Raw genomic sequence first — 243,793 nt, 5'->3', positions numbered from 1 at the left:
GCTCCATTTTGATCTAAACTACTCAGAGTGGGTATTTTCCAAGACATCCTACTGTACAAAACTAAGGCAGGTGCAATCGAATTTTCCAGTTATATCCTGAAACATCTGGAGGCATTTCTGTTCCTAGATGCAAAACTGACCTCTCTTCATTGCTGCTGTTGCCACTGTAGATCCATCCCTCCAACGCCATGCTGCTCTAAGGAAGTGGTGTGCTGTTCTCTTGCTGAAGCAAGCATAAGTGGCCCCTGTAGAGCTCCAGCTGTTCAGAGACCCTTGAGCATCAGCTGACAGCTTCAGCTCCCAGTTTGGAAGGAACTGTCTTAGGTGATCATGGAACCTGGAGAAGTGACAGTGACCAAGGCCCAAAGGTGGGGCACTTACTGAGTCACTGACAACCACATGCAAAGCTTCCAGGCAAGGGTGAGGGTGGGCACTGCCTTAATAGAACTATTCCCATTTTTATTATTTAGTTTTTCATTTATCTTTTTTGAAATGTTGGAGTTTTCCATATTAAGAGATTTTCCCTGAGCCTTCTAAAATAAAATTCAGAAACTTATTCTATGTTGAGTGCCTCAAGAGGTCTGTCCTGTGACCACTGCCTTCTGCAGGCACTCAGGGAGCAAGAGGCCAGAATGAACTACTCAGAAACTGTAAGTGAACAACATTGATTTAGCTGGCGGCCTGTCATTGCCCCAGGCCTCTCTCCTCACCTTTTACTCCATCTGCAGAGAATGGTTTGGAAAGTTTCCTGTAAGGGTTGAGAGTACAAGAAATTCTACTCAGAAAATTCAGAAAGTTCTGATACAATGAGGGGCAGACTTTCACTCCAAGTTTTTATTAAACATCCTGCAGTGAAAACAGAGGACTATTGAATTCCCCCGGCTTTTTAACAGTGTGATTATCTTAAACTGCCCTGGTAGAAGCAAAAATAAGGAGAAATAACCTGAGAGAAGGAAAATCACTTACTTGTTCCAACTTGAGAGGTGTTTCTTCAGTTGGCCAGGTTTCCTGGGTTACATTCTGTGCAGGACTCCAGCTTGTGGTCTGTGTATCAACATACTGACAAGCAAGGTAAGAAATTGGCCTGGATAGCAGGCATGCACAGGGGTCAAGGGTGTCTGCAGCTGCATCGATTTCTCCCCAAGCTGTCTGCAAAATGTTCCCTTTTTTGGCCTAATTTTGTTCACAGCAGCAACCAAAAGTCTAGAAGGTTGTAAACCTGAACAGCATTTATATAGAAAGTATTAAAATCCCTTGATTCCTATTAGTATAGCATTAGAATCAGGCCTGACCCAAAGAAAAGTCATGAGTCAAGTTTTCAAAAGTGAATTTATTTTTTTAATTCAAAAGTGAGATTTTTTAAAGCAGGCACAATTTCCTTTTCTCCTTAAAAGAAAAAAAGAAAAGAAGAAAAAGAAAAAGAAGGCTGCTGTTTTTATTCTTTAAGGTTAATCTAATTTTTGATGGGTATTGGGATTGGTGCTAAGAAGAAAACTTAAGTGACTCTTCCAAAATTTCCCTAGCTTTAAAAGTATTTTTCATTAGTGTTGTACAAGAGTGTTGCTTGTGATGATTTTTTTTTCCTTCCTTAAAGTTAAAAGATGAGTTAGCCTAACAGATAGCCAGGTATCTCTACACCTAGAGTTAAGTATCTGGTACAGGGACTTTTATTTTCTTCAGCAACTTGTGTATTTTCTCCACGGGAAAACATTGTAGTGTAACTGAATCTCAGAAGCTTAAGGTGTGTCTTTCATAAATTTGAAACAATTGGAGACTTCATAGACGCAGATAACAAAAACATTAAATGCAGTGATCATAAATATTATAAGTATCTGTTGAGCATCAACTACCTATCAGGCACCACAAGGAAGATCATGTAGTCTCCTCATCCCAGGAACCCCACAAAATTCCACACAGTATGTGACAATGCAGTGAGATCCTTTGTCCTTTGCCCTTAACTCATCTGTTGGCAAAAGAATTGGCATCTGTATCTAATCAAATCTGAATGCAGTTGCTCCATGTGTAGCTGCCAGTAGGGTTCCCTACTGTGTCCTACTGCCTCTTGGAAGCCACCGTGAATGTTTGCAGGACTTAGGGAAACTGCATAGATGGGATGTGGCCAGTGTGAATACCTTGTTGGACAAGGTATTCACCAGAATCCAGAAATTCAAGGTATTCACCAGAAACCAGAATCCCTTTAGCATCTTGAAGAGAGGCCATAATTTTGTCAGTTTATAAGCCCTAAAGAGGAAAGGGAACATAATGAGGAATGGTGCTCCTCAACCTGGCCCAGCGCCAGTTGGGTCTGTATGCCCTTTATATGATGGAAGGAGATGCGAGTCAATGCTTGGACAGACTGAGGTGTTGACTGAAAACATTCTTATATGTACAGTGCCTCATGTGACCACTGCTTCCTGTAGGCAGACTCTCAACACAGTGGTCTAATGTTAGCATGAGCGGCTCAAGAATGCAGTGGGTTGAACCTTCATTCAGCTGGCTGCCTTTGAACTTATGGAGTTCACTTGGAGTTGGGAAAGGGATAGGATAGTTTGGAAGAAGGAATCCCCACCCCCTTTTAGCTCTGAAATTTAACTGCTGCCTCATGCTGCCTGATATAGAAAAGAAAATTCTCATTGCAAGATTTCCACCCAATCCCATGAAAATGCTATTTGTATGTGGTTGGATCACACCTATCCATGTATCATAGACACCTATTCTTCCAAGAAAAGTTTGATCCTAGAATATGAGTTATTTTCCCCTCATGCTATGTGTACTTAGTGTTTTAGACACAGAGATCCTTTCCCTTCCCTGTGCTTTTGCAGCTTCTGTCCCCACAAGTTTCTCTATGGGAAAGCCTTCCTGTCCTCGTTCCCTTGCTAATTTATCAAAGTCATATGCAGACTTCAGATCCAGTTTCAACAGCACTCCAAACATTAAGCCTTCCCTAGTCTTACTGGAAAGAATTATGCATTATGATACTTTGTTTATTTTGTAGTATCTTCACATTCTTCCTGAAATGACAGCTATTTTGGTATTTTTTTTTCTTTCCTATCAACTGTAACCTCCTTGAGAGAGGATCAGACAATGCTTAACAGAGGCCTTCTGGAGAGAACTTTAGGAGGACACCTTTGCTTCTGCTAACCCTACATCCTGATGCCTGTCTTAGTGTCAGAAGCATAGTAGATGCTCAATAGATATTTGTGCACTGTTTAAATGGATGACAGGCCTCACACATAAATGCATTTAATAAATATTGAATTAAACAGGAAATTGATGTTCAATTTTCATCACCTTAAACCATGAACCTTGTATCTTCTCAGTTCATTCACCATTCCTAGTTTTGAAAAAAAAAACAAACAAACAAACAAAAAAAACTCTTTTAACCTGATCTTCCTTCTCTCCTTGGCATTTCTTCTAAAAACTCTTAGGTCTTTTGTGATATTTCAGAAATTATTTTTAATTTCCCTCTTATGTGTTCTAAGCACCTAACCCTGTCTAAAACATTTAAGAAGTGGCTTGTGTTCACTTAATTGGAGCACATCATATTCTTTGAATTTGTTTCATTTCTCTTCTGGGAAGAACTCATGCATATAGTTGTCAGAAATATCTTAGAGGAATGAATGCATGAGGCTGAACTCAGAAGGCCATGATTTTGGCATTTTAGAGATAAACCCAGTTCCCTCATTTTACCAAGAGTCCTCAAGGCCCTGAAGACTATTAAACTAAGGAGGGGACAGTACATAGTTAAGTCTGGTTTTGCACCCTTTTTAACCATTCTTTGTACATTGCCACTTGGTATATTACTTTGCCTAAGCTATTTTCACAAGTTGGAGGTGGGGAGAAGAGTATATGGAGTTGTGAAAGAAAAATAGGGGTAGGGTAGTTTGGAAGAAGGAATCCCTATTTCCTTTTAGCTCTGAAATTTAACTGCTTCCTCATGCCAACTGTTATAGAGTAAAGAAGAGTAAAAAATTGTCTCTGCATAGGCCTTTGGTCACAGCTGAGCATGACAGTGTCTACAACCTGCATTTTAGCATCATTTCGTGGATAGATCCCACCTCTTGTATCCCTATAGTGAAAATGTGATAAGTTCCAGGCAAATTTCTCAGGTGACTGAAAAAACTACAGAATTGCTAAGATTAGACCTGGGGGTTGCAGACTGGGTGGATCCATCCTAGTGGTAGAGCATTGCTTAGCATGCCTGAGGCCCTGGGTTGAATCCCCAGCACCATTCCACCTTCCCCTCAAATTGGTATGATTGACTATTCAGATAGACCATACATACACACACACACAAAAAAAAAAAAAAAAAACGAGATCATATTGATTAAACCATCTCCCCCCAATTTTTATAAGAATCATAATTTGGCCTGTTGATCTCAAAGGAGACTGAGAACATGTTTAAGTTGTCATGAACAGTGGCTTTGTTAGATTTTTCCTTGACAGGACAAAAATTGGAATTCAGCCCCTTAAAAGAAAAATTGTGTCTTAGTATGATGAGCCCCAAGTTGGTGAGCTCCTAACTCCTAACCATGGTTGCTTTACTCATGAAAACCTGATTTCCTTGCAAATACAACATGGCTGTCTTAGTTTATCTCAAAAATGTCCCATGTTTTTCTCTTTGTGCTTCATAGTAAATTGATTCCAGAACTGAGTATTCCCATACGTCAAATCTTTGTTGTCTATTATTTTGCTTATAGAACTAATACTAATTACTCTCATTCTGCCTCTGCTTTTCAAGTGCCTTTGTATAAGGAGAACTTGCTAGCTCTCTGTTTTGGCTAATTATCTTCTTTTCATGAAATTTTTGGATTTAGAAAGATCTAGAGGTCATGAGTCTCTCTTAGAGGAAACTTCCATCATTGTCTTCTTTGACAGTCTGCTGCCTCAGACTATCCAAGGTCTTACTGTTTGGTCTGCTAGGCCAGCGCCTGTATATTTGCATGAGAAAGGAACGCCAAGTCTGCTTGAACAAAAATGATATGAAAAATGAAATGGAAAAATGAAATATTAATTGAAAGAGTGATGCTATCTTAGGATAGTAAAGGGGAAAGAGTAGTGGAGAAGAGTAAGAGTACTTTAGTATTTTAAGTAAAAGAATTTTTGAATAGTAACTAAGAGTAAGAGCAGATGAGGACTGGGTAGGGGAAATTAAATTATTACAGGAGCAAGAATGAGCAAAGGAAAAGAGAGATAGAAGATTGGTAAAGAGGAATGGAAAGAAACAGAATGAAAGAAATCAGATTCTAGCATCTCCTTTGGTCTCTTGACATTGGTACCCCTACTTCATACATCCCTGGATTCCCTTCCTCTCTCTCACCCTCTCCTTTCTTCTGGCTGAAAGAGTGATGCTTCAGCTCTTCTTGGTTTCTGGCTTTCCTCCAGCTCTTCGAGGTGTCAATTCAACACAAAAAAATAATTCATCTATTATAAATATATTTAGTTTAATTGCTATGCATTTCTAGGAGCTGTTTTTGCAATGTATTGGTAACTTTTCTAGTCATGCATCTTCTCAGAACAAGTAAAATCATGACAACTTATCTCATTAAAAGCTGTCAGAGTTGAGCTGGGGATATAGCTCAGTTGGTAGAGTGCCTGCCTCACACAAGGCCCTGGGTTCAATCCCCAGCACCAAAAAAAAAAAAAAAAAAAAATGGAAACAAAGTCTAATATCAGACAATATTGATATATGTAAAATTTTTGTGAAGAAATGAAATATATTATTGTCTTGTCCTAAGACTGACTGAAAAGGATCTTGAGAGGATCTGACTCCTTTGTCTCCCTCCCTTCAGGAAAGAGTTAATGCTATTCATATAAATTCCTCCAGGGGCTACAAAGTCTCTCTGATAAAACTGATAAAGCAACAAATCATGTGTTTCAATCCAATAAAACCCTCAGTTTAAATTACTGAGTTCAAATCTTCATAAACTACACCCACATACATATAATCAGACACATCCACATACTTTTTAAGGAACTTATCTCTGCAGTGAAAAGATCCACCACTAGATGGCGGCATTATATGTTGATTTTATTACCTGCGCCTTGGCATTTCTCTGGCTTAGGTATTCATAGGCTCAACACAACTCCCTTGTAGACGGTTGGACTAATGTAAACACCCCTTTTCATACTCTTTTGAGAGAATTAATTTGAAACTACTGTAAACCTGAGAAAAATAAAAGAGCTTTGAGTTTATTTTAAGTGGTTTCAGTGATATTTGACTAAACCGCTACAGTGGCATCAGACACCCAGGACATAAACTCTGCTCTCTCTATAAGCTTTAGATGAGTGTGTGTTTTAAGGTTTCATGTTTCTTAATGGTTCAATTTAGTTATCACATTCATCCATTTAATAGGTCTCCAACTTGCTTTTGCTTGTCCAAGTCTTTGTGTTGATTGCCCATTATTTAATCCACACTTCCTACAGGTATGCTAAGTCCAAATATGTAGGAATATATTTGCTATAAATTGCTTAAAATTTAAATGAGCCCTACAAAACCTAAACATCAAGAACTAAGCTTGCCTAGAATAACCTTTATATAATTCTAAAACTAATCCATCTGAATATGTGTGTATCTGTATAGCTTTATTTTCAGCAGGCATCTGCTATAAACTGATAATTTTTCATTATATCTATCTGCACAAGGTATGAGAATAATATTATAATCAGATTTTAAAATTATGAACTGAATAAGCAATGTATTTCAAAAAGTATCTCAAGGCGAAAACCAGATTCCAGGGGTAGCTTACAGCATCCCCAAGTCTCTCTTCTTTTGGCTACATTGACTGGATGTCAAAGGCACAGAGCCTTGGCAGCCTGGGTGACACATGTCCTCAGGCTATTTTGGTTCTTAGGTATTTGGAATTTCAGGGCCTCTAATGGCTGGATCATTGTTAAAGAAGCTAAATGCTTCTGTTTACTTCTTCTGAGCTAATTATATCTTCACCATTCCAGTTCACTAGCACCCGTGGCTGGGCTTCTCCTCTGCTAATCCCATTAAAACCCTACTTATTTGTGCATATATAGTATTTTTCTGCCAACCACTTAATATTTTTTTTCTTCCAACTGAAAACAAAAGCAGAAGGAATACAAGATGTTCCGCCCTGAAGTTTTATGTAAAATTCAATACCCGGGCATTTGCCTCCAAAGGAAATGGTTTCTTCTAGCCACATGATCACCAGCTCAGCTACTAGGCTCTTTCTTAGAAAATTGGATTCAACTTTCTCAGGTGAGTGGTGTTTATAACTTTGTTACCTTGAACCAACTACCTTGGGTTGGTTTCCCAGATGTGCTTCCTCTCTTTTCAGTATCTCCCGAACAAATTTAACTTACACACAATATTGCTGCAGATCTTAAAGCAATTATAGCAGGTGTCTGTCATGGGTCTGTTCTTTCGAACACAACATTTGGCATTTTTTATTTGTCTTGCTTTCTATTTCATTGTCAGGCTTCCATAAACTTTTGATAGATTTAGTCAGAAAACTAAATATGAGAATGAAAATTAGGAAGAATTTTACTGAGAATGATGAGAAAACTCCTTGTAAGTTTCTAGGTACTCCAATAGTTCTTTGTGCTTTTCTGCTTGTATTACACTACCTCTGTATTTTTGGTATCAGATATTACCTACAGTATTTTTTTCTCCTTGGTCATATATGGTTAATTTTTTGTTCCTGGGAGCAGTGCTTCCTACCCAATGGCTAGCATAGTTCCCTCTTGTGCTGATAATGATCCCTTTGGAGCCTGAGAGCTTATGACTTATTGCTTTCACTTTCCTATACATCTGTGCCCCATAATGCTGCACATTGTCATTTTCTCTCTGTTCCATGATGTGAAGAGGTCGGAAGCTTTGCTTTTAGGCAGAACAAACAGGATCATTGCTGAGGTTGGGTTAGGTAGGGCCTTCAACAGCTGTGGTGACGCTATCAAAGGCATTAAACCCTTTAAAACCTTTCCTGCCCCAAGGTGCTGACTGTCCAGTTGTGTCACTTCCCTTATGGATAAGTGAATGATGGCCATGAGCAAGACTTAACTTTATTGGTGTTCAATAAGCCAGAATTCCCTAAAAGAAAGATCGTTAGGTTGTGGGCAAGTCTCATTCTCCGAATTGGATTTCTCCTGTGTTATCATTATATAAACTGTTTCTAACTTGTAACACATTTCTTTACTGGCTGTTCTTTTGTTTGTTTCAAACCAGCTATCTTTGATAGCAAATTTGGAACATGATTCTTCAGCCAAACTTTTGGGATCATTTGCCTTGGCGATATTTTTGTACTTGATAGAATTTCAAGGTCTCCTTATGATCAAGGCATATTTCTCTAGGAGGCCAGCACTCTGGTATGTTCTTTATAAACCCACAGACACAGCTAATGGCATTGCAGATCTATGTGGTCATTTCCCAGAGGAGTTCAAACTTGAGAAAATCTCTCTGTCCTCCCCCTGCTTCTCTTTGTACACACACACACAACACACACACACAAACACACACCTCTCTCTCTCTCAATATCAAATCTCTCCCCTTTTCTCATTTCTGCATATTTCCTAAAAATCATAGTTGCTATCTCTGTAACCTAGGGCTCTAGATCATAATAAACTATTCAAAGGTAAGGGACTATTTCTTTTTTCCCTTTTTTACTTTCCATGAATATTCCCAGCATGCTCACCTACACCTTATATTATTTGTGTTTTGAAAATTCCCCAGACCTGCTGGTGTGAACAGATGTAGCTCAGGGAGGTGGCATTTCTGGGGATTGAACCCAGGGCCTTGGGCATGCTTAGCACGCAGGTGCTCTGCCACTGAGCACCCACAGGTCCTAGAGAGGTGTTTAAATGGTTCTCAGCTAAGTCAGACTCTGGACCATCTTAGGTTTGTCTTTAGTATTTATTCTCCTAAAAAAAAAAAATCAGTGATTTTAAAAGCATATATTTTTCTTGCTGTCCAGTTTAATCAACAAATGTTAATGAGAAAAGGATTATGTTCAAAGTCAACTATGAGAACAATGAACTATAAATACCAACAAACCATTATCTCTTCTTCAAGATACACAGTCTAGTAGTAAGACAGACATATGAAAAGTCTAATAAATATAAGAACAAAATAGGGGAGCACAGAACAATGTATTGTCACTTTCTCTCACAGTCTAATAAAATGGCAAATGTTTCTGTTTGGCTTTACTGTGGATAAGAAACATTTTTCTGTTCCCTTAGGAAGACAGGCTCTGTCTATGTATACACACAAACACATACACACACACACACACACACACACACACACACACAAATTTTTTTCCTCAAACAGGACAAGTCTCAGATGACAGCGGAGACATAAAGAACTGCAGTCTCATCTGGAATAAATCCTATAGGGGAGGAGTAGTCACAGACCAGCAAAGCTTTAGCTTTCCACTTGCCTTTGACTTTGTCCTTCCAGTGGGATGCCCTGTAGGGGTCAAAGTCAGAGGACGTGCAGGAATCACGGGCCGCTCCTCTTCCCTGGAGTAAGAACATTGAAGACCCAGCATGTAACTCAAGGTTTGATAACAAAGGCTAATGTTCAGATTGCAGGGATTAATTTGAGGAAAGGAAAGAATAGAATTAACCTTTGGTATCTCTTGATATTTTTGCTTTAAAAGAATCATTTGTGTGCTAAACACCGAATTAAAATTGTATGGACTTTTAATAGACTTGCATATCGTAAACACTTATCATGTACCTAAATATATATATAAAAAAATGACACTCCTTACTGTTAGCAAACACATGAGGTGGAGACTTTGTATTAAAGTAAGAATGGGAACTATAGAAACTTGAACAACACCTAAGATAAAATTTTCTAGTGAATAAAGTACAGAGCACCTGGGAAAAGGTAGACACCACATCTGATGCATGCCACTTAGGTGAATGGCTGAAATGGCCACATGACCCGCTCCACCAGACCTTCTCTGTAACTCTGTGTATGTGATATAGCAGAGAATCACTTCAATGACCTCAGAGAAAAAGCATAATTCAAATTGTTTTTAAAAATTGAAGCACCACAATTTTAATTCTTAGTAAATTATGGGGTTTGTTATAAGATTTTACTGAAGAATGAATAGATGTGGTAAAATCATTAAATACTTTCCCTGGAGAAGTTCAAGTTTGTCCAAGGTATTATCGGTCAGTGGGAGGATCAGTGGACAGCCACAACAAAAACTGCTCAGTCTTTAATTCAGTCCTAACCGGCTAGGCTTCCTCCAGGTATCAGCTGCCTGATTTCAGACCATAGGGAGCTGGGCAGTGGTGCATCCCAGCAACTGGGAAGGCTAAGGCAGGAGGACCACAAGTTTAAGGCCAGCCTGAGCAACGTAATAAGGCCCTAAGCAATGTAGCGAGACCCTGTCTTGAAGTAAAAAAGGATTGGGGGTCAGCTTAGTGGTAGAACACCCCTGGGTTCAATCCCCTGTACTACAAAAACAAAGAGACCATATAGAAATGAAAAGCAGACATCTCTCTCTCCTATCACAAATTCAAAAGCATAGCCGCTTATGAAGACCCCCTTGTGTTTCACTATCCTATCTCAGGAAGAGATCTGTTTACCTGTCCTTAAAAAAAAAACAAGGCTTCATGTAGCAATCAAGAATGGTCTTGCATCAGGTTATTTCTACCTGCAAAAATGAAAAAAAAAAAAAAAAACCCCACAAGTTTGGAAGTCTCCAATCCTGAAAATTATTGGAATATTGATATAAGAAATTTGCTTAGCATAAGCAAGACCACTATACTATACCATCTGTTTAGAGTCCTACACATATTATCAACTTTGCCTTCAAACTATAAGTGTTAGAAAATTCAGGCATTTTATTGGATTTCAGAATTCTGTTAAGTACTCTTGGAAGGAAAGAAACTAATGGGCTTTTGACATTTCAAGAAGTCACTGTTGAGATTATTAAAGGCTTCAGTAAGGAACTCTAACAAATAGATCAGGAAGTCATTAGTAAGAAAACATTTCTAGTGAAATCTGTGCCCAGTATATTTCTTGAAGAAAAGCCTACTTTACTCAAACCATTTGCCATTAGATGTACCCTAAAGATAATTACCCAATACTGGTTTGTCTCCTGCTTCCTGGACTCCTGAGCACCGTAGTAAGGCCCTAAGCAAAGTAGCTCTATCCATTGTCCAGGTGAGTGTTATGTTTCTAGTTTTTTTTAATTTTTCCTTCATGTTTGAGGGAAGAGCAAGATTTCAGGTAAAGGGTGTCACTAATAGTAGCTCTCCAGGAAGGGTCAAGTCATCGACAGTGTGACCTTTCCTTGTCTCCTCAGAAAAACTACATTTCAATGTAGGCTATGTCTAAAGCAATAGGAATAAGGTATTAAATAAAGAATTTTAGCAGATAGCCTTTTGGGAAGTTTGGTGGACAGGAAGGGTGCAGTCTCCTTGGAGTCTCAGCAAATACAACATGAAAATAGTTCTCAGATAAGGCTAAAACTCTAAATCCCTGTAAAGATTTTCCTGGACAGTCTGGTTTGATCAGTTTACTATGAGGTCCAGAATGACAAAGAGGGAACATAGGGAAGACTCCTATCAAGTGAAATAATCATTCCTTAATAAGAAATTAAGTTCTCGGATACTTGCAACAGTTGCCTTGTTGGGGAGGGGAGCTATATATTTGTAAATTATATATTTTTGTTGTTGTTCTTTGTTTCTGAGTACTTGGAATTATGCTTCAGCAATAAAATATTAGGTGTGCAATAATCTTGTCAGCTAGTGTGTGCTAGGATTAGAGTTGTTACAGAAGGCTGCTTTTGTTTATCAAGTCTTCCCAAAGGACATATATGACCATACACTTAATTTAACATTTGGGCTTAAGAGCTTAACCTTATCAGGGATGGAACTGGATTTTACAAAGTTCCCTTTATAGGCAACATGAATATTCCTTTCTCCCGGCATTCCGTACATCTGCCTCCTAGGAACAGCAACCAGCCAAGTCATTTTGTCCATTTTTGTTGAACTGGATACACGAGGAACACCCTGTTTCTTTAAATCCCAAATGCTCAATTGTAGAACCAACTCCCTATCAATTTTTTCCGCATTTAATCCTTCGTGTCCCATCATATATTCATTTTCCTACATTGGTTCCCATGGCAACAAGTCTGTTGGCAAAGAAAGTGTGACTCTTCTTTTAGCCTTCTGCACAATGCAAAATCCTTCTCAGGCAACTGTCATTAATCAGGCAGGAGACTACAGTTCCCTTGCTAATGCCAAAAATCTCCTCCCCTCCTGTGTGCATTTCACATCCTATCCCTAAACCAGGCTCTCTGGCCCAGGAGAAAAGATAGCATACACAAGCACTGTCCAGAATTCCTTCAACTACTGATACAAGTATTCAGATCTCCCATTGAACCACAGATGTGAGGATTAAACCTTTTTATTCTGATGGCTTTCTTCTCCAAAAGTGTCAGTGATTAATGCATAAATAATGACAAACCACTGGGGTCAACATGGAAAAAAGCAAGTTTCACTCATTTTTCTATAATATCCTCAATATGCATCTGACATATAGCACAGGGAATAAGTTATGTCCTGAACTGAGCCTTGAATCAGTATCAAATGACAGGGGACAATATTTAAGCATTTTCTCCTAGGATTAGTTAAATGGCACCAGATGGGAGATCAAGAAATTATTCCAGAGTCTTGAGCTACTGGAGAGAGAAATAACAAAGATGTAGGTAAGGAAAGAGGACACTGTAACTGGTGGCTTCATGTGAGCAAGGGAGCTTCAGTTGGGATAATTCAGTGTTCAAGTATGAAAAAGGTAAGAAACTTAAGGAAATGGAGGATGGAGATAGAGAAGAGAATGGGAGCCTGAGAAGAAGAATAACTTCATTCAGACTTTGGCTCAACTCCATCTATAAAGTATTTTTGCTAGTAATGTTTCTCTTAATAGATTATGTTTTAAACTTTAGAATTTCATCATTGCTTGGCACTAGTAACCCCAAACTCCTATGTCCTCAACATTTAGAAAAAAACAGGAAGTTTGTCAGAAATTGAATAAGAATTATTTAAATGTGTGTATAGATTTTTTTTCCCTAAAGTTGATGAATTCAGGGGAATGAAAATATATGTTAGAAATTAAAAAATGTAGTTATCTCAGTTATAGTTATGAAATTAGCAATGTAAATGATCCCCTTTTGCCGAGTCTTATAAAATGCGATACTTAAGCACAGTGAGTTTTAAAGTTAGCTGCATATATTGTACAAAGCTATTTTTGGCTCTTTATAGGTTATTTTCCTACATTAAGAAAAGTTTTCTTATAATAAAAACTTGTTGTGACTCAGGTTTTGTGTCTATGTATAGACACGTATACATAGGAGGGTTTTTCTTTGCTCATTTGTTTTGCACAGCTGAAGTAATGAGGTTAAATAATGCCTAAGTATGCAGGTCAGTTGACCTTTAAGAGAGCCGGATTAAGGAAAGCATTTGACAAATGGACAAAAAAAATCACATTGTATTTCCTGTATCTCTCTATCCCTCTTGCACTGTCCTAGCTCTCTACTGAAGAATCTCTCATTTAGTCAGGAAATTCAAGATGAAACTCTCAGGCAGAAAGAATATAAAGCAGTTCCCATACTTGCTAGAAAAGTTAATTTTCAGAATGTACTATTGAAATAAGTTATTTTCAATACTGGTCTTTCCACCCAAGAGGACTCTTACTGGTCTTGAATGTGGGAAAGGCATCTGATTCAGGTCAGAAACAATATTTTATGTTGTTTTGCTCTTAAGAATTTAGTTTTAGCTTTGATGACACCTAGTGTCAATGGAATGCAATAAATCTTTAATACTTCTGCTCGATGATGATTAGGCATTTCTCTTTTAACAGTTTTCCTCCTGTAAAATGCAAAGCCTTATTATTTTGTTTGGAATGAAGTGAAAGATAATTGAGAGATCAACCACATATATTTTGATTGAAGAACCAATCAAGTTTCTCTTTGTACACATTGTATAGAAGGGACTAAAGGAAGCTTAGGGATGGTAACATTGTCTACATGAGGAGGAGGAATTTTTTCCCAAGTTTAATATGGAAAATCAGAGGCAAATCTACAGAATTCTGCTCAAAGACTATCACAAATGACCTTGTAAAAGTTTACTGCAAGATTACTGTAGATTATTGCATATATAGTGTTATTTTTTCCATTTTACCACCACCCAAGGGCACCCCTCACCGAGCTGGATATATATAAATCATAATATGAACCATGGTCTCATTCTATTCAGAGAAGAAATATTAAATTAACAGAAGTGATTCTAAAGGATAACAGTGGTAAGTTTTCAAATGATTTGTTAATAAGTAAAAAAGGTACTCTATATATTGTTTTGAGGTTAAGTATAAAATTTTCTTTATTTTTTGAACTATAATTAATTACTTTTGACCTCTTGTTATTTTGGGGCATAATGCTTTTATTATTCTATAAAGTTCTAATTTCACTTATATAAATTAATATTTTCATATGTGCCAAATACAAACACAAATTTTTCATCTGAGGTCATATTAATCAGTTAGTGAAATATTTCACTCTCTTGTAAGTTTAAGAAAAATTCCTAGGCAGTGATGCAACTTTGAGTCATTATTTTAGTAAAATGAAGACAGTCTCTAGAGTCATATTCTTTTATATCTGACTTCACTACCATATGTGCAGCACAACAGTGACATCTTAAGGCCAAGTAACCAGAGTTCCTTTAGTCAGAGAAAGAACTTGAATTGGGATCTGATTTCAAAGAAATTCCATTATGTTAACAAGTAGTTTTCAAGTTTACAATATGCAATTGGTAGATAAAGTGCTTCTTTATTTATGACTTCTTTTGCAGTCTTTGTGAACATTTTAATGTGCATTAGTAAACGCTGACATTTTACATAGACATACTGTATATTAATGCATGCATTTCACTGCATCATTTACTGATACTCCCCTTGTAAAGCTTTTATGGAAGAACCAACAGGCCACAACAGTATAGCAAAAGAGGCTTAATCTTTATAAATTGGGGCCTTTTCTGTCTCTTTGCTAGCCTAGGTGGCTGTATACAAATTCGGGTGGGAGGGGGCAGGAAACACCTCTTAACATTTAAGATTTTCTACTTGGGTATATGCTAGTCAACTCCAAACAAATTGCTTACTTTAATAAAGAAAGTTTTAACATTTTATAAAAAAAAATCAAATCATGACATGTTTAATTGAAATGGCTGTATTGTAATTAATATTTTGAGATAATTGTGATTTTGAGCTTAAAATTATATATAAAAATTGTCATTTTTGTATGTGTTAAAAGGACTATTGTATCATGATTAACAGTACTTTTTAGTTGGACAACATTGATGTAAATAAAACTGAATGAGAACATATTTACTACTTTATTAACATAGATTGTGAATGTACTTAATGGTTTTTTTTGCAGTATGAGACCATAACAACCTTGAAAACCGCTTCATTTTCCGTGCAAAGAAGTCCTATGAATCTATATTTTAAATTTACTGAATCAGTGAAATGACTTTGTAGGTTAATTTGCAAATGCAAGCTGTATTCTCCAGTTTTATTTTATGTATTGACACTAATTGGTAAAGGTGTACAATGTGATTAGAATGCATTTTGAAGATGCTTTCTGTACAGATATAAAATACAGGGACTAAAATAATGCTGTGCAGTGTATAGCAGAGCCATTTTTCGGCTTTGGTGTACTCAACTTTTTCAGTATTTAAAAAAAGTGTTTTGAATAACATAAAAGTCTCTTTATTGTATAAATAATAAAATGTCACCTTATTGTAAAGTGTCTTTTGTTTACTATCAAAGCAGACTTCTTAGCAACAGAGTTGTGACATGAAAAGGGCATGTTTTAAAAGAAACAAAAACAAACACTGTAATCAATATTTGAAAAATGTAATTTTTATTATGAACATGTATTTATCTTTATTAGCAATGATTTTTCATTATGTAAGCATGCCTCAATCATCTAAAAGTTACCTATCTACATATCTATAGATAAACATGCTATTGAATTGGATACTTAATAGAATTATATGGTGTCACAATGACTGATCAACTTAATTCTGATAATTTTGGTGTAAACAAAAATGTTTATATTTAATTTTTATTAAATTGAGTTTATCTATATCAAATTCCCTTTTAGAAAATGACTGTATGACTGTAAATTTAATCTTATCAAGACAAAGTAAATTTTAAAATTAAAGTGCTGAAAATAAAAAGATGCACAAGTCAGATTAAAATATACCCAAGTATATTAAGTATTCAAATACCTGCTGAATAAGTGTTTAAAACAAAGTTCATTTTAAGATTCATTCCTTTTTTCTTCCCCCTGCCCTTCTTTCTTTTTGTGTATGTCTGGTACTGTGGCTTGATCCCAGGACCTCACACATGCTAGACAAGCACTGAGCTACATCCTCAGCGCCCTTTATTACATTTTGGAGACAGAGTCTCACTATGTTGCTGAGGCTGGCCTTGAACTGGTGATCCTCTTGTCTCAGACTCCTGCATAGCTGAGATTACAGGCATGTGCTACTATGCCACATTAGCTTTAAGATTTCTATATGGTATATGTTGTTTTCTGTTGCTGCTACCAATAGAACTAATAAGGTATTCATTTTTTCCCCCCTTAAGGGACAAAAGATGATTAAATGCTTACACTCCCCAGGGGGAAAATATACAGATCCAATCTTTAAGTCTCCTAAATCTAAAAGTACTAGATTATCATACGAAAACAATACTAAGGCATCACTTTTAAAAATGCCAAATTTTAAAGTCAAAATTGTGAAAGCAGTTATAATACACTTTCATTATTTTCTCCAATAATCATATCTTGAGTGTTATTTTTGAGAAATTAGCAAATCTGATAAAATGATTTCATAAAATAGGAGGAAAAGACTTATTCAATCATTAGAAAAGAAACATTCCAACTAGTTTAAAGCCAAAATAAGACAGTAAATGTTAATTTAAAACTTATACTGAGACCAACCATATCACAAAAGTCCTATCACAGGTAATGAAGTCTTTTTTTTTTTTAACTCACAAAAAAGTATTAAATAAGTTTCATTTTGGTTTTACATCTAATGAAAAAGTAGAAATTAAATACTCATATTCAAGTCAACTGGTTATATTGTATGGATTACAAAAAGAAATGGGGAAAAAAGAAACCCATTCTACAAAAATGCTTTGTTATTATAAAAATATTAAATCATCTTACATAAAAATTCACTTTCAAAGAAAGTGCTTACAAATTTTAAGGGAATGAATGTGGGATAAATGTAGGATAAATCCTGTGGAAAACATTCAGACAAAATGTATGAACACTCCATAAGTGTATGTGGTTAATATCGTTATAAATGTACACAACACTTTAGAAAAAATGTTGAATAGTTATCAATGGAAAATATTTATTGGCAGTGATAATAGCCCAGGCCAATTATACCAATGGCTAGGTGATAACTGAGAAACTAGAAGATCAGTTATAGCAATCACCTTTAGGATGATACTAAAACAAAATGTAATATTCTTCTAAAATTTAACATGATGACTGGGATCATTTAAGTAGGAATCCGGTCCCTCAAATACTCCAATATAGCAGCTGTTCCTTTCATTAATATAGTGGCTCGAGGAACACGGAATGGATTTCCATCTAGTAGTAAAGTTCTAAAAAAAGAGAGAGATTGAGAATTTCAACATTTTCTATTATTGAGATGTTTTAATGGAAATAAATTTTTATTTGCAACTCTATAAATAAAATGTGTATTTTTCATATTTGTCCCTTTTCAAAACTGAACATTTAAATAGTTGGAATTACAACTAAAATAATAACCCAAACAATACAAGTTGAACAACTATTATATAAAAGATAATATACATTCCTTGTATATAAGATCAATATGAACATTCATTTTACAGATAAGGAAACACAAATTTACAGAGGCAAGAGAGACTTGAGACTGAATTAGATTTAGACAAGTATTAGAATGAGCAAACTGTCAAGTACCCTTGCCAAGGACTATAATGTAATCAATGTATTATGTCCTCCTCGCCCTGTAAAACATTAACATATATCTGACCTCTCCCACCCTTGAGCAGGCATACATTTATGTGTGGAAATAAGGCTCAATATAGATTTAAGGGCTTGTTCTTCTGTTTCTTTACATAATTAATGAAATATCCTCAATTAGAAGAGATGTAATTTGTAATATCTTTAGAATTCATGTAAATAAAAGTCAAGACAGTTTATCTAATTATATCTCAAAATATTTGTTTTTTTAAAAGATATATTTGAATTTATAGAAAAAGGAGTTGATTATAGTTGAACTTCACTACTCACAGATTTCATATTTGCAAATCTGCCTACTCATTAAAATTTGTTTTTAACCCCCAAATCAATATGTCTGACACTTTCAAGATTATTCATGGAGCAGGAGAAAATTTGAGTCACCAGACTGGTATGACCCCATTGAAGTCATACAAGGTGAAGTTCTGCCTTCTTGTTTCAGCTCTTATGCTGTAAACAAATGTCATTTCTGTGGTCCATTTGGTGCCACATTTTTCAAATTTTGTACTTTTTGTTGGTGATTCCACTGTTAAAAATGGCCCCTAAGTATAGTGCTGAAGTGCTATCTGATTTTCTTTAAGCACAAATGTGCCTTCGAAGAAAACACAACTGTGGAGTAAGCTGTAGTCAGGCATAATTTATAATGCTGTGGGCCATGAATTCAAAGCTAATGAATCAATAATGACATGTCTTTATACACTGAAGCACACACAAACCAAGGTTATGTACTGATGGATGTATGAAAATATTATGACCAGACTTTTGCAAAAGTCTTACACTGTATTTCCCCTAGAAACAGTAGTTCAATATTCACTAATTCAGTTCATAGTAACTTTATAGAACATGACTACAGCAAATTAATGAGAATCAACTATACTCATCTCCTATAACTTACTACTATGAGGTACCAGAGCAGATGCCAGTGCTGCCCCAGTGAAGTGAAATATACAAATTACCATGCAGTTTTTACTAATTAAAATATTTCTAACATATTCTGCTTAACTAATTGGCTTTTTATTAACATCTCAAATTCCTTTTATATACATGTAACCAGCGATATGTTCTAAGTTCGGGAATATCTCTTTTCTAAAGAAAGATAAATCAGAATAGAGAGTAATTCTGCTTGGAGAATATGGATAGTATTCAAAAGAAATAGATGAGAACTGGCATGGTGGTACATGCCTATAATCCCAGCATCTCAGAATTTTGAGGCTGGAGGATCCTGAGTTCAAAGTTAGCCTCTGCAACTTAGCAAGGCTCTAAGCAACTTAGCCAGACCCTGTCTCAAAATAAAATATACAAAGGTTTTGGGGATGTGGCAGAGGTTAGGCACCCCAGGTTTAATTTCTGGTACCCTCCCCCCCAAAAAAAACTCCCAAAGAAATAGATGAGAAAAATACTACTAGATACAAATAGCATGTTTATACATATATAAGAAAACATATATATAAAAACAAGAAAAATATTTGATAAATTTTAAAAACAGAATTGGGATTCTCAGTCTTGTTAATTATTTTTTTTAACAGGATATTGTTTGTTACTTCACTTCTTAAAACATTATCTGACAACAACAAATCACTTCAACAAATAAACTAAATAGAAAAATTCAATAGAACAGTGTACCTTAAGTTCACACAATTACCAAGCTCTGGTGGAATTTGTAAGAGGTCATTATTCTGAAGGTCCAATGTGCTAAGATTTTCCATCATCTTCATTTTCAGAGCATCCAAAGATCCAACCTGATTGTTACTAATCAGAATTGTTTCAAGCGTTGAGATATGATAGAGAACTTCAGGTAGCATTTTGAATCTATTAATAAACATGAACAGAACACCTAAATATACTAGAATCAGAGGCCAAAATCCTTAAAATAGATGATCTTAAGTTTTATACCAGGAAATAATATTTCCATTAGTGTATTTTACGATATATTTGGTTGTGTCCTAAATTCAAATTTTCCAGAAAATGGACTAACTCCGGAAACCTTGAAATACATATTAATTGGACAGACTATATTGATTGTAAAAAATCAAACAAAACTTCAGAATAAATTCTTCTATGTTTTTCTGTTCATTCAGGGGAAAAGAAATCTCCCTCAGATTTTCTATTTAATATATTCATGCAGGTATTCGTCCTTAGTTCATATTAACTTATCAGTTGCTGCCAACATATTATGAAAAATTTGAGATTTATATTTTGCTTTGACTGAAGCTTCCACAATGAGTACATTACAGATTCTTAAAAAAGATGACAAATTAGCATAGATACTGACATCCTTATCCATGCCAATCCTGAAAATGCCACAAAAACAGAAAGGCTAATAGTTCTCAGAGTAATTACTCACAATTAACAAAATCATGGAGGTCCCCTTTAGGGATACAGAGAGTCCCAGTTTCGGTATGAGGTAAACTGTAACCTGAACTAGCTAAGAAAAGGAAGGGCTGATAGAGAACTTTTTATCTGTGGCTTTTTCATTTCACCATACTGTCCTTCCTTCCTTCGTTGTTTGGATACAAAAGAAGTGATAGTGATGGGGAAACTCAAGACAACTCTGAAGTCCCACTGTCACTAAGAGTCAATAACCAAGACTACAATTCAACTGAGAGCTCAAGAGACAGTGCAACAGATACCTAATAGCTCAATCTATAAGTAAAAATTAGGTGAGATCTGAGCTGTGCATATATTTTTAAATAATGACAATAATGATACACACTATATGTGACAAAACACAAATAATGAAAGAATAAAAATTAAAATAAGTATATCTTTTAACATTACTATGCATTAGCTTCTTCATCTATACATAAGGAAAAATAATAGTACTAAAATATGTAAGTTTGTTCTAAGGATGAAATAAATATATTTGAAAACCTTAGATTATCTGGGTTACAATAAATATTAGCTTTTAGTAGTTTTATTAAATTGCGGTTAGAATCAATTTTTATCATATTAAACAATGTGCCACAGGTGCTAACAGCTCCACTTTTGGAGCAAAACCACCCAGACTCAAATCCCAGCTTTATAACTTACTTTTTTGTACACCTTAAGTAAGTTATTTAGCTTTGAATCTTTGCTTTTTTAAATACAAATACTAACAGAATCTACAACATAGGATTTTTGTACAGAGGGTTAATTCATGTATTTAGCACAGCACCAGCAGATAAATTGCTCCTAATAAATATTAGTTATTCCAAATTATCTGCAGAATCATGATAGTATTTGTAGAAAAACAATCTGTTTCACTTAGCTTAAAAAGCTCTTATGGGGCTAGTTATTGTTCAAATGCCCAACCTTGTCTGTCTGTGCTATACCACTAGCTCCTCAATTTATAGAACAAGGCATATTGAATTTTTTGAAGTTTCTCAAACATACCATGTTTATATATGTTTGGGCCTACCACATGCTATTTGCTCTAATTAGGATCTTCTCCCCATGTGCCTGGCAAATGTCTATTTAAGCCTTGGTTTCAATGCTACCTCCTCTACCTTCAGTTAATCTCAGTGGACCTTTTCCTATGTACTGTTTCCATTATAGCAATTACGATTATTCACCATAAATTATTTATTACAATTATTTATTTGTATATTTGTCTTTCTACTAAGCTACAGATTTCTACAAATTGTAAAATGGAACAAAAAATCTGCTAGACATCAATTGTGAGAATTCTAAGAAAGCAACATTGCTCTCAATTCTAAATAAAACAAAATGAAATAAAACCTGGATATTGAAATAAAGTAAAAATATGGGTTCTTTTTGTTATTTCATTTTTAAATTGTTTTCTCTAATAAGAAAGATCAATATATTTTTCATAGAATGGCTGTTAGAATTATCTGTTCTCTTACCTATTAAAGGAAAGATTGATCGTTTGTAGTCTTATCAACAATTTCATTTCTTCAGGCAAAGAACTTAAAAAATTGTTCCTAAATTAGAAATCAAAATAGATTAAAATAAAAATTTTTATGAGTTTAATTTATAATTAAAATTTTGAGCAGAAAAGAGTAAACATATCAGTTTGTCAGTCCTAATCTGATCTCATTAATGCTGAATTCTGAGAATTCTGAGTCAACTGGTTCAAGCATTTGGTTAGTGTATCCAATCTAAATAACACCAATATGCAACCTAATGATAATGAAAACAACTTTTTAATAATACTCAACAAGATAAACATAGTAAACTAATCTCTTAACTCTATCAAATTGAGTTCAGCAATACTTGTCATGGTCTAGTCATGTTTATAATTCCGCACAAAACAAATATTCTCTCAGTGTTAATATGTATATCTTGTAAACAGACATGACATTTTACTCCAAGAAGAACTGAAACATTACAAGAAAAAATAAAACATGTTAAAGAGATTTTATAAGTTTGGAAACCTGGATCTTTCTACTCGAGGTATTAAGCAAGTTCATTTCTATTCTAAGTATAAAATTTCAATTTGTACAGTGAATATTTTGATTTTTAGGTGTTATAATGAAATATGGCAATAAACAGAATCTTATTCATTATTGGAAGGATCTGAGAACAATGCTAGAAGAAAGATTAACAAGAAGGCAGAGACAGAATAACTACTAATAGAAAACATTTGTTAGAGAATATTTCCCAACTAGGTACCTATTAAAACCAAGTAATTTTCTCCAACCTACTTCTTTAGGTTTAATAGTCAAGACTTTATATTCCATAAATGTATAATTATGTTAAAATGAACTCCTAATATTATATATAACTAAAAGAAACTAATAAAAAGTCAAGCCAAATGTGTAATAAGAATCGTACTTTCTGTGGTACAAACTATGTCCTTTTTTTCTTTATATTTTTCTCCAACTATTATCTATATTAAGTTGTGTTGAATAATCCATCGCTGATTACTATCCTTTTCCTAGACAATGTTATAGTTATTGCTATCAGACATGACAGTCAAATTTGGTCACTTAATTAGAAATTCCAGGTACAGATACAGACAGGCCCATTTATACAAACAGAAGATTGAGCCAAAAATAGACAGACAGCAGCAATGGAGAGATGGATTCATTTCCTCAGCTGCATTATTACTGAACTAAAATATGATTTTTATAGTTTTCCTATTATAATTGCAATCCCCATATAGAAGCAGTTCCTCATCTAATTGGAACAGAATGTTAATACATTTACTTGAATTACATAAGTAAAAATACATCTGTACAAGAACAAAGCCTAAAAAAGATATATAACTTGTTGTTATTTGAAAACTGAGCAAAGCAGGAATAGTTAGTCTTTAAATAAATGATAGCACATCTAGAAATAATATAAATGCATGGAAAAGTCCAAGCAAAAAGATAGAGTTTACCAAAAAAAAAAAAAAAAATTAGATTCTAAGCAATAACTAACTCTTGAGACATCTAATGGTATCCTTAAAGAACTGTCATACTTTTGATCTCCATCACTTCAAGTTGGACACACTTAAACGTACTATTACTTCCATAAAGCCTAAAGCAGTTTCTTTTTGTTGTCAAGTGTTTTCTTTTTCTTTTTTTTAAACTTTATTTATGGTCTTGTGTATTTAACAAACTATTGTGAAACCAAGTAGTTTCCTTAAAGAGAAGCTTTGCAAACTGCTGTGCCAGCACAGGGTTGTGCCAATTTTATGCTATCTACTTGCAGGAAATAAACAATACAAAGGAAATATTTTCCATATTACAAATATTTTGTGTTATTTGTAATTTTGCTTAGGCAGGAATCTAAAGAATGTGCTATTATTTTTAACATTTTAAATAATTTTGTCTTATCACAACTTATAAAGTGCTTACGAATGCTAATTAAAATGTTTCTTTAATACTTAATTTTAGATTTCCATTAGAGTGTTGTGAATAAAGACCAGTTTCCATACTTACCTATGAAAACATGACATAAAAGGCAAGTTAGGCAAAACTTAGAGACAAGTTATAATTTTGAAAAAGTCAAACAACAATAGCAATAAATACCTTAGATCTAAAAACGTCAATTTCTGAAGCATACATAACTCCAAGGATATAAAGGAAAGCTTATTAAAACTGAGATTGACATCAGAAACCATTTCCTTCAGTTCTATAATCCTGAAACAAAAACAGTTGTTAAGAAATGTTAGCACTGAATTCACTCTTAGAACTTCAAAACAAAGCAGAACATAACAGAAAAAAATCCTATATTATTTCTAATTATGACTTTCTATGTTTTATTTTTTCACAAAAAATTTGTTTAAATTATGTAACTAATAAAAATTTAAAAAATTAGATAGCTATTACTATCCTTTGTCTAAGAATTTCTATTTGATCCTAAGTCTATGTTGAAGTTTAATTTTAAAATATACTCACTTCAGCATTTAAAACAAGTGTGGTACAAATGGGAAAAAGCAGGTCTAGGAAATTTTTATACTTAATTCTGTTAATGACCTGAATCCATGAAATAAATTGTTGAACATATATATTTTATTTTTTGAGGTACTTGGAGTTAAATCCAAGGTCTCATACATGCTGAGTGACTTCTCTACTACTGGGCTATTTTCTCAGTCTACCTCAAAATATTTTAAATATATGATATTAACTTTTTTATAGTATCCATTATTTAAATTGTCATTTATTTAATGACGATTATAAGAAAATGAAATGAATTTGTGGTTTGGCAAGTGACACCACTAAGCAGCTTAGGTTAAAGACTTAAAGAGGAAATATTAAGCATTTCTAAGTAAGTATAAGCAAGCTTAATGTATTTAATTACACCATGATTGCTAAGAAACAAAAGTTAAACTGTAACAAATCATTTTTAGTCTATCACATTAGCAAAGAAGAAGAATAAATGTGAAATGCTGTGCAGATGATGGAATATAAGAGTTTTGATGTATAACTTACAAAACATTTTCAAAAAAGTTATTAGATATATACATTATAAGTCAAATTCTTTGACTTGGTATTTTTTCTGGAAATTTGGCCTAAAGAAAAAATGATTTATTGCTGTAATTAACCATATGCTATATAGGTAAATTAGATTTTTAAAGGGTTGTTTACAACATAGGTAAACAAATATGTATGTATAATTACAGATGGGAACTGCATGAAATAAAGTATCTTTAAGTCAACAGAATATATCAGTGATAGGACTATAACTGATATGTCCTTTCATTTGGTCCAAAAATCTTATGAATATAAATTGTTTTTTATAGTCAGAAAATATGGTAAAAATATATGAATTATAAATTAAAAATGTAAGAAAGAGAGGAACTGGTTTAGAAATTCTCTAAAACAAAGTATGTTTTTATTATCTTTCCTCTTTGACTTTCTAAGTTGCTAAAAAAAAAAAGTGGCACAATAGCTGTGGGAACACAATAACATGTTTTGCACAAGAACCAGATTTGTGGAATAAAATGAGAAAGTAATAAGTTAATGTCTTAAATTTATCTTTATTCCCAATTTACTTGTTTGATCCTAGTCCCCCCAAAACAAACTTATCCTATTTGCAAACAAATCTAAATGTTCAATTATCCTATCAAATATCCTCTCGGGCCTTTAAACAAGGAAAAACCAGAAGATGGGCCAGATCTCCCTTTGCAATGAATGTTCTTAAAGTTGTCATCCTTGAGGACCTATATTTCTTGAACTATGTATTGTAAACAGAATGAATTTTATGCTTTGACTACCTTTTTAAAAATTTTAAACATGAAAAAATTTGGGGACAGTCAGACCAAAGCCATTCTATTTTCTCAATATATTGTCCTCATTATTTTTTTTTCCCTTTTAATATGTAAGTGCTTACTAGGCCAGGTTAAACATGATATCTGGATTTTGTTCTTTAATTTAATTCTTATAAACAGATATTATTATTATTCCTACTTCATAGGTGAGAAAACTAAGAGCAGCTATGTGACTTGATCAAAACCACACTAGGATACAGAATAAACAATGACTCTGTTGCTCAAGTTCCTTATTACTATATTCAGTCTCACAGTTGTATTAATCACTAGATTATTTGTCAATTTTTTCTGGGTATATTGTTTCCTGCTAGGTAACAAACATTTTTAAAAATTCAACAATATATTAATTTCCTTTCATAACCCAAGATATACTAAATAGTACAAACTATAAGGCTAAATAGTACAAACCATAAGGCAACTGAGTTCTAATAATTGTAAGTGAAGAACTTTTTCAGAGAAGAAATTGTTAACAGGGTTCAATTTTGCTTTTTTTTAATCACTAGGAAATTTCAGTGGCTTGGCAATTCATTAAGGTCCAAAATGATATTTTTATAAATCCACACAAACCTGACATTCTGTGGTCTCTTAACAATTTTCCTTTAATATTTCATTATATAGGAAAATTAATTTAATATTTTAATAACTTTCATACCTACTTTCCAAGTTTACAATGTAAAGGAAAGAGAAACAAAGTTTTAAAAATCCTCTTTACCTCCCAGAACAAATAAAAGTATCATAAACGTTTTGCTATTTTCCTCTAATATTAATGAGTCATGACTTAATAGAAACTGCATCATGAATAGTTCTTACCTTTTGGGAATTTCACATAGTTGATTCTTACTGAAGTTAACAGAAGTAATGATGTTGTTCTTTACTGCATCAAACACTTCATCAGGAATGAAAGGTGCTTGCTTATCACTAAATGAAAGATGGTATAAAAATGAAATATTCTTAGCAAGTCAGAAATATATAATTGTTATTCTTCATTTTTAAAGGTTTTCAAATATTTTATAAAATTTTCAAGGTAAGCTGGGTGTGGTGGCACATACCTATAACCCTAGTGGCTCAGGAGGCTTAGGCAGGAGGACTGCAAGTTCAAAGCCAGCCTCAGCAACAGTGGCATTAAAGCAACTCAGTGAGACCCTGTCTCTAAATAAAATACAAAAAATAAGGCTGGGGATATGACTCAGTGGTTGAAATCCCCTGAGTTCAATCCCTGGTACCCCCAGCCCCTGACAAAAAAAATTTCCCAGCTCACTGTTTAGCATTGAGACAGTGAACTGTGTTACAGCACATTGTGCCACGCTTTCTGTACACTCGCATACTAAAATATGAGCAAAAACAGAGAAATACTTTCAGAGTCTAGGAAAACTAGAAATCATATAGCAAATGGACATGTTTACCTCTGACTAAGAAATCCATAATTTTAAAAGTTAGTTGTTACCCCTTTTCTTAAAAAATTTGTAAGAGGGGGTTATCTGCTAACTTTCTTTGGGTACTACAAAATATCACTTTTAAAAGTTCAACATTATACTAAATTAGTTTCAGGTCAATCACCTAGACAAATTTCTCTCTCCTGGTATGTGACTAGGTGGACAGAATACTGGACTGAGACAAACTATTCCTGGTTCTACCATTAATGAGTTTGCGATTTACCTTCCCTGAAGCTTAGTAGTTTAAAATCAGAATCTGAAGAGCTAGTTATTATTATTTTTTTAACCACTATTAATGCTTAACACAATGTCATTCACTTCAAGGAAACTTACATGGAATGACAAATGAATGACTGACTATAAGGACTATAAGGACAGGGAGAATGTATTACATGGAACTAAGTAAGAAAGTCATCATATTACAGATAGGAAAAATGACAAACAAAATTCCAGTTATTATGCCCCCCACTTCTGCTTTAGTGCTCCATTTTCTGTTGTACAGATATAGCAATTTCATATTTTTAATTATGAATGCTTGAATCATAGATAAATGATTTATGCCAATCAAAGTTGAAAGAGTCACACTATTTTTAGAATTTAGTTGAATGCATTTATACTTGCTTGGATATTTTTTAGTTGTCAGTGAATCTTTTACTTTATTTATTTATTTACTTACTTATTTGCGGTGCTGAGAATCAAACCCGGGGCCTCACACATGCCAGGCAAGTGCTCTACCACTGAGCCACAACTCTAGCCCCCCATTATTTTATATTTTAAAAAGAATACTTGATTCAAATTAAAGTATTGAGAAAAACAAGTTACAATAAAAAGTTATAATCCAAGCAACCTAAGACATACCTGTTTTTTCATGCTTTTGTAGTATCTATGCCTTTAAAAAGTAGAAAAGGTTATCCTACTTATCCTAAATACTACCTTATAAATCATAAAGAACACAGCATAGAATTTGGTACTTAACAGATTTCAAGAACATGTACTGAACAGATTACATTATGTGGAAGATATGCTAAGGTACAATGCTATATAAAAGGAATACAAATGTAGATATAGAGGAATACTGCCTATGTTAGTTTGACAAAAGAAACTTGGCTTAGAGCAGTTAATTTCTACATACATCTAAGAGTGGCAAACAAGACATGAGAACAATGTGAATGAAAAACAATGGGAAATGGAGACTGTATCCTGAATACTGAGAACATGCTTTTATTGACATATTAAGGATAAGTGGCCAGACGCTGATGATGGTTGTATTGATTCTTTTTTTTTTTTTAATTGTACTGGGGATTAAGTAAGAGGCACTCAACCACTGAGTCACATCCCCAGCCCTATTTTGTATTTTTTATTTAGAGACAGGGTCTCACTGAGATGATCGGAGCCTCACTTTTGCTCTAAGCTGGCTTTGAACTTGGCAATCCTCCTGCCTCAGCCCCTTGAGCCGCTGGGATTACCTGCATGAGCCACTGTGCCCAGCCCAGTTGTGTTGATTCTTGAATAAATCTAGTCACCTATCTGACTTGAGTCTGTATTCTTTTCTTTTCCTTGCAGTACCCATACCTGAACCAATCACCAGAAACTCTTGACTGTATCTCTTATTTTTATAAGGTATCATCTTTCCTCAAATTAATATACTTCCATTAAATTTTTAGGTTTTTAATCTCAATTTATATACTAACATTGTAATGGCTTCAGTTTTAATATATCTGCTATAGGAGCACCTTGTAACTATGTCATGTTATTAACTAATATTTGGTTAAATTAACCTCTCAAGTTTTGCCTGTTTTTCAGGTTCTTCATTAACTAAATGATAAGTATTTCTTATTTAACTAACACAGATTTACCCTCCAATACCCTCTGGATCAATACTCTCTGATATTGATTACTGATTCAAAGAACTTTATTACCAATAATAAGTCTCTTTTATATCATTTTACATTTAATATTATTTTTATAATTATATCTTAATTATTCTATATTAAAATATTATTAATACAGCTTAAGTATAATAAACACAAATCACTTAAAGGATGGGCAGTTAAGTTCATTATACTTTCAATGTGCATTTATTTCATCACTCTTTTTGCAGTTGCTATTATTCTGGGTACTCTGATTAATTTTCATTCACCAATTGTTCCTTTTCTGAAGATTCTTTCTTGAAAGCTTTCTATGTGTCTTGTAATATCTTTTAAAAATGAATTACACCAAAAACTCCACCAAATGACTGCTAGAGCTAATAAACAAATTTGGTAAAGTAGCATATTACAAAGTAAACATACCAAAATCAATAGCTTTCCTATAATGCCAACAATGAATCTGCCGAGAAAGAAATCAGAAAAACAATTCACTCATAATAGCCTCAAAATAATAAAGAAAGAAAGAAAACATCTAGAAATAAATCTAACCAAGAAGGCAAAAGAGCTCCACAATGGAAACTATAGAACACTGAAGAAAGAAATTAAAGAAGACCCCAGAAGATGGAAAGACCTCCCATGTTCATGACTGGCAGAATTAATGTTCTTAAAATGTACATTTTATCAAAAGATGTATATAGATTCAATGCAATCCCCATCGAAATATCAACGACTTTCTTCACAAAACTAGAAAAAAGTCCTAAAATTCATTTGGAAGATTAAAACACCAACCAAAACAATTTTAAGCCAAAAAAGCAATGCTATAAGCATCACAACATCTGACTTCAAATTATATTAGAGAGTCATAATAATAAAAACTTCATGGAACTGGCATAAAAACAAGACACATAGACCAATGATACCGAATAGAATATACAGAGACAAACCCACATGTCTGCAAACATCTGATCCTTGACAAAGGTGCCAAAAACATATATTGGAGAAAAGACAGCCTTTTTAACAAATGGTGCTAGGAAAACTGGTTTTTCACACGTAGAAGAATGAAGCTATACCCTTATTTCTCATCCTGCACAAAGATAAACTCAAAATGAATCAAAGAGCTAGGAATTAAACCAGAAACTATGCAACTCCTAGAAGAAAATGTAGGGTCAACACTACAGCACATAGGCACAAGTAACGACTTTCTTAACAGGACCTCTAAAGTTCAGGAAATAATACCAAGAGTTAATAAATGTGATGGCACCAAATTAAAAAGCTTCTGAACAACAAAGAAAAATATTAGGAATATGAAGAGGGAACTTACAGAATAGGAGAAAATCTTTGCTACTACTTCTGTTGTTGTTGTTGTTTCGGTAGTAGGGACTGAACTCGGGGGTACTTGACCACTGAGCCACCATCCCCTCCCCTACTTTGTATTTAGAGACAGGGTCTTACTGAGCTGCTTAGTGCCTCGAATTTGTTGAGGCTGGCTTTGAACTTACAATCCTCATGCTTCAGCCTCCCCAGCCACTGGGATTACAGGTGTGTACCACCGCACCTGTTAGCTACTCTTCTGACAAGGAATTAATATCTAGAATATATAGAGAACTCAAAAAACTTAACACCAAAATCAAATAACCCAATTAATAAATAGGCAAATTAATTAAATACGCATACAAATGGCCAACAGAGAGATGGAAAAAATGTCTAACGTCATTAGCAATTAGGGAAATGCAAATCAAAACTACAGTGAGATTTCATTTCACAACAGCCAAAATGGTAGTCATCAAGAATACAAATAATAGGGGCTGGGGCTGCAGCTCAGTGGTAGAGAGCTTGCCTTGCACTGGGAGGCACTGGGAGGCACCACATAAAACTAAACAAAGATATTGTGTCCATATACTACTAAAAAAATATTTTTTTAAAAGAATACAAATAAATACTAGACAGAATGTGAAGAAAGATGGACATTTCTACACTGTTGGTGGCATTGTAAATTAATGCAACTACTGTGGAAATCAGCATGGAAGCTCCTTAAAAGACTAGGCATGGAAGCATCATAAGATTCAGCTATACCACTCCTTGATATTTATCTTAAAGAATTAAAGTACTATAGTGACACATGAATGCCCATGTTTATAACAGCACAATTCATAATAGCCAAATTATGGAAAAAGCCTAGGTGTCCATCAATGAATGAATGGATAAAGAAAATGTGGTTTATTTACACAATGGAATTTTTTTCAGCCATAAAGAAAAATAAAGTTATGTCATTTGTAGGAAAATATATGGAACTAGAGACAATTATGTTAAGTGAAATAAGCCAAACTCAGCTGGTCAAGGGTCATGTTTTCTCTTGTATGTAGAGCTAGAGAGGACAAAGGAAAAGAAAGAGAGGGTGGGAATTTCATGAAAATCAAAAGGAGATCAGTAAAGGAAAGGAGGTGGGGAGGGAGAGAGAGAGGAAGGGAGAAGTGTTGGGGAGCGACACTGGCCAAATAATTCTGATATATTATGTGCATGTATGAATATGCAACAAGGAATCCCTCTGTTATATACAGTTATAATGAATGAATTTTAAAAAATTAGAAAAGGGGAAGAAATGAATTACATACCTATAGTCTAATATTTTTAATGTGACGATAGCATGCATATTAACTCTGGATTCACTTGGCAGTGTCATGGCAGTCTCAGTAACAGAGTCTTGACTAGGCCCATCATCTGGCAAAAGAAAAGGCATATAAAACCAATATTTATATTACAGTCATTTTCAAAACTCTTAATATATAAAAATAGTATGCATGACTTCTAGATATTATTAGAGTGCATTTAGTCACATGCTTCATTCCCATTAACTCAAATCTCCATCAAGAACATACTAGTTAAAATACATAAAAGTACATAAAATACATAAAAACATACCTAGCTTCAGTTTAGAATACAATAAAGCTAATTATTCTTAATCACTTAAAATCCAACAAATTCCGTAGTCAAACTCTTGGATATTTTATCAGTTAAAATTTTAAAATATAATACTTTATTTGCAATACATATTTTCCTAACATATATGTCTGATCACATATTCACACACCATCAACCACTTCACTAAATTCCAGAGACTGTTTTAACACTGTCATCATACGGTGTTTTAAAAAAAAAAAAACAATATCATTTAAAAGAAATGACTTTGTGGGTTTTTTGATTGTTTGGGATTCTTTTGTTTTGCAAAAGAACAATCTAGAATGAAGTGAATTAAAGTACTTATTTTTAACAATGTGAAAAAAAATGAAATAGTCCCAGAATTCATTAATGTTAAGCATAAGACAATCCAAAGGAAAACTTGAGAATTTTAATCTCACTGATATTGCCTTAGAAACTTAGCTTCAGCTCTAGTCAACTTAGTGAGACTGTCTCAAAATAAAATAAAAAAGACCGGGAATGTGGCTCAGTAGAAGGGCCTGGGTATTGATATTTATCTGAAAGAATTAAAGTCAATCCCCTGGGTTCAATCCCTAGTACCAAAATAACAATACTAGTACTAGTAGTAGTAATAAACAAATACCCGCTTTGAAAAAAAATAATTTATCACGCAATACAACATGAACAAATGGCAGAATATCAAACAGAAATAAAAGACATGAACATAAATGTAAGTATCAAGTGAGTACTTTCGTATTTAGAAATTTCCCAGAAGTTTGGTTATATTACTATATAATACTTTTCCAAAATTACATAAGCAGAGAGGCAATGATAAAGTAGTGGCAAAACTCAGCATTATTTTTTAAAAAATATTTTTTTAGTTGTCTATGGACATGATACTTTTATTTATTTATTTTTATGTGGTGCTGGGGATTGAACCCAGTGCCTCATGTATGCTAGGCAAGTACATACATATTTTAAAAATAGGGACTGCGGTTCTGGCTCTGGTAAAGCAAGCACTTTAGGCAAGTATTTTACCAGAGCCAGAACCCCAGTGCCTATTTTTAAAATATGTATGTACATTACCATGATTATATATTATGATATTCTTGATTTCTAAAGAGGTGCTTTTAATAATCACCATCATAAAGAACTAAAGAGAATGGCTATTGTATATGGAAAGGGGATTGGTGAAAAGGTAAATTTACTTTCTATGCTCATATATTGGTTAATTTTTTTTCACATGTACATTTACTACCTTTAAAAAAATTTTTTTTAGTTGTTGATGGACCTTTATTTCATTTATTTGTTTTTACATGTGGTACTGAGAATTGAACCCAGTACCTCACACATGCTAGGCAAGCACTCTACCACTGAGCCACAAGCCCAGTCCATTTACTGCCTTTAATTTTAAAAACCCTACATAATAATTTTTAAAACTTCAAATTTAAAAAGCCCACTAAATGCCAAATAGAATGAATAAAAATACAATCACATTGAAGTATATGATCATAAAATTTCAGAACAATGGCAACAAAGAAAAGATCCTACAAGTTTTCCAGGGAGAAAAAAAACAAAACAAAAAAAAAAACAATTGTTCAACTGACTGATAGGAACACAGCCAAATAAGAAGACAATCACATACAGAAAAAAAGAGAGAAATTATTTTAAGAAATTCTTAAATTTATTTATTTGGTGAATTAGGAGGGCATGATGGGTGACTTAGCTGAATGAGTGTCACCCAATCAAGACATCTTCAGAGCTTCAATTTACCCCTTAAAAGCAAACATTCTTCAGCTTTGCCTGTTGTAAACAAGTCAGGATGGTGCCTGGCATTTTGCCAGAGAAATGTTAGAGTCTGTAAACAAGTCTGGATAGCGCCTGGCAAAATGCCAGAGGGAGTGGTTTGTGAAGTAACACCAGCGAGCCATTAAGTGTGGAGATTCCTTATTGGTTGACTGTTGTATCTATTTTATGCTAATTAAGATAAGCTGTGTGGAATGTATAAATACCACTCCTGTCCTACAATAAACGGCTCCTACTCCTGCTGTATCAATCTATACATAAGTTGCTCATCACCACCCGCCCCCCACCACCCCGTTATTTTGCTGCAGCCGGACTGTGCCACTTGCCAGTAGCTTTGAAAGGGATCAGAAAACCTGACATATCCCACCATCTCTGGGAAATAGAAGCAAAGGGTTGTACTTCACTTACTTATTTATTTCTTCCTTCTGTAGCATTATCTAGCACATCTTAATTGGTAGATACTACCATGGAAAGCATTAAGACAGAAGATAAACTGTGTAGTGGACAAAATATATAGAAAAATCACAAAATGGCATGATGAATACAATGACAGAAGTATGCTGAAGGGTTATTTTTGTGGAAGTAGTGTGTTGTGGAGTGATTGATAGGAAGTCTTATATAATCTAAGAGTGCCAGGTAAACCCTCCAGAAGGATAGTCATCTCAGTAGGGAATCAAAATCTCAGATTCTTTTCAATAATAGGATTTAAAGAATTTGTTAACTTTTTTAATGTCTCCATTTCAATTTTAGATTGTTTTAAAGTTTAGCTTTATTATTCTCTATTCAAATGAAAAGAACTAAATGAATGTTTATTTTCTGACGCAGGAAGGCTAGGGGTTGGGAAGGAGGAACAAACCTCAGGGAAACTAGTAATTGTACTAGGTAAGCCTGTAGACTATAACCTCCATGGACAGATTGGATGGCTACAGAAGAGAAAAACAGGCCGAATTCTCAGGGAACATGTGCAGCTAGTTTGCCCAGAGTGTATCCAAGAGGGGCTGAGGAATGAAATGTCATAAGAGTGAGCACCAGAATAGCAATATCAGCCTGCAAATTTTTAGGCTCCACCCAAAGGTACTGAATTAAAAAATGTAAGCCTGAGGGTTTGCAATCTGTGTTTTACCAGACCCACCAGGTGATTCCAATGGACACTTAAGTTTGGAAACCCATCTTAACCTATTTCTTTAGTCAACTTTAGAAACTACATTCACTTAACAACTCACTTTTACCACACAAAAGATGAACATAAATCAATAATGCATACCTAATAACGATCCTGATTTTAACTCTAATTAGAACATATATTTATTTACCCCACAAACTGTTACTATGCTCTCTGCTTTGGCAGTCCTTGTATTAGGGGTTGGGAATGTAAAAATAAAGACATTGCATGGTAGACCATGGCCAGATCTGCTGTATATAGTCTACCACCCTAAGCCTAATAGCTGGATGGTAATTGCTCACACTTTAGTACTATAGAATTGCAAAGAAATTGAAAATGATGCCAAATTATAATTCTTATCAAAGTTATGGAATGTTTTCTATGGCTTTATTAATAAATTGCTACAAATTTACTGGCTTTTGTTTGGTTTTGCTGTACTAGTTATCAAACCCAGGGACTCACGCATTCTAGGCAAGGATTTATTACTTATCAACATTCTCAGCCCAATGTAGTGATTTAAAACACAAACTTATGATCTTGTAGTGTTCTAGTTCAGAAACATAATGGGTTTCAATGGGCTAAAATCAAGGTTTTGGTAGGTCTGCATTACTTTTCCTCAGGAAGAATTTGTTTCCATTCCTTTCCAACTTCTAGAAGCCACATACATTCCTTTCTTCCTCTCTCTTTAAAACCAAGAACAGTGTATTCTTCTTGTATCCTATAGCTGAACTTGTCCTCTGCATTCCACACCAATTTTTAAGAATCCTTATGACTATACTGGGTCAACCCCTTTCATTCATGAAAATATTCTTATTTTAAAGTTAACCAATTAGGAATCTTAACTGCTCTCTTCCATGTATGATAACACATTCCTAGGTTGCAGGGATTAGAATAGATAAAATGGAGAGGTTAACATTCTGTCTACCACCTGTAGCATAGAAAGATCATCCAGGTAATTAAACTTAGAACACAGAATCAGAAGATGGAGCTTGAGCAAAGGCAGTTTTTATAATCAAATAATGTAATTAAGCTTCTGTATTAGGATGACATAATTGGAGTAACCATCTGTCTTAGTCCACTTATAGTACTATAATAAAATATTATACACTGGGTAATTTATAAACATTAAGGATTTATTTCTGACAGTTCTGAAGGCTGAGAAGTCCAAGATTAAGATGCTGGCATTTAGTGTCTGGTGAAGGCTTTGTCTCATCTCTTCACAAGGCAGAGGGATGAGAGAATGCTCCCTTCAACCTTGAACTCCTTTATAACAGTGCCAATCCCATGAGGGTAGGGCCATGATGGCTCAATCACCTCCTAAGGTCCACAACTTTTAATACTGTAGTATTGGGGATTAAGTTAACCACAGCAGCACCCATTTGGGACCTTTAGCAACTTGGTAGAAACTCACAATGGACAGATAGTATCACAGCCACTAATAGAACACATCTCTCACATAAACTGGACAAACTTTAGAAACTACACTCAAGAACTCTAGCTGAAAATGACTTCATAAGGTTCTTTGTTTAAAAATATATCCTATGAGCTTTTAACTAACTAGTACAAGATCTGAATATGAGATTGCTAAATTTTTGCAAACCTCAAACTTAGTCCCTAGGAAGATATTTTATAAATAATGAAAACAAAATTTTATAGCCCATTGATATTTACCCAGGCTATTGATTTTTACCTGGAGAACAATTAACAAGTAAACAGAGGTCAGATTTATCTGAAATTCTGTTTTTTAAAAAAGCCACCTCAAAGTAAAAATTTCACACATGCCACCTCATGCAATTCTGATCCTTAAAAACCAATCATTCAAGAAGGTAATATATTCATTTTATAGATAGAGATCTGTGGATTAAATTAACAAAACATCAGTTAAAATCTACACATAATAATAAAGATGGCCTTCTGTGAAGAATGGCTTAAGTCCTTTGGATTTAGCAAAAGATTAAATTTTTTAAAGGGGGGGGAGAGAGAGAATTTTAATATTTATTATTTATTTATTTTTTTTTAGTTTTTGGCGGACATAACATCTTTATTTGTATGTGGTGCTGAGGATCAAACCTGGGCTGCACGCATGCCAGGCGAGCACGCTACTGCTTGAGCCACATCTGCAGCCCAGCAAAAGATTAATTTTTAAGAGTATAATTCCAATTTTAGAATTATATTTGTAGGGAAACAAGGTCTTGAAATTAACTCTTTGCTGAGAAGGACAAAAATAGTCATTGTAAAAAGTATATGTAAATCCTACATGAAGTACTGGGCTTCTGCTAGACACTGAGGAGAATATAAATTAATTACCAACAAAACCAAATATATTTTCAGAGAATAAAATTTCTCTTTCATATAATGAAGTCTGAAGAATCTGTAGAATGCTACTATACTTGAAGCTTCACAGACGTACCTTTTAGTAACTTCCAAAATTCTAAGATTACTTTAAATGGAACATAACTGATGAACGCAGCCTAATTCCACCTTAAGATTGGGAACCATCTCGTCACAAAGTCATGAAAAGTCAATTTCTGTTTTACTATAAATTACTGTGATTTCTAAACTTGTTTGGAATTCCTGCCCATGCCTTGAACTCACCTATGCCTGGTTTTCCCTGACCAAATGACAACCCTCTCTAAAACCTTAGTGGTGCCTCATAAATTCTGGCTCCCCTTGACCAGATAACAACCCTCTCTAAAACCTCAGTGGCGCTTCATAAATTCTGATGTTGAGATCTAAATTTATTCCCTACCTTGAAATGTTAAGCCATGTAGATCATTAACCTACTATCTACCTTTGTATTATGCTTGTCAAAATCCTGTTATCTGTAAATTCTCAAAACAACCCCCTTTGCAACTTTGTGTGCTATAAAACTGCTCCTAGAGAGCTGGGGTACTGTTCTCTAGCCCAGGATTTTTGGGAGACAGTCCTGGCCAGAATTACAAGCTTGCTTTAATTTGATTTAAAATTGGAGTTGGTGGTCTTTTGAGTCATGGTTTAACAATAACTTCATAGTTCTGGATTGTTCTGTATCCTCAAAGTAAAGATTTTCCACTATCAAGTCCCCTCGTTTCAGCCCAAAGTTTCTACCTCATTCAACCCAAATCCCTCGAATGGAATTACTAATACTGTCTTCAATTTTCACCAATTCAATTTCTACTTCTAAAACTGAGAATAATTAAGGAGCAAAGGAGAAAAGCTAAGATAAAAGATGGGGATGTGGGAGTAAAAATGAAGAGGTTCAGCCTTTTTCTCAAAGAACTCCAGGAAATTTAGATGCAATTAAATCTAATTTTACTTTGTTATTTAAAAGGTTTGGAACCTATTATCCCCAAATTCTGAATCAATTGGGCTAACATCTGGCCTGGGCTCTATATTTTTTATAATTTCCATAGGTGATTCATATGTACCTCTAGAGAGATGTAAGTTTCCTGTCACTGCAACTAAATACCTGAGACCAATAACTTGTAAGGAGGAAAGGTTTATTTTGGCTCAAGATTTCAGTCCACAATTGCTTGACCCTCTTTGGATCTATGGTGATATAGGACATTACTGCAAGAGTCTATGTCAGAGAAAGCCTAGTCATCTCATAAAGGCGAGGAAGTAAAGAGAGAGAAGAGGGGGATTGAGATCCCAATATCCCCTTCTAATGCATTCCTCAAAAGGCATAATTCCTTCCAGCCAATGTCTACCTCTTGAAGTTTTCACCACCTTCCAATAGCACCAGAGGCTGGTGATTGCCTTTAACATACAGTTGATGGGAAATATTTCAGATCCAAACTAAATATATTTTTACTAAGAAAATGATTATTGCTTTTAAAAAAATAAAGTTATGTTTTGATAAGAAATCAATCTTGGCACTTGTATATATACAAAGTTAAAGTCTAATTTAAAATAAACATTTCAACTCTCACTATTTGACATTCTCTTTAATTCATACATAAACATTTGTTCTTCATATATTATAATTAAAAAATCCTACTGAACATATCTTTTCAAAAATTCAAGTTAACTATCCTGAAGTCCAAAATAATAATACCATGTTTTAAGTATGTATTCCTATACAAACACAAAGAAATTTCAAAGAGATTAGAATGGAGCCCTGGAAACTACAAATGGATTCCCAGGAGTTATTAAGATGTGATTGGACAACTAGGGAAAGAAGAAGTAAAATGTCAATAAAATGGCCAGTCAGAGGCAATAAGAGCAAAAACCTGAAAGGTTATAAAGTAAATAACTTTCAGGCTTTGAATATTTGTACATTTTTTTCCTATTTTTTAAAGCAGTTATACTAGATTTTTTTCCTACTTCTGAATGTCTTAAGGGAATAATGTTATACTTTCCGTGATTTGAAATTTGGTTGGTTTTACTTTCATGTATTGCCTTTTTAAAATAAAATTTTCCCTATATCAAATTAAAAAAAAATTAGAGGAGAAAGTAAAAGGAACAAACAAAATAACACAAAGGACTAAAAGATGAAAAGGCCATGAAAAACTGAAGTGAACACAAAGATAAAGTCCTGTAAAAGATTCTACTGTGCTATGGTTTGGACCTGGAATAACCCCCTAAAACCTCACGTTAAAGATTCAGTATCCAATGCAATAATATCCAGAGGTAGGGCTTCGGGTGGCTTCAGGGTAGTGATTGGATCATGAGGACTCTAAACACATCAGTGGATTAATCCATTTAATAAACTGATAATCTGAATGTACTCCCGAGAGAAACTGTAGGCAGGTGAGGTATGATTAGAGGAAATGGGTCACTGGGACCATGCCCCTGGGGACTATATCTTTTCCCTGACCCATTCTCCCCATCTTCCTATCTGCCATAAACCCAGCAGTTTTCCTCTGCCACATTCTTCTGAAGCCAGAATTAGACAGGCAGTTAGTATAGATAGATAAATCAAGTCAGGGCAGATCAAGGAGGCCACTTTTGAGTGAGACCTGGGAAGTTGGAGACTGTCAAATGAGGGATTGAAGTGTTAATTCCTTCAGAGTCCTTCTTCCACTATTATCAAGAAGCTCCCCCTGCTCCAACCTGTTGCTATGGTCACCTGTCCCAGGAATTGCCCCTCCCTACAGGGAGCTATAAGGTTGTTAATTAATGTGTCCTGGGCAGCTCCATCATGTCCTTCCCCCTTCAACCCACCTGTTTCCCACCTTATGGCCATCCCACTGAGCATTTCCTAGGCCTAGTCAGGTAGGTGGGAAGGAGAAAGATAAGGGGAAAGAGAAAAAGGAAGCCTAGGACATATAAAAAGGGCAGAATACCTTGCTTTTGGGGATACTGGAATACCAGCTATGGCCCCTTCTCCCTCCAGGGAAAAGTCTATGTTACCCCTTTTTAAATAAACCCTGTTTTATATGCTTGCCTCAGCGTGCTTCTCTAATGTTCAAACTTCAACAACAGTAGCACTTCTGCCATGTTTCTGCCTTGGAGCCAGCCAATCACAGTGTGTTATTACTTTTCCAAAATACCTGATAAGAACAACTTAGAGGGATAGGGGATATAGCTCAGTTGGTAGAGTGTCTGCCTTGCATGTACCAGAGCCCTGGGTTCAATCCCAAGCAACACACACACACACACACACACACACACACCACCACCACCACCACCACCTAGAATAGAAAAAGTTCATTTTCACTCATGGTTTCGGAGGATTCAGTCCATTATAGGAAGGCTCCATTGCTGGGCCTGAGGTAAAGAAGAATATCATGGCCAAAGGCACAGTAGAGGAGATCAGTAGGCAGAAAAAGAAAAGTAGAAAGGATCATAGGGAAGATAAACCCTTCTAGGGCTTGCCCCAGTAACCCACCTTCCCCAGCCACACCCCAGTTGCTCAGTTACCACCTGGTTAGCCCATTCTATCTAGGATAGACTGATTAGATTATAGCTCTCACAATCCAATCATTTCTGAATATTGTAGGAGCTTTTGGGGAACACCTCATACTCAAGCCCTAACATGTGAACAGAAAACTGAAACCATAAGCCAAAATAAATCTTTCCTTCTCTAAGTCATTTTTTCTCAGTTATTTGTCATAGCAACGTAAAACAGACTAACACATACTGACAATTGACCAATAGGCTGTGGAAGATTGCTAGTTTCCTCCAATTTTTGTTGTTATGTATAAAATCCAGATAGAAAATGCATTTCCCAGGGATCAACTTATGTCAGGACAACATAAGGAGTTCTGCTAACCTGCTCCCCAGAAAAACTGGTGTAAAAATAAAATAGCAACAAAAAATAACCACATAAAGCCTCTGGAAATGATCCTAAGAGTAAACATCAAACAAAAACAAAAAAACCTCTGTTCAATAAAGTCTATTAAGATTCAGTGAGATGAATTTGTGTGATATTTGAACCAAAATGTTTTCTACCTCCCCTCTCTCAGTCTAAAGAGGCAGAAACGAAGTGCCAGATGGCAGTAGCTAAGAACAAAAGACTCCCTTTACCCCTAGCTGCCAGCCAGAGAGGTTTCTATTGTAAACAACATTAAGATTTCTTATCCCCCCCCACCCTGCAGCCAAGGTTAAAATCATGTTGAGAAGGGTCCAAAAAGTGAGGGCTCCCTTCTTCCACTCAACTCCTACTCATTGATATGAAGGCTCTAACTTAGGTTTGGTACATTAAAAATAATGGGGCACCAACTGTCCTTCCTCTGGCATGGGAGCTGATAGCTCAAAGCAGAGAGAAGCAAATCAACCATAGGCAAACGGAGATGACATCTGGTTACAGCCACTCACTCTACTGAGAGCTCAGCTCCTAGAGATATCTTTCACAGAAATACTTGCACTGGTCCCCCTACCCAGTTGGAGGGAATTTGCCTGGGGGAGAAAGGGCCATAAGGCAGATAGCTCCTAATCTCTTCCCCAGGGTACTGACTTCTGGAACACACATGAGGGCTCTCAAAAACAATAGAGTATGCAGGTGCACTGGCACAAGCCTGTCCCAAACACTTGGGAGGCTGGGGCAGGATGATCAAAGTTCAAGACCAGGCTGGGGATGTAGCTCAATGGTAGAGAACCCCTGGATTCAATCCCCAGTACCACAAAACAAACAATGGAAGTTTTTTTTTTTTTCAAGAAGGAAAAAAGATGTATGCACCTACTGAAACTACAACCTAGACTATGGGTGAATTAACTCATAACAGAGAACCAAGTAATAAGGTAACTATAGGAAAATGGAGTGGCTATGCCACACTGTATTGCTAAACTATGATGTTTAGTAGATGTGTGAAATTCATTTTGAACTTATACTATTTTTAGTATACAATGGCTTTATCAAGAAGTAAACCCATCATAAATTCTTGAGTATCTGTACAAGTATTACACAAAATAGACTTTAACAAAACACATTATAACAAAAATTAAACAAAAAACTATCAATAAACAAATGAGTCAGAAAGACATTAAAAGAGAATTCAGAAAAGCTGACAAATAGAAATAACACAATATATTAAAACTTAAGAGCTTCAACTAAAGCCATGCTTAGAGGGAAATTTATAGCTGTAAATGCCTAGATTAAGAATGAAGAAAAATTTCAAATTAATAACCTAACTTCCTAGTTGAAGAAACTGGAAAAAGACGAGCATACTAAATAATTAGAGTAGACATCAAAGAAACAAAGAACAAAAAAATAATAGGAGAAATCAATGAAATTGATATCTAGTTCTTTTGAAAAACTTAACAAAATTGACACTGTTGCTTTACAAAAAAGGATAAATTACGAATAAATGTAAGCAACAAATCAGGTGACCTAGATAAAATGGTTAAACTTCTGGAAAAATTAGAACTGCCTCAATAAGAAATAGTCTGTATATAACAAGCAGAGATTGAATTAGTACTCAAAAAAAACTACCTACAAAGAAAATTCTAGGCTTAGTGGTTTCACTATTAAATTCTACCAAATATACAAACAAATATTTAAAGAATTAATACCAACACTTTTCTAATAAAAAAAGAAGAGGGAATATGTTCCATTTTATAAGGACAATATTACCCTGATACCTAAACCAGACAAAAATTTCTCAAGAAAAGATTAAAAACTCTTCATGCACATGGACATAAAAATCCTTAACAAAATCTTAGCACACTAAATCCAGCACATATAAAAAGGATTATGCACCACAACCAAGTGGGATTTATTCTATAAATGCAAAATTCATTTGCCATTCCAAATTCAATTAATACTGACAGAATTCCAAAAAACTCTCATGATCATCTCAATAGATGCAATAAAACATTTGACAAAACCCTTTATTTCATGAAGAAAACACTCAAAAAATGAGAACTAGAAGGGAACTTCCTCATCATGATAAAGGGCATCTACAAAAAGCTTAGACTTAACAAAATATTTCATTAAGGTACATGGAATGCATCATCTATGAAGAACTGGTCTTCAACATTTTGACACTGAATTTGCTGGCACCTTTATCTTTTTTACTGCATTCAAACAGTAAATAATATATTTTTGTTATTTGTAAATTACCCAATCTAAGAAACTTTATTATTGTAGCTTGAACCAAGTAAGATGACTTATATCCAGGCTGGGGATGTGAGAGGATGTGGCTCAGAAGTAGAGTGCTTGCCTAGCATACACAAGGCCCTGAGTTTGTAAGAGTGGTCCATTTTACCTCTTGAATATAGCCCTCTTTGTTCTGAGGTTTATTTTTTTTCTTTACTTTCTAAAAAACTTGAAATCTTCCAGACTGTGTTTCCTGCATGATTTAATACATTAGAACTCAATCACCTTGGGCTGGGGATGTGGCTCAAGTGGTAGTGCGCTCACCTAGCATGCGTGAGGCACTGGGTTCGATTCTCACACCACATAAAAATGAAATAAAGATATTGTGTCCACTTAAAACTAAAAAATATTTTAAAAAAAGAACTCAATCACCTTAAGACATATAGAACCTCACCCCCACGTCAACTATTTCAAAACTAAATGATGCACTTATAAATATCTCTGAAGTGAAAGAAGAAAGCACAAGAAAAGTAAATAAAAAGTGCTTTGAACTAAGTAATAATAAAAGCTTAAAATAGAAGACCAAGCCCAGATGGCCCACACTAGCACACGTCGGACCCAGTAGGCCCGGGTCCACTGCTCCAACGCGGGACAGACCCCCACTAGAGACTGGCACAGGACCACAGCCTTCCGATCAGTGGACTACTGCGGGAGTCATGACCCAGCCCAGACTGCCCACACCAGCTGGCAAAGGACCCAGGCTATGAGCCTCCTCCGACCAACACACTTCCCCAAGAGTCAGGCCCCACACAGATCTGTCCACAACGACTTGCACAGGACCCAGGTCCAGGGAAGATCTGAGTTTGCATACCCCTGCTGGTTAGGAGCCTAAGCCTAACCCACTTCTATCTTGGGACACTGCAGTCATTGCCATAGCCTTCCCCACACAGTAGCCCCTAACTTTTTGACGACAGGGCCTAGAAGCAGCTGGTTCTCAGAGCAGACATCCCAAAGGGAGTATGAGGCCCACTCTTGCAGCTCCATCTCTGAAAGACACTGCTTCCACCTTGGGGCACCTTAACTATTATCTCGAATTACCTCTGCTATTGCCGCCCACCAACCTTAAATATAGTAGCATACACTGAGGGACACTGGCAGAGTCTGAAAGCCCAATATCAAAGTGAGGTACAAACAATCTGCACGGATACTACAAGAATACAGGGAAGAAACTGTAATATCTCAGATCTACACTGCAAGAAAGGAAGACACATAAACAACATGAAAAAACAAGGGAGGAAAGTACCCCAAACAAACCAGGATACTGTAACAACAGAACCTGTGGGAGACCAACCTCGCACTTGACTGAGTTAACTCCCCTGCCAGGCGATGTGGCATCAGGCACCCATGCTGCTAGACTGCCCCGCTCTTCTAGGGTTTGAGTGACTGTGTCTTCGTGCCCAGGCGTGTCTTGCCCCATGGGTGAGGCTATGCTCACCTGTTCCTTTGTAGTATAATCCCTTGTCCTGTTTAGGATAGAATGTTCCATGGAAGTGCCTTGTGTGTATCCCCTTCTCTTACTGTGCCCTTGGGTGTGGTCTACCTAGATGTCAGTCAACCTGCTGACAGTGGACATCATAAAGATAGACTCAATCCCCTGAAACCTGACCCCTTGACTCATTTGAATAGCTTCTCCTCAATAAAAGGGGTCAGCGCGTGCTCTCTCATTCTCTCTTCCTGTGGACCCTTAAGGTCATAGGAGCCATCATAGCAACCCCAAAGAAAAAGGTATTTGTATCTCTTGTGTGGTTATTTTGTGCAGCCCAGTTAGCCCAGTTTACCTAGCATGACCCCTGAGCCTTTTAGCTGTGAGAACAGAAACCCAGCAAGAACCCATGGACAACAAAGTTGATATGAAATGTCAGAGAAGGAGTTCATAAGGTTCATAATTACAATGATCTGTGAATTAAAGAATGACTTAAATGAGCAAATATGGGCAAAAATTGATCACGCACGCCAACAAAGTGATAAGAGAGCAAATATAGGTAGCAAAAGATTACTTCAATAGAGAGTTACAGACTCTGAAAAAAAAAAGTCATAAATCCTTGAAATGAAGGATACAATAAATCAAATAAAAAACTCATTAGAAAGCATAACCAACAGACTAGATCACTTGGAAGAATGTCAGATAATGAAGACAAAGTGTAAAATCTGGAAAATAAAGTTGATCACACAGTGAAGATAGTAAGAAACCATGAACAGAACATTCAAGAGTTATGGAACAGCATCAGAAGACCAAATATAAGAGTTATTGGAATAGAGGAAGGCACAGAGTTTCAAACCAAAGGAATGTACAATCTCTTCAATGAGACAGTATCAGAAAATTTCAAAAGCATGAAGAATAAATTGGAAAACCAAATACATGAGGCTTACAGGACACAAAATGTAAAAAAATTACAACAGATCTATACCAAGGCACATTATAATGAAAATGCCTAGCGTACAGAATAAGGATAGAATCTTAAAAGCTGCAAGAGAGAGAGGAATCAGATCACATATAGGGGGAGACTAATTCATGTCTCAGCAGATTTTTCATCACAGACCCTCAAAGCTAGGAGATGATGGAACAACATATACCAAGTTCTGAAAAAAAATGGATGCCAACCAAGAATCTTATATCCAGCAAAAACTAAGTTTTAGATTTATGATGAAATAAAAACCTTCCATGATAAACAAAAGAATTTACAACTAGAAAACCTGCACTACAGAACATCCTCAGCAAAATATTCCAAAAAGAGGAAATGAAAAACAATGATGAAAATCAGCAGAGAGGTATTACACTAAAGGAAAATCTAATTAGAGGAGAAACCAAGTCAGTCACATTAAATACCAAAAACAAACAAAAATGGCTGGGAATACAAATTATCTCTCAATAATAACCCTGAATGTTAATGGCCTAAACTTACCAATAAACAGGCATAGACTAGCAGGTTGGATTAAAAAGAAGAAAGAAAAAGAACTGAACAACATACTTCCTCCAAGAGATTCATCTCATAGAAAAAAACATCCACAAACTGAAGTTGAAGGGTTGGGAAAAATCATACCACTCACATGGACTGTGGAAACAAGCCAGGGATTTCTATCCTCATATCAAATAAAGCAGACTTTAAACTAAAGTCAATCAAAAAGAATAAAGAAGGACACTACATACTGCTCAAGGGAACTACACACCTAAAAAACTTAACAATTATAAACATATATGCCCCAAACAATGGAGCATCTACGTTCATCAAACAAACTCTTCTCAAATTCAAGAGTCAAACAGACCACAACACAATAATTTTTGGTGACTTTAACACCCCTCTTTCATCACTAAATAGATCTTCCATACAAAAGCTGAACAAAGAAACTATAGAACTCAATAATACAATCAATAACTTAGACTTAACTGACATATATAGAATTTTTCATCCTTCAACAAGAGAATACACTTTCTTCTCAGTAGCACAAGGATCCTTCTCTAAAACAGACCATATACTATGCCACAAAGCAACTCTTAGCAGATATAAAAAATAGAGATACTACCCTGCATTCTTTCAAATCAAAATGGAATGAAATTAGAAATCAATGATAAAATAAGAAATAAGAAATAAGAAATAAAATCCACTCCAACATCTGGAAATAAGGAAAACTACCCCATTTACAATAGCCTCAAAAAAAAAAAAAATTGGGAACCAATGAAAGAGGTGAAAGATCTATATAATGAAATTACAGAATCCTAAAGAAAGAAATAAAAGAAGATCTTAGAAGATGGAAAGATCTACCTTGCTCTTGGATAGGCAGAATTAATATTAGCAAAATGACCATAATGGGGTAGGGTTGTGACTCAGCAGTAGAGCACTCACCTAGCATGTGCGAGGCCCTGGGTTCAAACCTCAGAACCACATAAAAATAAATAAAGATAAAGGTATTGTGTTCAACTACAACTAAAAAATAAATATTAAAAAAATGACCATACTTCCAAAAGTACGATACAGATTCAATGCAATTCTAATCAAAATCCCAATGACATTCCTCATAGAAATAGAAAAAGCAATCATGAAATTCATCTGGAAAAATAAGAGATCTAGAATAGCTAAAGAAATACAAATCCTTAGGAAGAAGAGTGGAGCAAGTGGCATCACTGTATAGAGCTTAAACTATATACTATAGAGCAATAGTAACAAAAACAGCATGGTATTGGCACCAAAACAGACTGGTAGACTAATGGTACAGAATAGAGGACACAGAGACTAACCCACAAAATTACAATTATTTTATATTAGACAAAGGTGCCAAAAACATACATTGGAGAAAAGATAGCCTCTTCAATCAATGGTGCTGGGAAAACTGGAAATCCATATGTAACAAAATGAAATTAAAGCCCCTATTTCTCACTATGCACAAAACTCAACTCAAAATGGATCAAGGACTTAGGAATAAAACCAGAGACCCTGCATCTAATAGAAGAAAAAGTAGGCCCTAATCTCCATCATGTGGGATTAGGCCCCAACATCCTTAATAAGACTCCTTTGGCGTGAGAATTAAAACCAAAAATCAATAAATGGGATGGATTCAAACTAAAAAGTTTCTTCTTAGCAAAAGAAACAATCTGTGAGAAACAATCTGTGAATAGAGAGTCTACATCTTGGGAGAAAACTTTTACTCCTCAACATCAGATAGAGCACTAATCTCTATGGTATATAAAGAACTCAAAAAGTTAAACACCAAAAAACAAAACACACAATCAATAAATGGGCCGAGGACATGAACAGACACTCCTCAAATAATGATATATAATCAATCAACAAATATATGAAAAAATGTTCATCACTGCTAGCAATCAGAGAAATACAAATCAAAACCACTCGTAAGATTTCACCTCACTCCAGTCATAATGGCAGCTATTATAAAGACAAACAACAATAAGCTTTGGCAAGGATGTGGGGAAAAAGCTACACTCATACACTGCTGGTAGGACTGCAAACTGGTGCAGCCAATATGGAAAGCAGTATGGAGATTTCTTAAAAAATTGAGAATGGAACCACCATTTGACCCAGCTATCCCACTCCTTGGTGTATACCCAAAGGACTTAAAAACAGGATACTATAGGGACACTGTCACATCAATGTTTATAGCAGCACAATTCACAATAGCTAAACTGTGGAACCTAGATGCCCTTCAGTAGATAAAAGAGTTAAAAAAAAAAAAAGTGGCACATATACACAATAGAATATTACTCAGCAATAAAAGAGAATAAAATCATGGCATTTGCAGGTAAATGGATGGAGTTAGAGAAGATAATAATAAGTAAAGTTAGCCAATCCCAAATAACTAAATGCCAAATGTTTTCTTTGATATGAAGCTGATTCATAGTGGGATAAGAAGAAGCATGGGAGGAAAAGGTGAACTCTAGATAGGGCAGAGGGATTAGAGGTGAGTGGAGGGGGCAAGGGGTTAGAAATGATGGTGGAATATGATGATCATTATTATCCAAAGTACACATATAAAGACATGAATTGGTGTGAATATACTTTGTATACAACCACAGATATGAAAAATTGTGCTCTATATATGTAATAAGAATTGTAATGCATTCCACTGTCATATATCAATAATAAAAAAAATTATAGAAAAAAAAGCTTAAAATATCAGGATCTCTGGGATGAAACAGTACTCAGATAAACATTTATAACTTAAAGTACTTGTATCATAAAGAAGCTAGAATAGGGCTGGGGTTATGGCTCAGCAGTAGAGTGCTCCCCTAGCACATGCGAGGCCCTGGGTTTGACCCTGAGCACCACCTAAAAACAAATGAATAAACTAAAGGTATTGTCCAACTACAACTGAAAAAAAAAATTTTTTAAAAGAAGCTAGAATAACAATCAAATTATTTTCAAATAAAGTAGTAGTAAGGAAAAAGTAAGAGTAGGAAAAGAAATATATGTATAATAGAGAAGAGATAATACAGCTAAAATTTAATAAAATCAAAGAGGTCTAATAAAAAAAAAGTAAGAACACAAATGGAAATGGAAAGGAAGCTATCAAAATAACCCTAAAGATGCTACAAATATATTAAGGTAATATTGCAATTATATGCCAACATGTGAGAGCTTATATAGTCTGTATTAGAGAAAGATAAGTGTGTTGCTGAGAAGAAAGTGTATTCAGTCATTGATAGATGAAACATTCTATATGTCTGTTAAGTCTAAATTATTGATTGTATTATTTCATTCTAACGTTTCTTCATTTAGGTTTTTTTTGTTTTGTTTTGTTTTGTTTTGTTTTTTTGTGGTGCTGGGGATTGAACCCAGGGCCTTGTGTTCATGAGGCAAGCACTCTACCAACTGAGCTATATCCCCAACTCTCTGTTTAGTTTTTGTCTTGAGGATCCATTCAGCAGTGAGAGAGGTATGTTAAAGTAAAGTCACCCAGTACTACTGTGTTGGGGTCTATGATTCTTGAAGTTGAGGAGGGTTTGTCTGATGTATGTAAATGTTCCATTGTTTGGGGAATAGATATTTATGATTGTTATGTCATGTTGATGTATAATTCACTTAAGCAATATGCAGTGTTGTTCTGAGGTTTTGTTCTGGTTTTTTTTTGGTAGGGCTGAGGATTGAATCCAGAGCCTTAAGCATGCCAGGTAAGCACACTATATCCCCAGCCCTATTATTAAAGGGAAAAGTTCTTCTCTCCCCTTTTCTCCCCTTCTCTAACAAGATTAGGGAGATAGTGTTATCTTTTCTTCCCCAACACACCCACCACAGGAAGGAGATATCTGCCAGAGGATCTAAGAAGTGAATTTTAACATACCTACAGGGCACACCTGGGATCACCATCAGGGCACACCTGGAATCATAGGATTTGAATAGCTTCTTTAAAAGCCTTGTTTTCCCTGATGGGCAGAATCACAGCCTCAGGGACAGGAGTCCCCAATGTTTCTCCTTTGCTAGCAAAGCAATAAAACTTCTTTTCCTTTTTTTCAAAACCATGTCCTCTATATTAAATTGGCATTAATTAGCACTGGGGACAGGATAAGCTTTTGGTTACAGGTTCAATCCCCAGCACCACACACACACAAAAAAAAAAAAAAAAGGAGAGAAAATTTATTTCCAACTTCAAAATTTTTGTTGCCGTTTTCTTTTTTCCCAGTTCTTCCTACCTTTCAGATAAATACATTAACAAAATTTTCCATCACCAATTTCTTTTGTGATGTTTCTGGAGAAAATAAAATTGCATGCATGGATTTCCTTACTTACCTTTGGATAAACGTTACTGAACAGAAAGGATGGTACACAAATGTAATCTACATTAGATTCACCCAGACTTTTTGTATCCATAAAAATTTGATTATTTTGACATGACCTCTAACTGATCATATGTCAGAATAATCCATATTTTCTGGAGGAAAAAGCCTATCTAAAGAAGAAAGGAAATGGTTTCATTGATAGGCAATAAGATTTTTAGAAAATTATTTTAATACAAATCATTGCCAGGTGTGGTGGCACAAGCCTGTATTCCAAGTAGCTCAGAGGCTGAGGCAGGAGGACTGGAAGTTTAAAAGCCAGTCGCAGCAATTTACCAAGGCCTTAAGCAATTGAGTAAGACCCTGTCTCAAAATAAATCAATTAAAAAAGGCTCAGTGGCTAAGCACCCCTGAGTTCAATCCCTGGTACCAAAAAAAAAAAAAAAAAAAAAAAATTTGCTGAAGAATGAACTTACTCATTTAACATAGGTTAACTGAGAACACAGAACCATGCAAGACTATGCATAAAAAACAGAGCTGTAAACTAAATTAACAGCTATTTCACTTGGCCACTAAGTTTTGGAGCAACTGTTGTTACACAGCAATACACTAGTACAATTATGTTCTTTTTTGGGGAGTGGGTGGGTACCAGGGATTGAATTTAGGGGCACTCGATCATTGAGTCATATCCGCAGCCCTATTTTGTATTTTTTTTTAAGAGACAGGGTCTGACTGAGTTGCTTAGCACCTCAATAAATTGCTGAGGCTGGCTTAGAACTCTTGATCCTCCTGCCTCAGCCTCCCAAGCCACTGGGATTACAGACATGTGCCACTGTGCCCAACCCCTAATTTTGTTCTTTTTGCTATGATGACAGATATGAAATAAAAACTGGGATATATCACATTTTTAGTGAAATACTAAAAATTTAATAGATTACTAAAAATAAATTTACAGTACTATTTTAATTTTTGATGCATGTTCATATGATAGCATACCTAATAATATTTTTTCTTCATCTTGGTCAGAATTTAGCAAAACTGCATGGATAGTAGGTACTCACCTACCTATTAAAGTATTTAGAAGTTAGTGGAACCTATGTGTTATATCTTAAAAGTAAAGTCATACTCATTTTTCAAAGTTAAAGCACTAGGTACTTACTGAAGATTTGTTATGATATATTATAAATGATAGATTTTAAGTTAAAGAGATTAAAGATTGAACGTTACTGTTACAAGTTTCAGTTTTTATAATCTTAGCATTATTATGGCTATGTGGATACAGAACAGAGCCACAACTTCCAGGAACAATTCCTTCTAAATACTCATATTGAGTACATTGAAATTTATGTACCAATACTTTACCACCTTTAATATGATTCTTTAAAGTATAGAAGAAAATAGAAAAAGTACCTTTGATCTTACTCCGTAGATATTTTAGAACTTCTTGAGTTCCTTTCTGAAAGAGCAGAGAAAAAAAAATGCATTCACCAAGAATACTTTGCAGTTTTACAGATCAACATATATACATTTACAATTCAATTGAAAGATAAAGAGCTGAATTTTAAATAGTTACATTTATAATTTCTCTCCGAATGGTTCTCAAAGGATTTCCTTCTAGTGCCAGGAATTTCAAATGTAGGTTTCCCAATGAACAGGGCAGACTACAAAAGATTAAATTGATTTCAGAGAAAATGTTAAATACAAATCTAGACCAACCAAATAGTTAACTATAAATTAACAGCATATGACAAACAATATAATATAATAGTCTCAAAAAAGGCCTACATAGGCCTAAAATTTTTTCCCTCAGGTAAATGCTAAACATATAAAAGAAAAACCAGACATATCTTCAAAGTTGTCATGATAAAATTGCTAAAAAAGAATGTTAGATATAAAATATTTGCTAAATTATATCTAGTGCTAAAATGTTAAAAATATAAATTTTAATGAATCAGCAATTCAATTAGACTCATTAATAATGTTTTAATTTTGTACTTCAAGGAAGCAAATAAAATTATTTCTAAATGAAAAAAAAATGACAAATAAAAAGAACAAAATACATACCCAATTAGGTTTTCATTCAATAAGGACAGTCATTTTTATCTTTGGCACATAAAAAAGATAACCCATTTATACACATATACACTCTCAATAAAATTTATTGTTTCTACAAAATACTACAAATTGGCAGGCATAGTGACAAAGTTCTTGCTCTGAAGTTCTCAATTGAACAAAAGAAAAAAACACATAAAAGTGCACAAAATATAACAAATAATACATATGTTATATTGCTGGTGAGAATACATGTAATACAACTACTTTAAAAATGGTGTCTTTTAAAATTGAAGATATATCCACCACACAAGTAAGCAATTCTACTCCCTACATTTACCAAGCCCCCCAAATAAAAATAATAATGTCCACACAAAATCTTACACACAAATGTTCACAATAGCAAAAAAATTGAAGAACACCCAAATGTTCAACTAACTAGTAGAGATGACTAAATTGTGATATATCTACATAAAAGAATATTCAGCAAAAATGAATGAACTATATGAACACAACTACATGAGTGAATCACAAAAACTTTATGCTACATGAAAAAAGCCAAACACAAAAACTGTATAGTGCATAAAGCATTTATATGATTTTCTACAAAAGGCAAAAAGAGTACATAGTAGTTACTAGTTAGCAGTATGGAAACAGAATTGATGGCAAAAGGCAGAAAATTCTTGGGAAGACAGAAGTTTTCTAACATGACTGCGACAATGGTTACACAACTGTACACATTTGCCAAAAGTCATCAAATTATATGCTTTTATTATGTGTAAGTCACACATCAAAAAATAACATTATATAAAAATATATATAATAAGAAAAACCCTAAATAAGTAAAGTTGCTATGAAAATAGAAACAAGGATAAAGGAGTAGAAGGGAGTAGCAACACCTGGATTTGGGCTTAAAATGAATGGGATTCCCTTAGGCATTAAGGCAGAAAAAGGGCATTTTAGGATAAAGAAACAAACGGAAGGGGTGGCATATTTATAGTTTGATGTAGTCAGAAAGCAGGATACCTAGAACAGTGAAAGAAAGAAGCAACCAAAAGTAGTTTCAGCTTCAGACACCCTTGATTGTTTTACCAGAAATTATGGATTTTATCTTTCAATTACTGGTTTGAAGACAAGATGTACCAAAATCTTTCCAGGAATTATTTTTTAAACAAAACAAACTGTAGGGTGTCATTGTAAAAGATTCTAATTCATTGGTACCTCAAAATCTGTATTATTTTTCCCCTTACTTAATGCCTTTTAAATGATTCTAACACTCAGCCGTATTTGAGAAAACAGTGCTACGGCAATGGAAAACTATCAAAGCTTCTCAAGTAGATGAATGATTAGATATTTTTATTTTATAGAAACTATTCTAGTAACAGTGTTAGGAACCAGTATTTTAGTTAGAAGAAAATCTGAAGGGGTTGAAAATGACAAGAATTATTAGTATCTCAGAACTATATGCTTTGAAGGAAGGAAAAAAACTCCTAAAAATATACTAAAATATGATTATGTTGTAGGCCCTTTATCTCCAGAGCTCTGGAGAAAGAGGAAAATACATGTGAATATATTTTCTGATATCAGAAAAACTGAAATACACTTTCTGACATTAAAAATATTTGTACCAAACATTTAGTTTTTGTGTTAAACATCTGCTTCCTACTGCTTTTATGCAGTAGACTAAATAAAACCACCAGGGAGAAAATTTTACATGTCAATATTTGTAAGAAGCAATAGATTATTTTATTCATTACTGGAAAGATAAGTACTTTTATAGATATTCAGGTCACTGCTTAATTCTATCATATATGTATGAAAAGGTGATCATTATCCAAGTATTCAAATCAATGGTCTAAATATGCCATAAGTACATTGTGGAAACAAATGTTACTTTTAAAAACATTTATTAAAATATACACATAAAAGAAAATCTGCCTTGCCTAATTTTTTCTTCTTTTGTGAATAGTACTCCATATTTCTGGCATTCAAACTTAAAACCTCAGACATCTAGTTGATATATGATCTGAGTCTGTATATATAAAATAATTCCATTTCTAAATATAATGTTCTATGACATTTTATGATTCTTTGCTCACTACTCTGCTTCTCTCCTTGTCCAACATAACCAGTCAGCTGCTAAATACAATTTATTCTAATTCACCACACATATGCCTTTTTCTTTTCATTCCCATTGCTATCAAAATTTAGTTCCTCATTACATAAATTTATACAACTGTCAATACAAGCCATTGAATAAAATGTGTTCCTTAGTGATAACTACTAAACTAACAGCTTTTAGATTTCCTACCTATAAAACCATTCCTATTCAATGTATTATTGTTATTGTTTTAATATTATACTCAAATTAGCCTTGTACATAGTCTTTCTATAGCACTTAAAATGAAAACTGTTTCTTCAAGGGTCTCTTCCACATGGCTCAACTTAGTTTTCAAGCTCTAAATTTTTATAAGTTCCCTACGTGCACCTTATTTAGAATTCCCAAAGTTTTGTTTGTGCTGTTGATAGACCCAACCTGATCTTTTCTTAAAATTGGAAGCCATCTCACCACAAAGCCATGAAAAGCTAATTTTGGCTTTACTATAAATTGCTGCAAATTCTGAACCTGCTTGGAATGCCTGCCCGTGCCATGAACTCACCCATGCCTGGCTCTCTGACCAGATAGCAGCCCTCTCTGAAACTTTAGTGACATCTCATAAATATTGGCCTTCCCTGGTCAGATAACGACCCACTCTGAGGCTCTAATGACCTTCATAAATTCTGATGTCTGGGCCAGCAAAAATGTAAACTACCATTAGTGTTATGCTCGTCAGAGTTCTGTTATCTGTAACTCCCCTTTGTGTAACTTTCTGGGCTATAAGACTGGGCTGCAGGAAAGCTGTGGATGCTGTCTTGTTCCCTCGGTTTTGGGTGGGAGAGGCAGCCCAGCCGGTCGAAATAATAAGCCTGCTTTAATTTGATTTTAATTGGAGTCAGTGGTCTTTTCTTGCGTCCTGGTCTTAACACTGTTTCCTTCTGCCAAATGTACATCCTAACTACCTGACACATGAACCTGAAACTTCTATTCTATAAAGATCCGGTATAACTAAGATGAGGTATAATTCTGAAAGTGAGTACGTTCTTACATTTTGTGTTCTAGGCAATTAACTTACTTTACCCTAATCCCAGTCTTGAAGAACATCTGAAAAAGTTACTGCTATGAAGTGTGCCCTGATTCCTCTTAGTGAACTGTAAATCCTTTAAGCCCCCAAAGTGCTTTATATTCCTCTAATGGCTTTACATTCATTTAACAGATCCAAGAAACATTTATAAAACACCTTCTATATGCCAAAGGCACTGATCTAAGAGTTGGACATAGTACAGTGAAAAAACACATAAAAATCCAACCTGCTGGGAGCTGTGTTGGCCAAATAATATTGTTATATTGTGTGTTTGTATGAATACATAACAAGTCCCACTATTATGTACAACAAAAAATGTGGACCAAAAATCCAGTTTCCTTAGACTTTAGTTCTAGTGAATTACAGTAACTTGTTTCTAATTCTATAAACATATCAAGCCAGCTGCCAAGGACGAAATCGAGTTAATCTTTCTTTGTAGATAATATCTGCTCAATAAATATTTAGTGAATTCAAGATTTACAAAAGGATCTCATGTATTGTTTTACAAATATTTTAATTAATAAATTATAACTAAATACAAATACAACTTCTATTAATTTGTTCTATTAACTTACCTACTAATGTCATTGTTGCTTAAGTCAAGCCTTTCCAAAGACTGTAGTAGTGTAATTTCATCTGGAACAGATTTTAACTTGTTATCCCTCAGGTCTAGCACGAGGATGGAATTCAGATGCTTAAGATGTTCTGCTCCTAACATTTCAATTTGGTTTTCACCTACATGCAATTCCTAAAAAAAAAAAAAAAAAAAAAAGATCAGCCATACGCGTTTCTTATTCAATTTTATATTAGATAATAAAAATAAAATTGTGGGTACTCTTAACTTCAAATCATGGAAATATACATTAGAAAAAATACAACTTTATTATTACTAAGGTACATTTTTAATTACATTTAAGCTATTTTACATATAAAGAAAAAAGGCAAAGAAGAATATCTTCAAAAATGTTCTGGCAATAGAAAAATAATTAAAGATGAATCGTGCAGAAACATCAAGTTTACAAAAACAAAGTAGAGAAATTATTTACTAGCTACATTTATAATATTAATAAAAGCATAAGTCTAAAAAGTACAATGGTGAAAATTAGTTTCAAAACAAATCAGTACCAATCAAAAGAATTTATATTTTAATGAGTTCATGTAATATTACCATTAATGATAATTATACACATTGGTATCCCATTACCAGAATTTATAATTATCAGTCGGAAAATTAGCTAATTTAATTAAATGAAAACTTTTCCATTACAATTTTTTTAGATCACTGTTACCTTTCTATTTAAAAGAAACTCTTTTAACACTAAAAATAGATATAAAGAAAAGTAAAGCATGACAAATTTCAAACATAATTATAATGCTATATTCTTTCTTTTTCTTTCTTTTTTTTTTGGTACTGGGGATTGAACTCAGGAGCACTCAACCATTGAGCCACATCCCCAGTTGCTATTTTGCATTTTATTTAGAGACAGGGTCCTCAATGAGTTGCTCAGAGTCTCACTTTTGCTGAGCCTGGCTTTGAATTTGCAATCTTCCTGCTGAGCTGCTGGATTACAGGCACGTGTTACTGCGCCTGGCTATAATGCTATATTCTTTTTTTTTTTAATAATATTTTTTAATTGTAGATGGACACAATATATTTATGTATTTATTTTTATGTGGTGCTGAGGCTCGAACCCTTGCTTCATGCGTGCAAGGCAAGTGCTCTACCACTGAGCCACAACCCCAGCCCAATGCATTATTCTTTTTTTGTGTGTGTGGTGCTGGGGATTGAAACCAGGGCCTTGTGCATGCAAGGCAAGCACTCTACCAACTGAGCTATATGTATCCCCAGCCCTCTAATGCTATACTTTTTTTTTTAATATTTAATTTTTAGTTGTGGTTGGACACAATACCTTTATTTTATTTATTTATTTACTTTTATGTGGTGCTGAGGATTGACCAGGGCCTTGCACATACTAGGCAAGCACTCTTACCACTGAGCCACAATCCCAGCCCCCAGTGTTATATTCTTAAAGCCAAAATAATCTTAAACAGATCACGTAAATGTGAGAGAAGCCAACTTACAGCATTAAGTAAATATTTCTTATTAGTATTTCAGGTCTCCCACAGGATAGTCCCAACATACCATGTTACCCTCATTATATAGTACTTCTCCAGTTATGAATTACTAATCAGGTAAAAGGACCAAATACCTATTTTTAAAAATTATTTCTTTTAAAAAATCTGTTACTAACAATATCATTAAAGTCAGTAGTCACATTAAAATTCTAAAAACTACACACACACACACACACACACACACACACACACACACAAACACACACACACACACACACACACACACCATGACCAAAAGATTAGGTCCTTTAAAAAAAATTCATTTTCATAAACAACTTTTAGAAAATAAACAGTTACTTAGTAATATACTAAATAGTACCTTCAATAGTCTACATGAAGGAAATTCTGGTAGAAAACGCAATTTATTCCTTCGCAAATAAAGCAATTCTAGTGATTCCATGCCAGCCAATTCAGGAGGTATAGTTTCCAAGAGATTTGAATTACAATCCAAATGCTTTAATCCTGCAATATATATTCAGTGAAAATAAAATGCACTTTAAAAAGAAAAAAATTTGGTGTATGATTATATAGAATTTCAAAGAATGGATAATAAACCTCTGCAAGAACTTATGAACATATGCTTATGTATACTGGGACAATAATCAAGAATACTCAGATATTCTTGAACTAAATAAATGTAAACTAAGTTTCTCTTTACATTTAATTAAAATTAAGACCTAATGATGTTAAAATTAGTATTTAATAATAATGCTTGTTATCTTTGTAATGCAGTTAAAAAAACAAAATTCTCTAGGTCTCTATTGCTTTAAAATATGTAAATCATGGGCTGGGGATGTGGCTCAAGCTGTAGCTCACTCGCCTGGCATGCATGCAGCCCGGGTTCGATCCTCAGCACCACATACAAACAAAGATGTTGTGTCCAACGAAAACTAAAAATAAATATTAAAATTCTCTCTCTCTCTTAAAAAATTTTTTTTTTAAAAAATGTAAATCATATACAATTATCATTGCATATACTGTGTACCCTTAAAAAGAAAAGGCTATAATTAAAGATATTTAACATATAAGCACATTGACTGAATGAATGAACATCAAGTAACTCTGGCTAGTAATGTCTTAGAGTTACTGGGATTTTAGGTAAGTAGATTTTCTGCTAAAAAGACCTGGATTTTTATGTACTGCCTTCCATTCTTCCATCCATCATACTGCTTACTACTCCTTCCCACTCCCATCTTCTTTTCTATTTTTTTTTAATTATATACTTCTCCTAACACCTCTGCTAACATTCCTGATAAGAATATTTACTATAGCTCAAAAGAATATCTTTCTTTAAAAAATATTTTTCTTTAGTTGTACATGGACACAATTACTTTCTTTTACTTATTTACTTTTATCTGGTGCTGAAGACCGAACCAACCCAGTGCCATACACATGCTAGGGGAGCACTCTACTACTGAGTCACAACCACAGTCCATCAAAAGAATATCTTTACTTGCAGGATCTCTCTTTCAGCTCCTGGATCCTCCTTTCTTAAAGGCAATCAGAAAAACAAAATTGGAAAAGAAGTAAAGGTTTTCTTTTCTTAAGATTCAATAGGCATGGGCTAGAGTTGTAGTCAGTGGTAGAGCGTTTGCTAACATGCATGAGGCACTGGAATCAATCCTCAGCACCATATAAAAAATAAATAAATAAATAAAAGATATTGTGGTCATCTAAAACTAAAAAAAATTAAAAAAAAAAAGAGATTCAATAGGCTTACTCCATATTAGATTCTTTCACTTACCAGGGCCAACATCTATTCTCCTACCTCTCCAACAGACTGATTATGCAGTATGCATTCACAACTTATTTTCCTGCAGTTTGAGCCTGTTGATTTTTAAATAATTCAAGGCTATATCGATATGTTGCCTTAGATTGCATATTTTCAAGTATATGAAGATGCTAACTGGTTTCAAAGCAAATGAAACAGTACTACTTTCAACTAATAAAATTTATATATTATTTTATTAGAATAGTGAGAAAAGAATGTTGCTGTCTGATCCACTCAAATACAATAAATTTTTAAAGTAAAAATTTGTTTTAAAGAATAATTTTTAGAAATGTTTACATCTAGGAGCACTAACTGAAAGAATACAAGCAGTGGGGATAAAGCAAGAGGATTTCAGACCTGCTTCTAAAATTTACAACATAATTTCTTCATCAAGGTTTATCAATCTTCAAATTGTAAATTAAATGATGTGATGTCAAAATAATTTGAACAAAAGCATTGTAAAATTTCATGACACCATACATTTGAAGAAATTATTCTTAGAATCCATTTATTTATAGTTAAATAACAATTAAATGTCCTATAACTATACAGGGTATATATTTATATAACTATATAGCTATATTAACTAACTATACATTTATATCTATATTATTTATGTAGTTATATATATATATATAGTTATAACTATAAACTGTATAAAGACTATAACCATAGTTAAAACTATGAAGAGATAGCATAGCTGAAAACCTTAATCAATTTCTCAATTACTTTTTAATATGCCTAAATATCTTTTGATATTAATTCTTTAGAAATCTGTCAGATAATAATGGTCTGGAGAAAATGTGACTAAGTATTGCTTGCATTCACTATCATAAAATTATTATTTACTTCTCTATAATTATGTTACAAATTATTTTTCCAAAGGCAAGTTACATCAACTTCAAACTTATGTAGTTTTTAAAATATTTTAAAAATGATTTACTTTTCATTTTGCTTATTTCCGCTGGCAAACTCTTCAGTTGGTTACTGGAAAGATTGAGTCGTATCAGACTAGACAGAGAAGAAAAACTAACAGGAACAGTTGAAAGACGATTGCTTGAAAGATCCTTTAAAAGAAAGAATGAATGAATAAGTGAGAAAACAGGAAAGTACATAAATAGCCCTAAATGGAGTTTCAGAAATTGGGGGAAATGCAAGATAAAAGACTACTTTAGAGGTGACTGATTTTGTAACCTTAACACAATTTCCCAGATTATCATTCACTTCAATGTTTTCAAATATCTATAGACCCACAATGTATTCATTAAGATAGCAGATAGAAATTAGAATGAATTCTTTTTTCTTTCTTCTTTCCACATATTTTTATTGGTGCATTATAGTTGTACATAATTATGGAATTTGTTGTTATATATTTACACATGCACAAAATATAACAATGTAATTTGGTGAATATCTATCCCTAGCACTTCTCCTTAGAATAAATTCTTACTTTAAAAATATTTTACATAAAGGTTACTATTAAAACTAAGGCACAGTATATCATGTTATGTTTGCAATGCATAAATGTATTTTGTCCTTCTATTGAATGAATTAGGTACATTATTGGTAACCCATAATTACAAATGAAAGACATCTTTGCAAGATAGAAAAGTTCCTGAAAGAAAGAAAAACAAACTGGAAAAAGTGGTCATTTCAATTTCTGAGAAAAATGTATTCTCTTGATTCTGCTGACTTCGGAAGTTTACATTGGCAAAGATTAGAAGTCTTTTATTTTTGATGCATTCGAGCTAGCTTAATTTATCGCTATACTTCAATGTTTCTTTAAATTTTGAAGTTTCTCTTTTTTCTTTAAATGAGAACTATTTTTAAAAAATCCTTTAAAAAACAATGTTAGAAATCAGGTAGTTCTTGTAACACTTGAATTAAGTGTAAAGTGTTCCATTTTCTATCAGCAAAATGTTAGGTAGGGTCAATGGTAAGAATAAATAAGAAAAAAATGACTTAAAATAGCTATGAAGATTTTCAATAAGTCAAATATTAAACAACTGTATTCTGTAACTGAATAAACTGAGAGAGAAAAAAAAGTAAAAAGCTGAATTAGCTCATTTTTACAAAAATTTACTAATATAACACTATAATAATCTACAACATATAACAATATAATCTACAATTCTAATTCTCAAATAAAAATCAAGGAATTGCTTGCTAATAAATAAATATTATATATTATTGAAAGTTTCAGAAATTAAATAGAATGGGATTAGGATTAGAACTTGGAACAAAAAGATAAGAGTAGTTTAAAAAAAAAAACTAGAGAAATAATGAATTGAAATCTAGAGTTAGAATTATGCCAATATGAATTTCTGAGTTTTTACAAATGTTTCATAACTATACAAATGTTAACATTAGGACAAGCTGGGTAAAGGGCATATATTTACAACTATAATAAATCTAACACTTTTCTAAAATGAAAAACTTAAAAAAAATTGTTGACAAATTAATTCAGAAATTCTCAACATTTTTGAGGGGGAGTACCAGGGATTGAAATCAGGGGCACTTGACCACTGAGCCACATCCCCAGCCCTATTTTGTATTTTATTTAGAGACAAGGTCTCACAAGTTCCTTAGCACCTCGATACTGCTGATGCTAGCTTTGAACTCCCAATCCTCCTGCCTCAGCCTCCCTAGCCACTGGGATTACAGGTGTGTGCCACCAAGCCCAGCGAGTCTCAAAGCATTTTAAAGAACCCCAATCATTCTAATAAAAATCCCTTCTAAATTCTAAATGGAATTACTAATAAAATTAAGTATTTAATTACTGTAACAAGATATAAAACATAAGTATGGCCATATATAAACTAATCCATATTTATGCCAAATTATTCCGTTCCTTCTAAATTCTACAACGTATTACTGATAAAATATTAAATTATTGTAGTTGGAAAAGGTATAAAACATAAGTATACTATATATATACACTAATCCATATTTATGTCAGTATTACTTTAACAAATATTTAGTGCCATTGGGCTAAGCAGTTTTTATAATGTTAATATTATTAATTTAAATGGTCACAGGTATTTCTCATTTTAATCTGTTTTAATATGTTGTTTTCCATATTTATGATTTATTTGACATTAAATCCTTAAGAACACAATTATCAAAGGAAAATTTTATTATGCAAATGTCTGAGAACCCATAAAGTAGAACTGGGAAACTTCATTTATTATAAAGTTTCTTGCCAGCTTTTAACTCTAATGTATGCCTTTTAAATATCAACTAATTTTAATATTTATAAAATTTTTAAAAATTTATAAGAAAATCTGATAGTTCCCTTCTCTCATTCATTTTATCTACATATGCCTTTTTATTCTGTAACCTAATTTCCAATCTGACCAGACTGAACAACAAGAAAACGTTGAAAGAATAGCTTGGACATGTATATATATTTTTTCAAACACTAGAGCAATTGAGGAGAGTATCAAGGAGGTTGTACTTACAGAATAAATAGAAGTAAAAGGATTAATTTTTACTTTAGTGAGAAAGTTTAATGTTAACATGACACAAATGAACTGTTGAAAACATGTAAAAGGGAAAAGAACCAAAATGCAATATGAAATAACTATTTAGAATACATAATATATATGAGAACCTCTCATTTGATGTGACTAAATTCTTTAAGATGGAATACTTTACAGTAGAGTCTTATTCCTTTGGTGGTGAACTGCAGAAAAAGGGATGCACTTTCACAGTTTCTTAATATATTAAGGGATAGAACTATTTAGCTTGCCATATGTAAAACACGAAGTAAAGTTCTTATTGTTTTTATTATTAATAATATGATTAAAATACTATTTCTTTTGCTTTATCATTATCTCTATTAAGGATAAGTAAAACATAAAATAAAAGTTTTAGTAGGAAATATGGCCATTTTGGAAAACAGAGAAGAAAAGGCATGTTTTGAAGGGATTATCTAGATACTCATAGGGCTGGGCCACAGGTAACATAAAGAACAAAAACAGTATTGTGGGGGGTTTGAGGTTGTGGCTTAGTGGTAGAGCACTAGCCTAGTACGTGTGAGGCACTGGTTTCAATCCTCAGCACCACATAAAAGTAAATAAATAAAGGTATTGTGTCCATCTACAATAAAAAAATATTAAAGCAACAACAACAACAAAAAAAGCAGTATAGGGATAGAAGAAAATTGATATATGCTAAAGACAACTTCCTTCTAAGCTATAAAAGTCTCTGAATAGTCACCTTCTTTGCTTTTTTCCAAACTCTAGTCCTGAGTTATAACTTGAAGTTGATTTAATAACATAGGAAAAACAAGTTTACAATTATTGATTTAGCAATTTATTTGAAATACACAATTTCTGATAATCTAATCATAAAATCAGCCATCCAGATCCCACAATTTCAATCATATCACATTTCTCAGTCTGATGAAAAAATCCCACCAGCCACAATAGTATAAAATTAGAAAATCACAACTTACTAAATCTTCTAAATTGGAAAGTTGTTCAAATCCCTCTGGTATGTAAGTTAGTTCATTATGCTGGAGGTACAGGCCTTTCAGGTTTTTTAGATTTGTAATTTCTTCAGGGAGCATTTTCAATTTGTTATGGCTATTGATTGATAAAATAAATGCTGAATAATTTAGTAAACAACGCAATAGATATTTATCAAAGACATTCTTGCTAATCAACTATGTGAACCTGTTAGAAAAATAAGATATGGTTATTAATTTTAAGTACTTATCAAAATTCACTTTCCAAAAATATATACTCATTAAAATAACAGTAATCTAAAGTAATCAAATTAGAATCTTAAAGAAATAAAGTTTCTAAATAAATATATAATCAGTGAACTTCTAATTTCTTGCTTATAGTCAACTTAATTTTACATGTATCATGAAAGGACTTATTGTACTCTTAATTGCCTAGTGTGTGAGGCACTGGGTTATTGTACTCTTACTTTTTGTACTTACTGTAACTTTTTATACTGTATCTGACTTGTGTACATTTACCCACACCCTACAGAAGAGTTATATTTTATATGGAGGTAAGGTTGTAAACATAGCATTCAAGACAAAAATATCTAGTTCTGTTTGAGGGCCTGACATGTCAATTCCACTCTGAACTTTTCAGTTGTATCCTTCTCTAGAGATACTCAGTTTACTGATTTAGGAGAAGTTCCACATCACTGAGGATGATATGCTCCCTGGTTATTAAGAGAGAAATGAGGAGATTCCCAAATTTATCACAACTTCATTATTCACTTATGAATTCTACTATCATGACACAGTTACTTCATGCACTAACAGGGGGAAATAGAAATATGAGGGGCTGTATAATAACCCTAAATTACATTTAAAAAAAAACTAGCTATAACAAAAAAGCTAAAACAAGCCATTCATTCTAGTTTTCTAAAAAAAGAATGAGTAAGACTATTAAAAGTTGGTTATTATTCTAGGTTATGTAGCTGAAGTCTGGGTATATTTGATAAAGATTGAGATGGGAAAAGATGTAATTCTAGCTATATATTTCCTCCATCTTGAATTTCATATACTTAACCTTTTAGAATCTAAAGCTGACTGCCCCCCATGCTTAATACTCCTCATTCTTGTCCTTGCAGGCTCTGTCTATACTTTTGACTTATAAGAGGAAGATCCTCTGATGCATATCTAAACAATTAGCACCTTTTCAAGTGTAGATAGTGTTTTTTTTTTTTGTTTTGTTTTTTTTAAGTTGCTGATAGACCTTTATTTGTTTATTTGTGGTGCTGAGAATTGAACCCAGTGCCTCACACATGCCAGGCAAGTGCATTACCACTGATCCACAGCCCCAGCCCATCAGGTGTAGATAGTTTTTCTGATTTATGGTAATTTCAAGTTTTTCACCAAATGAGGACTGTTATTTTAGGGACTGTTTCCCTCAAACCAGTTAACTTACCACTAGAAAACAGAACTGACTATACTGTGTTAAATAGATCTATAACCATATCTGTTTTATAATCAGTTTTTCAAACTGCGTTTTAAAGAACCTTTTGTTTCTTTTCCTAAATGAAATCTCCCCTAACTTCTTTCTCTTAATCTATGTCTATATAAAATAGGGCAAAGATATTCTTTCTTATAAATCTGGGTGTTAATTGGGATGAAGCATTTAGAGCCTCAGCCACCTAGCATCCTATCTGCCAATGGCAGTACCAGAAATGTGCATGGAACACAGGGGTCCTTGGAAAAGTTTAAAAACTGCTAATATTAAAAAACCCTGAGGGCTGGGGATTTAGCTTAGTGGTAGAGAACTTGCCTAGTATGTGTGAGGCATGTGTGAGTTTGATCTCAGGCACCACACACACACAAAACAACCATTAAATTCTTCAGCATTAATAAAGGAATTGATTAATAACTCTTCTTTATTGTCCAGATACTTTCTAGAATATAGAGGTAATTTGTTGGAGGCCGTGTATAAATTATGGGCTTGTTTGAGCCATAACAAGGCAGGGAGGTTGCTTTCCTTGGAACTCCTAAGTGAAATTCCCGGTTAGATAATGCCAGATTATGCTGATGCCCTGCCTTAGCTAACAGCCCTAGGTTCAAAAGCAGCTGCCTCTGAGGAACAGGAGGTGGGCCTAACCTGCTAACATCCAGAGGAATTGTTTCTACTATCTTCTTCCTGTTTTCTCAGGAAGTTCTTTACTCAGAATGCCACTGGTATTCCCATTCATTTAAATGACTTCATTTTGGGGAGTTAGACCCAGTCTCCATCAAAGTTGGTCCCAATTGAATTCTGCTCTTTTACTTATTTTCATGTTTTGTCTTATTTCTTAAATTTCTCATACCTTTAATATTTCTAATTTGACTCACTGCCCTAACTTGGGGAAACTGAGTAAACTTCATATGGGTCATGATAGTAATTTAAAACTTGATATGACCTGAATCTTTCTATATTATCTCATAAACATAAAACAAACACTTTCTTTTTTTGGTAATGGGGACTGAATCCAGGGCTTTGTCCATGCTAGGTAAGCAGTCAAAAACATTTATTTTACATCAACTGGCCTTAAATTCATAAAACCAGAAAACATGTAGGGAATTCTAAAACCAAACACAAAGACAAATGCTCTGCTGAGAGCAGAGGGGCCAGTCTATAGTCCTAGCTACATGGGGCTAAGTCAGGAGAATTGCTTGAGCACAGCTGTTCAGGGACCAGCTGGGGAATGTAGCAAAACCCATCTTTTTAAAAAGCACGACTAATTAAAAATTAAAAGTTAAGGGCTGGGTCTGTGGCTCAGAGGCAGAGCGCTTGACTAGCATGCGTGAGGCACGTGGTTCGATCCTCAGTACCACAAAATAAAATAAAGGCATTGTGTCCACCTATAACTAAAAAATAAATATTAAAAAAAAAGAAATTAAGATTCTTATTCAACTACTTTCTAAGATAACACCAAGGTTTTTGTTTTTTTGGTGCTGGGTACTGAACCCAGGGCCTCATGGATTGTAAGGGTAAAAGAAATTGAAGTTAAAGTGTAGAAGTTAAAGTGTAAAAGACCGGGCATTGTAAAAGTTTATAAGCTGCAAGGCCTGAGTTAAAAAGTAAAAGACCAGGTATTATTAAGTTCCTCTGCTACCCCCAAAACCTGAAATTCCTGTAGCTGTTAGGACAATACCCGAACTGCCTAGTAAATATTCCCACTGACTCCCTGGTTGTTTAATAACCTGGGACCCTGTGTAGCTTGTCACGTAGGCATTTAGGCCCTAAAACCAATCAGTTTGAATGTGTACCCCACTTAGGAGTGACCAATCACCCCTGCCCAATCTGTTCCCGCCAATGAATATATACTAATCATGTCTCAGAGTTGTTGTTCAATTTTCCCACGCCTCATGATGATTTGTTCTGATGTATGCAAAGCCCCCGCCCTCCTCAAAAAGTGTACTTAAGCACTGCTTGATCTCTGCTCTGGGCTCTGGGCTGCTCTCCCTTCTCGAGTGGGCACAGAGCCCCAGCATGCTGGAATCTCAATAAACCCCCTCCTGCTATTGCATAAAGTCAGTCTCTTGGTGGTCTCTTCCTCCCACGCTTCGCCGGACCCTTACAGGATGTTACAAACAGATTCTACCTCAGAACTATGCCCCAGCCTCATGATATTTTCTTTTTTTTTTAATTGGTTGTTCAAAACATTACAAAGCTCTTGACATATCATATTTCATACATTAGATTCAAGTGGGTTATGAACTCCCATTTCTACCCCAAATACAGATTGCAGAATCACATCGGTTACACATCCACAATTTTACATAATGCCCTATTAGTAACTGTTGTATTCTGCTACCTTTCCTATCCTCTACTATCCCCCCTCTCATGATATTTTCTAATGTTAGAAAATAATTTTAAAGAATACTAAATCTATACCATTATAATTGCAACATTAGAAATAAATAAGCTTAAATTTTACCTGACATTAAGCTTCTGAAGATTTTCAAGTTCTCTTAGAGCAGAAGGAAGTGATGTTAGCTGATTATCATGTATCTAAAATTATTTTTAAAAAGTCAGTATTCTTATTCTTATAATTAACAACACATGATCTTGGTATTATACAAAATTATTCACTGATAATCCCTGTTCTTCTAATTCAATGACATGACACCTATTTGTAATTTGTTCTGAGTGTAGAAGAGGAAAAGGGGTTTAAAACTGATCCAACTACTGCTTAGAAATCATGAAATAATAAGTTATTGATTTTAAATATTACCAAAATAAAACAAAAAAGCTTCACCTCATCGAGTGGAGTTTTAATGTCATGTACATGTGAAGATATTATTTACATCAACATATACAAAAATTTCATAAGAGAGAGAAGAACTTCTCTCATGTTCTCACAGAAACATACTGTTTTTAAGGGAGAAAGTATCTTGGAGTAGGCCAATTCAATCATTTCACAAATAAACACACACACACATAAAAAAACTTCTCTAGAAATTTCACTATTTTCATTCATTCTTTTTCACACATGAATTAGAGGATTTTTGATGTTGCTATGTAAACCAGAAGTTTATATACTCTGAAATAACTATTAATGCTCCAATTTACCATGACATAGTGACTAGAGACTAAAAACTGAATACCTTAATAAAATCACAAAAATTTGAGTTTAATAGTTTAAGTCAGTGAGATTGAAAGTGAATTACAAAAAAAAAAAAAACCAAAAAACCCTTAAGTACTACACTTGTTTTAATGTCTAGAGTAATAGTGATGATAAAATATAACAATAAGAAAAAAGATGAGTAGAAGCAACAATTAAATACTGATTGTACGTGTTAACACAGAGAATTCTAATAATTAAAAATAGTAGTATCTTTCCTCATTGATAGATATGGAAACTAAAGCACAAATAGGCAACCTTCCCAAAGTCAGTAGCTGTTAAGTTGGAAAGTCAGAATTAAAACCTGATGTTTTACACCCTTAACCATTATGCAATGCATGACATAATAATGTTATTTTCCCTTTGACTGTATCAACTTAACATGAAGAGTTTCCTGCTTATCAAAGCCTAAATTTAGCTTTGGAGTCTCTTCAACCAACAACACATAATTATATTCAACTTACATCAAGAACAGTCAGTGCAGGTAAGAGTCTAAGGTCATCTGTCAGTGACTGAAGTTTATTGTTTGATATGATTAGTTTGGTCAAATCTGTCTGTTCCCACCATCGTTCAGCAGAACTGAAGGAAAGATTCTGATTAGCTTCTTCAGGGATATCCACGTTTATTCTCCAAACACACTGAGGCACTATTTCCACCACCACCATAAAAAAAAAAAAGATATTAGATATTAAATTTTGGTAATAACCATTCAATTTATCTACTAAAAAACAATTTCAGAAACAAAAATTTTCCAATAAGTCAAATAGCAATAAAATAGCTACAGCAAAAGCTGATTTCATTCAAAAACAGACTAGTATGTACTTTATACATTAGATCTCACTTTTTATTTTATTCACTTACACACTAGGTATACTCTGTATAACACTTTTTGATAAATATATAAAATGTACTCTACTATCATGCAAACAAAGTTACAGAAAAGGCTTGGAAATCAGCATTTGTGTTTACAAATTATTAATTGTATTTATAATATCAAAACTTTTGTAACAGAAGTGTATACTGAGTCTCAGAAAGGTCTAGTAGTACTTGTAATAATAATAATAGCTAACTAAAATATCAGGCAATCTTCTAACAAACCAATGCATTTAAACCTTGTAACAGGGTTGGGGGTGTAGTTTACTGGTAAGGCATTACCTGTCATCACACATGAGGCCCTGGGTTTGACCCCAGCACCACAAAACAACCAAAATACATAGTCACAACTCTGTGAGATAGGTGCTATTACCATTCCTATTTTATAGATGAGAAAAAAATGGGGCAAAAAGAAAATGTACAATTTACTCAGGATTCCACAGCTAGTATTAGATGTGATTCTAACCTTGGTAGGACTGTTGTATCTTTTCTAATCGTACTTAAGAGAAATACTGGATTCTACTAGCAACTCTGTTTTGCTAGATATAAAATTATGTTTCTTATTCCAGCATGTAAAACTATGTCATTCTACAGCAACAAGTGATAATTCCTAAAACACAGCAAATGAGACTATATAAGTTAAACAGGGCCATATTATCACTTGAAGTTCCAGATAGTAGCTTATGGTAACAAAGTAGAAAAACTAAAGTTATAATAATATAACCAAACTATTTTAAAGAGAGTTCTTCATTCCTTAACAAAAGTAGGACTACATACATGTTGATGTAGACCTTTGAATTAATATTAATCAAGGCATTCACTGGTTTTGCCCTGATTTAACTGATGATCAAAATCATTAGAGATTAAAAAGAAAGGTGCAATCACAGTTTCAAGTTTAAAACCATGAAGTATAATTCAGAGGGTAAATCTGATACAACGGTGTTATGAGGCATCTACATGTACACTAGAATAAATTATAACATCCCTCTCTTACCCCTTCTCTTGGATTAGGTACTCTCTGCTTCTATATTCTTCTTAAGCAAATGTGAATGATGTAGAATATAAATTCATTTCTGATTCTGTTTTGTGGGTGGATAATTATTTTAAAAGCAAAGTAAAATAAAAAAAACCTTTACTATTCCCAATAGCATTGAGAACAAAAGCGTCATAAAATTTGTCAAAACTATTATTTTGATACATAAGTTTAGATGATTCTATGGGAATGAGAAACAGATCAACCAGCAAAAAGCACATGGACTTATAGACATTATCCTATTGTCAATTAGTGTGCACAATTTCTTTCTCTGGCACTGTCTGTGTTGAACCCAGTTCAACCACTAAGCAATATCCAGAGCCCTTTTTATTTCTTATTTTGAGACAGTGTCACTAAGTTGCATAGGACCTCGCTGAACTGCTAAGGCTGGCTCTGAACTTGTGATCCTCCTGCCTAAACCTCCCAAGTAGCAGGGATTATGGGTGTGTACCACCACATCTGGCTAGTATGTACGGTTTCTAAGTTTTTGTGTAATAGTTAAAAATAAATTCAATTTAAAAAAGAAAAAAAATGGAGACAATAAATTAGACTTTATCAAAATTAAAAGCTTATTTTTCTAAAGATTAAGAAAATTAGGCTAGCCATAAACAGAAAATATTACATAGATATTGGTACACATAGATATCTAAGGACTTGGACTTGTATTCCAAATATATAGTCTTGTAACTCAACAAGAAGACAAATACCCTGTGTAAAAAAAAAAAAAAAAAAAAAAAAAGAAAATTTGAACAAACTTAACCAAATATACACAAATGACTATGAAGCAGTAGAAATGATGATCATCATTACTTAAGAAAATACAAATTAAAATTGCAAGATACTCCCAACATAGACAAAAGAATGCATAATATTAACAAGACTGACAATACAAAGTGCTAGTAATGATGTGGAGCAACTGGATCTCTCATATGTCTAGTACAAAACTGTTTGGTGAGCTTTTATAAGGTTAAACGTATACTTATTACTATTGTCCAGTGTTGAGGGCCACAGCCAAGTCGGGATAAAGCACGGCATTCTGCCAGAAGGGAGTGGTTGAGAGGTGACACCAGCAAGCCATTGAGATGATGATGGTTATGTTAAGCTGTGTATTTAGTTGTATATGGACCCCTGCTGTCCGGTAATAGTTCCTGTTGCCTAGGGTGACCTCTACTTTGGAGTCCCAGTGGGATAGGTGTGGAACCTGCGGGAGAGCTGAGAGAGTTCCCAGAGTTCCTGGAGAGTGTGCCTGGAGTGCTGGTGGAGTTCGGGCAATAAAGTTTCCTGTTTGAACATACAAGTGCTTTGTGGCAGCTCGGTGATTTGTGCCCAGCCAGACTGCAGCAATCCAGCAATTCCATTCTCAGGCATAGAGTCCACAGAAATAATATAGGTCTACTGAAAGACTTATAAATGAAAGCTTATGGAAGTATTATTAATAGCCCAAACCAGAAAAAAAATGCAATGTCTATAAACAGGTAAATAAACAAATTGAATTATATGCACACAATGGACTCTTATTCAACAATAAAAAGAAACTACTGATATAAACAACATAGAAGAAGCTCAGAAACAATTATCCTAAGTAAAAGAAGCCTTAAACAAACAAAAAAAAAAATTGCAATTTTATGATTCCATTTACATGAAATCCGGAGGCAAAATTAATTTACATTGACAAAAAACACATCAACAGTTTTATGGAGCAAACAATGGAGATGGACTGACAAAGGGACATAAGAAAACTTTTCAAGAAGTGAGAAATGTCCATATCTTTATAAAAATTTATTAGTGCATTATAGTAATACATAATTGGAATTTATTTTGATATGACTATACAAGTATAGAATATAATTTACTCCAATTCAGTCCCTAGTACTTTCCCTTTAGCCCCCTCACTCCCACTGTTCTTTCCTCTATTCTACCAGTCTTTCTTCTACTCAGTTTGTTTTTGAAAGGGCATTATACACATACATAAATGTTCAACTCACCGTGGTCTACTCATATATGTACAAAGGATAGTTCTGTCAGTTTCATTCCACTATTCCCCCTTTTCTGTCCCTCTTCCTGACCAAACAATCTCCTTCCTCTACTTCACTGATCCTTCTTTTATTCTCATGAGAGCCCTCCTTTTATTCTTTATTTTGGTCTAGCTTCCACATGTGAGAAAAAACATTTGACCCTGACTTCGTTATATGCATTATTTCACTTAGCATGTTGTTGTCCATTTCCATCCACTTATCAGCAAATGCCATTATTTCATTCCTCTTTATGGCTCTTCTATCCTTCGCTGTGTAGAAGTTTTTTAATTTTATGCCATCCAAATTATTGATTCTTGATTATATTTCTGGTGCTTTAGAAGTCTTGTTAAAAAAGTCAGTGCCTGTGCCTATATGTTGGAACGTCAGGCCTGTTTTCTTCTAGCAATCGCAGGCTTCCTGGTCTAATTCATATCTACTTTGAGTTGAGATTGTGCAGGGTGAAAGACATATTTAGACAAATGGCTATCCAGTTTTCCCAGGACCATTTGTTTAAAAAGGCCATCATATTTCCAAAGTTATGTTTTTGGCACCTTGTCCAGTGGCAGATGACTGTGTCTATGTAGACTTGTCTGTGTGTCTTCTACACTATTTCATTGGTCTTCATGTCTGTGCAGGTGCCAATACTATGCTATCTTTATTACTGTATCTCTGTAGTACATTTTGAGGTCTGGTATTGCTCTTCTTTCTCAGGATTGCTTTGGCTATTCTGGGTCTCTTATTCTTCCAAAGGAATTTTAAAATGCAATTTTAAAACTAAAACTTTCTAGTTCTGTGAAGAATGTCATTGCTATTTTAATGGGGATTGCACTGAATCTGTAAAATGATTTTATACAGTAATTTTGATATTTATTCTACCTAACCAAGAACATGGCAGATCTTCCCATCTTCTAAAGTTTCCTTCAACTTCTTTCTTCAGTGTTCTACAGTTTTCATTGTAAAGACTTTTCACATCCTTGGTTAGATTTATTTTCAATTATTCTCTTTTATTTGTATTTCTTTTTGAGAGTATTATCAATGGTATAGTTTCCTTAGGTTCCTTCTCAGCAGTGATTATTTATATATACTGATCTTGTATCTTGCTACTTTGTTGAAATTTTTAACAACTCTAAAGTCTTCTGGTGGAATTTCTTTTTTTTTTTTTTTTTTTTTTTTTTAGTCTTTTAGATATAGGGTCATATCAACTAACAGATAATTTGACTTCCTTTCCTATGTTTCCCTTTAATTTCATTCTCTTGCCTGGTTGCTCAAACTAGATTTTAAAGGACTATGTGAAATAGCAGTGGTGGGAACGGACATTCCTGTCTTGTTCCTGTTTTTAGAGAAAAAATTTTCAATTTTTCTCCATTCAGTATGATGGCAGCTTTGGGTTTGTTGTACAGAGAAAGCCTTTACAACATTGAGGTAAATTCCTTCTATCCCTAGTTTCTTTAGCATTTTAAACATGAATGGGTGCTAAAGTTTGTCGGATGTTTTTTCTGCACCTAATGAGATAATCATGTGATTCTTGTCCTTAATTCTACGTATATGGTGAGTTACATTTATTGATTTGTGTATGCTAAGTCAACCCTACATTGATATCTATATTTTGAATGTTGTAAGTCAATGCTATAAACGTTCCTCCTAGAACTGCCTCTATACTTCTCAATTTTGTTATGTTGTACCTCTATTCTCATTTGTTTCTAAGGATTTTTTATTTCTCCCTGATTTTGCTATGATCCATTTCTCATTCAAAAGTATATTACTAACCAGTTGCTATAGTGCATGCCTGTAATCCCAGTGACTTGGAAAGCTGAGGCAAAAGGATATCAAGTTCAAAGCCAGCCTCAGCAATTCATTTGTTATCAACTCCATGTGTTTCCCATCTACTCAAAACAACATTAAAATGCAAGTGAGTAAGTCTAACAAAAGAAAGATTTGTTTAAGTTTGGACTAATTTATTACACAGTGTTTGGCACTGAAAACTGGAGATACAACTTAAGAGGTGAGTCAATCAAGTTTAGAACAACTGTGTTAAGGAATCAAGAAACAGAAATGGGATCTTTTAAATTAACTATCTAGTTCCTTGTCTCATAATCCAAACTCCCTTGGATTTCAGTAAAAAAAAAAATTAAATGTTCTCTTTCAACTTCTGAACATATAGGCTTTTTTCTTGTTTTCATTAAGAAATGTATAGGATTTGGTTTTTTTTGACAACATACTCACCTGGAAGCAGGGTTTTTTTTTTCCCTGAAATGAAAATGGTCAGTTTTTATTAGTTATTTAAAATATCCCAATGAGTTACATTAAGCAAGCAGTAGCTAAAACTCAGATTCAGTCTAAATAGTAATGCAGAGCATAGTTTATAAAAATTTAAGATGGTTACTGAAAGCCTAAAGAAACGGTTTATTTTATACTTTTTATCTGTTCTAACTGTATACTTAATAAAATAAATCATTATTACCCTAAAACAGTATGGTTTTTGAAGCTTAGGATCACTAGACCTAGTTACTTAATTGTACAAGTGAAAACTAATCCTCTGTTCTCTTCAAGGTAAGGAAGAAAAGCCTTACAACAATATTTCCCTTTCAAATAATATGGTTTCCAAAGTAAATTGCTTTATTTAATAAATTATCTGCCTACCAATTTTCCTTTCAGTTCAAGTAGTTTCCATTAGAATTTGCACATTCTTTTTTCTCAAACTGTGGCACATTTTTATTTTCCTTAGTGTTAGATGAAACACTTAAAAACATTTCTACACTATTGTTCTGCCACGATTATGCAAACAGAAAGCAACAATCCATATTTTCTTTATCACTCGGTCCTCATTTTATCTAGTTCAGTGAAAAAAAGAGCTGCACTATTTACATTGAAACAAAGAGATGATATATTCTGCTGCTGTTCATAAAAACAGCTGTCAACACAGATATTTTTACTGTTTCTGTAATTCACCCTTTGTAGAATGTCTCATAATTTAAGTCATATCTGTATCTAGCCTTTTTAGATTGCCTTTTCTCCTCTTATATCTCCCCCTAAGAAATATGCTTCTCCAGATGCTCTGATAACTTGATAGCTCATTTCTTTTTTATTGTCAAATAATATTCCATCATATGGATGTACCATTTTGTTTATACACTCACCTTCTGAAAGATATTTCGGTTGCTTCAATTTGGAGCAATTAAGAATAAATCAGCTATAAGTATTCATGTTCAGATTTTTGAGGGGATGTAAGTGTTCAACTCAATTTACGTAAAAACTTAGAAGCATGATCACTGGATCATATAAGACTATGTTTAGCCTTATAAGAAATTGTCGAGCTGTCTTCCAAAGTGACACTACCATTTATCTTCCCACAAGCAAATGAATGAAAGCTCCTTTTGCTCCATACCAGCATTTGGTATTATCAGGTTTTTGGATTTTAGTCATGTTACTAGATGTGTTGTTATATGCTGTTTCCTAGTGATGAATAAAGTCGAATATATATTTATAAGCACATCTGCCAATATATATATCTTCTTTGGTTAGGGGTCTTTTCAGAACTTTGGCCCATTTTTAAATTGGGTTGTTACTTTTCTTCATGTGGAGCATATTTGTCTTTTTATGTCACTTGTTTCTGCTACCTAATTGATGGTTCCATGAGTAAGTAATATAAAAGTAGTCAGTAGCCTGTTGGTTATGGTTCTTAGAGTGTTCTGGAAAGAACTTTGGGTAATGTTTGTTGACATAACCAAAACAATTGTAGATGGTGATTTTTTTTTTCCAATAAACTTTTCCCTTGATCCAGTCTGTACACTGCTATACTTTTAATAAATATTTTTAAAAGTCTTCTCATACTGGGCCTGGTGGCACACACCTGTAATCCTAGCAGCTGCAGAGGCTAAGGCAGGAGGATTGCAAGTTTGAAGCCAGCCTCAGCAATTTATCTAGATGTCTCAAAATAAAAAATACAGGGGCTGGGGCTGGGGCTGAGCAGTAGTGTACTTGCCTGGCATGTGTGAAGTACTGGGTTCAATTCTCAGCACCACATAAATAAAATAAAGGTCTATCAATAACTAAAAAAAAAAAAAAAGGAGAAGGGGTTGATGGTTAAGCACCCCTAAATTCTCGCTGGCAGTACAAAAAAAAAGTCTTCTCATTATCTTTATTTGTGCCTCCAAATATTATTACTTTGAATTATGAATTATATTCAAAAGATATTTTGAAACATGTCTTCTTTCAGATTGCTTTCCACATATATACAAGATATTTCATGTGAAATATAACATGTGAAAGTGTTATGTATGATATGTGAAGGTATACAAATATGCATTTAAATAGTATGTTATTTATCAACTATTTATGTTTCTTCCAGATATTGTGCTAGGTACTAAATAAATAAAATAAAAATTAATGATACCTTCACATAATTCCTTTTCTCATAAGCCTTTTCACATAAGCTTCATTATTATTTATTGGGGGAAGGTAGGTAAGGAATAAATGTGTACAGCACAAGGGATTTTTGTGGCAGTGAAACTATTCTGCATGACAGTATAATGGTAAATACATGATATGAACTTGTCAAAACCCATAAAATGATACAACACTAACAGTGAATCCTAATGTAAATTATAAACTTCAGTTAATAATAGTGTTGTTATTATTGGCTCATCAATTATTAAAAATGTACCTGATGTAATGCAAGATGTTATTAAAAGAGAAAAATGTAATTGGTGAGGGGGAGGAGGTAAATGAGAACACAATGTACAATATGCTCAATTTTCTATAAACCTAAAATAGTTATCAAAGAATGTACAAGTATAACTGGGGAAAAGGCAACACTTTGTTATTATTGTTGTTAAAGAATAAGATGCTGAAAAGAGATGGGAAACCACAAAGTAGCCGGTTGGGGGCAAGATTCTGAAAATCTTTTGAATATTATGCTGAGAACATTATATTGCATCTTGTGAGCTATGAAATGTTATTAAAATGTTTTGTGAGATATGGTAAAATCTGTGTTGGGAAGGTAACTCTTGTAATGACACTAAGAGAGTAAGGTTTAAAGTGAGAAACCCAGGATATCAGGCCATACCATAACAGAAATGCTCAATTTTATTTTATATAGCAGGCATTTTACCTATGTTACTTATATAAACCTTAGTAAGTCTTATTATTTCATTATTAGTGAAAAACTAAGGAACATCTCCATGTTATATGAGCTAAGAAATGGAGATAATGAGGGTTATCCCCAAAAGGAATACAAATATTCCAGAATGATAGTGATTTGAATATCAAAGTTTAGAGTGATAAGACATGAAACTGACGTCTAAAGCCAGTTAGGGAAAGATCTTCTATATTATGGTAACAGAAATCCCTTTTTCATATATAAGCTACAAATACCACAAGCCTTTCCTATTTATACCTTCTTCATCCTATGAAATATTATATATTCACTCACTGAACCCAACAGTTACTGTGTCAGGTTCAATACAACTTAAACAGTCCTGATCCATATCGGCATGAACCCGAGTCCAAATTTTCTACCTAAAAGTTCAACACACTAAATCACATGGATCTAGTCAATAAACACATTCCAAAACATAACTTAGCACTGGAGAATATTCACTCATTTACTTATCATGGCCACAAATAGATCCTACAATACAGCAAACACTATTTTGGGAGCTAGGGATACAACAATGAACAAAAGAAAGCTACCTGACCTTGTGGAAGTAACAGTCTAACTAATGGGCAAGGTAGGCAATAATTAAATTATATAAGTCCTTATAGTGATTCTATTTAAAAAATTAAACAGGTGAGACAACAGTGTGTTACCAGTGGTAATTATGGTGGTTTGGAAGGGCCTCTTAGAAGTGAGCTCTGAGCAAAAACCCTAAAGGAAGCAAGAGAGTCAAAAAAGAAAATGTTCGACTTTAGAAAAAGCAAATATATATGGGAAAAGGAGGCAAGGGAGGGAGAGGGAGAGTGACTGGGTTGGGTGGGGAGAAAAAAGCTTATCTGTAGTTTCAAAGTGTTTATACCCCATCTATAAAAATTCTTACAAATAAAGCAGGGATTTTATGCCATATACTCTTTCATTTATTCATTAAAGTATTTGTTTGCCTGGTTTACATTATTCACGGCACAATAAGTTAATATTCATTAGAAGGAAAATGGAAGGTTTTAATTGCAGTGTAAAAAGCTGAATGTAAGTAAAGGAAAATATTACAGGAAGAATGCTTTATTTCTCCACTTCTCCCACATTGCTCCCTTACCCCCACGCACAGGCCACTCCAAGAGCATCTGGTCTTTCATTGTTATACCCAGATTACTGTTTCTTTGTCTTTATCAGGTTTTTCGGAGTGGCCTCAAATTCATGGACTTTGTGTGGCGTTTATTCCAATCCTCAATTTAGAAAACCTGCTCATCATTCCTGGTCATTAGGACTCTACCCAAGTTCATAAAGAAGAGGTCTCACATTCACTCAAGGCTCACAGAGGAGTAGATAAAATACAGAATTTTAGCGTCAGTAATTTTCCTTAGAGAACAAATTGAGAAAAAGAAAGTAAGAGTCAAAGAAAATATTTTCCCAATATCTGATAGGTAGTTTACTCTACCATTACGTTGCCTATTCCTTCTTATGCGGGAGTCCCTGAAAGCGTCCGGTTTAAATTTTGTCCACAGTCCCAGAAGGGTGCCTGCAACGGAGATGCTGGAGCCAGAGAAGTAAGGAAACTGGGAGGCCATGTCAGTTGAAATGTAAGAGTGCCTGGATTGCCGCACAGGGATCCTGGCTAAGAGGCAAAGCCAAGCTCGAGGAAAGGAGGCTGCCTTGAGCTAGGGCTTTCCGCTCGCACAGCACAAACTGGTAGCACCTTTGAGTCTTACCTTCACTGAGGTTCCTACCCGACAAGTTTAACTGTCCGCTCCTCCTCGCCGCCTTTAACAGCCCCTGGGGCACAGAAGTAGTGCAGTCTCTCCCCTCAGCCCTGAAACCCGCTCGCGGATCCCGCCCGGCAACCCGTTGCAGACGCGACATGTTCAAATCCTGGGTCTGCAAGCGGCAGCCCCACCCATGACGCTTAAATGTGGCGCCGCCAGACCACCCCGCCCCTTCCGCAAACGCGCGCTCTGTGCGCGGAGTTCGTGGCTTCGCGCTGGGCCTTTCGCTCCGTGCGGCGCGGCGCAGATGTCGTCACCGCCAGCTCCCGGGGCTGGAGGACAGAGCAGCCCCTTCAGTTGCCGGTGCCGGCCTAGCGTCCTGGAATTACTTCGCTCTAGTAAGTGGGTTCAACGGGCTTAAGAGGGGCTTTCGGGTTTATTGTTTGCTCTGGTTACTGCGACTCCAGCCTTCTGTATGCTTCCACCGTGGCGAGGGGGTTGGGAAAGGATAACCCTCTCTTCTCCCCTCTTCTAGTCTGAACGTGGGCCTTAACTAAAACTTGAGACCTGGGCGCGGTCTGCAGCCTCTCTGGACCCCAGCCTGTCTGTCGCTGGGGGTAGTGGCACCAGACCTCCGCCGTAAGGAGTAAAAGAGATTTCCTGGTCTTGGAGCCTGTACTCTTGACTCCTGGAGTTAGTGCATCACTCCCGTTGTTGTGTTGAAACAGCCCAACGTTGGAGGGAATGTGAAATCAAAGGATTGGCAACCTAGAAAAAGAGAGGAAAAAAGTTTAAAATGTAAAAAATGTCCTGCCTACCGGACAATTGTAGGAGACAAGTGGACGGTAAAGGAGACAAGTGTGGTACAAGCTTTAGTGAATCACAAACAGCCCGGACTTTGAAGCCCCGGAAGTGTAAGTTCAAATCCCACCTGCTTACTGTTGCTGGCCAGCGAGCCCAGGATCCCTCTGGCTGGCCGGATGTGTCCCCTACATAAGAAATAGACAAAAGATGGAAAAGGGAAGAATGAACGTTAGGCAGTTTTATCAAACCTGGGAGAAGCAGCAAGATTGCTTCTCTCCCTTCATCCCATAAAAAGCAGTTATAATTTATAGGAACAAATGCAGCTGATACCTAGATGTAGAATTAATTGGCAGGAAGAGGAGGCAAAAGGGGGACAAGAGGCAGCAAGTAAACAAGCAGATTTAGTGTAGACCTGAGTGGGCAATCTTCTTTCCTGCTCGCCATCATCTTTAGAGCCTGTATGTGGGACTGGTGTGTGTGTGTTGGGGAAGAGGGCGGGGATATCTCAGCCCTTTAGCTTCCTTTCTCAGTAGGAAGGATTTTGTTCCCAGCAATGTCAAGTTCAGTCAGTTTCATTTCATACTGTGTATCTAAAGCAGTTTTACTCGACAGCTTTTGAAAGTCATTCTTTTCATTACTTTAGGAATAACAATTTCTAACTTATAAGCTTTTGGAAATAACTTGATGAAAGCAATAGTTTAAATCCCTTGGTTGAGGGAAGGGACTTGGGATCAGAATAAAATATGGAAAGTTTGTCCAGTAAGTCCGTGTTTCCTGGAAAGTTACAGTTTATGTCTGAAAGGTTCAGTTCATTAAGTCATTCAACAAGTGTTTATTAAGAACTCACCCTGTATAGTACTCTTCTGGGTGCTAGACTTTTTCTTCTCCAGAGTGATTTTGTCTTAAAAGCAGTTATTCTCCTAACCTCCAGGGAATCTACTGTGGATCTGAAGTGTTAATTGAACAGTAAAATGACGTCTCTTGACAAAATATGCATTATGCAGTTTTACCTGAATCCAGGTTCATGTCCTTGTTGCATGTAAGATTTGGTTTTAAACACCCTATTTTTTTCTTTCTTCATATTCAATATAGTGACCAGTTTTGCACATGAAGAAATAGAGGCTAAATGAAGTTAGGAATCTTGCCTAAGATCAGAAATTTCTATAAGGAGCGTGGCCAGGCAATTAAACCTGGATCTTTCTCCAACCATGAGTTGCCTAGTGGCTTTTCATAATTTCCAATTTGCTTTTATTAAGGAATCATTTTAAAGAATACTTCAATTGTATTTTGTTGTTGTTTTTGCAGTGCTGGGGATTGAACCCAGGGCCTTGAGCGTGCTAGGCAAGTGCTCTACCACTGAGCTACATCCCTAACCAATTTCAATTGCTTTAAAACAAATTTGAGAACAAACTTTTTCTGTTTTCTAGGAGGTAACACTCTACCTTAAGATAATAAATTGCTGCAAAATTTTGCAGTAACTATTCCTCTATCTACAACAGATTCTTGCTTAGTTTTGCTCTTAAATATAGCTAGGTGTACTTGTTTGATTCATTGTGATTCTACTGGAATCTACTGAATTCTAATCATTATTGATGTTTAATGACATCATGTTGAAACATTGTTTCATTTTGAATAAAAGAGGCATATCCTATTTAATGACAAAATAATTCTGAAAAACTCAAGTGACCATATACTTGTAAATGTCAACAGATGTAACTGACATATAAAAATTTTACTAGCATGTAGCTGTAATAAAAATGGAGATTGAGGAAGTAAAAATTATTACCTCATGCAATTGGGAAAATTATATGTCTATCTCAAATTGATGGATACTGAAAGCTAATCCACTTGGATTAAATTTCTTCTTCTTTTTTTTTTTTAAGTCTTTCTTTTATTTATTTTTATGTGGTGCTAAACCCAGCGCCTCGCACATGCTAGGCAAGCACTCTACCACTGAGCCACAACCCCAGCCCCTGGATTAAACTTCTTTATGAAAGTAGTTACAATATTATATGGTTATATTAGTGGGAATTAGGTCTTTATATTAGTTGCATTACTTAAAAGTGCATTAAAAACAAAAGTTCTAACCTTTCAACACAGTTATGAAAATGAAATTGTTAGCTTTTTTAAAAAATGGACTTTATGTACATTATTAAAATAAAATGAAAAGGTTATCTCCTGAGTCAGGCTGGCTACTGTTGTACACCTACTTTAGTAGCAGAATTATCTAGCTACAATTTATTATGTTCATTTTATTTAAGTACTGAAAGTTTTACTTTTTAAGCTTCTTTGCTAACTGAAAACAGAAACTAAAAAACAAAAATGTTAAGCACAACAATCATATGACCCAAAGAACTCTATTCTGTTTTGTAATGAAAAATAAGACTTTATCAAATTAAGATACAGCAGCTATCTTACATTAAAATTTAATAAGGTATTTTCAGATGTGGTTGTATTTGGGAAAATTATATGTGTATCTCAAATTGACGTAAAACATTGCTATGTATTAGATTTATTTTTTCAAAGTTGAAAGGTACAATTGATAAGATGGAGTTACTGAAACAAATCTAAAATTTCTACTAAGGGAAGATAAGGTTAAATTTGTTTAAAAACTATAATCAAGAACAAAGCAAGTCTGCTTTGCAAACATTTCTCTGAAGTTTCTATTCATGTAAAATAAAAGATTTTGCCTGTTTGAAGTAGTATTACATTTATCTTTCAAAATATTGTCTTATCTATGAGAACTTGTTATCTTATGTAAAAGTTATTGAGACAACATTTTAGTTCATGTTACAAATACCAATTTGTAATTTCATATTTGTTTTCCCTTTAGGTGTTTAAGTACCAACTTTGGAAAATAGTAAAAAAATTCTTTGAAGGCAATACATATTTTTCATTTTTATTAGTAGTTTTTCAAATGCGACTTTGAATTGAATTCTATTATTATTAAGAGGTGAGTGAGATAATTATTTTTCTTAGTGGAGAAAGTGCATTTTCTTTATGATTGTACAATTATGTATTCTTTGTGTTTTCCCGCTGCTTTTCTTCATGCTTTTGAATCATGAAGCAAGTTTCCTGCTCTAAGAGGTTTAATATTTGATTCTAATATTTGATCTTAGATTCCTCTCTATTTTTGATATAAAAGAATTCTAGTTTACTGCTTTAGGAAGATAAAAAGCCTTTTATTACACGTCAGTGTTTTGGAGACACTAGTAAAATAGATGTATCCTAAATACTTTTAGTTTTTGTTATTGTTGTTTATTTTCTTTCTACTGAAGAAAAATGAAGAAGATGGTGGATAAACCATTCTTGCAAATGCCAATTAAGATAAGTGCTATGGTGTTGAGATTTGTTTACTAGTTTTTCTAAAAATCATCTGAAAATGGTTCTTATTATTCCTTGTAATTATTATTTTTAACCTTTGATAGCTATTACAGTATTCCTACTCTTTTTTTTAAGATTAATATGTTGCACAACTTTAAATATTGGTTTTAATATTATGATGGGTATTACAAATGAGGGAGCTTTGAATTAGTAAAGTAATTCAGAGGTAAAATTTGGACACCACAACCTTATAGATCATCCTCACAGTACTGTTCTATTTTTGTCTTAGCATATACAAAATCTATTTTATTTTTTTTCCTGTGGTACTAAGGATCAAACATAGGGCCTCACACTTGCTAAACAAGCACTCTACTACCACTTAGCTATATCGCTAGTCTGAAATCTACTGTTTTAAAGTTTAGCTATCACTCCCTGGAAACAATTTTATTCAGTTCAATTCAGTTTGCCACTTATGTACTTTTAAAAGAGAGTAAATATTTATAAGTGGCAAATATTGTTCCACATGAGCAAAGCTCCCCTATACTTCTAATAAGACTTAATAATATGATCTTTGAGGCTTCATCCTTATTCTTGTTATGGTTTGGATATGAACTGTTCCCCTAAAGCTCCTATATTAACACAAGCATATTCACAAGTGAAATATTAGAATGTGCAATTTGTGAACCAGTGTTTCTTCACCACGCCCTTCAGCCATGCTGTTCTGCCTCTTTTGAGGCCTAGAGAAATGGACTTGGCCAACCACAGACTAACCCTATGGAACTTTGAGTCAAAAGAAACTTTCCTTCCTCTAAGTTGTTCTTGCCGGGTATTTTGGTCACTGTGATGAAAAAGCTAATGCATACTTAATGTCTACTATGCAGATATATGAGCCCAGCCTTGCTCTTTATCATTCTAGAAGTACTTATTTTTTGCTTAACACAAAGCATATTTATCATTAGCATGGTTAGGTCTATATTCCTGTCTTAAGGTGCTGACCTTTTTGCTTTTCTTTTTAAACTCATTGCCTAGAAATGTTACCTCTCCACCATCTCTTCTGTCTCTCAAAATAATTGCTTAACAAATGTCTTTCAAGTGGTTTAGACTTCACGTGAGCTAATTGTGGCTTAAAATTAACAGCAGTTCATAGTTTCAAGGGAATGGGATGGCTACTGGGTGAAAAGCCTAATTGCCTTTAAAAATTACTTATGCTTTATCATTTATTTTTTAGTTCAGATTATTTCAGGTACTTAGTAATATTTTGCTTTGTTGGTAGTTTTTAATTTGTACTTTGGTCATTTGCATGTCTGTTCTGATCCATGCCACAGTACATTTAATATTATTCAAGGAAATGTGCAGGTGTTTGTGTTGTTTGGAAGTATGAATATTACTGTTACTCAAAAAATGTGGAAAAGTTAAGTGAAGCCTTCCTAAAAGAATTTTCTATAGAAACATTTGCAATTTATTAAGAAAGGGAAGATTTTGTTTAGCCATCATCTGCCTATGCATGCAATTGGTAATGTGCTGCTTTGGAGTCAAAATGATTATGAAAATGTGAAACCTATTTACATTGTTGTCATGTTTGTATTGCAACAGCCTCTTAAGGGAGAGAGTGCATCATTACAATTCACATCTTTGCTATCACTTAGCATCTTATATAGTATTTTCATATCAATTTAATTTTGATAGTAATGCTGTTTAATAAGTGTTGCTGTTCGGTATTACTGTTGTATTTATCCACTGAAAAGTTGAAGAAATTGTAGAGTTTGAAATTGACTTTCCTGTAAGTTTATGTTAGATGCCTGTGTGCTGGGCACTCTGTTTCATCCCTATAGCATTTATAATCTTAAAGCTAAACTTAAAGCTATATGTATCATTGTCTCTATTTTTTATATAAAGGTAAGGGAGATCACGTGGTTAATTAGTAGTAGTACTTATTATGATAGTTCAGAACATGGATAGGGAGTGGAACGGGAATTGGGTGGGTAAAATAGAGGACTGCTTTTTTTTAACCTTCATATAGTTTACATTTTTAATATTTGACACATTACTTTACAATTTTTAACATGTTTTGTTAAAATATGAAATCTAAAGTAAGAAACTACGCTTTGTAAATTGGTTCTTCCTATTCATATTTTTCATGTGAATTATGAAGTTAGAATAGCCCAAGGTACTAGCTTAAAAAAAGAATGATGGTATAAAATGGAGCCCATTTGAAAATAGCCATTCATTTTTCAAAATAAGAGGTTTTAGATAATTGAGAACTCAAAACTAATCTTTATTCCATCCCATTTCACAAGTTTAATTGAGTTATTATGATTAGCAGTAGTAGGAAACAACACAGAATAGTGGAAATAATAGGCTTTGAAGAGAGATATCTGGTTGGTTGGTTGGTTTTTTAATACCTGCCTGCCCCTTTGTTACTTGTTTTATATATTAAGCCAGTTGCTTATTCCCCATAACTTAGATAAGGAAATGGAAGTACAAAGTAATGAGCCAGAAGTCACAGTTACTTTAATTAGTAGTGGAAACCCATTAGTTTGACCCTGGGGCCTGTGTTAGTAATCACTCTGGCACCTTTTAAGTGTTATAAGGATTAAAGGCCATTTTAAAAGCATTCAGTCTTATCACTAAGTTGAGTACACTTTCATTTTTTTCAGTTTTGTAAGTGTTTAAAATTAATTTTCTTTTGTGAAGAGAACGTTAATTTTACAGCATAGAAAAAAGAAGTTAAAGGTCAAATGATGCAAATGTCTAATTCCTTGATTAAGAAAAGCTAATATGAAAAAGCTAGAAACTATTTAACAATACATATAATTCTATTGAATGCCCCCCAGTGGATTTTTTTTTGATTGTAAAACATTCCCTCAAATGGCCTTTGCTCAATTGAAATTCCAAAAGAATCTTATATAACTTAAAAATTGTACTGAGTAATCAGTGTTCCCTAGCTAAATGTTTCTGTTGACCCTACCCAATCCAAAAAGGAAAACTAATCTGTACAGATAAATCAACTGATTTTTTTCCCCCAAGCTCTAATTATAGCTGAGAATACTGTGCATAAGAATGTTGAAAATGGTGTCTTTTTCCCCCCCTTTTTTTTATTGGTTGTTCAAAACATTACAAAGTTCTTGAAATGGTGTCTTTTTAAAAGAAATTTTTTTTTCAGTTGTAGATAGACTCCATACATTTATCTTATTTATTTATTTTTTTATGCAATTCTGAGAATGGAACCCAGTGCCTCACACATACTAGGCAAGCCCTCCATCACTGAGCCTCATCCCCAGCCCCTGGAAGCAGTATCTAAATGGTTAGACCACTACTACTTTTTTCCTCTGTTAATCATGAAAACAAGGCTGTGACAAATTACCACATACAGATTTTTGCTTATAATTTCAAGGTGTTCTATCATTTTTTAAACATATAGACAGAATCACTGCTATTGGAAGACAGTATAAACAATGCAAAAGGTGTATTTGGAAATAAACTTAGGTAGGCTTTTTGTTGTGTTCTGGTGTGTGTGTATTTGTCCATGTCCATCTGCCCACCTGTTAGTCCCCTAGTACTAACTTATTAGCTTCTCCATTTAGATGGAGAAAGAAGAAAGAGAAACATAGAATTTATAATTTTTATTTTAAAACAGGTAAAGTTTATAGAATTAGAACTAGAACAGAAATATAATTGTGTAATTTATAAGTTAGGGATAGAAAATAAAGTAGATCTACAGATCAGTTTTTCAGATTCACAAATTTATAGAAGTAGTAATTTATTTCCAGGGTTTTCCTTACTGATGTGAATAGTTATAGGGGAAAACAAATTTATATCCCTCACTTTGAGATTTTTTACCTCAACTAAATTTCCCCTTAAAGCTCACAGTTAACATTACTGTCTTCATTCACCCAGCCTTTTCTGCATGCACATCCTATATATACCTTAGTAATGAGCTACCTGCCTGACAAGACTGAGCACGTTGTTTGAAGCACTTGTAAAGTTTTTAGCACATGATTGTATTCAGTAAGTTTTTTATCACATGCTGTCTTTGGTCCAGTATAATGTTGTTGGTCGCTAGGCAGCAAGGTGCACACCTGTAGTTCCAATTACTTGGAAAGCCGAGGCAGAAGGATCAGTTGAGCCCAGGGGTTTGGTGCCAGCCTAGACAACATATCAAGACCTGTCACTTTGATAAGGAGGGTGATGAACAGGGAGATCAGGAACACTAAAGTTAATATTTGCCTTCCCTGTTCTCAAAAAGTATTTGTTAAGGGGAAGACAAATAATTTTGATAAAAAGGCTTTTGCTTGTGCAAGATTTGAAGTATTGTGTAGATAGGCACGATATCACCATCTTTTCCATTAGTGTAAACAAAAGTTGGTAACAAAAAAAACAAGTGACCTGCATTATGTAACTGGGAAAATGGTATCCATCAAGTAGAGTGATTGTATATAGATGTATTACATGAAGAACTTAGATCTAAATGCACAAGATTTTTTCACAAGCTTGAGACTGGAAAGAACTAAAGCTGTTCTTTATAGTATTGGTACCATAAGAGGATTGGTATTATTTTGAAGATTTGCCTAAGCATTATTCTCTGGTATTCTTAGGCATCTTTTTGACATTCTATCAATCAGTTTAAATTTTCTTATCAATGTAGTAGTGTAGTGGTGGTCCCTGCCTACAAGCAGGAGGACGTTTTGGGTCTTCAAAGTATTATGGAGAACTTTTAAGTCATATTTTAAAAGCCTATCAGTAAACACGTACTTTTCCATAGTATGACTGCGGGGGGGCATTTTGATTAGAAATAGCATTAACTGTTAATAAAAATTATAACATTTGACATTCAAATGTAACTAGAAGTTTTCCCTAATCTCCCAAAGATGAGTTAAGTGATCCTGCCTTGTGCATACTTATTTCACTATGACAAGATCTTTTTGTAATTCTCCCTTTGAAATATAAAGTGGAAAGCAGTGGTCGATGGAGCAATGATATTTGAAAGCTTCAAACTTGTAATTTATTTCGTCTTATCTGGAATACTCTTCCCCAGAAATTCAAATGGCTGTGGATACAGATACCAGTGATTCAAAACAATAATTGCTAAAACGTAGTTTTTTGTAAGGAAGTGAATGCTTTCGAAGAAGAAGGGGGAAAAAAGCCTTCTGAAAGACAAGGAGCTAAAGGGAGAATACGCTCTCCGTCAGTCCGCGCTCCCTCTTGCGTTTCTACAGCTGCGCCTGCGCGGGGAGGAGCTGACGGTGACGCACCCGTGCGCCGCACAGCATTGTGGGGAGCTGGGGTCCGCGAGGGTGGTGGTTGGAGGCGAGGTGGGGGCGGTCGTTTGTTTTCTCGTGGTCTCGAACTCGCGCGCTCTCTTCCCCTCCTCCCGGCGTGCAGCGGGGAGGAGAAACGGCGGCGGCGGCGGCAGCAACAGCAGTGGCTGTAGCATCGGATACCCCTCTTTCCTTTCTCGTGAACCGGTTCCTCTTCCCTTTCCCTCTCACTGTTTGTTGTGTGTTTGATGTGTTAAAGCAGGAGCGAGAACTCGAGCAGCGCCATGAGCAACACTACCGTCGTCCCCAGCACTGCGGGCCCGGGCCCCAGCGGCGGGCCGGGTGGCGGAGGTGGCGGCGGAGGCGGTGGCACCGAGGTAATCCAGGTGACTAATGTCTCCCCGAGCGCTAGCTCTGAGCAGATGCGGACTCTCTTCGGTTTCCTAGGCAAGATCGACGAACTGCGCCTCTTCCCGCCGGAGTGAGTATCGTCCACCATCACCGTTTTTGCTAACGCCGCCCCATCCTGGGCCTAAGCAACACCATTTCCGTAGGCCCTGTGGCTGTTTTCCCTGCCAGGCTACGTTAGTTGGTGGCGGTGGTTGCATTTATAGACGAAAACATGAGTTTTAGGCCTACAAAAAAATGTAGAGAGCAGAGAAGACTAAATGTTTAGGAGACAATGGCTCTTAATTTTAGGATTTTTTTTTCTTTTCTCAAATTGTGCCAACGTGGTCGTTTGCTTTGGGATAAAGCAAGACAATCTGTCTTGTCATTTCGCGTATAGGTTAAATTCATTTTTTAAAAAAGGCAAGGTGTGTTTTTTTTTCTCTGCGGTCTTTGGAAGAAAAGTAGCAAAACTATTCAGGCCAGCGTTAATTTAGTGTTAAAATTTGTAGGCCGCTATTTATTTCTAAGTATTGCTTTTAAGTGATTCTGACCCAGGGAATATGACAGGACAGATGATTAATTCAGTGAGCCTGAATACTTGATTTATATATGTATCTACACACACACACACACACACACACAATGTAATATGAAGAGTCCTAGTGTTTTTCTTTTTTTAATGTACAGATTTAAGGTATTTCTCATTCTTGAGAACGAATTTTATAGAATGTCGACATTTTGATTTAGAGTGTAATGACTTCTTTTTTGTCCTTCTTTTAAAAAGTTATGAAGAAAAAGTATTGTAGCAAACATTTGAAAAACAATTGTGTGCTCTTTGTAAATGCTTATTAGATGAAAGTGAAAAATGTTAGTGAGAGTTTTATGATGTCACTTGAATTCTAAACCCAAAATTGAGATCCTCAAGAAATCTGTTGTGGTTAGTGTAATAAATCATTGATTTTTGTACACTTCTGATCAGTAGAATAATAAAATTAAATCATAATGAAGTATCTAAGTATTATCACATTTCATGACTTTTTCTGTTTTCCAAAGACTGTTCAAATTGGTGTGTTCTTGATTTTTAAGTAAAATGTACATGTGGAGAAAGGATTCAGTTATTGCCTCAGATGTGCTGTGGAGTTTTGGACACACATGTTATTTTGAACAGAAACTTCTTTTGTAATGGACAAATTCATAACATGAGCTACAGAAGGGGATGTTTTGATGATACTCAGCTTTTTCATAATTATCATTAAGTTGTTTGTAACATTAATAGTAAAATGACAAGAAATAAGCGATATGTTTGAATATTTTATTACTGAGGTAATAAAATAATTTGAGATGCTCAGTTTGCTACATAATTCTTTCCACTTCCACAAGTTACTAAGAATTTCATATAGTTGCTGACTTTAAAGTGCTTTTTTGTTCTCTGAGGATACTCCCCTATGGTGCATTTATGAAAAGTATAAGAAGTTTTGGGCATTTTACTGGTTCATTTTTTTTACTTAATGAGTGGGCAGTATCTTAGAGGAAGCCATGATGGACAAGAATCTGCCTTTTTTCTTTGTAATCAGGTGAATGGTTATGTCCATCATAACCCTGATAGCTGCTGGGCAATTGTTCATCCAGTCGTGTGACCTGGGGTGCTGTCCATTTGGAGGATTCCTTTCCCTGTATTAGAAGATAAATATTGATACAATAATGCTCTTTGGCTCTCTACTGTATGTTCCCACATACAATCATTTTCTTCTGAAAATATAGTGACTGTTATATAACTTAGTGGGCCTCTAGATTTGAGCAGTACTATTGATGGTTAATTTTTATCTGTTTAATGTTGAGTTTTATTTGTTCCTTTATTTTTCTCAATAGCTAGTCTTATCTGAAAATTTGATAATAATTGATGATTTCTATAAATTCACTAGAGTTATCAGTAGTTTGCCACGATTAATGTGCTTTGAGCTCCCAGTGGTACAAATTGGCTCATCACTCCATAAATATTTTCTTAACACGGAATAAGATTGAATGGCTCTATTGTGAATACGTCTTCACCTGATTTTGTGTGTTTGTTTGTGTGTGTCATTTGGATATATTTGTATGTTTTTAATTTCCCCCAAGAAGGCATTCATATCTGCCAAGAATTCTTTTCTCCCAGAATGCTCTTGACATACGTGCTTCCATTTGTTTCTCAATGGTCACTTTAATCAGAGAAGCTTTCCTTGACCACTGTATCTAAAAATATGGCTGCTCTGTATCTTCTCTATACTACTTAGCACTGCTTGGGTTTTTTGTGTTGCCCCTGTCACCAATTGACAGGTAAGTTCAGCCTTCTCCCTGTCATTAGAATGAGGTTCTTGAGTTCATCAACATTATCTGCAAGGCATTTTTTAAGTACATATATGTACCATGTACACCTAGCGAAATGCTTCAGTTTTAAATGTCTATTTTGGGGAAATTTTTCTGGGATTATATCATGTATTTGATAGATTACTGGAGAAGGTATCCAGCTTGGTTTTGCTATTGGATTTGTCTGTTATTTCAATTCCTTAAAGCCAAAAACTACTGGCCTGTGGTTTTGCATAGAGAAATGTTGTCTATCTTCACAGGACAGGAAAACAGCCCTGCAACTATTTGAAAGCATCTATCATTGTCTCCTACATTTGTTTTCTTAAACTGTCATGTTGACTAGTTATTGAAACATATTGGAAATTCAACATTGTTTATCTACTGTAAGATGCTTTCATAATTTTTCTTGCCTTATTCATTACAAACCCAGAAGATGTATTTGACCTTATTTTCAAATAGTGAACTGAAATTCTCATAGGTTGTTTTGTCTGCCCAAGCTAAGCTATCAGTGTCAGAACTAGCATTTGAACTCTTAATATGTGACTTTTCCCCTACCATTGGATCGGGGGTTTGTTGGTTTAGTGAAGCAATTTGTGAGTTGTGGTATTATTTAAGTAGATACTAAATGTTTAGTTTTAATGGGATTTCACAGTGGAGAATACAACTGGAGTGCTTATTAATTAATGATCCTAGTGAAGCATGTCAGTTATACAGTAACATCTACTGTAGCACTGAATATATTTTAAAAGAATTTAATTCGAATTTGAAGAAATGTTTGTTTTAATGCAACATTTTGCTGTGCATTTCTTTATATATTATAGGTCAGTAAAATTAAGTTTTAGGTGAATGTCATCTTTCTTACATATGCTTTGGGGGGGGGCTTTGGAGATACTTTGCTCTATAAGCTCAAAATTCTACAATCAGAAATGGTTGACACAGTGTTAAGGTAAGAGTTTAAAACCTGGGATTGGTGGCCTAAACCAGAGGTTCTCCAACTTAAGTGGCTGTGAATATGTACTTTAGGTGAATATCAGAATTTTGAATTTTATGTATGCATCCTAGAAGATTATGAAACGGCCCTCAGAGGACACTTTAGAATAACTTGAGGGCTGGGAATGTGGCTCAATGAGAGAGTACTTTGCCTGGTACTCATGAAGCCCTGGGCTGGATCCCAAGCACCCGAAATCAATACTATCAGCTTTTAAGGTGGAAGACAAAAACATCATACAGGATTTTTCCTAACAATCTTCTCATTTGTCCCTGTGTCATCTAGACTTACACAAAATTCCAGAGTGCAAAAGATTGCCCAGTAAATGGAAATAAACTGAACACATAGGCAGTTCTGAAGAAACTATTCATTACATGTTCTTTAACAGTGTTATTTTCTATCATTGTACTTGTTTTTTCTTTTAATCAGATAACAATAGTGGTAAAGAATTGGTAGAGAGTGCTTGCTATGTGCATGTGCACATATGCTAGACAAGCACTCTACTGCTGTCTGCCGCTTATACATCCAGCCCTTTTCTTTTTTTTTTTTTTTTTTTTTTTTTTTTTTGACTTTGGGACAGAGTCTCATTAAGTTGCCCAAGCTGGCCTCAAACTCACGATCCTCCTGCCTCAGCCTCCTGAGTCCATGGGATTACAGGCGTGTGCCAGCCACCTCACCAAGCTGTTTGGTTTTTTTTGTTGAGGTTTAAGGAAATGACTGCTGGGTAAGAAAAACCTTATTTCAGACATCAATAAGAGTTCAGTGCTTTTTCCTCTAGAAATCTTCATTTAATTAAAGGAGAATTGAGAACCTGGATTTTTTTTCCCCCCACAGATGCTTTTAATGTGTTACCAAGGACAATTTGATTGTTACTGCCTTTGGGCATTGGTTTTCAAATAACTTGATTTAGGATTGAAAACCCTGCCTTTTTTTTTTTTTTTTTTTTTAATCTTTTCCTTTCACAAGAAATTGGAACCCTATTTTTTTTTTTTTAAGCCTACTTTTTTTCCTTTTATCTGAGGAAGCAGCTTGCTGAGGAAAGAAGCTTTTCAACTGGTGAAGTAATACAGGGGTGAACAGGTGCCTAAAACTTTAAGCACCCTTTGTGTGCTTAAAATTTTTCTTTGAAAGTGCTCCAATCTAAAAAAGACCCAATTGTTGAAAGTGCCTAGGAGTCATAGCTATCAGTTAAAAACATCAATGTATGGAACCAGTTCATTATGCAGGTCAAGAAAACTCAGATATACCTCTTAATGATAGTCTTTATTTTTGAAGTGGAAAATTCTTAAGTTTTTTTACCCTGAGAAATTAGCAGAAAGAAAGGTTTGTAAACCAAAACTAAACAAATAGTTGATATGAGAGCTGGTATGTGGACCATTGTAGAGCATTTGCCTAGTCCTTGGTTCAGTCCTCAGCACCATAACATTGATATTATGAAAAGCATGTTGATATTTTTGTGATCTCACTTTGAGATTAAGAAAACTCTTTTTAACCTGATACATTGTAGATTTAAATAGGGATTAATACGTATTTATTTAGAGTGCAACTTTCTACATTAGTGTACAATACATTATTTTTCTTTTGGATTGGTTAAAAGAAATGTATGTGCAATTACATGTTTTTTTCTGATTATTTTACTTGGGGTATAAGCATTGGTTTGCAAACAACCTTTGTGTCTATGCTGATAATCTTTTTGTTTGTTTTTTGTTTATTTTTTTAGTGATTCACCTTTGCCAGTCTCATCTCGTGTCTGCTTTGTTAAGTTCCATGATCCGGACTCAGCAGTTGTGGCACAGCATCTGACAAATACTGTATTCGTTGACAGAGCTTTGATAGTCGTACCATATGCAGAAGGTTTGTGCTTTGTTTTAACTACCTGTGTGGGCATCCTAAGATGACCATCTACCTCAGTATAGTTGTAGAATGAGCACTAGTAGCATGTTACAATCTAAGCAATTAACATTTTGAAACCCTTGTTATACTGCAGTACATAATTCTTATTTGCAGTTTTTTTTTAATTCTAATAATTAGAAATCAGATATTTTAAAAAGAATCTTATCTTTTGCTTTCACATTCATTGAAACCACTCCTAATTGTAACTCTGAGATACATCTACTTTGTTAATGTTAGATTTTATGAAAAAGTCCCAAAGGTAAATGGCTAACTAAAAAAAAAAAAGAAAGAAAAAGAAAAAGTTCTTCAAGTGCATGTTGTTTTTGTTTTAAATAAGTGACTAGGTTAGTCTAATTTCCTTGAACTGATAACTTGTGCAAAAACAAACCAAAAAAAAAAAAAAATCCCACCTTGAATTCCAGTATACCAAGGGTTGCAATGATACTGGTTTTTGTGAAAGTTCAAGATTTCCTATAGCTTAGGTGCCAGATGGGCACTGGGTATTTTGTTTTTATGCCAGATTTTCTTGTTCATTCTTGTTATATTTTCTAGAATATCTCTAAATAATAAATTCTTCTCTCTGTTATTTGTGTGTGTGATTTTTGTAGTGGAGAAGGCAAATGCAAAACCCTTCCAGATGACTGAAAAACAGTGGGTCCTCTGCAGCTACAGGGGATTCTAGACATTAACTAAAGGCCAGCAAGCACTCAAGTCCCCCAAGTGTTTTCCTGGTGTAATCATTTGTTAACTACATTTTCTCTCTTTTTACATTTTAGGCTGTTAATTTGACAGAAAAATATGAGCAGGTTTTTTGGATCTAAAAAAGCCACTGTGACAAGACAACACTATTTTAATGCCATTTTGTAAAAATTTCTAAGGCATATTTTATAATTAGTTTGTTCCCAGTGTACTGCTACTTGATTTGCTTTTTGGTAACTATAAATTTTGATCAAAGAAATCACATGATAAAATTAATGGATTTTAAGTTAATAATTTAATTTACTGACCAGGATTTACTTGCTTTCCCCTTTGTTTAATAAACTGGTCAGTGGAAGCAGAATCTTGTTATTGTTGATTTTAGATGCTATTGGATCTTTGAATACAAATGTGAACATTTACACCATACCTTGTAAAAGTTGTGAAATGTCTAAATTTGGAGAAATTGCCTCTGGTTTTCTAAAGAAATTAAGTTATATTCAGAGATGGGTTAAGGCATGCTATTTAATAAGTACATTTATCTCCATAATATTAAATTGTATGGGCTCAATTTTAAGGTTCTTAAAAATAGATAATTTTTGAGTTAGTATGTTTTGGTTAAGCATTTCTTTTATGTCACTTGTGCCTATTATAGGATAAGACTAAATCACCAACAGAAAATTGTTACAGAGTTTACAATTCAGGATGAGTAAAATATATATAGGTCTTGAAACAAGGGTCAAACCATGTGAGTAATATGCAAAATGTTTGAGTTAGCCATTAAATTTAAAGAATGCTTTTTGGCAAAGTGTTACAGTTTCCAACCCTGGAACATAATACAGTATATCATATAACTGACTTTCATAAATATTTTTAGGTCCCAGTAATTTTTTAGATCTGGTTTTGAAAGTGAGGTTGGGGAATACATAAGAGAATTACAGAAGTATTTAATTCTGAAACCTATTTTTGCTATATTTAATTATGGTATGATATGCTGTATTCATGTTATCTCCACTAAGTAATTTGATGTATTCAATTCCTTTGTCACCATTCACTCTGGTTTTAGCTTTTACACTTTGGTGTTGGCTCTTGGTCAGTTGTTTTAGAACAATAGACAAAAAATCTACGGTAAGGAACAGTCTTAATTGATAAAACATATAGCCAGTTTGGAAGGAACTCTTTAAAGTAATGGATATGGGGGTTATTTAGGTTCCTTTGGTTAATGTTTGTTTCTTTTGTCTGTTTCTTTTTCTTTCATTTCTACACATTCATGCAGTATTTCATGGTTCTATCAAAGCAGCAGTAAAAAAAATACTCTTGACGCATGAAAATTAACTGGTGAGGGGCCTCATTGCTATTTTTAAATTGTAGTTTTATTTTTAAATAGTTTTTTTTTTCTTAATCAGAGGATCAGATGCATGACTTTTTTTTTTTTTTTAATGGATGCAGATCTTCTATCAGGTGTCTCACAATAAATTCAAGAGGATTTTAGTTGGCCAGAAATGTTGCAAATGCACTAATTTGACTAAGATGTTGATACTTAATATATCCTCTTGAGACATAATTTTGCATGCAAAATTATCCCTTAATCTTTATAGGTTTGTTAATATTAATGCATAAATGCCCTATATCTAAATGATCTTCTCCCCCTTCCCCTCCATAACTCTTGGTATCTAAATTGATGACAGCTCTGACACAAGCAAGATAACAGTGCTGTGTAGTATACATTTGTTTATATTATCGGCACTTCTCAGTATAGGTGGAAGGAACCATTACCTTTATTTAACAGTGGTTTTTCTTTTTTGTTGTTGTGTTTTACAGTTCTTTTCCCTGGTTCAGCCTGAACTATATACCAGGCCCTGCTGAAAATACCACCCAACAGTTTTCTTCTGCAGCTTATCCAGTTTCTCTTAAGTGCCCTGTACATATTGTATGTTTTATGATGAGATGCAGTTTCTTAATATGTATTACAGAAATACTACTGGTATTTGCAAATATGTAGTTTAATTGTATTATTGAACTCTCATTTTGGGGGCTTGGGCACATTAACAGATTAATCCATCTGTATAGGGCTTTTGCTGTTGGATAGAATTTAAATTGTCTACATAAATATTTGTCTTAGGACCCTTAGATTTCATCTGAATACACAGATTAGGCTTTAAAAACAGACACACATGTCATTTGGGGCATAAGAAGTTTGGCTCAGTTAGCTTTTGAACTGACACTCAGTAGCATTTTTTTGGTATGGTTAGCATGGCACATGTTGGAACATAAAGCATTTTACTGTACAGGTAAGGAATGTGCCATGTTGTTTTACCTATTCTCTCTCACTCACTACCACCCCTCCCCCCACACACACACACACATACACATTCCGTGTGTATTCAGAAACCTTCAGAAACATTCATATTCATTTTCATGAGTCAGCAAAAGCCCTACGCTTGATTCCAACAGAATATTTCCTTTACATACTTTTCTTCTCTTAATTTTTACAAAATTTGTATGGTAGGTGTAAAAAAAAATCATAGTAACTGTACCATATTATTAACCCCTAAATCAAACTTTTTTTGTCTTGTGTATCTTGATTTTTCTGTGTGCTTTATAGTGAAGCAGCCGACACGAGTCGTTGTTCATAAAACAGCTTTTGAAAGTTGAGAGCACACCCCTGGAGAACCGACTGTGCTTGCTTACGTTTGGTTCATGACTTAAAAATCGAGTACAGGTGATGAAATCTTGGCAGTGTTAACAAAAAAGTAGTGTGTATTGTGCTATTTTTTTTTTACTCTAGAAACTTAACCATTTGTAGACAAAAAGGAAACAAATTTTCACACATTGAAGTTTCATTCTGACATAAAATTAATGATAAATAATCATATAGAGATCAAGCTTTATATTTTAGCCAACAATAAGTACTTTCAACAAACTCAGGTGGTGTATCAGGGAGACATTTTCTGGGTGTTTTTGTGTGTTTTCTGTTTTACAAAAAAATGTGTTCTCATGCAAGGATATTTCTCTGCAGGAGTTATTCCTGATGAGACTAAGGCTTTGTCTCTGTTGGCACCAGCAAATGCAGTGGCAGGTCTTCTGCCTGGTGGTGGACTCCTGCCTACACCTAACCCACTTACCCAGGTACTTGTTCTCTTGAATTCTGAAAAGATGGAAAGAAACCCAGAACTGTGGATAAAATATATTTTACTTTTTAAGTGCCCTCAATATTCTAGCACATAGAGCAGTATCATTTAAAGGACTGTAGTATAATCAAATACTACAGAGACATTCTCCAAAAGTTTGTACTTTAAGAACATCCTAAAAATTATAAAATATCTTTTATACATATCTCAAAACAACCTATTAGTAATTGTGGCAGGGGTGGGGTGATCTTCCTCAGTGTTAACACTTAAGAACATGCCATTACAAATTTGTTCATTTGATCCAGGAAGGAAAATAAAGCTGAAGTTCAAACTGCTTAAATGAAGCTTTCAATTGCCCTTTGATTTTTTTTTTGTTGTTATTGTGGGGTTGGGATTAAGAAGGTGGCTTGAAAATGAAATTGAAATCTGGATTGGGATGTTTGCTTTGAGGAAAGTAAAGTTGATTCGAAATATCCTATCATGTCATCTTTCCTGTATAAATAATTGGTTCTGTTAACTGAAGAATATGGAATCATGGAAAAGATCAGTATCTCCTGGATTTTAGATATAAATTTGATTAGTGCTTTGGTTTCGTAGTTTTGTTTGTTTGTCTTGCCTATGGGACGATAAATGGGTAATTTCTGAGTCTTTTGATGTATAAAATTTTATATAGTAATTATTAGTATTAACAAAGCATTTCACCTGTACTTAGTAAATACTTAAATTACAGAGTTGGATGAATTGTATTGACCAGAAGATACTATATGAAACTAGATGAACTTTAAGCATAGTTCTTGTGGAGAAAGACTGCTTCTAAAGTTTCAACATTTTTGTTCTGTTTAAATTACGGGCTAATCGGAATTAGGCAGGAAATAGAATCACATAGTAATTTGAACAGGGAAAATTTAATGTAAAATAATAATAACTATTAGGGAAGCAGTAGGGGAAATCTAATGAATATAGGAGTCATAGTATGAGAAACACTGCTGATGCAGAAAGAATACAAGGAAGAAGCATATTTAGACCACAGGACTTAGACTCCGGTACAGATTTAGATGTCTGAAAGGGTAGTGATTTTCCTGGATTCCCATAGAACAAACCAGGAAGCTATTCAAGGAGACGGCACTAAACTATATGGGGGATAAAGGCCACTGAGTATCCCACATGACACTGTACGAATAATCAAGAGACACAAGAATTACTTCCTCAGTATCCTTCCAGCATTCTTAATAGGGCAGTCAGTCATTCAAGGAGAAATGAGTGATGTCTCAAGTAGCACAAAACACAGCACTTAAAGTAAGTTCTAACCATTGGTATAAGGAACAAAAAAAGTCTTAATGAACAAAACTTGAATATTTACAGATTGGCGCTGTTCCATTGGCTGCTTTGGGAGCTCCTACTCTTGATCCTGCCCTTGCTGCACTTGGGCTTCCTGGAGCAAACTTGAACTCTCAGGTATAACTTCTTATATTTTTTGGCCTACTTTTCTAGAAAGTTTATTTTATTAACTGTTCATTTGCATTTTACAAGCAGGGGTTTAAAGTAGAAAATAGGTGTGTAGGTAGTTAACACAAAAATCAGTGTGTCATGCAGTCAGTAACTGGGACATGCTTGTTTTTGGTGCCAGGATTTTGAACTAAGGGACACTCAACCATTGAGTCACTACCCCAGCTCTATTTTGTATTTGAACTCATGATCCTCATCTCAGCCTCCCAAGCCTCTGGGATTACAGGTGTGCGCCACCACGCCCAGCTGATTGGGACATGCTTTCATAAGTTATGTTCCTCTTGCAAATTTTTGGGTTTTGTTTCGGTTTGATGTGTTTTATTTTTTCATTGAAATTTAGCTTTTTTTTTTTTTAATCCTTGTTTTGTAGCAATCTTTTAATACTAAGAAGTTGTAATTTTATTACGTGTGTATTTAAAATGTTCATTTCCCTCTTAAAACAATCAAGAAGTAGTTCTGTAAAATCTAAATTGTTAGCTTTCACTCTTCATATAACTTGTTAAAGCCGTTCTATTCAGTACAGTAGCCACTAAAAAATACACTGCCACCTGTCTTTATTTTTTTAATGTGAATTGTAAAAAAATAATGTGTAGCTTGTGTTTTATTCTGTTTGTTAGCATCATGCATAGAGCATGTTACTTTTTATAAGTTTGACAAAACTGCCTCAGTGCATTTCAGTGTACTGAGAAAATAAATAGCATCATTATTTGTTGCATGTATTCTTTACTAATTTTTTGTTTTTTGTAGTCTCTTGCTGCAGATCAGTTGCTGAAGCTTATGAGCACTGTTGATCCCAAGTAAGGGTTTTGTTTGTTTCCATTGATGATAGTGTGTGTGAATGTCTAATGTATCATTATTTTTGATAGAAGTACATGTTCTCAAGGCATATGTTACATATTGTTTTCTAGAAATGAGGGAAATCTAGAAGTAAACCCACATATTATAGTTTTATTTTAGTGTAATGTGGGTCTTTCATAATAAATGTAAATGGCTTATACCAGGATAATAACATAAAAAAGTATCCTAGAGTCAAACACAGTGGTGCAAATCTGTAATCCCAGCAACTCGGGAAGATAAGGCAGAAGGCACGTTTGAGGCCAGCCTCAGCAACTTAACCAGACCCTACCTCAAAAAGGATCAGGGCCGTAGCTCAGTGGTAAAGTGCTGCTAAGTTTAATCCCCAGTAATAATAAAGCATGTGCATTCAACTAGGGAAAGGACAGAGATGTTTAGTTTAGGGAACTTACTATAAAGGGAAAACTTAGTTTGAAGATCAAAGGCTATCCCTGCGGGATAGTAGGACTTAAAGAAGCAAAGCTGAAGGGAAAACTATCCCAAACCAAAGTCATGCAAGTTGCATAATTAATAGCTCACACATTCTTTGGGGATTTTGATAAATGCTGTTCAAGCTATATAAATGAAATTGTTTCTTCTTAATTTGGTAAAACTCATTACCAGTAAGTGGAAGAATATGGTGGAAGGGAAGACAGAATCTTTTTTAGTGATTGACCTTTTTTCTTATAGTTAAAATTCAAACGGGGCCAGATGCAGTGGCAAACTCATGTATCTCAGCGGCTTAGGAGGCTGAGGCAGGAGGAACATGAGTTCAAAGCCAATCTCAGCAACATAGCAAGGCCCTAAGTAACTCAGTGAGACCTTCACTGTAAATAAACTATGGAAAAGGGCTGAGGATGTGGCTCAGTGGTTAAGTGCCCCTGGGCTCAATCCCCCGTACCACTGCCCCCCTCCCAATTCAAACATGTACCCACCATCCAACTTAAAATGTCACCAATACATTGAAGTTCTTTCTGTATCTATTTTATATGACATTTCCCACCATTTCCTCAAATATACTGTACTAAATTGGTGTCTATAATTTTTTTTTAACATGTGTGAACCACTAAGGGCCATCTTTAGATCTTTAGCCTTCCCTTGACGTTTTTTTTTTTTTTTTTTTTTTTTTGGTGTGTGTGTGTGACTGGAAATTGAACCCAGGGGCTTTCAATAACTGAGCCACATAACCAGACCTTGTTATATTTCATTTTGAGACAGGCTCTCCCTGAGTTACAGAGGCTGGCTTTGAATTTGTGATGTGTCTTACCCTCCTAAGCCACTGGGATTATAGGCATGCACCATGCACTTGGCTCCAGTCAGAATGTCATGTGTAACTTTGATGGGCCATTGTTCATTGCCTCAGTTTCTCCCCATTTGTAAACTTAAAAGTTAAAGCCCAACAAAGATATTGGAGAATTCTTTTAAAAAACGTTTTTGGTTTTCAGCATTTCCATATTCAAAATTATTTATGGAAAGTTAATGTTCAGCAAAAATAAAAAGGTATTTTACTATTCCACAATTCCAGATCTGTGTGAATCATTAAAATAGAGATGTCTATTATAAATATTCAAAACCATACTACTATATATCATTTATTGAGGTTATGGAATCCCCCCACCCTTTTTTTTTCAAGGAATAGTTTACTGAAATTATGTTACATGAAACTAAAGTATACTACTTATTTTAAGTGTAGGGTTGAATTTTAAAATATTTCTATCCTCAGTTCTTCTTTGTGTTTTAGGTTGAATCATGTAGCTGCTGGTCTGGTTTCACCAAATCTGAAATCAGATACCTCTAGTAAAGAAATAGAGGAAGCTATGAAAAGAGTACGTGAAGCACAGTCCCTGATTTCTGCTGCTATAGAACCAGGTAAAATATTTTTATGCAATTTTTTTTGGAAATTAAACTAATATTCTTGACAAATGATGATGGCCTGCATGTAAAAATGTGTTGAATAATACTCTATAGTTTGTTCTTTTTTTTTTTTTTTTTTGATGTTTGCAAATTCTGATAAATAAAAGATCATGTAATGGAGTGCCACCCAGGCATATATGGAAATATCTGGAGAAATTTCTGGTTGTCACACTGGTACCAACTGCATTTAGTAAGTAGAGATTGAAATGTTGCTAGACCTACTTCAGTGAACAGAAGTCCCACATACAACACTGAACCATTCCAAAATGTCAGCATTGCCTAGGATTAAGTAATACCTGGTATGATGTTTTGGTTGTTATTAATCATTTTTATTTGTCTAGGTTGGTATAGCCTAATCAGAAGAGCCTATGAAATGCTCCTATCTTTTGTTTGAAGAAAAATCATTTGTCTTATTCTTTATATTCTTTTTTTTTTTTTTTTAGTTGTAAATGGACCTCTATTTTATTTATTTATATGTAGTACTGAGAATCGAACACAGTGCCTCACACATGCTAGGCAGATGATCAATTAAATTTTCAGTAAGTAGCCAAGGCCACAAGGAAAGCAGTAGAAGCTTTGGATACACAGATGGTTCTGTGTAACTCAGAACTCTTGGGCACTTGTCCTCTAAACTGCTTTTAGTTGAAAACTCATGAGTAGAATGGTTTATAAATTATTTTTTTCTAAGATTTTTGGGAATTTATTGATTGGATCCTGTTAATTGAGGGTCCTAAATGTGAAAGATAGAGGAACTTATTGTCACTTTAATGATAATCCACATATGAAAACTGCAAGTGCTTTTAATTTGCTCTTTAAAGTAAGCTAGGCACAATGGCACACACCTTTAATCTGGTGACTCAGAAGGATCACAATTTCAAGGCCAGCTTAGCAAGACCCTATTTCAGAGTTTAAAGAATAAAAGGACTAGGGATGTGGCTCACTGGTAGAGTGCTCCTGGGTTCCATACTCAGTTTTGCCCCCCAGAAAAGAAAAACACATGAAAATTAAAGTAAACATTAATCTGACTGATTATAGGTGTATTTATGAAGAAATCCCAAAAAAGGAAAAAAGGACTCAAACCTTCTAAAGAACAAATCAGAAATCGCCTATGAATGTGAAAGATAACCCTTTTTATTGACTTGTAGAAAATACCTTCACAGCCTTCTAATTGTGGCAAGTAAGATAGTAAAGGGAACTGTTAGCTGAGAATCAGAAATCTTATAATAAAGATCCATCAAAAGCCTAAATTATTTGTGTCACTTCCACAAGCTTCAGCAGTGGATTATGAAATGATCACTTGTATATACGTAAAAGCTAAAAATTAAAGTAATAAGTAAATAAAATAAAATTAAAGTAGTAAGAAAATTCTTTGAATAACTCTTGAATGGGAGTAATTTTTTTGTTAGATGATTTCTAAATATTGGTTCCTTTTTTTTTTTTAATTTAAAAAAAAAATCCAGATAAGAAAGAAGAAAAAAGAAGGCATTCAAGATCAAGATCACGTTCTAGGAGGAGGCGGACTCCCTCATCTTCTAGACACAGGTTAGATTTCTTTTTGAAGTCAGTTATATCTTTTACAGAGGTAGTTTCTGTATTTCTGAATTTGATGTTTGCGGACTAGTTCCTGGTTAAAGTATATTTTGGTAACCATTGCTATTAACAGTATATGAATGGGTTCTCACACATATAAAGTGAGGAAAGATATGAATTAAATCTATGGTTCATACTATTAAACTCAAAAATCTGTGGGTGGTCAGAAGACCTTGGGACTTGAACATCGAAATGACTTAGTACTGTTTAAAGATCACTGGACTTGAAACTTTCGAATTGAACTCTAGTTATAACTTTTTTCTGAAACTTCTAAATTGGAAGGTGACTTGAGTAACCTGCATATATCTAATGTATGAATATTTGCAAGTGATAACTTGCTATTTTTTATATTTTATGAATTACTGGATAAACCAGTTGATAGTATCATTCTCTCACTTATCTAGAGTAATACTAAATTTGTTCTTCTTTCCATATGACTTCCCTCTATAAGTATATTAGGTCTCTACAGTCCAGTTTTCAAAATCCTTTACACTTATAAACAACTGGAGACAGTGGTTTTGTTTTTACTGACTTTGCAAATCTGTAATGTTTAGCCTAAAAGAAGACAATTTATTAATAAGTGCCAAAATTTGACAGGTGATAGTTTCTATAAAGGTAATTGCCATATGGAACTGAAACCATAATAATGAACTTTTTATAAAATTCTTTTAACTTAATAAAGTCAGTCATCTCTCAGACTTTGAATAGAACTTTTCCCCAAGCTTAATCTTTACAAGAAGGCAAAGGCAGCTAATTCAACTCAGTCATACAAGTCCTTCTTGATACACCTTTGTACTTTAATCAGCATCAGTAGTGATTATGCATACTTTAAATATTACTCAAGAATTAATACTACTTATTCAAAGAATAATAATTTTCGCTGTTTCATCAAATCGTCCTTATTAGAAGCAGCAATTGTGGTATCCCAATTGTCAATTATTTCAGCTAATTTTCAGATTTAGTACCACTTGGTTCTTATATCCTTGTGGCTTTTCTTCTGAAACCTAGTTCATACCATGTCTATATTTAGTATCTTCATGGATTATTTTAGAAGTGTTCTGTGTGATGTCTTCTATTCCCTGTCACCCAACTTCTCCCTGACCATCTCATTCTTAGAGATGGTAATGAGAAACTTCCACTGCATTAATGATAAAGAAGACCACAGAATAGCTTTCAGTTTATTTGCTAGTCAGTGTGACATATCTTTCCACACATTGTCATTTTCCACTTCAGAACAGTTATGAAACTTCTTGTCTTACCAATGTTTTCTTTATGCCTTCATGTGTTGGCTCATCATGTTCCTTCTTCTCTAATAATACTGTTTCTTATATCTTCACTTCCCCTTGAGGAACTTCTTCTTTCTGAAAGATATGGCTTAAATTCTATGTGAAATGTTGGTACTACTCAACTATTTAATCTTCCAAGACAGTGCTCTCTCATAGTCTGATCTCTAATACAATATATCTTTTACTGGGATTACCATAATTTGTTTTCTAAATCATATTCTTAAAATTGAGAGTGTATATCTTTTCCTTCTCCTTTCTCATTCTTTTTCAATTAAGAACTCTAGCAGCTTTATTCCTATTACTAAATACTCTGACTCTCAAATTTTAATAATGATGTACTTTTGCTACTGAAAAACAGTATTGAAACATTTCTCTGAATTCAGCTTCTTATAACAATTATTGTGAGTACAGTATCTTAGGCTTTTTTGTTTTGGTTTTGTTTCATTTTTTTTCTTGAGACAGAGTATTACTTGTGCCCAGGCTGGCTTCAGACTCCGGGGATCAAGTGATCCTCCTGATGCCAGGACTCTAGGTGTGTGCCACCATGCCTAATTTATCTTAAGCATTTTAATTATCGTGACTTTCAGCAAGCCTCTTTATTTGTTTACAAATTTGATATACTTATCTCTAAATTTCCTGATACTTAAATAAGTACAGTAAAAGTGTCTCTTGCAATATGTTGGCCTTGAAAAGTAATTGTTTTAGGCTCTAGTGATTTGATAGATTGTTGCAGTACCTCTGTTTCTTAGATTTTTCAAAATTTATTAAATCTGTGTGTTTAGAAAGTTGTAAAAATGCTCTTGTAGTATTCAGTATTGCTTTCTGTGTATATTATAGGTAGGAAAAAAGGCTTAACTTGGTTATGGAAAATGTTTTACACATTTTCTTAAAGCTAGAATGTTAAGATGAGATGTACTTAATTCTAACAACATTAATTTTTTGTTTTCCAGAATTTTTAAATCTTTTTAGAATAAAATGGTAATAAAATGATGTTTCATAGGCTAATTATTTCCCTCACAATTGTTCTTAGTACCTTAAGTCAGTTACTGTAGTAATTGACTAGGGCTACACTAGTGAATAAATGTGACGTATTTCCCTTGTCCTTCTGGAGGTTACAGAAAAGTGGATAAACATTTAAAATTTTCTTGGGATATGGAGGTATAAGAGATTCAAGGATGGCTGCAAATAAGTGTTACAAATAGAGGTTAACTGTGAGTTTAATAAGGTGGTACTAATGTTTTTTTCTTAATATTTTGTTTTAGTTGTAGTTGGACAAAATACCTTTATTTTACTTTTATGTGATGCTAAAGATCGAACCCAGTGCCCTGTATGTGCTAGGCAAGCGCTCTACCACTGAATCACAACCCCAATTCCTCCTAATGGGTTTTAAGGCAGTTTGTTCAGGGAATTAATTAAAATCAAAGCTATATTAATACATCAGTAAGGGAAAATCAACTATACTCTGAAATAGCTGCTATTTTATTTCTTTGACTCCTGAAGAACCAGTTATCAAGGAGGTTAGATAATACTCTTAAGAGCTGTGGCAAAGATTTGAATACTGACCTTTTGTATTTGTAAAATATGTTTCACAGAAAGCTTGATGGCTAAATATTAAGTGATCAAGACTAAATAAAGGACTATAACTTCTTTTTAATTAGTTTTAAAATAGAGGTATTAAGATAGTAGTAAAGAATTGGTGACAACATCTGAAGATTAAATAGGCTTAAAGAGAATGTGCTGCAAGAAAAGCCAAGGGGCATACAGAAACATTGGTTAAATGATAGCAAAGAGAGGATCATGTGGAGACCATGATATTTTGAGGGGGAAAAAAGAGCAAAAGAGATAGTTTATACTGAGTTGAATATGTAAGCCTAGATTGCTTAGAGTTTCTTAAATTGTGAATTAAAGAATTGAAATATATTTCAGAAATGACTGCAACCCACTAAGCAGTCTTCATTTATAAAAAGGGATTATAATGGTACATACTTTATACAGTTACTATGAAGCCTATTTCTAAATCATATAGAAAGCCTAATATAAGTATTTGATAATTGATAAATATTGTTTAATCTGGAATGTTGGGGGGAAAATTAAAATGCCAGGTACTTGTTTAAAGTAATGTCAGAGAATTTGTTTTTCCTTCATTCTCTAGTAGTGCTTTTAACCTTCGAGTTGTAGGTAAAGTGGGAATAGGAAGACTGGTCTGAAATGTTGAGCAGAACTTTGAAAGATGGGAATTCAAGTGTTAAAAGGTATCCAAGATGTTTATAGGTTGAATAGTGACAGCAACTGGTAAGGGAAGATTATCCCCACTTAATTCACAGTCCATATGTCTCAGGCTTATTGAAGTATTCACAATTAAGTATTCACTAGTCTTTTTACAATATACATGTGCTGCTTCTGTTACATTATTAGGCGATCAAGAAGCAGGTCAAGGAGGCGATCTCATTCTAAGTCAAGGAGTAGACGACGATCCAAAAGTCCAAGACGGAGAAGATCTCATTCCAGAGAAAGAGGTAGAAGGTCAAGAAGCACATCAAAAACCAGGTATTACTGATTATTAACATTGGGTAAAAATGCATGTTTTTGCGTTCCTAGGACTCCAAATACTGTGCTACTTGGAACAAAAAGAGGCAAGGGTACAGGCAGATAGAGCTACTCAGGGGAAGAATATACTGGAGACTTGAGGAGGCTAACATTTATTTTCTTGTCTCCCATAAACTAAAACTTCAGCCCATAGGTGTGAATGCCTCGGTAAAATTTCTTTTTTCTTTTCCCTCTTTTTTTTTCCTAAGTAAAATTTCTTAGTAGTAAAAATTCTTAGCTGTCCCTGTTACTTCATTTTTTTCTTTCCACTACTGCAAAAGATTTAGTGTTGCCTGCCATTCCTTGTGGTATGCCAAAGATTAAGATAGACAGTTATGCTTCATTTCTCTTTACATGTCTCATTATTCAGTGACTTAGAAACATGCATTATGGATCAATGTGTGCCAGACATTGAACTGTACTACAAAAAGTCTCTTATCCCATGATTTGAGACCAGTACAGAGTTAAACTAAAGATTCATAAGGAAAAGAAACACCATCTTAATGTTCATTTCCATTTACATATACTTTCAAGAACTAATCTTTCATAAAGATCTGAACCTTTTTTAAAAATTAGCGTGTCTAATTTTGAGTTCACATAACCATATCATTGATTTTCATTCTATAGTGGCATGAGAGCTTTATCATTTGAAAAGTATATAGATTTTCATTGTTCTTCCCTTGGTTATTTATCTTTGGTAGGCATATAACTTGACAGTGGGAATAGAGGAGATAGGAATACTGGATATTCAACTCATAATGGGATTATGTCGCTAAATGGATTGTATGTTAATCTAGTCAAACAAGACTGCATATTGGAACAATCATCTTACACAGAATTGGGCATTCTTTCCTCAAGAATTTTCTGTGTATTAGAAGAGTAATGATTGGAGAAAGACTGTGATGGTTGCCATGTACATTGGAAGAAGATTGAGAAGTGACTAGAATATTAGATTCTGAAACATTTAACTTGACTTTGTTAGGACACGCGGTATCAGATTGCTAATTTTGTAAATGTCATTTTCAGTGAGCCAAGAATGGTGGCTCACACCTATAATCCTAACAACTCAGGAGGCTGAGACAGAAGAAACTCAAGTTTGAAGCCAGCTTTAGCAATTTATTGAACAACTTAATGAGACCCTGTCTTAAGAAGGGATAGGGCTGGGGTTATAGCTCCGTGGTAAAGCCCCCCTAGGGTTCAGTATCTAGTTGACCACCTCACCCATACACAAAAGGTACTAACCATGCAACACGTGACTGTAATTTGAACTATCTCCAATATAGAGGTACATGATCAATTTGTGGAAAGCATACCTGAAACATTTTAGGAAATTGATAATTGTCACTTAAGAATTAGGTGATAGCCAGTTGGATGAAAAGAAGATCAATGCTAGAGCAAGATAACCAGAGAAGTAATGAGATGAAATAGAGAATATATAGTGAAAAGATTATCATACAACAGCAAAGAGCAGATACTTTGATCCCTAATAGTTGAGGATAGGATGTTTTTAAGAATGTGGTTAGATTTGATTGTACTTTTGTTTTCATTTGTAATACTCTATATATTCGAGTCTTAATTATGCATTCTTACATTATGTTTATTTATTAGAGATAAAAAGAAGGAAGACAAAGAAAAGAAACGTTCCAAAACACCACCAAAAAGTTACAGCACAGCCAGACGTTCGAGAAGTGCAAGCAGGTAAGGTGGCATCCTGAATTATTTGCATATTTTTACTTTAAGGTTATCAGAAGGCTGTGAATGTAAAATATGCTTCAGAACATTAATAATTCCAGTGTTACAAAAGGAAGACTTTACCAAAATTCAATGTTTTTAAAGGCAATTTGTGAAGAACAATCTGAAGTTTATCTTTGTATCATCTTGTAGCATAGAGTGTATATAAAAATAATGTGGAATTTAGCCATCTCAGTGCCTCTCTTTTTTTTTTTTAAGTTCTAGATGAACACAATACTTTTGTTTAATTCATTTTTATACAGTACTGAGGATCGAACCCAGTGCCTCACACATACCAGTCAAGCGCTTCACCACTGAGCTACAACCCCAGCCCCAGTGTTTCTATTTTAATGTGAAATTTTAATCCCTAAAGCGTATCAAATTGTTATATTAAATTAGTTTTATTAAGAGTTACATTTGCTGTATCCACATATTAGTACTCAAGAATATTTCATTTTTATATTGTGGCATTGATAAATTAAGACAGTGGAAGTTCTGATTTGTATCATTTTTAGATTTTAAGTCTTTTTTTTAAATTGTCATAATGAAAATTAAAAGTGTCACAAACTTTTCCCCACATAAAATGTATTTCATGCTTAACTTGGATTTTTGTGATCTTAGTAAGGACTGGCCATACTTAATATTGTTTCTTTCAGATATTATTTATGCTTTACTTCAGTGTTTGAAGCCTTATGTCATATTTTTAAAAACTCAAAAGTGGATGAAAGACTTAAAGAGCCAGAGCCAAAACTGTAAAACTTAAAACAGAAGTAAATTTCAATGACCTTGATTGGCAGTGGTTTTCTACATAAAGACACCAAGGGAACAAGCACAACAGAAGAAAAATTACAAAGGAAAAGCACCAGAATCACAAATTTTTAACTCTCAGGGAGTTTTTAATGTATAGATTGATAAGGAATTTATATCTAGAACATATAAAAAATTCTTAGAGCTTAGCAATAGAAAGGCAGATGTCAAAGGATCTATGTAGGTGCTTCTCCAAAGAAGTATGCAAATATAGTTCATAAGTACATGAATAATCTTCAATATTTTAGCCAAGGAGGAAAGGAAGTCAGTCACAATGAAATACCACTTCACACCCACAAGGATTGTTGTGATCAAAAAGATAAATAAATGTTAATGAGGAATTAGAAAAAATTGGCAATAGCTCTGGGGAAAACAGACTGGCACTTTCTTAAAAAGTTAGAACAGAGGTTTTTAACCCTGCAGTTTTACTACTACAGATTAAAAAAAAAAAAATGCACTCATGTAAATGCTTGTAAAAGAAAAATTTTATAGCATTATTTATGATAGCCAAAAAGTCAGTGCAGGTGTCCACTAACAAACAAGTGGATAAACAGATGTTCTAATACAGTAGATTATTTGGCATTAAATAAAAATGATATGGATGAACATTGAAAACAGGCCAGAAGCCGGTAATGGAAGTCAGGTTCTATTTATATGAAAAGTCTAAACTAGGCGGATATATTAGAGATCAAAACTTGGTAAAGGGTATGGGATTTTTGTGGATCTGAATGAGAATGTTCTTGCAAAGTACGCTTACAAAAGAAAGAAAAGGAAACCAGGTTTAAGTACCAAAAGGAATGCAATATCAAGTCTGGGGGACAGGTGGCAAAAAGCCATAGGAGATGGGAAGTATAGTATATGTTTTCTTGCCTTAAAAACCAAAGAGGGACTGGAGCTGTAGCTCAGAGGCAGAACTTGTACTTAGCATACACAAGGCCCTGGGTTCAGTCCTCAGCACCAAAAACAATAGAAAATTAATTAAAAAAAAAAAAAAAGACTTACCTATTGGTTATATACCTTACCTCTTGAGTAGACCATTCTAAGTTAAAATATTTTTTTGTTTTTATTAAATACTTTCTTTGCAGCGATACCTCAATATATTGAGGGGCACAGAAATGCAAAACATTTCTTCCACGTAAAGAATTTGTTGTATCAGTTACACAGAACCAGTAGCAAGAAGTGTAACATTCATATTCTTATGACAAAACTCAGTAAATATTCGATGAATAAATGTTGATTGCTTTGCACATGGTCATCTTTCACGTCTGATAACTTAAGAATTCAGGAGCTTTTTTTTAAAGCCACAATAAAAAGTAGGTGAAAACCGTCCTAAAAATAATTGTTTAAAGCAGAGTTGGTGGAGCGGATTTTGCTGGGATATAGGGAGTCTATATAACTAATACTTGGCAACTCTACTTTTCTGGATTTCATCTAATGATTTAGAAGCTTAATTTTTGTATATTAATGACTGCCTTCCCAAAACATTATTGAATTATCCTAAATCTGTTCTAGTCACCAAAGATTTGAATCTAAAACTGAATTTCCTCCATAATAGGTTGAATTTTTCTTGCTTGCATTAGAACTTTTGTTAATCAATTCTTTCTCAAACCTAAGAGTGTTTCTGCTCAAAACAGTTTTGTGAAACAGGTCTTACATTATTAGAATCATGTTATAGAAGTTCCCAGTGGAGCTAATTAGATCGCACTGTATTTTAAAGTCTAGTTTGCACGTTTGTGTTTCTAGAGAGAGACGACGAAGAAGAAGCAGGAGTGGAACTAGATCTCCTAAAAAGCCTAGGTCTCCTAAAAGAAAATTATCTCGTTCACCATCCCCTAGGAGGTAAAAATGTTAATTGTTTTGATCTTTCCTTTATGATTTTCAGAAGTTCTAAAGATTTTTAAATTGTCTTTGTTTTTATAACCTATATATTTTTTTTCCTTTTGGGGTATTGAAAGTGCTTGAGAAGGTATCTTATATTCTCTTTATATTCTTGAGACTTAAACACTTCTTAGAATTGATCATTTTAGACCTCTAATCAGATCTCCCAGTCTTCTTGCCTGTGGTACCTGTGCACAAATTGATGCCTTTATTGTCCAGTTTTGAAATTGGATCTTCGCTGTCCTCTTTTTATCTTGTGGAATTAAAACTTATTGCTCATATTCAAGGATGAAACTTCTTGTGAGGTTCCTTTAAAGGATCTTTTTTGAGCACATTTTAACTGTCATTCTAGACATAAAAAGGAGAAGAAGAAAGATAAAGACAAAGAAAGAAGCAGAGATGAACGGGAACGATCAACAAGCAAAAAGAAAAAGAGTAAAGATAAGGAGAAGGACCGGGAAAGAAAATCAGAGAGTGATAAAGATGTAAAAGTATGTATACAAACTGATTTAGTTTGGAATTTGGGGTGGTGTTTGTACTTTGAAGACATTCTTTTTCTTTGAAGAAACTTACTTTTATTATTCTCCTTGGCAAAGCAGGTTACACGGGATTACGATGAAGAGGAACAGGGGTATGACAGCGAGAAAGAGAAAAAAGAGGAGAAGAAACCAACAGAAACAGGTTCCCCTAAAACAAAGGAATGTTCTGTAGAAAAGGGAACCGGTGATTCACTAAGAGAATCCAAAGTGAATGGGGACGATCATCATGAAGAAGACATGGATATGAGTGACTGAGTACTGCCTCTGTGGGAGTCCAACTGTATACATGCATCAGTGTCATTCCTTTGTGTGATTTATTAATGCTGTATTTGTTCATCTCAATCCTAGATGTATACAGCTGAGTTATAAATGGTTATAAAGCTCCTGATATTGATATTAGTTATTTACATCAAAAAGCTTTTAGAAAATGGTACATGGGTAACCAGCTCTTGTCATGGTGAAATCTGATTGAGTAACCAAGCAGTTTTACTATTCTGGTGCTGCTTCATAACAAAAGTGAAAAGCTGCATGCATCTACAGCAGGCATGGATTGTTTATGTTGTATGATCTCCTTTATTACGTAAGTTCACTTATAGTATTTCTAGAATTTGATTCATTGCCGTAATAGAGCCATGTAGGGAATGCACTGATTGCATGTTATTGTGGCAAGAATATCCTAAATGTCATTAAAATCCTCCAACATGATGGATCTACTTATGGTCTTGTTTGTTGACATGACAAATTAACATTCTTAGAGTTACATCTGGAAATGAGCATTTGAAATAGATAATCCTATAAGCCTTGTGGCTCAATTTTTGTGGCTTTTGTTTAACTTTTGAAAGGTTATATATGCACTAACCTTTTTTGATGGCTAATTAGGCTTTAATTACAGAAACAACATTTCAAATAAAACTGTCTTTGGCGGTGAGTAAATAGCAACATTTTGAAGTAGAGTTGTGTACTTTTTCATGGGTGTTTGGGAATTTTTTTTCCTAACGTAATTTATTCCATATCTACATCAGTGAAAGTTATCCGCCTATCCTGAGTCCATCTGTAAAAGAAAGTTGTATCTTGTCCTGATTTTCAATTTTTCTTTTTGTTTTAAGCTCACTTATGGAAAAAGGGGTAGTGCATTTTAAATTGACCTTTGATGCTTTTAAAATAAGATAGATCTACTTGATAATGTACTTTTATTTGATCTCAAGTTGTACAAAACCAAGAAATTTTGTGTTACTATTACTATAGTAGTAATCTTAATGCACACAGTGATTCCATGTTATATGCAAAGTAGTTAGGCAACTGTTTTCTTAGTTACAGGAGTTTCAGGCTTCACTTTTGTGCAGTAAAAACAAAAGTAGGCTACAGTCTGTGCCATGTTGATGTACAGTTTCTGAAATTGTTTTACAAGACTTTGATAATAAAACCCTTAAACTTATGTTCATGTTCCTGTAAAACTGTATTTGTATTTATTTACATTATTGAATGTAAGACATTTACCTCATTCATTTTACCAATTCTTTCTCTTTCTATCCACGTTTAAATACAATAACAAGATGAAATCCATCACCTTATGCTGGTATTTGCCATCAGAATTGTCAAATAATTGAATTTCTATCTGAAGCAGTCTTGATATAACTTTCTCATATTTTGGATATGGGAATGGGGTTGGATTACACCATGAACTTTAGGATAAACAAATGATCCACTTATAATCTAGTAAATTTATATTTTCAGTGAAATAATGTTTGCCTTTTCTGAAATAATATAGAAAGTGTCAATGATATGTATGCTGTACAGTACTAAATAGTATATTTATTCGTTTATGAAATTAGGAGTGTTTGGCTAGGATTAAAGAAAGTTGAGACTTGGAGTTGTAGTTTTATCCAAGTTTTCAGTAAAATTTGATTTTTTTAAAAAAACTGTTCTAAAAGTTGAAATGCCATATAGAAAAGCAGCATTTTTATAGTTTGTAGTAACTTTTTAAGATTTTATCAGAAATTTGTTTATGGCAAGTATAAGAAATACTAGAAATGGTCCAAATAATCACTGATTTTTTTTTTTTTTTTTTGAGTGCAAATGACATTTTAAATTTAGAAAAAATGTTTAGTAACGTGATGTGGCCATTTTTTATAAGTCAAAAAACAATACTGGCAGTTTTATGGGGTAAAAAATAAAAGTATGTCTCCCCCAATTGTACTCTCTGGATGCAAATATATTCTTTTCTAAAGGGATTTAAAAATGGGGATTTTAAAATAGTGCCACTGACTTAAGATGCTGCAGTGAAGGAAGTTATATTTAGGATATTTTTCAGTAAACATATTCTGCACAAAGGTAGTGTTATACTGGGACACAATCCTTTTAACAGATGAGGTAACCAGTTGAAATCAAGTGAACACTGCCTCCACACCAAGTTTTGTTCTGTATTTGGTAGTAAAATGATCTAAAAATAAAAGTGGTTTTATTAGAAAAAAATGTTTGTTCTTGTTTATTTGCTTAAATTCTGTAGGTAATTAGAGTAGTGTCTGTAGGAGGAGACTTGAATTGAAAAGATTAACAGTCTAGTCAAGGGTTTGCTTTATGTGGCCAGCCTGGAGAGAACTGTTGACCTGTGCACATTAGTTGGTTGGGGGGAATTGTATCAATAATATCAATTAACAGTAGATGGCTGTTTATGGTTTTTGAAAAACTGTAGTAATTTAGGCCAGGCACAGTGTAATCTCAGCTACTCAGGAGGACTACAGATTCAAGGCCAGCCTGGGCAAATTAGACCCTATCTTAAGTCTATTAAAAATAAAGGGGACTCAGGATGTAGCTCAGGGTAGTTCATTCCGCAGCACTAAAAATGTTATTTAGGTGGTAATGTTAAACCAAAAACACTAACATAGGGCACATATATGTGTATTGAGCAAGCTGTGTTGCCCTTCTATATTTCCATTATGATAACCATTAAATAGAAATGGAAACAGTAAAGGAAAAAGCCAGTACTGTAACAGTAAAAACTAATTTTTAACCTTGGAGCTGCGTCTTACAACTCAGGTTCGCACAGTATTATCTATAAATCTAGTACTGAATTGGGTAACAGATAAAGATCCATACTGTTTGAAGATTGAGGCTCTGGTTTTAAAACTGGAATTGAGGTTTCTGTCTTTGGTCTCAAAAACTTAAGCGTCCCCTCCTTGGTTCTATATCAAGTCCATATTTTGTGTTATAGTTGAATGTGGGTGTAACGGAATTGCTATTGCAACTGGAACTTTATTTTATAAACATCCAGAATTCATTCATTCATTACTAAGAAGAGTGTTAGCATAGCAGAAGTAATATTTTCCTAAATGCTTTCTACATACTGATTAATTTTGTATCTGATAAGTGGATTTAGACATTATTAGCAAAGTAATTTAGGCCCTGTTGGGAATATCATTAATATTCTCATATTGTATAGTATTAGATATTTAGCATTTACAGATAAAGGGTCTGATATGACTTTTTTTTTAAGAACTGATAATTTGTAAAGGACTTCTTTTGGTTTGTGTTTTGCAGTACTGAGGATCAAACCCAAGACCTCCGGCATGTTAGGCAAGTACTATGTCACTAACTACATCCCCTGCCACTGACAGAACATTTTTCAATGACTATTTAATAAAGTCCTTATTTAAAAAATACTGACATATCATTTTCAAAATTTGAAGCTCATTTTTGTAGTGCACTATCACTAAAATTGGTATGATGCTGCTTATAAAAGCTAGCTAGAAGCTGGAGCATATACCTGTAATCCCAGCAACTAAGGAGGCTGAGGCAAGAGAATGCAGTTTGAAGCCAGTCTCAGCAACAGCAAGATCCTGTCTCAGAGGACAGAGGATATATGTCAATGGTAAAGTGCCCCTGGGTTCAGTCCCCAGTACTTAATCCTTCCTACTCTGGAAAAAAAAAAAAAAACCTAGCTAAAGTGATTGGTACATAAGAAATTGAAGGTCTAGGATCACAGAATGTTTCAAATGTTTACTGTTAAGTTATTCTAAACTATACTCAATTAGAATCTAATGTTCAGTTATTTTAAGCTGTAGTCAAAGAAGCAAAACTCCTAGTTTTTTGTTATTTTGTGTTTTAACAGGGATGGACCTTGATTGTGTGAGACTCTGTGACAAGGTTAAGCAGTCTCAGTAAGGCTTTTGTCTTTGCACCTGATGCTGCAGTTTAAAGTCCACAGGCAGCTGGAAAGTAAAGATTTGTGACTGTAAGAATAAGTTGGAGCTAACCACAAGCACAAACTAAAACCTACAAGGATGGACTGAAACTGGTTAAGTCTTGTTACTTTTGTTCTTGGTGGCAAGGCTGTCCTGCAGAAGGCTAGAACTCTTCACCTCTTGAAAAGCAGAAGTAGAATCCAGGGGAAGGTAGCCGCCTTGCCTCATCCCAAGAAGGAGCAGATCAACCACAATATGTATGAAAGTATAGCAACTTTGGTAAGGATGTATTTTGTTAATTTTAGAAAACAGCAAAGGCATACTGTATCCACTATTAATCTGAGATATTTCACCCTAAGCATAGGCTATTTTAAAGGCTAGCATACAAGCAAGCCTTTGAATTTACCTGAAAATTCTTACTCCCAGGTTTTTACAAGCACATTGCTTGCCAAAAAAAAAAAAAAAACATAAATGAGGAAAAGGAAGCATCCCTTAATTGTTTACAGACAATATTTATTCCAGCCCTTTCATGGCCTTAAATGAAACAGTATAATCAGGATATTCATCTGATCTGTATACTTAATGAAAACTGGAGAGAAGCTTGCTAAACGTCATTATTCACCTTCCACCAAGATGTGAATAATGAGCTGTATGTGCATAACAGTGTGAAAACCCACTAATAAGTGTAAATGAAGCTTAATACCAATCTGAGCAGAAGGAAACTGGTTTTTCAGCTTCTATCAGCTAAGAGACGTGTCAATTTCCAAAACATCATTATGTACTTAAAACCCACAACAATCAGGGAAATCAGCTTTATGCTTCCCTTTTATGAATTTTGAGAATTCTACAAAGGGCAAATTGTCTCATTAGAATAATTTCTTGAGGACAGAAATTCTAAATGCCACTTAGTGGCAGCAGTATCAGCCATGTCTAAATGTTTATTTGACTGTTTTATGCCCCCAACTCAGTTTAAAACTAAGTTTCTAAAATCATAAGCAGAAGACAGTTTTATAAACCCACATTACAAAATCTTGATTTTTGTGTGAAATTATCAAAATATATGGTGCTGTGATCTATTCATTTTAAAATAGCATACAGCTTTATTCATTAACTGCATTAAGGAGCACATTTTGAAAATCTAATATTGTGAAAAGTTTATTTGCATTATTCTTTTTTCCACCATCATAATAGATATTGACATTTGTTTGTTCTTCACGATCAGAAGACATTTTGGAATGGACAATTTGTTTCTACTATTTCTTAAAGTATTAAATACAAAATCCAAGTGCAAAAGTTTTCAGTAGTCTTCCCATCTCCAGTGTACCCCAGCATAACTGTCACAGCTGTTAGGAAATTGATAAATCCCAAGCTGCAACTTATTCACCATGTCTTTTTTCCTCTCCAATTAGTCTGCACTTATGCAAAAAATCTGCAGTATATTCCTGAAAGTATACCAGATTCCTACAAAGTGAGGGAGCCTAAGAGCAACAGTAGTCACTGCCATTTAAACCCCATAATAACCAAAGACGGGATATTTCAATCACTTGATGTACAGCCATTCCCTAAATATGAGTGATCAACTTCTTTTCAGCAAAGCTAGCTCTCCGTTTACCAATTCTTTCCTCAAAATTCAACAGACCCATATATGATAGTGATTAGGTCTTTGAATTTTTAACTATGAATATTTTTCTGCATTATAAAATGTATTTATTAAAAGGTCAGTTGGTATGTAAGGAAGATGCAGTTTTAAAGTTGTTTATCATAAAAAATTTTCTTATGGTTGATAACTTTGGATTTTTAAATAAATCATCTCTTCAATAAAGGTCTCTAAACTCATTTCAAATTACCTAAAATTCTGGAACAAGTTTTAACTACTGGACACTAAAAAACTTGACAGATGCATTCTTGACAAATTCATCAGGACAAACTTTTTTTTAAAAATTAGCTAAGCTCTTTAATACAACATGATACTTTATGACTGTTATACATTAGTCTCCCTATTATTTTCATTTTTGGACTTTCAAACCATCTTGGAATAAATACAAGAAATTTTAAGTCAAAAAATGAGTAATGCATGATTTTAACATTTTGGAGACAATTAAAATCAAATTTTTTCCTGTGACCAAAAAAAATAAACAATAGGTATTGTCAATCTTCCATATGCTTCTGGACTTTAGCTTGTAACAAATATATTCTGTTAGCATATAAAATGTTTTTACCTTACTTTGAAAGCATTATATATGTAGGGCTGTCCAAAATATGTGGGTCGTCTTTTAAAATTGACACCAATGATCCATATTCCACTAAAAACAAAATCATCAGACTTATATGTACTTATTAGGAAGCAAGTTTAAAAATTTGGAATTTGTTTAAAGTGCTGAGACTATCTATAAGCATGCTAACCGTACCTTATGAACATAACAAGGACTCTTAAACTTAAGTTTAGGGGGGAAAAAATAGAAGTTCTATGAAAAGAAGATTAGTAACAAACATTTTCCACTGAAGAAAGAATTCAGGTAAAAACAAATAGCACCACAATGAATTGCACTAAGGTGCTAAAGGAGGTACCATATTCCCTGCAGAGTGAACGCTCCCTCTGAAATGTATTGCAACATACAAATGCAATTGTTTTTGTTTAATGGTTACCATTTGGTTCATTCATCTACAGAAAATTGCATTCCTTCTAGTTCATTATACTGAACAAACATTCAATTTACTGAACTATACATAATGTTACATAGTTTACATTTTATGAAAACAAAGCTTGAAGGAATATTTATAAATGTCACCTTGAATATAAGATGACAAGTTTTAAAGGGCTTCAACATCTCTTAAGACATTTAATTTATGTTAATGGTCCAGGAGTGTTTTAGATATAGATATATAGATATATTTATATGCATATATATTTCAACAAGTGTAAAAAGTTTTAAAAACAAATCACAGCACTCATAGCTGCTTTACATACGAAGGTCTTAGGGTTATTAAGGTGTCAAACTATTACACTTATAATAAGTATATTTTTAAAAAGACTGAAAATGGCACATCAGGAAACTTGCTAAAATTCATATTAGAGGCCCATTTCTTTATCATTACTGATGTGTCAATTCAATGTGTAATTCCCTTTTCTTTACTGAAAGCATTTGTCCCTTCTATTTGGATTGACCTCCAGGGTATCTCATTGTTTTTCCTTGGTTAGATGGCATATTTTCCCTGTCAGTTAAAGGTCAGGAAAGCGGCTTGGATCTTCCTTGTAGTCATCAGGTATAGTAAAGATGGAGCCATCAAATTCATCATATCGAAACTCTTGAAAAGTCACAGTGGCTGTGATCGTGGGAAACACAGGTATATCTGTGGAGAGAATAATCAATGATGACAAGTCTATACTTTATAAATTGGACAAACCTAAATATATGTCTAATTCTAAGCATGTGTGTTTTGGGGAATGGTTGGGGTAATAATGATGAAGAGAACGACACTGAGATTGAGAATTTTAAGATCCCATTTCTTCCCAATCTTAAGAACATAATGCCAGACTCTACAAATCTTTTCTTGAGGCAGAGAAATACCTTTCTACTTTGTGCATCCTGACATCTTTTCTTCAGATTTAGCACATTTGTTATGTTCACTTCTTGAGCTTATTTATTTTCATTCTTACTAACCTAAGTGAAATACATTATTCATTTTTTGTTTTAACACACTGAGAACGAACATTCTATCACTTAAATATGTGAGCAAAATGTTTCATCAAAGTTGGAGTAATAACATACCACACAGCTTGACTTCTAAATACAATATATTTCTGGCTGAAATTAATAGTGAAATCTAACATTAATAATGGGCAAATAAAGCTTACTTAGGGAGACCCTATCTATCCCAAAATTTACAAAGGGTTGGAATTATAGCTCAATAGTAGAGCACCAATGAATTCAATCCCTGGTAGCAAAAATAATAATTTAAAATTTTTAAAATATGGACAAATACACTAATTGACTTCTTAGTTTTCAGTAAAAATCATTAAAAAAAATGATTCTGACAAATCATTTTACTATGAACCTCAAGAGATTTCATCTGTAATACCTGAAACTCCCGTAAAATTCTGAAATAAGTCTATACATGCTAATTCAAGCATCTGGTTAAAGACACATGAGTAAAAAAAAAAAGGTTTTCCTCTGGTACTTGGATTGGTACCAATGAGCTACATCTTCAACCCTTTTTTATTTTTTATTTTGAGACTAAGCTACCCAGGTTGGCCTCAAATTTGTATTCTCCTGCCTCAACTCACTCGGATTACAGGTGTACACCACAACACCTGGCAAAAGACATATAATAAATTAACTTATACTGATATAAACCTAGTATTTTTTCTTTGCAGAAATATTCTCATGTTTAAAAAAAACTTGGACAAATAAAAATTAGTATGATAAGAACTATGAATTTCCAGTTATTTCTGGGGAAAAAATTACTTGTGCCTACCATGTACAGATGCTTTTCTAATACATGGATCAGCAAACTGAGGCTCAATGCCTGGGTTATTTTGTAAGGCTTGTGAGCTTAATAGGATTCACATTGTTAAATTATGGGGGGGGGGGGAATATTCCTTGAACTGAAAATTACATGAAAGTCAAATTCAATGTTCACAAATACTGGGACACAATAGACACATTCATTTACATATTGTCTCCAGCTGCTTTCTTTCTCTTTAAAAAAGACTTAAGTATGTGACAGAAGCCATATGGGCATCAAAGCCAAAGTATTTATCATCTTTCAAACAAAGTATTGCTGACCCCTTCTCCCCCTGCCCTCCCTGGTTCCAGGCATTGGATATATATCAGTAAACAAGAAACAAAAGTCATGCATTATGGAAATTATACTCTGGTTAGAATAATCAAATAGGTAAAAACTAAGTGTGATAATTATCTAGAGAAAATATTAAGCCTGGTGGGAGAACAGTGTCCCAGTGTAAGAATGGTTGTATAGGGTGATCAAAGGAAAACCTCAGTGAAAGGATCTTTCAGCAAAAAACAGATCAGAACAAACCATGCAGTTGCCAAGAGGATGAAAATTCCAAACAGAAGGAACAATAAGTTTTTTAAAAGCCCTAAAAGAAAAGTGTGTGGTTCTGGGAACAGCAGAGGTGGCTGGTGTAGCTGCAGCCAAGTGATTGAGGGTAGGGGAGAAATAAGTAATCATATTAGATGGGGTTTGCCAGACCAAGTTAAAGCCTTTGCTTTTACTCTGGATGAAATAAAAAGCCAATGGAGATTATGACCAGACTAGTAGTGTACAGTACGTTTTAGCAGATATGGTGAGAATATAATGTAAGGTGACAGGAGTAAAAGGAGAGACAGCCGGAGAGACAGGAAGAAATCCAAGATAGTACTCTACCCAAGAAGTAAGAGGAAATTTGAATCACTCTGTCATTTACTGAGACACTAATTCCAAAAAAGTCAAATCTAAGAACAGATTTAGATTAAAAACTAAATTTAACAATGTGAATATATTACAATAATAAACATACAGTAGAAGAGATAAATCTGCAATGAAGTAAGGAAGTGACCTTCTTTTTAAGATCATTACAGGTTTGCATGGACTGTAACTAATAATACAGAAAGACCCCGAGTACCCTTTATCCAAAGGTAACATCTCACAAAAATACATTATGAAAAACTGGACACCAACAGACAATACAGTAAAAGATGTTTAATATTTCCATCACCACATACTGGTCTCAGGTGTTTTTATGTTTCCTTTTTATAGCCACATTCACTTTCCTCATGCCCCATGCTTTCCTGAATTCCTGACAACTACTAAACTAATTTCTTCTTTTTTGGTACCTAGGATTGAACGCAGGGGCACCCAACAACTGGGGCACATCCCCAGTCCTTTTTAATATTTTACTTAGAGACAGGGTCTCACTGAGTTGCTTAGCGCCTCGCCATTGCTGAGGCTGGCTTTGAACTCGTGATCCTTCCTGCCTCAGCCTCCCAAGAAACTGGGATTACAGGCGTGGGCCACTGCACAGTTTAAATTCCTCATTTCTATAAGAATTTTCACTTCAAACATTTTTTAAATAAATGGAATCATACAGTATAAGACCTATTGAGTTATTTCATGTATTAACAGTACATTCTTTTTCTTTCTGAATAGTATTCCTTGGTATAATGAGCCATAGACATTTATAATTTTAATTTTTGGCTATTACAGATAATAGCTGACATGAACATTTATGTACAGGTTTTTGTGTGAACATAATCACTTTTCTGGTAAATGTGTAAGAGTAAAACTGCTTGATTGTATACAGTAGTTGCAAGAGAGTTTTTAAGAAAAGACAAAACATTTTTCAGAGTGGCTATACATACCATTTTTACATTATCATCATTAATGTAAGAGTGACCCTGTTTCTCCACACCCTGACTCACAAATGTCTGGTGTTGTCATAATATCTTATTTTAGCCATTCTGTTAGCTGTAAGTGATATATCACCCCAGTTTTAAAATGCATATCCCAAAGACTAATGATAACCAACATTTTTCATGTGCTTATCCTCTATGTATCTTCTTTGGTAAACTGTTTCTTCTCTTCATGTCTTTTACCCTTTTCTAATTGGCTTGTTTTGTTACTGATGAGTTTTCAGAGTTCTTGACATATTCTATATATTAATGTTTTAAAAATATTTTCTCCCACTCTGTAACCTATTTTCTTACTCCTACCCTTTTCTGGGGAAAAAATTAACTTTTGGTAAAGTCTGATTCATTGATTATTCCTTTTATGGATCAAGCTTTTAAAAAAATTAACTCTTTGTCTAAATACAGATTCCTAATAATTTGTTTATTTCCTAGAAGTTTTACGTTTTTTATAGTTACAATTATTTTAGGTCCAATTATCCATTTCAACTTTTGCCTAAAACAAAAGACTTAGTCACAGGTTCTTTTTTTTTGGGGGGGGGGGCAGATGGATATCCAGTTACTCCAGCATTATTTGTAGGAAAGACTAGCTTTCTTCCTTTGAACTGCTTTTCAAAATCAGTTGGCTACATTTTATAAGGATTCCCTATTCTGCTATGTTGATCTATATGTATATCCCTCAGCTGATTTCATATGTATTGATCACCATAGTTACATAATAAATGACCAAAACAATGTGATTTCTTTTTCAAAAGTTTTAGGTATAGTTAATGGTTTTGAACTATCCTCTCAGAAAAGATACTGAGTCACAGCTCTCAGTAACTCACAATGTGATATTGTTTGGAGATAAGGATCTTTGCAGAGGTAACTGTCTTAAGACTCATCAGGATGGCTTCTAACCCTTACAAAAAAGGGAAATTAGAAAACATGCAGAGAACACTAAGTGAACATGAAGGCAGAAATTGGAATGTTTCCAAAGGACAGGGAAAACCATCATAAGACAGGGAAGAGGAGGTATGGAATAGAAACTTCATCATAGCCTTCAGAAGGAACCAACCTTGCTGACACCATGATCTTAGATTTTTAGCATCCAGAAAACTACAACACCAAAATTTTTGTGGTTGAAGGCAGTTTGTGGTGGTTTGTTATGGCAGTCCTAGTAAAATTAATACAGCTATTCTAGTTCAAAGCTTTGACTTTCCATGTAAACTTCAGAAATAATCTTGCTTATATTATTTCCTGTTTTTAAGTGATTATAATTGGTATTTAACTTATAATTTTGAGGTCTGTATGTTTGTTAATATGTAGAAATATGACTGACATTTTATGTTTAACCTGTATCCTATAACCCCAATAAACTTACTGCTGCTGGGTCTTTTATAGAACCTTTATAAGTTGTTCTGCCTACAGAATCATGTAATTTGTTATTAGGGAAGGTTTGATTTCTTATTTTCTACTGTAAATGCCTTTTATTTACTTTCTTTCCCTAATACAATTATTTGCTTTTTATTTCTTCAAGGTCTGAAGTGCTATACCATTTCATTACTTTTGTGAGGAATTTGGTTTTTCTTTTTTTTTTTTTTCTTTTTTTTTTAAAGAGAGAGAGAGAGTTTTAATATTTATTTTTCAGTTATCTGCAGACACAACATCTTTGTTTGTATGTGGTGCTGAGGATCGAACCCTGAGCTGCATGCATGCTAGGCAAGTGCGCTGCCGCTTGAGCCACATCCCCAGCCCAGGAATTTGGTTTCTTTTATCAGTCTTTCTATAAGTCTATCAATTATTTGTTTTCAAAGAATGAGCACTTTGCTTCACTAACTTCTTCTGTTTTCTCTGATTTCTACTCTTTATTATTTCCTTCCTCTGCTTGCTTTGGATTTATTTTGCTCTTTTAAGTTATTGAAATAGACAAATAATTTTCAGTCTTCCTTTCCCTCCACCCACCTTTTGGGTACTGGAATTGAACCCAGGGACGTTCTACCACTGAGCTACATTCCCAGCCCTTTTTATTTTGAGACAGGGTCTCACTAAGTTCTTTAGGGTCTCCCTATGTTGCTGACGCTGGCTTTGAACATAAGATCCTCCTAACTCAGCCTCCCAAACTGCTGGGATTACAAGTGCATGCCACTGCACCTGCCTCCTCTTTCTTCTTCTTCTTCTTCTTTTTTTTTTTTTTTTTTTTTTTTTGCTTGTTTTAAAATTCTTTGCTTGAGCCTCCTCTTTCTTAATATGTGGATTTAGTGCTCTAACATTTCCCCCTCAGCACTGCTTTATCTATGTTTCACAATTTTACTACATTGTAATTTCATTTTCATTCAAGCTTCATTGAATGAAAATGAAATTACAATGTAGTAAAATTGTGTTAAACTTTTCCTTTAACATATAGATTACTTAAAAGACCATCTATGAGTTTCCAACTGTTTGGAGATTCTCCTTTTTTCTGTTATTAGTTTCAAGGTCAATTCCATTATGTTCAGAATGGACTATGTATGACTTTTCTTTCATATTTTTTACTCAGGTTTCCTTTATGCATCACATAGCCTACCCTAGTATATGCTCCATGAGCACTTGAAACTAATATGAATTCTGGTGATGTTAACTGGAATGTTCCATAAATGTCTTCCTCCTGGGATGATCCTTTTATCACTATATAATGTCCTTCTCTGTGTCTGGTAATTTCCTTTGCTTTGAAATCTACTCTATTTAATTTTAATATAACCAGCTCTGATTTCCTTTGAATAGTGTTTGCATGATATATCTTTTCCCATCCTTTCACTTTTAAGCTTCCTTTAACATTACATTTTAAGTCTCTTGAAGATAGTCTATAGGTCTTAATTTTTGTTTTGTGTTTAGTGACAGTCTCACTTCATTGCCCAGGTGGGCCTTAAACTCCTGGGGTCAAGTGATCCTTCTCCTTCAGCTTCCTAAGAAGCTGGGATTATAAGCACAATGCCACTGTCCATTGCTCTGGATTCTTGGATTCTTTTATTCCCTTATTTTTTCTGGTGGTGCAAATCAAATCCAGAGATTTATGCATGTTAGGTTAGGCAAGCACTCTATCACTTAACTATACCCCCAAGTCCCTGGGTCATGTTTTTTGGGGGGTGGTACTAGGGATTGAACTCATGGGCACTCAATCACTGAGCCACATCCCCAACCCTATTTTGTATTTTATTTATAGACAAGGTCCCACTGAGTTGCTGGGCACCTAGTCACTGCTGAGGCTGGCTTTGAACTTGCAATCTTCCCGTCTTGGCCTCCTGAGCCGCTGGGCCTAGGTCACGTCCAACTTTAATGTTCATTCTTTTTTCTTTTTTTTTAATAGTAACATTGATTTTTTTTATACACTTATTTATTTGTATGTGGTGCTGAGGGCCTTGCACATGCGACGCGAGTGCTCTACCACTGAGGCACAACCTCAGCCCCATCACGTCCTTCTTTAGCAATCACTGTCTTTTAAATTCTCCTCTTAGACCACTTATTTTTAATAGTATATTAAATAGTATATTAAGTTTGTCATTTTATTTTGTTTTCTGTTTATTCTGGTTTGTTTGTTTCTTTTTCTTGCCTTCCTTAAGGTACTTGACAATTATCTATAGTGTTTTTCAGTTTCTCTCTTCATAAACCATCTTTAGTAATTGCTCTCAATATGTATTACACACATTTAATTTATCATACTTTCCTAGTGTCATCATTTTACCCCTTTCAAGTGAAGTAGAGAATCCTTGCCTCATTTATGTCCCTTTACCTTCTTCCATTTAGAATTTAATTGTAAATAGGAAGTAATAATACAGAGATAAAAGTAGACATTTAAACAGCTTAGCTATGGAAAGTAAGAATTAAAGCAAGAGCTGAGTAAAGTGAAGTTACAAAAAACTTTTTTTAAGTTGGGTGGTTGAACTTTATAAGGTTCGACAAATTGACAGGAAAAAAGTAGTAAAATACTAACAGGAAAAAGATGGTAGAAAGCGGGCTGTGAGGTAAAGCAAAAATATGAACAACAGCACACTAAAAAAACTAGAAGAACAGATACATAGCACAAATGAAAAGATTATTTAAACTATGAAGAAGAACATCATTTCCACTGAGATAAATAGGAAAGATGGAGGAAAAGACAGGGGGACTGAGAACAGTAAGGAGAGGTCTCTTCTTATAGTCTTTTTTTCTAAAAAAGGAAATAAAAGTCTTCTGTTTGGAATTATAAAAAGTAGGAGGGGGAAAATAAAGATTTGATTTTAAAAAAAAGTTCAAATTTACCCCTAAAGCAAAACAAGAAAAACAGCAAATATAAGAAAAGATCACTCATAAACAATATATAAAGTTTTGACTAATTTTGAAAACAACAATTGCGACTTGTTAAAATTTTCTCACAATTGTAGTTTTTATCCTAAAAATAGAACCAGAAATGGGGTTAACTAAGGAATGGGGTTAAACAAGGCTGGTTCAAGAGAAGGTCAAACAAACAAAATAAATAAATCCCTATAACTTTTTTAAAGTATAACAGCAAAAGATTATATATATACCTTGTTAAGACACTGGATCTATGTCAAAGAATGCCTGCAAAAAAGTATTGCAAAGTTTTTTCCTTCTCATACAATCAAAGTCATTATTTTGCATAAAAATCTACATTGCATTATCAAGTTTGGTTTAGATTTGGAACTTATAATTAAATGTGAATGCAGGAATAGCTTCTTGGAATTTCCTTTTATTTAACCCCTGTCCTTTGTCCTAATTTGTCACTGTAATTAGAGAGGAATCCTTTCTGACCATGGAAAAGAGAAACGGAATTTCAAGCTTCTGTAGAAATGCTCAGCCATCCCTTATTCAAAACTAGAAAATACAGCCTTTAGCTTTAGCTTTCAAAATCTTATTGATTCCTCCAAATCAGATACTGGGTTGCCAAAACTTTTTTAATGCAAAGGACAACTGGCATAGCATTGTGAAAACCATTTTAAATTTAATTTTAATCCAAAAATATGGCATATGTCTAAGTCTGGAAAGTTGAAATGGATAGATTTAATTTTTAGCAATGAAAACATTATCTCTGAGAGTAAAGCATTTTGAGTAATTATTATGGGATTTTTAAAAACATGGAATGAATGGGGTTGTGGCTCAGTGGTAGAGTGCCTAGCGCATATGTGAGGCACTGGGCTCAATCCTCAGCAAAAATAAATAAGATAAAGGTATTGTGTCTATTTACAATCAAAAATTTTTTTAAAAAAAACATGGAATGAAACAAGATCAAATATATCTGAGACATTAAATAAAGACCCCATTTACTATCTAATTTTTCTCTCCCACTACAAGATATGCAAGGACAAGAACTTTTGCTTTCTCCTATCCCTGAAAGAGTATCTGTCACATAGCAAAGATTCATTAAATATTGGGTGGCTGGCTAGATGACTGGATGGCATTAAAGGCTCTACCTGAAGCTTAATGATACTTCTAGGCTTAAATTCCTAAAATGATTTAAAATGGTCTTTGTTCCATTTTCTAAGTTAGAAAAATAAAAAATGTAAAAAAAAAAAAAAATGTTTCCTTTGTCAAGATCATTGCTTAAGATACAATTAAGTTTAAACATTAGGATTGAAAAATAAAATGTGTGATTCTTTCTTTTTTGAATGACTGCTCTCTCCAAAAACATTTGTTAATAAGCAAAACCTTACGAAGTATGATGAAAATTTGGACTAACCTTCAGTCTCTCTATTTCACATTATTACTCTATATCATTAGTTATTCACTTCTTGTATGAAACATCCCTTATATTTCATTTGAATCACATAGAATTAGAACTCACATAAGGCACTTTATATGCATGATTAATAGATCAATGTATCTAAGTAAACAAAAACTTTATAAAAATGTAAGCAACTAATAAATGTGCTTTCTTTTAAAACATACTTCTTATTAAATTTAAATAAACAACTCCATATTTCAAATAGACACTAAAATTAAATCCAAATTTTTTTCTTACCTAATTTTACAGGAAAGCCTGGAGGAAGCTTCATCTGAACAAATTCTCTAAGCTTGTTAAAGTGCTTGAAGGGAGCTATTACTTCTAAAACATTCAATAATCTGAAAAATAGAAGAAGAAAAAATATTTCATTGTTCAAAATATTATTTCTGTTGCTCTTTTGTTGCATTTAACTACATGCTTCAAACTAAGTAATACTGACTTTCAGATCTTAGGAAAGAGGAAATCATATACTTTCTGCATCCTGGATTTTTAATTTTCTTTTTACTGTGCAATTTTTATGGCTTTTGTTTCTCCAGCCATAGTTTTCATAGTTGTTTGATATTAGGTCCTTATTTAAATGGATTACAGACTTATTGTTTCCTTGTTGAAGTCTACAAATTACTGAGTTCTTTAATAAGTGTCTATCAATTATGTGTGAATGGCTCTTGTGTGCTTAATATTCCTTCAATTCTTGCCTATTTGATAAATAGTGTTTTTGTCTTTAAAGGGAAATTTCACTCATGTTTCAGATTATCTATCTTTTCCCTCTGACTTACAATTTCACACCTCTTAGAATTCTGTATCTCACTACTCACTATATTACAATTTCTCCTTTCATTTTCTGGTTAAATGGATTTCTTTCTGGTATTTTGGGGAATGGGGCAGGGCAGTACTAGGGATAAAACTCACTCTACTTTTGAGTACTTGCCCAATCCTTTCTTTCTTCCTTTTTTTTTTTTTTTTTGTTGCTGGAGATTGAATCCAGGGCCTTGTGCGTGTGAGGCAAGCACTCTACCAACTGAATCATCACCCCAGCCCACTTTTTTTCATTTTATTTTGAGACGGGCCTCACTGGCCTCAAACTTGTGATCCTCCTGCCTCAGACTCCCAAGTCACTGGGATTATAGGCATGTGCCACTCTGCTCATCTTGGGATTTCATTTTCAAGTAGTAGTATTTTTCTTTCAACAAAGGCCTATAGCTACTATACTCCTTAAATTTTTTTGTGTCTGAGAATATCTTCAGTTGCATTGTATATAAGTGACAGCTAGAAATACTATCAGATTACACTTTGCTTTTTTTCTTTTTTTAAATGTCAAAAATTGGTGGGAGGGGAGATTTAAGACCAGGCTGACTTTACCCATTTTCTGTCTTGATGCCTCTCAATTACTTTATTAACAATTGAAGTTCAATAGTTTAATCGGATAATTTTTGTTATTGATGATTTATTTTTCTTATAACTGAATGTTTATCTTACAGATTCAGTTCTTTGTTATAGAGAAATATTCTATAATATTTTGAATATTATTTCAGCTACATTTTGAAGATTTTCTACTTAAAGGGAACACCAATGATTCTTATGCTGAATCATCGTTGTCCTCCATTATCTACTGTTTTCTTTAACTCCTTTCATGTGTTCTTACATTCATTGTAACCTGTCAAAATTTCATCACCTCTACTCTTTTATTGTTTCTAATATGTTTATTTGTAATAGTGTTGTTTCATGCTCAATCAATTTCTCTTTAGCTTTACAATCTCCTTTTCATTTCATTCTATTCTTTCACCTCATCTTAGAGTGGTCTAGTATGTTGATTTCATGTCTTTTATATGTTTTTCCATAGTATTTACAGAAAATTTTCTTTGGTCCCTTTACCTGTGTTTAATTTTGGAATGATTTCATTGTATGGCTTTTGAAAGTAGTATTCTTTATTTTACTTTTTTTCAGGAATAGTGGTTACAACTGACACATCTTATCTCAGAAACCCAATTTCTTCACAAAACATTTCTGAAATTTGGATAATTCCTAAAATTAATGTCATCAGAAAATTAGCTACATTTTCTTCTTCAATAGTTCATAGACTATAAAACTGATACATCATGGAGTCATTGGGTCCTAGATATAATGTATTATGGCCGACTTGTACATGTGGTTAATTCCTTCTCACATTTTTTCTAAAGTTTACATACAGAACAAAAATCAGGGAGTATGGTCTATGTACAGACTGTTGAAAAATATGGGTCCTACTAAGTTCTCCAAGAAAAAAATTTTTTAAGCCAGGTTTTTTGTTTTGTTTTGATCATCAGACTGGAAGGACAAGAAATGAGGAAGAAAAATAGCCATTTCACTTACTAAAGCTTAAAGTAACAATTCCATCAAGAGTAGGCTGTAGGGCTTGGGGTTATGGCTCAGTGGTAGCACACTTTCCTGGTATGTGTGAGGCACTGGGTCCGATTCTCAGCACCACATATAAATAAATAAAGGTCTATCAACAACTTTAAAATAATTTTTTTAAAAAGTGGACCTGTAGCTACCCACATCCCATTTCTCCCATTTATCCAAATTAGATTTTTTTTTTTTAAGAAGCATCTGGTGAGTACAGATTTAAGGATATATTCAAACAAAATGAAATATTTATAATAGTGACAAACTAAAATCAAAATGTCTACACATAAGAGAATGATAAAAATAAATGGCAGTAAAACAATACTATGAAACTACCAAGTAAGAAGGAAAAAGAATAAGACAACAAAAAATGTGATTAAGAACTCAATGCACTCACTTTAAAAGAGATAAAGGAACTCATAGAACAAAATGTGGATAATTTCCCATTTTAATAAAAAAACGCAAAACATAAGTCTGAACAAAAATACATTAGTTATTAACTATAAATATGGTAAAAGAATTACCATTTTTTGGTCTATAAACTTCCATCCTTTTAAAGTTATTCATGTATTACTTTAATAACTTTTTTAAACTATTGAATAATTTATCTGGAGAAAATAATAAAAATATTAATACTTTGTCACCAAAAAATTTCTAAAGGTTTTACACATATCAAGGCAATGGCTATTTGCTTTTACATTTCAAAGACCTCAAACTCAACAATCAAATGCAAATATTATTACAGCCTTTAGGGTTTAATAGCTCTCTTTATAAACATGTATAATTAATAACAAACTTACGACTCAATCCCTAAGGGAAATTCCTGGCTCATGGCTATGGTGGCTTTAAAGGTTTTCTTACTCTCTTTGCACACCAGCTCTCTACCCAGATTTGGAGCTCTAAAATGGGAGGTTACAGGGAGAGAAAAAGAAAATATTAGGTTACAGGGAGAGAAAAAGAAAATATTAGGAAACTTATTCCAAATGACGTTCACAATTAATTCAATTTTTCTTACTGTCTACAGAAATAATAATGCTAAAAGAGAATAAGATGTATAAGAAATGGGATAAGGGTAACAAAAAGAAAACAGCAAAGACTAAAAGTTCAGAAAAAATTACCAGACCTCAATTAATTGCAAATTGAATATAACTGAATTTTAATAATCACTATTTTATGAAAGACAACCGCTAGAAAAACAATTTTTAAAAGTATTATTGCATAACTTTAAAATCCCTTACTCAATTCAGTTTCCTTGTCTACTACAGTCTCAGCCTTTGTGAATAAGAGGTCTTAAGAAGAATAAAGAATTCTATAGTAAACACTGTAAAAGACAAAAGTATACCAACTTTAGTTTAAAGATCTAATTTGCCTCCCTGGATCCCACATGCAAGCATGAGCACTCTGATGAGCCTAAAATAGAATTTGGAAGACCACTCCCCACCCACTCCAATCCCAAGAAGATACAGATGCTGGCTGCTGGCCCCAGTATATCTGGACTCTTTTTGATGTGATAAGGAGGCTCCAGGAACTCCAAAGGAGGCAAAATCTGTGAAACTCCTTTTAGCTGCAGACTCAGAAACTACTGCCTTTTGTCCTAATGCACCCCTTCCTGTGGAACACAGACTAACTAAATCTATGTAGGTATATTTCACACCTTTTGTCTCACTAAACTATAGTTGCCTCCTCTCAAATTCTGCTAATTTTTAGGAATTTCAAAACTGGAACTTTTGAAACAATTTTCTTCCATCTCCCTTCAAAACTGGCTTTGAATAAAATTATTTTCCCACCAATTGGACCAAATATTCATAGAACAGAGAGTATTTCGCCTAACATCTTCCTCCACTGGTGGAATCTTGTGCAGTTTGGTAACAAGATGAGCAGAGTTTGGTTTTATAGACACAAATATGCAAAAGAAAGCAAGACAAAAGGTAGATTGATAGTTTCAAAGCTATTTTCCTTACAGGGTTTAAACAGTGGGGACTTTCCTATTTCACATTAACTCAGGTTGCCTGGAATTTCCTCAGTTATTTTTTCAAAGTTCAGTTTGATTAGGTGGCATATAGCACAAGTAACTATACTCTTGAGTTTGTGTGATCTTCTGGAGCCTACTGTTCAAACTAATGGCTTCTCATAAAATATGTTAAACATTATAGACTATTCAGACAGAAACATTATGGAGAAGATAGAAAAGGCACAAAAGAAGCCTTTTAATAAGAATGTCAAAATGATGATGGCTTCTAAGCATGGAGGTAGGTGACACTTTCTTTATCCATTCATCACTCTTTTAATATATAAATACATACTGAATACAAGTTAGGTTAATTAGTGTACTAAGTACTGGTAATATAATAGAAAACAAAGATTTTTTTTTTTTTTTTTTTTTTTTTGCAGTACTGGGGAGTTAATCCAGGGGTGTTCTATCTACCACAGTGCTACATACTCAGTCCTTTTTATTTTCATTTTTATTTATTTATTTTAGGGGAAATATATATATATATATACTATATACATACATATATATATATATATTTTAAGGGATTAAATCCAGGGTGCTTAACCACTGAAACACATGCTCAGTCCTTTTTATTTATTTTTAGTTTTGAGACAAGATCTCACTAGGTTGCTTACAGTCTTGCTAAATTGCTTAGGCTGGCTTCGAACCTTCCATCCTCATGCCTCAGCTTCCCTAGCCATTGGGATTAAAGCACTGCATCATCACGCCCCACTTTCAGTTTTCATTTCGAGACAGGGTCTTACTAAGTTGCCCTGGTGGGTCTTGAACTTGCAATCCTCTTGCCTCAACCTATGAATTGCCGGGATGCACTACAACACCCAGCAGCAAAGGTCTAGTATAAGCTGAAGCAAAAAGGTAATAATAGAAGATAAGTTTGGAAAGGCAAACAGGACACAAATAATGAATTATACACCATGCTAAAGAATCAGGGCAATGACTAAACACAAAAGTTCATCATACAAAGGAAAATTTCAAATAAGAAACAACATTGTGCAGTTCCCCATATGTATTTCCTTAAAACAAATACTACAGTTTTTGGGGGGGTGGGTGGGCAGTGGGGGATGCATAAATTGGCAGGAAGAATGTAGAAAGAAGGCTCTACAATCTAGAGTATACATGATTCAGCATATTCTTCCTCATGATTTTCTAAGTTAAAAAACACTGCTTCAAACAATATATTAATAATTATCTCTCTAAAATAAATTTTTATACCTAGTCACACATTCTGTTTTTACAAATTATTCTTTCTAAAAACCAAAGAAAACATAAAAATCCACCTACTTTCCATTTTCAGCAGATATATATTCTTCCCATGTAATAGTGTTCTGAGGAGGAGGGGTAAGGGACTGTCTTCGAACAGGCTGCCAAAATATAAAAGAGAAATAAAGAGAAGGGGAGGAGGCTGGGTGAAAAAAGAAAAATGTTAAATGTTTAAAATATAAAATTAAAACATATAGTAAACTGGGTGCTAGGGTTAGAGAGCATCTGTTAGCATACCAGAGGCCCTGGAATCTATCCCAGCACTGGAATAAAACAAACACACACACACACATACATACATACATACACACACACACACACACACACACACATTGTATTATTTAAAATCATCAATCTCCTTAATTCCTTCAATATAATACTTAAAGAGGTTCCTTCCAGGACCAAGTCAGTACCCTGGTGATTCAAGCTCTAATAGAAATATTACTAATTTTTTTCTAATGAATACTAGTATCAAAGTAATAATACCATTCACTCAACGTTTCAATCATCTAAAATGTTTGTGTGGCTCAGTGGTAGAACACAAGTTTAATTTCTTTAAACATCAATTTCCCTTCAGGGCACAGTGGCACATGCCTGTAAAATCTCAGCAACTCGGGAGGCTGAGACAGGTAGATAATGCCTAGCCTCAGCAACTAAGAAAGATCTTGCATCTTTGGGAATGTACTTCTGTGGTAAAGTGTGCTAGGTTCAATAACCAATACAAAAAAAAAAAAAAAAATCAACAGGAAAACAAATAAATAATCCAATTAGAAAATGGGCAAAAGAAAGGATCACTTGTCACTGAAAAACAAATACAAGTGGAAAATAAGCACATCAAAAGAATATTCAATATCCCTAGGCATTAGGAAAATACAATTAGAATCACAATGAGGTAGCACTGTATACTGTCAGAATGGGTGATACAAAAAAAAAAAAATACACACACACACACACACTAAAGCAAGCAAGGATCTAGAAAAACTGGATGACTCATAAACTGCTGATGAAAACAGAAACCAGAAAACATTTTGGCAGTTTTGTTATAAAACTAAATTACCATATGACACAGCAACTTCACTCTTAGGCATTTACCCCAAAGAAATAGAGAATTATGTTCACACAAAAACCTACATGTAAAATCAGCATACTATAGTAATGCAGCCACATCAATATTTACGGCAGCTCAATTCACAGTAGCTATGGAACCAACTTAAGTGCCGTTCAACAGATGAATGGATAAAGAAAATATGGTATATACACCATGGACTATTACTCAGTCAAAAAGAAGAATGAAATTATGGTATTTGACATAAAGGATAAATCTGGAGACAATAATGCTAAGTGAAAAAAAGTTAATCCCAAAGAACCAAAGGCTGACTGTTCTCTCTGATAAGTGGATGCTAACATACAATAAGGGTGGGAGAAGGGAAGAATGGAAGTTCACTGGATTAAACAAAGCGAATGAAGGGAAGGGAGGAGAGATGGAAATAGGAAAGACAGTAGAATGAATTGGACATAACTTTCCTATGTTCATATATAAATATACAACTTGTTTATTTATATCATGTACATCATGTATTTATATCTTGTACAACCACAAGAATGGAAAACTACACTTCACATATGCATAGTTATGTCAAAATACATCTATTGTCATGTATAAGTAAAAAAAAAACAACAAATGAAAAATGAAAAAAAAACTACATGTGAATATTTACAGCAGCTTAATTCATAATAGCCAAAAAATTGAAAACAGCCCAGATCTTCAACAGCTGAATGGTTAAATAAACTGTGATACTCATTGCTGAGTACCATCCTAGTCAAAAGCTCACCAAATGTTTCATCTTTTGTAGAAATTGACAGATTGAATTTAAATACGCATAAAGAACTACAACTGGGCACTGGTAGCACAGGCCTATAATCTCAGTGACTTTGGAAGGCTGAGACAGAAATTTCCAGGTTAGCACCTGCAACTCAGTGAGACCGTGTCTCAAAATAAAATTTAAGAAGGCCTGGGTATGTAGCTCTGAAGTAGAACAATTCTACTTCAGTAGTACCATGCTACTCAGCAATGAAAGCAACAAACTACTGATACAACTTGGATAAATTACCAGGGAATTATATTAAGTGGAAGGCAAAGGCAATTTCAAAGGGTTACCTATTAGGATATGATTCCATTTACAGAACATCCTTAAATTAACAACCTTAAAAAAAGGAGGAACAGATTAGTGGTTGACAGGAGTAAGGGACAGTGAGAGGAAAAGTGAGCAGGAGGTATCACTATAAAAAGAGGAATATGAGGGATCCTGTAGTAATAGAAATATTCTATGTCTTGACTATGAATACCAAGATCCTGGTTGAAATCTTATACTACTGTTTTGCTAGATTTTACTATTAGAGGAAACTGGGTGGAGCATACACAAATCTCTATATTACTTCTTATACCTATATGTACAATTATCTTAAAATACAAAGCTTGGTTACTAGGCCACAAAATTGACCAAATTTTATTGCTCTATTATGTATATGTACAAATATGTAAGGATTTCCACTTTCATGAATAATTATAACATACCAATGAAAACAAAAAATAATGTAATCTAAACAAAAACCAAACACAAAGCAAAAGCTTGGGACTGGGCATGTAATGGCACAGACTTGCCTGGCATGCATAAGGCCCTAGGTTAGCACTAGGACCACCAAAAACAACAACAACAACAAAAAAAAAATGTACAATGTTTAATTTTTTAAAAATTCAAAAAATCCAAACAAGCTTTTGTGTAGCAATTGATTTATCTATAGATTCAACACTAACCTAGTCAAAAGCTCACCAAATGTTTCATCTTTTGTAGAAACTGACAGACTGAATTTAAATACGCATAAAGAACTACAGCTGGGCACTAGTAGCACAGGCCTTTAATCTCAGTGACTTTGGAAGGCTGAGACAGAAATTTCCAGGTTAGCACCTGCAACTCAGTGAGACTGTGTCTCAAAATAAAATTTAAAAAGGGCTGGGGATGTAGCTCTGAAGTAGAACAATTCTGTGTTTAATCCCTGTACTACACAAGCACACACCAAAAAAAAAAAAAGAACCCAAAAAGTTCATGGTGCTATGGAACTGTTTAATTTCTGATTAGCAGTTTGAAATTTAGTTGATATAAATCATAATAAGGGCTGGACATGTAGGGGTAAAGGTAAAGCATTTAGGCTTAGGCGTAGCACACTTTCCTAACATGTGCCCAGTGATTCAATCCACAGCACTGCTACACAAATAAATAAATAAGCATAAATGAGACCATCAGAAACAACTGGTAAATGACCTATTAACTGCGCTTCCATAATAATATTGTTCCATATAATCATCCCAAAATGGTTTGTTGCCAATATTAAACAAAAGTAGCAATAATTACAACAAATTTATTTATTAGAAGAACTCCTCATGAAATTTAAACCACAACACAAATTTGAGGAGTCATGGTCTTTTTTGTCTGATCAACAATGGGAGAGGGTGGTAGCTTTGTCAAAGACTACTCCCTCTATTTATCTTTATTTCTATCTCCTGAGCATATATGCATTGCCTACTAATCAAGATATCAATAAATGAATGAAAAGAGGCTCTAATTCAAGGCAAGAAGAAAAATGAGGAGCAAAACCAGGATCTGGCAGGAAGGAGTCAGATTCACACTAAACTGGCATCATCACAACTTTAACTTAAACACTTTATATATTGAACTCAAACTATGGTTGACTCACTCACTACATGAACTTTCTAAACATTAAAATATTTTCCTGGCATATATATACAGTATTAGCTGGAACTTGGCATACTATTCTGGAAAATTTGTCCATCTTGAACAATACCATAGGAGAACTAAATATTCAAGGAATTCAAGTCTTCCTGTAATATCTTTTAATCCTCTTATGATTGTGACTCCATTTACACTACAACCTAATATTCATGCATAGAAATGTTAACACAACACATACAATCTTGAAACTATTGTTTCATAAAGTAATAATGTCTTATCATGTATGATAAGGTATGACTTTTTTTCTATCACTTCTTAGTCACTGATTTTAAAAAAAAGTCAGAATGGCCCACTAAATAAATATCATAACATTAGTAAAGGAGTCCCTATCCTGCAGTTTTAAGAACAGTACTATTTAAATGTAATTAAATATTAATACTTGGGGAATCTTAATGAAGTGTATCCAAGAATTTTTTTGTAATATTCTATAATTACTTGTAAATCTTAATATTTTCAAAATAAAAAAAAACTTCAGAATCCATCCAATTCTTCTTATTAGGATATAAGATGATCAGTTACTATATTTCATTTATCTTTTTATTTCCTAATTTCCCCTCCCCTTTCTTTACTGTCACATGACTGTATATACATGCTTTCAATAAACAGATGTTGAATAAAATTTGTGAGATAGTATAGGCTACTGATGACTTCATAAAATGGATGGCAGATTTGGGTGAATCAGAAGACTATATGTAAGGGAAAATGGAATAAAATTTAACACTGAGTTTAATGCTTACAAAATGATTTTATCTTCTTATTAAAGAAGAATCAAGGACCAAGTACAGACTCAGGAAAAACCAAAGGTCACCTTCTTTCCTTTTCATGCTAATAACATAAAAAAATTAAGACTCACAAAAAAATAAAAAGTAATACCTAATGAACAAAACCTGTGAGTATATTTATATAAATGCAAGGAATGAAGTCTATCCCCTCTCTCCTTAGAAAACTATAAATTAGAAGTAGTAAAAATTATACCTCAAAATTCTGTTCCATTATGTTTCCACCTTTACTCAAACTCTCCATGATGGCCTTATTTCGAAGGATATCCTCTTCACTGAGATGTTCTCTTCTTTTCCTTGATTCTAAAACAAGTCCATTCACCAGATAAAAGTCTGCCAAAAAGTTTCCTACTCTTTCCTAAAACAAAATCAAATATTCCAAAATAATAAAACTTAAAATAAATTTGTCTTATATTCAAAGTTTCACATATTATACATATTTTTCGAGATATGTGCAATATGTAGGTGAAAATGAGTATTCCTTTAGTATAAATTATACTATTAAATTAAAAATGTTTTAAATTATGCATTTCTATTTTATAAAGGAAAATTTTAAATGTACAAAGATATGTGGTACTTAATCTGCAAATGAGTTAAATCTAAACAAAATATCACATAATATTTCTTTATAATCTACTCCCAAGTAGCACAAAGTTATCTGAAAAACTTTATCAAGCCAACAATTAAATATCATAAGTAACAAGGAGGGGTCAGGGATAATACTGTTCCCATTTTATAGATAGAAAAAAAAAGTGGAATTAAAATAAATAGTTTAATTCACATAAGAATCTAGTACAATTAGAATTAATGATCTATTCAAATTTTCTATTGTCTAACAAAATCAAACGTCATGTTATAGCAGCTGGCTGCTTTCAAAAAATAACAGAATAGCTTTGGTTACAAATATAATTGTTTAAATTATAACTGGGGATAGGGAAACTCAAGTGACATTAAAGACAAGTAAGGAAGGGTTATTTCAATGAAGCCTTCCTAATCCTTTTTAATATTAACCTTCACCTTTTTTATTTACCTTTAATATTAACCTTTTTTCAAACCAGAGTTGGTTAGAGCTTGAAATACCTTATTTTGGGAAGAAAAAAAAAAACAATAACTTATTAAAAACAAGCTTCCCATTTCTACCTACATGCAAATCAAATAATCTCCACCTTGCTGCTGTTTTCTGATTTCCAAAGCTATGTGCTTAAGTGTTGTTTCAGGTCTACCTTGCTTCAGTGGCTCCTTACCAGTCATTATAAAGCAAAGCACTTTTCACCAGTTTCTACCTACAAAATGGGAACCATAAGGATTACTGACTCCCTCCTTACCTGTCAAAGATTAAAGAAGATCACCTAGACGCTGTTCAAGAGCTTTGAGCTGCTTAGCAGTAATACTAGATGAATAGCAGTTTCAATTTTTATCTTCTCTTGAAGTGATCCATCTAATTCTGTCCAGAAGAACAGAGTATAAATAAGACTTCAGACCAAATGGATTGCAATGTAGGATCTCACAGCCTGGAATCCTATATTGCCATTTGTTGCCAAATAGAAAGGAAATTGATGAGCCTAAAGCTCAGAATTTTATCTGTGATTGGGTAGTAATTACCTAGTGTTTTTTTTTTAAAATATATTTTTAGTTGTAGATATACACAATACCTTTATTTTCTTTGTTTATTTTTATGTGGTACTGGGAATCAAACACAGTGCCTCACGCATGCTAGGCAAGCACTCTACCACTGAGCTACAACCCCAGCCCTAATTACCTGTTTTTGAAGCCATATAAAAGTATTTATTTATTAAATGTAAATTATATCAATAAAAATTTTAATGTAGCCATTTCATATCTTGTTGCCTATAACTGACAATGCAAAGTTCATGTAAAAGAATTGTGACACATCATTCATAACAGTAGAAAACTGGATGGAAATACATGTTCAAAAATACAACTGGATAAACAAGTCACATTATATCCATACTATAAATACTATGCAGTTGCTAAAAAGAATGAAGTAGTACTACCTGTAAAAATAAGGCTTTTTTCACATTCTAAAGAGTGAAAAAATCCAGTTGCAAAACAATAAATATTAATGACACTTTATATGAAACCAAACATCTAAATAAAAAGCTACATACTACTATGGGTACATATCAATGTGTGAAAACAAAAAAAGGTTAGGGTATATACAGATATCCTTCAGTAAGGGTTTAGGGATTATGGGGAGTCGTCAAGGGAGAATTTTCAACTATATACCAAGTTGTATGGTGGTTAATTTTATGATAATTTGGCTAGGGTAAGGTGCCCAGGTGCCAACCGGTCAAAATATTATGAAAGTATTTTATAGGTGTAATTAACACTAAATAACTGAAGGTCTTAAGGGCAAAGACAGAGATTTCCAGAAGAAAATGCAATTCTGCTATAAAATTGAAACTTAAAAAACTTTGTCTGAGTTTTCAATCTTAGATTTTTGACTCAACTACAACATCAACTCTTACCTTAATTTCTAGCCTGCTGGACTGCTGCTGTACACATTTCAGACTGGCTGCCAGCTTCCACAATCAAATGATCCAATTCCTTAAAATAAATCAATTTTTTCCTCTCTTTCTCTCTTCCTTCTCCCTCTCTTTCTGTTCCTCCTCTCTATTCCTGTCTTCTACCCTTTCTATCTACTGCTAATTTTGCTTCTCAAAAAATCCTAACTAATACAGGTTATTTTTCTGTTTCTCCAATGTAAACACATTCATTTCTACTATAATAATAAAAACATAATTTTTAGAAAACAATTAATCTTGGTCTTCTCCTGTTGTAGTTATTATCCTTGAATAAAAATTTATGAATATATTTCATAATATATGAAAATTATGAAAAGAAATTTACAATTCACTGATGTAAAAACTTCCATTAAGATTTAATTTAGTGGCAGTGTTGTAGAAACATAATTTACTTTGAGTTTAGAAAAAATATTGAAAAACAGATACTGAATAAATGATTTAGAAGTCTAAAAGTGCGGAGCAAAACAGATTCAGAAAAATGAACTCTAGTGTATCCCTACTGTGGCCTCTCTATGAAATAAGAATTTGAAATAAAATGGAATCTTGTAAAAACTAAGCAGTTATCGACAAGAATTCTCCTTAACATAGAATTCAAATGAGTTAAACTTTCTCTCTTGGCTTCTCCAAGAATACATTCCAACTCCAAAAACCCAACATTTTAACTACCTGTCTGAATTCAAAGAAGAGAGAATAAAATACTTGAAGACAATTCAGTAAGCTACTTCTTTCTGCATTGTGATCACATTATTTTGGCAACATCAAATACCAACTTTTAAAGTTTAAAAATCTAGATTTGCACATACCGTTTTATCTTCCCGAAAAAGCCATCCAGTTTGGGCACGAGTGAAAGAAATTGATTTGGTTGATAAAGTTGCAGAGTAAATATCGCTGCTCATTAAAATGTCAACCTCTTCTTCTGTTTCCATCTCTGATTCCTAGGGTATTGGTAAAAATTAAATATAAGAATCTAAGTTTATCTAAAGGTTATTAGTGGTACATATGCAAATATCAACACTTACAATGTTACAGATGATAAGGATAGCTTCTAAAAAATATAAAGTTCCTGATATTCTAAAAACAATTAGATGTTCAAATTTCATATATCTCTTATCTAAGACAAATTATGAATCTTTAAAAGAAATTTTCATGAAATATATATTCTTACACTGTTAGAGATATGAAAAAGAAACAGTACAATGTTACCCATTTCAGAACTATCTAGATCTGTAGGACAATTTTAAAAGATTACCTTAAGAATTAAAAGACATGAGATAAAATAAAATGCACATATAAAAGATTTTCTTGAAATATAGATGAACCTGGCTTTGGTCAAATATTGTTAATTTGAAAAAAAAAATTCTTTTTTCTACTTCTCTCTTTTTGGGCCGCAATATTAGGGATTAAACCCAGGGTTGCTCTGCCACTGAGCTACACCCCCAGCCTTTAACTTATCTTTTCAGAATTAAATCCATATATAATAACATAGCAGTATGTTTTAGACAGCTTTTTTATTACTGTGACCTATCTATTTCTTTTATTTTGAGATAGGGTCTCACTAAGTTACTAAAGCTGGTCTGAAACTTAAGATCTTCCTGACTCAGGCTCCAAAGTCTTTGGGATTACAGGTATATTCCACTTTACCCAGCTTTTTCTGTATTTCTTACAGAAAAGAAAGGAATCCATTAATATCAGTCCATGATTTCTAAACTTAAAAAGCAGCCCTTCTTCAGGTTTTATCCTCCATATATTCTCAAGTGCTGGTATTATTAATTAAGCAACAATTATATTTTAGATTAAGAAAGAAAGAAATGAAAGAAAGCTTTGTGCCTTTATACTTGCTTCAGGGACAGAAGAATAAGTGATCAGGTACAGAAGAGTAAGAGTGGGTATAAGATGAGGTTCTATTTCCTAACAGGCCAAGAGACACTTTTAACATTAGGTAAAAACTAGAGTGGCATTTAGGGAATGAGAACTGCCCACAGGATTAACAATGGTTCTTAGAAGTTCTTTTTCTCAACCACCTAATTTTTACCTAGATAAGATCCCTTTCTGAATTTTTGAGTCTACAGAAAACAATAGCAATGGCTTAGAACTAAGACAATATCATTTTCTCCACCCTTACAGATAATGGAGCAAAAATCTTGATATCACTACTAAGTATAACAGCTAAAAACATATTGCTGGGTAACACAAACTGTTTCTGAACAGTTTTCTAAAGAAAAGCTTTGGATAAAATACATTGAAAAGAACTGTCAAAACATTATACTTCAAATAGATTACTAATTAACTAGAATTTTATATATCAGCTTGGCAACTAACACTACAAAGCACATTGTTATATACAAATTTTACTATATTTTCAAGTAAACTTTTGGAACAGAATTCTTCTATAAATCAGAGATATCCTAACTACATCATTGAAAAATACCTGCTTCGTGGGGCTGGGGTTGTGGTTCAATGGTAGAGTACCTGCCTAGCATGTGTGAGGCACTGGGTTCGATTCTCAGCACCGCATATAAACAAATAAAGTAAAAGTCCATTGACAACTAAAAAAAAAAAAAAATTAAAAAAAGAAAAATACCTGCTTTTAACTGCATTCCTTCAAAATTAATGACAAATTATTATTTATGTATGCACATTAGCATAAACAGAGAGTACAGTACTCCCTCAGCAGCTACAAGGAATTCAATACAGGACCCAGTTTGTATAAAAACAGCATATTTGCATATAATCTATGCATATCATCCCATCTTTATGTGTTAATACCTGTACAAATGCAATGGAAATATTTGTTTTGCCATATTGTTTAGGGAATAATGACAAGAAAATAAAGTCTGTACATCAATATCTAAAAGGTAAGCAGAGAAAAAGAAGCAGGTAAAGAAAAAATCTGGAAAATAGCAACAAGTGGCCAAGGTCAAATCCAAAGAAAACAAAAATTCCAAAAACCAAAAGCAGATACTTCCAAGAAATTTAATAAAGAGAGAGTTCTAACAAGTACAATGGTTTTAGCAACAGGCTCAAGATGCACATTCTTTAAAATCCCAAGCCTATTTCCTTTTCCAAATGTTCCAGTCCTATCAAAGATTCTGCTATCATCCATTCTTCAAGACAGCTTCACTACACACAGCCATGTTTCCTCTTCTTAATTTACTACACTTAAGTTATTAGAAATTTCTATAATGGCCATATTAAAAATAGATGTCATAATTTAACTATTCACTATATTATACTAGTATCTCATCACCTCTCCAATGAATAACTCTAAAATATTCACAAATAATTTCCCTGCCTTCAATTTCTCCCTTTTCCAATTCATCTTTCATGTTAGTTGTTTAATCTTTTGAACTCTCATTTAAATGCCATAAGCCTTAATTTTCTTACCTGTAAAATGGAGATACCTTAAGAATACCTTAAGAATCTGTGACATTCTCTTGCCAATTGCAGCAGACCCTAAATTATCTTATCTGTCTTTTTAAGGCCTTTCTCATTTCATAGGAGAAACCTTCCCTGAAAACAATGATCTTTCTGTTTCTCTGACTTTACTCATTCTATTTCTCCTATAAGAAATACCCTTTTTTCTTCTCCCTTCATTCTAAATCTTGATTGCATAATGTCAGTTAGGAACCTATTTATTTCAGTAGTACACATACCCCAAAGTAATAAAGGTCTTGTAAGTAGATACAGCAATATGAAGGTCTAAACTATGAGATACTGAAGAATGAGCCACAGATGAAAAAATAAGACAAAATAAAAACACCAGTGATCCCCTCCCAGCCACCCCTCAAAAAAACAATGTTGACTTAAAATCAATGACCTAGATCCTGGAAAAGCTTTTTTAGAACATAGAAGGAAAAGGGAACAAAAAAATAAAGATGATGCATATCGTTTGTAAATGTTGGTTGTGAAGCAATACCAACATAAAAAGATGATATACCAGAGGGTACAATAATGCTGAGGGGGAATAGAGAAAGAAAAGGTTAGCCAAAGAGAGTAAAAGAATGCAGAAACAGCAAGAGAGGGGTCCATACTAAGGAGATAAAGAAAGTCAGAAACATTAGAAGAAATCAAAGTGATAAATAGTAAAACAGCAAAAAGCCAGGCATGGTAGCACATGCCTATAATCCCACCAGCTTGACAGGCTGAGGCAGGAGGATCGAGAGTTCAAGCCAAGCTCTGCAAAAGTAAGGCACTAAGCAACTCAGTGAGTCCCTGTCTCTATAAAATACAAAATGGGGTTGGGATGTAGGTTCAACAAATGAAAACTACAAATAAGAACTAAAAGAAATCGAAATTCATTGATTGAGGAGATAATCAGTGAATTCTGAGCAAAGAGACTTAATGGATTGGTCAAAATGTAGACCAGATCATGGGGAGGAAAAAAAGGCTAGTTGTAAGGAAATGGAACCTTTGAGAATAAATCAACTCAATTATATCTTATACTTTTAAAGCAATTACAATGGACACTTGGCTAAATACATATTTTTTTAACCATTTAGAAAAATATCTTGATAAGACAACAGCTCACCTCATGGTGTATTCGCTGATAAACTTTCTGTTCATTGTCTAATACTACAAAAGATTCAGAGGGTGCCGCATCCCCATTGAAAATGAAGCTTAAATCCCCTCGTTGGCACTTCATGTCAGTAAAATCTATGAGAGTTGTATCAAGCCTGTGAAAGATACAGGTAGGTGAGAAACTGACAAATAAAACTTCATTAATAATTATACAAGTTTTATGTCTTCTAAACACAAACTTAGATTCTAATATATTTCAATCTAAACCTATAAGCAAGTTAAATTTAAAATATTTTAGTTTTAAAAACCATTTAAATACATATTCCATTTTATCTACATTTTACTTTTCTGAATTCATACTTCATTAACTCATCAAGAAAAAAAGTGTTTCCCTACTGCTGAAATATTTCCCTTTGTTTTCTACCATTTCCTTTGTTATAGCTCCTCAATAAGTTACTTCCACAGGGAAAAACAGAAAAGGAAAAGAGACCTAACATTCTTTGATCCCTTTAAAATGTTACTATGTCAGCGGAGTATTAAGATGGGTAGAGCAAAATATATGGACTAGATTCCTAAATTTAGAACGACCCTTTTGATCTACATCCATTTTATGCTTAATCATCTGATACTAAACCTTACTTCATCCTTCAACTTTGATCAATCCTTTAACCTACTACAAATCTCTTAACCTACTACCAGATTCAGACTATCAATCTCTTTCCCAGACCACATCTCCACAGTCTGAAAAATATATGGATTGGGCTGGGAATGTGGCTCAAGTGGTAGTGCGCTCGCTTGGCGTGCGCAGGGCGCTGGGTTCATTCCTCAGCACCACATAAAAAATAAAATAAAGATGTTGTGTTCACCAAAAACTGAAAAATAAATATTAAAAAATTCTCTCTCTCTCTTTAAAAAGAAAAGTATACGGATCAACAAAACAAAAACTTGACACCTCTGAGCTTTCTCATCTAGAAAGAAGTTTATATGAAATGATCCCTTCAAAGTATTTAGTCTAGGTATAGACCCCTAAAACACCCAAATTAATAATATGGAGATCTGTAGAGATGTAGATAAACAAAATTTTATTATTTTTATATTTATATATATATATATATATATATATATATATATATAAAATATATCATGGTCTTCATGTTTGTCTGCTGGATAGTTTGTTGTTGAATAAAACTAGTTGCTAAAGCAACTATCTTGATTAAAGTCAAGATTTTTGTCTGTAATAGGTCTCAAATGAATAAAATTAATTAAACATATTATAGCATCTTATTTATTTTTAAGTTATTAAGCACATGTAAGCTAGGATTACAGGAGGAAAAGTTTCCTCCAAATCTCAATTTTCTTTTACTCAAGGAAAAAAAAATCATATCACCTTACCTGATATTAATACCTTGTTTGTATATTTTACATGCGTCAGAAGGCAGAATTCGGGAAAGTAAAGGCACTATATTTAAAAAAACAAAAGGAAAAAAGTAAATTCTGAGACATTTATAAACTTTACAATTAAAAGAACACTAATATAAACATTTCACCAATTCAACAAATTATAATCATTTCCTTTAAAATGGCATTTTCTGATTAATAATGAATGTAATACACAAAGCATCAAGTGGCTACTACTTAATTGTAATTTCTGTATTATTTACTGTGTCCTTACCTCTCCCACAAACATACAAGAGTAGCAGAGTCCATATAAGGTAACTCTTAAATACATACTGCATGGTATTATAGATGAGTAAACAATACACTATGGTAACTAAACCACCCAAATAGTTAAAACAAAGGGATCTGGGTCCTAAATGATCTTTTAAATATAACTTGTAAATATAGCAGAAAAGTGATGTGTATAGACACATCATGGAAGCAAGATAGCTGAATATACGTTTGAATCCCAAACATGTGCCTTGGTTATTTATTCACTGTACAAAGATTTCAAAATCTATAAAATGGAATTCATAGTATTTACCTAAAGCTTTCTATACTACAATGTTGTTTTTTATAACTCATATTTTATCACAAGCTATTCTGACTTTTTTTATTATTTACTGGCTATTTGGGGGGAAATAAAAGCTATTATTCTACTTAAATATGCATCACAGGCTATAAAAAACTACTATGTCAAAATGATGAAAGAAAATGGGAAGCACAAAATTCTTGAAATTCAAACAATAACATATGTATATGCACATATAAGTTTGTGTATACTTGTATGTGTTTATAAGCAATAGGAAGTTACTATTATCTACATGTTTTAAAAAAAAGAAGAAATTGAAGCTCAGGAAACACGTATGATATCATGCCAAGCCAAATACTTAGAAAACAGTACTGACTCCCGTTCAAAGGTTTTCTATATCTCAAACCTCAAGCTGGAATAGTTCATTTGTCTTCAAACTTGAGATTAAATCCTGGACTAGTTTCTCCAAAAAGTGAATGTAAATAACAAGAGAAAAAGTAAGTATGCCCTACTATCTCAAAATTAAATTTACCCAGATCTCAATATTTCTTAGCTCTCCCTATTTCTGGTTTCCCTTATACATACATACGCACATACATACATACACACACACACACAATAGGTTTTGATAAAGGGAAGAAACATTCTCAAAGTCTAAAAAAGGCTTAAACATCAAATCTAATAACAGATTACCTCCTGGTTTTTTTAATGTAAACTGTCTAAGCTAAATAGATACCAATGGGTTAAGTTTTTAGAATTACATATGATATCTTAATTATCAGATACAGTTTTGACATTCAACAACTAAAATCTTTTTTCTTTACTGTTGTCTTCTTTTTTTGTTGGTACTGAGAATTGAACACAGGGTGCCCTACCACTGACATACACCCCCAGGTCTTACTGGTTGCTTAAGGCCTCACTAAATTATTGAGGCTGGTTACAAACTTGCAATCCTCCTGTCTTAGTCACCTGAGGAGCTGAGCCACCACACCCAACTTAAAATCCTTTTCAGCAATGAAACAGATGTGCTGACTTTCATATGTCAAAATCAATTTCTCAAAGATGATATACTTTTTACAAGTACCTCAGTGGTTATGTCATAAATTTGACTATGCAAAATTTATAATGTATTTTAATAACTAAATAAAAATATAAAGCAGGGGTGATTACATGTATTTATATTTCAATTTTTAACAATTTTGTTCAGCAACTGACAATTTTAGAATTCAAACAACTAACACCATGAAGATAATCAGTCAAGGAGCCAACATATTCAAGAGACAACCCAGTTTAGGATCACTGGGAAGACTTGAATCTCTACAGATGAGAAAATTCAAACATTAGATCAGTCTAACTTGGAGTTCTTCAAATTTATGGCTGTATTTACTTTTTCATGAACAGGACACAGTAGCATACACTATAAACCCAGATACTCTTGGCAGGAGGATCCCAAGTTTGAGGCTAACCTTGGCAACTTAACAAGATTCTATCTCAAATAAAAAGTAATAAATGGGCTGAAGTATAGCTCTGTAATAAAGTGTCACTAGATTTAATCCCCAGAATTGTAAAAATAATAATAAAAATAAATATACATATACACAGACATTATATAACATACAAAATTATATAAAATGGAATATACCTCATATATTTATCACTATATGGTTTATTTCTATGATTATTTGGGAGATAAGTATCACTGAGCATTCAAATAATTTTACAATATTAAAGTTAATTCAGATGCTTTTAAAAATATAATAAGCTTATTAAATCCAAATCTTCATGGACTACATTTTTAAAAATTCCTTGCATTAAATTAAAATTCATTACATTAAATTACTCAAATTTTTAACCCTATCTTTTATTTAAAAAAAAAATTTAAGTAAAATTTCAACCCTGAAAACAATTATGAAAGCTGCTGATCACATTGGTTTAATTATTGCCGCAGAGCTTTTAATTATTAGTTTCAATGTCATGAAAAATAATTTCCATCAGAACAAATATCAAAATTGTTGTGATAACATTTCTATAATATTTTTTTCACTTGTATCTCTGCACAAATAAATATTGTACAATAAAACAGCATACTCTTACCCCAGCTTTGAAAATCCCAGTGAAGTTCTAGATAAAAGTCACCTAGCTGCAAAATGAAATATGAATAATTAACAAATGCACCGTAGTTAACAGTTCTTATACTTGCTTAATATTTTGCTTTAATCTATGACCATTATAAATCTATAAATAATAAAAAATAATAAATAATAAAAAATCAATTTAAAAAGTTTAAGAACAAAAAAATCAAAACATGATTATTACTTAAAGCATAATAGCACGCATTACTCAATTACAAAGGAAAATATATACCACTATACATTTCATAAGAATATGTTATCACATTTAACTTTGTATGATTACATATTGTCAGCACAACCAAAATGATATTCATTATCATTAAAATAACTAACTTTAAAAATAACTATCAAAATGATTATGTGTACCATCTCATGATGGTCTAAAATATTACAACTGAAAAGATTTTTATATGAAGTGATAGATTTAGTAAATATGAAAATGTTAATCATATGAGACCTGTGGAGAAAACTTTTATTTTTCAAACGAAAAGCTAGACGGCAAAGAGACTATAATAATTAAGGAAACTATTAAAATCAAATATTCTCTAAAAATTTAAACAGTATGAATATAAGTAAAGTAGTGCAAATATAGCAACACTGGCAAGTTAGACCTCCGTATTTCAAACAATGAAAGAAGTTTATCTAATACTAGATATTATTGCAACCTAAATACATTTTTTCTGACTCTTTCTATAACTCTTCAGCTCTCAAAAAAAAAAGAAAAAAAATTAGCATCACCTAAGAGAAGACAAGCCATTATCACATCATCATCAAAACATGATTATCACTTAAAGCATAATAGCACACATTATCTTTCACCCACAGTTCTGTCAGACATCAAAAATACAAAGGAACTTCTCAGACTATACCCAAAAGACCTAAAAACAGCATTCTACATGGACACAGCCACATCAATGTTTATAACAGCACAATTCACAATAGCTAGACTGTGGAACCAACTTATATGCCCTTCAATGGATGAATGGATAAAAAAAAAATGTGGCATTTATACACAATGGAATATTACTCAGCACTAAAAAATAACAAGATCATGGCATCTGCAGGGCAATGGATGGCATTAGAGCAGATTATGCTAAGTGAAGTTAGCCAATCCCTAAAAAACAAATGCCCAATGTCTTCTCTGATACAAGGGGAAGGGGGTGACTCAAAATGGAGTAGGGAGGAAGAGCATGAGAAAATTACGACCAAATAGGGAAGAGAGGTGGGAAGGAAAGGGAGGGAGAAGGGGAATTGTATGGAAGACGGAAGGAGACTCTCATCGTTATACAGAATACATGTATGATGATGTGGGGCGGGGGGGGGGGGGGGGGGAAGAAGTGTGTCACATTAGATTGGGTAGAGAGAAGTGATGGGAGGGGAGGGGAGGGGAAGGGGGGAAGAGAAGGACAGCAGAATAAAACAGACATTACTATTGCTGTATATATATGAGACTGTATGACCAATATGATTCTGCAACCTGTACACTCAGAAAAATGAGAAATTATACCCCATATGATTCAAATGTATGCTATGTCAAGATCATTGTACTGTCATGTGTAACTAATTAAAACAAGTTAAAAAAAATACAAAGGAAGAAGGGCTGGGGTTGTAACTTAGAGGTTGAGCACTTGCCTCATATGCGTGAGGCACTGGGTTTGATCCTCAACACTACATAAAATAAATAAATAAAACAAAGATATTAAAAAAAATACAAAGGAAGAGAACAAAAGCAGAAAACAAATCTCTCTCTTCTGTGCCAGCACAATCAACTCTAACCACTCTGAGACAGGATGGACAAAACTTTATTGTTACATAAATAAAACACAAACTGCTCCTTTTAGCAGCATCATATTCAGCTATTATAGAATCTTCTAATCCAAAACACAAAGGAAAATTATTGCCATTAATTATGATGCACCTCCTTTTTGCTTACTTATCTAATTTACTAAAAAGTAATAAATCTTTATTTACTTAATTCAAAGAAAGTAGGTGCTTATTAGATTACACTTATAATCACAATATTTTGTTATTCCAATTACTGCTTAACTTGAACATGCTTCTTACCCTTTATTAATCCTTAACCAGCAGTAAAAACTTAGAATTTATTAAAAATGCTTAAAATCACACTTTCAATTACTCTTTAGGTGCAAAATCCGCAAAGAAATATAGCTTACCTCTTTCAGGGCTTTTAATAATCGAGGTCGTTTTTCTTCAACACTTTCCCTGGATTGCTGCTTAAGCTTTCTTAAAAGAGCTGTAACTAAAGTTGAAATGGGGGAAAAAAAATTAATTTTTGCCAGGCTAGAAAACACAACTGGCTTATTTTACATAGTGATTTTTCTAACCAGTTTAGAGTGAAGAGAAACTCTATGGGCTCCTGGGTTTCTTACCCACAGTGAGGTTTTTGTGACTTTCAAGGATTCTTTTATTCAGAATAACAACACTGGGGATTGAACCAACAGACACTCTAATACTGAAATAGATGCCTAGATGTTTTTATTTTATTTTTGAAACAGGGTCTCACTAAGTTGCCCAGGTTGGCCTCGAACTTGTGACCCTCCAGTCTCAGTCTCCCAAACTCCTGGTATTACAGGTGGGTGCCACCATGCCCATCTATAAACAATACACTTTTAAACATGGTTCCTCAATTCTTTTTGTATAGTTTTCAATGTTCAAGTTCCTAAGTCATGAATAATTCACATATAATTTTACAGATTTAACTTCGAGGTTTGTAGTATGGAAAAATAACACTAAATGAAAAATATCTCAAATACGTCACTTTGTACTTTTGGAATATTTACCAACAACAGTAATTCATATTGCTTACTCATCTGTCTGTCTCCATAGCTGATGGCTTCTGCCAGAGGGCTCCATCCCTGAGCATTTTTCACCTTTACTGGAGCATTGTGAGCCAAAAGTAAATGGGCACATTCTGCAATACAAGAATTGTAATAATCAAACATCATGTAATTTTAAAGATAAATTTTAAAGATAAATAAAAAACCATGTTGAAGTTTAATAAGTCAAATAATACAAATAAATCTGTGAAATAGTATACTTTATAAAATTAAATGATTTTTAAATATCCTATGTATCAAAACCAGATAATTTCAAATCTCCAGATTCAAAAGCACCATTCTACTACCTAAAAATAAATTGGATTGCTCTACAAAGCAAGTATTATGTTTCCTAATAATTTTTTCCCAGAGTATTTTGAGAATGTTTCCATCCTCTAAAATATAAACTACAAACCTCAAGAATAAAGTACAAAAGTACAACCAAGTATCTACTACTGAATTGGACCAAAGAGAGGATTTGTACATCTATAATGTCAAATGCAAAGCTCGTTATTTCAAAGGGGGGGGGAGTGCTTTTGAAAAAATGTAATCAGTAACATTTCCATAAAGCCTTATTTTTCAAGTTTTATAAATATTTTAGTTTGGAAAAAAACACCCAAAAAAGGGCAAAATGTTACATGATCATAAGGACAAATGTGGAAAGTTCTCTAAGTAATCAAAAGAAGTCTAAGCATAGATCTTTACAAAAGCTGAAAAAAAATTAAAAATTAAAGTGTATTAACAAGCAAAAAAAAAAAAAAACATTTAAAACTGAGACTCATAGTAAATTTAGGTAGTATAGCCATACTCATTCATTCAATCAAGTGCTTACTATATGGCCATCTTTAATTACAAGGTTCTAGATATAAACAATGAAGAAGGAAAACAAGGTTTTGCTATCAGAAAGCTTATATCCTATGTCAGAAAATAAGTAAATTAAAAAAGAAAAAGAATATAAGATAAAAAAATGCTTTAAAGGAAATAAAAACATTATGATAGTGTGGTATAGGAGGGCAAAAGGTGAATTTCAGAAGAATGGCACTCCATTAGCACTATTCCTAGTAATAGTAATAACACCTATACTAATAAGAAACTTCATTAGAATAAAATAAATACAGAACTTTCAGAGGTGTTTTTTAAGTAAAATATACATATAAGAATGTTTATTTGTTTATTTTAATATTTGTAGTAGTAAATATACTGAAAACAAAAATGTCCATTGTGGGATAATAATAAACCTATGTTGCAGTTATATTACTGGAGTAATATGCAGTAATTTTTAAAGAATCAAGTCATACCAAAAGAACAGAGGAGACCGCTTGAATGGTGAGTTACTGGTCAGATTTGAGAAACTGAGAACCAAAAACAATACTAACTACTAACTATTTAGAGTACATTGAAAGAAAAATAAACTGACAAAAAAAAAAAAAGGTGATGAATTTTTCTTTACACAATAATGTAATGCCAGCTTAATAAACGGTAAAAGTGGAAAATTAATATATTAGAGCACCCAGTATAATAACTAAATTAGGAAAGAATATCAATGAATTCTAAAGCAACTAAGTAAGAAATTATGTGCTGCAAAATAAGATATTCACATGGTATTAAAGTATCACTCCAAGACTTTTTATTAATTACAATAAGAAAAATGTTCTTTTCTAGTCGATGTATCTAGAGATCCCTATGAAACAAGTGGGCAAATTTAGTAGCATTAATAGTGGAATAATCTAACACTATGTGTGTCCTAATGTGACACAATATAAAGTGGATCATATACCTGTGAAGTATTCTTTGCAGAAACATTTAATCTACACATGCCCCCAAAAGCTAATTTGCAATTTATAGAAAAGGCAGACACAAGTTAAATAACACTACAAGATAATCAGGCAAATTCAAGATTAAGAACACTCTACAAGTCTACTTGTATAAGACTTTTCAAAATGTTAGGCACAAAAAGGAGAAAAACAATGAATGATAGCAATGAATGAGCCTCAGTGGGTCTTATTTCAATATAAAACAGCTATAAAAGTCGTTCTGGGAACACCTGGAGAAATTTGAATACATATTGGCTATGAGATATTATAACAATATTATTAATTTTCTTCCGTAATAGTAATAGCATGATTATGAAAGAGAATGTCCTTATTCCATATGCTAACATATGTAGGGATAAAATGAGATGATATCCATCTCAACAGTACTGCAAAAATAATATATGAAACACAAAGAAAGATACATCAAATATGATATAATATTGATGATTACTGAGACAATTAAAGAGTGTTTCATTATTCATTGTGATAATCTTTCAATTTTTTGCATTTAAGATTTTTCATAATAAAATGTTAAAAGAGAAAAATGACATAAAAATGTTTTTTAAAACATCAAAAAGAAATGAATTAAAACTATCCTGTAAGACTGGAAAACGCTGCACCACACGACACAGATTACCAAAGAGGTCTCACTTTATTACAAATGGCTGTGTGTTTATATAGGTCTAAGAGAGGTAGCAGGGGCTGAGGTAAATAACAGGTGGCCCGTTTATTGGCAAGCTCTTCCATATGTCAGTTCCGGGGCCCAAGAAGTTAATTCTAATTGGGGCTAAGGCTTCCTATCAGCAGGATTTGAACACTGGCGCCAGTGAAAGAAACAAAGAAGAGAAGGAGAGTCCTTAGACGCTATGCTGGGGTTTTTCTCTGGGGTGCGGCTGCCATTATGTTTTCCCAACATTCTCCAACAGAATTAAAGGATTTTTACAATGTATTACTAAATGATACAACTTACCTACTAAATATAAGGACATTTTATAATCCCATTTTACTAAAATAAACCAAAATCACACACCTTGTGTGTTCAGACACATATGCATTAACCACATACAACAGTAAGCATGGCCAACAACAACAACAACAACAACAAAAGTGAAAGAATATATAACAAGTTTTAACATGGGTTATCATTTTAATTGGGAGAAGGGTAGGTTAGTGAGGAAAAAGAATGATGAAGAATCAAACTAAAAAGAATTTTAAAAAATAAAAATAAAAGGGCCCTCCCCACAACAGACCTACTACTGGGTTTTATTTAGTCATGTATATATGTATTATAGAAAAAAGATAAGGTTCATGTATGTATGATATATCAAAATACAATCTATTGTCATATATATCTAAAAATACCAAAAAAAGACAAGGGACTGCAAACATGGAAGATGGCCATGGATTTGTAGGGACAGCTCATAACAGAACTGAGTGAAAAAAAATTACAATAAGTTTCTAATGTAGTGATTCTTTCTCAGTGAATGCAAACTAAACCCCTTTGTTATAAATAAGGAGTGTAGGGTGTGAAGGATACCCTCAGGCCATAAATGTTAATTACCTTGGAAAAAGAAGATACTCTTATATAATTTTGTACTGTATTATTTCAATTATTTCAATGTGTGTGTTAATAACCAAACAATCATTAGCAAAATATTTTTAATTTTAAAATATTAAAAAGCAGGATACACAACAATAATTAAAGCAACATCCCAGTTGTATAAACTAAGGTATAGGATTAGTCTAAGATTTATATATTATGCTAGACATGTCTAATATGCCACAGAACCTGTAGAAGCGGTGCCCTCCACTCACCAGCCATAAACCAACTGAGGAGCAACTAATGAAATCAGATAATCATAGATATGCCAATTACCTATAAAATATTCTTACACATTTTTTTTAAAAAATTGGATAAAACAGGTAGTTAGCAACTAACTGGGCTTAAGAAATTCTGCCAGAAAGAATCCAGGATTTGAGGAATATAGACAAACTGAAATTACTAATGATAGAAATCACACAGAAACAAGCAAGAGCTATAAGGATGATAAAATATACAAAGAATAGATAGGTGGAATAGAATAGTTGGAAACATAACAAAAGATCTAGAGAGATCCTCATGAAAGTGAGAAGTTATTCTAATTCTAGACATTTTAAAAAAATTAAAACTATACAAAAGTCCGAGAATAAATTAAAAGTTGAAGCTATGGGTTTAAAGAAACATTTTCTGATGTTTCTAACCCAATGGATGAGAATTTAAGATTTGTTTTTGATTTCATCTCCTAAAGATTTCTGAAATCTTCCCTAATAAAATGTGATGTTGGGGCTAGGGTTGTGGCTCAGGGAGCGCTTGCCTCGAACATGTGAGGCACTGGGTCCAATCCTCAGCACCACATGAAAATAAATAAACAATAAAGATACTGTGTCCATCTACAACTAAAAAAAAAAATTTAATGTGTGATTTTTTTTCATTTCCGCCCAAATCCATAGCTCAAAAACCTCCCAGGCAATATAGCCAACTTTAGTCAATGGACCTAGAAATTTGATTCTAACCAAAAGTATAAGAATTAAAGATTAGTTTTCAATTTTTATATCCTAAAGATTTCTGAAATCTTCCTTAATTAAATATGTTCTTTATTTCCACTCAAATTCATAATTTAGAAACCTCCCAGACAACACAGCCAACTTTAAAGACCCAGAAATTTTAAAAAATCAGACTTCCATGGTGAAAAAACAAGGTTATTCAGTATATCAAAGAGAACGAGAGAAGGGGAGTAAATAAAAATGTAAAAACCCTAATGTATCTATCTCTCCTTTCCTCAATCAACAAATAATTATCTGAATGGTTGGGGGGCTATGTTTACAAATAAGTGTATAATCAAAAAGTGATATCTCAAAAGAAGATAAAAGAATAAGAGTGTTAAAAAAATAAGAGTGTCATAAACTAAAAATGGTATAATATAAAAGAACTAAGAAAGTAGATGTTTTATCCTCTATTACACATTCCAATCTCATTCTTGTAGAACCCAATATCCAAAACATAAAAAGGCAATAAAGATAAAGACACAGAGGGAAGTGGGGGTGGCTGGGGGGGCAAGGAGGGGTTGGGGCTCAGTGGTAGCGCACTTTCCTAGCATGTGTGAGGTACTGGGTTCGGTTCTCAGTACCGCATATAAATAAATAAAATAAAAGTCTATCAACAACTAAAAAAAAAAGCACAAAGGGGCACACAAATGAAAAATGTAAATGGATCTGTATATTTTTGTGGTGCCTACCCTACATGAAAAAGACTCAGAAAGAATAAATACCAACATTATTTGTACAACCTGAATCATCTAACCAAGTGCTTCCTAAAATACATCCCATAGAATGTTAGTCTTCTCCAGATGCTGAAAAAGAACAAACATGAAATAACTAGGAAACAATGACTAGTATAACTAACACTTGCTCCAACTTGGAACTTCACAATGACTATTAGCATATCAAAATTATAACAAGTTCTACCATAAAGAAAACTTAACTTTTAACTTTTTCCTTTCTTTCCTCTTTTTCTTTTTTTTTTTTTTTTTTTGGTACTAGGAATTGAACCCAGAGGCACTTAACCACTGAGCCACATCTCCAACCCTTTTTATTATCATTTTTTTTTTATAAGAGTCTTGATCCTCCTGCCTCAGCCTCCCAACCCACTGGATTTATAGGTATGCGCCCCCATATCCAGCAAAAAATGCTAAACTTTTATTAGCCTGATATTTTTCAAATCAAACTGACCTGGAAACTCTTTTTCTCTAATTGCCTAGTGATATCCCAAGAAACTAATGTTTAATGAAATGCATTTTAGAGAAAGTTAACATACATATACACCTATGATAAAGCATAACAGTACATACATCTAAAATTAGAATAACTATACCAGGGATGGTAGATAAGTTTCATTTCACATTCTAAAATAGCATCTGAACTGGCAAGCTGCATGCGAGCCTACCCAAAGCTAAATTCTAATATTGACATAGACTATATACTTTTTTTAAAAAGAGAGAGAGAGAGAGAAAATTTTTTAATGTTTATTTTTTAGTTTTCGGTAGACACAACATCTTTATTTTATTTTTATGTGGTGCTGAGGATCGAACCCAGCGCCTGGCGCATGCCAGGCGAGCGCGGTACGGCTTGAGCCACATCCCTAGCCCAACTATACACTTTTTCAGCAGTTCTCAGTGAAATGAGGGCAATGCAGTATACCATAAATAAAGGTTCAACATTCCAAGCTGAAATCAAAATTCTGCTACTTTATTCTATACAAGTTGCTTAATTTCTTAGGGCTAATATTTGTCCCCTGGAAAATAAGGCAACATGGGATATGGTTGTGTAAGGGTTGTTAATATGTACAAAGTACTAGAAAAAAGTATCTGGCATATTATAAATAACAAATATATTTTAGCTATTTTCTAAAGTTTTGATCCAATGTTCTTTCCAAAAAAAGTATAAGTTTTCTTTTCTTTTTTTAGAATTTAACCTTTTTTTTTTTTTTCTTAAATGTGGTGCTGAGGATCAAACCCAGTGTGAGGCAAGTTCTCCACTATTGAGCTACAACCCCAGCCTACCATAAGTTTTTCATTGATCAAATTTAGTCAACTATATCTGATGTATTTTCAGCAAGGTAGCTATATTAGAGATGTCTATCATGGCCTGCTTTGCCCATTTTCCTATTAAACACACTATCCTGATTTCCTCTCGTACCCCATCTCTCACTCCAAGTGAGCCTACTCAAAGCTAAATTCACAGAATATCTATCTCAAAACCAGATAATTCATGAGTTTGCCAGCACCCATTTCTTAATAGCTTGGCTTGAAATGAACGGGACCAGCAAACTCTTTGCTCAAAAATTTGGAAACCTAAGAAACCTAACAAGTTGGTGGTAAATACTGAACCTAAAAAGTCATTAAAACCTAGGATCCAGGGGCTGGGGATGTGGCTCAAGCGGTAGCGCGCCTGCCTGGCATGCTTACGGCCCGGGTTCGATCCTCAGCACCACATACAAACAAAGATGTTGTGTCCGCCGAAAACTAAAAATAAATAAATAAATATTAAAATTCTCTCTCTCTCTCTCTCTCTCTCTCTCTCTTTAAAAAACAAAAACAAAAAACTTAGGATCCAAGGAAAGAAAGATATAAGATATGTAAAGACAGCAGATATACCATAAGAGACAGATGATACATAGGGAAATGAGCAGATAGGAAAATGGCTGATCCCCAAAACATCTTGGTTCTTTATCTTGCTAAGACCTGGCTGGTCCCCATTTCTTGAGTTTCTATAATATATAGCATCTTATTATTATCTCTTTACTGAGAAGTTATAACTGAATCTGTAACTCATATAAGAAAAGTCATATTGAAGTTAAATATTTAAATCATCAATTAATATAGAATTAAAATCAAAATTAAATAATCCTACAGATCTTATGATTCACTTAAACATGTGATGAACTTAAAAACCAAACAAACAAACAAACAAACAAAAAAAAACAAACTAACAGACTGAGGATATAGCTAGTGGTAAAGCACTTGCCAAGAATCATGCATAAGATGGCCCTGGGTTCAATCCCCAGTGTGTGTTTGTGTGTGTGTGTGTGTGTGTGTGTCTCTCTCTCTCTCTCTCACAAACACACACACACTCACACACAAACTAACAAAAGAACTTTAATTTTCAATAAAAAAAAAAAAAAAACAGGTTCTAATAACAACCCTTAGGTCAGTAGGCATTGGTCAAATGTTTATACAGTTACATTACACCATATGACAATAAGAGATATTCACAACGATACTTCTAAATAATTAAAAGGAAAAATGTTAAAAGAAATTGATTAGTCTGTTTAAAAAATACAGAAAAAAATTTCCCCCAGTATTGGGGATTGAACCCAGGAGCACTCTACCAATAAACTACACCCCAATCCCTGTTTAAAAATTTGAGATAGGGTCTTGCTAAGCTGCCTAGGCAAGCATGAAACTAAAGATCCTCATGCCTCAGACTCACAAATTGCTGGGGTTATACCATGTGCCACCATGCCCAGAAGCAAGAGTGTATTTTTAATAATATTTTCATCAAATATTTAAAGTTTTTAAATCTAGCATTCAGAAAATTGCCAATCAGCTATTTAGAATCCTCACTTTCCAAAATAACTGGGAATCCAGGTAATGGAAATGGCATTGCATATAGGAATAATATACAGAAGTAAATTTTTTAAATCACCTGCCTACAAAGTATTTTTTTAACTAAAAAAACAAACATGTCTCAATTTTTTACAATTATCTATCATAAAGAAGAATCAACTTCTGGAGTTTAGATATATAAAATATTTCATATTAATGTTTTTATAATATATTAGTTTTTATGATCTTAAATATGAATTTTCAAAATATTTATTATTACATTTAATATTTCATATTATATAAATTAATACTTATACTAATTATAAATTACTATTAGTTCTTACTAATTATAAATACTTAGTACTTTTATTAGGTATTTTAAGACATTAAGTTTTACAATATTTAATAAGCCTTAATATTTGGAAATAGGAGTCTTCTAAAATTATAAATACCTGCTTGATAAAGTAACTCAGGGAAAGAAAGTTTTATTTGTTTTTTTGTTTGTTTGTTTGTTTTCAGAGTTGAGGATTTAACCTGGGGTCTTGCACATGCTAGGCAAGCACTCTGTCACTGAGCCACATCCCCAGCAGAAAGAAAGATTTAAGTGACATGAAGGTTAGTACAAGACTTCTCTTTTTAAAAAGGACTATAAAAAGTGGAAAAAAAATATTAACTTTAATATGTTAAATCCTAAGCTCAAATACAAGAAAATCAAGTTAATTTTTTAAAAACTCAAGTGACAAAACTGAAAATTTTAAACTGCCTTCACAAGTGAAGAAAGTTGGACATAAAAAGAAAAATATTTACTAACCTTTATTTCCTAACATCACAGCAAGATGTAAAGGAGTGTTTCCTAAAATTAAAAAAAAATAAATAAATTAGAAGGTGTAACAACATAAGAAATTTCAATTAAAGTGATTTCAGCATCTTCAGAACAAAAATAAACCACCTGCAAAATACTGCTTAAATGGCACATTCAAAGTCAGAGAATGCCATGGTTTCTAAGCACCTGCTCTATCCCGCCAAAAGGGGTACCTTTGAAATCTTTCAATCTTTCCAAATAGATGTCAGATTCTTTTTGCTGCTAATTTATCATGCTTTCTTTATTCTTTGGAAACAATTTAAATTATCTACTCATTCTTGGGGATAGAAATCTTCAGACACAAACCCAGTTCTCAAATCGTTCAGAACATTGCTATTAAGAAACTAATATGGTAATAAATAATAGCTATTATTTACCAGAATAGATGGAGGTATAACATGAGAAAGGAACGTAGGACAGAGCTCCTAACTTTGCCTATACAGAACACTAAATACAGAAGAAGGTGGACCGCACTAAAATGAGCCTTAAAGAATGAATTAGAATGTGTAGGTGAATAAAAGTAACATTAACTAGCATTACAGTCTAAAACAAAATAATAACCTCCAAATCACAAACAACTGCAAGAACAGTTTGAAGAATAGTAAACAATGAAATTAGATGAGCAAAAGACAAAGCCTTGAAAGCTATGCTATACCCTATAGTTGGTACTATAAAATGGCTGATTTAATTTTAAAATGATATGCCAAATAACACAGCATAAAAAGCTCTTGATTTTATAAAAGAAAACAAACCAATAATAACTGAAAATAAAATTATTGAATTAAATTTATGTATATGAATTTTCAGATATTAGCAATTTTATAGAAGTCATATCATCAAGAATTCTGCCCAATAAAATAAGCTAAACATTTAAAGGGACCATACACAGGATGAAATAGACAACTACTTTTTCTAGGTAACATGCATGTGATTGACACCAATATCTTAGCTTGATTAAACTTACCAAAATGATTAACACACACACCTTAGCTCCATAAAGGTAGAATGAAATGGGAACTGTTGGCAGAGTCAACAAGATACCATTTCAAGTGAAATTTAGAAAACAACACAAATGAATTCACTAAATTTAAATTCTAAGTTTTTTTATATAAACAAAACATGGAAATTGAATTAGATTCAGGAATATAATTCACTTCATGTTTTTTAGATATAAGTTCAAATGTCCATTAGTGACTAGGCAAAAGATAACTTCTGCTTCTTCAGGATTTGACTCCCAAGCCAAGTATTCACACCTCAGAATTCTTCCTAGCTGAGATATGAAAACCACCATAATACATACTGTTAATAATCATACATTGAAAAATGTTTCCAGAAAGGAAGTTTTGTTCATAATTTTACTTACGCAATGAGTCTTAATAGTTGCTTAATTATTTGTGTAAGCTGCATTTAAAAAAAAAATAGTCCTCACAAATTTTAAGCTCTTTTAGTGAGCTTTGGGTATCTCCTCAAAATAACATGTCATAATGTTAACAAAATTTACATGAGTAAGAGTAAATGTTCAGAACATTGAGTAAGAGTAAAAAGGACAAGGCAAATAAAAAAGTATTCCTGGCTTTATAAAAGTACTGTTGATTACTAGCTTAATATAGAATATTCAATAAAGAAAAGACTCATTGCAGATACTTTTTTTTTTTTAGAGAGAGAGAGAGAGAGAAAGAGAATTTTTTAATATTTACTTTTTAGTTTTCGGCAGACACAACATCTTTGTTTGTATGTTGTGCTGAGGATCGAACCTGGGCACCACGCATGCCACGCGAGCGCACTACTGCTTGAGCCACATTCCCAGCCCAAATTGCAGATACTTTTAAAAACAAAGTTAGCAAAACTGATTTCCTTGTCTTCCCATGTTGATACCAAATATGTATCTCCTCAAGAAACTAAAGAAACTCCATGTCTATAATTTTTTAAATCTCCTCCCCAAGAAAACTATAAGGTTAGGAACTTTTGATGGGAATTTTTTGTATCAGGAACTCAGTAAAGCACAATTTTTCTACTACTAACATGTTCCTCAATGAAAATGAAAATGCTTACGAACAATTTTAAATATAGTCATCCATTCATAACAGATGAGTTCATCTGTGGGTCAGCTTAATAACTATTATTTGCCTTCAGGGCCTTCAGCATAATGCACAATAAGAAAAATAATCAACATGAGTATCAATTTCCCATGTGAGTGATCTTGAATAAGTTCCTCTTCCTCCTTTTTAAAATATTGAACCTCCTAAATTTGCATTTACGTCTGTGACTATCTACCAAGAATAAAAAATAATCATAAAAAATAAACAACACTGTCGATTTAGTGCCAGAAACAAAAGCTTGCCAACTACGCCAAAAAATCAAAGCCTTTACATAGAATCATTCATTATTTCTATTGCCTCTTTTCCAGTTTAGACTCTCATCATTTTATCTGCCTATCTATAACAACAACCTTGTAACCAGTTTCCCTGCCTCCAGTCTTACATCATTTCAATCTCTCTAAAGCAAAACTGGAATAATCATTATAAAATAAAAATTTGACCATGTTATATTTCCACTTATAAGACTAGAAATACTCCATTTATCTTTAACATGATTTACAAGCTTCTTAATGATAAGTCCTTACCTTCTTTTCTTCTCTTATTTTCCATACTGTCATCTAAACTACACATATATTCCTCAATAAGCAAGGTTCTCATGGCTTTTATACATCTGTTAAACTCTCCTAAATGTAACATCTCCCTCTGCCTGATATATTAACACCTTCCACGCAAGGCTCACTCAAATATCACCTGTCTTCAGAAGAGCCTTTCTTGGCCTGTCCTAAGCAATTAGATGACCTTCTGTTTTCCCAAACACCTCTACTTCTATTTACTATAATACTTTTCATACTAAACTGAACAATTTTTGTGTAAACATCTGTCTCCTTCATTAGGTATAAACCTCAGGATGACCAGATATATATTTTCTTGATCTGTGTATAGCAAATGTTTCACATACAGCATCAAACATTCAAAAGATTGTCCAGAATTTGTGAATGAAGGAATGAGAAAAAAACACTACAGCAATTAATCTTAGTAACATCATGTTACAGAACCAGATAATTAAAATGCAACAGAAATTAACTTAGGCAAGAGTTACAAACTCAAATATTTCCATAATTGTGTAATTATGCAAAGGTTTGGGTGGGGTTTTTTCATTAATGTTTAGAAAGACTCTGAGAAAACTATCTGAGTCCAGAGTTTCCTTTTAGAGAACATTTTTATTATGAAATCATTCCTTAATAATTACAGCACACTTGGTATTTCCCAATTCCTTTTCCCCCCAGTGGTGAGTGTTGAACTCAGGCCCTTGTACATGCTAGGCATGCATTTCTATCATTGAGCTATATCCCAGCCCTCTACTTTAATTTGGTTCATTTATCAGAAAAAAAGGATCATTTATCAAAATTTTCATTTATTGGCATATTTTATACACAGTATCCTTTTATGATTTTTTAATGACATTAAAAGTTATACTGATAAGGTTCCTCTTTTCATTCCTGAAGTTATTTGAGCCTTCTTTTTATCTTAAAAGTTTATTAATTTTATTCATGTTTTCAAAGTACAATATTTTGGCTTTGTTGTGCTGTACCTTGTTTTTCTAATTAAATAATTCCTGCTCTATTATTACTTACTTTCTAACTCTATTATTACTTATTTCATTTGGGCTAAATGAGCTAAAATTGAAAAATTAAGTTGTTCTTTTTCTTTTTTCAGCAGTACTGAGGATTGAACCCAGGGTTGCTCTACCAAACTACATTCCCAACCCTTGTATTTTTTAAGAAAGGGTCTTGCTAAATTGCCAGGCTACTGGGATTACAGGGTGTGTGTGCTTCTTTTTCTAGTTTCTCGGAATGGATTTGATAATTGGTTTTTTAGCCTTTTTCCTAATATCTTTATTTTTTAATTAATAATTTCTGACTTGGCTTTGTAGTCAGAGAACAGACTCACTATAATTTCAGTCCTTTGAAACATGCTAAGATTTGCTTTATAAACAAATCTGACCCTTTTGTAAATGCTTCATCCTTGAAAAATTATGTATATTGTAGTTACTGGGTACAACGTTTCATATAAATCTACTAGATCCAATTTAATTGTGTTGCTCTTATATTTTACATCATTGATTCTTTTGTGTATGTTAATATCTTTTTCTCTTATAAAGAGAAATATTAAAATTCCCCAACTATTCATTGGGGGTTTCTATGACTTCTAACTCTACCGATTTTCATTTGATTTATTTTTAGGCTGTGTTACTGAAAAACTTAAAATCTTTGAATTTTCTTGACTAACTGAACCATTTTTCATTATAAGGCATCCACCATTTTCTCAGATATGTTTTTTGCTTTAAAACCTATTCAGATATTAATACAGTTACATCAATTTTTTTAGATTGACATTTGCATTGGATAGACTTTTCAATCCTTTTTCTTTCAACTTCTCTGTATTGTTGTTTTAGCTGTGTCTTCAGCTGCAAGTAATTGGGTATTATTTCAAGTAAGATGATATTTGTCTTTATTATTATACTTACTGGTATATTGGGGTTTAAAAATCTACCAACATGCTTGTGTTCGCTATTTATTTCACTTGTTCTACATTCCTTTTTCTCTTCCTGTCTTCCAGAATGATTATTTTTATTATTCCATTTTATTTTTGCATGTGCTGGATGGAATGTACACATTTTATTTTACTATTTGTCTATTAGTGATCCTACAACTGCACTGCCCAAGGTAGGTACATATGGTTACCAAGCATTTGAAATACAGCTATTCCAACCTGAGATGTGACACAAATGGAATTTTAAAGACTTAGTATGAAAAACAAGAATGCAAAATATCTCAAATAATGTTACACTGATTTTTACACTGACATTTGGATATATTTGGTTAAATATTAAAATCAATTTCATTTCGTTTAATTTTCAATGTGGCAACTAGAAAAATTTACAATTACACACATAGCTCATATTGTATTTCTACTGCCCTAGGGTTTACAATATATATCACTGATCTATCAAAGTCTAATGTCCACTGGTATTTTACCCCTATTTAAAATCTATGTAATGGCTGGAATGGATGAAATAAAGTTAATGTTCTGAGGTCTATGCAATGACCACAGAACACTAACTTTATTCACCTTGACTTATATGCTACTGTTGTTATCGAGTCCTATAAATTTCTGGCTTTACCTTAATTCATTTAGTTTTTTTTTTTTTTTTTTTTTCCTTTTTTGTTGCCATCATTCCTTTCTACATAGCAATCATTTTCCTTCTACTTGAGGTAGATCTTCAGGGTCTCTTTTAGTGACAAATTGAGGTTTCAGTAAATGTCTATTCAACTTCACTCTTTTTTTGTACTGGGTGTACAATTTTTGCTTGATAAGATATTTTTCAACATTCTGTGTGGTCCTATAATTTCCTTTTTGATGCTGAAAAGTCAGACAGAGATCTTTCACTCCTTTGAAAGTAATGTGGGGGGTTGGGGATATGGCTAAGTTAGAGTGCTTGCCTTACATGCACAAGGCCCTGGGTTCAATCCACAGCACCAGAAAAAAAAAAAAAAATTACTTTTCAAGTTTCAGCCAAATCGCTCTTTTTCTTAAAAAAAAAAAACTTTATTTTATTTATTTAATTTATTTATTATGTGGTACTGAGGATCAAATCCAGTGCTTTACACATGCAAAGCAAACGCTCTACCACTGAGTTACAACCCCAGACTCTTGATTCCTTTCTTCGTTCATTGTACTTAGATTGGACTTCTTGAATTTCTGGATTTATGACTTTCATTTATTTCGGAAAATTCTGAGCAACTTTCTTTTCAGATTATCAGTGAGTCCCTTTCTCTTTCTTCTCTCCTGGAGGTTTAATTAGCACAGAACTTCTCTTCCCCCTACTGCTTGTTTTTCTTTTTTAAAATGTCTTTTCTCTCCCTTTTTCATCATACAGTAGATATTTTCTTCTGCTCCACTTCCAATCTATCTTCTGCAGGTCTAAACTACCCCTAAGACCATTAATTTAGACTTTCAGTTATGACATTTTTTCATTTGATAATTTCTTTTTGGTTCTTTTTCAAATCTGTGGTTTTAATCCCTATAGTTTTCAATTCTCCACTAAATTATTCAATCTATTATTCCTAAACAACATATTAGGCATTGTTATTCACAGTTACAATTAATGGAGTCCTTCTGGGGCTGTTTCTTTTGTTGTTTCTTGCTGATTCTCTTGCATACTGTCCAGTTTCTTCATAATGCTGGTCATCTTTAATTATATGCTGTATATGGTACTGAATTAACTCTGTTAAAAATCTTGAAGCCTAAGAAACAAATCCTTCAGAGAATTTCATTTGCTTCTGACATGTGTCTAAGTGTACTGGAATTTAGGATCACCTAGTCCAGGAACTGACATTTTCTTCTGGGCCTCAGAAATGACTCAAGGCCATAATTTAGTCTGCACTAGAACTTATGTATTTTCAGTTCACATTTATTCCTAAGGTGCAGTTCTTTAAGTTCCATATGCTCTTTAAGTTCTCAATCCAAAGAACAGTATCTTTATGAGATATCCCTTTATCTGGTAAGCCCTAAGCTCCATTTTTGTGTCCTCTTAACTTGGCAAAGCTGTCAAAAGTGCAGTTTAGCCTCTTAACCACATCTTTTGGATTTGCAAAGGACACTAAAGCAAAATAACCTAAAATGCTAGGCTCACATTCTTGGGTTCTCATCTTCTGCCAGCTGTTGGCCCAGTTTCTACCTTGTCAGCTCTCCATGAACTTCAAGTACAAGACGGGTACTAATTATCTAGCCTAACATTACTAGAAACAGAAATCTGTTTTGGCTTTGTTTGTAATATTTTTGCTTCTGGTCTTTAATACTATTAAAAGATAATAATTTATAAGCATTAATGATTATGCCTTCTATCAAATTACAATTACTTTCTTAGCAACTTTTTAAGTCATTTTTGCCTCAAATTCAATGTTATCAGAAATTAATACTTTTCTTTACCAGAATAAAATTTTCATTTTTTTATCAATCCCCTTCAGGTAAGTCTGTGAAAGTTCTTTACCTCCCTTTTCCCAATAGTGTTGTACTTATTATTTTCTGGTCCCATATATTTTATTTCTGTACTTCTCTCTGTTAGTGTCAAATCGCATACTCAAATACATGAACCAGAGAGGGTATATGAATCAAACCAAAATAGTCCAGTAACTGGCCAGAAAATTGTTTCAGGGAATGGCACAACACCCACCTGGATTAAGATGACTTTCTGCATCTCCCCCGCCTCCTTTTGCAGGTAAAAACTGGGAGGGCACTTAAGCTAGAGGGAAAAACTCTCTTGTCATTACACTCAAGGTATACTGATATTTGGGTATGGGGCTGCATATACTCTACCCCACAGGATCAGTGTATTTTAAACAGGAGCAAAGAATTATTTTCTAAATCTTTCTCCTATTTCTGCCAGCATTCTCAGTAGTATCTTCAGAAATAATGTCTTTTCTCCTATAATGAATTTTTTTTGTTTAATATTTATTTTTTAGTTGTAGTTGGACACAATACCTTGATTTTATTGATTTATATGTGGTGCTGAGGATCGAACCCAGGGCCCTGCATGTGCCAAGCAAGGACTATACCACTGAGCCACAACTCCAGCCCTAATGAATATTTTTTTCTGAGTGGTTCCTGAGTGGACATTTATTTATTTATTTTCTGTTCATCCATCCTGGAATGCAGATTCATCCTAGTCTAGTAAGGGAAAAAGACAAGTAGATTTCCCCCAGTTTCCTCTCAATTGATTCAAGAAAATGAACAGCAGAAACACCCTCCGTACTCTGAATTTGATATCAATAGTACTTTCCTGTGAGGCTTTAGTACTCTTTACAAAACAAACAGCTGAGACAATGAGAACTTGCTGCACAGAAATCAAAGAAAAGAGAATGATACAAAACTTATATTCTAAAAACTACAATACACTGTTGAAAGAAATTAAATAATACCTAAACATAAGGAAAGACATCATAAGTTCAGAATGAGATTAAATATCATTAATGACAACACTATCCAAAGAGGTCTAGAAAGTTAAAGGAATCTCCGTGAAAATCCCCAATACCTTTATTTGTAGAAATTGACATAATGATCCTAAACTTGTATGATAATTCAAGGAACCCAGAATATCCAAAATGATCTTGAAAAAGAACAAAGTTGGAAGATTTGCCTTTTACATTTCAAAACTTGTACAAAACCATAATAATCAATATAGTACACACTGGCATTAAGGAGATATACATATTAATGAATCAATCCCATTACACACAAAGTTAATTGAAAATAGTTATAAAACCAAATATAAGCTCAGAAAAGAAGGAAATAAATTTTTGTGAGCCTGATTTCTCAGCTACTACACCAAAAGCACAACAATAAAAGAAAAATACACTTCTTCATACTTAAAATGTTTTATGCTGCAAAGAACGCCATCAAGAAGGTGGAAAGACAATCAATAGACTGGAAGAAAATATTCTGAAATCATCAATTTGATAAGGGTACCCAGGATATATAAAGAACTCTTAAAGGCCAGCCAGGGTAGTGCTTGCCTGTAATCCCGGCTGCTTGGAAGGATGAGGCAGGAGGATCACAGGTTCAAGCCAGCCTCAGCAACTTAGCAAGGTCCACAGCAACTCTAAGTAAAATACAAAAAAGGGCTGGTGATATGGCTCAATGTCTGAGTGACCCTGGGTCAATCCCCAGTACAAAAAAAAAAAAAACACCTTAGAAGTCAAGGGTGAAAAAGTCAGCCCAAATTAAATATGAGAAATTATCTGAATAGCTATTTCTCTGAAGAACAAATACAAATTAGCTAATAAACACATGAAAATAAGTACAAGCCATCAACCATTAGGAAAATACACATCAAAACCACTAAGAACGCTTCTCAAAAGTAGTAGTAACAAGTTGCCAATAAGTATGTGAAAAAACATTCAATATCTTTAGCCATCAGGGAAATCCAGAACAAAACTACATTGAGATTCCACCTCAACCCAATCATTAAGGCCATTATCAAAAAGCAAAAATAACAAATGCTGTGAGAATGTGGAAAAACTGGAACTCTTATACACTGCTGGTTGAAATGTAAACTAATACAACCACTATGTTAAACAGTTTGGAGGTTCCTTAAAAAAATAAAAATAAAACTACTATATGATCCAGCTATACTACTCCTAACCCTAACCCTAACCCAAAGAAAATGAAATCATCATATAAAAGAAATACCTGCATATGTCTTTACTGTGATAATAATCACAATAATCAAGTTATGAAATCAGCTGAGATGCCTATCAAGAGATGAATCGACAGGCTGGGATTGTGGCTCAGCGGTAGAGTGCTCGTCTAGGGCACGCGAGACCCGGGTTCAATTCTCAGCACCACATAAAAATAAAAAGGCATTGTGTTGTGTCCATCTACAAGAGATATATTTTCTCTCTCTCTCTCTCTCTCTCTCTCTCTTAAAAAAAAAGAGAGAGATGAATCGATAATAAAATGACATGTATGGATAATGGGATATTATTTAGTCGTAAAGAATGAAAGCATGTTGGGGCTGGGGATGTGGCTCAAGCGGTAGCTCGCTCGCCTGGCATGCGTGCAGCCCAGATTGGATCCTCAGCACCATATAAACAAAGATGCTGTGTCCGCCGAAAACTAAAAAATAAATAAATAAAAATTCTCTCTCTCTCAAAAAAGAATGAAAGCATGTCATTTGTAGGAAAACATATGAAACTGGAGGTCATCATGTTAAGCAAACCAACCAGACACAAAAAGACAAGTATAGCATGTTTTATCTCATCCGTGGAAACTAAAATAAATAAATAAATAGCCTAAAGTAGAAGGACTGACTATAAGGGAAGGGAGAGGGGATCAGAGGGAGAATGTAGGAAGAAGAGTGGATATGATTAAAGCATGTTGTATGCATGAATGGAATATCACAATGAAACCCATTAATCTGTACAATGAGTTAATATTTACATTTTTTTAAAGAGAGAGAGAGAGAGAGAATTTTAATATTTATTTTTTAGTTTTCTGCAGCCACAACATCTTTGTTTGTATGTGGTGCAGAGGATCAAACCCGAGCGGCACGCAGGCCAGGCGACCACGCTACCACTTGAGCCACATCAGAAGGCCCTAACATTTAGAATTTTAAAAAACCATAAGACACTACCTTTTTACTATGACAGCTATAATCAATCAAAAAGCTGGTAAAGGGAAGAAATTGGATCTCATACACTGCTGCAGGGAAAGAAAAAGGGACAGCGACTTCGGAAGACAGTTTTGCAGTTCCTCAAAAGGTCAAACATGGATTTACCATGTGACCCAGCAGTATGAATATGTCCAAGAGAACAAAAATATGTATGCACAAAATCTTGGGTACAGGTGTTTATAGCAGCATTATTCTTAATAGCCAAAAGGTAGGAAAAAATGTCCGTTTACTGATGGATATATAAATAAAATGGAGTATATCCATTCCAAGGAATATTATGTAGCAATAAAAAGTACTGACACATGCTCTATGGATAATCCTTGACAATACCATGCTTAAGTAAAAGATGCCAGTTAACAAAGTCTGTATATTATGGAATTCTATTTATATGACATGTCCAGAATAGACAAATCTATAAAGCAGTTCAGTGGCTATATAGGGCTAAAAAATGTGCATAATTGGGGATTGCTAGCTAAAGGTTAGAGTTTCTTTAGAGGATGATGAAAATATTTCCAAATCAATTACGGTTACAGTTACAAAATATGAATATACTAAAAACAAATGAATACTTTAAATGGGTCAATTTTATGGTATATGAATTATATCTCAATAAAGCTGCTTAAAAATAAATTAAAAATAAGGAAAGTAGAGGGTAAGTGAGGTTGTTAGAACTGCATGTAGTAAAAATTTAGGGTCCTGACAATTTGAAAAGCAACCATTCTTTAGAAAGGCCCCCCAACTTTTTATTTTTTTTATTTATTTATTTATTTATTTATTTATTTATTTATTTATTTATTTATTGGTACTAGGGGTTGATCTCAGAGGTACTCAGTCACTGAGTCACATCCCCAGCCCTATTTTGTATTTTATTTAGAAACAGGATCTCACTGCTTAGCACCTCGCCATTCCTGAGGCTGGCTTTGAACTCGTGATCCTCCTGTCTAACTTTCGTAGTCGCTGGGATTACAAGTGTGCACCACTGCACCCAGCTAGAAAGGCCTTTTAACTAGCCCTCTTATTTTGCCTTAATGGTCATCACCCAGGTTAGTGCAGCTTTGGGCTCAAGTAAGCTTTTCTGGCCACTTGTTTCTTTGGTATGTTAGTTTCTCTATTTGAAAATAAGGTACCAGAGATAGCTTTAGTGGGTACGAAGGATACCAATAAATAAAAGCAAAAAGAAGTAGCTTGTATTCAGGCAAATATTTGTTCCTGTCATCTATTTTCCATGTTAGGAACTTTCTCATCCTCTCAAGGTCAGCAATAATATACATAAAGCTTTACTGGAACATATCCACGTTCTAATCACTTATGAATTGTTCATGGCTGCTCACAGGAAACCATATGACCTAAAAATATTTACTGTTTTGTCCTTTAGTTAAATGTTTGCAGACCCTGTTCTAATAAGGAGGATTTCACTTCTTAGTGTCTTGCTTCCATGACATAACACCTATCACTCATCAGTTTGTTTGTTTGTATAGTTTGTATATATAACCACATCACATTGCTATTAAGAAAAATTTATCTCATAATCTAGTACCTGATTCTACAGTCATTATTTTATAATGCAGAATCAGGACAGGGGTTCTTAAAGGGTCCTGTTATTTCTCTTCCATCTTACCCAGAAGTAACATCCATTCATTGTCACTCAATAAATATTGCCTGAGCATTACATGTACTAAGCATAGTGTCAGACATTAGAGATTCAACCATTAAACTCATATTCAAAAAGGAGAAAAATTATGAGACAAAATAGAGTATAATAAGCACTAAGAAAACAAACAAAAGGTTAAAGCTAAACATTAAAGGCAGATATGCTTTTTGATATTTTAGTCCGGAAAAGAAATGTTTCTCAAGAGATGCTTTAAATAAAATCTCAAGAGATGCTTTAAATAAAAGATGAAGAAAAGCTAAGAGCCAGGCATGGGGGCACATGCTGCAATCCCAGTTACTCAGGAGGATGAGGGGGGAGGATATCAAGTTTGAGGCCTGACTAGACAACAAGCTTCTTTTGGTTTTTTGGTTTTTATTTTTTGTTCGGTGATGGTGCTGGGGTTGAACCCAGGGCCTTGTGCACGCAAGGCAAGCACTCTACCAACTGAGCTATATCCCCAGCAGACATTTATCATAAAACCTATCACAAAATAAAATAAAAAGGCTGAGGGAAGGTGTAGTTCAGTGGTAGAATGCTTGCCTAGCATGTGTGAGATCCTAGGTGTGATCCCTAACTCAGGGAGGAAAGCAACAGCAGCTAAGAAATCACAGAATGAGAAGAAAAGCACTGCAGACAGGCCAGAAATAACCTTGCATTCAAAGAAATCAAAGAAAGAGAATATGGGCAGAACACGGAAAAAAGGAAGAAATTTGTACAAAATCAAATTGTAGAAGCAAGGTCCTCATAATGTAGGGTTCTTTATAGCAAGAAACATGAACTTAACTTTTTAAGTGAATATAGTATTAAGAAACCTTGGGCAGAGAAGTGGCATGATGCAAATTTTACATTTTACGATTACTCCTGTAGGGCTGGGGATACATAGCTAATTCAGTTGGTAGAGTGCTTGCCTCACATGCACAAGATCCTGGGTTCAATCCCCAGCACCACTAAAAAAAAAAAGATTACTCCTGTAACCACAGAGAATGGATTGGAGAGACATAAGGCATAAGTCTAATGCATTCCTGGAAAAAGATAATAAAAATTGGTTGGTCCCAAAGTGGTAGCAGTTAAGGCACAGGCATACTGATTCAAAATTATGTGCTAATTAGATGTGAATGAAGACAAGAAATTAGAATGAATACCAATGACTGAGGCTTGAACAATGGATAGCTATTGATATAATTTAGAAGACTGGGTGGCCGTGTAGAAGGGAAGAGGACAGGATAACTCCATTTTGGACAAGTTAATTTTAAATATCTCAGGTAGATAGATATGAATATAAAATCTGGAACTCAAAGGAAAAGCCTAGGCTGGAGATATAAATTTGGCAGTAAATGAAGAGAAATATTTAAAGTCAAATATAAACTTTTGAATATCTCTTTTTGCCCTAAAAGTCTAAGAGGTAATAATAGTTATCTTTCTTCACTTCTCTACCTTTAGAGGAAAAATGAAATATCATGCTTTATATGGTAAATGAATAGAAGGAACTGTAATAATTGTTCCAGCCAAGAAGAGAAAGTGAATGGACATACACAAGGATGGAAGAGAAAAAAGCATCCATTGGAAGTCTTAGAACATACCTTCCCCAAGCACCATTCCTTTGCCCATATGGGAAACTACTGTATCTTTTTAGAGGTCTATAACATGTGAGTGTAATCTGTAATTCAAAAAATTAAATTAAAGGACAGCCTACCAGAATCTAGAAAGAGCACCAAGAAATTAAGATGTTCATTCTCCTAGATTACTACTTTGTTTTCTTAAACCCTCTAGAAAAATACGGGGTGGGGGGTAAAAGCAACAGTACCAATTGAAGTTGTGAATGAAACTTTTTACAGGTCCAAATTATGAATCACATTATCAAGAGTTAAAAACCAGAAATGACTTTAGAGTCCAACAATACAATACTTCTCACTTTAGAAATAAGATTATCAGCAGAAATATCTACTATATAGATGACAAATACCATGCTGTCAATATTTTAAATGATAAAATAATAATCATGATTAACATTTTCATCACCTAAACTGAATTTATTATCAAATATGTCAGGAAGGGGCTGGGGATGTGGCTCAAGCGGTAGCATGCTCGCCTGGCATGCGCGGGGCGCTGGGTTCGATCCTCAGCACCACATAAAAGTAAAAAATAAAGATATTGTGTCCACCTAAAACTAAAAAATAAATATTTAAAAAAAACAAAACAAAACAAAACAAAAACATGTCAGGAAACAGCTCATATGTCTTAGTTATGCCAGACATGGTGGCACATGCCTGTTAACTCCAGTGACTTGGGAAACTAATGCAAGAGGATCTCAAGTTCAAGGCTGGCCTAGGCAATTCAGTAAGACCTTGTCTCAAAATTTTTAAAAAAGGTGGTGGTGGTCGGGGGCAGGGGGGTGTGGGTCAATGGTAGAGCACTTCGAGGTTCAACCTACAATACTACAAAAAAAGAAAAAGAAAAATCAAAGTCATTAACCTCTATCTGCTATCCTCCTTGGCTTTCTTTCCTCAACCTAAGGCTCAAGCTAATTTTCAGTTTTCTACATCTTTGGCCTGCTGTTTTAGCTAATGTATTATAAAAGAGATACTAAAAACATATTTACAATTAACTTTTAATAATTTTTAAATCTGAAAGAGAATGGTTTATTTCTAACTTGGTAAATAAATTAAATTTTATTTTATCAAATAAGTGAAAAGAATTTCAGTAACATTAAAACCACTTTATTTTTAAAATATGCAAATAACCAACTGAATAACTAGAATTTAACGGGCATATATTAAATGTGCCAGGCCCTATGCTATACACTTCAAACATCTTCATCTCATTTAATTCATTCAAAAACCCTGAGAAAAATATTATTCGTATTTCACAGGTAAGAATAATAGAGTTAATACATTATTTCCCGAAATTGCCTATCTAAAAACTGAAGAGGTCATGACTTTAAAAATCTATATACTTTTTAATATACTAACAGTTTTCAAGCTTTGGCCTCAGGACTCCTTTATAATTCCTAAGAATTATTAAAGATCCCAAAAACTTAGATCTATGAATATATCTATTTATATTTATCATAATAGAAATTAAAATTTTAAACTTTTACTTAAATGCTACAATAAAACCTTATGGATTAATATAAAATTGTTTTCTCACCATAGTTAGAATAGCTATTATCAAAAAGACAAAAAGAAAATGCTGGCAAAATGCAGAAAGGGGATTTCTTATACACTGCTGCTAGAAATGTACATCACTACAGCCATTATGGAAAACAGTATGAAGTTTCCTCAAAAAAATCGAAAACAGAAATACCATATAACCCAGCAATATCACTACCTGGTACATATCCAAAGGCAATGAAATCATTTATCCAAGTGATATCTGCATACCCATGCTTATTACAGAGCTCTTTATAACAGTGAAGATATGAATTCAAATAAGATGTTCATTGACAGATGGATTTCTAAAAACTCGTATATATTCACAGTGTAGTATTATTCGGCCATTTAAAAGGATGAAATTCTGTCATTTGCTATAAAATGGACAGAACTAGAGGACATTATGTTAAAGGAAATAAGACAACAGGAAGACAAATGCTACATGCTTTCATTCATTTGTGGGAGTTAAAAAAGTTGTTCATGTAGAAACAGAGACCATTAGAGAGGCCACCAGAGTCTAGAAGAGGAAAGGGAAGGTTAGAGAATGGATAATGAGTACCAAAACATAGCTGGGTACCAGAGAAGTAGTTTTGATGGTGTATGCCACAATAATGCAATTTCAGTCCATGAAATTAGTTACACATTTCAAAGTAACTAAAAGGAAGAGTTTGAGGTTTCCCAATATGTGACACTGACAATATTTAATTAATTACACATTTCAAAGTAACTAAAGGGGAAGAGTTTGAGGGTTCCCAGTATGTGACAATGACCATATTTGAGAATATAGACATTCTTTCCCTGATTTAATCATTATACATGGTACACATATATCAAATTTTACAATAATGTACCCTCCAAATATAGACAAATACTATATGTAAAAAGAAAAGAAAAAACTATTTCTAAACAGGAATAGGGCCTCAAAAAATTAACTGCAGGGGCTGGGTTGTGGCTCAGTGGTACAGCGCTCACCTAGCACATGAGAGGCACTGGGTTCAATTCTCAGCACCCCATAAAAATAAAGTTATTTTAAAAATAAAATTAACTGTATTGTTCAAAACAAATGTCTGACAAAAACAGTACTATTTTAAATTCTTTAAAAATATAAATATATTTCTTTAATGTCTGACTTAATGGAAACTAACTAGATTTTTTAAAAATCTAATTCTGCATTTATTCAAGTATTAAATGTTTTTTTCCATAGCATGAGCAAGATCCTGAGTTTGATCCCCAGCACCATCAAAAACAGAACAGAACAAAACAACGCTATTTTGGTTAGAAGTATAAGAGACTCACAGCTGAAAAAACTAACAGTATTTTAATAGTCTTTTCAAAGTTCAGGGTATTCTTTCACACTATACAAAACTTATTAAGTAGTCACTTATTAAGGCAGTTGCAATATGAAATCTAAAATCATATCAATTAGTTGTCTGTACTATATTAACACTGAAATATTCTGGTCTCTTGCACTTTGAGGGGATCTTTTATGACAAATGATTTTGTAACATCATGCACTGATGTTACATTGGAGAAATATTGATGAAGTTATGCAGATGTTCTAAATGTTGACACATTTTGCTATATTGTATTTTAAAAATTATATTTAAGATTACTTTCAATCTGACAAAAACAGTCTTTTTAAATATTGGGAACCTGTCAAGCTTACAGTGACAGAGATAAGTTCTCCCAATTCTAATTTTCATTTGAAATTTTCATTTTTTCCCTTAAAGTCATAAGCTTACTTCATTCATTTCCCAGATAACACCTGCCAAATCTCAATTGCAATAATCAGTTTGTCTGTAAATCATTTTTCAAGTAAAAATGGCATTTCATGAAAAAATGGCTAATTCAGCTTACAACTCAGTTTTACAAACGTTTTTCCCTTACTTGCCCTTCAGTATACAGAAAACATCCCTCACAATCCCCATTATGTTACCAAGAATGCTAAAAAGGATGTACTCAATGATACTTTTGCTTTTGTACCATCAGTGAATATATATCAACATAAAGAGACGAGAAATAACTTGGCATCATTATAAAAAGTTTTGATTTTGTACAGTCCCTAATACAGAGCAGGAAATTACAAGTAACCAATCTAGCTTCAGGTTTTACAGACATGTTCAAATCTCACCCAAACAAACATAACAGAGAATTTCTGTATTAATTTTTAGAAATGGCATACTAAAACTAACACTAACACATAATATTATATCCAATCTGTCATTAACTCCTACCAGCTCTAATTTCTTATCACTTCCACAATTACCCCCACTTAACTACAATAGTTTGTTACTGATCCTTGTTCTTCCCATCCCCTCATTCTTCTTCATAAAGCAGATAGTGAGCCTTTGAGCCTTTTAAAATGAGATTGTTAACTCTGTAGCTCAAAACATCTAACTGCATCCAGTGTTGCCAGAATAAAAGCAAATCCTTAATAATTGTCTACAAAAAGTCTACATGCTTACACACCCAGCAACCTAACTCCTATTCATCCCCTTTTGCTCACTTTGTTCCAGACACACTGGCTGACTTATTCCTTGAAACTGACTTTCACAATCACTATTTTCTACTTGAAACTGCTATGCCAGATAATGTTTCCTAATTTTCTTTAGGTAACTGCTTAAAATTCTTATTGGTATCTTCCCTAAACGTAACCTCAATGAAATAATTACTACCTCCCTTTTCCCTGTATTGCCAGCATTCTCTGCTCTCCTCACTCTAATTTTACTCTGTAATACCTCTTATTAACAGTCATACCATATGGGTACTGGTTTATTCATTCTCCAACTCTCCCATTAGAATGAAGGTCTATAGAAGCAGCTGACAAACACTATTTATCAAATACTAGGAGCCCACTATATATCTTCTGAATGAATGAACCAACAAAAGAAAGAAAAACAATTCAAAACAAAAAGGGCAGTGTCAGAAACTGTTTTCACTCTACAAAACACACTTTGCCCTAGGACAACACAGGTCTCCTCCTGATTATGAAAACAACCAAAGGTTATATATGCATAAAAGGAAAACACATAGTACAGACAGCTTTATAGAATAATTCAGTACTAAGAAAAATAAAGCCTGCTTTAACTGCTTGCCAGATATCTGCAGCCAAGAAACCAAATGTACTAAACTGAGCTACACCAATAGTAGACTAAAGGTGACGTATAAGTGAGTCAGACAATGGTAACCCTTTAACAGACAGGCAGTATGAATTCAAGCATCAGATTAAAACTTCAATTGAAAGCCTATCTAAACCTTAAAAACAAAAGTTCCTTGTGCTGTAGGGTAATTATAACCAAAGGTAAAAGCAAGACACTAATATCAGTTCTCATTACTATCATATGAGCCTTCAGATTTAAAATATTTTCAAGTCCATTCTTCCACTGGAGATTATAATGCCCTTAGAAGGAGATGATATTATACTTACTTTTTTTCAGAGGTTAACTAATAAATAATGTTGTAAAAACCAGTTTGTAGAGAAACAGGGTCTCAAACTAGGATCCGATTCCAAATGGAAATGGCACTTTAGTTTTGCAGATAATCTTTAGGATTTCAACAAGAATAACAGGCTCTAGAACAGGTAGAATTCAGTTAAATCACAGAGTAAAACCTCACATAGCCTGATAACTAATACCATCTATAATCTTCAAACAATTAGAAAAAAAAGACTTTTTCCTTTTTTTTTTAAGCCCCCATTTTACATATTTCAATTTTGTTCTAAAATGGGTTTCTCATTTCTCCCTCAAGGAAATAAATGTTTGCCAAGCCCCCACCCAATTCTCTAGGAATTGTATTTGTTTTCTAGACTCCAAGCATCCTAACAATCAGTAAACTCTTAATTAAAGTAGAGTTCTGTGACTTAAGATGGCATTGACTTGGGGGCAGCCATACTACCTAGAACTCAATTCTCCAATGAGTTCCCCAAAATTCTCTTGTGTCATTGAGTATGCCCAAGACCTAACATTGCCAATAAATGCCAATTTCCACTGAATATTTTTGCCAAAACTGGAAGGTTACAACTCTTATTAGGACAAGAAGGGAAGAAGAGGATCATCTCTCCCTTTGTAGAGATAGCTCTGCAGATGTGTTCACACCACAATATTGGTAAGTGGTGGGTCAAGTTTACAGCGTCAATGGTAATGCCATCAGGAAACAGAACCACTTAAGACAAGGATAGTCCTATTTTGTTGGAGATGCACATGAGATAAAGGAGAAAGGTCATGTTCATCTAGTTATGAAGAACAACTAAATCAAATTTTACAACCAAGTCACCCTCAAACCCAGTGAAGATAAGTAATACAATTGAATGGATTTTCTTGGGATTTAAACATCACATTTTTATAAAGAAAAACAAGGTCTGATTTAAAAAAAATAAAGTTTTGAAAGACTACAAAACATGAAGAGAACAAATATAGAACTACTAATATTCTTTTAAATATATGCCATCACTTTAACCCTCTCCTGGCTAAAACTGTTAACCAGTAACTTAGTTCAGGATTTGTCATGTTTATTTACAGATGCCACTTCTCAAGAGACCTTTTATGATTATGCATTATTCTTTTCACCCATCATGAAGATTTTATTGGCAAAAACAATGCAGAAAATATAATATCAAAAGGAAGATAAGGAATGTATACAGAATAAATCAAAATAAACATTTTACACGGTCACCAGATTCTTCCTCAATTCTCAAATGCATATTTTTAATCTTTCAGAAATTAAAATTTTCAAATCCCTGTCTAAAGAAATCTGCCTGCTGCCAGGCAAAGATGTTTTTAACCATTTCACTGTCACTTCACTGAGTAAGGAACAGAAATTCAAGTGAAATTTGAAATCCCTAATCATCATGGTTTTTTTTAATAACTTCAAGATATTACAACTAAGTAAAAATGAAAATTAACTATTTAGAGAAGATAGCTTGTTATATGCCACATAATGTAATTAAAGGCAGGCGAGATTGCCAAATCTCTCAAAATAGATCAGAAATGGTTTGCTTCTTAGAAAGGCTGATTTGAGCAGTTCATATACCCAGGACTTTCTCATCACTGGCAACTGAATGATTCTGAAGCTTCTGACTAGAATCCAACAGAATCTGCTTAACTTCTTAAGGATATTTAACTCAGAGGAAAAAATCAAAATTAAAAGTTCAACAAACAGGGAGTCTTCTGTATGCTTCACATCATTCTCAATTTAAAGGTAGTGAATAAGTAAAATCATTATTGTTTAAAATAAAAATAAACAACCTGTTCCTATAATACTGTGCCAAACTACCAAGGGCAAAAGTGATTCAGAAAAATCCTAAGACTCAATGTGAAAAAGACTTAGATGTAATCTCTAATTTTATACTAAAGAAAAATGTGGCATATAACTAAAGATATAATAAAGATACAACATTTAAATTTTATGTATTTTTAATGTAGTATCTTTTCTCCACTGCCCCCTCAAAAAAATCAAAAAAATCATAAGTCACAATCTTTTGGCATATCTAAACACAATATATACATGATGCTACAGCTGTCACGGTATTTAACTTATATTTCAAAACACATGTTTGAGCCCCGAATATAGTATTTCTGAAAATAACTGATGGTTCAGAAAATACAACTCCTATTCAACCAACACCTTATCACAGATGAAAAAAACAACTTACAAAAAAAGTTTATCTGATCATAAGTCAGTGAAACTGAAAATGGCTAAAAAATAGAATTCAACAAGCTCTCTATCTAATAAAGGAACTGACTAAAACTAACAACACATAATTTAATAAATGTAAAGTCCTGCGTTGAGGGTAAAAAAAAAATAAATTCAAGAAGCAATATTACAACAAAAAAAGAATAGCTCACTTGAGAAAAAGCAATATTAAAAATTATCATACTCGAGGGCTGGGGCTGTGGCTCAGCGGAAGCACACTTGCCTGGCATGTGTGAGGCACTGGGTTCGATTCTCAGCACCACATAAAAATAAATAAAGGTCTATCAACAACTAAAAAAAATATTTTAAAAAATTATCATACTCTAGCCAGGCGCAGTGGCGCACACCTGTAATCTTAGCAGCTCTGGAGGGTGAGGCAGGAGGATCATGAGTTCAAAGCCAGTTTCAGCAATGGCAAGGTGCTAAGCAGCAGCTCAGTGAGACCCTGTCTCTAAATAAAATATAAAATAGGGCTGGGGATGTGGCTCAGTGATGGAATGCCCCTGAGTTCAATCCCCCATACCAGGAAAAAAAAAATCATACTCTTAAACTGCATAAATAAGTATGTCTTGCTTTGGAACAATAAATATAGTCTCCTTGTTCCCTTTGGTTAGGGGCCTACTATAGCTCTAGCACTAAGGTTTCTTCCAGGCACCATCTAGAAAGGGAAGAATTAATAAATTTGAGTTTTACTAAAGGAGAATGAGTAAGTCTTTCTTTTACTTAGCACACATATATTATATACTGTGCTTCAGGGACCATTTTAAAGACTTTATAGATTAAGTCACATGAGGAATGAATGCACAAATTAGGAATGTTTAACCTAAAGGAAGGGATATATGATAGCTCCTGTCAAGTATCTATGGGTCTATCATGTGGATGGATGAAGTAGCCCACTTATTTTTATCATTCTGTGAACAAGAAATAACAAGAGATTTGAGTTCTACAGAAAAACTCTGAGAGCAAAACCTGTCTGTGAAGTTTAATTTTAAGTGCTAAGTGGGAAAACATGTATTAAAGAACTTTGTCTGCTATGAAACAAAACGTACACATTATTAGAATTAACTTCCTTGTAAAAGAGTAGATCTCAATCAAGAGAAATATTTACAAAGAAACTAATCATGGGCTTAGGAGTATCAATTATTGCTAATTTTAAACTGCAATTCATACTAAGTATGTGACTTTATTAAGTCTCCTTGTCTCTCTGGCTTCACTTTTCTCACCTTTAAAATGAGGAGAAAAGTATCCCCTTCTCAAGGCTGTTGTGAGGATTAAATGTGACAATGTATGTAAACATTTAGCATGATGCTGACACAATAAATTGCATATGTAATAATGATCATCATCATCGTCATCATGAATAGCTTCAGAGAATATAAACTATATGATACATGGTATAATTGGATGGCTCTGCTATGCACCTGCCTGAGTATATCTTTCTGCAATGTACCTATCATGTTACAGCAATCCAAATATAATATGGAACTTGATTGGGTAATTTAAAAGGCATTTTTATGTTATAATTTGAAAGGAAAAAATACCCTTAAAATCTAAATAAAGTATTCTGATTAGTAAAATATCAAGAATACAAGTAATAATGCAATAATATAACAGGGAAATTATGAAATTACAAGAAAAATTTTAAAAGACTAAAGCAGCAGCAGCAGCACATTAAACAGAAGCTACTCTTCCCAGGAAATAAAAGAAATATATACAGGCGAGGAGGCCCAATTACACTTTTCACAAGTACGTGAACAACTAGTTACATTCATCAGAAATATCAAAATAAAGGCAGTTTCATTTAAAAAGTGAATTTCAGTAGAGTAAGAACAAGAGTTTAAGGATACACAGAATACTAATTACTTTGAATGGAATTTGAGCTTTAACAAATGTACTCCCAAATGTTGGATTAAACAACACCAAAGCCCAACTACCTAGCAATTAGGTAAATTCAGAACCTTCTAATATTCATAATCCATGTCTTCTTGTAAATGGAGTTAACTCAATAGGAACCTCTAATCTGCTTTCAGAGATATTTCAAGATAGTGAAATTTTAAAGGCAGTGGCCCAAATCTGAAAAACTTTCTAATGAATGACTAATAAATTAAAAGTACAACTCTTTCCCAAAATGTTAGAATATAATTCTTTCCAGCAAACATTATGCTTATTATAGTACTAACATGATGAAATAAATAAAATGTAGAAATAAAAAACTAGGGTAGCTTTAAGGTACTTTTGGGGGGATCTGACTTCTCATAAATGATAGTGTAATTACAACAATTACAATGCAAGTTCCAAAAACAAGTGTTGTTAGAGAGCTGTAAAATCAATAGGAAACTTATTTCCTTTTTTAATTTTAATTTTTGTCTTAATATTAAGTAAGGAGCCCAGAATCCAGTGGAATTAAGGGAGCTTATTTCACAGGCAGATAATTCATTAATGTAATTTTGTGTCATTTTTAGCACAGAGCTGAGTGTATTCTAACAAAATGTATACAATAATTGTCATGTTAAAAGCAGAACTATCAACAATATTTACTAACTGCTCAATTTAAAATGACATTTATTAAAAATTAAAACAGTATCAGTATTCACATTAGTTTTCATTAACAAATTTGCTTTTGCTGATGCACAAGGCCCTGGGTTCAAATCCTGTACCAAGAAAATAAACAAATTTACTGATGCTCAAATATCAATTCAATCACGTTACTCTTTAGAGAAACAAAAAATTTCATCTGACAAAATAAGGCAAAAGGTAGAAAGACAGTTCTTCAATAACAAATATAGTATTCCTGCCGGCACAGTGGCACACGCCTGTAATCCCAAAGGCTCCAGAGGCTGAGGCAGGGGGATCACGAGCTCAAACCCAGTCTCAGTAAAAGCAAGGTGCTAAGCAATTTAGTGAGACCCTGTCTCTAAATAAAATACAAAATGGAGCTGGAGATGTGGCTCAATGGTCGAGTGCCCCTGAGTTCAATCCCCGGAAACCACTCCCTCCACGGAAAAAAAAAAAAAACATACACACACACACACAATTACTTTCTCATATAGGCTATGATGAAATTACTATGAATATTATCCCCAGTCACAGTCAAATGAGACGTTACTAATAGCAATTATATACATAAAACTGACAATAAAAAACTACTGAGAAATCACTTTAATTGTTCTAGGGGAAAAAAAAGGCAACAAATTTCTAATGTGTGACGTTCAGAAAAAATCGTCCTAAGTTTCTTGAGAGCAAACCAAAACCAAAACTAAAAAAGAAAACCCCAGACTGCCCAATGACAGTTGAAATTACAAAATCACAACCAGATACAGTCAAGTTGGGATCTGAATCTGAGTATGAAAGAAGGTGGGCAATTTATATGTCCAAAATTAAACCTTGAAGGGGGGCTGGAGTTGTAGCTCAGGGGTGGAGTGCTTGCCTCATATGTGTGAGGAGGCATTGAGTTCGATTCCCAGCACCACATCTAAACAAGCAAGTAAAATAAAGGTCCATCAACAGCTAAAAAAAAAAAAAAAAAAAATTAAATTAAACCTTGGGATGGGAAGGACAGAAAGCAAAAGAAAAAAAATACATAATTTCATAAACAAAGAAAGGACGCCAGGTTAGATAAGGAGAAACCTAAGGATCAGTTTATGCCTGTCTCAAAGATATACAAAACAACTTCTCACAGTAAACTCCAAAGTGGGCAAGGAAACATTCTTTTTGCACCCACAGGAACCAACCTCCTTACCACTAGTATGCTAAATCATGAATCCGACATGATTTACTGGTATTTGGACCCTGCACGATAGGTACAGGAAAGAAGGGTCGGCTGGAAGGGAGCCTAGAATTCCAGAGACCTGGGGGTACACACCCAACGCGGAAGGAAAGGTGGAGAGGGGCTAGCACTCCTCACCGTGATTATCTTTCTGCCCGATATTGTGTGTTCGGATGAGAGAGGAAAGTCTCCTCACATCCCCCTTGAAGACGCACTCGTGCACCGGATAGTGTGCGGGGCAGTTGCTTCCATCCGCGACGACTGCAATAGGATTGGTGCCGGCTAGGAGAGCCGGGGACTGAGAAGTGGTAGTCACGGAATTGTGCAGCGGCAGGACCGGGGCACCAGGGGGATTGGAGGAGGCCGGAGTTGCCTTCAACTGCAGCCGGTGGTGATGGTTACTGAAGATCTTATGACAGGCTTTGCCGCCCTTGCCGCTGCTGCCAGTGCCAATCCTGCCTCCCGTAAAGGTGCCGCCGAGAGCAGCTGCCGCTTCCTCATCTCCGGGCTCCAGCAGATCCCCCTCTTCTTTGCTGGGCTTGTGGTCCCTCCGCAATGAACGGATCTTCTCCCCGGTCATCACCGCCGCCAGGGGCAGGGAGTAGATCCGGCAGGCTCACCGCGGGCGACGGAGCTGGCGCTGCGGCGGCACGAGGTGATTAGAGCGGCGGCCAGGAGCCTCCAGCGCAGCATGAACTCCCAGAACACCTCCGAGCCCGGGACAAACGCATCTCCTGGAAGAAAAGCCGGCTCTCGCCTAGGCACCAAGAGACGCAAGCTCGCTGAAGGGAGCCACAACTCTGGTACCCACGACACCAGGATTCCAGTCCCCGCCGCCGCAGCTGCAGCAGCCACCGCAGCCGCCGCCACTGCCTCACACCAAAAACCAGGGCACCGCCATCTTCCCTTTGCTTGTCTCGCGAGAACTCCCCCGGGACCGAAAGGGAGGAAACACCGCGATAAGTGTGCTTGCTGCCCCCGCTCTCTCGCTCTCTCTCTTGCACCTCCGGAGTCCCAGTCTCTCTCGCCCGCAGCGTGCCGCCGCCCTCAGCTGGAGTCTGGAGCTGGAAGACACAAACTTAGCGTCCTACTGGCCGCGCTTCTTGTGGGCGGTCTGAAACCTTAGCCTGCATTGGAGGTGTTTGCTGCACGTTATACACAATGATTAAACCCTCAGACCTCTGAGCCTCCCTCAGAGTGCAGAATGACGCCATTGCACACAGGATGTGATGTCACTGAGATGCCACAGGACATTAATTCAATAAACATGTACTAAGCACCTACATGATGCCATGCGCCTAGCTAATAGATTTATAAAACGCCTCTCCAAACTACAACAAGCACTTAAAGGAGGAAAGACAGTTAAATATAATGTTTAATAGTGCAACGAATGAAGCGGATGTGGGGAACTGGGTTACACCAAAAAGGAGAGGGCAGATTTTAGTATTGGGATGTCACAAAAGTCATCTTAGATGAACTTAAGGACTGACCTTAAGGAGAGGCCCCTCAAATATTTGTTAGATGAATTAATTTGGGGAGTTACTGTAGTGGATGCTCACAAATGTCAAATAATTGTGCAAGTAGAATATCATAGGATTAGTTCAAGTCCAATCTCAATATTGTAAAATTCTAAAGAAATGTAAATCTAACAACCATAAATCTTTGACAAAGTCACCCAAACTGGTGGAGGGGTGGGGTTTACAGAAACATTCTAAAGATCTTTACCCATTTCTCTTTCCAAAGTCCTATTTACTTTTTGACAGCTGTGTCTCACAAATCTCTTCTTTCTTTATTCCTACCCCTATCATCTCCTTCTCTGGGAAAACAAACAGGGCTGCTGAGTGTGGCTCAGTAGTACAGCAGTGCTTTGCTAGCATGCGTGAGGACATGGGTTCATTCCGAAGGGGAGAGGGTTGCAAAAACTTGTGGGTCTCTCTTCATCCTGTAACTCAGGTTTTCAACTTTAGTCTGTTTCTGTTCCAAATATTTTCAAATCAATCTTTCTCCCTTTCTTTCTGTCTCTCCCACACACTTTTTTATTTTTTTTTTTTTTTTTTTTGGTGTGTATGTTGTGGGGGAGCCACTTTCGTTCAAATATTACCCATTCAGACCTCAAAGGAGCCTCCCTTAGAGAGCAAGAGAGACTGATAATAAACATACAATAATATTTTGTGCTTTCACAATAGCCAATATTTATTTTTAACTCTAAGCCAGGCAATACACTCTTGACATTTATATACTGTTATGTCCTTGTGATAAGCATGATCATCTTCTCTTGGAAAAAAACTTGCTCAATACCTCAATGCTAGAATGTGGCACAATTTTAGGACTAAAGAGATACAAAAGGCTACACCATGTAGGCCTTTGTATGTTGCCTTGAAAGTTTATATTTTAAGCTGAGCATAGTGGCTCTCATACTTGTAATCCAATAGGCCCAGGACCCTGAGTAGGAGGATCACAAGTTCAAGGTCAGCCTCAGCAATTTAGCAAGACTGTAAGCAACCTTGCCAGAACCTGTCTCAAAATTAAAAAATAAAAAGGGCTCAGTGGCTTAGTGTTTAAATGCCCTTGGGTTCAATTCCTGGTACAAAAAAAAAAAAAATTAGATTTTATCCTTAAAAAAAAAAAAAGGATAGTCTTTTAGAAACTTTAAACAGAGAGCAAGAGAAGATTTGTTTTTAGAAAAGTCACTCATACTTAAGAAAAGTATGTATAAAGAACAGATTGCAAGCTGGGGATATAGCTCAGCTGGTAGAGCACTTGCCTCACATGCACAAGGCCATGGGTTCAATCCCCAGCAACCCCCAAGGTGTAGCAAGGGGCTACACTAAAGACAAGGAAACTAAGAAGCTATACATGAACCAAACAGTAGTAATAATAAGTGTTAATATATGCATGCAGAAGTTTGGTAGAATATTATATATCACATGTAGTGAACAATGGTTATCTCCTATAGATGGGACTGCTAAATCATATTCCCTGGACTGCTTGAATTCCTTTGTACAAAGGAAAAGTATCAATATATATTAATAGGAAAAATAAATTAATTTTTAAAAGAAGTGTGCAGTTACTGAGTGTGGTGGCTCATGCCAGTAATCCCAGTGACTCGGAAGGCTGAGGCAGGAAGATCTCAAGTTCAAAGACAGCCTCAGCAATTTAGCAAGTCGCTAAGCAACTCAATGAGACCCTGTCTCTAAATAAAATACAAAACAGGGCTGGGAATATGGCTCAGTGGTTGAGTGCCCCTGAGTTTAATCCCAGTACCCTCCCCCCCAAAAAAATAGTGTTCAATAATTCAGGTGAGAGATGATGAGTGCATGAAACAAAATAATAAGAATAAGGCTGCAGAAGTTTTATGAGTTAAAAAATTTTTTTTTCAATCTTGGCATACTGAGTCAAAAGTTCTTACTGCTTATCCGAAGGAAATTAGATGGTATACTATACATCTTGGAAATTCAGCAATGAATCTTAGGAGATAGAGAACTGAGTTCAGACCAAATACAGGAGTTATCATTATACAGTAATTGATGCCCCAGGGTGGCTGAGTTCCCTGAGGGAGAGAGTGTATAGTGAAAAATTAAGAGGAACCAATATAGGAGAAAAAAAAAAACTTGAAAATACAAACACTTAAAAAATCTGCATACAAACAGTGCTACCTCTTGTTATCAAAACCTACTATTATAAAAAAAAAAACAAAAACAAAATATTCTACCATTTATCTGTGAAGCATCTTATCACTGGATTCAGAATTTAAAAGTACTTTATTAATGGCTGCCATCCCTGGATGAATGTGAAAACTCCTAACTATCCATCCAGTAAAACCAAACACTTTAGACATAAAAAATGTTCAGCTCTTACATTTAAGGGCTCATTATATAATAGTGAAAAAGTGATATAGAAATATAAAATTACATTATGAAAAATATATTATTGAGATTATATGAGATCCCAAAAGGTACAGTGGCCCATGCCTATAAACCCAGCAGTTTGGAAGGCTGAGACAGGAAGATCATGAGTTCAAAGACAGCCTCAGCAAAATCAAAGTGCTAGGCAACTCAGCAAGACCCTGTCTCTAAATAAAATACAAAATAGGGCTGGGGATGTGCCTCAGTGGTCAAGTACCCCTGAGTTCAATCCCAAGAAATCCCTCCCCAAAAAATCCCCAATAGGATATGGAATAGTTATTAATTCTATCTGGAAGCAATATAAATCATATGATCAGGAAATCTTTCTGAAGGCAGCAATGTCTGAATTGGGTTTTAAACAATATATATGAATTGGGCAAGGCAAAAAAAAAAAAACAAAACTATTTGATTTAATCCTTGCTATGAGTTACCCACTAAACCTATATTACAGAATAGGAAAATAAGGTACAAGAAGGGATCACTCAGCTAATGAGTATAGTTAAAGAGAATGGAATGTATAAATGTAGCATGATATTTCAGAATCACTGGAGCAAAGTAGATGACAGTGGTAAATGAGAATAGAAAGGAAAGTTGGGGTAAGATCACAAAGAGCAATGTAGGAAACTTCAGCTATCTATACTAAGTAAATGGAGAGTTTATAAAGATTTTCAAACACAGTAAAGACAGTATCACATTTAATCGCCATAATGTGCAATCAACCCTTCTTGTACCCATATTCCATAGGTTTTGCCAAACTTTCTAGTTTTACCTCCTACTACACTTTCAAATTCACTCTTCAATCAACCAAAGTAATCTTCTAACTTCCTTAACCTCTCATGTCTCCATACTTCTACATATCATTCTATATGTCCAGAATTCAGTTCCATTTTACACACCTAGGTAACTCCTTCAGTCTGTCAAAAATTAGTTCAAATGTTCTCTTCTTCTCTCGAGGGTTTTTGTTTTGTGTTTTTACCCAACATAGAAATCAGGCCCAGGAATTTACATTGAACTAAACTACTAAATAAAATTTAGCATGTCCTTTTATTTTGAATGTAGGCCACAAACCTCAACAGTATAAGCACTAGCAATATCTGTGTCTTTGTAACCAAAAGAAACCACAGAGATCTTCATACTCCATTATAGTTGAAATATCAAAATTATTAATTCCTAAAATTATGTTATTACCCTGTTAGATCTTCTTTTTTAATGAAGTAATAAAGAGGTAAATATATTGAATCAAAAGTTTAATACCTGATAGCAATTTCAATACACTAAATTTCCTTGGTAATCCCAAGATTATGCATTTAGAAATACTATTCTGCAAATAGATTGCTAGAGTTCACCACACCACCAAAGAGGTCCATGACACAAAACCAAAAGTTAGAAACCCTTCTTAGAGGTCTTTCTGCCCTTCCTTCCTTTTCTTCTATCCAATAATCCAAAATTCTAAATTAGGTATTCCCTCCTTTTTCCTTCTTCTTCTTTTTTTTTTTTTTTTTTAATTTTTGATTTCCCATTATAACTTCTGTATGCGTCCTTGGTACTTTTGACTGCCTCCTCAACTAGTCCTTTGAGGTCTCTGGGTACTGAAGGATTTATCACTGCAATATGCACAGTATCTTACAGATACTGAATGCTTGCTATTAACAATAAACAGTTGTTGAATTAACCAATCAATTAAAACATAAATGCGAAAGTATCTACAACCTACCAAGACATCTATAAACTCAGTGATGAGATACCAAATAAATAATCCCAATCTTAAATTGACAATTGCTTTCCTGGATTCTTATGCAAAGCTCAAGAGTGGATATAATATTTAGGATAAATTATAAATTTTTCATTCATAATTAAAAGTAAATTCAACTGAAACTGGCTTAAAGGGATGTATTCACATAATAGAGAAGTGCGGAGACGAGTCTTCAAGAGCAGTTAGCCACCTCCAAATCCCATATCAGTTTCTTGATCACTCAGGCACTCTGTGTTTGGAGCGCCCTCCTCAGGCCAGTTTCCCTCGAGGACCCAAGATGGCAGCCAGCGGTAACAGGGACCCTTCCTCCTGCAGGGTCCTGAGGTCCGCGACCACAGAAATTTTACTGTCACGACAACCTTGTCCACTTGTGGCATCCTACGGAACGATGATTGGCTCAGGTTTAGGATACGTAAACAAATCCCTGAGGAGGAGGTGATGACCCTGATTCGGTTTGGCCAATCAGGACTCACCTCTGAGAAAGAGGTGGGGCCAAACCCTAACCGCTGAACTATTTCATTACAGTGTTTTCAGTGGGATGGATGTTAGGAAGACAAAGGCAAGAACAGTCTGTATCAAAAGTATTGCTGTTGTGGCCCGTTAGAAATAAGTCACCAGATCAGTGACTTATTTGAAGCAGGACATGGGTCTTTATTCCCCATGTGACAGAAGGGCACCAAGCAAGTTGCCTCTGCAACCTTCCACCAGGATTGAGGATAAAGACAGGCTTAAAAAGCTAACTGTCCCGCATCCCACCCCAAAAAGAAGGAGGAGGAGGAGGGGGGAGGGGGGAAGAGGGGGGAGGGGAGGAGAAGAGGGGAGGAGGAGGGGGAGGGGAGGAGGAGGAGGGGGAGGAGGGGGGGAAGGGAGGGGAGGAGGAGGAGGAGGAGGAACTGATACCTCCAATTACCTTTGATGAGTTCTGCTTCCTCAAATGTTGAAGTATAACATCAGAGAATCACGAAGGCAAGCTTAGAAAGCAAGAAATTTTTATTCAAAGAATAGTAAATACAGACTTCTCCTGGGAGAAAGAAGGGAACCCAAAGTCACATCCATGGGCCTGTCCCTTTTATACACCTAAGTTTCCTTTGCTCTCCTGCACCCTTCTCCCTTATCTTGTTCCTTCCCCCCCCCCCTCCTGCATGCATGATTAGGAGATGTCCTTGACAAGGTGAGCAGGTGGGCTGGAAGGGCCAAGGTGGAGTGCTGGGCAGGAAGGGAGCTGCAGCCCAGGAGGCATTAATTATCAGCTTCCTGTCTGCTCAGGAGTTGCTTCATTAACAACCTTTTGGGAAGGTTAGTATAGGCAGGTAATCTTGGTCTTCAAAGGGCCTGGAGACATGACCATTCCAATCTCCCAGTGGTGGTCTCCAACTTCCTGGACCAGAATCTGCCTTCATTTTCTCAATTCAGTCTGATCACCTATCTACACTAACTGCCTGTCTTTAATTCTTGCTTCATCAACCCCACCCCCTTCTAATTGTAGGGACTCCTTTCCATTGTAAGAAAATGGGACAACATGCTCTGGCTGCTTCAAACTGAAAGAGGTGGTGGGGCAAGCAGTTTGAAGTTCCCTTTTAGAAATCAGGTTGGTAGAAGGGTTTGCAGTAAAAGTCTGGTTGAGAAGCAATAGGCTGGAGATCACATGGGAGATGGGCAGTCTATAAGAGAAACAAGAAATTATGAGTACTGAAATAAGATTAATGCAACAATAAATGCTGAAGCATAAGAACACACCGATGAGTATGATGATGACCACAGATGTTAACAATGTTTTCCAACAGGAAGTAACCAAAGAATCCAAAACTAAGAATTTGTCCCCATGTCAAGTTTAGTGAGGATATGGCCTCTATCTTGGAATGCAAATCTTTAAGGATGTTGGTCACATTGCCACAGTTGTCAGGGATATAAACACAGCATTCAGTTCTAATAATGGCACAGTGCCACCTTGGGCTGCAATGAGGACATCTAAAGGCATCCTGATTTGTAAGATGCCTTTCCTCATGAGTGTTACTTCTGTGTTAAGGAGAAATACTTTCCTCGATGTCATGGAGGGCAGTTTGAGTACAATTGTTTAGGGTCTTCATGTGCCACATTACATCTTCTAAACCAATTTGTGGAATAAAAAACAAGCTAGATGATGATACCAACAAAAAATAGATTGTCCCCATCTATGTCTGAGATTGGGGAGATTTGCTGGCTGTTCTATACTTGGGGTCCATCTGCCTTGTATCCAGGTGTACTCAATAGAACATCTTCCTATCCAACCTGGGGGAAGCCAGGGCCATAAGTTAGTTTCACACAACCATTGAGTCCCATTGGGTGAAGGCCAGCTAATTTCAGGTGTAGAGATCCAATTAGTCCCTAACCAATCACTGGCCTATAAAATCACAATTGTTGGCATAGTGAGTCTTGGATCCATCCTAATTTTCGAGTAACATTAGGCCATTTGTTATAGGTATGGTTACGTTGTTCCTAATAGATTGGGGCTTTTTGATTTAGATACCCAATGGTGGGTAGAAGCAACAAATATTCATCTCAAATCTGATAGTAACCTTATACCTTTGACATGTTGGTGGTGATAGTGGAAAGCAAGAAGTGAATGGGCCTATATGTGACTTTAACAGTTGTAGAGGTCCGAAAGTTGGTCTGCTTTAAAGTGAAAGTTTTCCTATGACCTGGTTGTGATAAAGTTTCAGTTATAGGCCATAATTTAACACCGTAATGAATAGCAGTCTGAAAAGAGCGTTTCTCCTCCTTTTGTTCTAACATTAAGAATTGTAAATTTATCCAGTCACTTCCCTGTAAGGGGGATACCCACCAAGGTAGCCCAGAAGTGCTGGAAAGGGGTAATAGTACACATATGCAACAGTTATCTTTTTGTAACCTAGTGGCATACTGTTGGCTCAATTTCAGTGGATCTGTCTACAATAATAAAGAAAGAGAGGAAAAAATGTTTATACATCACCATTGTCTCTGTGGAAGAGATATTTCAGGTCTTCTATTGGAGTGCAGGAGTATTGTTCCTCAGTTCCTTGGGAAGGAGAAATTTCTTTGGAATTGACTCAGGATGACAGGTTTTAACCCAAGAGTGGTGGATCCAGTTTTCCTGTCCCAGCACTTTCACTGCAGAGGGGGTAGATAAGATTACAGGAAAATGTCCTTTACAAATATGGTATAAATTGGGGGGATTTGAGGGTATGTTCTTGATCATAACTAGGTCCCCAGGCTCATAAAAAGGTGGAGCAGTGATTGGCTCAGATATGGGATATCTACAGATTTCAGCTTGAAACTTGGCCAGCTTTGTGAATATGAGCCACTAGATCTGCAGTTTCCTGACCTTTAAGAATATCATTCTTGGGCTGGGGATGTGGCTCAAGTGGTAGCGCGCTCACCTCGCATGCGTTCGGCCCAGGTTCGATCCTCAGCACCACATACAAACAAAGATGTGTCCGCCGAAAACTAAATATTAAAAATTCTCTCTCATTCTCTCTCTCTCTCTCTCTCTCTCTCTCTCTCTCTCTCTCTCTCTCCCTCTCTCTCTTAAAAAAAAAAAAAAAAAGAATATCATTCTTTGGGAATGGTCTCCCATACAAGAACTCAAATGGGCTAAGCCCTAGTGTTTTGGGGGTGTTCTTGACTCTGAGTAGGGTCAGGGGAAGCACCTTAGGCCATGGGTAGTGGACTTCTTGAGTGAGTTTTCTCAATGCCTCTTTCCTATATCATAAGATTTTTCTACCTTCCTGAAGACTGGGGTCCGTGGTGGTATTTTGTGCCTAGGACTTTGGATATTCCTTAGTGACAGCTGCCTTGAAAACTGCTCCATTGTCACTCTGGAGGATATGAAACAGTCCAAATAGAGGAATTATTTCCTGTAATAAGTCTTTGACTACCTCTGATTGGAGGGATAGGTCTCAGTCCACTCAATAAAGGTTTCTACCATAACCAATAAATATCAGAACCTACCACTCTTATGCATATGAATCAAATCAAATTGCCAGTCCTCCCCAGGAAACTGTCCTGTCTTCTATAAACCTGGGGGCTTCTTGGCAGAGTTAAGCAAGTTATTTCTCTGACATGTCTTACAAGCTTTGACGATTTGGTGGATTGTGTTAGATATGGAAAATGACAAACCCCAAAATAATGTGGCCTGGGAAGAGGGATTGAGGAAGAAGGCAATACACTGATAACATTGATCCATTCCCAATACATTCTTCCCATTGATGAAATAAGCCCTGGGGAGGAGATATCTATCAAGAATGACAGTCTCTGGGAGGAGGCCAAAACATTGATTCTTTCCCCAAAATAAATCCTTTCCCAGATACTGATTGCTGACTCCAGATCTCCATCTGGTCTAGTAAAAACAAATCTCAAATTCCTTTTTCTCAAATTCAACCCAGGGCCTTGTGCATGTGAGGCAAGCACTCTACCAACTAAGCTATACCCTCAGCCCCAAATCCCAAATTTCTGAGTGCCCAAACTGACATACTCTGTAATTAAGTCACCTCTCAGTGTAACCTGTGTAAGCACAGACTCCTGCTTTGGCCAGTGTCTCATTTTCCACCAGGAAAATTGGGTCCGTCGAGGTGTAATTCTATTGCTGAATAAAGGCTCTGAGGACGTGTGAAGTTTGTACCCTGCTCTGTTCTTTTGTGCTAACAGATTGTCTTTGAAATGTTTCCTCCCTCAAATATCTCTTGAGTTAATTTTAGAGTGTTTTTTCTCCTAAATGGAAAGATTGGTGTGGGGTGTGTAATATCTTCCATTGCGAGTTAGCAGGTAAGTAGAGTTTGTTATCTTCATCTGAATCCACCCAGAATGTAAGAGAATACCCCCTCTAGATAAAGCCTGGTGTGTCTCCTTCTGGGTGTATTTAGGTCTTATCTCTGGGGGAGGGCCTGTCCATACTCACAGGGTTAATGTTGTTGTTTGCTGCAAAGTCCACTTAGAAGCCTCTTTGGCATGTTAATGTGATCCTCTATTGCGTTCTGCTATGTCATTCATTCCCTTTTGATGTCCCTGACAGTAGATTACTGCTACCTCTTTGGGGAAATGAACAGCTTCTAACAGTTTTTTAAGATTTGCTCATAGATATTTATGGACATTCCCTCAGTTGTTTGAAATCCTCTCTTTCCAAATCTCTGTATGTGCATGCAGGATCAGGTAAGAATTTAGAGTCAGTGTAAATGTTAATTCTCTGTTGTTTCCCTAGTTCCAGTGCTGTCATTAGGGCTATCAATTCTACAAGCTGTGTGCTTGCACCAGAGGACAAACATTGTCCCTCTAAGGTATCAAGCAAAGTGACCACAGCTTATCCAGCCTTGTGTTCTCCTTGTTTCATAAAGAAACTCCCTTCTGTGAAGATGGTGAGGTCTGGATTAGACATTGGAAGGCTCTGAAGTTCTCCTCAAACCAAGATATTTACTGCTAGGACTTGTGGGCAGTCACGTTCAGGATTCCCCTCCAACATTTCTAGGAGGAAAAGTAGTTGTCCTTACTTGAGTTACAGGTCCTTCTAGAAGTAAAGTCTGGTGTTTTAGAAGGTGACTGTCAGAGAGTCATAGTCCCCCCTTTTTTGTATTTAAAACCCCCTAGAGATCATTGGGAGTGTAGACAATGAGATCTCTTACCAGGGTGATTTTGACTGTCTCAGGGACCAGCAGGAACTACTGCTTCAACCTCCTACAAACAGTGGGGCCAGCCTTGAGACACTGTCAAGTTCCTTACTGAGAGTGGGTCCACTCTTATGTGATCACTCCCAAGGCCCCTCCCTGTCAAGCTCCTACTGGCTGTTGAGTGGGTCCACTCTTTTGTGTGATCACTCCCAGGGCTATTCCTGGTTAAATTTTTGTTCAATAAGTTAACTGAGGGCAGGGGCTTGAAGTAAGTACCCTTTTAATGCCTTAAAGGCTTTAATATTTTCTGGTTCCCACATCAGGGCAGTTGTTTCTTGGTATAGAGTTTATTGAATGAGGCTCTAAAGAGGCTTAACTAATTCCCCATACCCAGGAATTCAAAGCCTGCAGTTTCCAGTCATCCCTAAGAAGCCTCTAAGTTGCCTTACTGTCAGCGGTAGAGGATATAGTCTTTCCTGTCCTAGCTTGTGGGTTCCTTGAGACAGCTGTAATCCTAAATATTGAAACTGTTGTTGGCATAACTGAGCTTTCTTCTTTGAGACGTTATAACTAGTTTAAGAAGTTTAGGAGTTCTGTAGTGGCCTTTTGACATCCTTCCTGGGTGGTGGCACATGAAAGAATGTCATATATTGGAGAATAATTACAGATGTTTTATCTCCAAATTCTGCTAAGTCCTTAGCTAAGATTTGTCTGAACAAGTGAGGGCTATCTCTAAATCCTTGAGGCAACACTCTCCAGGTTAATTGAAATCCCCTATCTGGTTCCTCAAAGGCAAATAGATATTGTGATTGGGAGTCTAGAGGTGTACAGAAAAAGACATATTTTAAATCTAACATGGTAAACCAAGCAGCAGCAGCTGGAATCGCAGATAACAGAGTATATGGATTGGGAACTTCAGGATGGAAGTGAATGGTTACTTCATTAATTATTATAAGGTTCTGGACTAGGTGCCATTCCCCATTTGGCTTTTGAACTCCTAAAATGGGTGTATTGCCTGGGCTGTTACAGGACACTAAAAGTTTCTGCTGTTTGAGGTTCTGAATGAATTTTTAAAAAATATTTTTAGTTGTAGATGGACACAATATCGTTATTTATTTATTTATTTATTTTAGTTTTAGTTAGTTTGTTTGTTTTTTTATGTGGTGCTGGGGATCGAACCCAGGGCCTCATGCATGCTAAGCAAGCACTCTACCACTGAGTCACAACCCTACCCCCTATCCCCAAATGATCTTTAATAAGCCCTTTATTGCCTCTGGACATAGGGGTATTATCTCTTATGTGAAAAGAGAGAGGGATTCTTTAAGATTATTTAAATTGGGACTGCACTTTTCACCCATCCAATTTTCCCTTCAGTGGCTCATACTTTAGGGTTTATGTCACATTCTAATAGAGGTCGACATAATGGTCCTAGTGGTCCCAACTTCCTCATGATGGAAGCCTGAAGTTTTGAAAGTAAATTTCTCCCCATAAAAGGGGTAGGGCACTCTGGGGTCATCAGAAATGTATGAGAATCCCATCCCACTCACAACTCAGTGGGGGAGTAAACTTTCCAGTAATAGGCCATCCAGATACCCCTTGCACCATTATAGTATCAGAGGAAAGAGGTCCAAGATAAGAGGTAAGTACAGAAAAACTGGTGCCAGTGACCAAGAGAAAACTGGCCTCTTGTCTCCCTATGGAGAAGCATATCCTGGACTCATGTATGGTGACAGGAGTTATGTGAGCCAGTAAAATCAACCCTGGGCCCCATCAGGCCTGTGTGGAGGAATCTGGCCTCGAGGACCTATGCACTTGAGGTCAGTCACTACACCAATGATTGCCTTGACATTTAGGGCAGGGCCCCAGAGGTGGCTATTTGGCTTGTGGGCATTTCTGTTTGAAAAGTCTCTCTGTTCTCCACAATGGAAACAAGTCCTTTTGTGGCTCCAGGCACATTTCATTTTCTTCTTTTGTCACCTAGGAAGCTTACTCCTTTTAGGGGCAAAACCAGCACTTCAGTTTTTTTTTCTGTCTTTATTCTTTCTTTCCTTCTTTTCTTCTTGGTCTCTATTATAAAAACTGGAAGTTGAAAGCCAGAGGATATCATCTAAGGATTGATCAGGCAATTTCCAATGACTATTGGGTGCTGACTGAATGTTAAATTTCTTCTTTAAAAGAGGAAGCCCTTTGTGGATTCAGGATCCACGGTGGTGTGTTTTCTCATTGCCTCCCTGAGTTTCTCCTTGAAAATAGTAGGACATTCCCAAAGGCCTTGTATAATCTGAGATACCTTGGAATAGTTAATGGGCTTTTGCTTGATTCTCTTGAAGGCCTCAAGGATTAACATCTGGAAATGTCTAATTTTCCAGGCATCTTGCTCATCATTCAGATCCCAATAAAGATTGTTTCTGAGAACTGCCTGTCCTCCAGATAGATAATCAGGTTTGCTTCTAGTTTGTGCTGCTGAGGCATGTGCAAATTGTTCAGCTGCTTTTAGGGTGGCCTCTTTCTCATTAAAGGTTAAAGTTTGTTTAAGTAATAGCATAATATCTTTCCAGGTGAGGTCAAACACCTGGCATGAGTTCTGAAATACCTCAATATATTTATCTGGATCCTCTAAAAATCTCCTCAAATCCATCTAGATCTATTTTAAGTCTTGGAGGGAGAAAGAGTTATGTACTTTAACTGTCCAAATTCTCCCCATGGCATCTCCTGGAGGGATAGTATATTTGATCTCTCTTTGGGGACAGATGAAGGAGGGCCAAGGTATGAAGAACAGGAGGGCTGCTGATGAATATTAGCAGGGGATGGAGGTTTAGGGGGGGCCTTGATTCCTTTACTCAGTAGGTGATTCCTTAAGGTCTTCACCTTTCTAGGTAGTGACTATAGTTGATTCTAATTTATATTGTTGGCATATTTTGGGTTTCTCTATAGGCAAAGAAAGCCTGAACATAGGAAACTTCAGTCCGTTTTCTTTCCCTTTTGCAAAATCTATCAAGCTGTAAAATGTATACGTATTACTTCCCTCTGGTAACCAGGATTGTCCATCAGGAAGTTTGTATTGAGGTCAGGCCTGGCAGCAGAAAAACATTAGGCACTTTTTCTTGAGTGTCTGTGGGCCAAACTTATTCCAATTTTTCAGTATTCAGGCTACTGGTGAACCAAGCAATACCGTAGAGAGTGAAGCTCCCATCTGAGTGAGGACAAACATAAACAAAAACAAAACTCAGGTGCACACACCAGAGTAAACTGTTCATGTTACCAGGGATGTCACCTAATTTTGAGGTTCAATATGGTCCAGAAAACCTGTATCTCTCCATCCAATTTTGTCAAATTTATTTCTGGTTTCCATTGGCAAAGTGCTAGGAGTCCCAGTTTGCCCTGTGTTAGAAACCCAGTATAATTCATATTTAAGGGTGTTACTCATCTTCTCCCATCACTATAAACTCCTAATTATGAAAAACCCACAATGAAAGAAAAAAAAATGCACATTTTTTGCTTATATCATTGCCCTGTGGACTAAAGATATATCTGGAGGGTAAGGGGACATCTAGTGGTTGTAAGGCACATAATGCTCTTTTCCCAAAGGGGTTCATGAAAGGGATTCATAAAAAAAAAAAAAAAAAAAAACCTCCCTCTGTCATAGGAAAGCAGGGAGTTGAAATTCCAAACCTCAGTTCTTGTGTTTTGTCAAAAGAAGATTTAAAGTCACACACCAAAATTCATGCAAGCAAACTTATTAGAAGTAAAAATTAACTTAAAAGAAAAGTGAGGCTTAAGAAAAAAACACTCTGAAGAAAGAGTGTGGGTCCTCTTCAGGCAAAGACTAAAAAAGAAGACAATGCTGCCCCTCCCCAACTTTATTACTGTTTGATGTTTAACAGGAGAACTGGAGACCACCTCTGTACTCTTTGCCAATGAGGTGTTCAACTCCACCTTCATGTCAGGCAGTGGAGTTTTTCAACTTAGTTGGTCCCCTCCAGAATTGTCACAGTGGCCATCCTGTTTAGGGGGCTTCATCTACAAGTCAGTTCCATGTTAATGTGGGCACTGCGGTTAATAGCTGGCCAGAAGTTACCTTAGTGCACCTAAGCTACTAAAGGAATCTTCCTTCCCACATAAAGGAAACACCTTTAGCCATAATTCTTAGCTTCATGTCAACATCAATGGACCTTATCAAGGTTAGCCCATTGATTCTTTATTCTTTACGTATTTCCCAATTAGCTCCTTTTTCTTCTGTTTATTTTCTACAAATTAACTACCAAACTTTGCTTTCTTGTTTACTATAGAAGAAATTTAAAGAAGAACCATAAAGTAGTTTAAAGAACACTTGGACCTTGCCTGCATTTCACTGCTACTAACATTCCCCAGCCCTCGAAAACTGGAGACGCTTAATCATCCAAAGAATAAAGGGTGAAGTCAAATCAATAGCTATTTCCTGCTGATTAGGGGCATAGGACTATAGAGGAGGTATCTCCAATGCTTGCTCCAATTTGTCATTGAAATGCTTCAGATTATGAGAAAGATCTATCCAAGGGGCCATAGTAATTTTCTGGCTTAGTAGAAACAGATTGTAAAGCCATCTGGAGGCAGATGTCATATGAACAAACCAAGAAGATATAAGTATTGGAGAAAGACTGATACAACAATAAACATAGCAACATCAAAATTCACTAATAATATGATAATGACTGTAAATATCAGCAGTTTCTTCCACCAGAAAATGTTAGAAAACCATGATCTCCAAAGTAGACCCCATGGGGCTGGGGCTGTAGCTCAGTGGTAAAGTGCTTGCCTTGCATGCATGAGGCACTGGGTTCAATCCTCAACACCACATAAAAATAAATAAAGAGTGTGTGTTCACCTGCAACTAAAAATATATAATATATATGTATATATATATAAACAATTTAAAAAGAAAAGTGGACCCCATGATGAAACAGGTGAAAACATAGCATCTACTTGAAAATTACATCTTTAAGGATTTTAGTTACATTGTCAGACTGGTCAGGAATGTAAACACAACATTTAGTCTGGAAAATGGCACAAATGCCACCCTGAGCTATAGTGAAAACAACCAAAGGCATCAGTTTTCTAATGGGTAATATGAATTGTAATGTATTCTGCTGTCATATAGAACAAATTAGAATAAAAAATTTAAAAAGGAAGAAGAAGGAAAAATAACTCTTTCAGCATCATAGAGAGTTTTGGGGTATAATTCGTTAGTGCTTCCATGTGTCAATTCTGTTCTATAGACTAATCGGAGGAATAAATATCAAAGTTATACAATTAAACCAGTGAAAAACCGATTTAGGAAAATTCTTAGGTCTCAAATTGACTCAGAACAAACTTGTGACTTGGACAGTGTCTTTTGTTATACTTATTAGACATTAATGCATAAGAACAATTTTTTAATCACCTTCCAGTTTTACTTACTTTTGGGAAACTAAAACAAATTTACATGTTAAGTTACATTTTTTAAAAGTCTTTTTTTTCTTTTCTTTTCCTTTTTTTTTTTTAATGTCCAATTGTGGGTGTGTTTTGGTTATATTTTCCTGCCAAGTGTTTAAGACCAATTTGGTCAAAAATTGATTTTTCTGATTTGCTGTTAAGTGTCAGCTGAGATGTGTCAGGAATTATTCTTAGGAACTTGTGAGAAGCCTTCTAGCTCCTTAAGCTTTCCTCTACCAGTTGTGCCTTCTGCCAGGATGGTCAGGGCCTTGCCAAACATATGTGGCTTCCCTTGGAAGCATCAGGGACATATCCTTTTCCAAAGACCCTCCTTTTTGCAGAATGTGAACAGGTTGACCTCCTGCTTTCCAGGGTCTCCACGATACCCCTGATTGAGAGGTCAGGGAACTTCCCAGACTTGCAGGACATTTAGAGAAGTTCCATTATTCCCCGAGTTCCAGCTGACCTTAGAGGGCAATAGCCAAAATATTGGCTGAGTTTTCCTTGGCCCTTTTACTTCCTTCACTTTGGTCTCAAAGTTTGGATTTTAAGCATCCAGCAGGCCAGTTCCACCATTCTTGAAATGGAAGTGATATGCTAGTATCAGTACTAGAATTCAGCTTGTTATTCTATCTTTCCTGTAGGAGATAACTAATTGTCTTAAATTAACTCAGGTTGTTCTGTTAAAAGTAGTACTTGTGTGAAATACTAACAGGCAACAGTTGTAAATTTTTACAAGGAAAAGATAAAATGAAGTCAACAAGAGTTTTAACATATTCAATTTGTATAATAATTTTGAACCAAGAAACATAATCTCTAATAGCACTAAGGTATATGTGATATCTAATTAGCCCCTAAAAGACCCATTAATTTGTGAACTCAATTAATTGTAAAATTCTTTACAGGTTTTGTTTTTTTGAAAACTCTCTTACAATCTTAAATACCTTTTATAATTTACCAAAATCATCATGTAATTTTGTATTATGACCCTTTTTTATTTTGGGATCACAGTTAACTTTACAACAAAAATTTATCCTTTGAACACAACTTTAAGTGATCTTGAGTCTCTCTACTTTGAAATTATCTTAACATGGAACAAGGTGAGAGGCAGAGTCCTAATTCCCATGAGGCAGGGCTCTTGGCAAATCTTTGGTGAATTGTTCTATTTCTGAAGCTGATCCCTGCCTCTTTCTTAAATATCATTTTACAAAGTTTACACATATTGTTTCCTGAAGCTATGAGTGTTAGCTAGCATAATATAGCATTACATCTGAAAATGAATCAAACAAAAGTTAAGAGAGCTTTTAACACTCTCTTTGTGGAAAAAGTGGCAAATTGCTTTCATGTTTTACAGTATTATATTAACCTTTAAACAGATCAGGCTCTCATTATCTTTTAAAAATATGTTTAACTTTTTTAACCACAGTATAAAAAGTAACATGAAATTTTACATATCTCTTATTGATAACAGGTCCAGTAACAGAAGATTCAATGATATAAATTAATGCCCAATTAAATTCATTATTTTTAAACGTCTAAAATTACCATTACTGACAACTCTAGTTTGGAGAACACTCGCTTGATAAAATGCTCTTTTAAACCTCATACTTTAAAGACTTGTGTACCTGGAAGATAAAAATATATTTAGTTTTTAAATAAGTCAGTAATTGCATCATAATTACATTGATGTTTATATTAACTGAGTTTAGTATTTAAAGGAAAATTTGGATGCTGTTATGTAGTGCAATACTCTAAAATAATAGTTGTTGTTCAACCAGAGTTGTACAAACCCTAATTTCTTAAGACCAGTTACAAGAAGAAAAAATGTAACAGACACAAGAGATTATCTTTGATAGATAAGAGCAAGTGTATATCTTAAGAAATCCTTATTATGTTAACACATTACATTAAAATATGGGTTATACCAGTATATTAACATTTGACCTTGGGGGAAAAGCTTGAATAGCTTTAACTGATTGTGCTACTATGTAAAGAACCAAATTAGTTACACACAAACTTTTTGAAATTTACCCTTCACTTACATATACGCTCTTTTTTTTTTAAAGAGAGAGAGAGAGAGAATTTTAATATATTTTTTTTTTTTTTTAGTTTTTGGCGGACACAACATCTTTGTTTTTATGTGGTGCTGAGGATCGAACATGGGCGGCACGCATGCCAGGCGAGCACGCTGCCGCTTGAGCCACATCCCCAGCCCACATATACACTCTTGATCATTTACTCAGACCCTCTTATTCTCTTACCTAGATGTATTACAACTTTACCACTCAAAGACTTTTTTTTACCCAGATATATTTTCTTTACCCTTTTACTAAATATATTTTCATACCTAAAACCTTCTCATGTCTCTTTCCTAGCTGTTGATCTCTCTCTCTCTCTTTTTAATTTACTCAAAATCCACCCGTGTAAAATTTCTCAATTTAGGCAAATTTTTCCAATTTAAGAAGATGAAATACTTGGTTTTATTTAGTTTTTTTTTTTTTTAACTGAAACTAGCTTGTTTTTTTTTTCCTTGCATGTAGAACAATACATGAAAGTAGAATTTCAACCCTTAATCATCTTGCTTTTAGTGAAGACCAGAAATAAAGTAATCTCAAACTGTCTTCCCAGTGATTGACAATTTAATGAAACACATTTATCAATGTTTATTCTATTTATATTAAATCCAATTTACACATTTTAAACTTAGGTTATCCATGGTTAACATTTTCTGTTGAAGAAAAATCTTTTCTGTTGAAGAAAAATCTTATAAGAAGCAGAGGACATTACAAGTAAAACATTGGCTGATCACCTAAGTGAGGGAAAAACATATGGATTAGAGATTTTTTTAAAATTCTTATTATTGGTTTTTCTTTTTCTTTTTTTAAAGAGAGAGTGGGAGAGAGAGAGAGAGAGAGAGAGAGAGAGAGAGAGAGAGAATTTTTTAATATTTATTTTTTAGTTATCGGCAGACACAACATCTTTGTTTGTATGTGGTGCTGAGGATCGAACATGGGCGGCACGCATGCCAGGCGAGCGCGCTACCGCTTGAGCCACATCCCCAGCCCCATATTATTGGTTTTTCAAAACATTACATAGTTCTTGACATGGATTAGTGATTTTAAAAACATCTTTATTTTTTTTATATCTAATCATTTTGGAAGTGAACTGAAACTCATTTGGATCCAATTGTTTAAAATTTATTTATGAGCACTCGTTTATATGTCAATTTTGCAACCATGTAAATGATAGATAGACATAAGTACACATGTAGACACAGCACAAAAATAAAACGTGTGCACACATGGACATAAAAATCAACAGAAAACAAAGATTTTAGTCTTTTTTTTTTTCAGGTATGACTTCCACAGGTAGGATACAAAAGAGCTATGAAGGTTTATTATACAACTTTTAGAAATTAAAATATAGTCTGTGTAGTTAGGAACATTGGTAGAGTCTGTCTGCCAATGCTGCAATTAAAGGTTCATCTGGCCACTCATCCTTCATGAAGGCAGATTTATTCCAACCATTACCACTGTTTATTTTCCTGCTTAGGACTCTATAAAGGAGAATGCCTCTTTCTTTTTCTAGTGTATTTGTGAGTTAACCCTTAAATAGCTGACCACTGAATAAAAACAGCAGAAAGGAAAACAGAGGGCAATAAACTTCAATTAGACAAAACAAGACTGATTCAGGAGAGATGAATTCATCATTTTAAAAAAACAACTTGAGATCAGAAAAAGATAAAAAATTTTAAAATGACACAGCCTTAATTACACACAGAGCAACTTTATCAGGCCAGCATGCACTTTTGGATCAGATTACAGTCAGCCCAGATCCATTTTTCTTTCCTGTGCATTTCTGGAGAGAAGAGAAAAGCATTTAGGAGGGAATTATTGAAAGAGCAGAATCCCAAAGTACGAGAACAGTGAAAACAGTCTTGTATATTCCATAACAGCTTGGATTTAAAGCAACACTTCTTTTCTCCAGTCTCAAATCAGTTTGGCCACTTGTTTATGTAGCTTCCATTCCAGATCAGGATATCAAACAGGCAGCTAAGGAGCAAGAAAAGCTGCCATTTTGATCATAAGAGTCAAAAAGCTATGTATAGAGCACTTTTGACCATTATTTTCCTAGTCCCCTGGAAATATATATATATATATATATATATATATATATATATATATATATATATATATATATATATATATATATAGTTTCCTCTTCCATGAGTGACCCTGGAAAAGGCTGAAGCCTGCCGGACTATCCACTCCTACCAGTGTGGCTTAAAACCGTGTGAGGGAATACTTCCCTTCTGTAAGATAAAGTCAGACTCTGTAAATACCCCAGGCGTCCATCAGCACTTGATGTCCAAAAAAGAGATGGATGTATGAAGACATCTCTCTCAGATGCGTCATTCTAAACTTGGGGAAGTAACCCTTAATCCTTTTGCATACCATTTTAAGAGTAGCTTAAGCTGGATGTTGAAAAGTGGAGGCGGGGAGTAGAGGTTTTGTGTCACCAGGTTGGAAACATAGCAAATAGACACAGGATAAATGCCACAAAAAGAACAATGATCATAGTAGACAAAGATGGTGACTTAAGTACCCTCTTAAGTCACCTGGTGATAGACTAACAAAAGATTGTATAATGCCCATTCCTAAAGTGAGTCAGGTATATGCCATAAGACAACAGCCACAACAGTGAAGATAATCTCTTTGCCTCTGTAGTGTCCCTGCTCAAAATCAAAAAGATGCTGCAAAAAGCAAGATAGAGTATAAGTCTGCATGCCACCCAAAAGAGAAAAAGTGTTACTAGAGTAGCGGACTACATAAAAAGCTAAGAAAATGCAAAAGGATGATATAAGACAAAGAGAGCACAAGGGCATGACATATATATACTGAGGAGTTTTTAGCAGAGGAAAATGTACACAGAGAAGTCCAAGGCAAAAGGCAAGAATATCACAGACTGTTAGACACCATCTCAACCAAAGCTGGGCGGTGAACAAGTGTAAATAACTGTCCTGTAGTTGGTTCTTCATCTGAATCACAGCACCAAATAATATGTTACAGGAAAACAAGGAGTTGAAATTCGAATCCTAGGTGCTTGTGTTTTGACAAAAGAAGATTTAAAGTCAGACACCAAAAGTCATGCAAGAGAACTTTATTAGAAGTGAAAGTGAGGTGAAAATAAAGTAAAAGAAAAATGAGTCTTAAGAAAAAAGTACTTTCTTTTTTTTTTTTTTGAATTTTTTAATATTCATTTTTTTTTTTAGTTCTCGGCGGACACAACATCTTTGTTTGTATGTGGCGCTGAGGATCGAACCTGGGCCGCACGCATGCCAGGCAAGTGCACTACCGCTTGAGCCACCTCTCCAGCCCCAGAAAAAAGTACTTTCAAGGAAGAGAATGGGCTGACTCCAAGCAGAGAACGACAAAGGAGACAATGCTGTCCCACATTTTTATTACTGTTTATTAATTTTATTAATATTTACCAGAATTGAGGACCTCCTTCTGTACTCTTTGCCAGTCAGGTGTTCAACTCCTTCTTCATGTCCGGCAGTGGAGTTTTTTAACTTAGTTGGTCCTCTCCAGAACTGTCATGGTGGCCATCCTACTTAGGAGGGCTTCATCTACAAGTCAGTCCCATGTTAATGTGGGCACTGGGGTCAACAGCTGCTCAGAAGTTACCTTAGTGCACTTGAGCAACTAAAGGAATCTTCCTTTCCAGATAAATGGAGACACCTTTAGCCATAATTCCTAGCTTCATGTCAATATCAATGAACCCCATCAAGAGTTAGTCCCATTAATCATTTTCACTTGACATATTTCTCAGTTCGCTCCTTTTGCTTCTGTTTATTTTCTACAAATTAACTACCACCCTTTGCTTTCTTGTCTACTTCGGAAGTAGTTTAAAGAAGGACCCTAAAGTAATTTAAAGAACACTGGTGACCTTGCCTGCATTTTACTGCTCATTGCTAGCTACTATCTAACACCTCTTGTAGCTTAAAGAAAACATATTAAGCACATCTAAGCACAGAAACAGTAATGGGGAGAGTCTAAACAGACTAGTGAAGCCCTACTATGTGAACAAAAGGAACCTAGACATTTTCTTACTAATCATCCCATGTTCTTCTCTATGCCCTAGAGTCTGAACCACTAGTGTCTAGTTGGTGAGGGAGGGGGAGCATCCACAAGGGAATGGATGTGAGGGAGTGTTGCACAGCCCACATGGAGGTAAGTGTCATTGGCTTTTTCCCTCAGTTCCGCTTATTGAACAATTACTCTAGAACCCCTTAGGGTGGTCAGTAGCAGGGTCCATGTACACGTATACAGTGTTACAATATAATTTGGCCAATAACATTCCCTTATATATTTTTCCGGTTTTCCATCTCTTCTCCCTCCCTCTGATACTTTTCTTCTACTCTACTTTTCTTCTTCCTTCATGCTGCATATTAGGCAAACACTCTCCCACTGAGATACACCTCCAGCCCTTCCCTTTGATTTTCATGAGATCCCCCACCTCCCAACTTTCTTTACCTTTTTCCTCTCAAGCTTTCATATATGAGAGAAAATATATGATCCTTAACATTCAGAGTCTGGGTTATTTAACACAATGATTTCAAGTTCCTTCCAAGTTTTCCATTGATTTTTATGTCCATATGTGCACACATGTTTTATTTGTGTGCTGTGTCAACATGGGTACTCTTGTCTATCACTTACATGGTTGTAAAATTGATATAAATGAGTGCTCATGAATACATTTTAAAAAATTGGATCACTTGACACAAAATGATTAGAGATAAAAAATAAAGATATCTTTTTATTGATTGATTGATTTTTTAAAAAAATAAATGACAGGAGAATGCATTACAATTCTTATTATACATATACAGCACGATTTTTCATATTTATAATTGTAAATAAAGTATGTTGACATCAATTCGTGTCTTCATACATGTACTTTGGATAATGATATCTATCACATTCCACCATCCTTGCTAACCCCCGCCCCCTCTCTTTCCTTCCCACCCCTATCTAGAATTCATCTATTCCTCCCATGCTCCCCCTCCCTACCTCACTATGAATCAGCCTCCTTATATCAGAGAAAACATTTGGCATTTGTTCTTTAGGGATTGGCTAACTTCACTTAGCATTATCTTCTCCAACGCCATCCATTTACCTGCAAATGCCATGATTTTGTTCTCCTTTATTGCTGAGTAAAATTTCATTGTGTATATATGCCACATTTTTTTTTTTAATTCATTCATCTACTGAAGGGCTTCTAGGTTGGCTCCACAGTTTAGCTATTGTGAATTGTGCTGCTATAAACATTGATTTGGCTGTGTTCCTGTAGTATACAAAGACATCTTTAAAATCACTAACCCATGTATTTTTCCCCTTTAGGTGATCAGCCAGTGATTTACATGTAATGTCCTCTGCTTCTTATAGGGTTTTTCTTCAACAGAAAAAAATGGTTTAAAATGTTAACCAAACTTGATTTTCATGGGTAACGTAAGTTTAAAATGTGTAAGTCGGATTTAATATATATAGAATAAACATTGATAAATGTGTTTCAATAAATTGTCAGTCACTGGGAAGACAGTTTGAGATTACTTTATTTCTGGGTCTTCACTAAAAGCAAGATGATTAAGGGTTGAAATGCTACTTTCATGTACATGCAAAAAAAAAAAAAAAAAGCTAGTTTCAGTTAAAAAAAGAAAACCAAGTATTTCATTTTCTTAAATTGGAAAAATTTGCCTAAATTGAGAAATGTCATATGGGTGATTTTTGTGTAAATTAAAAAAAAAGAGGTCAACAGCTAGGAAAGAGACATGAGAAGGTTTTAGGTATGAAAATATATTTAGTAAAAGGATAAAGAAAATATTTCTGGGTAAAAAGTCTTTGGGTGGTAAAGTTGTAATACATCTAGTTAAAAGATAAGAGGGTCTGGGTAAATGATCAAGAGCATATATATAAGTGAAGGGTAAATTTCAAAAAGTTTGTGTGTAACTAATTTGGTTCTAGTAGCACAATCAGTTAAAGCCATTCAATCTCTTCCCCCTAAGGTCAAATATTAATGTACTGCTATAAGCCATATTTTAATGTAATGTGTTAATATAACAAGGATTTCTTAAGATACACACTTGCTCTTATCTATCAAAGATAATCTCTTGTGTCTGTTACATTTTTTCTTCTTGTAACTGGTCTTAAGAAATTAGGGTTTGTACAACTCTGGTTGAACAACAACTATTATTTTAGAATATTGCACTCCATTACAGCAACCAAATTTTTCTTTAAATGCAAAACTTGGATAATATAAAAACATCAATGTAATTATGATGCAATTACTGACTTATTTTAATACTAAATATATTTTTATCTTCCAGGTACACAAGTCTTTAAAGTATGAGGTTTAAAAGAGCATTTTATCAAGCGAGTGTTCTCCAAACTAGAGTTGTCAGTAATGGTAATTTTAGACGTTTAAAAATAATGAATTTAATTGGGCATTAATTTATATCATTGAATCTTCTGTTACTGGACCTGTTATCAATAAGAGATATGTAAAATTTCATGTTACTGTGGTTAAAAAAGCTAAACATATTTTTAAAAGATAATGAGAGCCTGATATGTTTAAAGGTTAATATTGTGAAACATGAAAGCAATTTGCCACTTTTTCCACAAAGAGAGCTTAAAAGCTCTCTTAACTTTTGTTTGATTCATGTTTCAAATGTAATGCTATATTATGCTAGCTAACACTCATATAGCCTCAGGAAACAATATGTGTAAACTTTGTAAAATGATATTTAAGAAAGAGGCAGGGATCATCTTGAGAAATAGAACAATTTACCAAAGATTTGCCAAGAGCCCTGCCTCATGGGAATTAGGACTCTGCCTCTCACCTTGTTCCATGTTAAGATAATTTCAAAGTAGAGAGACTTAAGATCACTTAAAGTTGTGTTCAAAGGATAAATTTTTGTTGTAAAGTTAACTGTGATCCCAAAATAAAAAAGGGACATAATACAAAATTAAATATGATTTTGGTAAATTATAAAAGGTATTTAAGATTGTAAGAGAGTTTTTTTGTTGTTACTGTTTTTTTTACATGATAATATTGTTTATTATGTGAATTTTTTACAATACAACAAAAAGTACAGAAATGCATTATATGGATACAGCTAGATGCAGAATGGTGACTTTTTTTTTTTTCTTTAAGAGGCCATGATGCCCATTTCTAATAAAATAAAGAGACTGCATATAGGTAGAAACAGGTTGGTCATTAGCTTCACAATTTGCCTAGAAATGATCTATAAATGGATTTTCCCCCTGCTAATTACCATAAAATGTTAAAAGGGAGTTAAAGGAAAGTTTCCTTGTTGATCCTACCATATGAAAGATGCTATATTCTATTTTAGCAGGGCAAATATATGGAAAATAACTAAATTAAATGTTATTACAAAAATGAAGCAGTAATGAGATTCTGGCTAAAGAGGGCACTAAATGAGAATAATACATATTTAAAGAATCCAGAACAAACAAAAAAGAGGGTGTTATAAAAAAGCTCTAGGTGCACTGTAAGCATATAGGTTTTTTTTTTCCATGTGTATTTTTAAACAATGAAAATGTTAAGCAATAGGGTCAACTGTGCTAGACTAAATTACGTTATTGTATAGGCTGCACTGAATAGAACCTTTATATTATAATTATCATAGAGAAGCATAGTTTGCATCATATTATATCAATTTATCCTCGATGAAAACCTTCCAGTGTCCTTTTATTTTGGAATATCCTGTAAACAATCAAACTATCAGAATATGATTGTACAACAGTAAAATGTTCTCTTGCATTAAATTGAAGACATCTTTTTAATAAAAATTTTAAAAATGTAGAAAGGTACTTAGAGCTGTTACTTTCTAAGTATACAACATCCTAGACAATTCAAGGCATCTTAATCTCCATCAAGAACAACAACAACAAAAAATTTTTGTCATGCTGTCAAATCCATCATTATGGATAAAACTGGTGCAAATTGGTTAAACAGATCCAACAAACACTGATGTCCAAACTGGCATATTGGCAACTAAAAGGTAACTGGTGGTCAATAGAGAGTTTAAAAGATCTTCCCTTTCTTCTTGTTTTTTTTTCCCCCAAGGTCTTCGAAGGGTTCTGTTGTCCTAAAATACGTTGTTGAGCTTCCCAGTTTGCTTTCTCCTCCTCAAACTGATGACATTTTTCTTCTAATTCCTTATGTTGGGCTTCTAAATTCTTTTTCATTTGCTCATGGCGTCGCTGCAGCTCAGCTTTGTCATGTCCCCTCGCCAGCAAGGAAGACACGACACAGGATTCTTCTTTCAGCAGTTTATTCAGGACCCTTGAAGCATGGTGAAAAAACTCTCTCTCTCCCAGTCTGCACTAGCTTAAATCCCTCGCCCAGCCAACGCACTTGTGCCACGTGGGAAAAACTGACTGGTACACGAAAGCGGAAACAAGTCAGAGCTCAGCTCTACAGCCTTACAAGGAGTTGTTTACTTCAACAACTCCAACTGCCAAGAAAGCGGAAGAAGGAGACCCACCATTTTTAGGGTGTGGTCGCTGGCTCCCTACATAGCTTCAGAGTCCTTCATTTTTTTTTTAACTTTTTCTTTGACTTTCATTTCAAACACCTGCTCCATATTCATTTCCATCTTCTTCATCTTGGCTACATGCACTCTCCTTTCTTCTTCCATTTGTGCCAGAGGGCTCTTTGTAAGCTGCCCTTTATTCTTATTGTTATGAACTCCATTATAAGTCACAGCTGCCAGTTTTATGCTTCTGTAGTTCTCATAGTGTACATTATTAGTAACATCTTTCAAGTCCTGCATGTGTGTTCTTATCAACATATTTCTTAGAATTGTAAAATCACAATGTTCACCATTTTTAAGTTCAGCCACACCCTGACTCTTGCCATTCAATTCAATGATAGTATTACTACCTACCATAGCAAGAGGTAAATGGTCCTTTATCTTTTTAACCAGCTTATTTTCTTCTTCATTTTCTGTTTCTGGAAATTCATATATTTTAATTTTATGTTCTTGAATTTCTTTCATTATCTGTTTTTGAAACTGTTGGCATTCCTCCGGTGTGAGTGGGTCTGCGTTGGCAATAAGTGGGATGATATCCACTTTTTCATGCAAACGCTTCCAATGTCCAATGGTTTAAGTCCATGTCCTGAAGGAGCAACGAAGTATAAACAGCACTGCACTCTGTTATCGGGCATCTGACATCTGTTCACTCGAGATTCTGCGTTTAGGTAATCCTCAAATATACTATCAATGTAGTCAATAACGGGCTGCCAGCAATTACGATTATCCACTACATCTCCAAATCCTGGGGTATCAACTATTGTGAGCAGCAACTGAACACCACCTTCTTTAATTGGATTGTTCAATTTTTTACCAAATTGTTCTTAAACACCTGACAGGAAAATATAACCAAAACACAGCCACAAAGAGAGAGACTTTTTAAAAATGTAACTTAACATGTAAATTTGTTTTAGTTTCCCAAAAGTAAGTAAAACTGGAAAGTGATTAAAAAAATGTTCTTATGCATTAATGTCTAATAAGTATAACAAAAGACACTGTCCGAGTCACAAGTTTGTTCTGAGTCAATTTGAGAGCTAAGAATTTTCCAAAACCTGTTTTTCATTGGTTTGATTATCTAACTCTGATATTTATTCCTCCGATTAGTCTATAGAACAGAATTGACACATGGAAGCACTAACGAATTATACCCCAAAACTCTCTATGATGCTGAAAGAGTTATTTTTCCTCCTTCTTCCTTTTTAAATTTTTTATTCTAATTTGTTCTATATGACAGCAGAATGCATTACAATTCATATTACCCATTAGAAAACTGATGCCTTTGGATGTTTTCACTATAGCTCAGGGTGGCATTTGTGCCATTTTCCAGACTAAATGTTGTGTTTACATTCCTGACCAGTCTGACAATGTAACTAAAATCCTTAAAGATGTAATTTTCAAGTAGATGCTATGTTTTCACCTGTTTCATCATGGGGTCCACTTTTCTTTTTAAATTGTTTATTTATATATATTTAGTTGCAGGTGAACACACACTATCTTTATTTATTTTTATGTGGTGTTGAGGATTGAACCCAGTGCCTCATGCATGCAAGGCAAGCACTTTACCACTGAGCTACAGCCCCAGCCCCATGGGGTCTACTTTGGAGATCACGGTTTTCTGACATTTTCTGGTGGAAGAAACTGCTGATATTTACAGTCATTATCCTATCATTGGTGAATTTTGATGTTGCTATGTCTATCATTGTATCAGTCTTTCTCCAATACTTATATCTTCTTGGTTTGTTCATATGACATCTGCCTCCCAGATGGCTTTACAATCTGTTTCTACTAAGCCAGAGAATTACCATGGCCCCTTGGATAGATCTTACTCATAATCTGAAGCATTTCACTGACAAATTGGAGCAAACATTGGAGATACCTCCTCTATAGTCCTATGCCCCTAATCAGCAGGAAATAGCTATTGATTTGATTTCATCCTTCATCTTTGGATGATTCAAGGTCTCCAGTCTTGGGGGGGGGGATGTTAGTAGCAGTGAAATGCAGGAAAGGTCACAAGTGTTCTTTAAATTACTTTAGGGTTCTTCTTTAAATTTCTTCTATAGTAAACAAGAAAGCAAAGTTTGGTAGTTAATTTGTAGAAAATAAACAGAAGAAAAAGGAGCTAATTGGGAAATACGTAAAGAATAAAGAATCAATGGGCTAACCTTGATAAGGTCCATTGATGTTGACATGAAGCTAAGAATTATGGCTAAAGGTGTCTCCTTTATGTGGGAAGGAAGATTCCTTTAGTAGCTTAGGTGCACTAAGGTAACTTCTGGCCAGCTATTAACCGCAGTGCTCACATTAACATGGACTTGTAGATGAAGCCCCCTAAACAGGATGGCCACTGTGACAGTTCTGGAGGGGACCAACTAAGGTAGAAAAACTCCTGCCTGGCATGAAGGAGGAGTTGAACACCTGATTGGCAAAGAGTACAGAGGTGGTCTCCAGTTCTCCTGTTAAACATTAAATAGTAATAAAGTTGGGGAGGGGCAGCATTGTCTTCCTTTTCAGTCTTTGCCTAAAGATGACCCACACTCTTTCCTCAGAGTGCTTTTTTCTTAAGCCTCACTTTTCATTAAGTTAATTTTCACTTCTAATAAACTTCTCTTGCATGACTTTTTGTGAGTGACTTTAAATCTTCTTTTGTTAAAACACAAGAACTGAGGTTTGGAGTTTCAGCTTCCTGCTTTTCTGTGATAGCAGTACTGCACAAAACAATGAAATCTCACTGGTTTTATTTCATAAATGCATCAGAACTGTAATTAAGTTTGGTGGTTACTAATTTGACTCAATTCTCTTTGTAGCACATACTGTCTGTCTTTAATATGACTATAAGTACAAGTTTAGCCTACACTTTTTTTTTCTCCTTCTCTTAAGGTTTACATTTTGTACTTTGACAATCATCTAGACCAAGAATATGATTTTGTACACTCTATGAGCCAGGCCTAGGAGAATTTTTTGGTTAGATAGGTAAAACAGACTCCTAATGAGGTAATCCTCTTAAAAATCTCCTGAAAACCCTCACAACAATTCCCAGACATATGAGTTGACAACCACATAAAGAACACTTCACAGGTTTTACTTCCATCTCTCTACATCTGATTTTTTTTCTCTTTCCTCTAAATCTGTATACATACTTTTTTTTTCAGAGGCAATGCTGGGCTCTTGCCTTTTACTATTTCTGTCCACTGTTATCAGTGATTTAGTCTTATTTCTCTTAAGGAATCAGAAAAAAAAAATCTGAGAAGCAGGAGTTGTCAAGGAAACCAAAGCCAATAGCTCTGGAAGTTCCTGAAGGAAGCAATTCCTCTGAGACAGATAAAATACACAGTCTGATTTGAGAGGATAGGAAGAAAATACGCCAGAAGATTCCAGGTCAATGAGATGAAAAGGAAAAGATAAAATGCAGCATTTATAAGTGAAACTATTTTTAGATCACTAACAAAGGCTTGGAGCAAGAGAATTAAAACAAGAATTTTTTTTTTTCAGAAAACATATAAGGAACAACAATTTGGTATATAAAGAATTAGAAGGTATAAATAAGTAAGGGTCAGGACATGTGCTTATTGGCTCTTTGGATCTGTTTTTCAAAATTTATTTTTAACTTGAATTTGTTATATATGACAGCAGAATGCATTATGATTCATATAACACACATAGAGCACAATTTTTCATATCTGTGGTTGTACACAAAGTAGAGTCACGCCATTCATGTCTTTATACATGTGCTTAGGGTAATGATGTCCAGCTCATTCCATTGTCTTTCCTACCCTCATGCCCCTTCCTTTTCCCTCTCTCCCCTTTGCTCTATCTAAAGTTCATCAAATCCTCCCACTCACCCCCACCACCCCATTATGAATCAGCATTCTTAAATCATAGAAAAAAATTCAGCATTTGATTTTTGGGGATTGGTTTACTTCATTTCGTATTATATTCTCTAATTCTATCCATTTACCTGCAAATGCCATGATTTTATTCTCTTTTAAGGCTGAATAATATTCCATTGCATATATATGCCACATTTTCTTTATGTGTTCATCTACCAGGGGCATCTAGAATGCTTCCATAGTTTAGCTATAGTGAATTATGATGCTTTAAACATTAATGTGGTTGTGTCCCTGTAGTATGCTGTTTTAAAGTCCTTTGGATATAGACCGAAGAGTAGAATAGTTGGGTCAAATGGTGGTTACATTCCCAATTTTCCAAGGATTTTCCATACTGCTTTTATATTGGCTGCACCAATTTGCAGACCCACCAGCAATATATGAGTGGCCTTTTTCCCCACATTCTTGACAACCCTTACTGTTGTTTGTATTCTTAATAGCTGCCATTCTGACTGGAGTGAGATGATATCTTAGAGTAGTTTTGATTTGAATTTCTGTAATTGCTAGAGATGTTGAACATTTTTTCATATATTTGTTGATTGATTGTATATCATCTTCTGAGAATTGTCTGTTGAGTTCCTTGGCCCATTAATGATTGGGTTATTTATTTTTTTTGGTGTTAATATTTTTCAATTCTTTATATATCCTAGAGATTAGTGCTTTATCTGATGTGTGTGTGGTAAATATTTGCTCCCTAAGTGTAAGATCTCTATTCACCTCACTGATTGTTTCTTTTGCTGAGAAGAATCTATAATTAATTAATCTAACTAGGGATAACAGGAACCTATCTCAACATTGTAAAAGCTATCTATGCTAAGCTCCAGGCCAACATCATTCTAAATGGAGAAAAATTGAAAGCATTCCCTCTAAAAATTGGAACAAGACAGGGACACCCTCTTTCACCACTTTTATTTAACATAGTTCTTGAAATACTGGCCAGAGCAATTAGACAGATGAAAGAAATTAAAGGGATACTGATAGGAAAAGAAGAACTCAAGTTAGCGCTATTTGCTGATGATAGGATTCTATACCTAGAAGACCCAAAAAAATTCCACCAGAAAACTTCTAGAGCTAGTAAATGAATTCAGCAAAGTAGCAGAATTATAAAATCACCATCCAGAAATCAAAGGCATTTCTGTATATCAGTGACAAATCCTCTGAAAGGGAAATGAGGAAAACTACCCCATTTACAATAGCCTCAAAAACAAAACAAAACAAAACAAACAAACAAACAAAAAAAAAACAAACCAAAACTTGGGAATCCACAAAAGAGGTGATAGATCTCTACAACAAAAACTACAGAATGCTAAAGAAAGAAATTAAAGAAGACCTTAGAAGATGTTCTTGGAGAGGCATAATTAATATTGTCAAAATGACCATACTACCAAAAGTACTATACAGATTTAATGCAATTCCAATCAAAATCCCAATGACATTCCTCATAGAAATAGAAAAGGCAGTCATGAAATTCATCTGGAAAAATAAGAGACCCAGCATAGCTAAAGCAGTCCTTAGCAAGAAGAGTGAACAGGTGGCATTACTATACCAGACCTTAAACTATACTAGAGAGCAATAGTAACAAAAACAGCATGGTATTAGCACCAAATAGACTTGTAGACCAATGGTACAGAACAGAGGACACAGAGACTAACTCACACAATTACCGTTATCTTATATTAAATAATGGTGCCAAAAACATACACCGGAAAAAAGATAGCTTCTTAAGAAATGGTGCTGGGAAAACTGGAAATCATATGCAACAAAATGAAATTAAAACCCTATCTCTCACCACGCATAAAACTCAACTCAAAGTGGATCAAGGACCTTGGAATTAAATCAGAGACACTGAGCCTAATAGAAGAAAAAGTAGGCCCAAATCTTCATCAGGTCCGATTAGCTCCCAACTTCTTTAAGAAGACTCCTATAGCTCAAGAATTAAAACCAAGAATCAATAAATGGGATGGATTCAAACTAAAAAACTTCTTCTCAGCAAAAGAAACAATCAGTGAGTTGAATAGAGAGCCTACATTTTGGATCTGTTTTATTAAATTAGTTTATTGCCCAGAATCTGTCTAATTACATTCTGCTATTGAGTAGGTTAAATATTCCTTAAGAATATCCAACTCATCATGTCCAAAGTGAAACTCATCTTCATTAGCAATTTCATTGACCAAAACTATACTTCACTTTCACTGTCCCAAATTCTTTCCTTTCCCTCAACCCCACATTCAACCAGATAACAAGTCCTGACCTTTCTACCTCCCATACAGCTCTAAAATGAAATAATTTTTCTGTTTTTCCCATTGGCCATTCTTGGGTTCAGACTACTATTGTTTGAAACTGCTTGCAAAGTGTCTCTGGCTTTTATTCCTAACTGTGCCTAAATACACAGAACCATGTATTTACTCACTCCTGGCTTTGTCAGAGTTTGTCAAACAAAATTACAGGACACCCAGTTAAAACTGAATTTCAAATAATCAATAAACATTTTTTATTATAAGTACCTCTCAAATATTGCATGGATTTTTGCTATGTTTCCAAGTTACATGACCTCAACATTTCCCATTTTTCTAAGCTTCTTCAAAGAACCCTTTTATAACACATATGTTTTCTGAGTGACCATTTTTGCAATTAAAATTTTTTTATTGGGGACGTTTCAGTTATACAATTTAGCATTCATTCTAAAGGGTTTTTTTTGTTGTCTATCTGAAGTTCAAATTTAATTGGTATCTTATATTTAATCTGACAAGCTTACTCACCTCTCAACCATTTGTTTTTGTCATTTAGAGTTACATATGTAAAGTACTAAGCCAAACATGTAGAAATAAATATACTAAACTCAAGATACTGGTTTCAATAAAACATGAAGTAGAAAAATACTATCATTTAGGGATACATAGAAAATTCAATCATATGCATGTTTGTATCGTATACAGATTTATTTTTTTTTGTCTGGGTTTTTTTTCCTTTTTTCAAAGAGTCCTTACAGTTTATTTCTTAAGCTTAGTGTTACATATACAGAATTTTTTGATATTGTTATACTTTTTGTATAATAAATATTTTAAAAATTTAAATAGCTCTCTAAGTAAAACGCAAAGAACCCAACATGAATTACAAACACCTTCAAGGTTTCACTGACCCTGCTTACCTCTCTTATCTTGCCATTTTGAGTTTATACATTATGTTCTGGTCATACTGAGCATTTTTCCTCAAAAAGCTTCTTACGACTTTGCCCATGTTACTTCCTCTCTCCTGAACTCAGTTCTGCCCTCTTCTTCTTGTCATTGAGAGAAGTTTTGCATCTTATTGATGTCTAGATTAAATTCCTTTGTGTTCTTCCAGAACATTCATCACTTTCACCATCATTTTAAACTCATTTGCATATTACAATCCTAACTTACTTCTTTGTATCTTGCATTACAAGATAAACTCCCAAGCTTAGAGACTGTATCTTATTTACATTAATATACTTGGATCCTGCCCAATGTCTTGCACTAATGAGCCCTAATAAATATATACTGTAGGGATTAATTAACTAATGATGGGCTCGAGAATTTGACATTCTCGAGGCAGGCTGCAAATTACTTCTATTGTGAACCCTGTTTTATAATCAATATATAGATAAAACTATAAAGTCTTACCATCTTGTAGTGTGTTAGAAATCATAACTTGGAATACAGTTCTCATCTGTCATTCATATTACAAGTTTATTTTCAACATCATCTATTATCTAAACCATGTCTTCCTTTTGTTATTTCCGATTAGCACACCGTAAATCTTCCTCAGCTTATATAAACATTCTGAAGATATATGGTAAATTTCTAAAAATTTCTTTTTATACTCATATATTCAAACATGATGAATACATAGGTATTATATATTGATACTACTTGCATTTGTGAAATCTAATAAAAAATTCATTAATATCTATATATTCTCCTTAGCTTTTTCCCTTCATTTCCCTTGGAGTCCATATGCTGCTAACTGATGATTATAATTTACTAACACTCCTAACCCTGTATGTAGAATCCAACAATTCATTTTACTTTAATAAAACAATATAACTTTCCTTTATTATGGGTTTACTGTCTCCTACTTATCAGTTTTCTGAAAATCATTATTAAATTAACCAATGCTCTTCCTTCAAGAATAACTAATTTTAAGATGTTCTTTGCGTCCTTGCCTTTCAGCATTTCCTCATTCTCCTTTGTACAAAAGAAGGTGGCAACTTGGAAAGAGTTGAGACTAGCACAAACTGGCACAGGGAAAACACGTTAATGAAACAGAGATTTGCTCCTTTGCTCTAACTGCACTCTTTGTTCACTTTCACTCCTCAAATTTACTAATTGCAGCTCTCAATTGATTCTAATTCTCACATTTTACATTTACAGCTTCCAAATAGTATCATCCGGGTAATTTTGAGGTAATATCAAGAAAAGAAAAATAATCAAGTGATTATTTAAATATTGAGGACCCCCTATTGCTAAAACCTAAACCTAATGTGGTCCCTTGACTGTTATGAAATGTGGCACAAGGAATACAAAAAGTTATTGTCTGGCAAATACTGGTTGACAGTCAAGATCTTATATGATGGCATTTATTACAATGGATTCTTCATGGTCCATGAGCTGGTCTTCAGTGTAACAAGTAAATAAATCTAATTTTGTCAGCACACTAACAATGGGTATATTTTTCAGGGTAGACTTGAGATAGGCAAGGATAAAAGACTAACATATCAGAATTCCAACCTAAAATTAATGGTTGAGTGGACTAGAATTACTCATCAGTACATCCCTGTAGACCAACTAAATACAAAGCCAAGCTAGCAGAAGGCAGCTTAATGAGCATGCAGTGAGAATAAGAAGAGTCAGTTATTTGATTCTAATGTTTAATGACATGGTGCCTTGAGAGTCTGACATGCCCTGTTCCACAGGAGCAAAATTTCTGTCTGTGAGGCAGATGGAGATTCCGAGACTAGGGGAGCACCAGACCCCTCCTCACCAACATCCTGTGGGGATGGTTAGCTCTAACTCAGACCTCTGCGACTTCTTTTTCTTTGCATTCCTGGATGAACAACATATTTATCTGCTCTCCACTTTGTTCTTCAGATATATTAGGCATTGAGCATGATTGCTGCCAAGTTTGCCCAAGCAAGCCACTACATGTCCTGAGATGAGTTTGTACATCTCTGCTCTATGTGATCATTTCAAATTTTATTTTTCAAGTAACTCTGTTCATTTTTGTTATATTTTGGAAAGGCATCTTACTGTGGTACCTAAAAACTGAAATACATAAAATTAAAAGCAAGACATTTTTAATATTTTATGTCGGGAAATAGGAATTGGGAATGATGTTAACCAATGTAACCTATGAATTCAAGTATTTATTATTCATTTCAAAACTACTCTTCTGAATACATATGTCTACACACACACACACACACACACACACACACACACAATTTCTGACAATTACTCTTAGTTCTTAGAGAATTGTTAAATAACCATAAATAGCAGAAGCAGAAAGTAAAGAAAGGGAAGGAATAGGAAAGAAGAAGAAACTTGATCATGTTGATTAATTTAAAAAAAAACATATTACAGCATGCAGTCAGCTTTGTTTTGTTGAATCAGTCTCCAATTTTTAAATCTCATCAATTTTTTAAGCTTCATACTGTAGGCACTTTCTACTCTTTTGTGTTCCTAAATTTTTATAAAGCCCTAGATACTGTATATGGTTTTTTTGGTGGTCTATTATTTATTGTACAAAGATTTTTTCATTTTGAATATAGTTTGAATTTAATGCTATGACTATCAATCATGTGTTGTTTTTGCTGTACCTATAAATCCTCTTTATTTTTATTTTTTGTGGTGCTGGGGATTGAACCTAGGGCCTTGTGCATGTGAGGCAAGCACTCTACTAACTGAGCTATATCCCCAGCCCCCTATATATTTTTAAATGTCTAACTGACATTACTTCAGTACTCCTTATTTTCTAAGATTCTTCACAGAAGCATTTTTATCAAGAACATAGGCTTTCTGAATGACCATTTTGGATTGAGACTTTTGCTTGGAAATATTTCAAATACAATTACAATAGTCTTTTTAATCACTTGAATACATTATTCCTTAAGCACTTGGAATAACAAATTATATTTCTTACATTATTAACAAGACATTTAAAAATGTACAGCAATCATTAGAGTGAAATTATTTGCCATTAACTTATAGTAATTCTAATTTATTATGCCTTGTGGCTATTCAAAGAAACAAAGATTTATAGGCATGAACATGGTTAGTCAGTCACAAAATCAATCAATGGCACTATGTTTGGAGCACTTCAAAGGAGGAACTGATTTTATTATTTTAGATATTGAAAAATTTCGAGATTGACATTTAGAATAACAGCCATACATCAATTACATGCTATATAACAACTATCATTCCATTCTCTTCACCTATAATGAATCTCTGATAGAATTTCTCAAACCATCTGTGGTAAAAGACCAATTTTGTTCTATTTTCAATCTGTTGCAAATTGCTGGGAAAATGAAAATTTTGTGTGTCATATAAAATTGTATAGGTTGAATAACATTATTCTGTTGAATTTCTATGAAAGCTTCTAAGTGCTTATCCTTTATTTCTGACCAGAAATATATAAGCACTAATAAGTACTCATAAGTACTGATATACAGACCACACTTTGAGTAGCACTGTCCTAAAAATGAGAATTACTATTTCCACTTTTTGTTGGGAAAACAAAACAAAACAAAATTGAGACTTGGATCAATAAAGTAACTTGCTTGGATTCATTCAGATACTCAATAATAAGACCAAATTTCTATACAGGATTAATTCCAAATTGTGAAATTTTAAATAAGTATGATATAATATTCATTTTGATTTAAATAATATTCTAAATAATATTCTGTCCAATGTAGAAGCGACTAGCAACATTTTGCTTTTTAAATTTATATTAATTTAAATCATATAAAATTAATTTTATTTAGTCAGCTCTTTAGTTGTACAGTGACATTTCAAGTTTGAAAGTCACAAGTGGCTAGTAGCTACTGTGTTGAAGAGGACAGGTAAAGAACATGTGCATCCTCACACAAAGTGCCACTGAACTGTGCTGCTCCAAAATATCAATAATTCCTCTTAGAGGTCATTTATAAGTTAGTATTAGACACTTTCAGGTCAACTGCCTAGCACTCAATGACACTCCTCCTTAAGAAACTGCCTCTTGTCTCAGTGCCAAAAACAAGGCAAATTTTCCTTCTCTGACTGCTCCCACCTTATGAGTTATTGCTGATTGGACCAGCTGTGAACAACTCACTAAAGCCAAGCCAGATAAAGGTTCACACTAATCTTAAAGTGACTTATATGGGTGAAAAAAAATCAATACTCATAGTTTGCTAATCCAAATTATTTTCCAAGAGAAAAAGAAATACTAATTAAAGCCTGTAGAGAGAAATTTGACCTAGACTCCAACTAAATACCCAGCTCCATTTTAAACAACTTATAGTCAAGAGGCAAGTCTGAGTTATAACAATATGGCAGCTAGTAGCACTCTGTGGGCTGGAGTAAGGTTTTTGCCAAGGAATAAGACACAGTTGTAAATTTTATATCTCTAGCTTACATTGGGTGTGCACTTACTAGCTACTAAAATGTTTAAAGGTATTTGGCATGCATGATTCCATCCAAAGGTCCAAATAACCTTTTGAATGTATCAATTTTACAAATGAGGTACAGTACACCCCCCTCACACACCAAAATGGGCTGATCAACCCCATGTGTAATATATGATAACTGAGCACAAAGTAAATCCAATAATTGATTAGCACTAGTGGCCATAAATAAAACAACCAATTTAAAGAAGATTTATCTATGTGTTCTAAAATAGTAAAATAATGGACTGTTCTAAATGTAAGAATTTACTAAAAATTGATCTCTCATCTTCTCATAGATAAAAACATTTAGAACACCTTTAAATGACCCTCATCAACTAATTAAAAATGAGATTCTGATATGACTTAAAAGATTTCCAAAATCCATGTCAGATCAGATCCAATATATCACTATGGCCTCATTTCAAAGAACAAGGTGGTTTAATGGTTATGAATAGGGACATGGGCGACAGTATGTTCAGGACAAGAATAATTTGCTTCTAGCAAGTTATTTGATATTTCTGCAACTCAGTTTCCTTACCTATAAAATGAGAGTTATGATAGTTTCCATCACATGGTTATTGTTTTGGTTTGGGTTGAAAACAAACGCAATATCTTACATACTGTTGCCAGAATGTAATCATTGGATGGCAAACCACCAGTCCTAAAATAGTGCCAAGTATAAACTGGAGGGTAAATATATTTTTTAAGCTGTTGATATGTCCCTCCGTGGATCATCCTTTCTGGGAGGTCTTTCTCCACCTTGCTTTATCTTTCTCAGGAATCAGCTCTTTGTACCCTCCTAACCCTCCCTATATTCCATCTTCTTTTCCTCCCAAACAAAAGCATACTGAGGGAACCTCTGAGTACTTAACAGTAATTCTTTATTGTACTTTACAATAATTCTTTTTATCTGGGCAAATATTGCTGTTAACCTTATCCTAAATCTAGTGGTATATAATTGCAGAAAACAAAATGACAGTAACTACTGAAAGAAATGAAACAGAAAGACTGGATAATGGCAACCCTTGGCATACATCATAGAACCCTAAAAAATAGATATGGAACCTTCCTAAATAAGATAATCTTTTTGTTCTTTTTAAAATGCATATTACTTATTTAGTTCTTGACAAATTTGTGCCCACTGGACTTGAATTGTGGATTCTGTGCTAACTACACATACAAGTTTTAACTAGGAGTAAAATCTCCTGTCCTTGTTCATTGCCTGCCAATGATTTGTCTTTTATCTCACTGATACCTTTGGGAATGTTGGATGTTGCCAGGATCTGCCTCCTAAAATACTTGCTCCCAAGATGTAGGCTTTCTATTCACCTCACTGATTGTTTCTTTTGCTGAGAAGAAACTTTTTAGCTTGAGTTCATTCCATTTATATATTCTTGGTTTTAATTCTTGTGCTATAGGAGTTTTATTAAGGAACTTAGGGCCTAATCCCACAGATGGAGATTAGGGCCTAATCTCTAGGGTATATAACTCAAAAAGCTAAGCACCAAAAAAACCCAAATAACCCAATCAATAAATGGGCCAAGGACCTGAACAGACACTTCTCAGAAGAGGATATACACTCTATCAACAAATATATGAAAAAATGATCATCATCTCTAGTAATTAGAAAAATGCAAATCAAAACTACTCTAAGATATCATCTCACTCCAGTCAAAATGGCAGCTATTATGTAGACAAACAACAATAAGTGTTGGCAAGGATGTGGGGGAAAAGATACACTCATACACTGCTGGTGGGACTGCAAATTGGTGCAGCCAATATGGAAAGCAGTTTAGAGATTCCTTGGAAAACTGGGAATGAAACCACCATTTGACCCAGCTGTCCCTCTCATGGGTCTATATCCAAAGGACTTTAAAACAGCATACTACAGGGACACAGTCACATCAATGTTTATAGCAGCACAATTCCCAATAACTAAACTGTGGAACCAACCTAGATGCCCTTCAGTAGATGAATGGATAAAAAATATATGGCATATATACACAATGGAATATTACTCAGCAATAAAAGAGAATAAAATAATGGCATTTGCAGGTAAATGGATGGCATTAGAGAAGAAATGTAAGTGAAGTTAGCCAATCCCCAAAAGACAAATGTTTTCTCTGATATAAGATGACTGACTCATAGTGTGGAAGGGAGGGGGAGCATGGGAGGAATAGATGAACTCTAGATATAGCAGAGGGATGGGAGGGGAAGAGAGGGGGCAGGGGGTTAGCAATGATGGAAGAATGTGATGGACATCATAATCCAAAGTACATGTATGAAGAGATGAATTGGTGTGAACATACATTATATACAAACAGAGATATAAAAAGTTGTGCTCTATATGTGTAATAAGAATTGTAATGCATTCCACTGTCATGTATTTAAAAAATAAAATCAATTTAAAAAAATACTTGTTCCCATTATCTAGGTTTTTTAAGGTAGAACTTTCATGTTAGATCAAAATCTCATTTTCCTTTTGTTTCTGCAACCTGCCTTCATCCAGGACTTAGTTATGAACATTTTTACTCTTATGTCTTTTACAGGTCTTGTGAGTTATTCCTGTTTTCTAGTAACATTTATTGAGGTCTCACCATAGACTTAGCATATATTAACACATTTCTTCCTAAGAACAACTCTATGAGTTAGACAACATGATTAGCCGCATTTCCAGTTGAGTTTGGTTCCATAAAATTAAAAAATCATTTAAAGGTCAAAATGATATAAATAGTAAAACCAGAGTTGGAACCAGATAGTCTGGGTCAGAGCATGTGCTTATCACTGTTTCCACACCACAAGATACAGTTTGCTCTGCTATAGCATGTGTTTATCTAACACTAGTTAGTGAATACACATTGGCATAGGAATCTAAGTATAATTTGAAAGTTGGGTTAGTCTGTAGGGAATTCTTCATAGACAGGGCAAATGGATGCAGTGAAAGAAATAAACTACGAAAGGAAAACAAAACATATCCCTAGCTTGGATGCTACACTGGCAGGAACTCTTTCAGTTCTGTTTGGAGAAATGTAAAAATGAGCACGGGCGTGGTTCCATAGCTCCTTCCCAGAGATATGCATGCCCAGCCTTGCTCGGCTCTCAGCTAGCAGAGCTCAATATCTTCTCTATCCACATTTACAGAAGCCCTATATCTCAGAGCTCTTCCATTTACATTATTGTCACATCTGCATGCCAACATGTCACTCTGATTTTTTGCATTTTTACTATCTTCTAAATCAGTATTCAGACACATTAAGTTACCTGTCTGGACTTTCTAAGATTCCTCTAGAGATATCAATTATTATTTTTTATAGTACTTTGACCATAGATTCACATGGGTTTGAGTGGTCTGAACCATCCCCCACTTTTTTTCAGTAAACTGGGGATTGAACCCAGGGTCCTCTGCATGCTAGGCAAGCACTCTATCACTCAGCTATGCCCTAATCTATTTTGTTATTCTGTGATTTGCAAATAGTGAGGGTTTTCACAGGCATATGTTATGCATGAGGTTATAGTATCAAACAAAACATCTTGAATTAATCATTAACACAAAGTTATTATTATCCTAACCTTAGCATTTTCATCATTATAGACAAACATTTTTTTTTATGGCCAAGGCATTAGACTAATTAGAATAAAAACTAATACAAAAGTTAATGCCCCCCCAAAGTTTTTTTTTTTTTGCCAATAAGATGTTTAAAATTTCCTAAGAAAGATAAAATATGTACATTGAAAAGACAAATACCATTTGTTCATTAAAGATTGTCAAAGTGAAAGCTATGAAAAATTCATGGTACCTTTATGATACTGTAGAAGAGATGCTAATCATATAATTAGACAAGTTGCATTTGAATAGACTCTATCCCTTGCTTTATGACCCTGAGGAAATGCCTATACTTCATGAATTCTAGTATTCTTGGTTTTAAAATAGAAAGAACTATACCTATCTTACAAGATTGTATAAGAATCAAATGAAAACTGTCAAAGTGGCAGACACTGAATTTATTAACTTCTTTCTTTCCTTTAAGTAGTGCATAAACATCATTCAGGTGTCTCAGCATTTGTTTCTAACAGCTAGAAATAAATCAAGTGGTCCCTTATTTTGTAGTAATTAAAAAATATTTTTTAAAACCTCTGCCTCCAAAGGTCAACAATGAAGTCACTGGAGTTAAGGTAGAGTTTCTGATCACTGAGAAGTCAAAATTGTGTCCTCCAGATTTAGTTCCATTCTTGTTTTGTTTTTTTTTTTTGAATAACAACTTTATAAAAATATAATTCACATACTGTATAATTCATCAAATTTCACTGTATATTCAACCTCCTTTTTTACATTCACAGAATTGTAAACCACCACAATGAATCAGAACATTTTTTTTGTGACACCCCAAAAGAAACTGTACCCATTTTCCTCCTAAAAAAGAAGCTAGAAAATTGGGAAGAACCCCTGAAAGTCTCACCGTTCCTTCAGCTTCTTCACAAAAGAAGTCAATAAATTCAGCAGTCCAAGGTTCTGCTACTTTTTGAAAATGTGGCTCTGTTGTTTCAGAATGATTTGGATAGCTAGGTAGAGAACAGACGGAAACAAATCGATGGTCTTGTACCAGCCACCAATGTGCTGGAGGTGACGAGAAGGGCAAATATGGAGCAGGTTCTGGAGCTCTGTTTCTATTGCAGAGAGAGGCCAATGATCAGTGGCTCAATGTGCAACCAGAAAGGAATGTGGTGAATAGCTACCCCAACGAAAAATGAAATTGGCTGACTCCTATCCCAAACAAGTAGGAACCAACACTAAGCAACTAGCCCCTCATCACATAGCTTTGGGCTCCCACCCTGGACACTCTGATTTTCTATACCCTCTTTAGTGTCCTAATTTATATGTTCCTCTTTTTTATGCTAAGGTCCCTGCATTAGTTGTCTGTTGTGGTGTTGTAAAATAATAAATATGCATATCTCACAGTTTCTGTGGGTCAGGAATTTGGGAGCAGTTTAGCTGGGTGATTGTGGTTCAGGGTTTTCATGTCCTAACAGTCAAGTTGTTGGCTGGGGCTGCAACCATCTGAATGCTTGACCGGGCTGAAGGATTTTTTACCAGAGTGGCTCACTCCATGTCTGGCAAATTAGTGCTAATTGTTGGCAGTAGGCTTCAGTACCTTACCATATGGACTTCTACAAAGGACTCAGGAGTATCCTCGCAAGGTGGCAACTGGCTTCTCCTGGAGTGACAGAATCAAGAAGGAGAACAAGGAAAAAAAGGGGCTTCCTCTTTGAGAATGAAATAGGTCATATCTCTGGTGGCCCAGTCTCCAAAGTCATATACCCTCATCCTATTTCATTAGAAAGCACTAAATCTTCTGGGTGCAGAGGTGCAAGCCTGTAATCTCAACTACCTGGGAATCTGAGGCAGGGGAATCACAAATTTGAGGCTAGCCTGGGCAATTTAGCCAGACTCTGTCTCAGAATAAAGGGCAGGGGATATATCTCAGTGATAGAGCTCTACCTCAGTGATAGCTTCACCACTGAGCTACATCCCAGCACACAAAGACAGAAAGAAAAAAAAAAGGGCACTGATCCATTCCACACTAAAAGAGATGGGAATTAGGCTACGAATCTTGAAGAGAGAAATATGAAATAATTTTTAGATGTATTTTAAACTATTGTTCTCTTGCTTCTTCTCACCTACTTTCTTTTGATGTCTTCATTGAAGACAGAAAGAAGATGGAAAACGTTTACTTTCTATATCTATATACTTCAGGTAAGAATGTTTTCCTTCAGGTTTTTTATTTTTTCTATAGATTTTGGAGGCAAATCAAGTGTTGTGGGTCTGGACACACTTATTTACTTATCGGTCGTATAAATTCAAGCAAGCTATTTAGCTGCCCTGAACCTCAGCTACCCTGTCTATACAATGGGATAATGATAATACTAGAGGGTTAGTGAAAGCATAATATAATGCAATATACATAAAAAGTGTTCAAGAATTGAAAGTATAACACAAGGACTAGGGATGTAGTTCAGTGGATGAAAGAGTGCTTGCCTAGTATATGCAAGGGTCTGGGATCAACCCTCAGCACTGCAAAGGAGAGAGAGAGAGAGAGAGAGAGAGAGAGAGAGAGAGAGAGAGAGAGGAAGAGGGAGGGACATGAGGAGGAGCAGAGGGAGAGAAAGTTCTACATAAATAGCTAGGTTGTAAAAATTGTTAGTGCTACTATCAGCACCTGAAAGTATCATGTATACATTTATTAGCATAGAACATCAGGCCATTTTTTCCAAATTGACATAAATTTTTTCAAGTTGGGCTGAGGTTGTGGCTCAGTGGTACAGCACTCACCTCACACATGTGAGACCCTGGGTTCGATCCTCAGCACCACATAAAAATAAATAAACAAAATAAAGATATTGTGTCCATGTATAACTAAAAAAATTCAAAAAATTTTTTTTCAAATAAATTAGCATTCGTCTATACTAATTCGTTTGAAAGGAATGAGTTCTGCAATGAACTAAATTATTCCTCCACTAAAAAAATGTGAAATGCTTATTGTATTTTTACTCTAGAAAGTGTTGAGAAAAAATAAGTTTAACTTTTTGTCATTCACACATAGTATCTTTCATTTGAAGTGAATGAACCAGAAACAGCCAGTTTGAATAAATGGATGATTTTGAATAAATTTCCTTCTAACTGGTGACTTTATCTTTAGACTAAAATTAATAAACATTTGGAATTGTTTATGAACTCAAAACTTAGTATGCTTTAATTTTGTAGCTTGAAAAAAAATTCTTTCTTTCTTTCTTTCTTTCTTTCTTTCGCTTCCTTCCTCCTTCCTTCCTTCCTTCCTTCCTTCCTTCCTTCCTTCCTTCCTTCCTTCCTTCCTTTCTTTACTGGGGATTGAATCCAGGGGAACTTTACCACTGTGCTACATTCCCCAGTCTTTTTTTTACTTTATATTTTTCTGATTGGGACAGGATTGCTAAGCATGCTTCTAAGACGGAGGCTTAGAACCTGAGGCTGACCTGGAACTTGCAATCCTCCTGCCTCAGCTTTCCAAGTCACTGGGATTAAAGTCTTGTGCTGCCATGGCTTGTGAGAGACAAAATTCTTAACAAATAGACTTAAAGATGACATCATCCTTAAAAATTATTGCATCAGTTAGTACAATCACTTTGGAATGCTTAGGGGATTGTTCAAAAGACCAGGAATGAAACCACCATAAGACTCACAACTATTCTATTCCTTGGTATTTATTCAAAAGAACTAAAATCAGCAAACTATGGTGACACAGCCTCATCAGTGTTTGCAGCAATGCAATTTACAGTAGCCAAATTATGGAACCAGCCTGGTGCCCATCAACAGATGCATAGATGCCCACATACACAATGGAGTTTTACTCAGACACAAAGAAGAATGAAATGATGGTATTTACTGGTAAATGGATAGAAATAGAGAACATCATGCTAAATTAAATAAGCCAGACTCAGAAAGTCAAGGTTCGAATGTTTTCTCTCTTACGCAGAAGCTAGAACAAAATAAAGAAAAATTTGGAGGGAATTCCATGAAAATAATAGGGAGATCAGCAGAGTAGAGGAAGGGAATAGAGGGGGAGGGAAGAGGGACAGGAAAAAAGGAGAAACTATGGAGTGAAATTGGCCAAGTTATACTATGTACATATATAAATGTACCAGTGAATTTCACCCTTATATATATCTACAATGAATAATTTAAAATTTTTACAATTTATAAAAGGTTAAATAGTAGGAAGACCAGTAGAGTAAAGGGAACAGGGGAAGGGAGGTGGGAAGGGAAAGAGGAAGCCCTGGGGAATGAAATGGAGCAAATTATGTTTTATGCAAGCATGATTATGACATAATGAACTCCACTATTGTGTATAACTATAATGCACTAATGAAAACATAATAAAATAAAAACATCCATCAAAATATTTATAATTATACAATATAACATTATATATATGCAATTGTATGAAAATGTTTGGTTAGGTTTTTTTTTTTTTTTTTTTTTTTGTACTAAGTATTGAACACTTTACCACTGAGTCACATGGCCAACCCTTTATATTTAGAGATAGTGCCTCACTAAGTTGCTTAGGTCCTTCATAAATTGGTGAGGCTGGCCTAAGCATTATGATCCTCCTATCTCAGCCTGGGATTACAGATGTGTGATGCCATGCCCAGCCTTTTTAAAAAATTCACTTTTGGTTGGCTTCTCCCCTTTTTTTCTCTCTCTTTTTTTGTGATGCTGGGGATTGAACCCAGGGCCTTGTGAATGGGGAGCAAACACCCTATCAACTGAGCTATATCTCCAACTACTCCTCTTTCTCTTAATGTATATCAACAGCAGTTGTCTTTCCTACTAATCTATTATAATAGTAATAATAATAATAATAACAACAAATTCATAAATAACCTATATTGAGACTCATATGTGCTGACACCATTTACTTTATGGATATTAACTCCTTCATTCATCCCAACAATCCCATGAAGTCTACATCTCCATTTTGCAGATAAGAAAATTAAGATACAAGTAACTTACCTAAAGTAACCTAGTAGATCATGTTTAGACTATTAAGTTTGACTCTAAATTAAGATTCTCTTATTTTATTATGACTATCTTGATTTTTTCTCCAGAATGCTATAATTCTATTTATCAGCTACACATATACATACAAAGGTTTTATGTCTATTTTTGTGAATATGGGATATTACTTTTATTATGCATACATATAGCTTTATGTTGCTTTTCTCATACAACAATACTTTCAAGAAATTTTAAAAGTCAATTGTTATACCTCTAATCCTCTAATTTATTCATTTTCTTGATCACAATATTCCATTCTTTAGACATATCTTCTTTTTTTCTTTCTCTTTATAAATTTCTATATTTTTAATTTTTTAATTGACAGTAGAATGCATTTTGACATACTGTGCACAAATGGAGCACAACTTCTCATTCCTCTGGCTGTACATGGTACAGAGTCACTCCAGTAGTGTAATCATATATGTATATAGGGTAATAATGTCTGTTTCATTCTACCATCTTTCACATCCCCATAGCCCCACTGACTCCCCTCTACACAAACCAAAGTTCCTTCATTCTTCCCTAACCCCTGCCCCACTGTGATCAGCATTCACTTATCAGGGAAAAAATTTGTTTTTTTGGGGGGGGGATTGGCTTATTTCACTTAGCATGATATTCTCTAGTTTCATCCAATTACCTGCAAATGCTTTAATTTCATTCTTCTTTAAGGCTGAGTAATATTCCATTGTGTATATATACCACATTTTCTTTATTCATTCCTCTGTTGAAGGGCATCTAGGTTGGTTTCATAGTTTAGCTATTGTGAATTGAGCTGCTATAAACATTGATGTGGCTGTGTCTCTAGTAGTATGCTAATTTTAAGTCCTTTGGGTTAAACCAAACCTGACCCAGGGATAGCTGGGTCAAATTGTGGTTTCATTCCAAGTTTTCTGAGGACTCTCCATAGTGCTTTCCAGAGTGGTTGCACCAATTTGCAGTCCCACGAGCTGCCGCAGTCTGGCTGGGCACAAAATCACGAGCCACTCACAGCCTTTTAGATTCAAACAGCAATTCTTTATTCCCAAACTCTCACCGGCACTCTACATGCACATACTGGGAAAATCCACCCTCCACCGGGCTCTGCATCCCAAATACTCTCTGAATCCCGAGAGAACTCAACGGGAACTCAAGGAGTGGGCGCCTGAGGCAGCAGGATACGCCCTATTCCCAGCAGGATCCACCTTAAACCTGGAACCGCCCTAAACCCGGATCCACCCTGGACCTTGAGCAGGGTCACCTTTCTCAACCATTCATGCAATGTCACTGCAAATGACCTGGGTCCAAGGCAAGCCCATTTCCACAATGGAGAGTCCTCCCTCTAAGCAACATTGTGTAGGCTGACAAGGAAATTGCCATGCGTCATTCCTACTTGGCTATGGCTCTCAGCAACAAGCAATGTATGAGTGAGCCTTTTTCTCCACATCCTCACCAACACTTATTATTGCTTGTATTCTTAATAATTGCTATTCTGACTGGAGTGAGATAAAATCTTGGAGTAGCTTTGATTTACATTTCTCTAATTGCTAGAGATGATAAACATTTTTTCATGTTTGTTTATCAATTGTGCTTCTTCTGCAAAGTGTCTGTTCAGAATCTTAGCCCATTTATTGATTGCATTATTTGTTTTTGTGGAGTTAAGTTTTTTGCTTTATATATCCTGAAGATTAGTATTCTATCTGAGGTGCATGTGTTAAAGATTTTTTCCCATTCTGTAGACTCTCTTATCACGTTATTGATTGTTTCCTTTGCTGAGAAGAAGCGTTTCCCATTTATTGATGCCTCATTTTTCTTCTTGCGTTTTAGGAGTCTTGTTAAGGAAGTCAGGTCCTAAGCCGATGTGATGAAGATTTGGGCCTCCTTTTTCTTTTATTAGGCACAGGGTCTCTGTCCCAGTATCTAAATTTGTTCCACTTTGAGTTGATTTTTGTGCAGGGTGAGAGATAGAGATTTAATTTCATTTTGCTACATATGGATTTCCGGTTTTCCCAGAACCAATTGTTGAAATAGGCTATCTTTTCTCTAATGCATGTTTTTGGTACCTTTGTCTAGTATGAGATAACTGTATTTATATGATCTCTGTGTCTTCTAATTTGTACCATTGGTCTACATAGCCCACCCAGCAGTTGTTCTTTTTTCTGGCCTATGGAGTCTCAGATGTGCATGTAAATCTTAGTTTTCAGTCCTTTGGTTCATAAGGGAATGACTAATGCAGATTTCTAGAGCTCTTCCTCTGGATCACTTCTTTGTTGCTACAATTCTGATTCAGCTTTCTGATCACTGTCTTCTCAGCTAAATGATACCAACTTCTTTGCTTAGAATTCCTTTTCTTGCACTATTCTCTGGAAAGCTCCTCCAGAGAGCCAGGATAATAGTAAAGGCTTATTTCCTCCCCCCCCTTTCTACCTTCTTTCTCTAAAGTATCATAGTTCTGCTTTGTCTGTTATCTAAAAATAGTTCCATCCAGTTTTCTACTTGTTTCTGTAAGAGAGAAAGTAAGGTACCATTTATTCTGTCACTACTAGAAGTAAAAATCCAGTTCTCTTCTTTGAAAATGTATTTCCGTTTTAACAGTATAAACTATTTTCAAGTCCTCTTGGAAGTGTGTGGCAGCATGTTAGAAAAAAAAATGATGTCAGTCCTTAGTGGGTCTCCTCTGTGTATTTCCTCATGAGGAGCAGAGTCACTTCCTCTAGAACAAAGCTTTCAAGAGAACGTTCTTTGATGATGGAAATACTAATTCTCTGGGTTGTCTGAAACAGCAGCCATTGCCCACATGTGGCTCTTGAGCTGTGAAATATAGCTAATGCAGCTGAGGAATTGGATTTTAAATTTTACTCCATAATAATTAATTTAAATGTAAACAACCCAAATATCAATAGTGTCTATCCAGCACAGGGATAGAAAATTATTTTAATGTTTCGTTAGGGCAACAATCAAAAATATAAGTAACAATGAATCTTGGTGAGGATGGGTGGGAAAAGCTACACTCATACATTGCTGGTGGGACTGCAAATTGGTGCAAACGCTCTGGAAAGCGTTTGGAGATTCCTCAGAAAACTTGGAGTGGAAACAGTGTTTGACCCAGCTATCCCACTCCATGGTATGTATCCAAAGGACTGGAAATCAACATAGCTACAGTGACACAACCACATCAATGTTCATAGCAGCTCAATTCACAGTAGCTAAGCTATGGAACTAACCTAGGTGCCCTTCAATAAATGAATGGATCAAGAAAATGTGGTATATAAACAATATTACTCAGCCAGAAAAAAAAGAATGAAATTACGGCATTTACCAGAAAACGGATGGATCTAGAGACTATTATGCAAAACAAAATAAGTCAATTCCAAAAAACCAAATGTCAAATGTTCTTTCTGATATGTGGGTACTATCACACAATAAGGATGGGCGGGGGGACATTAGAAGTTCAGTTGATTAGACAAAGGGAAATGAAGGCAAGGGAGGGGGACAGGAACAGGAAAGACCGTGGAATGATTCTGACATAACTTTCCTATGTACATATATGAATATGGCACAGTGAATCTCCACATCATCTACAACCACAAGACTGGGATCCTAATTAGAATAAGATGTACTACATATTTGTATAAATAAGCCGAATTATACTCTATTGTCATGTATAACTTTAGAGAACAAAAAAGAAAAAAAAATTATTTTTATGTTTCAGAGCCAGGTTGTTACCCCAGGCTCTCTGTCCTCTGCTGTAGATGAATATGTCGTTTGGTTTTCTAGTTCTGAACTTTTCTCCAATCCCTTTAAATAGAATACTGTCCCTTCTCTTCAATATCTATTAAAATACTAACTAATCCTGAAATCAAGGATTTGTGACTTTCTTTTCTTTTTTTAATGGTACTGGGAATTAAAGCTAAGGTTATTTTACCACTGAGTTAACCCCAGATCTTTTTAGGTTTTTTTGAAGACAGGGTATTGCTAAGTTGCTGTGGCTGGCTTGGAACTTGTGATCCTCCTGCCTCAGATTCCTGAGTCACTGGGATTATAGGTTTGCACCAGTGCACACCTCTAAGGATTTGACTCATATATTGAAATGATTGCTCAGTCCTATGAATTGAGGATGGACTGACTGTAGGGGTGGGGGTGAAGGGAGGCCTGTTGGCTGTTCCAGTAATGACCTGGGAGAAACAGTGGATATACTTTTCTCTCTGCAGGTTTAAATGAGGGCACCAAGCACATCAATTAGGTAATCAGACAATGAATAAGAATTCTTTTTAAAAGGTCTCTTTGTGGTAAAGTTTTCTGATTTTCCACCCTTCTATAAGCTCCTTGAGTTTGGAAACTAGGTTTGTCTTTTTTTTTTTTTTTTTTCTGAGATGTTGTTCATGCTGGCCTTGAATTCTTGGGCTCAAAAGAACCTCCTGCCTCAGCTTCCTGAGTAGCCAGGAGTACAGATACGCCACCCTGCCTCCAACTGTCTTGTCTTATTTATAGATTTGTATGTATAGATATACCCAGCACCTAGAACAGTATCTGGAATAGAATTAGTATTCAATAAATATACTTGCATGAATGATTAAATAATTTTATCCACCCTAATGCTAGTGACTCAAATTTGATTAAGGTTTTGTTCATAAGTGAATGTTTGGTAAAAGACAAAAAAATAGACATAGAATTTCTGCTTATTTCTGGATGAAATATCTCAAGGAATGTATCTAGTCAAAAAATGATCTGCAAAGGTTAAAGAGGTTTTTACTAAATAAGTAGTTATAAGTGGGGAAATGTGATTTCAGACCTGGTTATAATAAAAATTATTCTACTAAGAACTGAACAATTTTCAGATATAATTATATAAAGTGATCCAAGGATCTTTAAAATTGAACAATTAGTTTTATTGATAATTAAATAAGGTATTCATATGTTATATTCAATTCATTCTACTGTCTTTCCTATTCCCAACCCCCCCTTCCCTTCATTTTCCCTTTGTCCAATCCAATTAATCCAATGCACTTCTATTCTTCCATTTCACACCCCCCACCCCACCTTATTGTGTGTTAACATACACATATCAGAGAGAACATTTGGCCTTTGGTTTGAGGGATTGTCTTATTTCACTTAAGCATGACAGTCTCCAGATCCATCCATTTACTGGCAGGTGTTGTAAAGTCATTCTTTTTTATGACTGAGTAATATTTCATCTCATATATATATAACATTTTCTTGATCCACTTATTTGTTGAAGGGCACCTAGGTTAGTACCATAGCTTAGCTACTGTGAATTGAGCTTCTATGAATACTGATGTGGTTGTGTCACTGTAGTGTTGTGATTTCAAGTCTTTTGGCTATATGCCAAGGAGTGGGATAGCTGGGTCAAACACTATTTCCATTCCAAGTTTTCTGAGGAATCTCCATAGTGCTTTCCAGAGTGGTTACACCAATTTGCAGTCCCACCAGCAATGTATGAGTGTACCTTTTTTCCCATATCCCCAACAACATTACTTATTACTTGTATTCTTGATAATCGCCATTCTGACTGCAGTGAGATGAAATTTCAGTGTAGTTTAATATGCCTTTCTCTAGTTGCTAGAGAAGTTGAATATTTTTTCAGATATTTGTTGACCATTCATATTTCTTCTGCTGTGAAGTGCCTGTTCATTTTCTTTGCCCATTTATTGATTGGATTATTGGTGCTTTTTTTTTTTGTGCGTGTATGTGTGTGTGTATTAAGTTTTTTTTGAGCTCTTTAAATATTCTGGACGTTAATGCTCTATCAGGTGTAAGTGGCAAAGATTTTCTCCATTCTGAAAGATATATCTTCAAGCTCCTTATTGTTTCTTTTGCTGTGAAGAAGCTTTTTAGTTTGCATCCATCCCATTCATTGATTCTTGGTTTTACTTCTTGCACTTCAGGAGTCTTGTTGAGGAAGTCAGTCTCTAAGCTGACAGGATGGAAAGTTGGGCCTACATTTTCTTCTAGTAGGTGCGGGGTCTCTTATCTAATGCCTAGGTCCTTGATCCAACTTTGAGTTGGAGTTTGAGGAGGGTGAGAGATAACATATGGATTTCCAGTTTTCCCTGCACTCTTTGTTGAAGAGGCTATCTTTTCTCCAAAGTATGTTTATGTGCCTTTGTCCACTATGAGATAACTGTATTTATGTGGGTTTGTGTCTATGTCTTCTATTCTGTTCCATTGGTCTTTATGTCTGTTTTGGTGCCAATACCATGCTGTTTTTGCAAAACAAAACTATAGTTACACTATAGCTCTGTAGTATAGTTTAAAGTCTGATATTGTGATGTCTACTGCTTTGCTTTTCTCTTAGCTTACCTTTTCTACTTTCCTATTTTCCCCTGCTTCTCAACAAGTATTCCTATATTTTCATATTCATTTCTTCCTGTGGTCAGATTTATGGTTAAGAAAAATAACAACCAGAGGCTTCAAAGGATCTACAGATATATTAAGAGATTTGCTATAATCATCTCATTTATAATTCATTGAAGAATACGATTTTCTTATTTTAAAAATGTTAGATTTATTTAAAGGCAGAAATTCAGTTAATGATATGGCAATACTGATGTGTTTCTATTTATTTTTCAGAGTTTTTGAGGAAAAAAAACTAAGTCTTGATACTGTCTTGATTGCATAACATTTGTTCAGTCATTTAGCAAATAATTATTGAGCATTTTCTATATGTCAGATTAAAAGCGAGGTGCTAATAACACTAAGATAAAATTTTGCTTCCTTCTGCCAGGAACACATAACTTAGCAAAAGACATTTTAAAAAGGAATTTAGCACACTAAAAGTGATGAAACCCATATCTGTGGGAGAGAAACCAGCTCTTGGGATAGTGGTTTTAGATGAATTTTGCCAGAAAAGTAGGACTTGAGTTGAAATGTAGAGACCCAGATAAATGGCTCATCCAGAGGAAGGGAGAAAGGGATTCCAGGATGACAATGTGTATGAAGAATAATCATCATGAAAAGGTATTGGTATAGTCACATGCCAATGAACAGAGCATGATGTGACTGGAGAAGGGTAGGGAAGGGCAAGATCATGGAAGGTTTTGGGTTTTAGGCAAAAGAATTGTGAACTTCACCTTAGGCAAATTCCTGAAGAGTTTTAAACCAGAATGAATCACAATTAGTTTGTACTTTATTCAAAGTGATTTCTGGTAGCAGAATCGTGGCAATGAAGAACTACAGAAGACTAAAGAACTTGAGCCAAGGCAAACCATTATGCTTGCAAAAAAAAAAATTGAAATGGAGGAATTATTTGTGGATGAATAAATGCTGAAGAATTATATTTAATGATATTGGCAATCTTTTTTTTTTTTTTTTTTTTAAACCGGGGAATGAACCAAGGGTTGGTTAATCTCTGAGCCACATCCCCAGTACTTTTTATTTTGAGACAGGGTCTTGCTAAGTTGCTTAGGGTCTCACTAAGTTGTTGAGGATGGCTTTGAACTTGTGATCTTCTTGCCTCAGCCTCCTGAGTCTCTGAGGGCAGCTCCCTTCATTCCTTCTGTCATGCTTCTCAACTAGGGCTGACACTACAGTTGGAAATATGTGGAGATGTGTCACTAGCCACTAGGGAGGCCAGATAGTTCCAAAGCATGGGACATCACACCTCAAAAATATTTTCTTTATGATGTAAGAGTGTTGGCCAGACAAGAACTTTTCAATGCCTGCATTACTTACTCATTAGTAGTTGAGCAAGGTTTCTGCACATCTGGTTAGTTAAATCAAACATCATCTCATGTCTTATCTCTGTACCAGTTTATGAGTATAAAAAAACTCAGTTTATGAGTAGTCCAAAAATGTTGCCTATTTTCTCCATTAAATTTCATTGCCTCTGTGTAGCGTACTGTTCAGATGCTGAAAATATCAGCTTCTTGAGGCAAAATATCAAAAGTGGGCCTCTGCCCTAAGTGCTTCCCACTAAGTCTATTGACTCTTTACCTGGCCTGCTATAAACTTTCTTAAGACTATTTTTGAGAACAGACAAGTATGATTGTTTTGCACAATTTCTAGGAGAGGAAACTGAGACTTACAGAGGTCAGGTAAATTACCCTCCCAAGGTTACAGATAGCAGATGCTATAGATGAATTTCAAACCCAAACGTTCTGACTCCAAAACTCAGCTGCTTAACTGTTCCACAAAAAATTCCTAAGTCAGTACTTTGTTGTTTTCAAGTTATATTTGGCTTCTTTTACATCATTGTGGAATACATTCCAATTATTTGGGGATTACTTTTTTTGGGGGGCAGGTACCAGAGGCGCTTAACCACTGAGTCACATCTCCAGCCCTATTTTGTATTTTATTTAGAGACAGGGTCTCACTGAGTTGCTTAACTTTTACTGAGGCTGGCTTTGAATTCATGATCCTCCTGCCTCAGCCTCCTGAGCCATTGGGATTATAGGTGTGCACCACTGCACCTGGCCTTGGGAATTACTTTTTTATCCCAAATGTCTGAAAGTCTGTGTTCAATCCTAACCTAGGTTTTCTACTCTATATGTTATAATGAACATTGTTGCTGAAAGCTCTGTCTTTGTCCCTGATGCCAACTCAATAATGAGAACATGATTTTGAGAAAAAGGAAAAAGAAGGTTTATTGCTTTGCTAGCAAAAGAGAAACACAGGAGACTCCTGTCCCAAAAGCTGTAATTCTACCCTTCAGCAGGAACAGGGGGCTTTTAAAGAGGTGATTCAAAAGCTACATTGCACATGTTCTCTGTTGGAGTTGTGATTTACTTGTTAGTTTGGGAGACAATTATTTCTGAGATCTTCTGGTACCATCTTCAAAAGTCTAGATTACTTCATTCCTATAGTGGGTTGGTGAAGGCATTCTTGCACCCACTGTCTAACAGGGTCACAGAGCAGGGGATGCTGTGGCAGGGCCACACCATCTGGAAACTAAAACCATGGGGAATGTTAAAGTGTTTTTTTTTTATGATACTCATGATATGAATAACAGGGCATATGTCAATCAATAATAAAAGTACATATTGCCTGAGATTGCAAGAGAATTCCCAGAATGAGACTAGAATACAATTAAGACATGCCCCAAGATGAATAATCATCACGAAAGGGTATGGATACAAACAATAGTGCTCAAGATACAATAGTGCTATTCCTCAAGAAATTCATGAGAAAAAGATTGCAAATTGAGGTTCCTGAGAAAAGCTTAACAATTTACACTAAGCTCCC

At 34.5% G+C, this 243,793-nt stretch overlaps 3 protein-coding genes and 1 pseudogene across 12 annotated transcripts; 1 reads left to right on the top strand and 3 right to left on the bottom strand.

Moving 5' to 3' along the window:
* Positions 1–17,384: 17,384 nt before the first annotated feature.
* On the bottom strand, positions 17,385–79,898 carry Lrrc40 (leucine rich repeat containing 40). Of its 3 annotated transcripts, XM_076862299.2 has the most exons (15): positions 79,724–79,898; positions 69,406–69,587; positions 68,255–68,328; positions 64,296–64,425; positions 60,780–60,903; positions 58,385–58,527; positions 56,505–56,677; positions 52,269–52,356; positions 52,106–52,151; positions 31,678–31,783; positions 26,575–26,682; positions 24,023–24,133; positions 21,908–21,985; positions 19,689–19,874; positions 17,385–17,665 (listed from the first exon to the last, which is right to left on the bottom strand). In XM_076862299.2, the coding sequence occupies exons 1-15, from the start codon at positions 79,872–79,874 to the stop codon at positions 17,560–17,562; spliced, it is 1,806 nt and encodes a 601-aa protein (XP_076718414.2). In that variant the 5' UTR covers positions 79,875–79,898; the 3' UTR covers positions 17,385–17,559. The 3 variants fall into 3 exon arrangements, with proteins under 3 accessions (XP_076718414.2, XP_076718416.1, XP_076718415.2); XM_076862301.2 differs by lacking the exon at positions 60,780–60,903 and having other exon boundaries at positions 79,724–79,893; XM_076862300.2 differs by lacking the exons at positions 68,255–68,328; positions 79,724–79,898 and having other exon boundaries at positions 69,406–69,484.
* A 127-nt stretch (positions 79,899–80,025) lies between these two features.
* On the top strand, positions 80,026–114,650 carry Srsf11 (serine and arginine rich splicing factor 11). 7 transcript variants are annotated; one of them, XM_076863728.2, is made up of 14 exons: positions 80,028–80,115; positions 83,355–83,474; positions 89,366–89,584; positions 94,545–94,678; positions 98,433–98,542; positions 99,907–99,999; positions 100,798–100,847; positions 102,626–102,753; positions 104,259–104,340; positions 108,090–108,221; positions 109,869–109,958; positions 112,521–112,637; positions 113,029–113,167; positions 113,273–114,650. In XM_076863728.2, the coding sequence occupies exons 3-14, from the start codon at positions 89,388–89,390 to the stop codon at positions 113,468–113,470; spliced, it is 1,470 nt and encodes a 489-aa protein (XP_076719843.1). In that variant the 5' UTR covers positions 80,028–80,115; positions 83,355–83,474; positions 89,366–89,387; the 3' UTR covers positions 113,471–114,650. The 7 variants fall into 7 exon arrangements, with proteins under 7 accessions (XP_076719842.1, XP_076719843.1, XP_076719844.1 ...); XM_076863727.2 differs by lacking the exon at positions 83,355–83,474 and having other exon boundaries at positions 80,026–80,115; XM_076863729.2 differs by lacking the exon at positions 83,355–83,474 and having other exon boundaries at positions 80,071–80,115; positions 89,363–89,584.
* A 3,238-nt stretch (positions 114,651–117,888) lies between these two features.
* Ankrd13c (ankyrin repeat domain 13C) lies at positions 117,889–188,035 on the bottom strand. 2 transcript variants are annotated; one of them, XR_013091999.2, is made up of 13 exons: positions 187,273–188,035; positions 162,555–162,596; positions 153,777–153,881; positions 153,124–153,209; positions 150,912–150,957; positions 148,241–148,307; positions 146,859–147,003; positions 143,134–143,265; positions 139,981–140,142; positions 135,218–135,338; positions 132,723–132,821; positions 129,778–129,878; positions 117,889–120,747 (listed from the first exon to the last, which is right to left on the bottom strand). XR_013091999.2 is itself a non-coding variant. In XM_076863722.2 (13 exons), exons 1-13 carry the CDS (start codon positions 187,712–187,714, stop codon positions 120,617–120,619), a joined length of 1,638 nt encoding a protein of 545 aa, XP_076719837.1. In that variant the 5' UTR covers positions 187,715–188,035; the 3' UTR covers positions 117,889–120,616. The 2 variants fall into 2 exon arrangements, 1 of the variants encoding a protein (XP_076719837.1); XM_076863722.2 differs by having other exon boundaries at positions 135,218–135,297.
* Positions 188,036–213,965: 25,930 nt separating this feature from the next.
* On the bottom strand, positions 213,966–216,176 carry LOC143404445 (septin-7 pseudogene; annotated as a pseudogene).
* Positions 216,177–243,793: the final 27,617 nt, after the last annotated feature.

Source organism: Callospermophilus lateralis, chromosome 7, assembly GCF_048772815.1.
Source record: "Callospermophilus lateralis isolate mCalLat2 chromosome 7, mCalLat2.hap1, whole genome shotgun sequence".
NCBI classification, from domain to species: Eukaryota; Metazoa; Chordata; class Mammalia; order Rodentia; family Sciuridae; genus Callospermophilus; species Callospermophilus lateralis.
Note: the sequence above shows the minus strand (reverse complement) of the source record. Positions and strands in the feature narration are given on the sequence as shown.

Coding starts and splice junctions, on each gene's coding strand:
- Lrrc40 (XM_076862299.2), bottom strand. CDS start 79,874: ATGTCGCGTCTGCAACGGGTTGCCGGGCGGGATCCGCGAGCGGGTTTC. Junction 58,528..60,779: donor GGAAATAAGCAAAATGAAAA/GTAAATCATTTT, acceptor TATATATTGCAG/GATTAAAGCATTTGGATTGT. Junction 24,134..26,574: donor CTATGTGAAATTCCCAAAAG/GTAAGAACTATT, acceptor TTTTTGTTTCAG/GATTATAGAACTGAAGGAAA.
- Srsf11 (XM_076863727.2), top strand. CDS start 89,388: ATGAGCAACACTACCGTCGTCCCCAGCACTGCGGGCCCGGGCCCCAGC. Junction 89,585..94,544: donor CTGCGCCTCTTCCCGCCGGA/GTGAGTATCGTC, acceptor TTATTTTTTTAG/TGATTCACCTTTGCCAGTCT. Junction 98,543..99,906: donor CACCTAACCCACTTACCCAG/GTACTTGTTCTC, acceptor GAATATTTACAG/ATTGGCGCTGTTCCATTGGC.
- Ankrd13c (XM_076863722.2), bottom strand. CDS start 187,714: ATGACCGGGGAGAAGATCCGTTCATTGCGGAGGGACCACAAGCCCAGC. Junction 147,004..148,240: donor AAACAAGGTATTAATATCAG/GTAAGGTGATAT, acceptor TATCTTTCACAG/GCTTGATACAACTCTCATAG. Junction 129,879..132,722: donor TTTCCCTTAGGGATTGAGTC/GTAAGTTTGTTA, acceptor TCTATTTTTCAG/ATTATTGAATGTTTTAGAAG.